General features: G+C 32.5%; 12 protein-coding genes and 2 long non-coding RNA genes across 21 annotated transcripts; 3 read left to right on the top strand and 11 right to left on the bottom strand.

The window, feature by feature from the left end:
- Positions 1–23,545: 23,545 nt before the first annotated feature.
- On the top strand, positions 23,546–38,953 carry LOC140057727 (uncharacterized). Its single transcript, XM_072103448.1, has 6 exons — positions 23,546–24,065; positions 25,238–25,296; positions 30,448–30,508; positions 31,103–31,273; positions 31,370–31,513; positions 34,479–38,953. Exons 1-6 carry the CDS (start codon positions 23,546–23,548, stop codon positions 36,770–36,772), a joined length of 3,249 nt encoding a protein of 1,082 aa, XP_071959549.1. The 3' UTR covers positions 36,773–38,953.
- Positions 38,954–59,463: 20,510 nt separating this feature from the next.
- Positions 59,464–67,443, top strand: LOC140056865 (bactericidal permeability-increasing protein-like). The gene is made up of 16 exons (XM_072102374.1): positions 59,464–59,828; positions 60,277–60,391; positions 60,853–60,981; positions 61,320–61,393; positions 62,639–62,732; positions 63,104–63,167; positions 63,374–63,437; positions 63,966–64,057; positions 64,278–64,454; positions 64,772–64,831; positions 65,026–65,193; positions 65,477–65,550; positions 65,864–65,918; positions 66,113–66,173; positions 66,416–66,492; positions 66,721–67,443. The coding sequence occupies exons 1-16, from the start codon at positions 59,711–59,713 to the stop codon at positions 66,769–66,771; spliced, it is 1,473 nt and encodes a 490-aa protein (XP_071958475.1). The 5' UTR covers positions 59,464–59,710; the 3' UTR covers positions 66,772–67,443.
- A 3,645-nt stretch (positions 67,444–71,088) lies between these two features.
- On the bottom strand, positions 71,089–72,809 carry LOC140056129 (uncharacterized). Its single transcript, XR_011846722.1, has 3 exons — positions 72,719–72,809; positions 72,372–72,441; positions 71,089–71,344 (listed from the first exon to the last, which is right to left on the bottom strand). It is a non-coding gene; the product is annotated as an uncharacterized lncRNA (long non-coding RNA).
- A 10,843-nt stretch (positions 72,810–83,652) lies between these two features.
- On the bottom strand, positions 83,653–101,694 carry LOC140056128 (neurotrypsin-like). Its single transcript, XM_072101390.1, has 7 exons — positions 101,371–101,694; positions 91,416–91,772; positions 90,561–90,890; positions 89,306–89,635; positions 88,465–88,785; positions 86,746–87,069; positions 83,653–86,352 (listed from the first exon to the last, which is right to left on the bottom strand). Exons 2-7 carry the CDS (start codon positions 91,663–91,665, stop codon positions 86,099–86,101), a joined length of 1,809 nt encoding a protein of 602 aa, XP_071957491.1. The 5' UTR covers positions 91,666–91,772; positions 101,371–101,694; the 3' UTR covers positions 83,653–86,098.
- On the bottom strand, positions 93,814–95,407 carry LOC140056919 (uncharacterized). The gene is made up of 3 exons (XR_011846841.1): positions 95,047–95,407; positions 94,730–94,799; positions 93,814–94,434 (listed from the first exon to the last, which is right to left on the bottom strand). It is a non-coding gene; the product is annotated as an uncharacterized lncRNA (long non-coding RNA).
- Positions 98,091–101,069, bottom strand: LOC140057011 (neurotrypsin-like). Its single transcript, XM_072102543.1, has 4 exons — positions 101,051–101,069; positions 100,067–100,396; positions 98,787–99,116; positions 98,091–98,383 (listed from the first exon to the last, which is right to left on the bottom strand). The coding sequence occupies exons 1-4, from the start codon at positions 101,067–101,069 to the stop codon at positions 98,091–98,093; spliced, it is 972 nt and encodes a 323-aa protein (XP_071958644.1).
- A 6,048-nt stretch (positions 101,695–107,742) lies between the features above and the next one.
- Positions 107,743–112,192, bottom strand: LOC140056510 (uncharacterized). Of its 2 annotated transcripts, none has more exons than XM_072101906.1 (6): positions 111,869–112,192; positions 111,308–111,384; positions 110,481–110,557; positions 109,899–110,079; positions 109,276–109,605; positions 107,743–108,967 (listed from the first exon to the last, which is right to left on the bottom strand). In XM_072101906.1, exons 2-6 carry the CDS (start codon positions 111,366–111,368, stop codon positions 108,588–108,590), a joined length of 1,029 nt encoding a protein of 342 aa, XP_071958007.1. In that variant the 5' UTR covers positions 111,369–111,384; positions 111,869–112,192; the 3' UTR covers positions 107,743–108,587. The 2 variants fall into 2 exon arrangements, with proteins under 2 accessions (XP_071958007.1, XP_071958006.1); XM_072101905.1 differs by having other exon boundaries at positions 111,716–112,192.
- Positions 112,193–113,930: 1,738 nt separating this feature from the next.
- LOC140057728 (scavenger receptor cysteine-rich type 1 protein M130-like) lies at positions 113,931–134,566 on the bottom strand. The gene is made up of 12 exons (XM_072103449.1): positions 134,543–134,566; positions 133,791–133,861; positions 131,305–131,619; positions 130,460–130,774; positions 125,708–126,055; positions 124,499–124,843; positions 122,149–122,227; positions 118,633–118,703; positions 117,986–118,303; positions 117,293–117,619; positions 116,249–116,599; positions 113,931–115,879 (listed from the first exon to the last, which is right to left on the bottom strand). The coding sequence occupies exons 2-12, from the start codon at positions 133,843–133,845 to the stop codon at positions 115,536–115,538; spliced, it is 2,868 nt and encodes a 955-aa protein (XP_071959550.1). The 5' UTR covers positions 133,846–133,861; positions 134,543–134,566; the 3' UTR covers positions 113,931–115,535.
- A 6,622-nt stretch (positions 134,567–141,188) lies between these two features.
- Positions 141,189–206,798, bottom strand: LOC140056572 (TOX high mobility group box family member 3-like). 7 transcript variants are annotated; one of them, XM_072101995.1, is made up of 9 exons: positions 206,714–206,798; positions 194,379–194,461; positions 147,765–147,860; positions 146,134–146,961; positions 145,594–145,821; positions 143,945–144,025; positions 143,440–143,694; positions 142,865–142,992; positions 141,189–141,682 (listed from the first exon to the last, which is right to left on the bottom strand). In XM_072101995.1, exons 3-9 carry the CDS (start codon positions 147,771–147,773, stop codon positions 141,616–141,618), a joined length of 1,596 nt encoding a protein of 531 aa, XP_071958096.1. In that variant the 5' UTR covers positions 147,774–147,860; positions 194,379–194,461; positions 206,714–206,798; the 3' UTR covers positions 141,189–141,615. The 7 variants fall into 7 exon arrangements, with proteins under 7 accessions (XP_071958096.1, XP_071958095.1, XP_071958091.1 ...); XM_072101994.1 differs by having other exon boundaries at positions 194,375–194,461; XM_072101990.1 differs by lacking the exons at positions 194,379–194,461; positions 206,714–206,798 and adding an exon at positions 183,715–184,241 and having other exon boundaries at positions 142,869–142,992.
- A 329-nt stretch (positions 206,799–207,127) lies between these two features.
- Positions 207,128–210,857, bottom strand: LOC140056464 (aldo-keto reductase family 1 member B7-like). Its single transcript, XM_072101833.1, has 7 exons — positions 210,722–210,857; positions 209,987–210,166; positions 209,606–209,725; positions 209,430–209,516; positions 208,590–208,813; positions 208,151–208,402; positions 207,128–207,520 (listed from the first exon to the last, which is right to left on the bottom strand). The coding sequence occupies exons 1-7, from the start codon at positions 210,812–210,814 to the stop codon at positions 207,475–207,477; spliced, it is 1,002 nt and encodes a 333-aa protein (XP_071957934.1). The 5' UTR covers positions 210,815–210,857; the 3' UTR covers positions 207,128–207,474.
- A 622-nt stretch (positions 210,858–211,479) lies between these two features.
- LOC140057843 (CD5 antigen-like) lies at positions 211,480–216,439 on the top strand. Its single transcript, XM_072103606.1, has 6 exons — positions 211,480–211,629; positions 212,154–212,227; positions 212,588–212,896; positions 213,030–213,350; positions 213,788–214,135; positions 214,836–216,439. Exons 2-6 carry the CDS (start codon positions 212,164–212,166, stop codon positions 215,120–215,122), a joined length of 1,329 nt encoding a protein of 442 aa, XP_071959707.1. The 5' UTR covers positions 211,480–211,629; positions 212,154–212,163; the 3' UTR covers positions 215,123–216,439.
- LOC140057844 (carbonic anhydrase 2-like) lies at positions 216,420–225,913 on the bottom strand. The gene is made up of 8 exons (XM_072103607.1): positions 225,767–225,913; positions 220,151–220,354; positions 219,852–219,970; positions 219,631–219,726; positions 218,799–218,861; positions 218,456–218,519; positions 218,184–218,293; positions 216,420–217,734 (listed from the first exon to the last, which is right to left on the bottom strand). The coding sequence occupies exons 1-8, from the start codon at positions 225,813–225,815 to the stop codon at positions 217,612–217,614; spliced, it is 828 nt and encodes a 275-aa protein (XP_071959708.1). The 5' UTR covers positions 225,816–225,913; the 3' UTR covers positions 216,420–217,611.
- A 4,013-nt stretch (positions 225,914–229,926) lies between these two features.
- LOC140056969 (uncharacterized) lies at positions 229,927–231,055 on the bottom strand. Its single transcript, XM_072102498.1, has one exon. The coding sequence runs from the start codon at positions 231,043–231,045 to the stop codon at positions 230,161–230,163; it is 885 nt and encodes a 294-aa protein (XP_071958599.1). The 5' UTR covers positions 231,046–231,055; the 3' UTR covers positions 229,927–230,160.
- Positions 231,056–231,794: 739 nt separating this feature from the next.
- Positions 231,795–233,495, bottom strand: LOC140057247 (uncharacterized). Its single transcript, XM_072102816.1, has one exon. It carries the CDS (start codon positions 233,470–233,472, stop codon positions 232,519–232,521), a length of 954 nt encoding a protein of 317 aa, XP_071958917.1. The 5' UTR covers positions 233,473–233,495; the 3' UTR covers positions 231,795–232,518.
- Positions 233,496–258,078: the final 24,583 nt, after the last annotated feature.

Consider the following 258,078-nt stretch of genomic DNA (forward strand, 5'->3'; position numbering starts at 1 on the left):
CGAAACTTTTTAACAGCAGAACAGAAAAGGAAATTTAAAGATCCAAACAGGAAACCGCCGACGTGGGACACGTATTTTAGACATACATACAACATTTCACAGATGTTTACTGATCTAATATTGAAACCAGAAATTTTGAAGAAGTATAAATACCTGGATTTAAAAATCGAAAGTCCTACATCATTAAAAGAACTATTATACTTTATCAGGTCCGTGGAATCATGTAAAGTATGCATGACAGGAGAAGGAGGGGTTGGTAAGACGACTTTACTTCAGTATATATCTTATAACTGGGCAATTGATTCAGATTCTACGTTTGCCGGTAAAATATTATTTCTTATAAATGTACGAGATATCGAGGCAGGTAAAACAATTACAGATATGATTGTAGCGCAGGTTAGTATGAGTATTTTTTTTAAACATACTAATCTCCCGACAAATGAACTACTAATAGAAAGGTTTATACAGAAGTATGACAGGGAGTTAATTGTGTTGTTAGATGGATTAGATGAGTTGGAATATGGTGTCGTAGGGCCAAAACTGATGTTAGAAGGTAATGAACTGAGGGAAAGCATAGTTATTATGACATCACGACCGGGTTTTACGAAAGACTTACTTATTCATTGCGATTTAGATGTAAAAGTAGAAGGGTTTTCTAAAAATAACATTGAGGAATATATTCAAAAATATTTTATACTTGTTGAAAACCCTGCGCTTGGTGATTCATTGATTGAAGAATTCAAACTTAATTCGGAATATACAAGTTCTTGGGGTGGCGATCACAAAAAAATATTTGAATTCCTGCAATCCCCTTTTTTATTACTTAAAATGTGCACCATATGGGACCATGAACAAATAATTCCTAAACATTTTGAACACTTTTTTATAGAAATTTTTCGATGCATTTTAAATCAGTACCTTAATAGGAACGGTACTTCTAAAGCAATTCCAAAATATCTTGACTTTCCCGACGAGTTTAACAATTCACTTCGAATATTAGGCAATATTAGTTACATAAAACTACAGACAAATTTACTTCATTTTTATAAAACGGATTTGATAAACCTAGCAGGAAATAACAGTTTAGTTGACTTATCTCTTAAATTAGGTTTTGTTTACAAAGACCCTCCATCTGAAAAAGATTCCTTTTTGGAGACTTATCGATGTCCACATAAGTTACTGGCAGAGGCCCTAGCAGGATTTTACTTGTCTTATAAAAGTCAATTTGAAATTTTAAATTTTGACGAAAGTGAAGAAATAAGAACTAACACGTATCTACATATGACTAGAGTGTTTACAGTTAGTTTTCTAGGTCCCAACGCGGACAAACTTATGAAATACTGGTTGTTGAATAATGCTTCTCATTATTACTCATTTGCAAAATATTTCCAATATGTAAATAAAGAACACGAAAAAAGGGTATTAGAATCACTTGATGAGCACATAAACCAATCGAAAGAACTAACGATACAAGTCGAACGCTTAACGCGTTCCTTTACAGCGTTTTATAATTACAATTTACACTTTATACAGCATTTGAAATTGTTACATGAAGAAGTAACAAAATCAGGTAGATATGTAATAGAAAATAAAATTATCGAATTGATAGAAAAATCGACAAAAGAATCATCTGAAGATATTTGCAGGCTTGTAGCACACGTATTAATAATAATACAACAAAATAAGAATATAGGGATCGATGAATACGTTGAATACAGTGACTTATATTTACTGTATTTATTTAATAAATGGGGTGATACAGCTATTGAGATTCTCTCAAACGAGTGGAGAAGATGTCATTTAAATGAAGAAATACAGGAAATTAGTTTTTCTTACCCCATGTCCACGTTATTTCTTATTACTTATTTGAATGGCACACACTTATGTCATTTTTTTCAATCTTTTTCCAACCTTCGATTTCTCTACATGGACGACGGTGGTTATATATATAATGGTAAGCTTATTAAAGAAATTATAACCGAATGTAACAATAGTACAGTGTTTTCAGAATTAACGGAGCTTGATCTCAGTCACAATGATTTAACAGATATAAATGGAACATTATTAAGTCACATAATTCATATTTCTAAAGATTTGAAAAGAATTAATTTAGAATCTTGTAATTTAAATGGTACCCATATAAATAGTATGTTGAAAAAACATGAAGTAAAGTATCTGAAGTTAAAAAATATTACCATTCAATTAGAAGACAATAACCTTTCAGATATTGATACAGATTCACTTGTAAAGCTGATAAACTTAGAAACATCCGGGTGGTTAAAATGGAAAAATTATAAACTATCAGCCAAGCACTTACAAGCTCTTCTGATTTCACATCAGAAGTACAGATTTATAAGAGTCATTCGTGTTGATTTGGATAATGTAGACCTATCGTCAATTAATGGAAGTATACTAGCTAACATTTTTATTATATTTCCAAATATAAATAATCTTTTTATGAATAGTTGTAATTTAGTAGGTAGCACTATGTCTGATATGCTAAATATACAAATATCTAGTAGTACGCATGTAAATAGTATGTTAAAGGAAACTGTTGCAAAGTATCTAGAATCTAAAAAAATGACCATTGAATTACATAGAAATGACCTTTCAGATATGGATGCAGATTCACTCGGACAGCTGATAGACGTTCACTTTTATAGTGGACTATATTTTTTTCGTTTAAAATGGAAAGGTGATTATAATCTATCAGCCAAGAACTTACAAGCTCTTCTAATTTCACCTCAGAAGTACAGATTTCTAAGAGTCGGTTGTGTTGATTTGAATAATGTAGACCTATCATCAATTAATGGAAGTACACTAGCTAACATTTTTATTGTATTTCCAAAAATAACACGTCTTTTTATGAATAATTGTAATTTAGTAGGTAGCATTATTTCTGATATGCTAAATACACAAATATCTAGTAGTACGCATGTAAAAAGTATGTTGAAGGAAACTGTTGCAAAGTATCTAGAATCTAAAGAAATTACAATTACATTAAGTGGAAATAACCTTTCAGATATTGATACAGATTTACTCGGGAAGGTGATAAACTTTGAAGCATCCGTGTCGTTAACATGGACAGATTATAATCTATCAGCCAAAAACTTAAAAGCCCTTCTAATTTCAGCTCAGAAGTACACAGTTTTAAGAGTCGTTACTGTTAATTTGAATTATGTAGACCTATCCTCAATTAATGGAAGTACACTAGCTAACATTTTTATTGTATTTCCAAATATAACAGATCTTTTTATGAGTAATTGTAATTTAGTAGGTAGCACTATTTCTGATATGCTAAATACACAAATATCTAGTAGTACGCATGTAAATAGTATGTTGAAGGAAACTGTTGCAAAGTATCTACAGTCTAACAAAAAAAAAATTACCATTGGATTAGGTGGAAATAACCTTTCAGATATTGGTGATAGACTTAAGATTTCATAGTAGGCATTTGTTGCTTTATTAAATTTGGAAAGGTGGTTATAATCTACAAGTTCTTCTAATTTCACCTCAAAAGTACAGATTTCTAAGAGTCGAGGGTGTTGATTTGAATAATCCAGACCTATCATCAATTAATGGAAGTATACTAGCTAACATTTGTTTTGTATTTCCAAAGTTAACCCATCTTTCTAAGATTGGATGCAATTTAGTAGGTACCATTATTACTGATATGCTAAATACATGTAGAGAAATGAATATTGAACTGAACGAGAATTCAATATCACTAATGAACAATAACATTTCTATTGATGGCGAATCGTTACTTAAATTATTGTGTTATAAGAAACGATGAATACAGATGCTCAGAAACATTAGAGTGGAGGAGATATAGTTTAACAGGTGGCAATCTTAAAGATATATTACAACGACCTAATAACAATGAATTAAAGTGGAAATATGTTGATTTAACGGATATAGATCTATCTTTAATTAGTGGTGTTACATTAGCGAAAATATTTAAATTATTTCCAAACTTAACTTATATAAGACTGAAAATATCAGACGATATTCAGCGAGAAATGTTGAAGGAATGCGTTAAACTCAGTGTTTCATTAGAAAATATCACAATTGATGTTTCATTTTCCTCTGGACAGTTCTGCCTTCAACGAGAGATAATTGAAAAAAAAGGACGTTTAATTTATACAAATTTGTTATAGGACATGACATGAGAATATAATTTACAGATACAAACTTACCTCAATGTCCCCAAACAATGTGCTTTAATATAAGTTTTGTTGCATAGGCTATGGAGAAATAAAATCGAATTTATGTTTGTATTCTGTGGAAATATAGGTTATTGGCATTAAACGTTATGATCGTACGTTAAACAGATTTTGTTTTTATGTAATGTCCATAGAATGTGGTACTTATCTTGACACTTGTCCTATGAAACAATTTGCCGTTTCCTTTCTTAAACGTTTCGTATAAATCTACAACTTCATGTTACAGACAGTTTCTGTTGGTTTGCATCATCCTCGAACGTTTTTGTTAATTAATTAATCAATTTATTGTATGGATATTTCATTTTCATTTATAATGTTAAATTTCAATCACTTTTTAAAAGTTAATAAATGGTTCAATTGTATACTTTATTCTATCACATGTTTATTTGCGTTAATGTAAAATTAATGTAACGTATATTGATTAATATGGTATAATATATAAATATATTCTGGTTTTTTTTTAATTATTTTAAATACTTTATTAGTTATTTAATGTTAGGTGTACAATATCATATTATCAATTTGCATTTAATAAAAGTTTAATTGTAAATATTGTAAATATTTCAATGCTAAACTTAATTATTAACAATAAATGGATGTACCGATAAATATACTGTATATAATAATATAGATTTAGCAAATGTGTATAATAAATAGAGAATTTGTAAACATTTGATATAGGCCTATTAAGAACAGATTCAGTGATTGTTCAAATGTTGGAAAGATAAACACTAGTAAAGTTAGCGAAGGAAATAAAGTATGGTTGAGAATTATATCTCGATATTTTGGTTGTGCTACAGACTGTCTGTTTATTCTGCATTGAATTTTTTTTTTTTCATTTTTCACATAGGCCTCCAAGAGGTAGATTTCATCTGCTTAAATTCATCTTTTATTATAGTTATTGGACATTTAAATCTTTGCAATGCAGGTTATAAAATTTGTAGTAAATAGCCTTGCCGAATTACTAATAAATGTACTAAATGAATGTTGCTTCTGTCAAAAGTATTTACGTGCGTTTTATTCCGTTCATTATACACAAAATAGTATAACAATTTATTATTTAAATCGTAATGCGTAATAATAATAATAACACTAATATTAATAATAATAATAATAATAATAAATAATATATTTATACAGGATAAAACAATCAGATAACAGTGTATCTGTTTTACATTGTGGTCCTGTCTTAATCAAAATATACATAAGAGAAACTAAATTAAATATAATACAGTGTTTATGAAAAGAAATGAGATTTGTATCTAGCCTTAAAGGACGTAATTGTTGGTGCCGATTTAATATTAATTGGTAGACTGTTCCATATTTTTGCGCCTGCAACTTTAAAGGACGAATTCATTTTACTAAGGGTGTATTTAGGTATTGTTACATTCAAATTTTCTACTCCACGTGTTAAGTGGGTGTGAATATCGCGAATCAATTCAATTTCATTTACTAATCTAATTGGTGCAAGGCCGTAAACACATTTATACATTAGACATGCTAGGGAGAAATCTCGTTTCTCTTCAAGAGTTTGCCACGATAGGTTCTGGATGATGTTGTCACCCCTTACATTAATATAATTCGAGCAGCTCTTTTTTGATGTCGCTTTAAAATATTTTTGTTTAACTCTGTCGTATTTCCCCAGACTGTTATAGCATAATCACTACAAGGCTGAATTGTACTTATATATAGAGTTTCTAGTAACGGTTTACTTAAACTACTAGCCATTTTAATTAGCATTGTTATTTTATATCCAATATTTTTACTAATACATTGAGTATTTTGTTTCCAAGTTAACATTTCATCGATTACGACTCCCAGATACCTTATACTATCAACTTGTTCTAATTTACTGGTTCCAATTTGTATATTTAAATCATTACTGTCAGCTGTATGATTGTTTCTTAGTTACATAATTCGTATACATCAAACACTAAGCCTGTTGAAAGATCATACTAAATGTTTCTTTCTGCCACTAAATTAAAAATTAGATCCCATTTCATCTTATATATTAACCATATTAACGTTATAGAAGTCCACGGTTGGAAGAGTCTATATGTAAATTGACGGACTGCAGCGTAAAATTAACAGCGCACAATTTAACGGCTGCGGTCAGCGTAATTTTTTTAATGTTTTATATACATGTTTCTGAACATGCTCAGAATGAATTTCTGACTGTTTGGATTGCTTGTGCGTCATAAGAAGGTACGTGGAAAACCCTGTCATATGGGTTATAATTATTGCATTTCGCCGGGATTCCCCATCATTTAAGTATTTCCGTAGTACCATAATTATATTTATCTTCATTTCCCTACGTCCGTAATATTGGGCAGAATTTCCGTAGACGGACGTTCCGAACTTTGAAATAACAGTGTTTAATTGCTTCTTTCTGCAAATTTCGATCATCTTTTCTTTTATTTATTTATTTATTTCGTTTTTTTTTAGTAGGGTAGCCCTCTCAGTAATAAAATAAAACTGCTCTTCCGAGGGGCCCTACGGCACATTTAAACAAAATTTGAAAACAACTTAAACTAAACTTAAACTAAAACTTAAACTAAAACTAAACTTCAATGCATGTTCTCATTATTATTATACTTTTATACCATATTTAAATATATTTCACTGGAACCATCCTAGACCACCGGCAACAATAAATGAATCTTAACAAGTGATTTAAAACGGTTATAATTGTTTTGTTTTCTTAATTCATAAGGTAGGCCATTCCAGAGTGAACTTCCATAATAAACAAAACTACGTTTGTATATTTCGAGGTTACATCTGGGCAAATACAACAGATTATTTTCATAGTTTCTGGTTTGAATATTGTGGTTTCTGGAGTGTGGTTTAAGCAACACTGTTGTACAGTATAGTGGATAAATGAAAATTAATTTTGTAAATTGTGGTTTAATTACTGACTAATTTAGCATTTATTTCAAAATAATACAATTCAACGTTTTATTCAATATATATATATAGCAGCAACTTCACATTTTTTGTCTAACTTTTTAAAATTATTAATTGATAACAGGTCTAGTAATTAATTTGTATTAATTGATTATAATTGCTGGAATAATATTGTCTATCCTTAGTTACCGGCGGAAAAAATATGCGGGATAAATACTGCTTTTTACTACTGTAGTTCGATAGATATAGAGTGTCATTTCCGGCGAACTATAGGTGCCATTTATCATGCATTTTACGTGCAAGAGTACTATTTCTGGCCACATAGAGGTGTCATTTACTTATACTTGGTTTCTATATGGCCCTGGACTCTTGGGCAACCCCCCTGCGACCGCCCCTGAAGATGGTAGAACTACATACACCACTTTATTTTGGAAGCTTATTTGGGTAAAGTAAACTATACAGTCAGTTACGTTTTACAATGTCTCTATTTTTGGGTTTGGATATAATAATATAGAGACTTTAAGAATTATCGTACGTGTCGACAATTTCATTGTACTATTATCAATAGAAAGACCTATTTTCAAAAACCTATTTATTAAATTGCATTGAAGCAGAAAGTATTATACTAATACTAGGTGTACTGAGGCCTGTCATGGATTAGTATGTACCGTATACTGTACAGGCAAATTATAGGCTTGTTCTATAAGTATAATTATACGAAAATCGAGTGATATAATAACAGTGTTGCTGTAACAATACGGCACAGGCAGGTCTGATTGATTTAAATTTTCTATTTATAAGCAAAGGTAAGTTTTTTTTAAATTAAATTAGATTTGTATACAAGGTTAGTATGAGATTAGATTAGGTTAAGATAAACCATTGAAGACCACTGAAGCAATCGTATAGGCATGTTTTAAGGTCTGTCATTAAGTTTTTTGCTTGCAATGAATCAATTTTCTGAGTATAAACTTGATAGTGTAGATTGTTAACGAAGACCACTCATAACAAAATCACGAAGTGCATTATGGGCGTTATGGTGGTGTGCATTGTGGAACTGCTCACAGTGGGCCAGAATCGGAATCATGATTATGTGCCTCTAATTGTATAGACCATTGAAATCGCATTAAGTTTGCAATGCATTGTGGGCGGTATGAGATGAGCATTGTGGGCGGTATGAGATGAGCATTGTGGAACTGCTCACGTGGGCCAGACTCGGAATCATTATTCTATGAATATATCATTGTATAAAACAGACTATTCACGTCAAGTTTGGGTGTAATGGGATTGCGGAACGGTGATGGGTAGATGCAACTAAATGTTAGTTTGGAGTTCGTTATTAGCGAAAATGCAATTTATTTAGATTATTTTATTCAGAAATCCAATCAGCTAGATATTAATATTAGAAGGATTAACATTATTTTGGAATCAGCGAAAATGCAATTCGTGCAATCCCGTTATCACGATTATAGCACAGTGTTTTGAGGTTGACCTTGTAACAAAAATACACTTTGGAATTTCTAAACTATTCTACATTCCTAAAAATAGATGTACACTATTTGATAATAATGCATAACAATGATAAACGCAATCAATATGGCTGTAACAATACATGATAACTGATTTACAAATAGTGGCTATTAGTGGAATGATGAATCCAAAATAAAAACATGCGAAATTATTACAGTTGGTATCTTACGGATAGGTCGTTCTAATACTGTACAACATGTCTTCCAATGGAATTTCAATCAATTATCTATATTTTATAAATATTACAAACTAATACTATTTTACAGAATTAACCATAAAAACCTCTATTAGAAACAAATCAGGACAATTACATAATACATTACACCATATAACTTTGTGTGGCACGGTTGAATCACGAAGGATTAAATTGCTCCATGGTTGAACATAGATGGTCATTTATACTGTCATTTGTAAGGTTAACGGGACTAGTAGCAATATGGGTTTCTTAAAGACCAACTCAGACAGCGTCGTACGACAAGGCTCGACGAGTCGTTTTGTCGGGAAAAGACCTAAGAATTACGCCCGACGCTATCGCAAGACGACTAGTCTCGTCGGACGGAGTTGGCCTTAATGTGTATTTGTTATAATGACCATTGATGAAACGTATTTTCTGTCTAGAGGGCACACTAAATAGAAAATGAAAGTTCTTACAATGTCAACCTCTACAACTTGAATGTTTTAAACGAAATATAAAGTAGTATAAACTTGTATTGGTCTGCTCGCCTAATTGTAACATTTAAAGTCATATCATAAAAGGGAGGTGCGCGTGTGAGTCACAATCTTGAGAGTGTACCGTACTGAATAAATATGTTTCAGCTGAAAAGTCATCATACATGGCACACTCAGACATTATGTTCAAATTGTAATTGATACATTATGTTTAAAATAATTATTATCGGATATTAGAAATACATATATATTACGGCATAAGTATAAAGATAACAAAGCGTAACTATGGAACTACTACTAACACTTTCTTTTACAGTAACATAATGGAGGATAGATTTACAGACTTTCTTCAAGAATTCAGTGATGCCTATCCTGGTGAAGATGTAAAGGAGTTAAGATTACTTCTACATGACCACCTACCGATTAGTGCACTGTATAAGAAACCCAACTTGGGAATGGATTTATTTACTGAACTCAAGAAGAAAGGTCTTATCGCATACCATGATGTTAACATTATGTCAGAAATTGCAGAATTGACAGAAAATACTGCTGCAAAAGCCAGTGTAATGAGATACAAACAAGACGTTGTAGAATATTATGATGGTTTCGGTCCATATCGGGCAAGTTTGAAGGAAAGGCGTAAACAACTTTATAAAGCTGTGTGTAGTATAACTGAAAATAAGGGGGGTGATTTTCACAAATTGATTGCGTTCTACGGACTGCGTTCATACGGATTTACGAATAAATGGGATTTAGTATTTTATCTGGAGAGAGAACTCAAATTAGATACACAGATGAAGTTGAAGAGATTTGCCAATCATTTGGATGAAGGTGCAAAAACGATATTACTTAGTACGTATTCAAACCATTGTATTGTTGGAGGTAAAGGAACAACTACTATACTGCAAGGTTGGTTTTATATAATATATTTACTAACAATTAACAAGGTCTACGTGTAGTAGTAAATGCATTTATTATTTTTTTTCATTATTTAGAAACATCAATGTCAAACCGAATCTACAATAAACCAATTTATACTTGTATGACATTAGTAAAGTCTTGTAAGATATTATTTGTAAAACTGTTATTATTATAATACTGTAAAGTAAACTCTTTGAATTGTATAGATGAGGGGGTCAATTTTATTTCTTTATAATACAATTAACTTTTTTTCATTATTGAACATTATTTAACGACGGTAACCCCAAACAGAGTTGACTGCATAAGGCCCAATAATACAAATAATATCAGTTTTTATTATGATGCAATTAAAAATTGTTATTGATATTAAAATTCCTTTTGTTTCTTTATAGCTCTGATTGTTGCTTTCATCGTTCTTTTATTAAGCATCGGACTCTCAATGAACTACTATGGTAGTCAAAAATTGACAGCATTGACAGACAGCAAGTATATTTTAATAGAATTTGTATAAAAATAATACCTATACGGCGTACTATATGTCATGAATATCTTGTCTATGGCTTTAAAAGAAAGGATTGGGCGTCATTCAAATCCAAAAAATATATATTCTATTTAACATGATTGCACAACAGATGGTCAAACAATTTTGAATTATTTTTAATTTCAGATGAAATTATTAGAAACTTTCTGATAGCAGAACAGAAATTCCAATTTAGAAAATCAAGCAAACTACCGCCGACGTGGCAACACAATTATAACATTTTACAGATGTTTACCGATCCAGTGTTATATATTAAGCATAAACACATGAAAGAGGGAACACAAATACCATTAAAAGAACTTTTAGGTGTTGTCAAATCCATGGATTCATGTAAAGTATGCATGACGGGAAATGGAGGAATTGGTAAGACCACTTTACTTCAGTATATATCTTACAACTGGGCAGCGAATTCAGATTCCACTTTTGCTGGTAAAATATTATTTCTTATAAATGTAAGAGATATCAGGGCAGGTCAAAAAATTACAGATGTGATTGTAGAGCAAGTTGAACTTGGTATTTTTAGTAAAAATACAAGACTCCCGAAAAGTAAAACAATTGTAGAAGCCTTTATAGAGAGACATGACAAAGAATTAGTTGTGCTGTTGGATGGATTAGATGAGTTAGAATATGGTGCTGTAGGCCCAAAAAGGATATTAGAAGGCAACGAAATGAGGGAAAGCACAGTTATTATGACATCACGACCCGGTTTTGCTGGAGACTTACTTAATCATTGCGATTTAGATGTTAACATAAAAGGGTTTTCTGAAAATAACATCAAGGCTTATATTCAAAAGTATTTTATTGAAAAACCTGCGCTTGGCGTTTCATTGAGTGCAGAATTCAAACTGAATTCGAAATATGCAAGTGATTGGGGTGGTGATAATAAAATGATATTTGAACTATTGCACTCCCCTTTTGTATTACTTAAAATGTGTACAATATGGGAACATCAAAACATAATTCCTAACAATTTTGAAGGCTTTTTTATAGAAATGTTTCGCTGCATTTTAAATCAGAACTTTAACATAATTAGTACTTCAAAAGCAATACCAGCGTTTAGCGACTTTCCGGGAGAATTTACCAAATCCATTTTAATATTAGGACATATTAGTTACAAAATATTACAACAAAATTTACTTCATTTTACTAAATGGGATTTAAGAAAACTAGTAAAAAATGTACATTTAGTTGACTTATCACTTAAATTAGGTTTTGTTTACAAAGACATTCATCCAAATCCAAACTCATTTTCAGAGACTTACCGATATCCACATAAGTTACTAGCAGAGGCCCTAGCGGGGTTTTATTTGTGTTACAAGAGTCAATTTGAGACATTAGATTTTCAAGAAAGTGAAAACATAAGAACTAACGCGTATCTACATATGACAAGAGTGTTTACAATTAGTTTTCTAGGTTCCAATGCTGACACAATTATGAAACACTGGTTAGTGAACAATGCTTCAAATTATTATTCCTTTGCGAGATATTTTCAATATGTAAACCAAGCACACGAAGAAAGAGTATTACAATCACTGGATAAACACCTATCCAAAGAAATGAAAATGCACGTTGACATCTTAAATCATTCTTTTAAAACGTTTCAGAGAAATAACAATTTACATTTAATACAGCTTTTGAAAATATTGTATGACGAACTTACAGGTAATATAGAGAAAGTGTTACAGAAAGTCAGCATATTTATAAATGAATCAGATGAGAAATCATCTTGCAAGGTTGTAGCGCACGTCTCAATAATATTGCAACTGTACAAGTCTGAAATTCCTAATATTAGGCCTAATAGACGTGGATACGATTACTATTTATTGTCACTAGTTAATAAATGGGGTGATACAGCTATTGACATTCTTTCAAACGAATGGTCTCGATATTATTTAAATGAACAAATAAAATCACTTGATTTTTGGTACAATGATTTAGAAAATGATTTAGAAAATGAGTTATATAATAATAATATAATAATTTGGCTTATCCGGCTTTTTCAAATTGTTCCTAACCTTGAATTTCTCTATATGTAGCGCAGTAGCATTAGTCATAGAGGTAAAGTTATCAACGAAATGATAACCGAATGTAAAAACAATACAATATTTAAGACACAACGATCTGACAGATATAAATGAAGAAACATTAGATAATTTATTTAATACTTCTAACAATTTAGAACTTGTTAGCTTATATAATTGTAAATTAAATACACAAACAAAACGTATGTTGACAAATGATGTACAATATTTAAAATCCAAAAATATTACCATTGAATTAGGTAATAAATACCTTTCATATATGGAGAAATATTCACTTGAGAAGTTTATAGACTTGATAAAAATGTATTATTTAACTTGGAATGATTATGGTCTATCAGCAAAACACTTACAGGCTCTTACAGATTTAAATATAATACTCTTATTTTGGATCATGTAGACCTCTCATCAATTAATGGAAGTATACTATCTAAACTTTTTGTTATATTTCCAACTTTGAAACATCTTTCTATGAACAATTGCAATTTAGTAGGTACCACTATTACTGATATGCTAAATACATGTAGAGAAATGAATATTGAACTGAAAGAACATTCAATATCACTTATGAAAAATAACCTTTCTAGTTTTAATGTTGAATCGTTATTTCAATTATTACATGTTGTGAGAAACATGAATTACCACTATAGACCTATAGAAAAGATAGAATGGAGGCAGTATGGTTTAACCGTTCAAAATCTTAAAGATATATTAAAACAACCTAACATGATCTTATCCAAGTGGCAATATGTCGACTTAACGGATAAAGACCTCTCATCAATTAATGGAAGTATACAAGCTAACATTTTCGTTATATTTCCTAATTTAGAATGTCTTAACATGGACAATTGCAATTTAGTAGGTACCACTATTACTGATATGCTAAATACATGTAGAGAAATGAATATTGAACTGAAAGAGAATTCAATATCACTAACGAATAATAACATTTCTAACATTGATGGCGAATCACTACTTAAATTATTGTATGTTATGAGAAACGATGAATACAGATGTTCAGAAACATTAAAGTGGGGGGATTATGGTTTAACAGTTAAAAATCTTAAATGTATATTACAACGACTATCATATCTAAGTGGGAAATGATCGATTTATCGTATATAGACCTCTCATCAATTAATGGAAGTATACTAGCTAACATTGTTGTAACATTTTCAAATTTAAAACACCTTTCTATGAAAAATTGCAATTTAATAGGTACCACCATTACTGATATGCTAAATACATGTAGAGAAATGAATATTGAACTGAAAGAGAATTCAATATCACTTATGAAAAACAATCTTTCTAGTATTAATGTTGAATCGTTACTTAAATTATTACATGTTGTGAGAAACATGAATTACCCTTCTAGACCTATAGAAAAACTAGAATGGAGGCAGTATGGTTTAACCGTTGAAAATCTTAAAGATATATTTAAAAAAAACTAACACGATCTTATCCACGTGGCAATATGTCGATTTAACGCATATAGACCTCTCATCAATTAATGGAAGTATACTAGCGAACATTTTTGTAATATTTCCAAATTTGAAACGTCTTTTTATGAGAAATTGCAATTTAGTAGGTACCACTATTTCTGATATGCTAAATAAATGTCGAGAAATGAACATTGAACTTAAAGAAAATTCAATATCATTAATGAATAATAACATTTCTAATATTGATGGCGAATCACTATTTAAATTATTGTATGTTATGAGAAACGATGAATAAAACAACAGAAACATTAAAGTGGAGGGATTATGGTTTAACAGTTAAAAATCTTAAATATATATTACATCGGCACAGAATATCTCTGCTCATGTACAGATAACTTTCTACTTAAGTACACAATGGGATAATCATTACCCTCACCATCTATTTGGCTCAGCACTGCACCTATGCCATAATTTGAGGCATCGGTTTGCAATATAAACATCTTATCAAAATTTGGGGCTTTTAATACATTATCATCAGTAAGTCGTTTTCACATTGTTCATTCCACTTAACGGTATTACTTTTACTCTTTAAAGTTAAATCAACCAATGGCTTAGCAATATCGGCATAGTTCTGTACAAATTTTCTGTAATAGCCAGTTAATCCGAGAAATGATCGGACTTGTTTCTTAGACAAAGGTCTGGGGAACTTTTCCACAGCCTCAACCTTATCAATCATGGGTCTAATTTCTCCATTACCAATCTTATGCCCCAGAAATTCTACCTGAGCATAGGCAATTTTACATTTCAAAGGCTTTGCTGTCAATCCAGCACTACTTAATCTTTCTAATACATCATTCAAATGAAAAATATGATCTTTCCAAGTTTGACTATAAATACATATGTCATCTATATATGCCTTAGCATATCCCTCAGTACCTTGTAATACCTTATCCATTAATCTTTGGAAAGTACTAGAGCTATTTTGCATACCAAATGGAAGTACATTGTAACAATACTGTCCAAATTGTGTAATAAACGCTGATTTGTCTTTGGTCTTAGGATCCAGAGGCACCTGGTAAAATCCTTTAGTTAGATCTAATGTAGTTATGTATTTTGCGGATGATACCTCATCCAACATTTCGTCTATGCGAGGCATAACATAAGGGTCAAATTGTGTAGTCTTATTTAGTGATCTAAAATCTGTCACCATTCTAATTTGATTCTGGCCTTTCTTCAGGGCAATAATAGGTGCAGCATAGGCACTAACTGTAGGTTCTATTATACCCATAGCCAACATACTATCTAATTCTTCTTTCAATTTACCCTTTAATGCTTGGGGCGTTCTATATGCCCTATGCCTTATAGGCATTTCACCATTAGTCTTAATTTCATGTGTCACTAAGTGAGTTCTACCTGGTACATCCGAGAATACATTCTGTTGGTACTTTAACAATTCTGTTAATTGTTTAGTTTGTGTATCATTTAAATTACTACTAATGTTAACATCTCTCCATGTTTGTGATTGATGATAAGACAATCCTATGTCTATTTCACTATCTAACTCATTGTCATGGACTGTTTCATTTAAGTCTACTTCTTCTATCGACTGAACATTTGTTACTACATAATAACCATCTTTACTTATTTCTACTTTATCATACCATCTCTTTAACATATTAACATGTAGAATTTGTTTTTCTTTTCTTCTACCTCCTATGTATATTTCATAATTTACATCATTGACCTTTTTAGTAACAGTGAAGGGGCCTTGCCATTTACTGTCTAACTTACTATTTCCTACTGGAAGGAATATCAACACTTTGTCCCCTTCTACAAATTCTCTATCAATAGCATTCTTGTTATAATTGTGGGACATAATTTCTTGTTGTTCAAGTTTGTTTACATTAGCATCTTTCATTAATTCCTCCATTTTTTCTCTTATTTCTAACATGTATTTGATAACATCAGTAGATGTTTCTTCATCTTCTACCCAATTACTTTTGAGTAAACTCAAGGGTCCCCTCACCTCTCTACCATAAAGCAATTTAAAAGGTGAATGGCCCGTCGCTTTACTAGGAACTTCTCTGTATGCAAACAGAAAGGGGGGTATGTATTTATCCCAATTTTTTCTTTGCTTAACTGTAAGTTAATGTACCGTGAAATCTTTCAACAAGCCCATTGCTTTGGGGGTGGTACACTGTAGTCTTTAATTGATTAATCCCCAACATACTACATATAGATTGCATAATTGAAGACATGAAATTAGTTCCTTGATCATGTACAATCTCTTCGGGTAATCCTACTCTAGTAAAGACTTCTATTAGAGCCCTGGCTACTGTTTCAGCTCTAACATTGGGTAACGGGGTAGCATCCGGATATCTCGTAGCATAGTCAATTATAGTAAGCATATATTTGTTATTACGGCTTGTTCTAGATAAGGGTCCAACAATGTCTATCGCTATACGTTTAAATGGTGTACTTATAATCGGTAATGGTATCAAAGTATGTTTCCTTTTACTTTTACCCTTATCTACCTTTTGGCATTCCTTACAGACTTTACAATAGACTACAACATCTTTAAATATACCTGGCCAATAGAATTGGTTCAGGATCCTACTTTTTGTTTTCTCAACACCCATGTGACCTGCAAATGGCACATTATGACCTAAGTGTAATACACCCTGTCTACACTGAGTGGGTAATACAATCTGTTCCACTTGGTTATTCTTATCTTTAATACTACTCCAATTTCTCATCAATATACCTTGTCTCATAAAGAAACATACCCTATGCTGACCTATTTCTTCTATAGGGACTACCCTGTCAAACACTCCTTTGAGTTTGCAATTTGATCAGTTCTTGTTTAGTTAGGTTCAGCTTGTGCTGTTGTTCATAAGTTTTATGTTTGACTGTTTTATCTTTAGCTTTATCCTCATTTTCGTCAAACAAATTATTCATTTCTGTTCCATTCATATCATCTAAACACTTAGTTTTATTTACTTTGTTGTCATTTACTACTGTTTTCAACAATTGTACATTAGTTTCTTTAGGCGGCTCTTCTATCGGCTTAAAGTTACTATCTTTCCCTAACAATATCATTTCGTCTTGTATTCTAACATCATTTTCTATTCTGGCTTGCTCCCTAGTTAGGACGAACATTTCTTTAGCCATTGTTTCCCCACAATTCTGGTCCAAATCATGACCCAATAACATATCCCTCTGTAATCCTTCGATTACGGCTACAATCACTTTTCCTGTGTCACTATCTTACTTTCTATAGCTACCTCAGCTAAGGGGACGGTAATATCGCCTCCTATACCTCTTAACGTAACCCATTTTCCTGGCAAGTAACATTTGTTAGGCACTAGACTTTCCTTAACAGCTGACTGGGTACATCCCGAGTCTCTAAGCATAGTTATATCCTGTCCTTCTAATTTTCCTGGTATTATACACTTCTCCATTTTATTTTCTACACTATCCATAACTACTTGGGGTCTATCTGATTTTATTCCTTCACATCTTAAGCCATTTTTCACATTCGGGCCCTTCTTAGTGTCACTAGTCTTTCCTTTTGCTACCATCTTAGGACAATCCCCTATTTTATGTCCCTTCTCCTTACAATTGAAGCATAGGCCATTAATCCATTCATTTGAAGGTTCTCTCTGTTGGAAATTTCTACCATAGTTATGGAATTTGCCTCCCCTTCCGCGATACCTATTGTATCCTTGCTGCCTAGCTCCAGGGTTGTTCTGAGTCGTACCATTCTTAGGGTTACTATTTTCTTGGCCCTTATGATACGTAGCCTTATTTTCAGAATTTACGGTATTCCAATAGCCACGGCCACCTCTATTAGCTATATAATCATCGGCTATCATAGCCATATCATAGCTCTTATTTACTTGTTTATCTCTAAGATAAAGCCTCAGATCTTCAGGCATTTTATCAAGTGCCTGTTCCATTATAATCATTTCAATAATGCCTGCAGCATCATCTTCTTTTACATTAGCACATTTCATCCAACATTTTAAATAATGGGAGAGCTCATTCAGCCATTCCCTGATGGACATATCTTTAACTCTGTTTGAATTTCTAAATTTAAATCTGTAGGTCTCTGCGGACACATCATACTTTTCTAAGATTGCCTTCTTTAAGGTATCATAATCTACACATTCTTTTACGGTTAAGGATGCATATGCTGTCCTAGCTTTACCAGACAGTTCAGGTGCTAACCTAGCGGACCACGTATTCTTATCCCAACCTGTGGCTTCTGCCAAGTGTTCAAATGTTCTAAAATATATATCAATATCATCTGATTCCTTCAAAGTAGGAACCTTTACCTTCATTTCATCTACTATATTCCTAGCATTACTGTAGCTAGACCTATTTTCTAATTCCATCATTTTCACTCTTTCTTGTGATTCAATTTTTCTTTGCTCTATATCTGCTTCTAATCTTAATTGGTCTTGTTGGTATTGTAATTCTAACTTTTTGTTTTCGGCCTCGGCCTCGAACTTCATTCGAAAATATTCGAGCATCATATCTTTAGGCATACCGCCGGGTATTTCGGGCAAATCAATATCCCTAGCCATGTTATCATACATTTCATTGACTTGGTCAACCATATCTTCCCTAGTATCTTTGTCTGACATAGTCTTATCTATATTTTTACCCGATCTTAAAGTTGTCATGCTAATAACAATTTTACTAATGAAATATGTAAACTTATGTATACAAAATATGTTATAAAAGTATGTGTATTACCTTGATTCCATTCAGATATGTAAAAATATTAAATCCACATAAATTTTTAAATGCAATACAATCTAAGACATTAATTTACTTCAAAGTCACAAACAACGTTCCAAGTTCGCTCCGTACAAAAATTTACTTTCGAAATAAATAATAGTTTACAAAGTCAGCTTTGCAAATCTTCTCCAAATTTACTGGGCTTCCTTCTGTTACTTCAGTCTTCTTCTTTCAGACCTCGGTGAATATATACAGTATCTCCGATGAATATCCAGCAGTCTTGAGCTCAACAGTACTTCTTCTTCGTTGTAATATCCAAACAACGCACGGTATAAAAACTGTCAGGAATCCAGATCTTCGTAACCATTTAACTTTTTGGTTACTGATTTAACAGGCCCGTAGAGTAGGCACTGTCACTTCTTCTTCTTCTTCTTCTTGATACTTAAATCATGTAAACAAAAATTTTCACCGCTGCCACCATGTAGTGAATTTATCTTTTAGTTGGTTCCGAGCTTTCTCAGGCGTATATATTTCCACGCGACGTACACAGCTGTCACTGAATGATAACTCATACAAAAAGTATATTTAACTCAACTAGAACTTTTATTCCTTGTAATTCAATTAATACATCTTTCTACCACTACCAGTCAAGCCTTATTATATTCTTTATCATCTTTTCGTTTATCTACTCTGATCTTATTCTCTCTTCTCCTTAATATCTATTACATTCCACTTTTATACTGGACATGCAAATTTTAGGCTTCAGAGGAGGATAACATTTTCCCTCCAAAAATTATACGATTTTGATTGGCTAATAATATAAGGCGGACCTGGTCTAAAGCATCCTTCTCTAAACACAGAGAATCACAACATCAATAATATGACAACAGTGTATACCACGATCGGAAAACACCCCTATTTGGGGCAAATCGTTGAACCTAAATTCGTTTTAATCGTCAATAACTAATTATTCTAACCTAATTTAATTAGTAAACAGGGTTACATCAGGTGGTTAAAATCAGTACCGAAAGTACGAACCAAGGCGCGATTTACCGAATTTTGCCCTTACGTAAATTTATATATAGATTAATAGCAGTCAATTAAACACTTAAGGTATACATTTAAAAGAATTACCAAATCAGTTTAGTCAAATTTAATGTAGTTATTTAATTTTATGTATATCATTTATTGGTAATTAAAGCAATCAATTTGCATTTGACAAAAGTTTAATTGTAGATTTGAATGATACATTTTATGTAATTAACTAAAAATATATTTGGAGAAGGCCTACTGGTATATATAAATATTGAGCTAGTAAATGTGTATTATAAATAGAGAATTTGTAAACATTTGATATAGGCCTATTGAGAACAGATTCAGTGATTGTTCAAATGTTGGTAAGAAGAATAAACACTAGTAGTAATTTGTAGTAAATAGCCTTGTCGAATTACTAATAAATGTATTAAATAAATGTTGTTTCTGTCAAAAGTATTTACGGTCTTTTGTGCGTTTTATTCCGTTCATTATACATAAAATAGTGTAAACAATTACATAGAATGTCACAGCTGCAATGCGGCAAATACACCAACGGTTGATCAGAAACAAACAGTAAGTGTTTTAGAGACTTAAAAACTCGGCCTATTTAAAAGATGGTCTTTAATAGACATATAAACAAGGCCAACAGCCATTAAGTCGCGTGCTACAATGCATAGTGATACCGGACCGACAGACAGACAGACCGACCGACAGACCGACCGACCGACAGACCGACCGACCGACAGACCGACCGACCGACCGACCAACCTACCAACTGACCGAAATTACTGAACATGTTTAAAAATGTTGAAATGTTTAAAAACATTTATATTTTTTTAATTTACACGTGCGTAGCCTGTCACTTTTGACGTGCTCGTATAACGTAATTTCGAGTTGAAAAGTAAGTCAAGAAAACAGAAATCGGGCAAAAAGAGTGCGTAATAACATTTAACGCGCAGTGCGCGCGCAAAAATATGCGCACTCATGGCAATTTTGTAAACGCTTAAAATTGCCTGAAACGTACTCTTATTTCATCGAAAATAAATTTTGAAAATTTTAAACGCGCGTACGCATGCGTTACATACGCTACGCACGTAATTGTATTGCCATATGATGATTTATGCCCTGAAATTTATGAGTACCAAATTTTATTTAATTGTGATTCATGGTTGTGAAGATATGATTACAAACGTGATTTCGTTAAATCGTGCGTAGACCGCGTAATTTTTTATTACGCACCGTGAAAACATAACCACATCGATTCCTGGCCATAAGGAATATACTGTGAAAAATTGACTTAACTAGGTTAAACTGATATCAAGATAAGGTCAGAAAGCGATAAAACGCATAGTGATACCGGACCGACAGACAGACCGACAGACCGACCGACAGACAGACCGACAGACATACCGACCGACCGACATAGTGAACTATAGAGTCGCGTCCACGCGACTAAAAATATAGCAGACATTTATGAGGTATTTGTTTCTACATAGTTTTCAACGTTATAGTAGCAAAGTAGTATAAAGACTACAGTAAATGAATGTATAAAAACGAATTTATAGAAACCACCATTTTATTTTGGAAGCCTTTATAGGTAAAGTCTATACAGTTAGTAACTTTTACAATGTCTAACTGCTTTAGGGTTTGGATATAATAATATAGAGAATTATCTTACGCCCCGACAGTTCCATTGTACTATTATCAATAGAAAGACCTATTTTCAAAAAACTTTTTATTAAATTGCAATCAAGCAGAAAGTAATATACAGTACTAATACTAGTGTACTGAGGCCTGCCATGGAATAGTGTGTACCGTCTACTGTACAGGAAAATTATAGAATAATTACAGGCTTGTTCCATAAGTACACACGAAAATCGAGTGATATAATAACTCCTGGATGTCACGTCCAGTGTTGCTGTAAAAATACGGCACAGGCAGGACTGATTGATTTAAATTTTCTATTAAAAAGCACAGGTAAGTTTTAAAAATTGAATAATATTTTTATACAAGGTTAGTATAAGACAATGCTTAAAATATTGTTAACTGAGGTTAAGTTAAACCACTGTAGACCACTAAATATGTATATCACAGTAAGCAATCGTATAGGCATGTTTTAAGGTCTGCCATTATTAAACAGTTGCCAGCGTTTTTTTGCTTGCAATGAATCAATTTTCTATGATTATAAAAATAACGTGGATTGTATAACGACAGTATATAGACCACTCCTAACACGAAATGCATTGTGGGCGTTATAGTGGTGTGCATTGTGGATCATGATTATACAGTACCATTGGAATCGCGTTAAGTTTGCGAAATGCATTGTGGGCGGTATGAGATGTGTATTATGGAACAGTGGGCCAAACTCAGAATCATTATTCTATGAATATATCATTGTATAAAACAGACTATTCACGTCAAGTTTGGGTGTAATGGGATTGCGGAACGGTGATGGGTAGATGCAACTAAATTTTAGTTTGGAGTTCGTTATTAGCGAAAATGCAATTCGTGCAATCCCATTATCAAGATTATGGAGCACAGTGTTTTGAGGTTGACCTTGTAACAAAAATACACTTTGGAATTTCTAAACTATTCTACATTCTTAAAAATAGATCTACACAATTTGATAATAATGCATAACAATGATAAACGCAATCAATATGGCTGTGATTTACAAATAGTGGCTATTAAGCGGAATGACACACCTCCAAAACATGCGAAATTATTACAGTTGGTATCATCTTACAGATAGGTCGTTCTAATACAACATGTCTTTCAATGTCATTTCAATCTATTATCTATATTTGATAAATATTAAAAACTAATACTATTTTACAGAAAACCATAAAAACTTCTATTAGAAACAAATCAGGAAAATCATACCATATAACTTTGTGTGGCACGGTTAAATCACGAAGGAATAAATTGCTCCATGGTTGAACATAGATGGTCATTTATACTGTCATTTGTAAGGTTAACGGGACTAGTCGCAATATGGGTTTCCTAAAGGCCAACTCAGACAGCGTCGTACGACAAGGCCCGACGAGTCGTCTTGTCGGGAAAAAATTTAACATTTAAAAGTTCTCGCGACGACCTAAGAATTACGCCCGACGCTATCGCAAGACAACTCGTATCGTCGGGATTCAACTCAGACGTTTCGTATTTGTTATAATGATCATTGATGAAACGTATTTTCTGTCTAGAGGGCACACTAAATAGAAAATGAAAGTTCTTACAATGTCAACTTGAATGTTTTAAACGAAATATAAAGTTCCTGTATACCACTGTATTGGTCTGCTCGCCTAATTGTAACATTTAAAGTCATATCATAAAAGGGAGGTGCGCGAGTGAGTCACAATCTTGAGAGTGTACCGTACTGAATAAATATGTTTCAGCTGAAAAGGCATCATACATGGCACTCTCAGACATTAAGTATAAAGATAATAAAACGTAACTATGAAGCTAATTACTAACACTTTCTTTTACAGTAACATAATGGAGGATAGATTTACAGACTTTCTTCAAGAATTCAGTGATGCCTATCCCGGGGAAGATGTACAGGAGTTAAGATTACTTCTACATCATCACCTACCGATTGGTATATTGGCACGTGACAACTTAGGAATGAATTTATTTACTGAACTCAAGCATAAAGGTCTTATCGCATACCATGATGTTAACATTATGTCAGAAATGGCAGACGTGACAGAAAACGCTGACGCAAAAGCCAGTGTAATGAGATACAAACAAGAAGTTGATGGTTTCGGTCCGTATCGGGAAAGTTTGAAGGAAAGGCGTAAACAGCTTTATAAAGCTATGTGTAGTATAACAGAAACTGCGAGAGGTGATTTTCAAAAATTGATTGCGTTCTACGACCTAAGTTCATACAGATTTACAAATAAATGGGATTTAGTATTTGATCTGGAGAAAGAACTCAAATTAAATACACTGGATGAGGATAGTTTTACGAAATTTGCCAATCAGTTGAATCCAAGTGCAAAAAGGATATTACTGGGTACGTTTTAAATAATTATCAACATTATTCCCACGGTTAACGTTGCACAAGTCTATTTTCCATTTACAAGTCCCTTTCCAATTATTTTTTAGTGGTCTTTAGTTGCTTTTGTCTCTAATTAGAATCCCTCTAACTAAAAACCGGCACTAGAATTGGTCTCTAAATTACCTATTCGAGGGAAATTAAATGTCAGAATGATTATCTTCGTCCCTGAAGAAGGCTAAAGGTAAATATAATCGAGTTGGTTTGTCTGCCCTTCTGTCCAGTTGTGTGTATTTGTCTATTCAATGGATGATACCCACCCTAAAAATGGATTAAGTTTATTTTTAAAGTAGTCTTTAATATTGGAGCGAACATTTGAAGGAAACTGTTAATTAGTTTAAAACCGTGGTCTTTTGTCTCTAATTAGATAGAGTCTTTAATTGAAGAGAGCAGCTAATGATAAAAATAAGAGATCATCCCATCCAGGCAGTGTTAAAGCTGTCTTTAATTGGAAGAAGTCATGTACTTTTACATGTTTGGTATTCCCCGTCGACATGTTTTTCATATTTTGGATAAATTGATAATAGAAAAACATCGGCGTTCATTTCGCTCTGAGCACATTTTGACAGAAACTATAGGATGTCGGGAGTTCTAAATTTTTACCCCATAACGAGAATACCTGAGAATACTTTTTCTAGGATGGGACTCGAACCCACGACCTTCAGGTCACTAGCCTGGCGTTCATACCGCTCAGACAACCGAGCTTGTGCTGATGCATAGGGTAAGATTCGAGCCCAAGTAAGTAGTGGGTACTAACACCAACAGGGCTATATTAACGAACTGTGGAGTAGCTTTGCGTCAGGGGGAGTTGAGTAATTGGTCAGACATTTTGCCCTACTCTGACGTAATTTAATTTAATACATTTGCGAATTTACATGACGTAGTTTGGTCGTCAGCGGTCGTCGTTAATCGAAAGCTCCCTAATACATTCATTCATTCAGGCTTATCGCCTGACTTTATTTACTTTAGGCCTCTGGCCCCTAGTAATTAACAAAATAATAATTACATTGAAAAATAAAGCAATTTATGGTCACAAGATAAATGAATTAATTAATTTCGTTCTCTAAGCAAAACATATATCTTAACTTATAAGCATGATACTGTATTTGTTTACTTTGCTATAAATACAGGTGGACAAGTTGATATAGATAAAAACGAAAATATTGGATTACCAAGAACAGTAATACAGGTAAGTAACCAGTTTATACAAATTTAAAGGCGGCATGAGGAATGGAGCTCCAGTTTACATATCGAATACTTTTAAAGAATAATACCGGAATATAAAAAGGGCCAAAGTCCATCATTTGACCAAATTGAGTTAAACATAGAAAAAAACTTAGGCATAGGGCTACCTTGTGTATGAATTATGGACCGAAGTCCACTCATTAAGTACTATTAACACGTGGTAGAAAACCGGTATGTATAAAAGAAAGGCCCAGCTCCAGGGACTTGGACCTTTCTTACACACAATATAGATAGCATCCTCTGTTGACGAATATGTATCTATATATAAATTTACGTAAGGGCAAAATTCGGTAAATCGCGCCTTACTTCTAGAATGTTTACTCGATGGTATATAAAGTTAGTTCGTACTTTCGGTACTGATTTTAACCACCTGATGTAACCCTGTTTACTAATTAAATTGAGTTAGACAATCAGTTTTTGACAATTAAAACGAATTTAGGTTTAACGATTTGCCCCAAATAGGGGTGTTTTCCGATCGCGGTATAAACTGTCTAATGGATGTCTATCTTGAAAAATACCGCACACAATAATACGAGGATGCTTCGCATTTTTCTATCTCCTCCTACGATAATTGTTTTTAATAGATGAAAACCGGTTGAACAGCTCGAGTACAGCATCATAATGTTGAAGACAGGCCGATTTTCTTTTAAAAAAATACTACTTTTGATAGATTTAATATACGTTTATACAAATGTATTGATTTCTGATGAATGGAACATTCCAATATAACTATTTGGTTTAAAACAAGTACCAGCTGTAGGTAAATTTATTGGCCCTTGGGGAATTAACCTGGAACCTATTGGACAGTACTGTAAATACGTATTAACCATTTTTGGACACATATTACTGTGAGTGTGAGTAGGCCCTACTGTTAGATATATAAACGCAAAATATACAAATAAACTTTTATTACTGACAGTTGCTTCTCAACGTTTGTATTAATTAATAATTACAAAAAATGTAAACGTCGTAGTAGTGTATCGTTACATGTATTATGCTATTTCAATCGACTAATGACAGTGACAGTTTTAACGAAGTATTAAATCGCCAATGTGTTACTGTTTCAAGTAGTATATTATTTATAGGCCTATAAAACATGAACACAATATTTCGTTACTGAGTAGATAAAGAATATATTTAAAAATTGTTCTTCTTTGTACCCATCCTCTTCTCCATCCCTCAATCCTAATGTTACATACAAAACACAAATTGGATTTGTTTAAATGCAAAAAATTGGACTCATTTTGTGACAAGTTTCTCTTTCGGAAGTAATTCCCATGGTGCTAATTTTAGTTGACTACATAAATCATTGTGTCTATTTATTCGTTTCTGTAAACGACAATAATTATAGTCCTGCGGTACATTTTTGACGCTGAAATCACTGTGTATTCTAAAACCATCTAGTGTTATAAATTATGCTTAATTCTGACTTCGGGACAAATCTCTCCGCCTTGGATACATACATCATCTATCTCAAATGTACCGCGAAACGTAGATTTGATAACATTAGCTCTCACTATTACGATATTGTTATCTTAGGAAGATGTTATAAATGGTTTTAAAACAAAATTTGTGCTTTCATTGGTAGATTTTTTTGGAAGTAATTTCAGGGTTCACGGTGAGTTCACGGGTTCACCTTGCCACTTTCAACTAAGTTGGCCGTTGTTGGTGATAGCCATTTTAGATTTTGTTTATTTTCGGACCGCGCGTGTGAAAGGGTCAGTAGATCAAAATTTTACTGCAACTTAATAAAGATAAAATTAAATATATTCATAAATCATCCAAGTATATTATGGGGAATAGTATATCAAATTACATCGGGAGAACTGATGATAAGAACTTTTGTTTTAAATCGAGTGAAACCCCGATAGCCGAGTTGTTGATGAGTAAGCTCAGGAATAACTTCTGCCCATGTTGCAAAACGTCTAAAACGTCTTCTTTCTTGGGCCGAAACGGCCCACTGTGTCGCGGAAGTTAGTTTCAAAATATGTTTAAACTAAATAATGTATTGATCCAATTAAGATTAAACGCCCAATACCTCCCCAATAAAACATCACTTAGAATAATAAACGTCCATCGACATTTATACACACAATATTGTATTATAATTTATAACACTATTATATTGTAGTAGAATTCATCGAACTGTTATCTACAATTTATCAAGCATTTGTTATTCTTTTTTACCACTTTTCATATCTATTAGAGGATTTTATTTTATTATAAATGTTACCATATTACTAAAATGCCTTTACATTTTGAAATTTTATTAGAGACTAAACAAAACAAAAAAGAAATTACGAACGATTTAAAAAAAATCTGGAAAACACATGAAACATTTCAATGGTCCGAAACAAAGGTGAATAAAGCCAAGGACAAATGGAATGATGAACACATTTTCAAATTTCTTGATGATATTAATGAAAATGTTGAAAAAAGGGATATTGATGAAGCCCTAATTAACTTTATAGAACTTTAAAATATGTTTACATAAATACAAAAAAACTAACACAAGTACACAAAAAATGCACAAAATTGCCCAAGAATACATGGTTTGATCATCAATGCATAAAAAAGAAAATTATTATTCGTAGCATTCTTAATAAATATAGAAAATACAAAACTAACTAACCTATTAAAGGAGTATCTGTTAAAGAAAAGGAGTTATAAAAAATTAATAAAATAAAAAAAAATAAACATAACAATTCATCACAACAAAAATTAATCAGGTTAATAAAGGAACATAACAGTACAAAATTTTGGAAAAACCTTAAAACCAAACGACAACAACACGTGACCAACATTACACTTAAAAAATGACATGATTACTTCAAAACAATGTTCCAAAATCAAACAAATAATATACAAGAAATCAATATAGAAGACGATAACGATAACAATTGCGAACATAACGATTGTTACAATGAAGAAATCAGCCGGAAAGAGGTAATTTATGCAATTAAAGCACAGAAAAGGGGTAAAGCTCCAGGTATTGATGGATTCCCGATTGAATTTTTTACTTGTATGCCAAATGCTGCTATTAGCGCAATTACGAAAATTTTTAATAGTATTTTTACCTCTGGAAATTTTCCCCAACAATGGGCAACAAGCATTATTATTCCTATATTTAAAAAGGGAAAAAGAGATCAACCAGCAAATTATAGAGGCGTATCCTTAATATCCACTTTAGGCAAGGTGTTTTTATACATTATAAGCAATAGATTAAGCAAATGGACAGAAGAAAATGAAACATTACATCAAGAGCAGGGAGGGTTTAGAAAAGATTGTCGTACTATTGATAACATATTTATTTTAGACACAATTGTTAACAAATATCTCTCAAAAAAACGAGGAACTGTGTACATGGCGTTTATAGATTTAAAACGCGCTTTCGATTCTGTTAGACACGATTTCCTTATAATTAAACTAAGAAAATCTGGTATAAAAGGTAAAATAATCAAAGTTATAAAAACAATGTATAGTAAATTAAAAGGGCATGTAAAGGTTGGCAACAAAATTGGAGAATCCTTTAAATGTGAAGTAGGAATACAACAAGGGTCACCTTTATCTTCATTATTATTAAATATTTTTATTAATGATATAACTGAGTTATTACATACTGCTGAAAATCGAAACAAAATAAAATTGATAACATAAATATTAATCACCTACTGTATGCAGATGATCTAGTTTTAATCAGTGATACAGTGTACTCATTACAAGATCTTTAAAATAAATTAGCATATTATTGTAATAGGTGGGGATTGGTAGTTAACATTGACAAAAGTAAAATAATAGGTAGGTGTAGTATTTTAAAAAAATGGAAAACTTAAGAACTACGAAAAGTGGAATTATCTTGGTAAAGAAATTGAAATAGTAAAATCTCTTAAATATCTTGGAGTCACTTTCGATGGTTCAGGAAATTGTGAAAAGGCCAGAGAACAAAATAATACACAGGCTAATAAAGCACTTTTCTCACTCAAAAATATAGTATATCAGAAATATGGACATCTACCAGTGAATATTTGGAACTACTTATTTAATGTTAAAATAAACCAATTATACTGTATGGTAGTGAAATATGGGGAAAACTAAACAACAACAAAATTGATGATATTCAAAATAATTTCTGTAGATATGTTTTAGGGGTCGGGAAATCAGCCACAAATGTTTCAATTAGAGGAGAATGTGGACGATTCTCTTTATCAATCGAAAGTGTACTCAATGTTATCCGTTATTGGGTAAGACTAGTAAATATGAACGAGGACAAATATGCGAAGAAATGTTATAAATCTCAACTTCATAAAGCGCAAAATAATAGTAATTGTTGGGTAAGCGATATAAAACATATGTTATGCTCTATTGGTCATGGAAACATATGGTTTTCACAAAATAATGTCCTTGATAAATTTTATATAATTAATAAAACAAAAGAAAGGCTAACCGATATGGAACGCCAATCCTTTCTTGAAAGCATAAATATTTCTTCAAAATTAAGATATTATAAAATGTTCAAAAACAATTTCGGAGTAGATGGATACTTACTACAGACCCTTGATACTAGATATAAGCGAGCTTTAAGTCAACTAAGACTGGGCACACTTCAACTAGAGGTAGAAAAGGGAAGATGGAAAAGAATAGAGCGCAGCAATAGGTTATGTAAAATATGTAATATAAATGAAGTTTTGTTACAGTTTGCCCTCGTTACAAGGAAATTTATATCTTCTTTATTTTTTGAAAATCCAAATACTTTTAAATTCTGCCGATTAATGTCATCACATGATCCAATAATTATTGATAATATATCTAAATATATGTATCATGCTTATAAGTTAAGATATATGTTTTGCTTAGAGAACGAAATTAATTAATTCATTTATCTTGTGACCATAAATTGCTTTATTTTTCAATGTAATTATTATTTTGTTAATTACTATGGGCCAGAGGCCTAAAGTAAATAAAGTCAGGCGATAAGCCTGAATGAATGAATCAATGAAAACTAAAAATAGCAGACAACCGTGACAATGTTAGACTTAATATTAATGTCAAATTATGTAAATTCAGCTTTCTGATAATTGTCTGTATTTGGTTATAGAAATTTGTTGCTGCAACTGTCATCGCTGTCATCGCTCTAATCGTAGCTTGGTTTGTCTTGGGTAAGTTAGGTGTATTTATCTTTTGTATGGTTAGTTTGAGGGTTGGTTGGTCGATGATACTAGTAAAACACATGTGATGCGATGCTATATATTCCGCAATATTTGTATGACACTCTGGAGAAATCTAGATACAGTCCCAAGAATCAGGTGCAAAATCCCTGTTTCATGTTTAGGTTAGTCATATGGCACATGATACAGACATCGCATGTGATACATATGTGACATTAAAGTACTGAAATTTGGTTGGGAGAAAAGTATAGGGGAAACGGTGAAACAAAACCTCCAGCAAAGCTACTGTCTGGAAGTAAATGGGTTTTTGATTAAATTTGATTGATTTATTTTTTTATAAGAAGCATCGTTTTTTTTGGCGTATTATACAGTATAAGTATTTATTTATTTAGTATTTTATTTATCATTTTAAACATATTGTCTGGAAGTCAACAGGTTTTTGGTTAAATTTAACTGTTTACTTTGTCTTTTTTATAAGCAAAATAATTAATTTGTATTATTAATTATTTCTGTTTTGCTTATATAATTATCAATATAAGTATTTTATTTATGTTATTAATATTTTGAATGTTAATTGAATTATAGCTCGACCAAATGCGCCTACAGTCACACTGTTGGAACAAAACCTCACTTCCATCACACTACGAATAGAAGACCCTGAATACACCGGTGGTCTTGATCTAATTGCCTACAAAATCAGCTTTAGATATAAAAATGATGGTCAGTATGTTGGTGAATCTGAAACGTTTGATTACAGTAAGTCTACATAAAAGTAAAATAAATAAAAAACTAATTCATTGACATTGATACAGAACATGTGCTTTATTTATCTTTTTTATATTATTCCACCAGAGGATAGAAATGAAAAAGATTTTCAAATTTACACAATCAAAGAACTGTCACCAGCGAAACTATACAAAATCAGAGTGGCTGGCAAGAATAAATATATGTTAGGAGACCAAAGCGAAGAATTAGACGCTAGAACACTAACAGAAGGTAAGTATCGTTATTTGATGAAACATACATAACTTAAGATTTCAGTACAACAATCCATTAGACTTAAGTACCATCAAAATGTCAACATACTGTGTTGCAAAAGTTAAACAACCTGGGATGGTAATGTGAAAAAGGAAAAAGACTTTTTGAATACCAAAACGTTATCTGTTAATTGTGAATATTACATAGTTTTAAATAAATGTGTATTGCCACCTGGCTGAAATGTGACGGAGTCTGTACTCTTTAAAAAAAACACACCTATTTTTAATCAATTATAGCTTCTCTGGATGGCTGGTTACCCCAAGTTTTTAAAATGTATTATGGAAGCTGATGAGTTGTAGATATCAATTCATGTAAAATGTGTACCTACCGGATGGTCTGATGTCACCATATGGCCACTTGAATTTAAAAAATAACTTCTTTTTTCGCTTTAGTACTAGTTAATCCCATTTAATAGAGCGCATTGCACTTATAATGCTTATCCGATTGTTCTTTCTCAATCAATTCTCTTTCACATTCGTTGTGAAAAAAAAAAATTGAATTTGTATTACGTCATCATATTAAAAAATTAGAATAACGTGACTTACTTAATTTCGTCTATACAGTATATTATAAGGCAAGTGCTGCCTGGGTGGACAGGAATAAAAGTATGTAAATGGTGACGATACCTGACACGTTTCTCGGACAGGCGACGTAATTTGGTAAAGTTATCCAAAGTACCCTCCATAATTACAGCAAAATCAGATCAAAACAGTCCCTAAAGGAAGATGTTCCAACAATTTCACATATCTTTTTGTTGGAATATACAAGCCTGTAGATATCCTCATCTAGTTGGTCAGCCTCATTCTTTGCCCTGTCAAATCCTCTCTTGACCATTTGTCTCAATATTTTATGGCAACACGATTCCATCTTCTTTATTTCATTCTCATTTGGAAACCATGATTGTGTACCATAATAAGAGCCTGGATCTTACGCAGGCCTCTAAAACTTTCTTTCTTGTCTTCATATAGACATCATGATCTTTTAAAACTTCTTTTAATTCATGGAACTTTCCTACAGCACTTGATGTTCTATGGTCAGTGAAGCAGCCATCCTCTCTATTTGTGATTGTATGCCCTAAATAAACAAAGTCTCTTACATTTTCAATATCCACTCCATTTATGTTTACTAAGGAACTTTTCTCTGCTAGATGTTGTTCACCAAACACCTGAGTCTTCGTTTTCTTCAGGGAAACATTCAACCCGTATCTTCTGCAAGTATCACAAATAATGGTCAAGATTTGCTGTGATTCTTTAACATTTTTTTAGAATAAAACAAGATCATCTGCATATAAGATCCACTTGATTATTTCCACTCCATTCTGCTTAGCTTCTTTTCTCTGTTTTTACATTAATTTGGAATATTATAACGAAATCCAATACCCCATCCATCAGGAAATTCCTTATCGATTTCGAATGCAGAAATTTTGAGGACAAAATCAAAATACAAATTAAAAAGGCAAGGGGATTCCTGACCACCTTGTCTGCATCTGACTCTCACTTCAAAGAAAGATTTCATCCCGTTGATGCATGCGGTTGTTCCATCATACATAGCTTTTAGAAGTGAAACAATATGTGTAGCTTTTGTCCTGAGAAGTAGAGCTTTAAAGAGTAGGTGTCTTGGTATGTGATCATATGCAGCAGTGAGATCAATATAGGTAGCAATAATTGTACCTTGATGTTTCTCGATAACAGCTCTGGTTATAAAAATAGCATCAGCAGTTGATCTATTACTGCGGAATCCAAACTGACTCTCACTTAAATGACTTTCATACGCCCCTTTCAATCTCCATGTGATAATCTTGGATAGAATTCTTCTGAGATTTGATCCTATCGATATCCCTCAATAATTCTTGGCTTCACTGACATTCCCCTTCTTAAAAATACGTGATCTTGCTCATCAGCCAAGAGTTAGTGACCTTCCGTGTTGTCCAGATTACAATTATAAGCATATGAAGGAATGCAAACAGGCGTTAACTTATATTGTACTTCAGTACTTCGGACTTGATGTTATCTGTTCCTCCACTTTTTTCAATTTTGAATGACTTTATAACCTCTTCTAGTTCTTTGCTAGTTAGTGGATCCTCATTAACTATACAGTCTTCATCATTGAACAACTGTGGGAAACTTCCTGGGTCTTCTAGCTCACTAGGGACACTGAAGGATTCAGGTGGGCCTGCAAAGTGTGACTCAAAATGTACTTTCAGCTTTTCCTTCTGAATTCTACTATCACTGGATTTCTTGAAGACTTTGTAATAATGTTAATGTAATATAATATTTTTAGATTCAATAACTGTCTATATTAATACCTATGTGACGTTTTTAATAAATGATAAATCTTAAAGAATCTTAAAAAATTATTTTTAAACATATAACTTGTATAATAAATACAAATGTGAATATTTTGTAGCATCTGGGATATAATTTTCATAGATATATTAAAAAGTATTGAACCCAGGATGGACTCCTGTCAACATTGTTATTTTTATTGACCAAAGAACATGCCTATTGAACATTTATTAAACATATATACAATAAAAAACAATACGTATAGTACGGTATGTGACAAAACAATCAATTGAAAAAATTTGTTTAATTTACTAATATTTTTTACGTATTTTCGTATTTTTCAATGTGTTGTTTTATAATAATACAAAAATCTTCACCAACCATATATTAATTACGAAATCATATTTATACGATTGTAACATCATAATTAGTGGTTTACATAGTAATATATTGCGATTGCAGCCTTTGGATAAATCAAAGAAATTTCAGATTGTATTTATTTATATGCAATAAGCATTTTTATAATAATATGTTGATATATAGCAAGGTTGTAGTTACAGTTATGTCAACTGCAACATGATAGTATGCCTAATAATAATGTGAAGAAATTATTGGATTACAATCATTTTTCTTTTCAGATGAACTTATCCGAAACTTTCTAATAGCAGAACAGAAAAAGAAATTTCAAGATCCAAACATAAAACCGCCGACATGGAACGCTCAATATAGCAATAAATACAATATTGCACTGATGTTTACTGATCTAATATTGAAACCAAAAATATTGAAGAAGTATAAATACCCGGATCTAGAAATCGAAAGTCCTACATCATTAAAAGAACTATTAGACATTATCAAGTCGGCGGAGTCATGTAAAGTATGCATGACAGGAGAAGGAGGAGTTGGTAAGACGACTTTACTTCAGTATATATCTTACAACTGGGCAACTGGTTCTGATTCTACATTTGACGGTAAAATATTATTTCTTATAAATGTAAGAGATATCAAGGCAGGTAAAACAATTAGAGATATGATTGTAGGGCAAGTTAATCTGGTAATTTTTAGTAAATATCTTCGTCTTCAGAAAGATAAAACAATTATAGAAACGTTTATAGATACACATGAAAAAGAATTAGTTGTGCTGTTGGATGGATTGGACGAGTTAGAATATGGTGTTGGAGGACCAAATATAATATTAAAGGGTGACGAACTGAGGGAAAGCACAGTAATTATGACATCACGACCGGGTTTTCCTAGAGACTTAGGCCTATTTAATCATTGTGATTTAGAAGTAATAGTAGAAGGGTTTTTAGAAAATAACATTATGAAATATATTGACAAATATTTTAGACTTGTTAAAAAACCTGCGCTTGGTGATTCATTGATTGAAGAATTCAAATCTTATTCGCAATATACAATTGGTCGGGGTGGTGATCACAAAGAGATATTTGAACTCGTTCAATCACCTTTTTTATTACTTAAAATGTGTACCATATGGGAATATGAAAAAAAAGTACCCAACAATTTTCAACACTTTTTAAAAGAAATTTTCCGTTCAGTTTTAAATCAGTACATTAACAGAAGTGGAAACTATACTGTGAAACCGATACAAACACTAGATCACATTCCATCTGACTATAAAAATTCCATTTTATTATTAGGAAATATCAGTTATATAAGTCTACAGAAAAACTTTCTTCATTTTACTAAATTGGAATTAGGAGAGCTAGTAAAAAATGATACTTTAGTTGACTTATCACTCAGATTAGGTTTTGTTTACAAAGATAATCCTGCTTTCCCGGATAGCTTTTATGAAACTTACCGATATTCACATAAGTTACTGGCAGAGGCACTAGCGGGGTTTTACTTGTCTCACAAAATTCACTTTGAGACTTTAGATTTCAAAGAAAGTGAAATCATAAGAACTAACATTTATTTACATAAGACTATAGAATGTACAATTAGTTTTCTAGGTTCTAATGCAGACAAACTCATGAAACACTGGCTGGTGATCAATGTTTCTAATCTTTATTTATTTTCACAATATTTTAAATTTGAAAAACAGGAAGACGAAGAAAAAGTATTGGGATCCCTAGATGAATACCTCAGCAAATCCGAATTAAAACATATAAAAATACAAATTGATAGTTTAAAACGTTCCTTCAAAACGTTTTATAATAGCAGTTCACACTTCATAAAACTTTTGAGAAAGTTGTATGAAGAACTTGAAGAATCTCCATTTAAAGTAATAGACAAAGTCAATATGTTCATAATTAATTCAACTGAAAAGTCACCTAAAGCTGTTTGCAGACGTGTAGCGCACGTCTCACTAATAATACAACTATACAAAAATAGAAATTTTTATCGGTGGCTGTCAGTGGGAGAATTTGGCGATTATCATTTACTGGAACTAGTTCATTTATGGGATAACGAAGCTATTGAGGTTCTCTCAAATGTATGGAACATGTTTAATTTAAGTGCACAGATACGCGCGCTTGATTTCAATCCCACTAGTTTGTCAAACGGCTTGCTTTTTAGAACAAGAGGTTCTACTCCTGAACAATTAACAAATAAAAGCTTGTGCAATTTTTTTCAAATATTTCCCAATCTTCAAAGACTAATGATAAGTTCCATTGTTATTAATGATATGATTAACGAATGCAAAAGCAGTAAAATATTTGTTTATTTCGAGAAATGTAATTTTTTTAGAAAAGTTGAATATGGAGCAATAATTGACATAATGAAAACTTCTACCCATTTACGAATTATTGATCCTAATAAATGCAAATACATATATTATAACATGGATCGCAGGGTGATGTATTTTTCACATCCTATATTTGAAAATTTGAAAGATTATGTAACTATACACAACGAAACATGGTATGCCGATATAGAAATAGCCGAGTACATCGATGCTGGAATCATCTGATACGCTGATGGCATATTGAACCTGAACGTGTATGTATGTATGTCTACAATGTAACCATAGAGTGTAAATGAAACGGAGACACATCGCAAATCATATACAGCAATAGTTTTCTGAAGGCGTGTGAAATCATCAATTACCATTTTATTCCTTTTTGTATTTTCACTCCCTTTATCGTATTATGTATATTGTTGTCTTTATATTGCTGTACTGTGTTTTGGCGTTTTTATGCATGTTTTTAACCTTTTAATTTCTAAAACATCACCATATTTAAAACAGGTTCTACATCTATATAGATATATGTTTTAATTAAAAAATAAATAAATTCCTTTAAGTAATATAAATCCTTACGGGAGCAGTAAAACCTTTGAAGCAAGTGTATATGATAGCAACATGCGACTGGCTTGGATAACTGTGCTTCAGACACTCTCGAGAACAAGAACATTACACATAACTTTACTGCTATTTGTACAGTATGGCTATATAAAAAAAAGTACAATAAACAGGTAATCTTAAAAAAAAAAAAAAAATCATATCACATCATTGGAGAATAATTTTAATCATACCGTACTGAATAGCAAAACATCTATGGATGTTGGTTGGTTGGTTGGTTGGTTGGTTGGTTGGTTGGTTGGTTGGTCAGGTGGCAGGTGATGTATACCTATCGACCCCATGTTCTTCTTTTGAACACTTTGTTTCTTTCATTCGCTGACATAGCAAAAGTGATTATAGTTTATTTTAACCAGCCTGTTAGTGGCGATGATTCGCTGTTGTTCTGGAATGAAATAAAAGATAAATAGTAAATAAGCATGTACATGCCAAGGAATCATTAATTATCTATTATTATGAACTAACTAAACATGCTTATTTACAAGGAGGCCTAGCAGATAATCTACTGGTTGTTGGCTATTATAATATAACAGATATCGCCTTTTATATCGGTTAAATAAAAGATTTGACATATCCTCGGGAATGATATTTTGCTCTTGTAAATATATATTATATACATTCCCTCGAGCAAATTATCATTCCCTCGAGAATGTCAAATCTTTATATTTCACCTCTCTCTAAGCAGGCAATATCTGTATAATAAGATAATATATAATAATTATATATAAGATATATGTCCACGGGATAGAAAAATCCACATAAAATAACGGTGATGATGCACAATTTAGAGGGATACATTCACTCTTGTGGAGGACATTTTGGTGTGAACCTAAGTGACATAAGCTTTGGTGTTTGACATGCTTGCTTATTGTCATTGGTTCCAGATCCTGCATATTACCAGCATTGATTACAGTGCCATGATTTAGAGATTTATTTTAAACAATTGTATTAATGTGCATTTTAAGTTACCATTGCCGCCAATTAAATCTTACGTTTTAGTATCATTTATTGTTTTTTTTAATTATTTTATTAACAATAGAGTATTAATAATTGATTTTGATTTTTATAGTTATCAAAATTACTGTATTATAAGTTTTAATGTTGTTGAATGATAGATACCTAAGTAAGCAGATACTCCATATACTGTATGTACCTATATTATGTTTTTATCCTGTATAATTAATAGTGGGGCTCCTTAGCTACAAAAAAAGGGCCGATACTTCAAATTTGGGTAGAAGCATGAAATTTGGTATGGCAACTCGTATCGAAAATTTTCAACTTTTAAGATTTGAGGCCACTTCAAATTTGACCTTTGACCTCAGATTGATTGATTGATTGATTTTTTTTTTTTTCACACAACATTCATAAAAATATATCAAATAAAGAAACTAAAGTACAATAACGTATGAAAAACAGGATAACCACAAGCAAGCAAAGCTTTTTATCTGTGGCACCCTAACTTAAAATATAAATTCACAAATATATTACAAAAATGTTTTCAATAAGTAAATAAATTATTAAGGAAAATACAACGTACTATAATATATATATATATATACATCACAGTCACAGAATATATACGCAAATGTAATTAATTAATTTGAAACGATAAAGATACAAGATGATGAATATGTTATATATGTCTAAGTTAGACATATTTTACAAATGTTGTTATCACAAGGATACATTGTTTCTTTATAACTATTAATGCATTTATTTAGTAATAGTTTTTTAAATATTGATATATTTTTACTCTCTCTTATATTTCTTATGAGTTGATTCCATAGCTTAGGTCCTCTAGTTGATTTTAATTTTGTACAATAATTGTCTTTATTTCGAGTGCTATATGTATGATAATTATCAAATAAACTAAATAAAGAATTGAAACATTTTGGAAGTTGTCCTTTTTGGTATTTAAACATAAAATTTAAAACACTGTTTTTATACAAATCAAGTACATTAAATGTGCCCATTTTCACAAAGAGCTGAGAAGAGGGATGATGATAGTCTACCTTACAAATGATCCTAAGAGCTTTTTTCTGAAGCAAAAGAAGGCGGTCCATATTTTCTTTGTTTCCCGCACCCCATACAATAATACCATATGTCAACACTGGTAATATAAGTGTCGTGTATATGGTAAGTAACACTTCAGTAGATATTACATTTTTTATTTGACACATGGCACCAATTATTGAGGATGCTTTAAAAGAAACTGCATTTGTATGGTGTCTAAAGTTCAGTTTTTCATCAATGATGACACCGAGAAATTTAGTATATGGTACTCTATCTATTGAAACTCTATTTATTGAAAGTACAAATTGGGATGTGTCAATGTTGGTATTCTTTCCACTAAATAACATATACGTAGTCTTGGTTGTATTAATAGTTAATCTATTAGTTTTACACCATTTCTCAATTTTATTTAGTTCATTTGTCATTATTGTAAAGGCAGTGACGATATCATTGTGTTGTAAAAACATATTCGTATCATCTGCAAACATTATTAAATCAACGACATTACTTACAAAAAATATGTCATTTATGAAAATCAAAAACAGCAGGGGTTCAAGGATTGACCATTGTGGAACGCCCTGTTTTACTATTTTGGTTATAGACTGACACTTCCCAATTTGTACGAATTGTTTTCTTTCTCTAAGGTAGCTTCGGTACCAATCAAGAACCACGCCTCTCATTCCATAATGGGGCAATTTTGTGAGCAATAATTCATGATCTATATCGAATCGAACGCCTTAGATAAATCCAAAAATACGCCAATCATAAAAATGCTTGTTGTACGGAAGCTTAAATTGACCTTCCGAGATTCCTAGTTACTGAGATAATTATCTTGGAAACACGGAATAAAGCAATCAATATGATGGAATTCCAAGATAAATTAACTCAGAAAGACGGAATTCTCAGATAGTTTATCTCGGAAAGACGGAATTCTTAGATAGTTTATCTCGGAAAGACGGAATTCTTAGATAGTTTATCTCGGAAAGGTGGAATTCTCAGATAGTTTATCTCGGAAAGACGGAATTCTCAGATAGTTTATCTCGGAAAGGTGGAATTCTTAGATAGTTTATCTCGGAAAGACGGAATTCTCAGATAGTTTATCTCGGAAAGACGGAATTCTCAGATAGTTTATCTCGGAAAGGTGGAATTCTAAGATAGTTTATCTCGGAAAGACGGAATTCTCAGATAGTTTATCTCGGAAAGGTGGAATTCTTAGATAGTTTATCTCGGAAAGACGGAATTCTCAGATAGTTTATCTCGGAAAGACGGAATTCTCAGATAGTTTATCTCGGAAAGACGGAATTCTAAGATAGTTTATCTCGGAAAGACGGAATTCTCAGATAGTTTATCTCGGAAAGACGGAATTCTCAGATAGTTTATCTGGAGAAGACGGAATTCCAAGATAACGTATCTCGGAAAGATGGAATTCCAAGATAACGTATCTCGGAAAGATGGAATTCCAAGATAACGTATCTCGGAAAGATGGAATTCTATGATAAATTTTCTCGAAAAGATGGAATTCCAAGATAACGAATCTTGGAAAGATGGAATTCCAAGGTAAAGTATCTCGGAAAGACGGAATTCTCAGATAGTTTATCTCGGCAAGACGGAATTCCACGATAGCATGTCTGAACTTGCGCGCTCTTCCTTCCGACGATCACACCATGATGCCATGTGACGTGCGGCGATCAGCAAGCGCGCGATTACTTTTCTGGCCATCCCCCTCATCATCAGCCCTGGCTCTAGCCTATATCGAGTACAACAAAAAAGAAAGATGGAGGAGGAAGAAGCTGCCAAGTTTAAAATTTTACTTGAAAGAAATGGCCTGTGTGAGGTTGGTTACTTGTTCCTTATTCGATATTCAATTTTTTGTGTGAAGTTGGTTACTTATTCGACATTCACATTCACATGTATGGGGCGCAAAATGTGTAATAATTTAATTAAATGATTTTATCCTTACGGCTTGGACTAACTAGGGCTATGATTTATAGGGCTAAAATTACGTTATAAACGGCATGGACCGGGATGCGATTTTTTTTTTCGTACATAAGTTGGGGACCCCCTCATGAAACGTCACAAAATAAACATGAATAATTCATCAGTTAATTTTCTTGTTCCGTGTGCACCCAAGCGTATAGCAACAAGAAGCGATTACACAAGTGCGGTACGATTCTAGGCCTATCTCCGCTGTTGTTGCGGCGTGCGATTTCATAGAATAGCGGCGTTTTGTGTGGATTGTCGAAATAATCAGCCTTTAGTTTATGGTGTTTTTAATATAATTTATTACTAAAGAATCGGGTGTTAAAATTATAGTTTCTATTAATACTATTAGGCCTAATTATTAGTCTCTAAACCCATGTCTATTCTAGGCCTAGTAGAGTAGCTGTGTGGGTGTGTGTGACGTGTGTGTGTTAGGTATGACACAATCCGAGTAATAAGTCAGCAAAATTAAACAATAAACATTACACAAAAATACATTTTTTATTCTCGTGGGTCTAATCTTCCCATCTCATGTGTTCATATACGCACATTTTTAAAGTTCCTTTGAGTACATGCATATTGTTTGATAATAAAATAGCAGAATTAAAAAAATACAATACACAAATTATACACATTCTTTATTCTTGTGGGTCTAAGCTTTCTTTGGGCTATGTCCAATGAATTACTACTTAGTTTAATGTCTTGCCTAGCTGTCGATTAGCCTCGGACTCGACACATTTTGTGTGAAGAAGAGTGCGCGAAGGCAATCACGTGAATTGACTTAGAATCCTAGGCCTACTGTAGAAAGTATCGTATCGCAGTTGTGTAATCACTTCTTGAACGTTGCTATACGCTTGGGTGCACACGGAACAACAAATTTAACTGATGAATTATTCATGTCTATTTTGTGACGTTTCATGAGGGGTCCCCAACTTATGTACGAAAAAAAAATCGCGACCGGGATGCGATATTTTTTTTACGCTCAACAAAACTGCCAGCTAGCCAGAATACTGTTTTCTGATTGGATGTTGATGTCACGTGAGATGTTCAAATCACTCACGCATGCAGTTCGCCTCAGTAGGTAATTCCTCCTCGCACTCTCCGACCGGTTGCGACTCGCACTGCTCTTTAGGCTAGCAATTTACGTGTTGTAGGAATCGTACATTTCAACTACTAGCTCCTTGCACAACAAACAGAGGCTTACAATTTCCCGCATTTTTATCGTGTCGCCATCGTTGAAATGTTTTTTCGTAACATTTATTGCTCTTTTCTATGTACAACGTTTGAGATAAAATAATTATAAATAAGAGCGAGTATCGTTGTGGATAATACCATGGAGGTATAAAATAAAATACCTCCATGATAATATAAAGAAATCATGCATTGGCGATAAAACGTTGGTCTGGATGGTGTAAATTTGTTTTTGTTTATGATCCAACATCATTTGTTGAAATTTTCAAAAAATGATAATAAATAATCACAAACACTATATCACAAATCACTAATTATGTAAAGAATTAAACTGGGCTAAAAAATTAACAAACCTTGACAAAGTATTAAACTCTTGGAAAGCAAGGAATCTTACAATTTTTGGAAAAGTCACAGTTTTAAAAAGTTTAGCTTTAGCCCCATTAATATACAACGCATCCATAATTGATGTGCCCTGAAAGTGTCGTTAAAAGGATAACACAATTGTCATATGAATTTCTTTGGGATGGAAAAAATGAAAGATAAAAAGAAAAACATTAATTGGTAATATAATTGAGGGTGGCATTAATATGCCAGATTTTTCTACTCAAGTCAAAACACTTAAAATCACATGGGTAAAGAGAATTCTTTGTAGAAAACATGTAAAATGGAAAGTACTTCCACTGTTATATAAACAAGATTGGAAGTGAATATATGGTGTTTAATATGTCAAACTTGAATATAAGAAAGGGCAGTTTTTTGTTAACTACGATGCCCTTATTTTATTTAAATGTAATAACAAGTTGTGCAGAATTTAATACAAATATAAACAGTAAGTCAAAATCTTATAATAATGTTATACAAGAAAACCTATGGGGTAATAAGGAAATTGTTTGTAAAAACACTACTTTGTTTTATAAAACGTGGAGTAATGTAGGTTTCAATCAGATCAATGATTTAGTAAGAATCAATAGACTAATGAACCCACATGAAATTTTATCAAAATTAAATGTCAAAAGAAACTGGCTTAGTGAATATGCTACACTTATGCAAGCTATTCCTAAAGGTTGGCTGGATTTAATAAAAAAAAAATTATTTATATTTTTATAGAAGGTATGTTTGTTGCTCCTATTACTATTCCCAAATGGGAAAAAGAAATTGATATTGAAATTACAAACTGGTTTGATATTTGGTCAAGAAAAGTAAAAAATGAGAAAAACAAAAAATATGCACAACTTAATTACAAATTACTTCATAGAATTTTACCAACAAATTTACAATTATATAAATGGAATATTAGGAACACAAACAAATGTGAGTTATGTGATGTAACTGAAGATGAAAAGAACATATTTTTCAAATGTAAAAGCAATGTCTTTAATTATTATGGAAAAAAATCAATAAAATATTTAAAAAGTTAGATAATAGTAAATGTTCTTTTGAAGAACTTGTTTTTGGGTCTGAATGCAACATAAAAAATAAGTTGTACTCAATTGCTCTATATTCTATATATAAAATAAAAATATTGTCAGAATTAAATAAGTCAGTCTGTAAAAACTCATGGATAATGTTTAAAAATATACTTACACAAGAGTATACCATGAATGTATTTTATTAATTTTTTATTTTGAAGGTTACTGTAAATAAAGTAATTTGTACAAAAATGTAAATAGAGCAAATAAAACAGAAAAAAGAGAAAAAAAGGAAAAAACAATAAAAAGAATTGTAAAAAAAATAGCATGGTAAATGCTATACTCTACATGCAACTGGTTATTGAGTTGCTTTTGATTTTCCATATTTATTGATATTGTGTTCAGTTTATATATAATGTAAACTGTAAATGATATCTTGCAGAGTTTTTTTAAGATGTAAGGGGAAACTTTATTTCTATGAATGAAAATAGTATATATTTAAAAAGGTGATATACAAACATAATAAAATTGTTTATTTATGTTTTGAAATGAAATAAAGGTGAGTGAACCTCACAAAAGAGAAAAAAAAACACTATTTCCCTGTGACTTATAAATATATATTTAGATGAGTTGTTGCTTGTAATTCTGCCAAAGGAATAGAGCCTTTTTTTTGTCAGTATATAAAAGGATGACGATGACAAAAGTGTATTTTGACCGATGTTGCCGTCATGAAGGCCCTAAAAAGATTACCGCGGCGTAAACGTAAATAAACATTGAGAGAGGCGAATTCCTCCATGGAAATTAAACTAATTAATTAGATTACTCCATGGCGAGAGAAAGTAAATACTTCCAAGAAACCCTTAACATGTTTCCGCTTTTTGGGTTTAGCCGCTCTTATTTATAATTATTTTATGTCAAACATTGTACATAGAAAAGAGCAATAAATGTAACGAAAACATTTCAACGATGGTGACACGATAAAAATGCGGGAAATTGTAAGCCTCTGTCTATTGTGCAAGGAGCTAGTAGTTGTTTCAAGCAGCGTGCTCTCAGGCAGCGAGCCATTGAAATGTACGATTCCTACAACACGTAAATTGCTAGCCTAAAGAGCAGTGCGAGTCGCAACCGGTCGGAGAGTGCGAGGGGGAATTACCTACTGAGGCGAACTGCATGCGTGAGTGATTTGAACATCTCACGTGACATCAACATCCAATCAGAAAACAGTATTCTGGCTAGCTGGCAGTTTCGTTGAGCGTAAAAAAATATCGCGACCGGGATGACGATACATGGGCTGGGGCGAGTAGGGTCCAGTCATTTCAGAAAAATACCACTTGCCCCGGTCGCGATTTTTTTTTTCGTACATAAGTTGGGGACCCCCTCATGAAACGTCACAAAATATACATGAATAATTCATCAGTTAAATTTTCTTGTTCCGTGTGCACCCAAGCGTATAGCAACAAGAAGTGATTACAGTTTACACGGTTTACACAAGTGCGGTACGATTCTAGGCCTATCTCCCCCGCTATGGTTGCCGCGTGCGATTTCATAATACTAATAGAATAGCGGCGTTTTGTGTGGATTGTCGAAATAATCAGCCTTTAGTTTGGTGTTTTTAATATAATTTATTACTAAAGAATTACGTGTTAAAATTATAGTTTCTATTGATACTATTAGCCTAATTACTAGTCTCTAAACCCATGTCTATTCTAGTAGTAGCTGTGTTGGTGTGTGTGACGTGTGTGTTAGTTAGGTATGACACAGTCCGAGTAATAGGCCTAAGTCAGCAAAATTAAACAATAAACACTACACAAAAATACATTTTTTATTCTCGTGGGTCTAATCCCATCTCATGTGTTCATATACGTGCATTTTTAAAGTTTCTTTGAGTACATGCATATTGTTTGATAATAAAATAGCAGGATTAAAAAATTACAGTACACACATTATACATGTTATGCGCGATTTGAACGATTTGCGCAATTTGAAATTGCGCAAAAAAAATCCTTGCGCAATTTGAATTGAAACATGTGTTTCAAATTGCGCAAGCAACGTATTAAATTGCGCAAGTAATCTGCAAATTGCGCAAGGTTTTTCGACAGATTGTGAAATCATGCACACCCATATTTTTATAGTAATTTCTAAGAATGATTCAAAATTAAAGATAAATATCGCATTTCCTTATTTTAGTAGTGCAAATATTGTTATAAGTTAGCATACCGTCGAAGAACCGACGAAGGAAAACGAAGCGGTGGTGTTCCACCAGGCGGGCGCGGCGCGGGCGGCCGGCTATACTACTCTAGCCTAGCTAGGGTCTGGACTACTGATACTGACAAGGTTACATTGCCTAGCTTAAACTAATATTAAAAACTTAATTTTTACATTTATTTTGATTTATTTCAAGTTACAGTGATAATATTATTTAATTGTAATAATAAATGTTATGTATTTATTATACACATGTTATCTTCGCATTTATTATGTTTTATTTTGAGTTATTTAGTTTCCAATAAAAATTTACAGTTCGTTTTCAAATTGCGCAAAGGTGTCATATTGCGCAAGAACTATCTTGCGCAATTTACAAATTGTGCAGCGCAATTTAAAATTGCGCAAAGATTTTCTTGCGCAATTTGAAATTGCGCAAGTTGATTGCGCAATTTGAAATTGCGCAAAAAAATCCTTGCGCAATTTGAAATTGCGCAAGAATTCTTTGCGCAATTTGAAATTGCGCAAGGATTTTTTTGCGCAATTTCAAATTGCGCAAATCGTTCAAATCGCGCATAACATACACATTCTTTATTCTTGTGGGTCTAAGCTTTCTTTGGGCTATGTCCAATTACTACTTAGTTTAATGTCTTGTCTAGCTGTCGATTAGCCTCCACACATTTGCATAGTAGTGGACGTGTGTGTGAAAAAGAGTGCGCGAAGGCGAGGCAATCACGTGAATTGACATAGAATCCTAGGCCTATTGTAGAAAGAATCGTATCGCCGTTGTGTAAATCACTTCTTGTTGCTATACGCTTGGGTGCACACGGAACAACAAATTTAACTTAACTGATGAATTATTCATGTTTATTTTGTGACGTTTCATGAGGGGTCCCCAACTTATGTACGAAAAAAAAAATCGCGCCCCGGTCCATGCCGTCTAGCTGTCATTTTACGCCATTTTAAAACGTTACTACAATTTAACGTTTTTATAAAAATGCAATATAACCGCATGATTTATAGGGCTATAATTACGTTATAAACGGCATGAACCAGGATGACGATACATCATGGGTTGGGGCGAGTAGGGTCCAGTCATTTCAGAAAAATACCACTTGCCCCTGTCCATGCCGTCTAGCTGCCATTTTAGGCCATTTTAAAACGTTACTACAATTTAACTTTTTTTTTTTTTATAAAAAATGCAATATAAACGTATGATTTATAGGGCTATAATTACGTTATAAACGGCATGGACCGGGATGGCGATACATGGGTTGGGGCGAGTAGGGTCCAGTCATTTCAGAAATATACCACTTGCCCCGGTCCATGCCGTCTAGCTGTCATTTATGCCATTTTAAAACGTTACTACAATTTAACTTCTTTTTTTTAAATAAAAAATGCAATATAAACGTATGATTTATAGGGCTATAATTACGTTATAAACGGCATAAACCGAGATGAGGATACATGGGTTGGGGCGAGTAGAGTCCAGTCATTTCAGAAATATACCACTTGCCCCAGTCCATGCCATCTAGCTGTCATTTTACGCCATTTTAAAACGTTACTACAATTTAACTTTTTTTTAAATAAAAAATGCAATATAAACGTATGATTTATAGGGCTATAATTACGTTAATGTGTATTAGTTATAATGACCATTGATGAAACGTATTTTCTGTCTAGTAGGGCATACTAAATAGAAAATGAAAGTTTTTACAATGTCAACCTCTATACAACTTGAATGTTTTAAACGAAATATAAAGTTCCTGTATACCACTGTATTGGTATGCTCGCCTAATTGTAACATTTAAAGTCATATCATAAAAGGGAGGTGCGCGTGTGAGTCACAAACTTGAGAGTGTACCGTACTGAATTAATATGTTGCAGCTGAAAAGTCATCATACATGAGTGGCACTCTCAGACATTATGTTCAAATTGTAATTGATACATTATGTTTGAAATAATTATTATCGGATATTAGAAATACATATATATTACGGCATAAGTATAAAGATAATAAAGCCTAACTATGGAACTACTACTAACACTTTCTTTTACAGTAACATAATGGAGGATAGATTTACAGACTTTCTTCAAGAATTCAGTGATGCCTATCCTGGGGAAGATGTAAAGGAGTTAAGATTACTTCTACATGATGACCTACCGATTAGTGCACTGTCTAAGAAACACAACTTGGGAATGGATTTATTTACTGAACTCAAGAAGAAAGGCATTATCGCATACCATGATGTTAACATTATGTCAGAAATTGCAGAATTGACAGAAAATACTGCTGCAAAAGCCAGTGTAATGACATACAAACAAGACGTTGTTGAATATTATGATGGTTTCGGTCCATATCGGGCAAGTTTGAAGGAAAGGCGTAAACAACTTTATAAAGCTATGTGTAGTATAACAGAAAATAAGGGTGGCGATTTTCACAAATTAATTACGTTCTACGGACTGCGTTCATACGGATTTACAAATAAATGGGATTTAGTATTTTATCTGGAGAGAGAACTCAGATTAGATACACAGATGAAGTTGAAGAGATTTACCAATCAGTTGAATGAAGGTGGAAAAACGATATTACTTAGTACGTATTCAAACCATTGTATTGTTGGAGGTAAAGGAACAACTACTATACTGCAAGGTTGGTTTTATATAATATATTTACTAACAATTAACAAGGTCTACGTGTAGTAGTAAATGCATTTCTTCTTTTTTTTCATTATTTAGAAACATCAATGTCAAACCGAATCTATAACAATAAACCAATTTATACTTGTAAGTATGACATTAGTAAAGTGTTGTAAGATATTATTTGTAAAATGTTTATTATTATGATACAACTCTTTGAATTGTATAGATGAGGTGGTCAATTTTATTTCTTTATAACACGAATAACTTTCTTTTTATTATTGAACATTATTTAACGGTAACCCCAAACAGAGTTGGCTGCATAAGGCCCAATAATAAAAATATCAGTTATTATTATGATGCAATTAAAAATTGTTATTAATATTTAAAAATTCCTTTTGTTTCTTTATAGCTCTGATTGTTGCTTTTATCGTTCTTTTATTAAGTATCGGAATCTCAATAAAATACTATGGTTTTGACCACAAATTGACAGAGAGCAAGTATATATCAATTGAATTTGTTATAGTATAGAAATAATACCTACGGCGTACTACATGTCATGAATATCTTGTGTATGGTTTTAAAAGAGAAGATTGGGCGTCATTGAAATCAAAAAATATATATTCTATTTAACATGATTGCACAACAGATGGCCAAACAATTTTGAATTATTATTAATTTCAGATGAAATTATTAGAAACTTTCTGATAGAAGAACAGAAATTCCAATTTAGAAAACCAAACAAACCACCGCCGACGTGGCAACACAATTATTACATTTCACAGATGTTTACCGATCCAGTGTTATATATTAAGCATAAACACATGAAAGAGGGAACACAAATACCATTAAAAGAACTTTTAGGTGTTGTCAAATCCATGGACTCATGTAAAGTATGCATGGCGGGAACTGGAGGAATTGGTAAGACCACTTTACTTCAGTATATATCTTACAACTGGGCAGCGAATTCAGATTCCACTTTTGCTGGTAAAATATTATTTCTTATAAATGTAAGAGATATCAAGGCAGGTCAAACAATTACAGATGTGATTGTAGAGCAAGTTAAACTTGGTATTTTTAGTAAAAATACAAGACGTCCGAAAAGTAAAACAATTATAGAAACGTTTATAGAGAGACATGACAAAGAATTAGTTGTGCTGTTGGATGGATTAGATGAGTTAGAATATGGTGTTGTGGGCCCAAAATGGGTATTAGAAGGCAACGAACTGAGGGAAAGCACAGTTATTATGACATCACGACCCAGTTTTGCTGTAGACTTACTTAATCATTGCGATTTAGATGTTAACATAAAAAGGTTTTCTGAAAATAATATCAAGGCTTATATTCAAAAATATTTTATACTTGTTGAAAACCCTGCGCTTGGCGATTCATTGAGTGAAGAATTCAAACTTGATTCGAAATATGCAACTGATTGGGGTGGTGATTATAAAATAATATTTGAACTGTTGCACTCCCCTTTTTTGTTACTTAATATGTGTACTATATGGCAACATGAAGAGAGAATCCCTAACAATTTTCACAACTTGTTTACTGAAATTTTTCGCTGCATTTTAAATCAGCACCTTAACAGAAATAGTACTTCAAAAGTAATACCAACGTTTAGCGACTTTCCGGAAGAATTTACCAATTTCATTTTAATATTAAGACATATTAGTTACAAAAAATTACAACAAAATTTACTTCATTTCACTAAATTGGATTTAAGAAAACTAGTAAAAAATGTAACTTTAGTTGACTTATCACTTAAATTAGGTTTTGTTTACAAAGACAATCCACCTGTTGTTCAAAACTCATTCTCGGAGACTTACCGATATCCACATAAGTTACTAGCAGAGGCCCTAGCGGGGTTTTATTTGTGTTACAAGAGTCAATTTGAGACATTAGATTTTCAGGAAAGTGAAAACATAAGAACTAACGCGTATCTACATATGACAAGAGTGTTTACAATTAGTTTTCTAGGTTCCAATGCTGACACAATTATGAAACACTGGTTAGTGAACAATGCTTCAAATTATTATTCCTTTTCGAGATATATGTAAACCAAGCACACGAAGAAAGAGTATTGAAATCACTGGATAAACACCTATCCAAAGAAATGAAAATGCACGTTGACATCTTAAATCATTCTTTTAAAACGTTTTATAGAAATAAACATTTACATTTAATACAGCTTTTGAAAATGTTGTATGACGAACTTACAGGTAATATAGAGAAAGTGTTACACAAAGTCAGCATATTTATAAATAAATCAAATAAGAAATCATCTTGCAAGGTTGTAGCGCACGTCTCAATAATATTGCAACTGTACAAGTCTGAAATTCCTAATATTAATAGACGTGGACGCGATTCCTATTTATTGGCACTTGCTAATAAATGGGGTGATACAGCTATTGACTTTCTTTCAAACGAATGGTCTCGATATTATTTAAATGAACAAATAAAATCACTTGATTTATCTAATGATTATTGGGACAATGATTTAGAAAATAACTCTGAATTTATGTATGAGTTTAATATAATTAGGCGTAATGGATATTTGTTGTGCCGGCTTTTTCAAATTGTTCCTAACCTTGAATTTCTCTATATGCAGCGCGGTAGCATTAGTCATAGAGGTAAAGTTATCAACGAAATGATAACCGAATGTAAAAACAATACAATATTTTCCAGATTAAAGGAAATCTATTTAAGACACAACGATCTGACAGATATAAATGAAGAAACATTAGGTAATTTATTTAATACTTCTAACAATTTAGAACTTGTTAGCTTATATAATTGTAAATTAAATACACAAACAAAACGTATGTTGACAAATGATGTACAATATTTAAAATCCAAAAATATTACAATTGGATTAGGTAATAAATACCTTTCATATATGGAGAAATATTCACTTGAGAAGTTTATAGACTTGATAAAAATTTATTATTTAACTTGGCATGATTATGGTCTATCAGCAAAACACTTACAGGCTCTTCTAATTTCACCTATGGAATACAGATTTAGATATAATACTCTTATTTTGGATCATGTAGACTTCTCATCAATTAATGGAAGTATACTATCTAAACTTTTTGTTATATTTCCAATTTTAGAACACCTTTCTATGCATAATTGCAATTTAGTAGGTACCACTATTACTGATATGCTAAATACATGTAGAGAAATGAATATTGAACTGAAAGAACATTCAATATCACTTATGAAAAATAACCTTTCTAGTATTAATGTTGAATCGTTATTGTTGTGAGAAACATGAATTACCACTATAGACCTATAGAAAAGATAGAATGGAGGCAGTATGGTTTAACCGTTGAAAATCTTAAAGATATATTAAAACAACCTAACATGATCTTATCCAAGTGGCAATATGTCGATTTAACGAATATAGATCTCTCATCAATTAATGGAAGTATACTAGCTAACATTTTCGTTATATTTCCTAATTTAGAACGTATTAACATGGACAATTGCAATTTAGTAGGTACCACTATTACTGATATGCTAAATACATGTCGAGAAAGGAATATTGAACTGGAGGAAAATTCTATATCACTAATGAATAATAACCTTTCTAATATTAATGGTGAATCACTACTTAAAATAGTGTATGTTATGAGAAACGATAAATACATTAGAGTGGAGGGATTATGGTTTAACCGGTGAAAATCTTGAAGATATATTACAACGACCTAATAACAATGAATTTAGGTGGGAATATGTTGATCTAACGAATATAGATCTATCTTCAATTAGTGGTTTTACATTAGCGAAAATATTTGATTTTTTTCCAAAATTGCGTTCTATAACAATGAACATATCAGAAGATATTCATAAAGATATATTCGAAGCAAAAGCTGAAGATTTAGAACACATTGAAATTGACTTACATCCCACCGAGGGAAAGGAAGATATTTGGTGCATTCAACGCGAGATTGAGTTTAGAGACTATAGAAAAAGGCAAAAATTAAGTAGTTTTGATTAAAATCATACAAATAATGATATAATGTGTATGTCTATGATGGAAACAAATTACCACACAGTCCGTAAATGCTACGTATTACCAAAAATATGGATTGTTTTTTTTATTTAATGATATAATCATAATTCATTTACGTTTTGTTGTATATGGAGACAAATCTAAAATAAATAAGTTAAATGATTATAAATAGAGTTATACTTTTTATAATATATGTGCAGACTTCTTTAAACAGTTGGTTATTTTATGTACTGTATTCATTAGTATTTGTAATAGGCAACTTTGTCAATCATACAATATTACAGAATGATGTATTATTATAAAAGCATTTTATTTACTACATCTTTCATTTGTTTAAACATCGTATTGTACATTGTAAGTATAAAAATATATAATAATAATAATATAATATGTATATATATAGGCCTGTTTAAAAAAACAAATAACCAATTAAGATAAGATACTGTATAAGTCTACCTGGAACTTCTGTTTTTATGAAATCATTATTTGAAATTGTGTCTCAGTTATGTGTCTTTTGTAAATAGTTTTGAATATTAGTAAATGATAACATTTTGTAAATAGTTTAAGTTAAAACGGCTTTACTAGCTACAATATGGTGTTGTATCCGCTTCAAAATACGTTAAACGTGTTACTATTACTTTCTTCCAAGATTACATACGTAATAGAGTAATCTATATATAAATTAGTATAATTATACGTGATTGCTTTATAAATATTTAAAAAATAATAAACCAAATGCATACCGATAGAAATGCTTTGACCATGATGCACTTGTGCATAGAAAAACCGACTGAACGGCGTATGATGTTATATTTAGGTGTTTGTAGTTATTAAAGTATGAATGAAGTTTAACTAATTAAAGTCAAGTTGTCGTTATTGTTTAATTAGGAGATGGAAAAAACAATTAAGAAAGTTTAACAACATGCTGAACTCGACTTTTAACAATCTTTTGATCTTATGATTGTCTTCTACGCATTCATACTTTTCTGTCACAGATAATTCAAGACTCAATGTGTTACATGTACATCTATTGAAAGGACAGGCACAACTGGATATGAGACTATTTCCTCCTTTGGTATGGAAAGTGTTCTTAATCTAGGCACTTAATAAATTGTTTCAAAAAATTCAAAATACCAACCCTTTACATGGCATACCTCAAAATCATAGTGCTGATGATAGCCAGGTATCTAGATTGGATATTTTTTGCACAGAAAAAGTGCAAGGCAGACACATATAGGAAGGTTGTAGTTAAAAATAATTAAAAATGGTATAAAATGTTTAACAATGAGAACATGCTTTGAAGTTTTAGTTTAAGTTTAGTTTAAGTTGTTTTAAAATTATGTTTAAATGTGACGTAGGGCCCCTCGGAAGAGCAGTTTTTATATTATTACTGAGAGGGCAACCCTACTGAAAGAAAACGAAACAACTAAAAAAAAATATGGGGCTAAAAACTAATGCTCCAACCCATTCTTCCAATGAATCTGGGGAAAATAGAAAATGGAGATGAAACCCATAAAATCTTGCCAAGAACGTAAATGTTGAATCGGTAACTTTAGTTGCACTGAATAACAAACTCAACTCATACAAGTATTTTTTTTTTTGTTAAAAGGCATTTTTTAAGATCGAATAATTCCTTAATCCATGGTCACTCTAATCTAAGCCTGGACCACCGGTACTGTTTTCTTTATACAAAATGTTATCAACTACATGCCAACATCATAATAAATGTTGTTTGGATTTTTAGTTGTTCATTTCATGCAATTTATTTAGCCGAATAAATAGTTCGCCTCATCAACCGGGCGCTACCGGTCGTGTCGTTTACGCGTTTTTTTCACAAAGAATAGTTTAATAGTATTTCTATATTTAACCTGTTTCTGGTAAAAAAATGAATATTATATCCTATCAATAACATGTGTTTTATATTAATTTATATCATAAAAACGTTAATAAATGTTATCGCAAATAATAGGACATTCTGAGTAACTAGCTCTTGGTTGTTTTTGTTGTTGCTGTTCGGCCTTTCTTTGTGAACTAATTTAGCATGGTGGTAAATAATTTTCTGTGAAGTGAATGTACACTAGTTTTATAAAATGTTTTCATTGCAAAATATATTATCATAATTCTATTTAATGTGACATGGATCTATTAAATCAAGTCTTCTTTAGTCTGTATACATCTGCCCTTATGAGGGCGGGCATCACTTTCTGTTACAAATTTCTAATGCAAAAATCGTGGATTACTCATTCTTGTGATATTATATCTTTGGTAGTACAGTACAGACGTGACAATCTTGGATACAGATAGTTTTCGAAACTAGCGCCAACATTACGCCCTCAAGTTATATTTATCACGTTTCTTTTTCCAGTTTTGTAGGTATAAATCGGATATTGAATGTTTTTAAATGGATTTATAAAGTATAGACACAGAATGTGAATAAAGAAATTAATTTACCACTTTTCTGTAATCTGTGGGTATCGTTGGATAGCTTTTTATATTTTGAATACAGTTTAACAATATCTGTCCAATTTCATTAGTACTTTGTCATAATTGTTCAATTATATTACATTTCATTGTACTGTGTATCGTATTTATGTAGTAAATTAGGTATAAAAAATGTTGTATCCTTCAGTAAACTTCCAAACTGGACAGACCGCACCCAACCTAATAATCATAGGGTGTTATTGGAAAATGTACAGTTGGCCTGTTTTATGAACATACCATAGTCTACTGCATTACACTTACAGGACACTCACAACATGCAACGTTATTATTTGCAATCAAAACTATATGTCAATGAAAAGATGACACATAAATGTTTGTCAAATCTCTATTGTATCGTTACAGCAAATGAAATTCTGAATTTGTTTCAACAACTTACGTATAGTAGTAATCTTTTCCTCTTTTTAAAATAAATTAAAATACCGTAAAACCTCAACAAAGAAGCCTTACCTCCTGGGATTAATTCAAATTAAGAAGCACATCTCGAAAAGAAGCCCTCCTCGAAATCAAGACCACTGGGCTTCTTTTCAAGACAACAGTTTGATTTAATGCCAGATATAATATAATGTATGATCGAGTTTACAGTTTAAACGCGAAACACCTGTGTCGAACCATGAAGAAATAACTAAAGCTCTGAAGTGAGCAGCAATTTAAAAAACATAATTTAATTGATTGATTCACGTTATGTGTATCAATAACTAATTTGGATTTTAAAATTGGTTATTACAATAGCCACAGTCAAGGCAGAAACCATGTTTGAAAATAGGCACCACTCATGGAGTACGTAGAGAAGCGGTAAGGGAAAATATATCAAGCAGTTAACCGCACAACGAAAACCGGGTAAATGCTGATATTTATCATTGTTATGCAATCGTACGAGTGTCACAGATCTATGGTAGAATTCTGTATGACTCTTATAGCACAATTTATTCGAGATATATTTCTGTGAGATTTTTCTCTACATAGGTGGTTAAATGCTCTATATATCACAAACTACAGTAAAGGAGAGGACTAAAACAAAACTATATAAACCACCATTTTTTGGAAGCCTATTTAGGTAAAGTAGGCATATAATATAGTTATGTAGGCCTAAATGTTTTTAAAAATTGTTTTATTAATAGATTAAGTCAAACTCTTTTACTTTAAGAAACCCTGAGTTAGATATTTTTAGTAATAATCTCCGTAAGTTTCGTAACATTGTTAGTAGTTCAGTTTAATATTTTTTATTATGTTTGTCTGTGTTCCCTCCTGTAAGTGGTGAATCATGAGTTCACTGTTGGTTGGGAAATGAAATAAATAAATGGGGTTTGAATATAATAAAATGGGGAGACTAACAATTATCGTACGAAGCACAACGTATGTAAGGCAACAACTCAGGAATGGTTTATATATTAAAAGTGTAGTGTAGAGTGACTGTATACAGAGAAATAGTAGGAGATCTGCTGAATTTCAGGTCAAGTGTTGCTGTAGAAATACAATACAACGAAATAGGATTAGTATAGGCTCACTGGTTAGATTCCAAATAAAGGCACAGGTAAGTTTTTAAACTTAACATTTTCATACGAAGTTGATATGAGTTTAATAGTTAAGCTGTTTAAATATGTATTGATAATTAAACCGTATACAAAGTTTAATCTTTAGATCTATAAAATAATGTTTATTACGTGCAATGAATCATTATCAAATGCTTATAAATAATATGTAGATACAAAAAATATACTGTGTACATAAACCACGTCATAATGCGAAATGCATTGTGGGTTCCATTGCGGATCGGTGGTTAAAGACTATCCTGAGGGCGTGTCCCTCCAAATATTACTATTGAGGGATTTTATCCAGGAATTAAATCCGATCTTTCAGGAAAATTTATTATTATACACGGTCTTGAATTATCAATGCACGTTGTGAGCCGACTGTTTGTGAACAAAAAAATAGCAGATGACAAAGCTAAAACACAAATTTAATATAGGCCTACTTATACAGTAACGAATACGAATAGTTTTATTGTACTGTAGCTTAGACCTAAGTTGATTTTGACCTTGTAACAATAATAATACACATTGGGATTTTCAGAAACTCTTCTAAAATTAAAAAAAAATAGATCATATACAATTTCATAATTATGCATAACAATGTTACAGAAATGTGACTCTGATAGGCCCACATGATCTTTTTTAACAGTGACTATTTAGGACGATGGCAAGAGGCAAGAAAAAGAAACGTAAAAGGTAAGAATAATAACTTAACATTCATTCAACCAGCAATAGAGCATTTTGTTACTACTACTGTATACCTCAGTATGCAAGCAATCGTGCGAAATTAATCTCATTTCTTTTATTCATAACTTTCTTCATCTGGTCTTATGATAAAAGTTTATTAGTGGACTGGAGAGAACATTTTATGAGTTGACACATTTACTGGCAGAGAAGGCAATTAATTTTTTTCCAAATAGAAAACATTTATTATTTTGTTTTATAACAATCTACTTTTGTAGATTAAATTAACATTCTTAAATAATTATTCGCTCAACGATTAAAAAAAAATACTGTCATTTTACTAGTCAAAGGATCTTAAGAACCATCAGTTCACATACTAAAAAAAAAAGGAAAATGACAGATCACTTTAATGTTGAGAATCGGCTTCTTATGTTACTGCTCTAATTGTAATACGCAAAGATATGTAAGCGCTAACTCAATTATCTTAGCCAAGGATTTTTCTTTAACGTATAATTTTTAATTTTTAAGTGAAATTTTTATTTTTGATTCCGATCTTCTTTCGAATTGTGAAAATGCTTTATTGTTTTATTATGTACAACAATTCTGGAAGATTTGATTGATGTTTCTGTTAGTTTCTTTGTTGTTTTAAAATGTTGTATTTGTTATCGGCGCCTTGAAGCTAAGGTGATTGTGAGACGCCTTTTAGGCCCTGTTTCTGCTGCCAACTAAATACCGTATATTATACGGTATTTTTTGAATACCGTATATATACGGTATATTTTTGGCAGCAGAAACTGCGCTCATAAAAAATATACCGTATTTTGTATACCGTATTTTCCCCACAAAATTTGTGGATAAAATACGGTATTTACAAATTTATACCGTATTTTGCGTACCCGTTTCTGCTGCCAATAAAAAATACCGTATTTTTTTTTTACATGACAAAAGGTCAACATTCGTATTTTTATTTTCTGTCGCTGTCAGCTGCTTTACACACGTGTATAGATATATTCGGCGAAAATGTGGAGTGAAGACGTCACAGTTTTACTAAATAAATGTGTGTGGGGAAGTTAAAATGTCTGGCCAACTAAAAGGTAATAAAAGGGACAACCACATTTATAAAGACATTTCTAAAAAAATAAAGCAGGAGTATGGAATAGACTGGTCTCCAAAGCAAGTAAACTCAAAGCTGAAGAGCCTGCGAAAGCAGTACAACATTGCAAAATACAATAACTCGGGGAGGGAACGAATTAATTGTCCCCATTACGATGTTTTCTGTGCTCTCACAACATCTCATCATCATTTTTAATAGTTTTACATTTTTAACAGTATTTTTAACTTTTTATCTTGTATTTTTAATCTGTTATAATACTGCACGTTTTTAAATTGTTGCAATATTGTTGTTTTAATCTACCAAGCAAAGTGAATTTCCATTTTTATGGACAAATAAAATTTCTTGAATCTTTAATCTTGAATCTCTATCACTAGGACTAGGCTGTTGAAAGTGAGACGTAAAACTTCCTTTATTGTGACTTTTAATTATCGATCAAATAAATGAATGGCAATTTGGGTAAAAAAAGATGAAATTTAACACGACCACCCAAGAAGTATTGGTTAGCAGAAACGGGGTAATAAAAAATACCGTAATTTAAGCAGTTGCAGCAGAAACAGGCCCCTAGTCTATTGGAGAAGCTAGACTAGCATACCTAGTATAAGCCTGGCCTAAAACCTACTACTGCACTAGCCTAGGCCTAGGCCTAGCCTACTGTAGTAGGCCCTAGTAAATAGGCCTAAGTAGCCTAACTTAACTAAACTAGGCCAAGGCTACCGTTATGTACTACAGTATTAATAACGTAATTTGACGATTTAGTCTGAATAATAATCAATACGTATTATTTATTAATTATTGATCTTTTTACTTACATGTAAAAAGCTATGGATTTCGGGAATATTTATCACTTTAATAAAGATCTTTCTGATATTAAACTTTTTTTTCACCTTCTTCAAAAATCGCGCTGAGCTTTACGCCCTCAATACGTCGTCTACCCGTGAAAATCACGTGGTTTCGGTCATCAATTTCATGATATGTATCGCGCATCGCCACGCCCACTTTTTCCTGATATAATATGAATACAAAATATGAGCAGTTTGTAAATAAAGTGTAGGGAAAGTCCCTAATTTTTACGTCGTAATGCAGTAAAACATCAACATCGGTTTTTATTCAGTCAAGCTCAATAAGGAAATGTGAACGGGTTCGTCTGAAAAAACACATACATACAGATCAGAAGGAAAGAGGGAGTAAGTAGATAGGCTAGCTATCTAAGCCACTGCACCATTTTAATTAGTCACTGTCACAACAAGCCTCAATCGCTGGGCGGAAATGGATCGTCGCCTACTACTACTGTTGTGGGTGGTTGGAGCGCTTGCTATGGTGGTAGTGGTAGACAGTACAAATCCAGGTTTACAAATGAAAGTAACTGAAAATGGACTAAAATATGGTAAGCTTTCATGAATTTACCTAAAAATTTAACCTAGACTATATCTATCTATAAGGCCTACTAACTAATCTACTATTTTATTTAGGCAGCTGGATTTCCGAAGCCTACTAATAAGTGTCTTTGAAAAGTGGAAGAATATTACATGTAATATACTGTATGAGGAAGTTTTAGAAAAATGAAAGATGATAATACCTGGTTACTTCCGCCTACTGCCAATACAATGATAAATGAGTTTCTATTGATCAAATTATTGCAAGCAATAAAAAATGGAAATTTCACTTTCGTTATCACAATATTTTCAAGAAATTATTGATATAACTTAATTATTATTTATTATTTTATTTCAACTTTATTTAGAGAGGGTAACCCTACCAGCAGACCAGCTGATATCCAGGGGCCATGTTAAAATTAATGTGCTGTATGGTAATATTAATTTTAATCTTTTCAGTTAGCGAGGTTGGAGTAGAATTGCTGAAAAAGGATCTTGCTGATGTAAAGATTCCAGATATTTCTGGTGATACGGATGTCGATGTCATAGGTCATGTCACCTACGAACTAAAAAAGTATGTAACATACTCCATGCATATACAAATAAAATTGTAACATTTGCACAGAAAAGTTATTGTTCTGGCTCTATGTAAGCAGAACAAGGCCATACATGGCTGCAGTCGCATGCGCAAATTTGAGTGTTAACCAACCAACCGACATAGTGAGCTATAGAGTTGCTTGCACGCGCGCGACTACAAAAGGAAACTTAACTGCCAAGATTTAGGTTAAAGAGCCCTAAAGTTTGAAAATTATAATGCAAAATATTTATTTACTAGGACATATTAGGTTAAGTTTGACACTTCATTTTACCATTTTTAAGGGCCATTTAATATCCTCGATCCACTATTGCAAATCTCATTCTTAATTTATGCTTTTACAATTTGATTGAACTCCATGTTGTGCTTTATGATATAGGTCAGTATGTTTAATTAGTAACAGTATTAACTTATTAATATATCATTTGTTTGTTTGATAGTTTGAAGATAACCAGTTTGGATCTGCCAGATGCTACCATTAGTACTGTATCAGATACTGGATTGAAGGCTAGTATTGCTAACGCTAAGATAGGCATACATGGCGACTGGAGTTACCATAACCATGGGTTGTAAGTAATATAACAATATTTGTTACTGTTTGGCATAGTTGTTGTAGTGTATCTAGCCTCCCTGTTTATTATACAATCAAGGGAAACCTAAATGCATAAACAAAAGTATCCCTGGAAGAGCATAATATTGCCTCTTGTTTGGAGGAAGGAATGTGTCCTCTTAATAGGGGTGTCCAAAAGGAGAGATTCTACTGTAATTTTTCAATGTGGCAACTGTACTGGTGGCTAGGGCACAGTTAGTGGCCCAAGCCTGAAATCAAACGCTCACCGCCATCCCAGACACACAAAACTATTTCTTATTCATGTACAGATGCCTATATTATCATTATATTTCCCAGCATTCATATCAGTGATCATGGATCCGTTGATGTGACAGCTTCATCCATAACACTCACTCTCGTTATTCAAGTCGGTAAGAATATTTTTTATCTTTGTAAAACAAAAATAATCTATGGAACGGTAATAAGGATGTTGATACATGTGTAGCTTTAATGTTGATGATTGGGATAACACTTTGTGGTGATAATGATAAAGTTAGAAATAAGGATGTACAAACATGATGGTGGTAACGCTCGTGATAATAATGTTATTGATGATGGTACCATACTCAACAATAATCTATGGAACGGTAAGACGGATGTTGATACAGATGTAGCTACAGTGTTGATTGGGATAACACTTTGTGGTGATAATGATAAAGTTAGAGATAAGGATGTACAAACATGATGGTGGTAACGCTCGTGATAATAATGTTATTGATGATAGTACCATACTCAACAATAATCTATGGAACGGTAAGACGGATGTTGATACAGATGTAGCTACAGTGTTGATGATTGGGATAACACTTTGTGGTGATAATGATAAAGTTAGAGATAAGGATGTACAAACATGATGGTGGTAACGCTCGTGATAATAATGTTATTGATGATGGTACCATACTCAACAATAATCTATGGAACGGTAAGACGGATGTTGATACAGATGTAGCTACAGTGTTGATGATTGGGATAACACTTTGTGGTGATAATGATAAAGTTAGAGATAAGGATGTACAAACATGATGGTGGTAACGCTCGTGATAATAATGTTATTGATGATGGTACCATACTAAACAATAATCTATGGAACGGTAAGACGGATGTTGATACAGATGTAGCTACAGTGTTGATGATTTGGATAACACTTTGTGGTGATAATGATAAAGTTAGAGATAAGGATGTACAAACATGATGGTGGTAACGCTTGTAATAATAATGTTATTGATGATGGTACCATACTCAACAATAATCTATGGAACGGTAAGACGGATGTTGATACAGATGTAGCTACAGTGTTGATGATTGGTATAATACTTTGTGGTGATAATGATAAAGTTAGAGATAAGGATGTACGAACAACAAACATGATGTTGGTAACACTCGTGATAATAATGTTAGTGATGATGGTACCATACTCAACATTAATCTATGGAACGGTAACAAGAATGGTGATAATGTTGGTGACTGGGATAATATTTTGTGGTGATAATGTTAGAAATAAGGATGTATGAACTTGATGGTGGTGGTAACGCTTGTGAGAATGATGCTAGTGATGATGGTACTCAACATTGACAATTTAACCAGTTTATTTTTATGTATATTTCATTACTTTTTAGGTGACAAGAGTGGCCAATTTACAATCTCAACCTCAGAGAGTGAATGCTCGTTCAATGTTGGGTCGTTAGATGTAGACTTTCATGGGGGCGCTAGGTGAGTAGCCACAATAAAATTGTCAGCGGGTGCATGGCTTCTGGGCAATATTGATGGTTCATAGTTACACAAACCAATAGTGGTGTTGGAGTGATAGCTTACCTGTGTGAACCGACCTAGGCCTTTTCCCCTTCAAGGGAGAACATAACTGAAAAATATAAATATAATCCTAAACTCCCCTCCAAGACAGTGGTATCGCCCATGCATATCTCACCATATAAGTAATACGTAACATTTGACAAATTTGTCATAGTACAAGTCTAAGCACTGATTCTGAATCTATTCATAATTTAAAACAATTTGGTGATGTTAACTAATTATGATTGTTTTTTGCAGCTAAACAATTGATTTGATGCTATTTATATTTACAGCTGGTTGTACAACCTTTTTAAAGGTACTATTGGGGATGAAATTCAGAAGGACCTTAACAAGGAGGTATGCTTAATTCTAAGGCCTGAAAATAATCACTCTATTACTGTAAATGTATCCATCCCATATCCATGACCTTTGTGTGTTTGATCAGCATTTAACCAATTGGAATAATTTACAGTTTTAAAAAATGAAAATTAATGAGCTGTACATAATTTACTTTATTTTATACTGTATTTACTTTACTATCTAAAAATCTGTATTTTTTTTAGATGTGTGGTGAAATCATTAAGGAAATCAATGGAGAGTTAGCCGAGGACGTTGCTGATATCAAATGTAAAATAAAACATTTTGAATTTCGGATATGTAATTTGAATATACTGTACTGTAATAGATATTAATAACTTTGATATTTAATATTGCCTACTATACTGACATATACAATAAACCTATTCTAATTATAAAACAAAATTATTGTGAGCATTATAGCAGCATATTCCTTTTGCATTTCTCCAAATTAAATTACAGTAATTACAGGCCCTCTTTAAAGCTCTGTCTACACTACCACACAAAAAAAATGTGATTTGGCCATATATGGTCACAATGACATTTGGGCATATCACTACCATATTTGGGTACATCACACTAGTTTGATAGTGTAGACAGAGCTTTACCAGTTTTAGAATTATGAATGTTATAATTTTAGGCTAGATGACATTCTAAACAAATGAATTGATTGATTGATTATTTTTTTGCAAACGACCCTCAATTCTAGTTTTCATGTATATTTGATTATTCCTGATTGCCTACCAGCAAATATCCACTATTGAGATTTCCAAAAATGTTAGTAATTTTTTTTTCCAGTGGTATCCAACATTGACGATTATGCTTATGTGGACTATTCTCTTGTGGCACCTCCCAAGTTTTCCAATCAAAGTCTTCGAAGTTTCCACAAGGTATGATTTTTTTTATAGTTTACTGTGTGGTAAAAAGCTATGGGTACAGTTAATACTATTTTTACATCATAGATACGTTAGCAAAAAACAAATTTGGTCTTTAAAATAGCATCGCTACTTTAAAAAACTGGGAAAAAAAACAGGAATTGAGACGTGCCAATTACTGAAGACCAAAACTGATATCGGTGAAAGACAACAACCTTTAAATATTTTGTTTCAGGGAGAAATTCTTTCAAGAAAGGACCATCAGGATGTTCCTGTACCAGCACCACCAATTCCAGCCGATACTGAAACATCCCGAATGGTGTACCTTTGGCTGACGGAGTATGCCTCGGCTTCTGCGGCGTATGTCTACTACAAAGCAGGAGTTCTGCAGTACAACGTCACTAACGACATGGTAAGGCACTAATGACTTGCTAATGCACAAATGACATACCATAGCATAGGCGGATTCAATGGTGGGGGGCATCTTCCCCAAATTTTTTTTATGTTAATGCAAAAGAAGGTCGTCAAATTAAAGGGTCTTTCGTTCACATTGATTGCCGTTGAGTATCGTAAAAACAAAACATTGATTCACTGGACCGGAAACGTGCCGGAATAGGTGTGTGAAAGACCCTTAAAGTTCAGCACATATTTTCAACATTTTTATGCCCTGGGCCCCCTAATAATAGGATTGAATATATAATTAATTTTTTGTATTACCATTGTTTGCAGGTACCGTCTCCATTTTCATTGAACACTTCAAAGTTTCCATTCAACAGCGTTATTCCACAGGTTAGTATTGAATAACTATTACTACTACACTACTATTTCTAAATCTTAAAGATAAGAAAGTTGTCTAACAGAGGCAGTAATACATTGTGTGTAAACCATTAGTGTTCTAGATACTCTTTAAATTCTAAAAACTTTGATATTTAGTGGTACATTCTGTAGTGTATAGTGAGTGAATAATTTTTGTTTTTTCTCAGATTGAAAAGTACTATCCTAATTTGGAGATGGTCATCGATGGCAAAGTGACCGGTCCACCTGTCCTCAATATGACCACTGGAGGCCTCAAAGGTAGTCTAGTTGGACTGCTCGACTTTTACGCCATTCAGAAAAACAAGACACAGACTTTCCTATTCTCACTAACTGTGGTGCGTGCATTTCAGTCATAATGTACTTTTGGTAATCTTCAGTAGTTAGTTAGTGGGTGTTTAACATCTGAATATGTAGTGTGAACCAGACCTATAGGTTATAGTATGAATATATATATTGTAGGCATACAGTACAAGAGAAATTAGCTATTGCTTGTAAACTAATAGTTTTTTCTATAGTGTACAGCTATCAGCCTCTGTTAGTGTGAATACAAGTACAACCACTATAGTTTGAACCAGACCTAATAGCTTGTAAACTAATAATGTTTAAATTGTTCCATAGAGTATGAGTCTATCAGCTTCTGTCAGTGTGAATACGAAGACAAATGCAATTACTGGAAACTTTACTCTTGATTCGTAAGTAACGACTCTTTATATTTTAAGCTTGGTTCCCACTAGAACGTAACGCAAGGACGTAAACGCAACGCAAGCATTTTAACCAATGACAAGCGAAGTTATAGACAGTTAGCAATCACAAGCGAATAAGCCATCGCTTGTGATTGGTCAATTTACTTGCGTTGCATTACGTCCTTGTGTTGCGTCGCTAGTGGGAACCACGCTTTACTGTGGATGTCAGATTTATTATGTATCTTGGCCTTCTGATATTTAAATTTTGCCATTTTTTAGTGGAAAAATACTTTTGAAAACAATATTTTCTTATATTGAATAGGTCTAGTTTCAAGTTGGCCAAATCTGCTCCAATTTTAGGCGACATAAGTGCAAATGTAAGTAACAAACATTGAATGAATATCAAATGATCAAATGTTATTTTTTTTTTCTTTACCAATATTCTCAATTCTCAAAGAAAAGAGAGACGGAAAAGGAACACAATGTTCTGTAATAAATTTCATGAGATGTAAAGCAAAATAGTAATTCTATCAACTTTTAATATTCTTTTATTATTTTTTATATATTTTAGATCAAGAATTTGGACAAACTGATGAATATGCTAATTGGCATACTGATGCCCCAGCTAAATGGTGAGTTTTAAAATTTTATGAAAGTAAATACTATAATACACTGTTTCGGAAATGTTGTGCCCTAAAGGCTTTTAAATTGTGTGATTAAAAGATTAGCAATTACATTTGTCATTGAGAATTGTATGTATTTTATGCATAAACCAATCAAATGGCAAGGATTACACTTACTTATGTGTTATAATTGGAATTTTATGGATATTAGATATATATTTTTCATTGGGAATGATGATGTTTTTTTTTAGCAAAAGGTGCAGAGGGCCTTCCAATACCAAGTGTTGATGGAATTGAGCTTGTGAAACCAAAAATCAGTTTTGGAAAGGTGAGTACAACATTGTTCAAGTTTAAGACCATAACTAAATACTGTAGTAAATGAAAAGTCGCTTAGCCTCAATTTCCCTCACGTCTAATAATGATACTGATGGGTTGATTATGATTGCATTATGATGATGACAGTAATGATAATACTAGTAATGATTGAAAATGTTGTCCTATTATTGATGGTACAGTATTATAATTACTAATTATTTTTATTTTTGGTTTTTTTTAGGGTTTTATTCTCATTGCTACTGACATCAACTACACAGTAGCCATTGAATAATTCTACTTTCTAAGCAGCAGAGGAAAATTTCCACAAATTTTAGTCTACAAAAAGCACAGAAATCATGGAAAATACAATTTTATATGTGAAAAGAAAATATTTAAATAGGACATATTCTTATAGTGAATGGTTTTTTAGAGGACATTTATACCAAAAGCACAAGTTCTTCCAAAATAGTTTTTTATTTAAGCACAAGTTCTTCCAAACATTTTTTTTATTTTAACAATTGTAGATAACTGATGGCTTTCAAATTACTGTATATATTTTTTGTAAAGTAAGAAATCATGGAAAATACAATTTTATATGAGAAATTAAAATATTTTAAAAGCACATTCTTATAGTGAATGGTTTTTTAGAGAATATTTATACCAAAAGCACAAGTTCTTCCAAAATATGTTTTATTTAAAAAATTGTAGATAATATTGATGGCTTTCAAATTATATATTTTTTGTGAAGTAAGAAATCATGGAAAATACAATTTTATATGAGAAATGAAAATATTTTAAAAGCACATATTCTTATAGTGAATGGTTTTTTAGAGGAAATTTATACCAAAAGCACAAGCTCTTCCAAAATATGTTTTATTTTAAAAATTATAGATAATATTGATGGCTTTCAAATTATGTATTTTTTATGAAGTAAATTTTCTAAAAAAAAGGTATATGTTGTGTACATGCTGGTTGTGTCTTGTTTAGTATGTTTAAATAGATGTTTTGTATTGGGTATGCGGTAATAACAAATTTAATGTGTTTTTTTAACTTCAGAGGTGCAAATAGTAAATTGACATGATGTTAAATTAATAGTGAATATTTTATGAAGCAATTATATATTGTTTAATCTAACATATGTCTAGTGAGGTTAGTAATTGTATATTATGCATTGTTGGAATAAATAAACACAAATATGTAACTTTAGCCTACTGTAACTTTAATTTTAGACAATTGTGAATTTGGGAAAACACATCAAGACGAAAGGTTCTGATTACTTAAAGTTTATCGAACTTTAAATTTGCCCAGATACTAAACTAAATACAGATCTCTTACTCCCCATTAAACTTGGTACCAAAGTCAAATAAGCACGGGTAGATTCAATTAGGCATAATATAATAATGAACCTAATCTAATGTATAGTTCGTGAGTTAATACAGACAAATCCTGATCTTAATTATGTAATTGAAGAACTCCAACTGGAGTACCACTTAATGTGATAATAGAGGTTGAGAGGAGGGAAAAGCTAGCCAAAATTAGAGATTAGCTTGATCGCAGTTGTGGAGTATGGAAAGGTATTCCAGTCTCTTTCTGATATTAGGAAAGAAAGAGCTCTGGAAACTTGTAACAATTGTAACTGAGAAGATCTCCATATTGGTTAATGAAAAACCGAACCTAAATTTGCTTAGAATCTAACTGGGACCGTTCTCCCTATAACTACTTCGGATTAATTGGATTTGCTATAAGCATTATCCTTTTAATCCTCACTGTCAATGCCTAAACCAATTTGATTGAGACCCCATGAATTTCTAACTGACAGTGCACTGATCCAGAGGAGGGAAGAGCTAGCCAAAATTAGAGATTAGCTTGGTCGCAGTTGTAGAGTATGGAAAGGTATTCCAGTCTGACTTTATTGGGCAAGAAAGAGCTCTGGAAACTTGTAAAAATTGTAACGATAACTTCTCTATATTGGAAATACCAATGATGAAATACCGAACTGAAATTTGCTTAGAATCTAACTGGAACCGTTCTCCCTATAGCTAATTCGGATTAATGGGATTTCCGAAAGGCATTATCCTTTTAATCCTCACTGCCAATGCCTAAACCAATTTGATTGAGACCCCATGAATTTCTAACTACCAGTGCACTGATCCAGATTCCTTTTGACAACACACATAATGTTTGTTTCGATTATTCCCCTTCAAACGTCGAACATTAATTTTGCCTCTAAATACTGAGCAGCAACTCTCGATCTCCAAACTAAGTACCGAATTAAATCAGCACTTAGGCATATAAATATAAACAAGTAAAATGAAACAAATATCATTCTGGTATTAAGCCTTAACTCCCTCCCCCTTCCCGTCCCCCTTTTAAATTCTTAACTAATATGTAGGCCTATGCACACATTATGTACTGTGTAATTCATGAATTTTGTCGAAAAATGTACAGTATGTCGTGTATCTTAATCGTCTTTGATATCGCACAGATCTCATTAAAAGTTCAAAATAACCAAAAGTAAAACAATTACAAATGTATAGTTTGGATACATACAAAATACGGCAGCGACTGTTATTGGACAGTTCGGGAAGCACAGTTAATCCAAAAGGGAAACTTGTTTACTTACCTTTATTCCATGGGTCTTCTTTATAAATCCAGTAAGTTGTTTATAAATCCAGTAAGTTGTTTATAAATCCAGTAAGTTGTTTATAAATCCAGTAAGTTGTTTATAAATCCAGTAAGTTGTTTATAAATCCAGTAGTAAGTAAAATATAAAGTGTACACAATCATCGAACAAGTTTTCGTCGGATAAAAATTACATGAAATCTCCATAATTCAAACATACAAACAAAATATACACAGTACCTGTAAGATACCACAGTACTACTAACAATTCAAACTGAACAGCTCAAACTGAACAATAGCACATACCAAAATAGCAAATGAAACAATAGGACAACGGCGTAGTTTTGCTGGAATGCAAATTAGGAAGAATTAATTGAATATTCATTAGAAAAAGAAATTTCATTCATTAGGCCTACTCGAGAAGTTTTTATTCGTTGTTGAACGTTGAGCAAACGGGTAGGCCTACAGAACGTCATTATTGCATTAACCCATGCTAAATATTGTAATAACTAAAGCAAAGACGATGTTTGTATTGTTTATATTAATTACTTTAATTTATTTGGATAATGAATTGCGATAAAGTTAAAGATGACCGTGATGATTTACATGAAATAGTACACCTAATTATGATAAAATGGATTATGAAATATGTAGTAAACAATTTTGTTTTGTTAATTTATTCTTAATTTCTTGATGGAGAGAATTTTTTTATTTGCTTCCTTCTGTTTATTTCCTTACTTGCTATATAAATACTGCTGTTATTCATTCTTAAATTAAATAAAATTCATTGAGTTTACCAGTTTCCTTATTTTCTCTTCAGTGGGTGAACCACCACATTTATTAATACAATATATAAATATTTCTACAAAATATAATAAATAAGTATATACATAATCACGTGTGTTTGAAACTATTGACAATAAGACTATTAAAACATATTGCAATTATTTAGTAAGCTGAAATGTCCATTATTCTGGAGGTTTACTATATATTTCCGTTGCCTTGGAATAAAGACCATTGTGATTGTACGTAAGATGGCGGCGGTGATTCAATGGAAGACTTTATTCTATCGTCTATCATAACAGAAGCGTATGATGGGGGAAGGTCTTGAGCAGGCCCAGGGGATGATGACGTCACTACTGATAATACGTTGAGTTGATATTGGTACTCAACACCTTCGTTAATAACTCCTGTAGGCTGAGTTGTACTTGCATTGTTTGTTACTGGTGACGTAGGCCTATTTCTCTTCTTGGCGCGGTGGCATATACAGACGTAAAAGCAAAAGTAAAAAGCGAAGATTGAAACAACAACAATAATAACAAGAACAGTATTAATTCCACTATCATCATCAACAGCAGAATTACCAGAAGTATCATCTTCCAAGAAATCTTCATCAGAAGAATCGTCATCATCATTCAATTCTAGGAATAAAGGTGATATATTGTGAATACAGTATGAAGTTCATATTAAATGGCTGTCAATCAATAAATGTTGGTATTAAAGGTTTTCAATCACTTCCAATACATCCGTCATGGAGAAATAATGGTTACACACATTACATATCCGGGTGAAATTTTCCGTTCGGTATTTATTATAAATCCCACAACAATGGGTGTTTGTTTTTTTTTGTAAGATGTACTGTTACAGATTTAACTAACTTTATTGCACAGGTAGCCTACATTTCTATATATTGCTTAATAATTTGGATTTTCTGATGCATAAGATTCAAGATTCAAGATTCAAGAAATTTTATTTGTCCATGAAAATGGAAATTCACTTTGCTTGGTAGATTAAAACAACAATATTGCAACAATTTAAAACGTGCAGTATTATAACAGACAATAGACAATATTTTGGGACAATTTCACCAGCGTTTCATAGGCGTCTTGTAAACTCATTCAACAAAGGCTTACCTTCATAACACTTTAGTTTTACAGGATGGAAACAGTACGGATCTGTATACAAATTCTGCTTACAATATTTCAGACTATCTTCAAATCCATTACATGTAAATTCAACCTTGTAGTTTACTGAACTGGCTGGCACGTTGTCGCTGTACAATTGATAGCCTCTTGAGTATCCAAGCTGCCTACAAGCTACTTGTGAGTTATCACCTGTCCAATCATTTATGCAAATTCGACTCCACTCCCCTTCATACTTTATTTCTAACCAACCAATATTCGATGAATTTTCCGAGGAATCTCCAATAAGACGTATTGTATAATTTTCAAATTGCTGTTCATCTAGACCAATTAAATTCAATAACCATACATTAAAAGAAAACAAATTGAAATAGTTTACAAACATAAGCTTCGACACATTTTTTTTAATTCCCTGGGGTTTTTTTTTTAACCATAGAGGAAAATATGTTCTCCTTAATGGAACAAGGCCAACAGCCATTAAGTCGCGTGCTACAATGCATAGTGATACCGGACCGACGGACAGACCGACAGACAGACCGACCGACCGACCAACCTACCAACTGACCGAAATTACTGAACATGTTTAAAAATGTTGAAATGTTTAAAAACATTTATATTTTTTAAATTTACGTGCGTGACGTGTTGTATAACGTAATTTCGAGTTGAAAAGTAAGTCAAGAAAACAGAAATCGGGCAAAAAGAGTGCGTAATAACATTTAACGCGCAGTGCGCTCGCAAAAATCTGCGCACTCATGGCAATTTTGTAAACGCTTAAAATTGCCTGAAACGTACTCTTATTTCATCGAAAATAAATGTTGAAAATTTTAAGCGCGCGTACGCATGCGTTACATGCGCTACGCACGTAATTGTATTGCCATATGATGATTTATGCCCTGAAATTTATGAGTACCAAATTTTATTTAATTGTGATTCATGGTTGTGAAGATATGATTATAAACGTGATTTCGTTAAATCGTGCGTACACCGCGTAATTTTTTATTGCGCACCGTGAAAACATAACCACATCGATTCCTGGCCATAAGGAATATACTGTGAAAAATTGACTTAGCCAGATTAAACTGATATCAAGATAAGGTCAGAAAGCGATAAAACGCATAGTGATACCGGACCGACAGACAGACCGACAGACAGACCGACCGACCGACATAGTGAACTATAGAGTCGCGTCCACGCGACTAAAAACGCAAGTAATTTGACAAACCACAAGCGAGTAGCTATAATAGCTATATGCCTACACGATTGTTAAATGTGTATGATTGAGTTTTGTTCCTCAAAATCATATCATCACTGAATTTATATCTATACATTATTTCCTGATCGACATTACCCGAGGTAACCAAAATGATACACGTCAAGGCGATTGTCCCTCTAATTAGAAGCATCTTTCACAAATAGGTCTGAAAAAGAAATCGAACAAATGTATTATAATGCAAGTAAACTAGTATGTTAATATCTACATTAGTGGAGGATCTATCTTTATCTATCAATATATCTCTTTACTAAAAAGTACTTCAGATCTATACTTTTAGGACATTCTTTCTAAAGTCCCAAATTCAGTGTAGCAAAACAGAACAACGTGCAGGAGGTTGATCAAGTGACGCTGTCAGATTCAACCTTTCCAGCGGAATGATTTGCCCCGTTTAATATTATTTGAAAACGATCAACTTAACTTACCGATGTTGTCTATGATGATCCTGTCCAAGTTGTGATACGGATACTTATTAGACTATAAGGCTTAGGCCTACATAGTTTCTAACGGTTCCTTATATCAGGAAAATATTGTTTTGTATGTTGTCGTCACTTTTACCTTGCATCCTGGTGATGACTTTACCATTGTGTTCCTTTGTTATATTATTCACAATCAAATCCTTGTTTAACGACTCATTGTGGTATTGTATGAATTCTTTATGAAAATATAAACACGTACATAACCGTTTATTGTATTATCTATTTCATAAACCTCTGACATTTAATATCCGAGTGTTACATTCAAACAGGATTTAAATACCAAAAAAAGACCGTCATATTTTCCATATTTCCTTTCCTATTTTAAATATTAATTTTTGGCAAATTGCCAGCATTCATTTACATTGGCTATATATAATGTTCACATGACAAACATATTATTATACACAATTTAGTCACTGTCATGAGAACAAATCTAGGCATCTGACGGGATTTGAACCAAAGACCCTGGGATTGGTAGCCGAGCATCTTAAACACCAAGCTACAACTCCACTGCAAATTTCTATTTAAAAATGTAAAACTTGTGTTTTTAAATGTAAAACCATATACAAAAGTGGTATAGTAATTGGCAACATATAGGTACAGCAATAATTTCGTTTAGGCTTTTTAATTCAGAAGATTTTGAAACACATGGACTCTCCTCTCTATTAATACCAGGGGTGGCAGAATGGGGACAGTGCGCATTGACCTTTACAAATAATCGTTCTGCCCAGCCAGGATAAAACAATTTTTTATTTAAAATAGTGATTTTTTATTTTGTTTAAATTTTCTTTTCTGTTGTAGCTTTACAAATAATCGTTCTGCCCAGTCGGGATAAAACAAGCTGTAATTTAAAATTGTGATTTTTTTATTTTGGTTAAATTTTCTTTTCTGTATTATGTATCTTGTATAAGAAAGGCAGGCTTAAATATAATGAAATATTTCTCTTGCAGACATAGTTTGCCGCGTTTACTTATATTGGAATAAGGCTTACATTTGGCTAATACTTTCTTTCTTTCTTTCTTTATTTACCCATAAATATAAATTATAAACATTGTAATAATATACAAATAATAATAATTATATCAAGGGAAGGGCTAAAAAATAGTTAAAACTAATCAAGTTCAGCCCCTAAACATTGAAGTATAAATAGTTATATAAATAAATTAGGGCAACTTGTCTAAAATAAAATTAATATACATAAACATTTTTTTTTTTTTTTAAATACACTTTCTCTCAAATATATACAATATAATTCTCTTATAAAATAAATAAATATCACTATACAAACAAATAGTATGTTTTCATTTCTTTTTTGAATTTGCTTTTTGTTAGAAACCTTAAATCATCTGAGATTTCATTCCAGAGCTTTGCACCAGAATACTTGATGGAATGTTGTCCTATGTTTGTTCTATATTTTGGTACATACAACTTTTCTCTAGTCTGAGACCTTGATGAATAACGAAAATTAATATACAAAAAATATTTAGGAGTTGTATCTGGAAATTTACCATGTAAACTATCATGAACAAATAAAGTAATTAAATACTGATGCTGCTGATAAATATTTAAAATTTTAAGTTCTTTGAATAATAATGATGTTGGTGCTACTCGCCATTTTGGTGCTACTCGCCATTTAATATTATATTTAATGTTGTCATCTTTAGTTTCCAAACATGTTAGCTGAGCACTGTACTATTTTTATACTTTTTATTACAGAATGAGCTTGTATGCCCATTGTATCTACACTTAAATGTATTTTCTGTCAGTCCAACATGTTTCAATTTTGTTAGTGCCATTTCTTGTGACAGCATGGTATACTACTGTTAAACATTTCCCTAAAGGGCAAATCAAATTCAAATATATAAACTGAAAGATGCACAAATTATGATAAACTAGATGGCACGCTCGCTTCGCTCGCGTTCCATCTAGGTCGTGCCCACAGATGGTTCTCGAATACACAGTATTTCCAGCGAGAAAAAAATGGAGATTTCAAATGTACGTACCGCAGGACTATAATACATTGTCGTTTACAGAAACGAATAAATATACACAATGATTTATGTAGTCAACCAAAATTAGCACCCTGGGAATTACTTCCGAGAGAGAGAAACAAAATGAGTCAAATTTTTTTATTTGGACTCATTTAAACAAACCCAATTTGTGTTTTGTATGTAATATTAAGGGTTGAGGGATGGGGGAAGAAGATAGGTACAAAGAGGAAACATTTTAAAATATATTCTTATCCACTCAGTAACGAAATATTGTTTTTAATGTTTTATAGGCCTATAAATAATATACCACTAAATACAGTAAAACATTTACGATTTAATACGGTACTTTGTTAAAACTCTCACTGTCATAGTTGATTGAAATAGTAAAGTACATGTAACGATACACCACTACGACGTTTATATATTTTTAAATTATTAATTAATACAAACGTTGAGAAGCAACTGTCAGTAATAACGTTTATTTATTTGTATATTATATGTTTATAATCTAACAGTAGGGCCTACCCACACTCACAGTAATAAAGTCAATAACTAATTATCTAACTTAATTTAATTAGTAAACAGGGTTACATCAGGTGGTTAAAATCAGTACCGAAGGTACGAACCAACTTTATATACCATCGAGTAAAAATTCTAGAAGTAAGGCGCGATCTGTTCAACCGGTTTTCAGCTATTAAAAACAATTATCGTAGGAGGAGATAGGAAAATGCGAAGCCTCCTCGCATTTTTGTGGCGGGTATTTTTCAAGATGGACATCCATTAGACAGTGTATACCACGATCGGAAAACACCCCGATTTGGGGCAAATCGTTGAACCTAAATTCGTTTTAATCGTCAATAACTAATTATCTAACTTAATTTAATTAGTAAACAGGGTTACATCAGGTGGTTAAAATCAGTACCGAAAGTACGAACCAACTTTATATACCATCGAGTAAAAATTCTATAAGTAAGGTGCGATTTACCGAATTTTGCCCTTACGTAAATTTATATATAGATAAGTTAACAAACGTTTCATAACTAAACAACTTTTTTCATTAAACATGCAATATATTTTGTAATAGATAACATAACAAAAAAATATGCAGAAAATAATGTAAATATATATATGAGATTCTGTAATTGTTGAATAAAGGTGGTAGTTAACCACAAAAGAAAAAAAAAAAAAAAAAGAAATGTAGCTTTCATTTTTTAACCCATAAAAGAAAAGTTAGTGATTTTGAAATTTCTGTTTCATTTTAGGTTACCATTCCGTTGTCTTTCACAGGCGATTGCACGAAAGGTGGTGGCGATGAGTCATATACAGATTTCAATTCTACGTAACAACATCGTATGAAGGAGAGGAGGAATGTCTTGAGAAGATTCCGGGTCTTGAGACGCGCAAGGGTTTTGAGACGCGCAAGGGTTTTGAGACGCGCCAGGAGAGGATGAAGTTGCTGAATTATCATTGGTTTGGTACTCAGCTCCTTCGGTAACAACTCCTCTGCGATAATTTTCTTTTGCTGACGTAGGCCTACATTTCGTCCTGCATAATAGACAGACGAAACAGCACAAGCAAAGGGGAGAGTAGGCCTATATCATAACCATACAAACAAAAACAACAAATTCATCAGAATCATCGTCGTCATCATCCCAATCCCAACTTGGTTTTATTAACTTGTTTATTGGCATACCATTTTGTAACTTTATCGATCTAGTTTTATCTGTCTAATCATCATTATTCTTAAAAGCCTAATAATAAACTTAAAATAGGTATACCATGTGTAACAATTGTTGAGTTGATATAGTAAGTTTATATAGGAAAAAATGGGCAGAATAGTAATCTATCCGTATGGTAGACCTACCCCGTCAACTATACTTTATGTGTATCCGATACAATACACTTATGCACATTATACCAATGTATGACATATTATTATCTGTAATTAGTTGTGCTACCCAATATTTATAATAGGTAGCACACACATACGTGCATGTCATCCTACCAAAATACTATCCTATTTTATAATGTGTAACATATTTATATCGGTAATTAGTTGTGCTACCCAATATTTATAATAGGTAGCACACACTTATGTGCATGTCATCCTACCAAAATACTATCCTTTTTGTTATTGTGTAAACTATTTATATCCGTGATGTGTTGTGCTACCAACATCTATAATGGGTAGCACACACTCATGTGAAATATTATCAATGTGTAACATATTTATATCGGTAGGCCCTACTTAGTTGTGCCCACTATTTTAGCGCCGTGCCTTTAGGAGGACGGAGGAGACTGTACCACTGTTATACTAATGACTACGGATGAAAACATGGGTATTTGGAAACTTGGTGACCCGCCTATATATACAAGATGATGTTGTTATCTAATTAGCAAAATGTACGATCAACCTGAATGCCTAAGTCATTATAAACACATTTGGGTAATTGGTTTATGCCCTAGGCTAAAAAGTTCAACAGTCACGCTAAGCCAGGCTCCGGCCGCGGTGGCATATTAGTGGAGTCGGTTAGGGATATTTTGGTTCAGTTTTTTCAAAAGCGCCGAATTTGGTATACAAGTTGCCCACCCTATACAAATTCAATTTTTGATGGGCGCCAACCCCTTGGATCACCTAATTTGCATAATTTAAAGCGGATATTTTCGCGAGTTGATTTTTAGCTTAAAATGTTCAGAACATAAACATTCCTTTTTACTCTAATAAAGTATTTTGGTAAAATTATCGGAAGTACCATTTTTAACTTTTGACCTGTTTTTCAGGCAAATTATCATATCTTATTATTTGGTTGGCGTGGAAACTTTATTTTGGTGTCAGATTGTTCAAAATATATACCGTATGTTACTATTCTGTTTAATAGAAGATTTTTCCAAATAGAAAATAGTAAATAGAAATGTTTATGTTCTGAATATTTTGACACCTAAATCAACTCTCTATGTAGTAATTCTAAGTAGTTAATGGATATCAAAAGATATTAAACTTAATGCAGTTGGCAATTGCACCTTAAAGGTTAAAGGCGTATTTCCGGATATTTTTGGATGAAATTTTTCATTAAACTGAATAGTAACAAATATATTCTGAACAAATTGACACCAAAATAAACTGTCTATGACAACTGTTTACTGAGATACCGTATGCTTTCAAATATGGGTCAAAGGTTAAAAATGGTACTTCCGGTCATTTTTTTCAAAAATACTTCATTATACTAAAAAGGAATGTTTATGTTCTGAACATTTTGACACATAAATTAACTCTTTATGACAAACAGTTTTTCAGAGATATAGAGTGTTTAAGCGAAAATATCCGCCAGTTTAAATTATGCAAATTAGGTGATCCAGGGGGTCATTTTGCTTGGCGCCCTTAAAAGATTGAATTCGTAGATGGTGGGCAAATTATACCATATACCAAAATTGGTGCTTTCGGAAGAAACTGAACCAAAGACCCTTATTTCAGCCCTAACAACCGCCTCCACCACCGCCTCCACCACAATCTCCCCCACCACCACCTCCATAACCACCTCCATAACCACCTCCACCAGGCGTGAACCTTCTTCCTGCTGGTGAAGTAATTCTCTTATCGCTTATACAGGCGAAAAAGATCAAGAGAAAAGCAAAGATAAAAATACCAATAAAAATACTAATAATAGTAACTTCAGTAATTCCACTACCATAACTAATACTAGTAGGCCTATCACTAGTAGTAGATATACTAGTATCCAAGTAATCTTCATCAGAAAAATCGTCATCATCATTCAATTCTAGGAATAAAGGGGATAAAATATATTGTGAATACAGTATGAATACATATTAAATGGCTGTCAATCAATGCATGTTGGTATTAAAGGATTTCAATAACTTCAATACATCCGTTACATCCTGGAGAAATAATGGTTACACACATTACATCCGGGTGAAATTTTCCATTTGGCTTTTTTTTAATTATTATATGACACAACAATGGGTGATTTTGTTTTGTTAAAAGATGTACTGTTACAGATTAACTAACTTTATTGCACATGGTAGTCTAAATGTCTATTATATATCTATGGACCTATAATATATCTTAGTGATTTGGATTTTCTGATGCCCACCGTAATTTACCATTTTCGGACAGCGTTTCCATAGGCGTCTTATAAACTCATGAATACAACAAGAACTTACCTTCATAACACCTTAATTTTACAGGACGGAAACAGAACGGATCGTTATACAACTTCTGCTTACAGTACTTCAGACTATCTTCAGATCCATTACATGTAAAGTCAAACCTGTAGTTTAAAGAACTGTCTGACCAGTATTTGTTTTGCAATTGATAGCCATTTGAGTATCCAAGCTGCCTACAAGCTACTTGTGAGTTGTCAGATGTCCAATCATTTTCGCAAATTTGACTCCATTCCTCTTCATACTTTATTTCTAACCAACCAATATTCGAGAAATATTTCGAGGAATCCCCAAAAAGACGTATTGTATAATTTTCAAACTGTTGTTCATCTAGACCAATAAAATGCAATAACCATACATTAAAAGAAAAACATTGAAATAACAGTTTACAAACATTATGCTTCAACACATTTCTTTAAAATTCCCTCTTTCACCTTTTTTTTACTCCATAATGTTGTTCCCACTAGGACGCAAAACCATGGAGGAAAATGTTTTTCCCTTCATGGAAAAAACGTAAAGTAATTTGACAAACCACACGCGATTAGCTAGAATAGAATGCCTACAAGAGTGGTACTAATACAACAGTACATTGATTTTTTTTGTGTTAAGAAAGAAACATTACAATTATAATAATAATTGTTATTAGTATAATTCAGTATCAATAAGATATTGTATCTACTATTTTTTTTTGTAAATGATGAAAATAAAAAAATAATATTTACTGCAAATGGATAGAAAATAATGAGTTTTCGTACATAGTTTATACAGTTCCATAAAATACTGTTAATTCTTCCCCACCCCACCCCTCCAACACCCCACCCCTCCAACAAACACCCAACACTTCTGAGTCATCACTACTTACGATAGATTGTTTTGTGTTATTATGTGTTGGATTGTATACATTCAAAGAAAGAAATAGAAATAATGCCTTTTGTTAAACCATGTGTTGTTATTAGTTGGGATGATTAATCTACAAGAAGGAATTATCTAAATGTTGACCCCTTAAAAAATAAATCATTATAGTAAAAGTTATGTTGCATAGTTTCCATGTATGCACTTACATATTATAGCTAAAAAAACAAATACTCTGTCCTTTCCCGTTTTGTTCATTTACTAAAATCTACATTTTTTAGATAATGCTTTTTCATAAATCAGGGCAGAAATCTACGGGAGAAATTGTAAAGGTCCTGTTTACTACTGGTGACGTATTTCTCTTCTTGTCGGGATGGCTTATACAGGCGTAAATGAGCGTTCCATAGGCGTCTTATAAACTAATGAATACAACAAGAACTTACATTCATAACACTTTAATTTTACAGGACGGAAACAGAACGAATCGATATACAACTTCTGCTTGCAGTACTTCAGACTATCTTCAGATCCATTGCATGTAAAGTCAACCTTGTAGTTTAAAGAACTGTCTGACTCGTAGTCGCCGTACAATTGATAGCCTCTTGAGTATCCAAGCTGCCTACAAGCTACTTGTGCATTTTCAACTGCCCAATCCCTTATGCAAATTTGACTCCACTCCCCTTCATACTTTATTTCTAAGCGACCAATATTTGAAGAATTTTCCGAGGAATCTCCAATAAGACGTATTGTATAATTTTTAAATTGCTGTTCATCTAGACAAATAAAATTCAATAACCATACATTAAAAGAAAAATAAATAGAAATAACAGTTTACAAACATACGCTTCAAAACTTTTCTTTAAAATTCCGTCTTTCACCTTTTTTTACTCAATACCCTCTATAAATGTTGTTCACACTAGGACGCAAAACCGTAGAGGAAAATGGTTTTCCCCTTCATAGAAAAAACGCAAGTAATTTGACAAACCACAAGCCACTAGCCAGAATATATTTTTTTGTGGTAAGAAAGAAATATTAAAATAATAATAATAATAATTGTTATTAGTATAATAAAGTATCAATAAGATATTGTATCTAATATTTTTTTGTAAATGTTGATAATAATAAAAAAAGATATTTACTGCAAATGGATAGAAAATGATGAGTTTTCGTACATAGTTAACACAGTTCTATTAAATACTGCTAAATCTTCCCCACCGCACCCTCCAACACCCCTCACCCAACACTTCTGAGTCAAATAATATTCCCAATTCCTATCACTACTTACAATACATTGTTTTGTGTTATTATAATGTGTTGGACTGTACATTCAAAGAAAGAAATAGAGATAATGCCTTTTGTTAAATCATTTGTTATTATTAGTTGGGATGATTAATCTACAAAAAGGAATTATCTAACTGTTGACCTCTTAAAAATAAATTATTAAAATAAAATTTAGGTTGCATAATTTCCAGGTATGTACGTATACATATTATAGCTAAAAACAAATACTCTGTCCTTAAGTTTTTTAGGATAAACTCAAACCCGTTTTGCTCATTTACTAAAATCTACATTTTTTTAGATAATGCATTTTCATAAATCTGGGCAGAAATCTACGGGAGTAATTGTAAAGGTCCTATTTGCTGCAGCTGGTAAGTATTTCTTTTCTGGCTTATAAGGCGTAAATGAGCGTTCCATAGGCGTCTTATAAACTAATGAATAGAACAAGAACTTACCTTCATAACACCTTAATTTTACAAGACGGAAACAGAACGGATCGATATACAACTTCTGCTTACAGTACTTCAGACTATCTTCAGATCCATTACATGTAAAGTCAACTATGTAGTGTAAAGAACTGTCTGACTCGTAGTCGCTGTACAATTGATAGCCATTTGAGTATCCAAGCTGCCTACAAGCTACTTGTGAGTTTTCACCTGTCCAATCAGTTATGCAAATTTGACTCCATTCCCCTTGTCCTTCATATGTTATTTCTAACCGACCGATATTCGATGAATTTCCCGGGGAATCTCCAATAAGACGTAATGAATAATTTAATAATTGCTCTTCATCTAGACCAATAAAATTCAATACATTAACAGTTTAGGCTACAAACATACGCTTCAACACATTTGTTTTTAATTCCCTCTTTCACCGTGCCCTCTAAGGTTAGCTCCACTAGGAAGCAAAACCATGGAGGAAAATGTTTTTCTCCTTCATTGAAAGTAACAACCCACAAGCGAGTATTCAGAATAGCTATATGCCTATTATTATAAGAGTATTAAATGTATATGATTGAGTTTTGTTCCTCGAAATTGATTGGGCAAAATCATATCATCACTGAATTTATTTCTATAGGCCGTACATTATTTACCTGAGGTAACCAAAATGATACACGACAAGGCGATTGTCCCTCTAAACAGAAGCATCTTTCACAAATATGTCTGAAACAAAATTAAATCGAACAAATGTAGTCTATTATAATTCAAGTATGTTAATATCTATCTATCCATGGAAGATCTATCTTTATCTATCAATCTATCTCTTTACTAAAAGGTACTTCTATACTGTTACTTTAGTACATTCTTTCCAAAGTCCCAAATTTGTGTAGCAAAACAGAACAGTTGATCAAATTGACACTGTCAGATTCAACCTTTCCTCGTTTAATATGAAAACGATCAACTTACTTACCGATGTTGTCTATAATGATCCTATCTAAGTTGTGATACGGGTTCTTATTAGACCAGATTTATAGTTGTATGTTGTGTAAATCATGCACGTCATCACTTTTACCTTGTACTTGCATCCTGTTGATTATTTTCCATTGTGTCCTTTTATTATATTATTTACCATCAAACCTGTCATGACGCATTTGGGAATTAAATAAATTCTTGATGGAAATATAAACCCGTACATAACCATTTATTGTATTCTCTATTTCATAAACCTCTGAAATTTAAAATCCGGTATTACATTTCAAAACAGAATTTAAGTATCAAACACTTGAAAAGTTAAGAATCACTCCGTCATACTTTCCACCAACATTTAATAATCTTCAAATTTCCTTTCCTAATCTAAATATTCATTTTTGGCAAATTGCCAAAAATAACCATGAGCGAATTCATTCACAGTGGCAATCATGTTCACAGGACAAACATATACACAAGATACTCTGCATAAACAAAATATTGACCAGGTCTTTAAGAGTAGAGTTTAGTCACAGTCATGAGAACAAATCCGGACATCTGAAGGGAATTGAACCAAAGATCCTGGAATTGGTAGCCGAGCATATTAACCACAAAGCTACAACTACACTCCAAATATGTTTTTTTAAACTTTATTTTTTCCAGATTTTAGGTAAGATGTTACGTAAATAAATTTGGATAACGCAAAGTCTGTCTATTTGAAAAGGTGCCAATTCCATTTCTGAAAATACCATCTTTTTTTTTCTCCATAAAATATAAAATATCAAAATAATACATTAAAATAAAAGAGCAATATTGTGATTAAGAAAAACATGCATCCAAAATTAACCCATAAAAGAAAAGTTCGTGCTTTTGAAATGTCTGTTTCATTTTAGGCTCCGTTGAACTGTCTTTCACAGGCGATTGCACGAAAGGTGGTGGCGATGATTCATATACAGATTTCAATTCTACGCCTTATCTCATAACAACATCGTATGAAGGAGGAGGAATGTCTTGAGAAGATTCCGGGTCTTGAGAAGAGCGAGGGTCTTGAGAGGCGCAAGGGTTTTGAGACGCGCCAGAAGAGGATGAAGTTGCTGAATTATCATTGGTTTGGTACTCAGCTCATTTGTTAACTACTCCTCTACGATAATTTTCTTCTGCTGACGTAGGCCTACATTTCGTCCTGCATAATAGACAGACGAAACAGCACAAGCAAAGGGGAGAGTATATCATAACCATACAAACAAAAACGAATCATCGTCATCATCCCAATCCCAACTTCCTTACTTGGTTTTATTAACTTGTTTATTGGCATAATATAACATTTTGTAATTTTATCGATCTAGTTTGATCTTTCTAATCATCTTAAAAGCCTAATAAAAAAAACTTCAAATAGGTATACCATGTGTAACAATTGTTGATATAGTAAGTTTATATAGGAAAAAATGGGCAGAATAGTAATCTATCCGTATGGTAGACCTACCCCGTAAACTATACTTTATGTGTATCCGATACAATACACTTATGCACATTATACCAATGTGTGACATATTTATATCTGTAATTAGTTGTGCTACCCAATATTTATAATATGTAGCACACACTACGTGCATGTCATCCTACCAAAATACTATCCTTTTAATTAATGTGTAACATATTTATATCGGTAATTAGTTGTGCTACCCAATATTTATAATAGGTAGCACACACTACGTGCATGTCATCCTACCAAAATACTATCCTTTTTATTAATGTGTAACATATTTATATCGGTAATTAGTTGTGCTACCCAATATTTATAATAGGTAGCACACACTACGTGCATGTCATCCTACCAAAATACTATCCTTTTTATTAATGTGTAACATATTTATATCGGTAATTAGTTGTGCTACCCAATATTTATAATAGGTAGCACACACTACGTGCATGTCATCCTACCAAAATACTATCCTTTTTATTAATGTGTAACATATTTATATCGGTAATTAGTTGTGCTATCCAATATTTATAATAGGTAGCACACACTACGTGCATGTCATCCTGCCAAAATACTATCCTTTTAATTAATGTGTAACATATTTATATCGGTAATTAGTTGTGCTACCCAATATTTATAATATGTAGCACACACTACGTGCATGTCATCCTACCAAAATACTATCCTATTTTATAATGTGTAACATATTTATATCGGTAATCATTTGTGCTACACACACTTATGTGCATGTCATACAAAAATACTATCCTTTTTGTTATTGTGTAAACTATTTATATCCGTGATGTGTTGTGCTACCAACATCTATAATGGGTAGCACACACTCATGTGAAATATTATCAATGTGTAACATATTTATATCGGTAGGCCCTACTTAGTTGTGCCCACTATTTTAGCGCCGTGCCTTTAGGAGGACGGAGGAGACTGTATCACGCGGAAGCTTATACTAATTACTACGGATGAAAACATGGGTATTTGGAAACTTGGTGACCCGCCTATTATACAAGATGATGTTGTCATCTAATTAGAAAAATTTACGATCAACCTGAATGCCTAAGTCATTATAAACACATTTGGGTAATTGGTTTATGCCCTAGGTTAAAAAGTTCAACAGTCACGCTAAGCCAGGCTCCGGTCGATAATGACGTATTTCTCTTCTTGCCGCGGTGGCATATTAGGGATATTTTGGTTCAGGTTTTTCAAAAGCGCCGAATTTGGTATACAAGTTGCCCACCCTATACAAATTCAATTTTTGATGGGCGCCAACCCCTTGGGTCACCTAATTTGCATAATTTAAAGGAGATATTTTCGCGAGTTGCTTTTTAGGTCAAAATGTTCAGAACATAAACATTCCTCTTTACTCTAATAAAGTATTTTGGTAAAATTACCGGAAGTACCCTTTTTAACCTTTGACATGTTTTTCAGGCAAATTACCATATCTCATTATTTGGTTGGCATGGAAACTTTATTTTGGTGCAGATTGTTCAAAATATATACCGTATGTTACTATTCTGCTTAATAGAATATTTTTCCAAATAGAAAATAGTAAATAGAAGTGTTTATGTTGAATATTTTGACACCTAAATCAACTCTCTATGTAGTAACTCTAAGTGGTTTTATAGATATCAAAAGATATCAAACTTAATGCAGTTGGCAATTGCACCTTAAAGGCCAAAGGCGTACTTCCGGACATTTTTTGAATAAAATGTTTCATTAAACTGAATTGTAACAAATATATTCTGAACAATTTGGCACCAAAATAAACTGTCTATTACAACTGTTTACTGAGATATGCTTTCAAATATTGGTCAAGGGTTAAAAATGGTACTTCCGGTCATTTTTTTCAAAAATACTTCATTATACTAAAAAGGAATGTTTATGTTCTGAACATTTTGACACATAAATTAACTCTTTATGACAAGCAGTTTTTCAGAGATATAGAGTGTTTAAGCGAAAATATCCGCCAGTTTAAATTATGCAAATTAGGTGATCCAGGGGGTCATTTTGCTTGGCGCCCTTAAAAAATTGAATTCGTAGATGGTGGGAAAATTATATATACCATTAACATATACCAAATGTTGTGCTTTCGGAAGAAACTGAACCAAAAACCCTTATTTCAGCCCTAACAACCGCCTCCATCACCGCCTCCACCACCGCCTCCATAACCACCTCCATAACCACCTCCACCAGGCGTGCTCATTCTTCCTGCTGGTGAAGTAATTCTCTTATTGCTTACACAGGCGAAAAAGATAGCGACAGCGAAGATACAAATACCAGTACAAATACTAATAATTATACTAACAATTCCACTATTATAACCGTCACAAGTATCCAAGCAATCTTCATCAGAAAAAACGTCATCATCATCATTCAATTCTAGGAATAAAGGGGATATTATATATTGTGAATACAGTTGATATTAAATGGCTGTCAATCAATGAATGTTGGTATTAAATGATTTCTATCACTTCAAATACATCCGTTATATCATGGAGATATAATTGTTACACTCATAACATACTCTGTTGAAATTTTCCGTTTGGCTTTTTTTTTTATTATTATAAATATGACACAACAATGGGTGTTTTTGTTTTGTTTAAAGATGTACTTTACAACTTTATTGCACAGGTAGCCTAAATGTCTATTATATATCTGTGGACCTATAATATATCTTAGTGATTTGGATTTTCTGATGCCCACCGTAATTTACCATTTTCGGACAGCGTTCCATAGGCGTCTTATAAACTCATGAATACAACAAGAACTTACCTTCATAACACCTTAATTTTACAGGACGGAAACAGAACGAATCGATATACAAATTCTGCTTACAGTACTTCAGACTATCTTCAAATCCATTACATGTAAAGTCAACCTTGTAGTTTAAAAAACTGTCTGACTTGTAGTCTTCGTACAATCGCTCGCCTCTTGAGTATCCAAGCTGCCTACAAGCTACTTGTGAGTTTTCACCTGTCCAATCATTTATGCAAATTTGACTCCACTCCCCTTCATACTTTATTTCTAACCAACCAATATTTGATAAAGGATCCGAGGAATATCCAATAAGACGTATTGAATAATTTTGCTCTTCATCTAGACCAATAATATTCAAAAACCATACATTAAAAGAAAAATCAATTGAAATAACATTTCTTTAAAATTCCCTCTTTCACATTTTTTTTACTCCGTGCCCTCCATAAATGCTGTTCCCACTAGGACGCCAAACCAAGTAGGAAACTGTTTTTCCCCTTCAAGTAAAACACGCAAGTAATTTGACAAACCACACGCGAGTGGTCAGAATAGCTATGCCTACAAGAGTATTTACTATTAAATGTACTAATAATACAGCATCAATGATGTTTTTGTGGTAAGAAAGAAATATTGAAATAATAATAATAATTGTTATTAGGCCTATACACATATTGCCTGCTTAGAGGTTAAATATAAGATTTGACATCCCGAGGGAATGATAATATTTCCTCGAACAAAATATCATTCCACGAGGGATGTAAAATCATATATTTTACCGATAAAAAAGGCGATCTGCTGGGTCGGGTAGCTAGACTAGGCCTCCTTGTTTGTACGGTATAACAATAAGCGTGCCTAGACACCTTACCTTGCGAAGAAAAATATACAGATAATTACTAGTTAATGATTCCTTGCAATAAAATATTCACTTAGGCTTAGGTCGTTTAAATTAACAGAAGAATTTTCATCAATAAGCCTACAATAATAATAATTAGGTAGGCCTAGGCCTAGGCCGAAAAAATAATAATTCGTCTTCTCTTCGAGCCGAATCACCGGATGTTCAGCGCGCCGTGAGTACCAGGTTACTACCGTGAGTATTGACCAATCACAAACAGTATTTCGTCGCGTCTATAGAGAGGGCCAATAACAATAAATAGTTTAGTTGATTATTTTCTTCAAGCAAGTTGCGTGGCGCAGCGGGTAAAACGTTGTCTTGTGATGATGTGGACCAATTTTCGGGAGTTCAAGTCTCAGTAGATGACTTTTGCTTATTTATCGCCAAACGCGAGTGTTGCAACACGAAAATTACACAGTCAATATCATCGTACTCGAGAGTTTACTGGATGTTTAATGACAGGGACGCGAAAATTACTCAGTCAATATCATCGTACTCGAGGAAATATACGATTAGTTGGGATGATTAATCTACAAGAAGGAATTACCTAAATTTTGACCTCTTAAAAAGTAAATCATTATAATACGATTTCCATTATACACTTATACATATTATAGCTAAAAAAAACAAAGTTTTTCAGGATAAACTCAAACACGTTTTGCTCATTTACTCAAATCTACATTTTTTTTAGATAATGCATTTTCATAAATCAGGGCAGAAACCTATTATTGTAAACGTTGTTTGCTGCTGGTGAAGTATTTCTCTTCATGTCGGGATGGCTAATACAGGCGTAAATGGGCGTTCCATAGGCGTCTTATAAACTAATGAATACAACAAGAACTTACCTTCATAACACCTTAATTTTACAGGATAGGAACAGTACCGATCTGTATACAAATTCTGCTTACAGTACTTCAGACTATCTTCAAATCCATTACATGTAAAGTCAACCCTGTAGTGTAAAGAACTGTCTGACTCGTACAATCGCTCGCCTCTTGAGTATCCAAGCTGCCTACAAGCTACGTGTGAGTTTTCACCTGTCCAATCATTTATGCAAATTTGACTCCACTCGCCTTCATACGTTATTTCTAACCGACCAATATTTGATGAATGTTCCGAGGAATCTCCAATAAGACGTATTGAATAATTTTGTAATTGCTGATCAGCTAGATCAATAACCATACATTAAAAGAAAAATAAATTGAAATAACAGTTTACAAACACACGCTTCAAAACATTTCTTTAAAATTACCTTTTTTACCTTTTTTACGCCGTGCCGTTCCCATTAGGACTTTAAAAATAAATCATTATAGTAAAAGTTATGTTGCATAATTTCTATGTATGCACTTATACATTATTATAGCTAAAAAACAAATACTATGTCCTTAAGTTTGTTAGGATAAACCCAAACACGTTTTGCTCATTTACTCAAATCGCAACGCGACTCTACAACTCACTATGTCGGTCGGTTGGTAAACACTAACTTGAGCACGCGACTGCAGCTATGTATATGACCTTGTTTGTGATAATGCCTTTTCATAAATCAGGGCAAAAATCTAAGTGAGTAATTGTAAAGGTCCTGTTTGCTGCTGGTGAAGTATTTCTCTTCTTGTCGGGGTGGCTTATAAGGTGTAAAAGAGCGTTCCATAGGCGTCTTATAAACTAATGAATACAACAAGAACTTACCTTCATAACACCTTAATTTTACAGGATCAAAACAGTGCCAATCGTTATACAACTTCTGCTTACAGTACTTCAGACTATCTTCAAATCCATTACATGTAAAGTCAAACCTGTAGTTTAAAGAACTGTCTGACCAGTAGTTGTTTTGCAATTGATAGCCATTTGAGTATCCAAGCTGCCTACAAGCTACTTGTGAGTTGTCACCTGTCCAATAAGTTTTGCAAATTTGACTCCATTCCCCTTCATACTTTATTTCTAACCAACCAATATTCGAGGAATATTTCGAGGAATCCCCAAAAAGACGTATTGTATAATTTTCAAACTGTTGTTCATCTAGACCAATTAAAATGCAATAACCATACATTAAAAGAAAAACATTGAAATAACAGTTTACAAACATTATGCTTCAACACATTTCTTTAAAATTCCCTCTTTCACCTTTTTTTTACTCCATAATGTTGTTCCCACTAGGACGCAAAACCATGGAGGAAAATGTTTTTCCCTTCATGGAAAAAACGTAAAGTAATTTGACAAATCACACGCGATTAGCTAGAATAGAATGCCTACAAGAGTGGTACTAATACAACATTACATTGATTTTTTTTTCTGTGTTAAGAAAGAAACATTACAATTATAATAATAATTGTTATTAGTATAATTCAGTATCAATAAGATATTGTATCTACTATTTTTTTTGTAAATGCTGAAAATAAAAAAATAATATTTACTGCAAATGGATAGAAAATAATGAGTTTTCGTACATAGTTTATACTGTTAATTCTTCCCCATCCCACCCCTCCAACACCCCTCACCTCACGATAGATTGTTTTGTGTTATTATGTGTTGGATTGTATACATTCAAAGAAAGAAATAGAAATAGAAATAATGCCTTTTGTTAAACCATGTGTTGTTATTAGTTGGGATGATTAATCTACAAGAAGGAATTATCTAAATGTTGACCCCTTAAAAAATAAATCATTATAGTAAAAGTTATGTTGCATAATTTCCATGTATGCACTTCTACATATTATAGCTAAAAAAACAAATACTCTGTACTTTCCCGTTTTGTTCATTTACTAAAATCTACATTTTTTAGATAATGCTTTTTCATAAATCAGGGCAGAAATCTACGGGAGTAATTGTAAAGGTCCTGTTTACAACTGGTGAAGTATTTCTCTTCTTGTCGGGGTGGCTTATACAGGCGTAAATGGGCGTTCCATAGGCGTCTTATAAACTAATGAATACAACAAGAACTTACCTTCATAACACTTTAATTTTACAGGACGGAAACAGAACGAATCGATATACAACTTCTGCTTGCAGTACTTCAGACTATCTTCAGATCCATTACATGTAAAGTCAACCTTGTAGTTTAAAGAACTGTCTGACTCGTAGTCGCCGTACAATTGATAGCCTCTTGAGTATCCAAGCTGCCTACAAGCTACTTGTGCATTTTCAACTGCCCAATCCCTTATGCAAATTTGACTCCACTCCCCTTCATACTTTATTTCTATCCGACCAATATTCGATGAATTGTCAGGGGAATCCCCAAAAAGACGTATTGAATAATTTCCGAATTTCTGTTCATCTAGACCAATAAATGCAATAACCATACATTAAAAGAAAAATAAATTTAAATAACAGTTTACAAATATACGCTTCAAAACATTTCTTTAAAATTCCCTCTTTCACCTTTTTTTTTTTACTCAATACCCTCTATAAATGTTGTTCCCACTAGGACGGAAAACCGTGGAGGAAAATGGTTTTCCCCTTCATGGAACCACAAGCCAGTAGCCAGAATAGCTATATGCCTACAAGAGGTACTAATACAACATCACATTGATTTTTGTATGGTAAGAAAGAAATATTAAAATAAAGCTCACTATGTCGGTCGGTTGGTAAACACTAAATTGAGCACGCGACTGCAGCCATGTATATGGCCTTGTTTGTGATAATGCCTTTTCATAAATCAGGGCAGAAATCTAAGTGAGTAATTGTAAAGGTCCTGTTTGCTGCTGGTGAAGTATTTCTCTTCATGTCGGGATGGCTAATACAGGCGTAAGTTAGCGTTCCATAGGCGTCTTATAAACTAATGAATACAACAAGAACTTACCTTCATAACACCTTAATTTTACAGGATAGGAACAGTACCGATCTGTATACAAATTCTGCTTACAGTACTTCAGACTATCTTCAAATCCATTACATGTAAAATCAACCCTGTAGTGTAAAGAACTGTCTGACTCGTAGTCGCTGTACAATTGATAGCCAATTGAATTGAATCCAAGCTGCCTACAAGCTACTTGTGAGTTTTCATCTGACCAGGAAGCAACTCCCTGATCTGACCAATCAAATAAGCACATTTGACTCCACTCCCCTTCATACTTTATTTCTAAGCGACCAATATTCGAGGAATATTCCGAGGAATCTCTAACAAGACGTATTGTATAATTTTCAACTTGCTGTTCATCTAGACAAATAAAATTAAATAACCATACATTAAAAGAAAAATAAATTGAAATAACAGTTTACAAACATTTGCTTCAACACATTTATTTAAAATTCCGTCTTTCACCTTTTTTTACTCCATACCCTCTATAAATGTTGTTCCCACTAGGACGCAAAACCGTGGAGGAAAATGGTTTTCCCCTTCATGGAAAAAACGCAAGTAATTTGACAAACCACAAGCCAGTAGCCAGAAAATATATGCCTACCAGAGTATTATATGTACTAATCTAACATAACATTGATATATTTTTTTGTGGTAAGAAAGAAATATTAAAATAATAATAATAATAATTGTTATTAGTATAATTCAGTATCAATAAGATATTGTATCTACTATTTCTGTGTACATGCTGATGGATAATAAAAAAATACTATTTACTGCAAATGGATAGCAAATGATGAGTTTTCGTACATAGTTAATACAGTTCTATTAAATACTGCTAAATCTTCCCCACCCCACCCTCCAACACCCCTCACCCAACACTTCTGGGTCAAATAATATTCCCAATTCCTATCACTACTTACGATAGATTGTTTTGTGTTATTATAATGTGTTGGATTGTATACATTCAAAGAAAGAAATAGAAATAATGCCTTTTGTTAAATTATGTGTTGTTATTAGTTGGGATGATTAATCTACAAGAAGGAATTATCTAAATGTTGACCCCTTAAGAAATAAATCATTATAATAAAATTTATGTTGCATAATTTCCATGTATGCACTTCTACATATTATAGCTAAAAAACACATAATCTCTCCTTCAGTTTTTTAGGATAAACTCAAACCCGTTTTGCTCAATTACTAAAATCTACATTTTTTTAGATAATGCCTTTTCATAAATCAGGGCAGAAATCTACGGGAGAAATTGTAAAGGTCCTGTTTACTACTGGTGACGTATTTCTCTTCTTGTCGGGGTGGCTTATACAGGCGTAAATGGGCGTTCCATAGGCGTCTTATAAACTAATGAATACAACAAGAACTTACATTCATAACACTTTAATTTTACAGGACGGAAACAGAACGAATCGATATACAACTTCTGCTTGCAGTACTTCAGACTATCTTCAGATCCATTGCATGTAAAGTCAACCTTGTAGTTTAAAAAACTGTCTGACTCGTAGTCGCCGTACAATTGATAGCCTCTTGAGTATCCAAGCTGCCTACAAGCTACTTGTGCGTTTTCAACTGCCCAATCCCTTATGCAAATTTGACTCCACTCCCCTTCATACTTTATTTCTAAGCGACCAATATTTGAAGAATTTTCCGAGGAATCTCCAATAAGACGTATTGTATAATTTTTAAATTGCTGTTCATCTAGACAAATAAAATTCAATAACCATACATTAAAAGAAAAATAAATAGAAATAACAGTTTACAAACATACGCTTCAAAACTTTTCTTTAAAATTCCGTCTTTCACCTTTTTTTACTCAATACCCTCTATAAATGTTGTTCACACTAGGACGCAAAACCGTAGAGGAAAATGGTTTTCCCCTTCATAGAAAAAACGCAAGTAATTTGACAAACCACAAGCTACTAGCCAGAATATATTTTTTTGTGGTAAGAAAGAAATATTAAAATAATAATAATAATAATTGTTATTAGTATAGTTCAGTATCAACAAGATATTGTATCTAATATTTCTGTGTAAATGCTGATGGATAATAAAAAAATACTATTTACTGCAAATGGATAGCAAATGATGAGTTTTCGTACATAGTTAATACAGTTCTATTAAATACTGCTAAATCTTCCTCACCCCACCCTCCAACACCCCTCACCCAACACTTCTGAGTCAAATAATATTCCCAATTCCTATCACTACTTACAATACATTGATTTGTGTTATTATAATGTGTTGGATTGTATACATTCAAAGAAAGAAATAGAAATAATGCCTTTTGTTAAATCATTTGTTATTATTAGTTGGGATAATTAATCTACAAAAAGGAATTATCTAAATGCTGACCTCTTAAAAAAAACATTATTAAAATAAAATTTAGGTTGCATAATTTCCAGGTATGTAGGCCTACGTATACATATTATAGCTAAAAAACAAATACTCTGTCCTTAAGTTTTTTAGGATAAACTCAAACCCGTTTTGCTCATTTACTAAAATCTACATTTTTTTAGATAATGCCTTTTCATAAATCAGGGCAGAAATCTACGGGAGTAATTGTAAAGGTCCTGTTTGCTGCTGGTAAGTATTTCTCTTCATGTCGGGGTGGCTTATACAGGCGTAAATGGGCGTTCCATAGGCGTCTTATAAACTAATGAATACAACAAGAACTTACCTTCATAACACTTTAATTTTACAGGACGGAAACAGAACGAATCGATATACAACTTCTGCTTGCAGTACTTCAGACTATCTTCAGATCCATTACATGTAAAGTCAAACCTGTAGTGTAAAGAACTGTCGTAGTTGCTGTACAATTGATAGCCATTTGAGTATCCAAGCTGCCTACAAGCTACTTGTGAGTTTTCACCTGTCCAATCAGTTATGCAAATTTGACTCCACTCCCCTTGTCCTTCATATGTTATTTCTAACCGACCGATATTCGATGAATTTCCCGAGGAATCTCCAATAAGACGTAATGAATAATTTAATAATTGCTCTTCATCTAGACCAATGAAATTCAATACATTAACAGTTTAGGCTACAAACATACGCTTCAACACATTTGTTTTTAATTCCCTCTTTCACCGTGCCCTCTAAGGTTAGCTCCACTAGGAAGCAAAAACATGGAGGAAAATGTTTTTCTCCTTCATTGAAAGTAACAACCCACAAGCGAGTATTCAGAATAGCTATATGCCTATTATTATAAGAGTATTAAATGTATATGATTGAGTTTTGTTCCTCGAAATTGATTGGGCAAAGTCATATCATCACTGAATTTATTTCTATACATTATTTACCTGAGGTAACCAAAATGATACACGTCAAGGCGATTGTCCCTCTAAACAGAAGCATCTTTCACAAATATGTCTGAAACAAAATTAAATCGAACAAATGTAGTCTATTATAATTCAAGTATGTTAATATCTATCTATCCATGGAAGATCTATCTTTATCTATCAATCTATCTCTTTACTAAAAGGTACTTCTATACTGTTACTTTAGTACATTCTTTCCAAAGTCCCAAATTTGTGTAGCAAAACAGAACAGTTGATCAAATTGACACTGTCAGATTCAACCTTTCCTCGTTTAATATGAAAACGATCAACTTACTTACCGATGTTGTCTATAATGATCCTATCTAAGTTGTGATACGGGTTCTTATTAGACCAGATTTATAGTTGTATGTTGTGTAAATCATGCACGTCATCACTTTTACCTTGTACTTGCATCCTGTTGATTATTTTCCATTGTGTCCTTTTATTATATTATTTACCATCAAACCTGTCATGACGCATTTGGGAATTAAATAAATTCTTGATGGAAATATAAACCCGTACATAACCATTTATTGTATTCTCTATTTCATAAACCTCTGAAATTTAAAATCCGGTATTACATTTCAAAACAGAATTTAAGTATCAAACACTTGAAAAGTTAAGAATCACTCCGTCATACTTTCCACCAACATTTAATAATCTTCAAATTTCCTTTCCTAATCTAAATATTCATTTTTGGCAAATTGCCAAAAATAACCATGAGCGAATTCATTCACAGTGGCAATCATGTTCACAGGACAAACATATACACAAGATACTCTGCATAAACAAAATATTGACCAGGTCTTTGGGAGTAGAGTTTAGTCACAGTCATGAGAACAAATCCGGACATCTGAAGGGAATTGAACCAAAGATCCTGGAATTGGTAGCCGAGCATATTAACCACAAAGCTACAACTACACTCCAAATATGTTTTTTTAAACTTTATTTTTTCCAGATTTTAGGTAAGATGTTACGTAAATAAATTTGGATAACGCAAAGTCTGTCTATTTGAAAAGGTGCCAATTCCATTTCTGAAAATACCATCTTTTTTTTTCTCCATAAAATATAAAATATCAAAATAATACATTAAAATAAAAGAGCAATATTGTGATTAAGAAAAACATGCATCCAAAATTAACCCATAAAAGAAAAGTTCGTGCTTTTGAAATGTCTGTTTCATTTTAGGCTCCGTTGAACTGTCTTTCACAGGCGATTGCACGAAAGGTGGTGGCGATGATTCATATACAGATTTCAATTCTACGCCTTATCTCATAACAACATCGTATGAAGGAGGAGGAATGTCTTGAGAAGATTCCGGGTCTTGAGAAGAGCGAGGGTCTTGAGAGGCGCAAGGGTTTTGAGACGCGCCAGAAGAGGATGAAGTTGCTGAATTATCATTGGTTTGGTACTCAGCTCATTTGTTAACTACTCCTCTACGATAATTTTCTTCTGCTGACGTAGGCCTACATTTCGTCCTGCATAATAGACAGACGAAACAGCACAAGCAAAGGGGAGAGTATATCATAACCATACAAACAAAAACGAATCATCGTCATCATCCCAATCCCAACTTCCTTACTTGGTTTTATTAACTTGTTTATTGGCATAATATAACATTTTGTAATTTTATCGATCTAGTTTGATCTTTCTAATCATCTTAAAAGCCTAATAAAAAAAACTTCAAATAGGTATACCATGTGTAACAATTGTTGATATAGTAAGTTTATATAGGAAAAAATGGGCAGAATAGTAATCTATCCGTATGGTAGACCTACCCCGTAAACTATACTTTATGTGTATCCGATACAATACACTTATGCACATTATACCAATGTGTGACATATTTATATCTGTAATTAGTTGTGCTACCCAATATTTATAATAGGTAGCACACACATACGTGCATGTCATCCTACCAAAATACTATCCTATTTTATAATGTGTAACATATTTATATCGGTAATTAGTTGTGCTACCCAATATTTATAATAGGTAGCACACACTTATGTGCATGTCATCCTACCAAAATACTATCCTTTTTGTTATTGTGTAAACTATTTATATCCGTGATGTGTTGTGCTACCAACATCTATAATGGGTAGCACACACTCATGTGAAATATTATCAATGTGTAACATATTTATATCGGTAGGCCCTACTTAGTTGTGCCCACTATTTTAGCGCCGTGCCTTTAGGAGGACGGAGGAGACTGTATCACGCGGAAGGTTATACTAATGACTACGGATGAAAACATGGGTATTTGGAAACTTGGTGACCCGCCTATATATACAAGATGATGTTGTTATCTAATTAGCAAAATGTACGATCAACCTGAATGCCTAAGTCATTATAAACACATTTGGGTAATTGGTTTATGCCCTAGGCTAAAAAGTTCAACAGTCACGCTAAGCCAGGCTCCGGCCGCGGTGGCATATTATTGGAGTCGGTTAGGGATATTTTGGTTCAGTTTTTCCAAAAGCGCCGAATTTGGTATACAAGTTGCCCACCCTATACAAATTCAATTTTTGATGGGCGCCAACCCCTTGGATCACCTAATTTGCATAATTTAAAGCGGATATTTTCGCGAGTTGATTTTTAGCTTAAAATGTTGAGAACATAAACATTCCTTTTTACTCTAATAAAGTATTTTGGTAAAATTATCGGAAGTACCATTTTTAACTTTTGACCTGTTTTTCAGGCAAATTATCATATCTTATTATTTGGTTGGCGTGGAAACTTTATTTTGGTGTCAGATTGTTCAAAATATATACCGTATGTTACTATTCTGTTTAATAGAAGATTTTTCCAAATAGAAAATAGTAAATAGAAATGTTTATGTTCTGAATATTTTGACACCTAAATCAACTTAATGCAGTTGGCAATTGCACCTTAAAGGTTAAAGGCGTATTTCCGGATATTTTTGGATGAAATTTTTCATTAAACTGAATAGTAACAAATATATTCTGAACAAATTGACACCAAAATAAACTGTCTATGACAACGGTTTACTGAGATACCGTATGCTTTCAAATATGGGTCAAAGGTTAAAAATGGTACTTCCGGTCATTTTTTTCAAAAATACTTCATTATACTAAAAAGGAATGTTTATGTTCTGAACATTTTGACACATAAATTAACTCTTTATGACAAGCAGTTTTTCAGAGATATAGAGTGTTTAAGCGAAAATATCCGCCAGTTTAAATTATGCAAATTAGGTGATCCGGGGGTCATTTTGCTTGGTGCCCTTAAAAAATTGAATTCGTAGATGGTGGGCAAATTATACCATATACCAAAATTGGTGCTTTCGGAAGAAACTGAACCAAACACCCTTATTTCAGCCCTAACAACCGCCTCCACCACCGCCTCCATCACCGCCTCCACCACAATCTCCCCCACCACCTCCATAACCACCTCCACCAGGCGTGAACCTTCTTCCTGCTGGTGAAGTAATTCTCTTATCGCTTATACAGGCGAAAAAGATCAAGAGAAAAGCAAAGATAAAAATAATAATAAAAATAATAATAACTTCAGTAATTCTACTACTATAACTAATACTAGTAGGCCTACCACTAGTAGTAGATATACTAGTATCCAAGTAATCTTCATCAGAAAAATCGTCATCATCATTCAATTCTAGGAATAAAGGGGATAAAATATATTGTGAATACAGTATGAATACATATTAAATGGCTGTCAATCAATGCATGTTGGTATTAAAGGATTTCAATAACTTCAATACATCCGTTACATCCTGGAGAAATAATGGTTACACACATTACATCCGGGTGAAATTTTCCATTTGGCTTTTTTTTAATTATTATATGACACAACAATGGGTGATTTTGTTTTGTTAAAAGATGTACTGTTACAGATTAACTAACTTTATTGCACATGGTAGCCTAAATGTCTATTATATATCTATGGACCTATAATATATCTTAGTGATTTGGATTTTCTGATGCCCACCGTAATTTACCATTTTCGGACAGCGTTTCCATAGGCGTCTTATAAACTCATGAATACAACAAGAACTTACCTTCATAACACCTTAATTTTACAGGACGGAAACAGAACGAATCGATATACAAATTCTGCTTACAGTACTTCAGACTATCTTCAAATCCATTACATGTAAAGTCAAACCTGTAGTTTAAAGAACTGTCTGACCAGTATTTGTTTTGCAATTGATAGCCATTTGAGTATCCAAGCTGCCTACAAGCTACTTGTGAGTTGTCACCTGTCCAATAATTTATGCAAATTTGACTCCATTCCTCTTCATACTTTATTTCTAAGCGACCAATATTCGAGGAATATTTCGAGGAATCCCCAAATAGACGTATTGTATAATTTTCAAATTGCTGTTCATCTAGACAAATAAAATTCAATAACCATACATTAAAAGAAAAATAAATTGAAATAAGAGTTTACAAACATAAGCTTCAACACATTTCTTTAAAATTCCCTCTTTCACCCTTGTTTACTCCATAATGTTGTTCCCACTAGGACGCAAAACCATGGAGAAAAATGTTTTTCCCTTCATGGAAAAAACGTAAAGTAATTAGACAAACCACACGCGATTAGCTAGAATAGAATGCCTACAAGAGTGGTACCAATACAACGTTACATTGATTTTTTTTTGTGTTAAGAAAGAAACATTAAAATTATAATAATAATTGTTATTAGTACAATTCAGTATCAATAAGATATTGTATCTACTATTTATTTTTGTAAATGCTGATAATAAAAAAATAATATTTACTGCAAATGGATAGCAAATAATGGGTTTTCATACATAGTTTACAGTTCCATAAAATACTGTTAATTCTTCCCCACCCCACCCCTCCAACAAACACCCAACACTTCTGAGTCATCACTACTTACGATAGATTGTTTTGTGTTATTATGTGTTGGATTGTATACATTCAAAGAAAGAAATAGAAATAATGCCTTTTGTTAAACCATGTGTTGTTATTAGTTGGGATGATTAATCTACAAGAAGGAATTATCTAAATGTTGACCCCTTAAAAAATAAATCATTATAGTAAAAGTTATGTTGCATAATTTCCATGTATGCACTTCTACATATTATAGCTAAAAAAACAAATACTCTGTACTTTCCCGTTTTGTTCATTTACTAAAATCTACATTTTTTAGATAATGCTTTTTCATAAATCAGGGCAGAAATCTACGGGAGTAATTGTAAAGGTCCTGTTTACTACTGGTGAAGTATGTCTCTTCTTGTCGGGGTGGCTTATACAGGCGTAAATGGGCGTTCCATAGGCGTCTTATAAACTAATGAATACAACAAGAACTTACATTCATAACACTTTAATTTTACAGGACGGAAACAGAACGAATCGATATACAACTTCTGCTTGCAGTACTTCAGACTATCTTCAGATCCATTGCATGTAAAGTCAACCTTGTAGTTTAAAAAACTGTCTGACTCGTAGTCGCCGTACAATTGATAGCCTCTTGAGTATCCAAGCTGCCTACAAGCTACTTGTGCATTTTCAACTGCCCAATCCCTTATGCAAATTTGACTCCACTCCCCTTCATACTTTATTTCTAAGCGACCAATATTTGAAGAATTTTCCGAGGAATCTCCAATAAGACGTATTGTATAATTTTTAAATTGCTGTTCATCTAGACAAATAAAATTCAATAACCATACATTAAAAGAAAAATAAATAGAAATAACAGTTTACAAACATACGCTTCAAAACTTTTCTTTAAAATTCCGTCTTTCACCTTTTTTTACTCAATACCCTCTATAAATGTTGTTCACACTAGGACGCAAAACCGTAGAGGAAAATGGTTTTCCCCTTCATAGAAAAAACGCAAGTAATTTGACAAACCACAAGCTACTAGCCAGAATATATTTTTTTGTGGTAAGAAAGAAATATTAAAATAATAATAATAATAATTGTTATTAGTATAATTCAGTATCAACAAGATATTGTATCTAATATTTCTGTGTAAATGCTGATGGATAATAAAAAAATACTATTTACTGCAAATGGATAGCAAATGATGAGTTTTCGTACATAGTTAATACAGTTCTATTAAATATTGCTAAATCTTCCCCACCCCACCCTCCAACACCCCTCACCCAACACTTCTGAGTCAAATAATATTCCCAATTCCTATCACTACTTACGATAGATTGTTTTGTGTTATTATAATGTGTTGGATTGTATACATTCAAAGAAAGAAATAGAAATAATGCCTTTTGTTAAATTATGTGTTGTTATTAGTTGGGATGATTAATCTACAAGAAGGAATTATCTAAATGTTGACCCCTTAAGAAATAAATCATTATAATAAAATTTATGTTGCATAATTTCCATGTATGCACTTCTACATATTATAGCTAAAAAACACATAATCTCTCCTTCAGTTTTTTAGGATAAACTCAAACCCGTTTTGCTCAATTACTAAAATCTACATTTTTTTAGATAATGCCTTTTCATAAATCAGGGCAGAAATCTACGGGAGAAATTGTAAAGGTCCTGTTTGCTGCTGGTAAAGTATTTCTCTTCTTGTCGGGGTGGCTTATACAGGCGTAAATGAGCGTTCCATAGGCGTCTTATAAACTAATGAATACAACAAGAACTTACCTTCATAACACCTTAATTTTACAGGGTGAAAACAGAGCGGATCGCTATACAAATTGTGCCTACAGTACTTCAGACTATCTTCAGATCCATTACATGTAAAGTCAACCCTGTAGTGTAAAGAACTGTCTGACTCGTAGTCGCTGTACACTTGATAGCCTCTTGAATATCCAAGCTGCCTACAAGCTACTTGTGAGTTTTCACCTGTCCAATCGTTTATGCAAATTTGACTCCATTCCTCTTCATACTTTATTTCTAAGCGACCAATATTTGAAGAATTTTCCGAGGAATCTCCAATAAGACGTATTGTATAATTTTTAAATTGCTGTTCATCTAGACAAATAAAATTCAATAACCATACATTAAAAGAAAAATAAATTGAAATAACAGTTTACAAACATTTGCTTCAACACATTTATTTAAAATTCCGTCTTTCACCTTTTTTTACTCCATACCCTCTATAAATGTTGTTCCCACTAGGACGCAAAACCGTGGAGGAAAATGGTTTTCTCCTTCATGGAAAAAACGCAAGTAATTTGACAAACCACAAGCCAGTAGCCAGAAAATATATGCCTACCAGAGTATTATATGTACTAATCTAACATAACATTGATATATTTTTTTGTGGTAAGAAAGAAATATTAAAATAATAATAATAATAATTGTTATTAGTATAATAAAGTATCAATAAGATATTGTATCTAATATTTTTGTGTAAATGCTGATAATAATAAAAAAATACTATTTACTGCAAATGGATAGAAAATGATGAGTTTTCGTACATAGTTAACACAGTTCTATTAAATACTGCTAAATCTTCCCCACCCCACCCTCCAACACCCCTCACCCAACACTTCTGAGTCAAATAATATTCCCAATTCCTATCACTACTTACGATAGATTGTTTTGTGTTATTATAATGTGTTGGATTGTATACATTCAAAGAAAGAAATAGAAATAATGCCTTTTGTTAAATTATGTGTTGTTATTAGTTGGGATGATTAATCTACAAGAAGGAATTATCCAAATGTTGACCCCTTAAGAAATAAATCATTATAATAAAATTTATGTTGCATAATTTCCATGTATGCACTTCTACATATTATAGCTAAAAAACACATAATCTCTCCTTCAGTTTTTTAGGATAAACTCAAACCCGTTTTGCTCAATTACTAAAATCTACATTTTTTTAGATAATGCCTTTTCATAAATCAGGGCAGAAATCTACGGGAGAAATTGTAAAGGTCCTGTTTGCTGCTGGTAAAGTATGTCTCTTCTTGTCGGGGTGGCTTATAAGGTGTAAAAGAGCGTTCCATAGGCGTCTTATAAACTAATGAATACAACAAGAACTTACCTTCATAACACCTTAATTTTACAGGGTGAAAACAGAGCGGATCGCTATACAAATTGTGCCTACAGTACTTCAGACTATCTTCAGATCCATTACATGTAAAGTCAACCCTGTAGTGTAAAGAACTGTCTGACTCGTAGTCGCTGTACAATAGATAGCCTCTTGAATATCCAAGCTGCCTACAAGCTACTTGTGAGTTTTCACCTGTCCAATCGTTTATGCAAATTTGACTCCACTCTCCTTCATACTTTATTTCTAAGCGACCAATATTTGAAGAATTTTCCGAGGAATCTCCAATAAGACGTATTGTATAATTTTCAACTTGCTGTTCATCTAGACAAATAAAATTAAATAACCATACATTAAAAGAAAAATAAATTGAAATAACAGTTTACAAACATTTGCTTCAACACATTTATTTAAAATTCCGTCTTTCACCTTTTTTTACTTTTTACTCCATACCCTTTATAAATGTTGTTCCCACTAGGATGCAAAACCGTGGAGGAAAATGGTTTTCCCCTTCATGGAAAAAACGCAAGTAATTTGACAAACCACAAGCCAGTAGCCAGAAAATATATGCCTACCAGAGTATTATATGTACTAATCTAACATAACATTGATATACTTGTTTGTGGTAAGAAAGAAATATTAAAATAATAATAATAATAATTGTTATTAGTATAATTCAGTATCAATAAGATATTGTATCTAATATTTCTGTGTACATGCTGATGGATAATAAAAAAAGATATTTACTGCAAATGGATAGCAAATGATGAGTTTTCGTACATAGTTAACACAGTTCTATTAAATACTGCTAAATCTTCCCCACCACACCCTCCAACACCCCTCACCCAACACTTCTGAGTCAAATAATATTCCCAATTCCTATCACTACTTACAATACATTGTTTTGTGTTATTATAATGTGTTGGATTGTATACATACAAAGAAAGAAATATAGATACATTTATTTCTATACATTAATTCTTGATCGACATTACCTGAGGTAACCAAAATGATACACGTCAAGGCGATTGTCCATCTAAACAGAAGCATCTTTCACAAATATGTCTGAAACAAAATTAAATCGAACAAATGTAGTCTATTATAATTCAAGTATGTTAATATCTATCTATCCATGGAAGATCTATCTTTATCTATCAATCTATCTCTTTACTAAAAGGTACTTCTATACTGTTAGTACATTCTTTCCAAAGTCCCAAATTTGTGTAGCAAAACAGAACAGTTGATCAAATTGACACTGTCAGATTCAACCTTTCCTCGTTTAATATGAAAACGATCAACTTACTTACCGATGTTGTCTATAATGATCCTATCTAAGTTGTGATACGGATTCTTATTAGACCAGATTTATAGTTGTATGTTGTGTAAATCATGCACGTCGTCACTTTTACCATGTACTTGCATCCTGCTGATTATTTTCCATTTTGTCCTTTTATTATATTATTTACCATCAAACCTGTCATGACGCATTTGTGTATTATATAAATTCGTGATGGAAATATAAACCCGTACATAACCATTTATTGTATTCTCTATTTCATAAACCTCTGAAATTTAAAATCCGGTATTACATTTCAAAACAGAATTTAAGTATCAAACACTTGAAAAGTTAAGAATCACTCCGTCATACTTTCCACCAACATTTAATAATCTTCAAATTTCCTTTCCTAATCTAAATATTCATTTTTGGCAAATTGCCAAAAATAACCATAAGCGAATTCATTCACAGTTGCAATCATGTTCACAGGACAAACATATACACAAGATACTCTGCATAAACAAAATATTGACCAGATCTTTGGGAGTAGAGTTTAGTCACAGTCATGAGAACAAATCCGGACATCTGAAGGGAATTGAACCAAAGACCCTGGAATTGGTAGCCGAGCATATTAACCACAAAGCTACAACTCCACTCCAAATATGTTTTTTTAAACTTAATTTTTTCCAGATTTTAGGTAAGATGTTACGTAAATAAACTTGGATAACGCAAAGTCTGTCTATTTGAAAAGGTGCCAATTCCATTTCTGAAAATACCATCTTTTTTTATCTCCAGAAAATACAAAATATCAAAATACAACATTAAAATAAAAGAGCAATATTGTGATTACGAAAAACATGCACCCAAAAGTGGTATTGGCTCAGATTACAACTTGTTAAACATTTTTTTAATTAAACAGCGTCACATAACAGTTTTATTTGTTTTCAAAACTACGGTCTATGCCTGTCAACATTCCATTCAATGTTCTAGATAATAGAAACAACTTCTCTCAGCATATCATTTTCTGATTCGGGATTATTTTTGCCTTGATATAAAGACGATTGTGAATAAAGGTGTGGCATTGATGCAATCACAGACTTTATTCTATCGTTTAATATAACAGACGCATCTGAGAGAGGAACAACTGTTTTAGTAGGGAAAACTGGAGCAAAAATATTTTCTACTAGTGAATCATTTCTCTTTTTCATGCTATGACTTAGGCAGCAGGCAATAATAGGCGAACATATAGCCAGTAGATAACAGCCTTCAAAGCAATCACTAACGCCTCAAAGAATGAAGCAATATCACCTTATTATCATATAGAAAACTATAGTAATGTTAAGATTAAAAATGATATTAAAAGTTAGCTCCGGGTATGATGTTTCTAATGTTTATATTTTATTTTCTGCTATGAAAAGGAAAAGTTCGTGCACGAAAGGTGGTGGCGGTAAGTCATATATAGTTTTCAATTTTACGCCTTCTCTCATAACAACATCGTATGAAGGAGGAGGAATGTCTTGAGAAGATTCCGGGTCTTGAGAAGAGCAAGGGTTTTGAGACGCGCAAGGGTTTTTAGACGCGCAAGGGTTTTTAGACGCGCAAGGGTTTTGAGACGCGCCAGGGTTTTGAGACGCGCAAGGGTTTTGAGACGCGCAAGGGTTTTGAGACGCGCCAGGGTTTTGAGACGCGCCAGAAGAGGATGAAGTTGCTGAATTATCATTGGTTTGGTACTCAGCTCATTCGTTAACAACTCCTCTACAATAATTTTCATCTGCTGAAGTAAGCCTACATTTCTTCCTGCACAATCCATATACGTAACTGCATAGTAGACAGACGAAACAGCACAAGTAAGGGGTAGAGAATATCATAACCATAAAAACACCTGCTACAACAAAAGATTCATCAGAATCATCGTCATCATCATTTAATTCTGTAATATGAATAAACAGGATAATAATTGTGAATAAATTACTTTGAATTCATTAATTAATATTCATGAATATTGGTATAAGGGGGTGTTTAGTGGTATCAGGCGGTGTCTAGTAGGACCTTTAAACCTTATGGATTGACATAACTTTTTAGAGACAGAATATCGCTGTAAGTCCCTTCTGGTTTCTATTTTATGTAAACTTCTATGGGCCGCGCGTCGGGTTCGTTCTCTGCTGTCCACTCATAAACGAATTTAATTCCATAAATGTCGTTTAAGTTAGTTAGTCAAAACTTCAACCTTAAAAATCATCAGTACCTCCAAAACACTTCAATTTTACAGGACTGGTTGTCATACAAATGCTGCTTGCAGTCCTTCAGACTATCTTCCAATCCATTACATGTAAAGTCGACCTTGTAGTTTAAGGAACCATCTAGCACGGCGTAACTGTTCAATTGAGAGCCATTTGAGTACCCAAGCTGCCTACAAGCTACTTGTGAGTTTTCACTTGTCCAATCATATATGCAAATTCGACTTCACTCGCCTTGGTACTTCATTTCTAACCGACCAATATTCGATGAATTTCCAGAGGAATCTCCAATAAGACGTAATGAATAATTTTCCAATTGCTGTTCATCTAGACCAATACAATTCGATAACCATACATTAAAAGAAAACAAAATATTAAAACGACAGTTTACAAACATAAGCTTTAACACATTTGTTTTTTAACTTCCTCCCTCTTTCACCTTTTTAGTCCGTGCCCTCTATAAAGGTTGGTTTCTTAGGGCGAAAAATGCAAATTGACATACCGGCACAAGCGGGTAACCATAGCTATACTGGAGAGTTAAAACGTATATGAGTTTTGTTTGCTATAAAATAGTAACCCTTGCAACAACATTGATAATAATCGCAGTTATTTGTGGTCTTTTGCAAAACCCGGAGCTGCCCTTTAATTATGAATATATTTTTATTTCTAGACATAATATGCATGGGCCTCGAAGGATGTTGGCTAAAAATTTTAAACTGAACTTGAATTGACATAGGGCCTACACATCCTATCCTTGTTGAACGATATGGTTCATTGATGTGGGCTGTCGTGAGTAAATTACTCATCGATACCTGGCACAACCTTTAAATGAATAGGACGGATAAAGGCATGCGAGAGATGGCAACAAACCGTCTAGGTAAAACACGTGTTCAACAAACCGTCCAGGAAGAAGAACCTTTTAAAAAGACGTGTTTGAGTATACAAACTAGTTACCAATTCGTCATGGTATTCTACCTACAGGCACACGTAACAGAAATAGCATTCAACTATAGATTAAAAAAATATCAAAACTTTGACAAGAACACATATTCCTACCTTATACCATAGGCCAAAGGCTGCATTCTCAAACATTGCATATTTCAGGTAAGACGTCCAGCTTCATTTCATTTTTAGTCGCGTGCAACGTGACTCTACAGCTCACTATGTCGGTCGGTTGGTCGGTATACACTAACTTGAGCACGCGACTGCAGCCATGTATATGGCCTTGTTAAACATCACGTATCTTATTCAACCACATAAAAGAAAAAATGAGTGGACAACCCCCCCCCCCCCCTCTCCCCCCCCCCCCCCAAATGGGGGGAAAAGATATATTTTTTTTAATTAAAAAAAACGGAAATGGGTTCTTAACCTCTCTCTCATACACAATGCAATCATGGTGTTATTAATATTTCTATATGATATTCCATCATCTAGTCGAATCTCTGTGCCATTATTTGTCTAATATATTATTACATAGGCAGGTTTCTGATACGACATTATGGTATCTATCAGACTATAACCTAACTCAACCTTCCATGATACAGCAATAACATGTGAAACCTACGGGATACTGTATTGCGGACATTTCCTATTGCACTGGACAATGTTCTCGTATGTGGGGATACAGTACTATAAATCGGGTGCAAAGTTGGTGATGATAATTTGTTTGTCATAATGATAATACTGACGATTGATATTATGAAATAATGTTTGGAATGATTGACTGATGAAGATAGTTTAGGTCTACCGTGATGAAGATAGTGAGTAATGTTAATATAATAATTATATTGTACATTGGTTTCTGAATCATGTGTCCGCATTGGTTAAAATATGTCACATGATGTTCCTCATCACGTGTTCTGTAAATAGTTATTATTTCACTCTTCTTGGACTATATCAATCCAAACATATTCTACTTATTAGTATTGTATATTAATTTTATTATTCAATAAATCGGAATAATCCAAAAAAGTCTTTACTTACAAATAGTGAATTCAATCTAAAAGAAAAACACATACAAAAAGAGGAATTAATTTGCAAAATATAGTTACAGCAATAATTTTGTTTAGGTATTTCAGATGATTTTGGAAGACATGGGCCTTCCTCTCCACTCTGAATTTAGAAGGGGTATACAATAAGGAAGCACATTACTAATGTAAATGGCAACACCATTACAAATATTCGTTCTGTCCAGCAGAAAAAAAGTAAATTTAAAATACCCAAGGGATTTAAGATTTTTGTCTGCTGTTAGTCATGAGAAATGTCATTTTTGCTTCTTAACCACCAAAGGAAAAGTTCGTGCTTATTGAAATTTATGTTTCATTTTAGGTTACCATATTTCTTGTTTTTATACAGGTGATTGCACGTAAGGTGGGGGCGGTGAGTCATACAAAGATTTGAATCTATCATCTTCCATAACAGAAGCGTATGACGGAGGAAGGTCGTGAGAAGGGCCAGGGTCTTGAGAATAGAACGATGTTGCTGAATCCTCATTGGGTTGTTCAGCACCTTCATTGACAACTCCTATAGGACGAGTTGTATTTACATTATTTGCTGAAGTACTTCTATTGCGGCACAGACAGGCGTAACAGCAACAGTAAAGGCCAAGGAGTATCAGAAAAATTATAACAATTATAAATCCATTAGAAAAAAGTCCAACACCATTGTCAGAGAAATCATCGTCGACAAAATCGTCATCAGAACCATTTTCATCAGAATCACGTAATTCTATAATGTTAATTGTGAATACAGTATAATTAATTTGAATTTTTACGGATTCAATTCTACAAAATATTGCTAGTCATTTATGTTTAAAATTTAAACTATAAACCTGAAAAATACTTCAATTTTACCGGATGGTGGCAGTGTCGGTTGTCAGTTAAATGCAACTTTATCACTAAGACCAAATATAGACATGATAATGTCATATCACCACCATATTTGACAACATCACATTTTTTGTGTCAAACTAGTGTAGACAGAGCTTTAAATATATTCATTTACGTCACGGAACTATCAACTCATAAGTGGCTTACCTTTATAACATTTTAATTTAACAATAAAACAGTACGGATCGTGATCAAAATGCTGCTTGCAGCCCTTCAAACTATCTTCAAGTCCATTACACGTAAAACTAACTTGGTTGGAATCGTCTGGCTTGGAGTAGCCGTACAATTGCTCGCCTCTTGAGTATCCAAGCTGCCAACAAGCTACTTGTGAATTTTCACCTGTCCAATCATTTATGCAAATTCGGCTCCACTCTCCTTGATACTTTACTTCTAACCAACCAACATTCGAGGAATAATCTCCAGTAAGACGTAATGAATAGTTTGGAAATTCTTGATCTACACTATCTTCATATTCATCTAGATAATAGAATCACGATACATTAGAAAAATGCAAATCTACATAACAAGTATTATTATTTTAGTTCCTGATAGCATACCTTTTTGAGATTGATTCTTCTCGATATTAACCTAAAAAATTACCCTTCTTTAGTTCGCGACAATAATTCAAAATTATGCCCGTAGGCCTACATTGTGATTTACTGTACTCTACCACTCTATAGCATTCTCCAGAAACGTTGACATTTTCACAACCATATTTTATTTCCTTTGGAATCACATGGTTTACCGCAAGCCTAACTTTATACACTAACCTGAACATATGAAACGAACTTTAAAGTCACTACACTTCCTGTTTGGCTGGTCCACATTTTTACATTTGAGGCCCGAAGAAGCGCTACAAGTAACATCCTCTCCAGTTGCAGTGTAAGGCAATCCACTAGCAGTCTGACATTCGATAGCTGTTGGATTTTCACACATTTCATCGGGATACTCCTAGAAAATGTAACAGAAAAGGTTCTTTCTCCCAACAAATGTAGTAGAGCCTACATTAATGAGATTTTGTCAAGTCGTCCAGTGACAAAAGAAGGAAGAAGATTTACAAAAAATATCAATTTAGGCCCTAGTTACATAAGGGGCCATCTTACTGCAGTAATTGCATTTTGTTTACTCTTTAACCGGTTTATGAAATTATTTAGCAGCTTTTTGGGTGTAACCATACACACTATTTCTTGCCGTTAATTGCAGTAAAAAATGTTACTGCATTAGAATAATTTTGACATGATCCCTCGAATCATTTGAACCCTGTAATCATGCTTCAAGTGTAAATTAAGCAAAGCAAACTATTGATTTCATTAAAAAAGAACTGTTATTTTAGATGGACAGAATGTACTTACGCCGTACAAATCACTAACAGTCTCAAAATCGCCAATGTAGGTTGGATCATCGTAGTTAAACCACCGCGTCCACTGGCCTGCAATGTAAATTCAATGTAAATACCAATAGGCCTAGTAGAATTATGTTGATAATCATATTGGGGTAGGGTTTTTTTGATCGTCTGGTTTGTCGTTTTGATCTTCTGGTTTGTTTTGATCGTCTGGTTTGTTTTGTTTTGATCGTCTGGTTGTTGTTTTGATCGTCTGGTTTGTCGTGTTGATCGTCTGGTTTGTTGTTTTGATCGTCTGGTTTGTTTTGATCGTCTGGTTGTTGTTTTGATCGTCTGGTTTGTCGTTTTGATCTTCTGGTTTGTCGTTTTGATCGTCTGGTTGTTGCTTTGATCGTCTGGTTTGTCGTTTTGATCTTCTGGTTTGTTGTTTTGATCGTCTGGTTTGTTTTGATCGTCTGGTTGTTGTTTTGATCGTCTGGGTTGTTCTTTTAATCGTCTGGTTTGTTCTTTTGATCGACTGGTTTGTTTTAATCGTCTGGTTTATTGTTTTGATCGTCTGTTGTTTTGATCGTCTGGTTTGTTGTTTTTATCGTCTGGTTTGTGGTTTTGATGGCTGGTTTGTAGTTTTGATCGCTGGGTTGTTTTGATTGTCTGATTTGTTGTTTTGATAGTCCGGTGTGTTTTGATCGTCTGGTTTGTTTTGATCGTCCGGTTTGCATGTTTGTCGTGTCATATCATGTACAAATATCTCATTTTGTCAAAAGACGTTTTTTAAATAGTATAATTATTAATTAATTATTAAGAACTTATTGACATATTATTTGCTGATCTCTCTACCTGAAGTAACTGAAATGACAAATGACAACAAGATAATAATTGTCAACCTCGATGGACACATCTTTCAGAAAAGAGCTCTGTAAAAAAATTGAACAAGTTAACACAATCAATTTCTTATTTCAGAACCTTATTTCAAATCGAATATCAAAATTAATGAAAAAATAACACGATTTAAAATACTTTCTGCTTAAATACATGATTGATTTAATGTTTTAATGTTTACGAACATTGTTAAAAAATAACATTTTAGAAGTAGTTCCATCCACACTGTAAAACATACATATTTTATAAGTACCAAATTAATAAAGTGCAAAACATAGGTACAATGTGGACTAATCAGGCTTGACGTTTTCAAATTCAACAAGGTCCATAGTTGGTGCTCCCTGATACATTACGGAATAAACTTACGCAAGTCTGTCTTACGTGGTCTTCTAATACAAAATGTTAACAGTTTCAATGACGTTTGCTGGTCTATTTATTGAGAATGAGTATATATTTCGAATAATATCATCAGGAACTAATGTCCTTATTTGTTATGTTGTACAATTTATTTCATTTTACCTTGTATCATTGCGATGGTGGTACGCTACCAATTGTGTTCCTTTTGTTATCTCTTTTCTTGTTACATTGAACTTGTTACGGGTCAGTAAAATAATCAAAAAGCATCAAATAAATTCAATCAATCAATCAATAAAATGCCATTTTCTATGGAAACTATAGTAAATCGTGAAGTATTCTAATAAAGGCTTACTTAAAAAATCCGGTAAGCTTGGTTTCCGCAAAGCAAGGACTTACGCGCACCAATTTGACCAATCACGATGCGCGAATCATTGGAACTCTCGCTTGTGATTGGTTAACACACTTGCGTTACGTCTACGTCGTTGCATCTAAAGCTTAGTTCCCACTAGAACGTAACGCAAGGACGTAAACGCAACGCAAGCATTTTAACCAATGACAAGCGAAGTTATAGACAGTTAGCAATCACAAGCGAATAAGCCATCGCTTGTGATTGGTCAATTTACTTGCGTTGCGTCGCCAGTGGGAACCACGCTTAAATGTATTACCGTACCCTTTAAACTGTTATCTACACATCGGTCCAAAATCAATACATTCTCGTAATGTTCAATGTTAAAATAAAAAAAAAATTAAATTAATTAAAATTATTCCAAAATGACAAGAACATAGATAGACAAATATTCAAATATTATTTAAATATAAATTAGAAAATGTTATTCTTTCCTGGTATAATTTAATACATAATTAAATTGATAGTCTTAGTAAAGTAAACTGTTATTCAACGGAGATAACAGATAAATTAAGAACGGCTACTAATAGCTACAACTTAGTTCACTACTATATAGATACATTGTTTATTTCTATGATTCTACCAAATAATATTTCAATTTATGATTATTACATTAATATTGTTAATATCATTATTACTAAAAACACCAGTCAGTCATGTTGTAATGCAATTAAAATGCTACGATTAAAAGTAGGCATATTGCTAAGACACACATTGCAAAAGATAATGTAACCCGTTGAACAGCAATGTGTTGAAACGAGACAAAGACAGGCATGAAGGCGCCTTACACTTTTATGTACCCACTAGCGCATAGTCTCTCTAAAGACGCAACACAAGCGAGTTGACCAATGACAAGCGACTGTTCGAATAATCCGTCGCTTGTGATTGGTCAACTCGCTTGCATTTTTAGAAACAAAAGCTTAAGCAAAAAGTAAACAATGCATACAATTAGATTATATGATCATCACTAGGCAGTTTAAAATTTCTCTCAATTAAAATTATTTAATATAACAATTAAATTTTAATATTAAAACTAAAAAATTAAACCAAATATATTTTTTACATGATTAATAAAGAGATATGTTATCAAATAAATGTTAAACTATATTCGATACATTTAATATTTACATCCACACAAACAATCTCAAAGAAACTAAAACATCTAAATAAAAACATACCCTTGATAACATTGTATTAAAATGAATATATAATGCACATATTACTATATAGTTTAATTTATCAATATATAAAAATTACATACAATTATCACTAATGTTAATTTTTTATGTACAAAAGTTATAGTTTATATATAAATGTTAATGCATATTCATGATTGTTATTGCATATATGCATGAATATTAATGCATATATAAGATTGGTAATGCATATGCAAGATTGGTAATTCATATGCATGATGTTAATGCATATTCATGATTTTTATTATTGCATATACAGTATGCATGAATATTAATGCATATATAAGACTGGTAATGCATATGCATGAATGTTAATGCATATTCATGATTGTTATTGCATATATGCATGAATATTAATGCATATATAACCGTGAATAAGTGCATTTTGTAGGATTGTAGATAATAAATAAATCATTTTGTTTGACAAATCCAAAGGAAATTACTCACATTCTTTAGCTTTCGCCATCTTGGCTGATGGCTTGATCACAAGTGATCCGGTCCACTACTACTTCCTGGAAATCTGTTGTTATTGTTTCTAGGTGACGTCATACTTTTTCGTAGCAGTGATGTGTATACGTGATCGAGATATACAGCCCCTTCGTCGATTGGGATGGGGCAAAAATTCTTGACAGAGACTCTAACCCATTCAAGCGTAGAATCAGAGAGGCAATCCAAATCAGAAAGAGGGGGACTAACGCAATCAACCGCGACGAAGGGGCTGTATATCTCGATCACGTATACACATCACTGCTACGAAAAAGTATGACGTCACCTAGAAACAATAACAACAGATTTCCAGGAAGTAGTAGTGGACCGGATCACTTGTGATCAAGCCATCAGCCAAGATGGCGAAAGCTAAAGAATATGAGTAATTTCCTTTGGATTTGTCAAACAAAATGATGTATTTAATGCATATATAAGATTGGTAATGCATATGCAAGATTGGTAATGCATATGCATGAATGTAAATTGGATCTAAATGTTTATTTATCGCTGTATGTGTTCTCCACATAAAATGTTTTTATACATTTTAAAAAAATATATAAATATTACAAATAACCACCAGTTATTTCTACAATATATATAAAATACATATTGTTTAATGTAAGGTATTTCAGCCTATTTACAAATAACCTAGTTATCACCCTCATATTCTACCGTTTATAAAACTTACTAATTAACCCTGAGAACAATGGGATTCTACAAGAATAATAATACGATACCTACAAAATAACTACTACTACTGATTTATACAGGTTTTACACATTTCTTTCTAAAATTGTTTATAATAACGTTAAATATATCTTAATATGACAAAACTAATTTGATACACGATTGCCGAATTTATTTGAATAATTGCTCCTCCCTCCTTGATTAAATGCTCCTCCCTCCTCAAATAAAAGTACAAATAGAACATCGTTTGGAATAAACCCCCACCCCACTCCTCAGGACATTTATTCGAATAAATATGGTATACATATATGTATTAAATATTAGTATTCATTTAGCAATTTGTGAATGTCCATAATTGTTGACTAAAATAAGTCTTTTTATCCAATTGATTAATTTGAGGATCTTTAATATGGTCTACATCATCATTATGAAATACTTTTTATTCAATTATTAGTAATATCAATTAATCTACTACAAACGCTAAATAAATAATATATAGGTTTCAATTTTATCCTAGAAATAGTTTCCTGCAAATAAAAGCACGGCTTTGTAAAAAAAAAATTAAAATAGACACTTTAAAATGGAAGGAAACGTGTTAAAACAACAGGCTGCAGATCTAAAGTTTAATAAATGTTTTTACAAAATTAGAAGGGAATAAATTTTACAAAGAAGAGTACAGATGCTGGACTACAAGAAGTTGGAAATACTAAAAGCACACACACACCCACACGATTAAACAATATAATTACATAAACAATTACAAAAAGATACGCGGGAAGTTAATTAATTGGAAGAGAAAACAAACAGGAGGGACCTATAAAGGTTTCTCAGTAAAATCTTTGTATTGGAATGTGAACATAAACTACTTTGGATAAACATGCGTACATTCATGTATTTGGAATTTCTTAAGCCTGGTTTCCATAAAATTGATACGCTGATAAACTTGTGAGGCAATCAACTTTCAACGAATCAGCTTGCCATCCTGTCATCACGGATTCCAATGCAATAGAGCAATATGTAAAGCGATTTGTTGAAAAGTTTAACTAGAAGTTTCTTAACCATAGGTAATATGGTTTGGATTTGTTGAGTAGTAAGAAGGTGGAGACTGTGAGTAATCTGGGGGAGGTGTCTCTAATGAAGATTTGTATTTATCCGGATCGTCCATAACGGCAGTGTACGACGGTGGAAGGTCTTGGGCAGGGGGCGCCGATGGTGATGTTGGCACGTTTGTGGTAGGTTGTAACTCAACGCCAGCATTTTCAGGTTGGGCTGTAGTATCATTATTTTCTGCCGGTGGTGGACTACTCTTCTTCTTGCGGCATAAACAAGCATAACACCAGTACAAGCCAACGATCGACCCAATCGTAATACCTGCAATAGCGCCACCAGATAATCCTCCTGTCATATAAAGATTTGAATTAATGCACTTGTATAATTTATATTAATACCTATATATTGGTAAATTGGTAATGTGATTTTCATTTCTCTTTAGAAATCGCTGAATGAAACTTATCCATGGAACGAAATACATTTTGATAACCACTGTTAGCTCAGTGAATAAAACGTGTGACCATTGATGGATGTACGGTCAATTTGATTCCGCAAATGTTTGATTGAAGCTTCTGTTTGGCTGTTTCACTTTACGGTTTGATTTAGCTCTTCCTTATTTGTATCTCCATTTAGATCTTTTAGAATCCCATATGATAACTCATTTTTCAGTAATTTACATTTTTGGATTAATATATAATTATTAATATTCTTTCTTACCTGAATGTTTACATTTTACAGCAAAATCTGAAAAATGGGAACATGATTCATACGTATTTTCATAAGATTCACAATCGCTTAGATTTTCATCGTAATCGTCACAATTAAAGGTGATTTTGTGAATTGGCGATTCATCAACTTCAAACGTGTTGTAATTGTAAACATTTGTCGTCTCACCACCGCCTTGGTATCCTAGTTGCTTGCAAAGAGTTTCGGTCTCAAGCTCACCCCAATCATAAGCACATACTGTTCCCCAAACACCGTACAAGAATACCTGTACTATTCCTTCATTGACGATATCATTTTCGTACTGCCCTACCAATTTTGCATCCAGGTGATTATAGTGTTGATCTAGTAAACAACAAAATAATATAGCTCATGTAAAAAATTAATATTTAAAAAAATAAAAGATACCCATTTGCGACCCAAGGACATTACTTTTTTAATGACGTGAATCAAGATGTACATCATAAACTGGGTCAATATTTTTACAGTAGAGAGACTAAATTGACCACTCTCAATCATTATGTTATCAATCAATCATTAAATTACTGCTCTACAGTACGTTTTTTTAAATGTATTTATCTGTATAATTAACATTTTGTCTAGATTAATTGCATGAATTTTGTATGGAATAATATTTATAGCATTAAGATTCACTCAACCATGACAGTTTACATACTTGTTGCGTATACTGAATACACATGCAATGATTAATATATTAAACTAATCTATGCCAGGCTAGCAAGATGTGAGGCCTAACTAGAAAAGTACAGTATATACAGGCTGTGTGATGTTTAAATAAAGTGTTATAAATAAAATATTAATGTTTTTATAATTTCTATCAATAAAAACAGTCGCTGCTGTAGGAGGAATGCATGTGTGCAGCTTGTCTCACACAGCAGAGTTCCTCACACAGCCATGGCTTTGTTTTGTTGTTAAATTGCACCTTCAATGTAAGCAAATTATGACATCATCGGTCATTTTAAGCGTACATAAAATCCATGGAACGTAAAACAGAGGTTTTCCAATGTATGATCTTACCTTCGTTTGTACATTGTAATTTAACAGTATCATAACAAAAATATTTCGTCTGCGGATTATTATGGCAGTACATCAAACCACTTTCATATCCATTACAGGTAAATTCAACCTCATAGGATGAGTAACCATCACTTATTTGGTAACCATTCACCAATTCATCACTTCTTTTGTAGCCAAGCTGCCTACACGCTACTTCAGAATTTTCGCTTGTCCACTCATCATTGCAAAGTATTGTCCACTCTCCTCTATATAATACCTCTAACCGACCAACGTTTGAGTAAATTCCATCAACTAGACGGATTGAATATTCTTCCAAACCAGGATCAACTATATTTATAACAAAAGAAATATTTCATATAACACCTAAAAATAGTTAATTGCATGAGAACAAACTGATTCATAGGAAGTTGAACAAATTTCAATTTCTACATAATATGTATGATTTAGTTGCAAAACGCAGAAGTTTGAGGCCCTTGGTTTAGGGACACTAAGTGGTCTTCTAATGCTAGAAGCATTGGGCGTTTTTTTGCCTTTTTCGACATATTTTAGTGTCCTTTTTTTCTCAGAGTCCTGCTTAGAAAGCCCTCATTACAGCTGGGGCCCCTGGGTGTATGATACATGCATGTTATCAAAGGATATCCTAGTACAAGGTAATGAGAGATGGCACTGAGATGGTGAAGAATACTTACGAACCTTCAGAGCACGCCAAAGACACATCTTCACTATGGCTGCAGTCATGTGATCTAATTGTGTTATATGTACACATATAAAGCCTAGCCTCATCACCATCGCATTGCACTTCATCTAAAATAATCGACTGATACTCAGATCCAACATAGCTGTCTGAAAGCAAATAATTCTCAGGTGGGCCGAAACCTAGTTCCCGACATACCACTTGGGCGTCTGGTGAGTTCCAGCTATCATCACAAACTGTTCCCCATTCTCCGTTATGGTATACTTCAAGGCGTCCTTCATTGTCTGAAGGTCCACCAGTTAGTCGAATTTCAAAAACTGTAATAAAAAAAAAAGATAATAAAATATGTTGCTGAACTACTTTCATCATCCTGATATTATTTAAAGAAAAGTGAATCGAGTACACATCAGCCTAATTTAAAACAACACTAACTCACATGATTGGCTTAAATATGGTAGTGATATGACATCATCATGTCCATATATGGGCACATCACATTTTGTTTGTCACATTAAGTTTGATAGTGTAGACAGAGCTTAATGCATGTTTTAAAGATAAGTGTGATTGTGTACAGAATGGTGACAACATTGTTTGTGTAGGAAGTTAAGGCCTTTACAAAAAAAAAATATTAATTATTAAACTTTACCTGAATAAACTGAAATGATAAGTGATAAAGTGAGTGCCACTCGCAATAGTAGCATCTTCTTTTGAGATAATCTGAAACAAAATTTTAAATTTAATATTTACACATTATTCACAATTACATTTACAATATTTAATAATAGTATACCTATAGGTAAATTTAGTAATTTTTTTAATTGATTAATTACACATTTATTCACAATTCACAATTTTTAATAAATTTAGTATACCAAAAGCGAATGAACACCATTTTATACAATATTAAAATAGGCCTAGAACTTTTTTTTTTAAATTTTGAAAATCATTAAGTGTATACAGTACTACTTAAATACTAGCTAGTGATGGCTTTCACTTTTGATAAAGATTAACATCATAAACAAGGCAACTGAAACCTGTCATACGTACTTGGCCTACATCTACAGCAAGTTTTTTTTTTATTGTATTGTACTACTGCATATAGGCTAGGCCTTGTTTAGTTTTTGTTACAATTTTTTTTAGCTTTAACAACTAAGTTGTAGAATAAGTTTATTTAGAATTTGATTGTAATTGTATTGTCTAATGACCTTTTCAGCCCAGGCCTACGTATATAAAAGCAAGCACATTAACGGGTAGGCCCGATATCGGCTTCTGCTGTCTCCTTGTGTCAGTCTCTCTGCTGCCCTTTCCGATACGACAGGCCTAGCTAGAGTACTTACTAGAGGGATTACTAGGCTAGTTATACTCTAGCCTAGGCCCTATGTACACGTAGTGGGCTAACCCGTCTACATACTAACTAATACTATTTTATTAATACTGTAAAAACATAATTATTTAGGCTAGAATGGCAAAAGTAGTGGTAATAAATAGGCTAGAAATACCAGAAAAAGCGGTTCCTTATTTATATGTCGTCTCGAGAGAGCAGCAGCAGCGGCACAGCGTTTCCAATAGCAATGGCGCCCTCTATTATGGCAAACTTTAGTCATAATATTAACACATGTGAGTTTACATCATCACTGTCTAATAATAACTATGACGAGACATTAATCAAATCAATATTTTATTAAAATCTGCATTTTCAGTTTCATTACTTTATTCATAACAGTTTGTTACAAATTCATCGATTCAACAAGGATTTGGTCCCGGATTTTATATATTTTCGTATTGTTTCAAATGTAAAATATGAATATAGACCTACATGGATTGAATATTATTTAATAGCCGACAGAAATGGTTGTATCAGGTATAGCCGGAAAAACGGATGTTACAATCCGTGCGGGATATTAAACTATGTCATAGATTATCTCATAACCTCCTTTTTTTGGAAGACATAACAAATGGCTCTTGTTTTTCCAAATGTTGTAAGCAAGTTTCCAAGTAAATAAATCTATATATAAATTACATACGGGAAAAATTCGGTAAATCGTGCGTTACTTCTAGAATTTTTACTCGATGGTATATATATAAAGTAAAGTTGGTTCATCGTTCCTTCTACGGTAAATGTTTTTAATAGCTGGAAATTATTATTAAAGCTCGGGTACAGCATCATAACGTTGAAGACAAATGATTTTCTTAAAAAACATATTTTGATAAGATTTAATTCACGTTTATACAAACGTATTGCTTAGCGATGAATGAAACATTCCAATCTCTCTCTCAGTAAATTTTGGTATAACACACAAGTAGGTAAATCTATGGGCCTTTGGGGGATAAACTTAAAACCTTTGACAATAAATACATAAACCATTTTGTATCACCATTTGAAGTGCAAATGTCTTACTGTGAGTGTGTGGGTACTGTTTAAACACATTATACAAATAAACGTTATTACTAACAGTTGCTTCTCAACGTTAATTGTAATTAATTAATAATTACAAAAAATATAAACGTAGTAGTGGTGTATCCTTACAAGTACTTTACTATTTCAATCAACTATGACAGTGACAGTATTAAATCGCAAATGTTTTACTGTGTTTAGTGGTACATTTTATCGTATTAAACATAAAAACAAATATTAGGTTGTTACGAATGAAGAATATATTTTAAAATGGTTCCTCTTTGCACCCATTCTTTTGACCATCTTTCAACCCTAATGTTACATACAAAACACAAATTGGGTTTGTTTAAATTTGACTCAAGTAATTCTCATTGTGCTAATTTTTAGTTGACTACATAATCCGTGTCTATTTATTCGTTCCTCCTGCAAACGACTTTATTATAGTCCTGCGCTACGTACATTTGCAATTCCCGAAATTACTGTGTATTTGGGAACCATCTGTGGGCACGCGTACCATCTAGTAAATAGTAATTCCTTATTGCGACTTATTGCGTCTCAATTAAATACTACCGGTACTGATATCCACATAAATGCTGCCATTCAATTGTGTAGAATCGATCCTCGTCATTTTATAGCTTTCAAAGAAAAACAATAAATTATATACACAGTACTGTATAATGGCGGTCTTTACAGTACTGTATTTCTAGTGGTAAACAATCTCTGTTCAAGCAGCCACTGGGTTGTCAAAGGCCTATGTGTTTTAAAAGTAGTCCGGTTGAAACCTAACTGTACTGGTGGCTACGGCCAGCTGTTTATTGAACAGCACATTCGTGTACTCGACATTTTATACCTTTTTTTTTCGTCTTTGTGTTGCCCTGGAAAACCACCCAGAAGGTTAAGTATCAGCGTCTAACTTCTAACTCATAGTATTGTAACAGTGTCGTTCGGTATTTACAAGGTCGAGTACGTCCTCCTTCGTTCACGTCCTGACCATACTAACTTGTATTGCTTTGAAAAGCCCGCCATACCTGACGTGGCATGCGTCATCACGCGATTGGTCGAACCACGGTTAATAATTTACATAATGGTTAAATCCGTCTTGTTATGGTTCCACTAATGCAATAGGCCTACTACGTATTAATACTATTAATTTATATTATTAAATTTATATATATATATCTCCCGCCTCTCGTTAAAATGCAAATTCTCCCGATATGTTGAATAAACCAAAATAATCTCCAGATATATAAATATATTTATCAATTTTAATATTTTAATATTGATACAGGAATAGACAACATACTACTATTGGTCTGTATAATGTTTATAACACATTCATGCATGGAATAATAAGTGGAATAATGAGTTGCCAGCGCATGTTTTGCCTTCAGCACGCATTATTGATGCCAACATTTATATTTATTTTTAAAAGTAGACATATTTCCTTTTCATTTAATTTATTCGACCAATAAACATATACAGAACAGAAACAAAGCAGAATGGTCAGGGGCAACTAAAGCAAAACAATTACTATAACTCAAAGAGTCAGTTTCCCCTTAAAAAACATCAAAATACAAAAAATATTGCACCAAGTAAAACATTTGTACAAGCTTAATAAATTTAAAAAGTCTCTTAATACTCAAAATTAGTATAAGGGATCGGTACATAAATATACAAAATTAATAGATTAATAATCAGAAACAGCATCTCTTTCAGTGAGGTAATGTCGGAAAATGTTAAAAAGACCTGAACTGCTGAATTTCTTACATCATCAGGAAAAACAGACCACATACGTGGAAATAGATTGACAGGAGAATTACTAAAGGCTGTGGTGCCAAGATATACTCTGCAAAAGATAATGTAACCTGTTGAAAAGCAATGGGTTAAAATGAACAAAACGAGTGAAAAAGCACTCCCCGATCTGCTTGGCATGAAGGCAGGCGCATTACACATTTCATTTACAAATCTACCCACTTAGCGAGTATTTTGACGAATCACCACAGGATGGATCAGAACTGTCGACAATGACAATGATTAATTTATCGACCCTTTCAGGGTATGAAAGAACATTCTTTCAACCTTATACACATAACTAAACACTTCCAGACATAAATATTTTGGTCTTATACAGCAACATCTAACTAAAACAAATAAAAAATTGTGTGCATAAATTTAGCTAAGTTTGAGAGTTTTTTTTTGGATCTGGTATTAAGTAATAGATAATAAGTCGCTTGTGATTTGTCAACCTACTTGCGTTAGGCCTACACAAGCGAGTTGACCAATGACAAGCGACTGTTCGAATAATCCGTCGCTTGTGATTGGTCAACTCCTTGCATTTTTAGAAACAAAAGCTAAAGCAAAAAGTAAACAATGCATACAATTAGATTATATGATCATCACTAGGCAGTTTAAAATTTCTCTCCATTAAAATTATATAAAATAAAAATTAAAGTTTAATATTAAAACTAAACCAAATATATTGTTTACATGATTAATAAAGAGATATGTTATCAAATAAATGTTAAACTATATTCGATACATTTAATATTGATATTCACACAAACAATCTCAAAGAAACTAACAAATCTAAATAAAAACATACTCTTGATAACATTGTATTAAAATGAATATATAATGCACATATTACTATATAGTATAATTTATCAATATATAAAAATTACATACAATTATCACTAATGTTAATGTACAAAAGTTATTGTTTGTGTATGAAATATTAATGCATATGCATAATTGTTATTGCATATTTATGAATGTTAATGAATATGCATGAATGTTAATGAATATGCATGAATGTTAATGCATAATTATGCATGAATGATAATGTATATATGCATAAATGTTAATGAGTATATAATAATAATTCATTCTTATATAGCGCATATAAGCAAGCTCTCAATGCACTGAACATTATTACCCCAGTCATTTTTTGGATCAAACACGTATGGAAACATACTCCCATGCAGCTAGTAATCAGCGCAAAGTTGAAAGTTAATGCATATATGCATGAATGTTAATGCATATTCATAAATAATAATGCATATATGCATGAATGTTAATTTGATCGGAATGTTTATTTGTTAAAAAAAATGTTTTTATACACATAGAACATCGTTTGGAATAAACTCTTTTCCCCTCCCCTCCCCCCCCCCCCCACCAAATAAATAAACGCCCCACAAATTGCACATATCCACAATATATTACTTATATTTAACATTTATATTTGTAGTAGAATTCATAATCTACAATTCAACAACAATTTGAAACAATTTTTACTGTATTTTATCACTTTTTGATAATTGATTGTGCTGAACTTTTTCAAATTTAGGGAGAATTTATTTGATTATACATGTTACCATATTACGCTAACAAAAATAAACGCCGCTCTCAAATAAACGCCCATCTAAAAACCCTCCTGAACAGTAATCACCTCAGGGTATTTATTCGAATAAATATGGCATACATATCTTGTATTCAATATTAGTATTCATTTAGCAATTTGTGAATGTCCATAATTGTTGACTAAAATAAGTCTTTTTATCAAATTGATTAATTTGAGGATCTTTATAATGGTCTACATCATCTTTATGAAATAATTTTAATTCAATTATTAGTAATATCAATTAATCTACTACAAACACTAAATAAATAATATATAGGTTTCAATTTAACATAGAAATAGACATCGTTTCCTGCAAATGAAATCACCACTTTGTAAAACATTTAAAATAGTATGTATTGGAATGTGAAAATAAAATACATGTATGGAATGTATTTGGAATTAATTAACTTTTTTTAACCTGGTTTCCATAAAATTGATACGCTGATAAACAAAGGGACCTATAAACATTTCTCAGTAAAATCTTTGTACTGGAATTTGAACATAAACTACTTTGGATAAACATACGTACATTCATGTATTTCGAATTTCTTAAGCCTGGTTTCCATAAAATTGATAAACATGTTGAGGCAATCAGAAAGGCATTAAACCAATTCAACTTTCGAAGAATCAGCTTGCCATCCTGCCATCACAGATTCCAATGCAATAGAGCAATACGTGAAGCAATTTGTTGAAAAGTTTAACTAGCAGTTTCTTAACCATAGGTAATATGGTTTGGATTTGGCGAGTAGTAAGAAGGTGGGGACTGTGAGTAATCTGGGGGAGGTGTCTCTAATGAAGATTTGTACTTATCTGGTTCGTCCATAACGGCAGTGTACGACGGTGGAAGGTCTTGGGAAGGGGCGGGGGGTGCCGATGGTGATGTTGGCACATTTGTGGTAGGTTGTAACTCAACGCCAGCATTTTCAGGTTGGGCTGTAGTATCATTATTTTCTGCCGGTGGTGGACTACTCTTCTTCTTGTGGCATAAACAAGCATAACACCAGTACAAGCCAACGAACGACCCAATCGTAATACCTGCAATAGCGCCACCAGATAATCCTCCTGTTATATAAAGATAGAGATACTAATCGATTCATTTGTTTATCATCATTAAAATGTATAATATATACGAATTAGGATTCGTTTTATTTGTTTTTTTGTTTTTTGTTCATTTACATTTTTGTTCATTTCATTTCAATTTTTTTTGTTTAGTTTTGTAATTACATTTTTTGTAATTACATTGTGGTCTAGTTTTGATTTTTAGCTTAAAGTGGTGATACTTAATAATTACACATGTCGCGGATTCGAACACGAACGTACTAAGCATTGATATCAATGACCATGGCGTTTTACTCAGAGACAAACTGTGACATAACATGGTCGCTGAGACGTCAAATTACTGCTATATTTTACCTTTTTATCCTTAAATTTCAGGAAAGTGACATAGCATATCGTTTATCAATAAACATCAGTGTGCCAAATGTGAGCACGTACCGTTCAGTGGTTTTGGAGGAGATACGTAAAATACGCAAAAAATTTAGTAGCATTAATATATAAATCCAAAGGCAAATAACTGAAAAAATGACAATGCTGTGGGTATCAGTGGCTGGATCTCAATGGATACAAAAAAAAAGCGAAAAGCTAAATCAAAACGATAAAGTAAAACAGCCAGAAAAGTTAGCAGAGCTTTCGGGCAACACTAGCCCTTCATCAGTGCAAGTGAATTTGGATAACGTCATAGTATAAGAGCTGGCAAGTGCTGCCTGGGTGGACAGGAATAAAAGAAATACAACAAAAGGAGACAGGGTGGAGTCTGAATAAGAGTAGAAAACAAAGAAGGTAGCTTGGTAGAGATATAAACAATTTTGGAATGAAACTAAAAAACAGCTTAAATGGTAGCATTAATATATAGACATTGTTTCGTACCTTTTTTACATTTTACAGCAACATCTGAAGAATGTGAACAGTAATACGCAGGCTCAGATTGACAATCACTTAGTAGATGATGGTCATAATCCTGATTACAATCAAAGGCTACTGAGTGAACTGGTCGGTCATCAACTACAAATGTATTGTAATTGTAAGCCTCTATCATCTCACCACCGCCTTGGTATCCTAGTTGCTCGCAAAGAGTTTCGGTCTCAGGCTCACCCCAATTAGTAGCACACATCTTCCCCCAAAGACCGTATAAAAATACTTCTACTATTCCCTCATTGGTGTTATCATCGTACTGTCCCACCAATCGTGCATCCCCATGATCATAGCTTTGATCCTCTGTAGAAAGAACAAATTTAAGAGCCATTGTCTGTAAAAATCAAAGATTTGGTGGCAGATGTAAAAAAATGGATTTCTCTCAAATTTTTACCATGAATAGACATTTCAATAAAAAGCATATCTACAACATTCATTTTAATTTTTAGCCTCCGTTTCCATGACAACGGTCAATTATCCAAATTTTGATGTTTTTGCCATTTTTCACAGATTTTCTATAGTGAAAAAGTACAAACTTGTATACTTATTTTAACCAAAAATACTTACAGTATACAGTTTTTGTTTATAGCAGTGTAAACAACATGTATTATGTTCCATTTAATGTAGAAAAAAAATAAATTACAAAATGGAGTTTGGTTGATACCATTATTTTAAAAAGGGGTGTTTTTTAAAAATATTTTTTTTATAAAAGTATACCTCATAAACGTACCTATAACTTCCAAAGTGGTGTTTTTAAATCAATGAGGTTTTTTAATTTGATAGTAAATAGGTGTCTAAACAATAATCACGAAAAAAACACTGGGGTAAATTTCGTACATAGGTTTTGTGTTGCCAAGAAAATACAAAAAATATAACAAAATATCAACAAACAAAACACATGAAACACAATTTAAATATGGCTAATCCAATAATAAAATGTATATGTGGCTTGTCATAATGCTACTAGAGTCATACGAATAGTTTAGATAAAATAGGAGAATGTGTTGCCAGGTTTATTTCAATTAATTGCCAGAAAAACAGTATTTTGCATTGAAATATTTAGTTGATGGCAAATAATGTTAAACTTGGAAATAATTGCGTCAATGGTTTTTATAAATTTTTAAATCTATTTTGTGTAAAGAGATACAGAAAGACCTCCAAAAAAATCTGACCTTGTAAATAGGTCATTTGAGGTCAAAAGGGGTCAGAATGCAAAACAGGACAGGTCCCCACTTTACTACAACTATTAATGTTTGATCAAAATTTACAGGATAGTTCATAACAATTCTCAACAATTTTCATATTTTACCTATAGTGTTACCTTAACAACCATTTCTATGTGTAACTAAGGAAAGTAATTTTTTTTTTAAACGTAAAAAATGGCGTTTTTATAAATACAAAGAATTGATTGCATTTGTAATTTTTCTCAATTTTACTTCTACTGCATTCCATTAATGACAAACTTGACCTTGTAAATTCATTCATTTTGAGGTCAACATTTTACCATAGTAACTGTTTCTATGTGAAAATTTCAAAAAAATAAGGGGTTTTTCAAAAATACAAAACATTTTTTCTACATAGTTTTACATTTCTACTTTTTGCCAAATTTACTTTAAATACTGAATCCCAATAATCTCAGAAAGAAAGTCTTGACGAATCTGAATAAAGGTAAAAAAATTACCTTTAGTGTTATCTTAAACCTGTTTACGTAACTAATGATATTTAAAAAAAAATTAAATATGGAGTTTTCATGAAAAAAAAAAATTACATATTGAGGTCAAATGACATCAACATTTTACCTATAGTGTATTGTAGCAACTGTTTCTATACGTAACTAAGTACAATATTTTTAATATGGGGTTTCATGACTACAAACAATTGATTACATAGCTTTACTACCTTTTCCCAAATTTACTTATCTACTGAATCCCAGAAAATGTCTGACCTTGTGAAAGGGTCATTTGTTGGGTCAAGTTATGTCAAAATGTATTATTTATGTTATCTTAGAACCTGTTTCTATGCATAACTAAGGATAATTGTTTTTTTTAAATACAGTTTAACCTCCCGTAAGTGGCCACCCTCGGGACCTGGAAAAGTGGCCGCTTATAATTGTAGGCCTATTATTATTTATAATCAGGTGGTTTAGTATTTTTTAGCATTTTCAGACAAATTTTAAAAACTTTTATCATATGAAAAAGGGTCGGTCAAAATCTGTGTAGTTTTCTCATCTCTTCACAGTAATGTTTTTAAAACCTCTTCAAAATAAAGCTAATATATAAAGAAATACAATAAACAAGCACCTCTAATTCATAGGTTCATGCAATAAGTATCAAATTTTTCGATTGGCCGCTTACAAAAAATCTCATTTTTTGTATAAAAAGGTGCCCCAGCTGCTTACGGTAAGCACCAAATGCACTAATTAGATAGGAAGAACAAACAGGCTTTTCAAAGTGCGTCCGTTATAAGGGAGGTGGCCGCTGTAAATAAAATATGGGGTTTTCATGAATAAAAATAATCACAGAAGAAAGTGCTTACGAATATGACCTTGTGAAACGGTAATTTGAAAATGCAAATAAGGCATGCCTGCTAATAATCTACAAATTTAAATTTGTATAAGATAAATATGCAAAATCTAAAGAATATCTCAATTTTAGTTACCATAGTAACTGTTGCTATGTATAACTAAGAGAAATTAAATAATTATCAGATAATTATTAATTAATAATTTATACTGAATCCAACCATCACAGTAAAAAAATATAGAATTTAAAACCAATATTTAATAATAAAGTGTGATATTTTACATGCTGACCTTAAATGAAATGAAATTTCAAATCAGGGCTTCAATATTTGTTATGTAGCATTAACATACCATGAGTATATCATTGACTTTTGATTGGTTCTATTTTGGGGAGGGGAAAGTGGTGGATCCAGGACTTTTAAATAGTTAGGGGGTTGAAGGCGAGGGTCTAAAAACTTAACTTTATGTCCTATCTTTTGCATTGCAATTTTTAACTTGGGGTGGGTGGGGGCTTGGAGAAAAGGAGAGGGGGTGGGATGGAGGAGTTTGAATCCGTCTATTCATTAAGGCGATAGCAGCGGCAGTGTGGGTGGTGCTTGAATGCATGCATTTGACACTCTATAGTGGATGATCGACCAAAGTGTTGCAGTTTATCTTTTTGTGGTTATAGTCGGGGTGGGGGAGGGGCGGAGGGAGGGTGGTAGTCGAAAGTGGTGGTGGATGGGCATGTGGGATCTGCTTAGGTTAGTAAATAAAAGAAGTAAACAAATGAAAGAGGAGCTTCAAAATAAGAGAGGAGTAATCTGTTGCAAAGATTAAAATTCACAACGATCTGATAATTTATTCAAATTTCCAGAGGATATAACCTATAAAATGACATTAAAACTGGGAATTACAGAATCTATAATTAAAAATTATTTTTTTTCTCACAACACAACTAGAACTATATAAAACATTAAGAATTTTTCTGACCAATGAGTTTCAAATCAAATAATCAAAGAAAATAAAATGTTTTTACTAATATACCATGTTTTTTTTTTATAAAAATGCCTATGTTTCTCGCAACACTGCTTGTAGATTTTAAATTTACCCCAGTATTTTATTTTAGAAATCAATTATTAAACATTAGAACTACCTATTTGTAATAAATCAGCTAAAAAAATACACCACTTTGGGCGTTATGGTGAAGTAAAGTTTAGTTGCATTGAACAATTTTAAAAAAGTGAAAAACACCCCTTTTTAAATAAATGGTATCTCCCAAAGTATGAAATAAAAAAAAAATAAAAAAGTTTGAAACAGGTAAACAATGCATTGTTATTATGCATACACTAATTATTTTTTATAATTAAATGAACAAAACAAAAATATCGTTCATCAAAGTAGTACCAATATCCATTTTAAAAAACCTTAATAAAGGACAAAATTTGTCAAAAACACAAATTTGGCCGTTGCCATGGAAATATACATGTGAAAAAAAAAATACTTCATATTTGATTTCTCTCAACACATATATAGCCATGTGCAAAATTTGAAAGAAATCCATTTTTTTGAGTCTGCCACTCTTTTTGATATTTCTTTGATTCTTACAGACAACGGCTCTTAACTACTTAAATTTTGGAATATGCTAGAATGCGACATCTGGTTTGCTATTTCTATATTAGATAGCACAGTCGAACCACTGCTTTGGGACACCCCTACTCAGGAAAAAAAACACTATTAAAATGACAAATGATTAGCAGGAGCAATACATACATTTAACTCTCAATGAAACAGCCTGTCATACATTAAAATGTTGTGTGGTTCACTATTTCTATTCTTCTTTGCATCGAGGACTTTTTGCCTACATAATACGATTCAAGCTAACAACATATTATGTTTTAACTCTACGGCCAACACTCTTTTCAGGGGACACCCCTATTATGAGGATGCTTTGTTGGGTTTTAAAGGAGCTGTTATAGTGTATACTGCTTCCAAGTTCAATGTGTGTCACTCATTCTCAAGGATGTGATTATGCTAAGTGGAAGCTTCCAATTTATTGTTTACATTTTCATTCAGCCTAATTTAAAACAACACTCACAACAATCTCTTGATTATGTAAGGGTTTCTTTATTTCTCCTAACCTTTCTTTTTTCTATTTTGATCAAATATCAAAGATTCAAGTTATTCTAGTAACGTTAGTAGCTTACCTTCATCTGTACATTGTAATTTAACAGGTTTATCACAGTAATAATAATATTGTTTAGTAGGAGTACAGTCCTTCAAGTGACGTTCATATCCTTTACATTCAAATTTGAACTTATAAGAGTAATAGCCGTTACTTATTTCGTTACTAAACGCCAATTCATCACTTCCATGGTAGCCAAGCTGTCTACAGGCTACTTCAGCGCTTTGTCTTGACCAATAACCATTGCAAATTCGGCTCCACTCTTCATTTTGGAATACCTCTATACGACCAACGTTTGGGTAAATTCCATCAACTAGACGAATTGAATAACTGCTCTCTGTTTTATTAAAATAAAATATGATTGGACAGTAACAGTAAATTGCAAGAACACATTGATACATACTGTACATATGTAGGACGCTGAACAAATTTAAAATAGGCAGTGCTTATGGCAGTGTTTATTTATTCAATTTTTCAATACAAAACAAATATAAAAGGCAAGGAAAGACCAAACAGGTGCTAAACACCTATGCTAGTTGGTCAAACCAGAACAGAGCATAGAAATAAACCAAAAAAAAAAAATGTTCTATAATTAAAGAAGAAAGTGACCAACTACCAAATGGTCTCTAATTCTAGGGGCATTTTCGACATATTTTAATGCCCTTTTTTCCCTTCAAGCTTGCTCAGGAGGTCCTCATTACCTCTGGACCCCTGGGTTAAGCCAGTGAGTGCTCACAGCTGTTACACCAATGCTTATGGGACCAACCTATTGATGTCTGTATAATACAGTATGTACATGTTATCAAAGGATATCCCAGTACAAGGGGATAAGAGATGGCACTGGGATGGTGAAGAATAAGTACGAACCTGCAGAACATTCCAAAGATACATCTTGCCGATGGCTGCAGTCATGTGGAGTTGTCCTAGATGTACACATATAAAGCCTTGTCTCATCACCATTGCATTTCACGTCATCTAACACAATCGGCTGATACCAAAATCCATCGTAGCCATATGAAAAAAAATAATCCACAGGTGGGCCGTAACCTAGTTCCCGACATACCACTTGGGCGTTCAATAAGTTCCAGCCATTATTACAAACTGTTCCCCATTCTCCATTATGGTATACTTCAAGGCGTCCTATATTGTCTGAAGGTCCACCAGTTAGTCGAATTTCAAAAACTGTAATAAAAAAAAAGGTTATAAAATATGTTGCTGAACTATATTCACCCATCCTGATAATATTTAAAGAAACGTGATTTGTGTACACGTCAGCCAAATTTAAAACAACACTAACTCACGTAGTAACCGGTACATAGTATTTTGTAAAGCTCTGTCTACACTATGGGTATTGACAAACTGCAAGCCATGGATTCATTGGAGTCAGTGGCGTCGGCCCACGTTAATTGCAATTCAAGCGAGTCAGTAAGTGTAACTGCACTATTGTACCAAAAGTGCGAGGCACCATAAAACATATTAAATAATTTAATATAAATTAGTACGTTCATATGAAACATTAGAGAGGAGTAATTATAAAATAAAATCATTATTGTATGTTATGTTGTTCTAAACATACCCTACTACAGTCAACTCTCCCAATACCGGACTCTCCCAAAACCGAATTCACGAAAAACCGGACTTTTTTGGAGGGCCCAATTTGTCCCTATTCTAAATGTACTGTAATTTATTATGAAAACCGGAATACCCAATTCCGGACAAATTATGAAGTACAAAACACGAAAATTAGCGTCTGAAAACCGGACTGACAGTTAAAAAACTCCACTCCGTTAACCCACGAGGCGGCAATTGCTTTGTTGCGTATCGAACTGCGGTGGGCTTTTTCACATCGAAGCGCTATGTCTTAATGTCTATTGTTTTTAGCAGGGAGTTGTTAACAACTCCCTGTTTTTTAGCATATGAATTGTTTTTTAATAAAGTTCAATTTACATTCCACTTTGTGTCTTTGTTTTGTTTAAATTATTGTTAAATTCACAATTGCAATAGGACTTTAAAAAGGAATGTTTCACTAAAAATGTGCATCATTATAAATTTAGAAATCATTATGGCAAAACATAAATGGAATGAACTTGACTTAACTAGTGTTAATAAACTTTGAAATGTTACCAATTAATTATTGTGTCATTATTGCTTGGCTCGTTTACCTAATCAATTTTCATCATTGCTATCAAATTACGTCAAAATAAAGTAGCTTAAAAAACATGTGGTCTAGGTGTGGGCGTTTTTATTTGATTATGACACCTCTGCACATGCGCATCAATCAAAGCCCTTCACCCATGCTGCTGCTAGCTAGCTCACGAAAAACAATAAACAGACCGAAATTATGTTCACCGTACGTACGTACGTAGGCCTTTTTGCCGTTAAAAACACATTGAGAAACAATAATTTACTATTGTAACATGTTTTATTGGTACAGTAAATAATGTAACTTTTAAAAGGGGTAAATTGAATTAGCTTAATATTAATAAAGTAGGCCTAGGCCTATCAGTATTTATTTAATTAAAACTAGATTGACACAATCATAGCCTAGCCCTAGGCCTTCCCTACGCTAGGAGACCGTACCGGGCAGCATTCGGACCGGTGATTCAAAGCATTTTCAGTGACAACGTGATGACTTTAAAAATATGTTTTCAGGAAACCGGACTTTCGAAAAACCGGAAAATATATGCCCGCCCAAGGGTGTCCGGTATTGGGAGAGTTGACTGTACTACTGAAATAAAGTCCAGCCTGCCTGCTGCATGCTCCCTTCTTGTTGGTCTCGCTTGTAGTTATTTTTTTCAAAATGTTCCCCGCCGGCCCACCACACAGCCCAGGCCTAGTCTAGCCCCTAATACAATATAGGGCTTCCTACTAGATGATATTTTGTTGAAAAAAATACATTTCACAAGACTTAGATTTAAAATATCTGTAATCTACTGTATTCGTCCATTGACAGCGTTGATAAAGAAGCTACTGCTAGGCCTAGACCGTACTAGGCATACAGCGAATAGCCGTCTCTACTCCGGCGGGCGGGCTACAGTATACTATAGGGCCTAGGCTAGCTAGCTAGGCTTCTTAGACGGTGACCAGGCACCACCTAAAACTAACTGTAAACATCGAAGTCGCATCTGGATATTCGAAATTGTTAACATAATTACATTAACGGTAGGTACACACAAATATTAACAAAGGCTTATTATTATTCGAAGGCTCGCACTTTTGTTGTCACAGAAAGCTTTATAGTGTAGACAGAGCTTTACCTACGACAAGTGTGATTGTGTACAGAATGGTGTGACAACATTGTTTGTGTAGAAAGAAGGCCTTTACAAACAAAAATATCAATTATTAATCTTTACCTGAATAAACTGAAATGATAAGTGATAAAGTGAGTGCCACTCGCAATAGTAGCATCTTCTTTTGAGATAATCTGAAAAAAATAAAAATAAATGTGTAAGTTTGGGAATTTTTTTAATTGAATATTTAAACATTTAATATTCACAATTACATTTACAATATTTAATAGCATACCAAAAGCGAATGAACACCATTTTATACTATACTGTCTGTTGCAAAAATCATGGAACTAGCTCTGGAAATATTGAAATAGCCTAGGCCTAGGCCTAGAACTTTTTAGGCTAGACTAGTTTAGTTTTGTTAAACTTTTTTTAGAGTGATCAAATAACTTATTTTTATTATACTTGCTTGTTGTAGCTAAACTTGAAGTTGTAAAATAAGTTTATTTAGAATTTGATTGTAATATTGTATAGGCCTAGGCCTAGTTAGTCTGATATTTTTGCAGTACATAACCTAATTATTTTCAGCACAGGCCTACATAAGAAGTAAGCACATTTAATTAACGGGTAGGCGCAGCACGATATCGCCTTTTGCTGTCTCCTCTCGTCAGTCGTTTTGCTGCCCTTTTCGATACCCTACTACTAGGCCTAGGCCTAACTAGGCACCAGACTCTAGGCCATATGTAACACGTAGTAGGCTAACCCGCCTACATACTAACTAACACTATTTTATTAATACTGTCCTAATAATGTACAAACATAATAATATTTAGACTAGCATGTCAAAAATAGTGGTAATAATAGGCTAGACATACCAGAAACGGCCGTCCCTTTCTTTTATGTCGAGCTGAGCAGCATAACATAGCGGTTCCATTTGTAATGGCGCCCTCTATTTTTACATCATCACTGTCTAATAATAACTACCTGTATTAATATTATATCTGCATTTTTAGTTTTCATTACTTTATTCATAACAGTTTGTCACAAATTCATCGATTCAACAAGGATTTGGTCTTGGGTTCGGTATATTTTCGTGGTGTTTTAAATGTTAAAAAAATGAATAGGAATATGAATTGATCCTCGTCATTAATTATTTATAGTTTTGAAACAATATTATTGTCAATTATAAATTATACACAGTATATGGCAGGTCTCACACAGTTAGGCACAAGAAATAACGTGGTGCGGTTTTCGCAAGAAAAGGAAACAATCCCTGTTCAAGCCACTGAATGAAACAAGGCCTCTATGAAAAACTGGTCAGGTTAAAACATACCCGAGCAACCGTATGCACATACGTATGCACAACCGTATGCACATCCTGTGCACATTCGTGTAGGCCTACTCATTTAATGCCTTATGTTCTTCCATTTTTCGTATTGTGTGGCCCTGAAAAACCACTCAGAAGGATACCGTACGTTTCGGCGTCTAACTTCCAACTCATAGTAACAACAGTTTGTCTATTATCGTTTGGTAGGCCTATTTACAAAGTCTGGTTGAGTACGCCCTCCTTCTTTCACGTCCTGGCCATACTAACATGTATTGCTTTGAAAAACCCGCCACACCTGACGTGGCATAATGCGCCGTCGCGCGATTGGTCGAACCACCAAGGTTCGCAATTTACATAATGGTTAGATCCGTCTTGTTATGTTTCCACTAATGCAATACGTTTCCCCGTACGTTTCGTATAATAAGTTTACCTCCGCCATGGAGATCGTGTAATCGATCGTGTCTGTTTTGTTTGTTAGCAGGATTACTCAAAAAGTTATTGTAAGATCTTTACCAAAATGAAAATACAGATAGATATTATGTGGTCAAGGACCATTCCATTAAATTTTGGAGGCAAATCTGGACTATGGAGGTATTTATACCTCCATGATCTAGATCACTTCTTAATATTATTTTTCAAACCTGCTAGATAGGACAGAATTTTCAAAAGCCGGCGAGCAGTTAAAGTAACAAGTAAAAACTGAATATGCATTTTCTCGAGAACTACTTGTCTAAAAAAGTTCATTTTTGTACAAGAGGCAAGAGGTATAATTGTTGCTTTGTAATTTAAAAAAAACATAATTTGATTCAATGTACAGGTTTTTTGATATGAGTAGTTTAAAAAAACCTATTTCTTTTCAAATTCACTGGTTTGTAATTTCCACTAATTTATTATACTCCGAATATTGATACGGGAATAGAAACCATACTGATATCGGTCAGTATAATGTTTATAATCCGTTCATGCATTGTTTAGTAAGTGAAATAATGAGTCGCCAACGCATTTTTGAGGCCAATATTTTTAGGTTTTTCATAGCGCCCTCTATGGTTTTTATAGTATTATATCACCCTCTATAGTTTCATAAAATCTCCCAAAATTTAATTTTCCAAGTTGGGAGGTCTGACATCCCTAGCTCAGCAGACTGTCCTGTTAAAAACCGTTGTTGGGCTCTTAGCGGCTTAGTTACTTAACCGAGAAAGTTGGTTCCTGGGCCACCAAAGTTAGCGGTAAAATGTGCAATGAAATCGACTTAACAGGGTAAATAACTAAACGTGATAATTGTCATTTTCATAATCATTATAATAATGAAATCATGTCATATACTAATAATTATATAGACAGAAATAATTCACATGAATATCTTTATTTTGACATTAAGGACACAATTATATCTGACAATGGATTTACAATCATTTATCCATCGTCCCAAAAATCATATAAAATACCATTATTTCGATAATCTGTACATTAGAGATGCTACAGCTTGCTCTCTATAATTAAAATAGTATAGCATATATCACAGTGTTGCTATAGTATCATACTATATAGTATCATACAATAGTATCATACAATAGTATCATACAATAAATCATACAATAGTATCATACAATAGTATCATACAATAGTATCATACAATAGTATCATACAATAGTATCATACAATAGTATCATACAATAGTATCATACAATATTATCATACAATATTATCATACAATAGTATCATACAATAGTATCATACAATAGTATCATACAATAGTATCATACAATAGTATCATACAATAGTATCATACAATAGTATCATACAATATCATTCTATAGTATCATACAATAGTATCATACTATAGTATCATACAATAGTATCATACAATAGTATCATACAATAGTATCATACAATAGTATCATACAATAGTATCATACAATAGATCATATTATATAACACCTATATAAATTCCTGTCATTTGATTGGACGAATGTGGGTCACATGGCGTGCAATAGTACGCACTATTCAACGATCGTTAAATAGTACTTTTTGAAACATTTTTGTGTACGAAAAAAAAACGTCTAGATGTTATATAAAACAAATAATGAATGTTTTGTATTCGTGTAATGGTACAAATAATGGCACTTGGTGAATGATGAAAGGTTATATCAACTCGGCTTTGCCTCGTTGATATAACCTTTCATCATTCACCTCGTGCCATTATTTGTACCATTGCACTCATAAACATTCATTATTTGTATACTATAGTATCATACAATAGTATCATACTATAGTATCATACAATAGTATCATACAATAGTATCATACAATAGTATCATACAATAGTATCATACAATAGTATCATACAATAGATCATACTATAGTATCATACAATAGTATCATACTATAGTATCATACAATAGTATCATACAATAGTATCATACAATAGTATCATACAATAGTATCATACAATAGTATCATACAATAGATCATACTATAGTATCATACAATAGTATCATACAATAGTATCATACTATAGTATCATACAATAGTATCATACAATAGTATCATACAATAGATCATACTATAGTATCATACAATAGTATCATACTATAGTATCATACAATAGTATCATACAATATTATCATACAATGTTATCATACAATAGTATCATACTATAGAATCTGGGATTAGAAAGGTTCTGTCACAATAAATTTAATTTTAATTTACCCAATGCTATCTAACGATAGTAGGTTGGTATACACCCTCTGCCCCATTCACTACTAGCTTTAGTAGTGTATGACATGTATTTTGTCTACAATATGGTATAGGAAAATATTGTAATACATAGTACAACTACTGCAGTGTGCTGCCATGTCCATTGCCACAGAAACATTAAAAACTACACACCTCTGAAACAATTTCTGCTATGCATGTTCATCAGAACTGACTAGACTATAGATGCAATAGTTTACTAATAATTTTAGGATTCATTATTCCTTCATTTTCCAAAGCTCCTTCAATTATCACCAAATATGCGACATATTTACATACTAAATAATTCCTATTTGAATTATAAGAAAATAAAATTAATTACACATCATATTTTGTCCTCCAGTAGAGGATATATTTTGTAATAAACCTTTTTGTTCGTGTGCCTTAACTATTAAATCGTGTGCTAAACATAATTGGTTTAAGGTCCTTTTCACACGAATGTGATTCACATAATTATTTTTGGCTTAGGATTTATACAATGTTTCTTAAGAACAAAATCATAACAATTAAATAGCACATTTTTCATTTTGGAAAATAACACTTATGCAAACTGAGTTGTCTGGTTACACGTAATATAAAGCTCTGTCTACACTATCAAACTACCAAATATGGTAGTGATATGCTTAGATATGGTAGTGATATGACATCATCATGTCCATATATGGGCACATCAAATGTTTTTTGATAGTGAAGACAGAGCTTAAGGTCTCTAACTAAAGACCATCAGTGTGGTTTAATTTGAAATAAATACAAAGGTCAATATTAGTTTATTCTACACCAGAACTGCTACAGATTACTAAGATTAACAGTTTTTGGTTGGGGACAAAAATTAGTATAATTCTATTTTCTTAAGCTAAATACTTCTTAAATTAAATGTTTTTGGGAGTCAGGAAATAGTACAGTAGTTTTCAAACATGACCATAAAAGGTCCAGTAAAGTCATTTAATCGAGAACACCAACAGTTAATATGCAATTCAAGGCTTTAAAATTTTATTTTAATGATCTACAGGGCATGTGTCCCACAATTTCCCCCACAATGCAAATTACCCCCACAATGCAAATTTCCCCCACAATGCAAATTTCCCCCACAATTCAATATTCCCATAATGCCATATTCCCAGAATACAAAGATGGATTTCAAATCTAAAGAACTGAAATATGTCAACCCATATATTTACGTGCGAAAATTAATTATACATATTTTAAAAATTCACATTTACATACATTGACTTATATTAGAGAATATTTGATAATCCTGTTGAGTAATTTAGTAGTTATTAATAGGTGAAATCAATAAACATTATTGTAATAATTAGGCTTTAAGTCATTCATTATTGATCGGATTTTAATCAATAAACACTAACGACGTCGTTCTTATTGAGTGATTGTCATTGCTAATGGAGCGTTCCAATGTTGGATTTACAGGCCGTCCTAATGGACCTGAAAGTGGTTCAAATGATTATCGCCCAAGCCATGGGATGTATATTGCTAAATCCCTACTAACAAAATTTTATTATTCAGTTATGTTAAGAAATAATCAATTAAATATGTCCTTATTCCTTAAAATCTTGAAATAATTACCAGTTTAGGGTTTTTAACGTACTGTTTAGGGTTTAAATCTATGTAAAGGGTGAGTCCCGTGTTCTCTGAACGTAGGGGAATGAGCTGTTAGGAGCTCATTGTACTACGCCTCGGCATTATGTGGTAGGGTGGCCAGTTCCTTTCCACACCGCCTTTTTTCTCCCTAGTATTTTCAACCAGGTACTTATTTTACAGCTGAGTGGACTGGGAGTTGTCGGGCATTGAACTCGGGTCTATCTATGTATATCTGTAATATTCTGTATAGTAGTAGATGTAAAATTTGTGGCATTACATTAAAGTAAAATTGCTCCTTTAGCACACCCCTAATCAGGGGACCCTTTATTATAGGGACATCCCATCAAGGGGGTACATTCCACAGAAACAAACGAGGGGCAGTGTATTTTTTATCACTACATCAAATTACACTCCAATATGGGAACACTTCGTCTCAAAAGTGTACACATCTAGCTCGTGTGCACTTTAAAGAACCTAGTACATCTTTCGAGACGAGTAGGGGGTTACCCCGGTGTGTTAGTACATCACAGCCACTGATCACCAACTGGGCCCTCTGGGAGACCAGTCTTTGACTGAAGAGGTTACCCAGTATAAATATATATTTCAATCAAAAAGGTGTTCAATTAACAGGGGTTCAATTGTAGTTAAGAAATAAGTAAACTAAAGCTCTGTCTACACTATCAAACAAGTTCGACAAAAAAAAGTATGTGCTCAAATATGGTGGTGATATGCTTAAATATGCTAGTGATATGACATCATCATGTCTATATATGGGCACATCACATTTTTTAGTCACAAAGTTTGATAGTGTGGACAGAGCTTTACCGCTAATTAAAGTACTATTATATTCAGTTGTTGATGCCCCTGGTACTTAATGTGAGATAGCCATGTATTCAACAAAAGCATATGGATGATTAAAGTATAAAGATATTTTATCTCTACAATCAAAGATAACCTATAACAGTATTTATATTTTTTCAGAGATACATTATAACTATCTGAAGAGTTAAAAATAGCAAATAAAATAATGATTTATAAAAAACTTAAAATATGAGGCCTAAAAATTATATAAATACTACGCAAAAAAGTAGCACAAATATTGTAGCAAATTCATTCAATGTGACCGGTAGCATGTAGAAAATTAAGCAATGTTGTGAGATCAAAATTGTTTATATCACACAAACAGAATGACCTGTAGCAAAGCAGATTGCAAACAATCGTGAACAACCTCATTCAATAAACTTATGGATCATCATGTCAAAATTATTCTAGATTACTGCAGTAACTACTTATTTTACTGCAATAATGCATGATTTTAATTTGTTTATGAGGCAGCCGCTGCAATAAACAGTGTGTATGATTGCCCCAAAAAAATTCTTGCAAAATAATTTAATAAACATGTTAAAGAGTAACAACATGTAATACTGCAGTAACTGCAGAAGAATCATTTTGACATGGTGTCTTAAGCCGATTTTCCACTAGGCGAATTTGTTTGCGTGAATCAAAAGCGTCATGCTCTGCGCATGCGTATTCTAGTTTCTGTCTGTCATACTCCCTTCTGCGACGAATTCTAGTTCCTTTAGTTTTCGCTTCAGCGAAATTTACTAGTTCGAATTGTTTCTACTTTTTGCGAAGCGAAATATTGCGCCACCAATCAGAGCTCATGAAATGAGCTATGACGCTTTCATGAGCACTCATGCGAATCGAAATGCTCAGCAACCACGCGAGGAACATGAACGTCGCAGCTATTCACTCATGTAGTGGAAAGAGAGTAGGCGATTTTTTTCTCTTCGAAACGTTGGATTCGCGCGAACAAATTTGCCTAGTGGAAGCGGTAAACTCAAGGAAGCGGTAAACTGAGACTCGTATCTATCTTCTAATATAAAAGATAAACTGGCCATTTGAAGACTCCCATTTAAATTTCTGAACTCTACAGTAATACAGCAAGATTCTTATAATGTGCGTCAATATATAACTTAAGCTGTCTACACTTTATGTGACAAAAAAAGGGATGTGCCCATATATGGATATGATGGTGTCATACCACTATATATAACCATATTTGTGCATATTGCTATCATATTTGGGCAAATCACTACCATATTTTGTCAATTTAGTTTGATAGTGTAGACAGAGCTTTATAGTCAAATTACAGTGACTGGAGAAAATATGAATTTTTGGTTGGGGGAGAAGATCTGCTGTTAAATCTATGTACAAAAGAACTTAGTACTACGATGGATGTTCTCTGCAGGATTGGTGAGTTGTGATTGGTCACTTCACCGTGTGTGCCATTGATGCATTTGTAGTGGATGCCGCCACCCATGCTGTAAAGACATCCCTGTAATGAGAAGACAACACGAAAACAATTAAAAACTATTCTTTTTATAAATTTGTTTAAAATATTAACAAAGTGGATCAGAAATCACAATTGAATACAATTGCCATTTTTGATTGGCAAACATTTGGACTTTTAAAAATTTAAATGGTAATGGTAAAATCCCTGATGCCAAAGTTCTCAATCAAATAAGACAATTATAATAGATTTTAAAAGAAAAAAATAAATAAATCTATACAAATTAATATTAAGATATGAATATTATCAGTTCTCTATATTTCTCTTTTGAAATTTTTTTATGACTACTGATAAATTTGAATGTAAATTAATCTTTAAATCAATTTTTCACACTGTATATGGGCACATTTATATATGCATTATGAAAAAAACACAATTTTTTTAAATTCAAATGACAGCATGCAACATAGTCACAGATTATGGTATCTAAAAAATTGTATATTAAGCTCTGTTTACACTATCAAACTTTATGTGACAAAAAAATGTGATTTGCCCATATGAATGTCATATCACTACCATATTTGGGCATATCATTACCACATTTGGGCACATCACACCTTTTTTGTCAAACTAGTTTGATATTGTAGACAGAGATTTATATATATTTATATACTGTATGTACCATTTTTTAAACACATAAATATTTATTCCATTTTCACAACAGAATTTGCACAATCAAGTAAAGTTGAAATCACAATTACAAAAACGCCACACAGCTTAAAAAAAGTGTATTGAAGATGAAAATGATGCCCAATAAATGATAAAATGGATCTTCATTCTGTGCCTGTAATGTTTATACAGAACTTGTATATGTTTTAATAATGTATACAGAAAAATGAAACAAAAGTAGGAAGAGCCCATAAAAGACAAATAAAAAAGGAAATTACTAAAGAGATCTTATGACAATATTTACAAATATACCAACTCACAACAGCTAGCAAAACAGAGTTACATAAATGACAGAATTTACTATAAATATACTATAAAAATGTAACATTTTTTTCTAAATCATATATTGAATAATTTACAAGAAAAACCATTTGTAACTATAAACAAAAATATGCAAAACAACACATTACCCATCATGCAAATGACGTGACAACATCAACTAATGTTGAACATGCAGCATCAACATATCTACACAGAGAACGCAAGTAAGAATCTTACCTACAATGACTAACAACGCACTCGTTACTGCAGTACTCGTTGTCCCACTCCGGTGAGATGATTGCTGGTTTATTGCATCCGCTACGTGTGCACATCGCAGCTGATAAACCGTTTGAGCCAACACCCTGCTAGAAAAAATTATATTGTTTTATTCGGTTCTTATTCATTATTATTAATTATTTATAAAGCGCCTTTCAAGAAGATCAAAGCGCTGTGTACAGAGAGATTAACAGAAACCCCAACAAAATTAAAAAGCTACTTAGGGAACAAAAACGTTTTGAGATGTTTTTTAAAATGACAATGAGAACATGGAGCCTGTCGAATATCTAAAGGGATGCTGTTCCAAAGTTTTGAGCTATGGACAGAGAACGTACGGTCGCCAAAAAAATTATTGTAGCAGGGACAGAAAAGCGTAAATTTTCGATGGATGATCAATAAATATTGAGAAAACATACCAGGAGCTTAAATAGCTTATTTCAATCGGTCCTAGCAAAAAATGTATGTAATATTAAGGTGTCCCTTTAACAGAGGTTCTATTGTTCAATAGGGGAGGAGTTAATAATAGATTACTGTACCATTTGTGACATCATCATTGGGTCACCAGGTAATTGTTGATAGCTCATTGGTGGCATTGGAGCACCAATCGGATTCTGTACCATATGAGGATGCATGCCCTGTTGTGACATCGACACAGCTCCCGACATATTGTGTGGTGGCTTTGGTGCGATGATCCTCGGCATTGAATGAGGAGGAAGGGCCGTCGTGGGTGACAATGATACTTTTTTTTGTTTCGTGGGTGATTTTTCTGCTTCGACTTGATCTACCGCAGCCTATAAGATTTAACATAGAATATTTTAGCTAAATTAAAATCTCATTACATTTTTTTTTATTCAAAACAAAGTGGAATGCAAATAATGTCTAGTTTTTAACTCACAAATTTTTTCTGTAATCATTTAAATTTTACATTGTTTCAAGTTAAATGAACAAAACGGGTTTTTCATAATATGTATCGACAAAGGGTAAAATATTTAAAACGTGGTCTGATGATTAGAAAACATAAATAATGAAAAGCATGGATACCTTTGAAACAAGACTAGCTCTATATGCTGCCAATTTCTTTAAATATTCTTTCTTAGCAACTTCTGTTCTCTGTTTGTAGGCCTGAAAAGTAAAACGAAAAAATAATATTAAAACAGAACAAAGAACAACAGTTTTTACATTTTCATTCTTTCATATTCTGAATTCAATATTTGAAATGAATTGCACAATACAGATGATTAGAAAATGTCATAATAAATCAAAGTTGTCGCGCATGAATGAACATTTCCCAGAATGCAATATCAAATGATTGATTATGTTGCAAACATTACTACGATTGATTGAAAGGTTATGAGTTGAACGTTCTTTTCCCGTCAGTAATGATCAAAACATATCTTGTTTCTGACGAACATGTATTTACAAAGCGGCAGTATTGGAGGCATTTAATGAAGTACTTACTTCATGTATGTTAACGTAGCCAACCTGTTCGCGATAGTATACAGATAACTTGATATGTTACGTAATTAATGTAATCCAACAGGGAAATGTCATATATGTCAACAGTGATGCTTGTACAAATGGAAAGTAAAAAGAATACTATACACAAGCCAAACTTTAATGAAGTTTTAAAAGTTTGTTATCAACAAAATCAAGAAAAACGGTTTTAGGTATTAGTAGCACGCACTCTTGCGGTTTAGGCTGCCTGGTGCGTAAAACTGTGAACAGACCTAATAAGGTGTTTGCTTATACCATTACCAGAATATTTGTTTAGGTCCAAACATTTCCAAATTCTTTTTTACCATTCAAAGAATAAAAAAACAGAATATTTGGAGATCAGACAAATTACTTTTTAAGCATTTTATCGTGTTTTAAGTTTTTTTGCAATAATTTGTGTGTATTCTATGTATTAATTTTTGTTTATATTTTAATGTTCATTGCCTAATGTGTTTATATATATATATATATATATATATACATATATCTGTTTTTATCGTACTAATAATTGCCAACCTTTAAGAAGAATTTATATTGTTATTTTATTATGATAATGGACAAAATAAAGCTTTTCAGTATTAAAGATGTATTGTCTCCCAAAACATGAAAAATGAAGATTAATTAAATCAGACTTTGAATATGTTATTTTGTAATTTTAATAAAGTTAATCACTTCCATAGGTAAAAAAAAACGAAAAAAAATATACCATTTTAGTTAAACAACTCCCGTAGTTTATTAGTGTTAAATTTATTGAAAACTATAAACTATATTAACTTTTGTTATACACAGTCATTTCTTTTCCTTTGTTTGCAGTTTTTGCTGGGCTTTCAACTCCTGATTGTATTGATTTTTGATTACCGAGTAATTTACAAATGAATGCATGAACAATAAACAAATCAAGTTAGCTGCAAATATATAGATTTCTTAATTGAATTTGTTTGAAATTGTTGAATTGCAGAACATAATGAATTCATTATAATTGCCTACAAAAGAAATTTCTCCAATTAAATAATAAAATTATGCATAATTAAAAATCTATTCCTATTCTAGTTTTTTGTAATAAAATTGATTACATTTTTCATTGATTGGCCACGGCAAATCAACAATTCTGCCAATTAAGTTTATAATTATAATTTTTTTCTTTTAAAACACGATTGTTGTAGTTTCGTTTAATGAAAAATAGATAAATAAATTACCTGTTTTTGCTCAACATCAAGACTATCCCACATGGACGCCACAATCTTTGACACTTCACCGAATGTCGCGTTCGGATTTTGACCCTTAATAGCTGCTTGAGTGTCGCGGAAAAACAACGCATAAGCAGAGACGGGTTTCTGTGGCTCGTTGGGGTCCTTTTTCTTTTTTCTTTTTGTAGGTCTTTTCTTTTCCTTTACTTCTTTCTCAGCAGCTTTCTTTGCAACATACTGTGAATTATTTAACATAAGATTAAATTTCAAAGAATCACAATCAATCAATCATAAATCATGTATTTCCAAAAAATGGTGGGGTCACTATGCAGCTATAAACTTTAAAGCACCACAATGAACGAGTATGATGATGTTTCAAAGTAAGTAAAATTAGGAATGGAAGTAGCTAAACTTAGGTCCAAGCATTAGCAGGCCCAATGCAACAACTATTAGAGGTTCCATTAAAAGTGCTAAACCAGGGACCTTTGACCCATGCTTGGCGTCTCTGAACATGGTGTTCTTTGACAAAGTATCTTATCTATTCAGTACCTGTGCTAAAGGTGTGTTATCATCACTGTCATCACTCGTTGACTCTTTCACTGGTGAGCTTTTAGTGCTACTACTAGGTGACGATCTATGTGTCAAGTGTTCCATCCCTGGCATCAATGGTCTACCCTGCATGCGGCCTAACTGCATTCCTAGCTGATCATTCAGTGCAGAGTGACTGATTGTTGAGAACTGGCTAAGAGGTTGTTCATGACTGTACACATTAGGGGCGTTATGGAATGTGGTTGAAGGAACTGTGCTGAAACTAGCCTGGGACATCGACGAACTCACAGGACCGTGCCTGAAGAATGGGTCGTTTTCTGTGATTGGTGGAATGAAGACATTCTGCGGGGGGAACTGTGGGTTGACAGCGGCGTGGGAGAAACCTGCACCAGTTGTGGAGGGAAGCGCTTCTGTCATGTGGGTCAGTGGTTGTGTATACTGCATCGTTGTACTGGTGTAATTTGAGGTGATTACTGGTTGTGACATTGCTGGGGACATCCCTGACCCTGGAGGTGACAACCTAGATCCTGCTGGCGACATCCCTGGAGCGGCTGGTGGTATGCCGGCTCCGGGTTGTGGCATCGTGTTTCCTGCCGGTGGCATACCTGTTCCACCTTGTGGCATACCTCCACTGCTTTGTGACAGAGGCATTCCTTGTGAATTGTCACGATTCTCTCCAGGAAAACTGGCCTCTGCTAATGAATCTCTGAAACTGGTGGACACTGGTGCAGAACCATCAAACGGCATGCTGGAGATGTTGCTAGTGGCTGGTGGTGAGATGTGTGGGATGTTAAAATCTTCATCTCCAAAATTAGGAGCGTGAAATGCCTAGGAAAAAAGTAGAAAAGACTGTCATCGTGGTTTGAGACAAGAAGAGTTTTTAATAGTATGTAACTGAGGCAGGGTCTATTACAGAAGAATTTGCAAGTAGTCCGCCTATCTCCAAAGTAAGAAGCCTTTTGCCATTTATCCCCCTGACTACCAAAATAAATATAATTTATATAGATATATAGATGCTGCCACCAACGATAAATTAAATCTCTGTAGTAATAATATTATGACAGGCACCAATGTAAACAAAACGTTCTGATTATGAAAAAAGCAAAGTGTGGATTGAGGATAATTGAGTGTTGGAAGAAATCTCAAACGAATATTTATTATTATAATAACGTGGAATCCATTTGTAATGTTCTTTTGTTTTTAATAGTAATTTACGACTGCTGTTTTCTAACAAACCACAGATAAAAATCAGCAAAATTTTAAAAACTGTTAGGCCCAATTCACACAGACGAGCGGTAACGGTAATAAAAATATATAATATATGTTATTCCTTCCTTATATATATTGGTCTTTAATGCAAAATTTATCAAAATATAACGTAGCCCGAAGGCTAAACCCCAATAAATATTTACGCGGAGCGGACAGGAGGTTTCCGAAAGATACAGATTCTATGTGGGGCAAACTACGCAGTTTTCCACCTACCACATAAACATTTATACACCGCGGAGTGCGGAGTGGACAGTCGATTTTCGCTCAGGATAGATACAGGTACATGGTTTTCCACCTACCGTTACTGCTTGTCTGTGTAAATTGGCCTTTAATAATTGTTTTACATATTATTCAGAACCTACCTCTTCCATTCTGCTGTGGTGTAAGTGATTGGCTGGTACAATTCGTCCGTTATTATTATAGTTAAATCCTGTTAGATAATTTCTCTGAACTTGTCCCTGCAAGAACAACAAAAATGAAAATATAATTCATCATATGTCATGTAAAATCCAATCTGTAGTACGCATCACATAAAAAATTACACAGGCATAAATAAACAAGAAATAATAAATAAATACATCACAATTAATATTGAAGAACTGGATAAAAAAATAAGTGTTACGGTAATATTCACTTGCAAAATTCATTTGCCCGTAAGGAATATTCTGTAGCTGTTAATTAGTAGGAAATTAAGTTTTGAATTCAGAGTTTCAAATTTAGATACAGATTTATTATAATTCACAATAATCAGTGAAGCGTGAAGTTTGATTTAATTAAGATTGAAAGGTCAGGGGTCAGTTGTAAAATGATGTTGATGAAAAAGGAAATACAGAGGAAGGTGATATGGTTTCGGGAAATTTAAGTATAGAGTAGGATATTTGATTAGGGAAAGATTCAGGGAATGATGTTGATGAATGGGATAATAATGAACATTATGTACAGAGGAAGATGGATGAGAAAATGTTAATAGAAATATAATAATGAATCATGATGACAATGAATCATGATGATGATAATGAATCATGATGATGATGATGACAATGATGATAATGAATCATGACAATGAATCATGATGACAATGAATAATGATAATGAATAATGATGATAATGAATAATGATGACAATGAATCATAACGAAAATGAATCATGATGATAATAATGAATCATGACAATGAATCATGATGATTGTCATCATGATTCATTGTCAATGAATCATGATGACAATGAATCATGATGATGATAATGAATCATGATGATGATAATGAATCATGATAAGGATAATGAATTATTATGGCAATGAATCATGATGATGATAATGAATCATGATGATGATAATGAATCATGATGATGATAATGAATCATGATGATGATAATGAATCGTGATAGTGATGAGAAGGCATTCTGTATGATTTAAAACCTAAAGATCTATAAATATTCGGCTTGTCAAAAAGTATTGTGCCAACTAGAACACTGGCCCAAAATGTTAAACTAGCCTCGCATTCTAACTGGTAATTTGTTGTGCTACCGGGCACAGTACTACGTTGATGCGCTCATTGAGGTTTTCACTAAACCAAGAGTTGGCCATTACACATGTCAGATATTAATTACTTCATTTTTTCCTGTTTACGTCTATTTAGAAAATAATAATATTATTAATTATTTTTTAAAAGTTTATCCTAAAGAGCTTACGCTATGATGTAATACAGTGCGATTCCATTTACCTAATACTCAATGTAAACAAAATGATTCCTTAATAGCTCCATAATTTTTCCTTATTAATATTCTATTTAAAATGAATCATCCAGCACCGTAGAAAACAAGCGTACTCATTTATTGCCATGACAACTCGGAATTAACCTCCAAAGAGCCTTGTAATTAATTCGGCCATCCATTCTATCTAATTAACTTAATGAAAGACCAAATGCTGGAGTGGATAATACAGTCATCTGTTGCCATGACGACTAAGTGCATTGTGGTTGACGGGAGCACATGTCATTAAGACTGACTCTGAAATTGCTTTGTTTGTTCACTGAAAAGGAAATTTGTTCGATTTAAAAATTTTCCTTATTGATTTTTCCAACCCACACATTAGGTTGGACAGGGTCCAAGAAAAGACGAGTCACCTTCGTATAAAATCGTCGTTACCGCAACAACAAAAAACGACCAAAACCATTAATAACACATTATCGATACTATTATCTTGAAATTGATACCGTTTAATGAAGTGATTACGGTATCCAGGACATCATTCACGTATCGTACGCATCAAATCTGGTTCGGTTTTCACGCATAGTAATTAATAGCGCAATCTAATTCCATACATTTGGACCATTAATTAAATATTATTAGTCACGCTGTACTTTCCTCTTGAATTTTACAAATTATTTTCAATAATAATGATAATTGTTGAAAATATAATATTATTATTATTATCATGATTGGCTTTTGAATAGTGTAATCAAATATCAATATGTTAATAATATACTGGTATACTATACAAATTCTTAATAATGACATCATAGTACTATAGATGTTTGTTAATTATTGAGATAATAATACCATAGAGATATTATAATATCTCTATGATAATAATAAGTTTTGTTAAAGATTGGGGTCTTACATATTAATATGAATTAATAAATAAATTTTAACTAACTTAAAGTTGATCTATGAAAAATACACTAAACATCGTTTCACGAAAATAATTATCTTTGAGTTGACCGCACCAGATCTATAAAGGTTATTGGAAATGACGTCAAACGTATTTATTTAAGGTATAAGACGTCACGTTTACGAAACCACAACATCACTTTAATATTTTATAAAAACATAGTAATAAATTCAAATTGATGGCGAATAAAGTACAATATTTTGTGAAGTGGAGTTTTTTTTTATATTTTTATTATAAGTTAATAGCTTATCTACTGATAATATAAGTGAGAATCAGGTTTATTGTGACGTAATGTTCATATTTTAAGAAACACAACATTATTTTATCAATGGTGATTATGATGCTGGGCTACCACTCCAAGGGTCCTAGGTTCAAGTGCCGTCACAAGTCAGGACAAAATTACAACTCCACTCCCAAAGACTTGTAATACTTTTTGCTTATGTAGAGCATCTTGTGCCTATGTTTGTCTTGTGAACCTATGAGAGTCCCTTATGATCAGCAATTGCTGGATGGATCACCCTCATTAAACATGGAAAAAAAAGAACAAACTGTAAAAAAACATGATCATCAATTGGCATGGGGACCCCTTTGGAAACAACCCTTTAGGCTTTAAATGTTTATCCCCTGCTTTCCATGTTTAATTTCTCAAGTTTAATGTTTGTTTAATTCTACATATTTATTCTAATTCATATTTTTATGCTGTTTTATAAATTGTATTGTTCTTGGAAATCAATAAATATTACTTTACTTATCAGAGTACACTTCAACATTAACTGCACTTTATTTTGCGATTTTCAAATAATAACATGCTTTAGTCTAGTAGAGAACACTGTACTTTGCGATGATGTCAAAAAAGTCATAGTATATAAACATTACACTAATGTTCCCCACAGAGAGGCAATTCAGCACTAATTTATACGTCATTCACTGATGTTCTCTTTGCCAGTTTTAATCATTTTGCATTCGATGGAAACAAGACGAAATGGGTTAAACTGGGGCAATAATTCATCAATATAGGTTATCCACGGAATCAAATTTCATGAATCAATATAAAATGTTGTCTTAAGCTCTGTCTACACTATAAAATTAGTTTGACAATAAAAAGTGTGATGTGTCCAAATATGGTAGTGATATATGCTCAAATATGGTAGTGATATGACATCATCATGTCCATATATGGGCACATCACATTTTTGTTGTCACATATTGTTTGATAGTGTAGACAGAGCTTTATAGAACCAAAGTAATTCTACATTGGACAATGAATTAATCACTACGTATTATATGATTTAATTATAATTTTATATACCTGTGACCTCCGATTGCCACATCTATTGTCAATGTAATGTAAATTGATTATTCTTCATACAACAATCCATTATAACCATCCCATTATATAGGTCATTATAATACCTTATATTTAGATTATAATTATAAAATTAATCAGAAATACTTTACACGGATTTATTTAGGAGTACTAACTCCAGGTTAGCCAAATCTATCGTACATTGTAACCGGTGGGCTAGTACATTGCATAAGTGCGTCTTTATGGACTAGCAAAGACAAGCTCAGGGAAAGTAATTAATTTAAATCAAGCCCAGTCTAGGCTTACAATCGATTCTATAATTTAATGATTAATTAAAAATAATTCTATAATCTATGATTTTATAATAGTATGTTTCAATAATTAATTCTTTGTCATATCCTTTTCTTGTGACATATTTTTCATTTCATTCATTAGTATAAAATGTGACTGTTATTGTTAATTACAGTACTTCCAAACCAATTTTCCTTCTTCCTTCAGACTATAGTTTATTAAATTATAATTGCTTATATTAACAACTTTGTTCAATCATTATTTGATGTATCTTGTGAAAATAAATTGAAACTGAAAATTAATATAATTTTTAATTATTTTCCTGCGCGTTGATGGCAAAGTGGTTACAAAGCGCAAGAACCAAACGTATTCACTTGTTATCTCCGCCAGAATGACGAGAGGTTATGAGGTCGATGGCTTGTGTTTGTTTGTTTTTATATTTGTTAGTTAGCAGGATTACTCAAAAAGTTATTGCCCGATTTTTATAACATTTTAAAGAATGGTTGTATAGCTGTATGGGAACATGTGACTCAATTTTCATATGCCTTGGCGGAGGTTTGCGCTCTGCGAGTGTTGTTTTTCTTCCGTTATGTATCATCTACTGTATTAATCACCAATTCATTATTGTTTTCATTATAAAAATGTGTAGGCCATAACATCATCCTTAATATGCTTCCGTGTCACAAGACATCGTGCAAAATAATTCGATTAATAAACGTTCTTTCCTTCTGTTCTACATTATATTAATCAACTAATTAATTATTTTCATTTGTAATTTGGCTATTTATGGCAATCACATATGAAACAAATAAATCAATTATATATTCAGTCTTGATTCATGACAGATTATTTGAAATTGATGTGAATCAAGATATAGATAAGTATGGGAAAAAATTATTAAATGATTACTAAATTCAATTAGTAAAGTCATTAATATACAAGTGAACTATTTGTGGAAACTATATATATATATATTATATAGTTTTTCATTATGATTTATAAACTCAATTGATAATGGCACTGTAGAATGGGATAATATATACTTTCTTAGTATTCTCCAGGGTGTTGGTTCAACTCCTTCTGATCAACACCAGAATTGTCCACAGTAACAAGTAATTTTTGCTAAACATCTTTGTGTAGCAATAAGGTAGATTTCTGTAAACTGGTTGAAAATGTTCCCTAAAATACCACTCTCCAACCTCCCCCCCCCCCCCCACCCACCTCTATACCTAGTATAATCTTTTGTTCAGTACAATGATTGTCCACATCGCCAAAACCGTACCCAATTCAAGCCTCTTGTAATACCTATGCATTCTTTTATGACAATATCAAAATGATTTTACAATAATTTTCATATTTTTTAAAGCTTTGTTTATCAGTATATTCATCATTGTGTGTGAGTGTGACAAGTATACTGGATTCTTCCATAAGGAAAGTCTGGTATCATTTCTCATACAAATTGAAAAAATGTATTTAAATAAAGTAAGTAAACATTCATTTTATTCTTTAATCCAGGGTTGAAATACCAGACAAATTAAATTATATTTCTTAATCAATCAGCCAATTCAAAATTACAACGGAATAACAACTTCCTAATAACGGATGCCGTAGTCTGCGAGTATGCAACATGAAAACGATTAATTTCACATAGAATTCGGTCATTTGCAAGCATTGTATGTAACGATAGGTCCTTTCGACTGAAAGAAAATGGAAAAAAACTCATATTGAAATCATAACTCAGAAACAAAATCGACTAAATGTTGGACAGCCAACATGAATCATCTTCGTATTGGTAATTAAACGAACTCGCTTAACATGACTTCGATGTCAGTTTTGCGGAGCGTAATATGTGATTTATGCGCGCCATTTGCCAAACTGAATTTCACTAACCAGGGAATAAGAGGCATCATTTGAAAATAGTTCAACGAATAAACTGCAACCGAATTGAATAAAATGTGAACGTAAATACCGAGTTGATACGTAATTCACAAGGGAAGCTAAGAAAGCGGCATGATCTAAATAAAATGATGCCTTTTTAATATTTTAATGAAATATATTAATATCATAATTATTAACATGGACAGAATAAATTCTAAACCGCCCGGTGATATACTGAAAATTAATTAATTCAATTTTAATTGATAAGACGAGGACATCTGTGAGAATGAAAAAAAGTTCAACTTAACCACGATTTGAACCTGGAACCTTCTGCTTTAAATACAGATGTCATAACCATCAGACTACTGGGGCTTTCATGGTATTTTTCAAATTCAATTGAATAACAAAGAAGTAATATGAAAATGTATTATTTATGTAAATTTCTGATATGAAAAACATTATCTATTTTATAATTTATTTTGTATTTTAAATGGAAAATTTCAAATATTTCACATATTTTGTGTCCATATTTAGCCTAAACTAGGGGGTGGAATTATACTCGAGCATGGGATCATATTTGAGCATAGAATTATATTCAAGCATGGGATTATATTTGAGCATAGAATTATATTCAAGCATGGGATTATATTTGAGCATGGAATCATGTTTGAGCATAGAATTATATTCAAGCATGGGATTATATTTGAGCATAGAATTATATTCAAGCATGGGATCATAATCAAGTATGGGATTATATTTGAGCATAGAATTATATTCAAGCATAGGATCAATCATAATCGAGTATTGGATCATATTTGAGCATGGGATCATACTTGAGCATGAGATTATATTTGAGCATGGGATCATAATCGAGTATGGGATTATATTTGAGCATAGGATCATACTTGAGCATGGGATTATATTTGAGCATGGGATCATAATCGAGTATGGGATTATATTTGAGCATAGGATTATATATGAGCATGGGATTATATTCGAGCATGGGATTATGCTTAGTTACATAATAGTTCTTGTGGAAAGAGTTGCATGCACTTTGGTGTGAAATGCGATGCATGTTAGTTCGCGTCATAGCGTTCTTGTACAAAAGATACTAATGAGCAGATGGGACGAACAAACAATTTCTGTTTTCGTCTATATTCCTCAAGGTCAAATGAGATTAGTACGCATTAACTTAATCCCGCTCCTGTTTATCTTTATCCAGGGGCGGATTAAAGACGTAGCATTCACTCCTTCCATTTTTGTTCTGAAGTACAGTATATAATCTTCGAAAAAAATATAAAATTCAACAAAAGAATTATTTTCATAAAAAATTATATTTTGAAATATTTTTTTAAGTCTACATCTTCATGGTACTTAATTACTAAGATAAATTTTTGGAGGTCTGTCCTTTATAGTAAACAGAAAAAGGAAAAACAATTAATAAATAAAGATAATTTCAATTAAACAAATCCACTAAAATAGTTTCTTCCAAAAATGTTTTAAAAAAAATAATAAAATTAGATTTACACAACATGGTTTTAGTTCTAACATATCTGAAATAGAACCAACTATGAATGTGTATTATGTTACATGCATAATATTATACTAAACCTCAGAAAATAAACAGATTATGAAAAAATATTGTAAAAACACCATGGCAAAAATCTAGAATGCATTTATATTACCGGTATATACCTTTTCATATTAAAAATATTTACAAGAAAATCATTGGAAAGGAAGATATTAAGAATTGTTAAAAATGAGTACCTAATTGAGTCAAACTCAAAATTAATAGGCTCTCAAAGGTATTGTAAAACTAAGGGTTAATTATTAGAACAGATTGTTCCAGCAAAGTCATAAATTATTCAATAAAATGAATTTTTTAATTTTTTTTAGTGTGGTATATAAACATTTTTAAGACCTAAAAAGTTAAAAATAAGTAAAAGTTTTAATGAAATTGACCTAAGGGCAAAAAAAATGGCTTAATAATTAACAACGAAACATACTACTGTAATAAATTGATCATCTGACACATTGATGGATTAATGTCAGATGTTCTTAAATATTCTATGATCATGTTGCTCTATGTCTTGTAAATTATAGCGCTTTTAATTTACTAATTTTCTTCATGTTCTTAACACATGCTGGCGATAAACTTGTAATTTTACACACCAGGAACACGTGTTGTTAAAAATGTGAAATGTAATTGAATTAATTTCACAATGTTAAAATTGAAATTTATGATAATTTTTTTTATGTAAGACTTAATCTTGTTAACTTATAATTAATTTTATTACTTTTTTAATCTAGTAATTTTAGAGACTTTAAATTGTTTTCATATAATTTTATTATGAATCATTATATTTAAATTACTTATAAGATGAGGTTATGATTATGAATATATTAATTTTATATATTATTATCTAAGTATAGACTCCTTTGAAAACATTTGAAAAAGAAAAAAAAATGTTTAATTCTATATTAGGTCCTAATTATTCATAACTCTTATTCGTATTAATAGTTCTCACACAATCCAGTTTTGTTATTAGTGCCTTGTCCTTCGGATGAAATGTACAGATGGTGGTGGTCTACACAACAGTATAAACAGGACTTGGCGATTGGCTCTGTGACTAAATGGAATTCTTACAGTCTAATAAAGACAATAAAGAACAATTAACTGATCAATCAAATCGAGTCATATATTTCTCCTACTGGTAGGTGGGGTCAGTTCCCATAACCCCTTTGGGGATATTTATTGACCAGACCGTAAAATTGAAAAATTGAGAACAAAACGATATGAGAAAATTCAAGGAATATAGTATACAACACAATATCAACCAATTTTTGTTCTTTAAATACTTATGCTAATTTAAGTCATTTAATTGTACTTCCAGGAGTAAATTATATCTAAATATATTCAAAGAATAGAGAAAGGTATGTAAATGTTGCTAATCAAAGCTGACGCTTTTGCAATGTGTAGGCCCTTCCACCTGGCTACTCGCTTTGAACTCTACTCCGGTCGGCCTACATATAAAACATCGTGGAACATCTTTTCTTCCTTTTAAAAGAGTTCTTTTAATCAAATGGCAATCAGCTGACACTACTGAAACAGCATTACCTCAATTTATTGCAATTTATAAGTAGTTTAGGTAGAACGGATATGTTACACAGTAAAACTAATAAATTTCTTGCAAAAAGATGGCTTCATATATCGGACGTAAACTTTTCAACAATAAAATGAATATAGTCTATACACACTGAATAAAAGAAGATTTCAGTTTTAAAATTTCTATACCAAATATTAAATAAATAGGCCTACACACAATTAATATCTTAAAAAATCATTTAAAAGAGATGACATATCAAACATAAACTTTCCAACAATAAAATGAATATAGTATGTACAGTACACCGAATAAAATAAATTTCAGTTTTAAAATTTCTATAAATAATAAATACACACAACAATTAATATCATCTTATAATATCATTAAAAAAAAATGTTAGGTCTAAAATTGTCCAGTTTATTTTACTCTCTTCTGTACTTTACTTAAAATATCAAAGAAAATTGGAAAATATTTAGTGTTTTGGTATATTTGTTGTATCAGTTCATGTTACAACAATATTTATGTCATAAAGTACTAGAATATACATATATTATAAACTCACTTGCACTGATGAAGGGCTAGTGTTACCTGAAAGCTCTGCTAACTTTTCTGGCTATTTTACTTTATCGTTTTGATAGCTTTTGGCTTTTTTTTTTGTATCTCCATTGAGATCCAGCCACTGATACCCACATTGTCATTTCTTCAGTAATTTGCCTTTGGATTTATATTATAAAGTGTAAAAATATATTATGTAATATTACATAATGTATACAGTATATAAATACACTGGAAGAGCCAGTGGAACCTTTATTTTTTAGTGGTTCGCCAAATAAACCATTTATATATATATTTTTGTTATATTTATAATAATGTACACTAATTTGTTATTGAGCTATGGAGAATTTTTTTTTTCCGAAATAAAAGATGAATGAATGAATGAATAAATTTAGATTTTGTTCTTTGTTGAAGTTGTTTTGTTTTTGTATGATATACATTTAAATTAAAAACAAAAATAGACTACTGTACTTATCATAGTATTAAAATATAAATGCACAATCAATCGTATAAACAAAGAAACCAGTAAAAACCGAAAATATGACGTAATGCATACAGCATTAAAACCTTAACCCAGATTTATTGCAGAGATTGCGACTGATTCAGAATTGCAATGGCCTGGCCTCGATTCGCAAATATAAAACCTGATGAAAATTGGCAGAGAATTTACAGATTTTAGACCCAATTCTTGTCATCTATACACGTCTACATTGAAATATTTCCATTTAATTGTTTTAATGGTGATGAGATTTTTGTAATAAAGTAAAAATTTAATTAAAATAGCAAGTTTTATTGAGAATTGATGAGAAATTGTATTAGAATTGACAAGTTAAATTTTGTCTGTGGTTGTTTTGTAGGCGTCATGAGTTATAGTTATTTAAGCTACAGTACTCGCATTCAGGTTTTGGTTTTAATGATTCAACTATAAAATATATATGAAACTAATAAACAAGCAAATAAATAAATGACTGACGACTCAATAAAAAAAAAATTAAATATATCTATTCTAAGCAAAATAGTATAGTAAATCAATGGAAATATGAAAATATAAGGCAAATTCTGTAATATAGTGTCACTTATGTATCACATGTGATGCCTGTATCATAGGACATACGCCAACCTAAGGTTTAATCAATACAGTTGTCACATGTGATAAATATATGACACTGTATTACAGATTTTGTCTATGATACAGGACAAATTATGCCATGAAGAAATAATACAGAGAATTTGGTGTAAAAATCAGGTTTTTCCTGTCACGATAATTTTCCATCGAATTTAATGGTAATATTACATGATAAAAATATCATTCGTTAACATCCTGCCCGCCACAGGAGTCCATTAAGCAGTTTGTTGCTAATAATTCTCAGATTACTACATAAACTCAACTTGATGTATTCATATTGAGAAGTGTATAGTTTTATTATGTTGAAGAGCCCAATATAAACACCTGCTCAAAAGGTCATTGACCTTGGAAAATTGAATTTTCTTTTTGAATACCAAGATCATCAAATATATTATGAAATCGCCGAGTGCATTGCACTTAAATATTGAGTATAATATCAATATTGTGAATGTCTTCACGATTGCAAAGCGTGAGCGCCGTTAGAACGGATTGCAAGCACATCCCAGAAGCCCCTTCCCCTGATACTAATTCGTCATGATGTCTTGAACCACAAAATATTATTATGTTTTATGACTAATAAATTGTAATTAAATACAGATTTTGTAGTCAATAATGAAGCTCTAGAGATAAATAAATAACATTTCTTTTAGCAGTAAAATACATTTACTGTATGTAGGCCTGTCTAAACCATCTACAGATTTTTAGTTGCAAACATAAAAAAAAAATATTTGTTTTAAGTATTTATGATAAATAAATTTGAAAAATAATCTGTACAATACACTATACATCTAAAATGTATTTATTAAATTAATTATATTTTTCTTAGCAAAAATAAACTTAAAAGTCAAAATATATCAAAAGTATTGTGTGTACTCCGAATTTCCAGGAAAAACTTGTTTTAGTCACTTTTACAATTTAAAATATCACACCATATTTGTACAAACTTGTAATTTTATGGATAAAAAAATGTGTTATTTAGCAATATTAATGTATTATATTAAGATATAAGAAGTATATTGCCATGAAAAGAAAACAAATATTTTTTAGTTAATATTGTTAAAATGAGTTGAAATCTTTTCAATTATACGTCAAAATAAATCACGCAATAAGAAATGACAGAAACCAAATTTCAATTTTAAATTAGAAATAAAAATGTCAGATATTTTTAACAAAATGTCATTTACAACCATAAATGCAGTTTGTTTTAATATCACTGTTGGCACGTTTTGCTATTGTAATTCATTGGCCATCATACGTACAATGATATTGGGCAAAATTCAACAGATGGCTCCAGACAAATATAATTGATCCAAATTGCATTGATAATAACTCTTTTGTTATTCATTTATTTATGTGAACATATAAATGAGCCAAAATATTGATTTGATTTTTACAACATTAGGGAGCAGATTGATGAGTAAGCTGCAGATAATTTTTTTGTTTTAATTATCATTCTGGAATTAATTAAAAATTAACTAATAAAAAACAAATTTAAATTGGTACCATTATTAATCGTCTATGAATTTTTAGAATATAACCACAAAGAAAAAATGTACTAAACATCTTTTATCTATTCACTAAACTTATTTTTTCCCCTTTAATATCATAATATAAATGTAAATTCTCTAAAAACTATATACTCACATCAAAACTAACTACACCCCATCCCCTCACCGCTAAAAAAAATTCTCACTTTCTTTAAAACGATATAGTACAATGCCGTAATTTTTTAGAGAAATATTTCCAAATATAACAGAAAAGGAAATATAGAGGAATTACTTTTATTTATCTTTTTTTTAAAATCTGTTTTTATGTAGAAACTACAGAAAGAAAGTAGACTAACAAAACTATTATTATTGTTATTGATATTTATATATGATAATATTAATCTTCATCTTTTATATTTGAATAAAAAACTACTTTATATTGTTAAAAGACATTTATTTAAATTAAAACATTATTTTTACACGTCGTCGTGATTCATTAATTGAATGACAACACGGATTAATATGTTTATCGATGCATAAAAATTAATGAGGTTTAGTTTCATTAAGTTCTGTCTAGAATGAATGTCCCTCTGTACACTGCAAATAGGTGTAGAAGATAGATAGATAATATGAATGCATGACGATAAATAACAAGATTACATCCAATAAAGTCATGTTCTTCATTATTACCATTTAGCAACAAGATTTCCGCTTACGAATTTATCTCAATACAACATCGCGACTTTTATTCTTACGATTCTTCATTTTAACGTTTTTGTTCTTTCAATTCACCTAGTTTCCCGATAATTAATTTTATATGATTTATAATACAGTAACCTTTCTGACATTTGTGAAATCATTCAAAATGTATTATAATTTTTTCTTTATCGTTTTTATTTCGCTTTTCGCTTTTGTTTTTGTATCTCCATTGAGATCCAGCCACTGCTATCCACAGCATTGTCATTTTTTCAGTATTTTGCCTTCGGATTTCTTTATGACATTATTTTTCTTTTTAAATGCCTAAATTTAAAGTTTGATTGTAACTTTGTCTCTCAATTTCATTTTCATGTCCCTGTGCGTAAACCTCGCATTAATAATCTTTTAAAAGTGCAGTTTTCTCGTGTTATTGTGTGTAAAAACTGCATTTTTTGTCGGGTTGCTCATTCATATAATAGTTTAGTTTAAATGTTTCCTTACATCAATATTTTTAGTTGTAAAACTTCTGCTTTTAATGTCATTTTTATTAATATATAAATCTGTTTGTTCCTTGTTCTTTTTTATGTAAATCTAATGTATCTTTTATGGCGATCCTGTTTTGGTGTTTTTCTTTACACTGTTGGATCTTGAATAAATAAATAAAATAAAATAAAAATAAATAAATATATTTTTTTAAGTAAACATTTATATTTTGCTGTAATATGTTTTCTATGTGTTACAATACTGTAATGTGAGTGTTAATAAAACTAAATAAATAATGTTTAAATTTTGTTTTGTTTTCTGCCATTTTCAGCATCAGAAGCCAACAGTATTTTTTCATCCTCTTCTTGTACAATACAATCTGTAATGTATGCACTTTTCAAATCATTCCCAAGACTCATACCATTTTTTTTTGCCTCAATATTAACAATTTGTTCAGATGTTATTTGAGTTTTTGCCAAGAGAGAAATAATAATTGATATACAATACAGGAAAATTTGTGAAATATGGAACCTAAATAGGTAAATACACTATACTGTACAATGAAATATAACATTTAATTTAATTTATTTAAAAGTAGGGTTAAATTACAATTAAATTAAACAAACGACAGGTTGTATAAGGTATGTAATTTAACACCTTGACCTTTTGTGCAGAAATCATTAAATTCACAATTGTTCTGAAGAAAAAAAAGATTTAAATTGTGTAAATGTAACTCCATATTTGAAATAGAACATTAATTTAGTTTATAAGGTTAAATTAAAATTAAGTTAACAGAAGGTTGTCGCCTGTGTACATTTTAAAAGTTTACAATATTAAAAATAGCTATAAAAACATCAGGAGGCAGAAAATAGAAATAAATTAAAATTATCTACAATGGAATATACTTGTTTGTTTGTTTTATCTTTATACTGGGTGACCTCTTCAGTCAAAGACTGATCTCCCAGAGGGCCCAGTTGGTGATCAGTGGCTGTGATGTACTAATATACCGGGGTATCGTCTCGAAAGATGTACTAGGTTCTTTAAAGTGCACACGAGCAAGTTGTGTACACTGGACCTACGGTTTATAGTCCTTATCCGAGAAGACTCGTTCTACCACCAGAACCATGGAGCGAGTGAGCCTCGAACCCCTGCCGATGTTATGGCTACGTGATTACGGTTCCACTGTCTTAACCGCTCGGCCACTCACTCACATACAACACCTTTAATTTTAGAAACTATATTTGAATGTATTTTGTACTTATTTTTTTTGTATTAATTAGTACAGTTTATTTTTTGATAATAAGTTATTTTACTTTATATATGGACCAGATTGATTGATTAATTTATTCGATATTCATACACAAAAGTTAAAATATACAATGTATAAAAAGAATACCAGGATAACCCATTAAGTCGACAAATAATAGAGAGAGTCTGAAATAAAATATTGAAAGAAAATAAATAAAATTTTTTATGAAGTTTGTTCAGCCAAATGTTTATTTATACTTGATATGTACTTATAAATTAAGTTTATTTTATATTTATTTAATTTTTAAAATTTAAAAAAATATTTATACAGGATAAAACCATATCAGGTATTAGAAATGAATAACAGGTAGAACAATCCTGTTTAATTATTTATTGGATGTTTTTATATCTTTGGATATAATTTGGATATAATAATTGAGATCTTATTTCATAACACAAATTATGTATCATATAAAAATAGTTACTTTGTCATGAGCATAAGTCCCGACAATAAAATCATAAGTATCGACTCTTCTTGAGTTGTTACCTATAAAAGTCATCTAAAGTATATTTGATTAATGGTGGAATAAACATTAGTAATACTTTTTAATTAAAAATAACAATCTTTCCCTCAAGAGATATGTTTTATTGTGTACAGTCAATTTGCAAGTTTTGTTTATAATATATTTTACATTATCACCATTGTTCTTTGTTATTTACAACACGTTTATCTTTGTTTCGTGTCAACCTCTTTTTGATTTGTTTGTTTAGAACATGTGTTAATAAGACACAAATGATGAGTTGTTTTTAAGTGTCTGACTATAAAAAAATAATTAAGATTAAGTATTTCACTCGATCGTTCTTCAAGTAAACACTCAAAACTTTAAAAAAACTTGACACAAAGAGAAACAAACGATGACAAAATAACATAGAAAAGAAAAGTTTCCCCATAATAGGAGATGGAGTAAACTGTAATTCTGAGCTACACCCACCTACCTACTATTCTTATATACCTGTTTGTCACTGTGTAATATAAAAACTAAATGTGAAAAGTGAGAGTAACTAACCGGGACGAGAGAAAGTGACAGAAGCATTTAAACAACTTTTTACCATTATATTTAGTATCTTTTATTGTACTAAACCTATATTTATTTTCCCCAGTGGCTTTTACTTATAAATTTGATTTCTTTTAACCAGAAGTGTAATGGGTACATAACTAGCTGAATAATAATGAAGTACAAAATAGCTGATAGCCATTCCTAGGGTACGTAGGTGAACCTAAATTGGAACGTGAAAGTACTCCTAAACGAAGCAGATTTGGATGGAATACCAAAGACAAAATAATTTGTGGACAGGGGTGTTCAATGAAAATTTCTACTTTTCGAGTTATACTGTATATCGCTCGTCAAGGAGAAAGGGCTATTGTTGGTTTATCCAGGTAAGCTAGGCACGAAATAGACTTTTTAAAGCACAAACAAGTACTGAAGATGAACATGAATCAGAAAGGAACTTTAAATGATACAAATTAATACTTACGTATCTTTGTTTTCAATTATTGTTTTCAAAGACAAAATAATTTGTTGACAGGGGAGTTCAATGAAAATTTCTACTTTTCGAGTTATATCTCACTCTTTGAGGAGAAAGGGCTATTGTTGGTTTATCCAGGTAAGCTACACTGTAGGCACGAAATAGACTTTTAAAAGCACAAACAAGTAGGCCTACTGATGAAGAAGGTGAATCAGAGGGAAAGTTTAAATGATATTATAAAATAATACTTTATGTATCTTCATTTTCAATTAATGTTTATCTAATAATAATAACCACTTATGTTAGAAATTTGCTGTTTAGATTTCTATGAATTTGAACTAAAAAAGAGAAGTATTTTAACATTTTCAGCAAGATTACAACATAATATCTATAGTAGTATCTTTGTTTTTCAATTATTATTTATCTTATAATATTTGATAATAAAAAATTACTGTATATTAACTTTCTTGCAATTAAATTAGTCTTGACTTAAAACTGAAGTTTGTTATCAATCTTACGGCAGCCAACATTAACTCTTTATAGAAATTACGCTATTAAAATGCTCATTTTTATTACAAATGTATTAACATACAAAATGTGACCTTATGAATATGTATGTCAAATGTAAAGCAACTGTAGTTTCAAATGAACTACTTTTTCAATATTAATTAAATTATAATAGTTCTTTAATCTTCAGTTTTACTATTAAAAATTTATTTTGTAGAAAAAAATTATTAAAAACATGCCCTTTGCTTTAAAAAAAAAAATCACTCAAACTTTCTTTAAAAGTTAATTATTTTCTTAAGTCAGATTATTAGTAATCCAAGCAAATATATTTGCTTAACTTTTCCTAAAATAGTAAATGTCTTTATGAAATTTAAATGCATTTTTCATCTAAGTTAATTCTTCACATTAAGAAACGATTTAATAGAAGAATAATTATGTTTCATATTAAAACTATAAACTAAAACTAGGTTAACACACTTTTACAAGTTGTTTAACATAATATTATATTTTATAGCATTAAATGATTTATAACTTGGGTCACAGAGTTCAAAGTTGACATAGAGTATTATAGGTGGTTGGCAATGACCTTTGCCCTTTGAAAGGTAACAAGAACAATAAACAAGGATTCTGTAAAATTTTTGCCATAACAAGTTTACCACCTTTACCAAATAAATGATGTAATGTAAGGAATTAAAAACCACAAGATGGGAGTTTTGAGGTGTAATACATAAAAATATTGTTAATCTTCCTTTTTTCCTTATTTGGGTAGGAGGGAAAAATTGACCCCACATATATTTTGTTTGTGTTTTCCGATCATATTTTTATGTACTGTACATCGCTCCGGTACTCATCGTATACAAAAATCAAAATCATATTGGTACAACATGCAGCTTCCTTGGGTTTGAATATATAATTCTAGCTATTACAGAGCAAGCTTGGTGGTTTAGAGGTATGAGAATCAGGTTTTACCTGGCTAATAGCAGCTATCTGGATGTCATGGGTTCGAGTCCTACTCCAATCCTTAAAGTGCAGTATCGAGCACACACAGTGCAATTACTGTACATAATAATATGGCAAACAAAAACAAAAATTATTATTATAAATGAATTGAATTATTATTAAATCAGGATATTAAATCACTACGAATAAAAAAAAATGATATTTAACAATAGAACAAGCAGAGTAATATTTTGTCATTATCTTTTGTTCATAATCTATCAATATTAAAATCTTTATTACTTTAAATGGAAAACAAAAAATCCATTAAAAAACTTAAGAATAGAAAAATGTATTAATATCTTAATGACTCCATGAATCAACATTGTTATTACCAATAGTAATTTTCAATAGTAGTAACTTTACCGCAAATGTAATTAATCATAATTAAATGTTGCGTATGACAATAAACCGCCGACGCGCTATTGTGTTTCAGTCAGTAATTAAGCTTACTAGTAAAAAACTAAAATATTTATTTATTTTGTTCAGATTATGAAACTAAAAATTTAATTTATTTTATGTATGGTGGTTTTTTTTTCTTTTAAAAAAGTGAAGAAAAAAAATTTATCCTTGGTTTGCTTTCCTTCAAGATTTTTTGTGTTTTAAAAAAGATTTCAAATTTTTAAAATATATTTTTAACATTTAAAAATATTTTTCTTTTAAAATATTTAAAAAGGTCTTTTGGATTTGTAATTTTATATACAGTAAGCTAATTAATTTCAAATGTTTCTATTCTGTTAATGTTATATTTTTCCACCTTCTGTTTCTCTCATATTTGTTATATGTTGCAAGACTCCTGGAGACTAAGGCTGTGCATTGTGAGGAGCCTCCAAGTGAAATATTGAATTTTTTTTTAAAAAGTGCTTCTACAATTTATAAATCACAATTTTAATGAATTAAACAACAGATTTTGTTTGTCATTTGTCACAGGTTTGGGAACAACAAACTATAAATCATAACAAAAAAAGATAAACATATATTTGAAGAATGATATAAAGCATGTTGTCTTAACCTAGTCTGTCATTGGACCAGGTTATTCAAAGGGCAACAAAAACAAACAATCCATCTCTTTTCAAAATGAGATATTACCATCAATATTGATATGACCACCATGCATTATGGCAAAAATATACAGATACATACGCAGCTAGATAGATGCAGTATTAATAGTCGAGTTAATTTCATCATTGCACTTCTCAACATTTTATCTTATTACAAATTGTACATATGGTACATTTACCATTTGATGCCTTAAAAACACAGTACATAATTTGTAAAATAAAAAATAATACTAGCATAGCAATTACCTAAAAAAAATTATTTTAATAAATTTTGAAATTATAATTAATTCAACCTTGTATAGAGTAACCAATTACTATTAAATAATTTTAAAATTTTAATTTATCATCATCATAGCACTTCTTAACACCTTATTATACACACATGATAAATACCATTCAATGCCCTAAATTTTAAATAATTTTAAAATAAAGCACCGTACATAATTTGTAAAATACAAAAAAAAAAATCATGTTTTACTAATAATAATAGCATAGCAATTACTAAAAAAAAAAATTATTTTAATAAATTGTGAAATTATAACTAATTCAACCTTGTATAGAGTAACCAATTACCTCCTATTTTTACATTGACTCTTAAACGACCCCAATTCCACACCCAAGCATCTGCTTTATTAAACAATCAACCAAAAAAAAAACTGAACCGAACTACTTAACATTGTCAAAAAAAACTTAAAAATTTAATCTGCATTAGTAATTAAAGAAAACCTTGTCATACTTTAAAGATGGCACGGATAACTATGGGAAGAATATAGCAATATATCTTGCATAACTGGTTAAAATCAATTTAAATAGTTCAACGAGTCGCCAGAAGCCAGCACTCAAGCGATGTTTTATACTTTAAAATATACTAATAAGAAAGAATTAGATATATCAGGTATAACGCTATTAAACAAGAATTATATACACAGAAATCTGCTAAGGGGACTATACAAATTGATAGGCAAACTAGATTATTTTACCTGTAAATAATAAGACCTATAAAATTATCTATTTTTTTTCTGTTGATTGTAAAAAAATATTCTAAAATTCTTGGAATCTTATAAATGTTTTACATGTTGCTTTATAAATGGAATTATATTGTACTTCTTTGTTTGTGTTTCTATTTTTTTGCCATGGATATATTATAATGATGGTATTCTAATAAAAAGAATATATATACATATATATATATTCACGCTGTTTCTATTGTTATATTTCTTTTATTCCTGTCCACCCAGGCAGCACTTGCCAACTCATATGCTATGACTTTATCCAAATTCCCTCACTTGCACTGATGAAGGGCTAGTGTTGCCCAAAAGCTCTGCTAACTTTTCTGTCTGTTTACTTTATCGTTTTGATTTAGCTTTTCGTTTTTTTTTTGTATCTCCATTGAGATCCAGCCACTGATACCAGTAATTTGCCTTTGGATTTATATATATATATTCTTAAATGTTAAATTTTTTAATAATGTTTTTTCTATTTCTCCCAAGAAAACAATTTATCAGTATGCTCCAATGACTTAACAAAATGAATCAAATTTAAATTCTTTTTTAAATTAGCAAAATTCACATTAATTATATCCGTAAAATGATAAGTTTAATTCTAAGTTTGTCTGTTAAGTGAATGTCTCCTCATCTATCAAGTATTGTCAGTAAGGTTTCATTAATTACGGCCTATAAACATCCATGTTCAATTTGAGTTAACGATTCTGTTTCCGTTCATGTCATTTCACGCAAATTTTATTTTAAACTACCAGTAATGAAAGCTGGCAGTCAATACTACTAGTGAAAGATCACATGCATAGTTTGATATTGTAATATTCTCACAGGCTCCTCCGAAACAAATTTTAAAAAACCAACAAATCATATCACACAAGATTTTGAGAAGAACTAAGCTATGATAAACAACAAAAACATCTCCATTCCAAAAAAGAATGTGGGATTTTAATTGTTTTAACCAACATTTATGTGCCAATTTCTTATGAAAAAAGATCCTACTGTATTAAAGTTGCAACCATTGTTTCTCAGTGTTACAACAGGAGAGGACCCTTCGTTTCCCAGATAGCAGCAGGAATGGATCATTGGTTTCCCAGGCTGCAGAAGAAGTAGATCATTGGTATCCCAGGCTGCAAAAGAAGTAGATCATTGGTTTCCCATGCTGCAAAAGGAGCAGTACTTAGTTTCCCAGGCTGCAGATGGAGCAGTACTTAGTTTTCAAGGCTGCAGATGGAGCAGTGCTTAGTTTCCCAGGCTGCAGAAGGAGCAGTACTTAGTTTCCCAGGCTGCAGATGGAGCAGTACTTAGTTTCCCAGGCTGCAGAAGGAGCAGTACTTAGTTTCCCAAGCTGCAGAAGGAGCAGTACTTAGTTTCCCAAGCTGCAGAAGGAGCAGTACTTAGTTTTCCAAGCTGCAGAAGGAGTAGATCCTTGGTTTCCCAGGCTGTAGAAGGAGGAGATCCTTAGTTTCCCAGGCTGCAGAAGGAGGAGATCCTTAGTTTCCCAGGGTGCAAAAGGAGTAGATCCTTAGTGTTCCAGGCTGCAGAAGGAGTATTTCATTGGTTTCCCAGTTTTGTTCCTGGGATCAAAATATCCCCAATCCTAAATTGAGTAATGTTAGTGTGCAATGATGAATTCAAGAAAGCAAACCAAAGATTGTAACGTGCCAATCTATAACTCATTACACATTGATGCTAATAATACTAATACCAACGCAAGTCCGTAGATTGGTTGCTAAGTGGAGCATTGATTGACAGTTGCTAAGGAATTGCATTTATTGCTCCAAAGCATCAGATAATCACACCACCTGTTTCTCTTTCTAGGCTTAAATTCATCATAAAATGTTATGCTCTTTATCTCGTAAGATGACGAGAGAGGAGACAATTTAGAAATCCCATGGGAGATTTTGACTAATGGACTAGTAATAAAATAATTTGTAAAATTTCTTTCTAAAAGTTGATGATGACAATAAAAAAAACCAGAAAAAGTAAGGTTAAATTATTATAATTAATAAAAACATTTTTTTATATGTAAAAAAAGGCAATTTTATACTGAACATCAAAATAAAATATGTTTAGTAATAAAAACTTTCTATAATAATTAATAGAAAAAATAAAAATCAATTTGTTGCTGTTTATAAAACATAAATTAGAATAAATTAATAACTTATTAGTAATTTTAAGTTATAATTTCTACAACAACGTGGCGACTGAAATTTGAAAAAACGCATGGGAAAAATTTTGAAAATCACAACTGAAAATATAATACTATAGATTGTGTTTGCATTGCATTTAGAGTGTTATTAAATACAGACACAAATAAGACGTTATGCAAACATAGCTGTGTTTACTTTAGTATCAAGTAATACATACACACTCCAATTAATAGTTTACCATATTCTATATCAATATTAAGCTTGTCTCGTGAATATTGCTTTTTCTATTTATACTTCTTCCCTAATTAAAGTCTTTCACCAATTAATTATCTTCTTTTGATTGAAATTTTAACTATGAAAATTGGTTTGTGATTGAACTACTAAAAGTATAAACATTTTAAAAATAATATTACTCTCTGAATTCATATTTCATAAAAATAAGCAATTTTTAAATAATGTGTCTTTGTCTACGGTATATGATTTATTTATTTAAACAACAAAATTTCAATAAATTGAATTTTTTTTTTACAAGAATCAATAAAATCCTGTTCTACCGCAGTACGAGTTGGGCTACGAGCTGGGCTACAAGTTGGGCTACAAGTTGAGCTACAAGCTAGGCCACAAGTTACAGTAGGCTACGAGCTAGGCCACAAGCTAGGCAACAAGCTAGGCCACAATCTGGGCTACAAGCTGGGCTAATAAGCTAGGCTATAAGCTAGGCCACAATCTGGGCTACGAGCTGGATTACAACACATTTTACACTTCAAGTTGCCTTTAAGAAGTACTCTTTTAACAATCATCACGCTATCTCACAAACTTGGCCTGGTTTTCTAGTCCAAGATTGTTGATAAAAGTGTTTTAAGTCGGTTTTTGACACCAGACTTATCGGAATTGATTTGAAATTCATCATGTTTTCACGCCAGCTTAGTGACAGGTGATCGTCAGGGAAGATTCAAGACAAGAATAATTTGTAATCCTTGACAGCTTGTGTGCGCGTTAACAGTAAAAGATCAATTCCATGAGACAAATCATTTGTATTGTGTCTGCTTGCGTTTCTTTTCATGATAGTTAGAAAATTGGAAATCGTTGGGCTGGCCCATATTGTCCACTTCATCTTGTCTATAGTTAGAAAATTAGAAACCTTTGGGCTGGCCCATATTGTCCATTTAACTTTTAGAAAAGTTAAAAGATTAGGAGAAAGTATATCAAAAATTTAGTTTGCTCGCTTCATCTCATCTTCTAACTAGAGAAAAATTAATAAATTATTGCGTACCGTAATGTACCGTTGTGGTATATTTTCAGGGAGAGTGACAAAACATTTTACTATAAGAGATAAAAGGTATACAGGTGGTAGTCTAGTGAAAGCTGGCATTTGTTTATTTGGACTCTTTCGCAAAAGTACCATCTCATATCTGTGTGTGAAAGGGACTTAAGAGAACATTGGTAATCTTCTATCTATACCACCTGACATCTCCTGCAACCAAACACTGCTGAAATACACTTCTTTGCACTTTCAATAATTACACTTGTAACACGAATCAAATTAATTTGCGCCATGTATCAATAATAGTACCAAGAGAATTTATATCATTATAAGTCTCGCTGGAGAAAATTATGAAAGGGCAGATGTTTCATTAAACCTAATACATCGTGATTCATTAAATATTGTAATTAATGTATTGAAGCAAACATCAATTGGATGACAAACAAATTTGGATAAATAGGTTAAAAGTTTATCATAGGATTAGAAAGTAATTTATAGTTTATTTGTTTTATCAAAAACTAATTAGTATTTTTCATCTAATCATGAATTTATTTTTAGTATGAATTCATTAATTCTATTAAAAAAGAAAAACTTTTTTGCGTAAATAAAATCATAAATATAACTATTTAATGTTTAAAAATCAAGAGGTGGGGGAGTGTTTATAGTTGAAAAAGCAATATTTTTTGGTTATTTAATTTAAAGGTCACATTTTCAGTTTTTCCATTATAAAATCAGCATCAGAATTTGTCATTTTTTCTCTCATTATTAATAACTTTTCCAAAATTAGTTGTTTCCGTAGATGTCCAACAAACTCAAATAAAACGCAATCAAATAGAAAATAACCGACTTTACTTAAAGTCAATAAAACTCATTATTTAAAGTATTTTTAACTTCCCAATTGCAAATAAATTAACTGCCGCTAAAGTTGATTTTACTCGTAAACAACATTTGGCGATCTACTCGACTAGAACAAAATGAATTCGCTAGACAGGTTAATCAATAAATTCACTTATTTTATGCACACAAATAGCGAAAACCTGATTTTTCTTACACAGAATCAAATTGAATTACGATAAAATATTCAAACTAGAAAATGACATATATGGAGTTGTCCAAACAGGGAAGCACAATTTGTCATGATTATTGATTTTTGACATGATCAAATCACAATGACTATCTCGTTAAATTCAACAACTAATGAATCAAATTAAAGTTTTAATGATCAAATGGACATTGACAGAATAATCTTACTCATATTTATTATCTTTGATGTCTTCATTTTAAAACATCTTATTTTCCTTTTAAATCGTCAATAAAAACCAAAACAAATTCATCCAATTTCACTCAAAATGTTCAATACGATCGGAAAGAAAGAACAGAATGAGAGAGAAGTTTATCAGTGCTTATTACATTACATGCGCATCTCACATCAAATGACCTGGTCTCGAGGTATGATACCAAACTAGTGATCTGGAGAGCAGGGGTTCAAATCTTACAAGGAACCATGCACATTTTTTTTTTAATACTAACCAAAATCCAATTCATTTCACATCATCTTCATGTAAACTTTACTACTACAACAATAAAGTGATTGATATCACATCTTTTAAAATGACCTTCTGACCCATGAATCTTCTTATCTCTTTATCTGAACACAGAGTACATTAGTACTACATCATCACCACACCACAGGCTAACTCCCTGTGGACCACAATTGAATAGTCGCTAATTTAATTTTCGTACAATGCTTCATCATGGTAGACTTGTTTTCAATCTAATAAGGTGACACAAAATTATACCGGTGGGCCATTCATTATATTTTCTAATTAGGAAATAATCTTATTTTTACAGTAACTTGATGAAAAAAATTATTTATACAAACAATTTTTTATGTAGTGATGTTGTACATAAACAAAAAACAAATTTATGATTTTTGTATTGTACATGGTATGAAAGCAGTATATTACACAGTATATTTATCTTTATAGTGTTCAGTAATATACAATACTGTTAGCTACAGAAGATCTACTGTATAGTATTATTGAATGACCATTCAATAGTGTATACTATTGCATGCCATGTGACCCATAATCATCCTCAAATAACAGGAATTCATTTATAGGTGTTTAATACAAAAATATTATTATATTATATATTATTGTGGAGGAGGAGAGGTGACCATATCCAACTTTTGATATCATAATAAGGATACCCCTGAGAAAAAGTGGTTTATAAATAACAGTGGTAAGTGTTTCGTCTGAAAGGAACCTAAACTTTGGTGTGTTTTTTTACATTACAAATAAATCTATTGTTTTTTATCTTTTTTGTCCTTTAAAACTATCCCTTTCATCAGTATGACAAACAAATTTTAACTGAATTTTTTGAGCCATCAGAAATTAAATTATACCTTGTTATGGTTAATCAGTAACCATAGCAACTATGTCAGAAACTACTTATTGGTTGTTTGTGGACATCTGATTGAAAACTTGCATAATAATGAGGGAGAGGAGAGTTATAAATAGATGTACAGAAAAATCAATCATTAATATGGAACGGCAAAGGGGCAAGTTTAAATTTGCTAGTCATTCCAAGTGTAGATCTACAACCACCACCAGCAGATTCAAGTTGCCCTTTGGTGTTCCATACACAATTAAAATTTACTGATATCGACCTACTGTACATTATATTAATAAATAAAACATTATTATAATATTTAATATATAATAAATCACGTTTAATGATTGATATTATAGTACATTCTGCATATTGTTTGCAAGTTAAATTATCAAAAGTGCAATGGTTAAAAAACCTTTATACAATTAATGGTCATGAAAATACACAAAATATTGTTTATAATGTTTTATGTCATTGCGTTAAGATCATTACAAAGTTGAATGAAATATTGAAATGTGGAAAAGTTCACGTCTAATAACACACTGAACTTTTTGATTATTGTCATTGTAAAAAGTACATATCACACTGTCTGTTGCACAGCTTGCGATTTAATAGTTTAATATTAAAATTAGATTTGGTATATAGTGTTCATGTAAATAACAATTGAACAGTGAATAATGACGTGATTTTATGTGTTGCCATATGACATCATCTGCATTTTAAATACAATGAAATGAATATTATAAAATTCTATTTTGACATGAACCAAAATTAGTAACTGACCTGACTGACAGTTTCAGTGCTCACTTCACAAGCATTTTCTTCCGAGTGACGACTATATTGTTAAGCAAATCGCTTACCGTTAAGTGGCATTCGCCTAACAATAGGGTCGTATAAGTGACTCAGGAAATGGGCGCCCTCGTCTCAGTTGTCTCTCCTCTTCGTCTGATCCATATTGCCTAACGGTGAGCGATTTGCTTAACAATATAGTCGTCACTTTGAAGAAAGTGCTCGTGAAATGAGCAGTGTCAGGTCAGTAACTAATTTTGGTTTGTCAAAATAGAATTTTATAACAATGTATCTTCAAACCAGATGAACATTTTAAATCATAATAAAATGATTGTATTTCAAAAATTCAATGACTGTATTCTAATTATTGTTCTTAAACTTTAGAAGATTACACTGGTTCACATAAACTGCTCGCATAAGGTCAAAATAAATTACCTAATAAGCTGTTTTTTTAAATAAAACAAAATAATCAACAAACAAAACTTGAAACATGTTTTTGTATGAAATTTTCAACCTATTGTATTGTACAATATCCTGTCTTATTTTATATTATTTTATTTATAAAGGGTTTAATGTTCTAAATATCCAATGTATCAATTACATCAACTAGGCCACATAAATTAGAAATGAAAAACTTCAAATTAAAAGCCCCAGTCGTAGTGTTTTACTTGATAGAAGAATACAACAAAAAGAATGTGATTCGACATTGATGATGTATTTGCGTACGTGTTATTGGAGTTTGGAATTGAAAGATGCATTCATCCTCATTACAGCAGTCTTAATTGGATTCTCAAACCAGTAACTCACTGTATAATCAACAAACTCCTGACAGCTCCACTGATTAGTACTCCCTAAGTTTCTAGCCAAAAATACATTAACACGTTTCCGGTTTAACTTGGATTGACAATGCAAAAATAAAGCCATTAGGGGGTATTATTAGTAATTAATTGCTATAAATATTATACTAAACATAATTAAGGTAAGACTGAGCTATTTCAATGTCATCTTTTAAGTACAGTAGTTCAAGTAGAAGGGAAAAATAAACATGTCTTCGTATTAATAGCATATGCCACCATAAATATGGAATAAAATCATCGATTTGGAATATTAGCCTAAAAATAAAACGTTGCTAAAACTAAAGGATAATTTAATTTACATAATTTTGTATGGTTGTGATTTCCAATTGGTAATAAATAATGGATACAAATTTTCTCAAATGTGTTGCAAGCCTACAGTATATACAGAACAGTAGTATTATTGCAAATTTTAATTTGGTAAAGAGAGGCCGTTGTTTTCTTGATAAAAACAATTACTGTATCATATTGATAATACCATACTTTATAGTTTATACACTCTATTCTTGAAACTAAAACATTACTGTAAAGTGTAACATTTAGTTTGCTATAAAAAGAAACTGAATGATATAAGCCATCAGAAAGCATACATCACAATTTTCATCCAGTTCCTAAATCACAAAATCGCGTTTGTTCGTCTGACAATGGTACGCAGATTTTAAAAACACTTAGCGAAGAAGACTTTTGCAAAAAGGTTATTAAGAGAGCCTAAGCCTTATTAGCCATTCAGAAATGATGAATTACCATGCGAATTTAAATTGACACACGTTGAAATCTGTTCACGTATTGCTCATTTCGAATCTAGATTCCTTCACAAATATTACAACGTAACGAATCAGGTGTTGTTTTAATAGCGATTCTTATCCCAAAGGCAAATTATTTTTTAGGATTAATGATGTTATTAGGTCATTGGGTTATGACATTTGGTTGTTTTATAATGCCGAGCTTATTGTTGTCGACCATTATAAGATACATACATCTTACATTCTTTAACAATAACATTTTTTATGTATGAAATATGAAGATTATTTTTTCATGCATTAATTAACTACAATTTTTATTTTATACGGTTGTCATAATGCTTAAGTAGGATTGATGTTTGGTGAAGAAACTTAAATGTATAAAAATTGAATAAAAAAATCCATAAATTTATTCATAAATATACATTTACAAATTTTATTTTATCAGTTTTTCAAAATGCTTGAGTAGGACTGATGTTGCTAAAGAAACTTTATTATATAAAAATTGAATAAAAAAATCGATAAATTCATTCATAAATATACAGTAATATATAAAAATTTTATTTTATGAGTTTTCATAATGCTTACTGTACCGTAAGTAAGAAAGAAATCGGGTGAAAAAACTAAAAATTTTATAATTTTGATAATAAATGTTTATTATTATTAATTATTTTAATTTTCATTACATTAATTAATACTTAGTATATAGTAAATTACATAATGTGAATTTTTATGAGGAATGGGGTTTTTATACATTTACATTTAGATTGAACCTAGAAAAAATGATTCTACAGTAACTATACAGTACTGCAGTAATGTATGATTTTAGTTTGTGGCAATCTTCAAGTACATGATAGTACAGTATACCACAACAAATTTGCTAAATAATAATTGCTTTAAACAAGTTGAAGAGAAATAAAAATAATTTTACTGCAGTAAAATAATGTTGACGTGGTCCCTAATAAAAATATGTAATTGTTCAAAAATTATAAAATAAATGCATAGTAAAGAACGATATTAAATTAAATTTAATATTGAATTGAAATTATCTACTGTTAATGTTTTTTGTGACAAAAACCAATTAACTTAGGGGAAATTCAATTTCAATGGAAATTGATAAAAAATGGAATTTGAAACCAAATTCATTATTGTCCTAACCTTGTCAGAATAATAAATTTAACAATGGATGACCCAACTTAAACATTTTATGTCAGAATTAAAGTTTATTTTATCATAAATCTGACAAGAGATAAACCAACCAAATATAAAACTCTTGTAAATTTATTATGATTCTTTATATTAGGAAAATTTACGCTTTGATTTAAGATGAAAAGATGACCGTTTTAAAGATTTTATGACATCAATATCAAGATAAAACATATACTAAACAATAAACAAAATGTTTGTATCGTTTTGTAATGGGTTCATTTGCTGTCCAAAACAATTTAATATCATTTTTTATTTAACTTGCCAATAGTATAATACTGAAAATCTCAAAAACAAATATGTTCTGTACCACCAGCGAAAAATATAAAACTTGTTTTTTTGTTTCTTTTTTGGAATGCTGTTCTCTTTGTTTAAGATCACAGAACAGAAAAATTATCCCATTATCGCATCCTATTGTCTGTCCCTAACGTCTCTTAGATATTCTAACCCCTATGTGACCGTTTTTACACTGGAGGGTCCAATTCATTAAAAGTCTAACAATAAATTATAAATCACAATTTTATGTCAATGTGTCACAGAAGGAATTGAAACATTTAGTGTGTGAAATTTAAATTGTAGCTAGGCGAATGGTTGCCGGGCAGATTTAAAAATTCACCCAATCAATCATAGGAAGAATAATTAGGCTATCAAAATCGATAGTTATTAAACCAAATTTTTTATTCATTTTTGTTATGAATAATTGATTGGTATTCACGATGCATTTAAATTATGATTCATAAAGATTTCAAAACAGATTGTAGTAGAATAATAGTGTTCTGTTAATTACAACAATTATGACATATTTTTTGAGTTAATAATTAGTTCATAAATGTGATTAAAATCATAAATTTGTAATTAAAATTTTTCAATTCCTGATACGGATGAAAAGTACACTATAGAATGAATATGTAGGTTTGTTTTTCTGTAATAAAGAAATATTACTATGATTTATATTTTAGGATAATGACCTCATTATTCGGGTTTTTTTTCATTTTATATACTACAATGACAAAGAAGAATGAAATTAATTAATACCACTATCAGTTCAAAGTTCTCTAATTTTCGTCTACAAATAATTTCTTTTTATAAATGATATTTTTGAACCAAACAAAGAAAAATCACAATTAACCTAATAAATGTTCTAAATTATTTAAATTTACTTGATGCTTTGTTACGAATGACCTACATACAGAGTAAAGAATTATAATTGTTGTAAAGTCTGCGCCATTTTCAACATATCCATGACTAATACATCTTTTTTTAACAACAAAAAATAATTATTGATAGAAACATGATTGACATATTGATTAATTATTGATAAATATTGATTAATCATTGATATTGGTCAATCAATTGCTGATGCACATACATATTAATCAGTAACACATTGATTATTGATGAATATTGATTATCGTTGATATTGGTCAATTAATTGTTTATTAATCAGTAACACATTGACTATTGATGAATATTGATTACCATTTATATTGGTCAATTGTTATTAATCAGTAACACATTGATTATTGATGAATATTGATTATCATTGATATTGGTCAATTAATTGTTGATGCACATACATATTAATCAGTAACACATTGATTATTGATTCATATTGATTATTGATACAATATTAATCAGTAATATTAATCAATGAATTATTATAAAACAAAAATTATGAGAGTGATTTACTTATTGATCTGAAAATGGGTTTTCTATTAAAAGAAAATGACAAAGGCCTTTAGGGAGTTAAACAAAGTACAAACATAAGTTGACTCATTAAACATTAATATCAACCTTTGTAATAATATAAAGTACAGTAATAATAGTAATACTACACCAATAGTGCAGTGGTAGCTAGTAATAAGTATTAAGACTAGATGGTTCTCGAATACACAGTAATTTCAGCGTAAAAATATGCTTTTTTTAATGTACGTACTGCAGGACGATAATAGTTATTATTGTTTACAGAAACAAATAAATAGACACGATGATTTATGTATTAAACTGAAATTAGCACACTGGGAATTACTTCCGAAAGAGAAACTTGTCAAACCCAATTTGTGTTTTGTGTGTAACATTAGTTTTGAGGGATGGGGAAGAGGATATGGGTACAAAGAAGAACAATGTTTTAATATATTATTTATCTACTCAGTAACGAAATATGTTTTTCACTTTGATAGGCCTATAAATAATATACCACTTGATACAGTAACACATTTGCGATTTAATACTTTGTTAAAACTGTCACTGTTATAGTCCATTGAAATAGCATGTACATGTAACGATACACGTACCACTACAACGTTTATATTCTTTGTAATTATTAATTAATACAAACGTTGAGAAGCAACTGTCAGTAGTACAGTTTATTTGTATATTGTATGTTTTATATAACAGTAGGGCCTACTCACAGGCCTATAATTTATAAATAATATACCACTTGATACAGTAACACATTTGCGACTTAATACTTTGTTAAAACTGTCACTGTCATAGTCCATTGAAATAGCATGTACATGTAACGATACACGTACCACTACAACGTTTATATTCTTTGTAATTATTAATTAATACAAACGTTGAGAAGCAACTGTCAGTACTACAGTTTATTTGTATATTGTACGTTCTATATAACAGTAGGGCCTACACTCACAGTAATACGTTTATTTGAACATGATTGTGTTATACATCTAACAGTACCCACACTCACAGTAAATTCAATGGCGACCACAAACGTATTTACAGTAATGTCCAAGTATTGCAATACTTATCTATATATAGGTTTTAGGTTAATTCCCCAAGGGCCAATAAATTTACCTACAGCTGGTGGTACTTGTGTTAAAGCAAAGAGTTATTATTGGAATGTTCCATTCATCGGAAATCAATACATTTGTATAAATGTATATTAAATCTATCAAAATAGTATGTTTTTAAGAAAATAGGTCTGTCTTCAACATTATGATGCTGTACTCGAGCTGTTCAACCGGTTTTCATCCATTAAAAACAATTATCGTAGGAGGAGATAGGAAAATGCGAAGCATCCTCGTATTATTGTATGCGGGTATTTTTCAAGATAGACATGCATTGGACAGTGTATACCACGATCGGAAAACACCCCTATTTGGGGCAAATCGTTGAACCTAAATTCGTTTTAATCGACAATAACTAATTATCGAACTCCATTTAATTAGTAAACAGGGTTACATCAGGTGGTTAAAATCAGTATCGAAAGTACAAACCAACTTTATATACCATCGTCGAGTAAACATTCTAGAAGTAAGGCCCGATTTACCGAATTTTGCCCTTACGTAAATTTATATATAGATGCTGTTTTACTTGGATTCTTAGATAATACCTTTTGTATAGAGTACTCTAATAGTGCAGTAGTGGTATAACTTAATAAATTCAAAATTTTTAGTACCTTTTTTAAACAGAATATTAATTTTTTTTTAAAAAACATCATTTAATGAAGAACAATAATTTAAACGGTTATGTCGAGCGGCGTTTTTTGTAAGAAATATTTCTTGTTTAGTACCTGAGTACTATATTGTTTGAAGGTTTGTATAGCGAAATCTGATGTTGGTATAAAGTTTGCAGTACACCACGTATATTAGTTCTGAAAAGAACTGTTCTTTTCAGAACTAATACATGTGGTGTACCGCAAACTTTATATTATATCAATACCTCAGTACTAAAAGTAAAAATAGCAGTTAACGTTTGGTTCTATTGGTTAGAATTGTGAAATTATTTTGGTCCCAAAATTAATTAAAGGAAGATCTCCTGAATTAGCCGTTTTATGAAAAGACTAACTGATTATAAAATATGTTGCTACTTGGTTCAGAAATATTATATCCAAACAATGAGGCATTATGTAATTCCTGTGAAAAACGCTGTTATGCTTGATGTATGTGTGTGTGAACACACTCCTATAAGCAAACAAGCACCTGCTTCTTATCGTTCTAAAATAGACAGCCAACAGATCAAAATGTCACATATATTTTTGTTAGCTTACTTAAAGAAATTACTAATAACATTTTGTATTCTTTTTAAAGTATATTCACCAACAGGGACGTATATCGTTGTGGGTTAACATATCAAAATGTCAAAACACACTGCAGTAGTAAGGCACTGAATAAACACAACCAAATTGGATGGCAGCGGGAGGCGGGATAAAGGATGCAATCATAATAAAGAAGAAAAGAAAGAAACACTTAACAAAATGAATACAAATGATGAAACATTATGTAAGAACAAAGAAACTATTGTACTTTACGCTTAAGTGAAAATTAATGGTATGATTTTTTTTTTTTTTTATTATCAAGGTTAAAAATAATTTTAAAACCATTTTAATAATACTGACTGTTTCATAATTGTGTAGCGAATTAAGTACTGTTGTATGCCCGATAAGTTACCTCTTCAAAAGGGAGTATGTTGCAATACCTCTAGGGTATAATTCACACCGAATGAATTACAAATTTTTTGTGTGTAAATTTTGGAACAAAGCTTTTAAAGTTTACATTTAAACTGTTACCATAACATTGTGGGAGTTGGCATGACATGTTGTTGGGTCATCATCACAATAAGGTCAAGTTAGTGTTGTTGTTAGGTCATCATTCACAATAAGGCCAAATGTGACCTTTAGATGACCTACAGTAATAACAAGGTGACAGCCAATGACCAAATGGAATACCCACTGTCATAAATCGTTATACTCTGCTACTACTAAATATTAAACAAAAGATACCAATTATATTGTAATCAGAAAGAAAGTGAGAATTTCTCATTTTTTAATTGAATATGTGGAGTTACTACAAGCAATTGTATAAAGAAACGGATGTTTAACAAATTTATAAATTAAATTAGTTTGGTATGCAATACAGTATTTCATAGTATATTACTATAATAATACTATATTATAAATATAATCAGGGTTGTAGATACAGTACGTGAACATTAATATCTTGGGGAATGGAAAAGAAGCTTCTATATATCATAATGATGAATTTTTACGTAAAAAAAGGCACTTGTAAACTTGTATTTTATATATTGCCTAATTTTCTTGTGTACCTTAGTTACACACATCATCATTTGTTTAGATTATGTAACATCCATCATACTTTTTTAAAGGTAACTGTTACCCTACCCCAATCCGCTTCTTTTATTCTGCAATACAAAGTAACTCTTTTGTTCTTGATCCTAAGATCTAGTTGTCAAAGTACTTTTAAGCCTTTGTTTCTGTGTACAGTAGAGATAGACAACTTAATTTAAAAATTAGAATAAAGAGCTTTAAAAGTACATAAAAGAGTTAATTAGTCTAAATAGTAATAGCCATGATATTAAGGGATAGTACGTTGTTCCGAATTCCTCCTGCCTGTCATTTTATTTAACTTTTTCATTTTATATTTTGCATTTTTGTTTTGACCGACTCTAAATTTTTGTTATTCACTTTATTTTGTCTTTGAATAAATTTAAATTTATTTAGAAACTGTATCAAACACATTTTTACTTTACTAATAGTAATACTACTAATAATACCAGTACTGTCATATTCTACAGAATAAGGCAGTCATTTCTAAAACAAAAAAATGCATCAATAATTGAAACACTATAAGAAAAAATAATAATAAATAATGATATAATATATTTATATTTTATAAAAAATTGAAATTATTTTTTAATTGCTTTGTACTGTATAATTGTTATATATATTGTGTATACTGAGTAATTATTGAGACATTTCTAAATCTGTTTGGACAAATACAAGTTATCTGTAATAATGAAACAATAAAAACAGTGAAAAATAAATAGCAGATGGATATGAGAAGAGTTAAATCTGCCTTAAATTCTCTTTCTTTTAAAGACAAAGGCCTTTCAATAATAAAAGCAGCCTCATTCAAAATCAAATCTTCCACTTAAATTGAACTCTACAGAATTAAGATACTATTCTAATCACTCAAAAGATTTTAGATAATTTATAATTATTAATAAATTTTTATAACCATTTTTTATAATGGTACTATTACTACTGTACTACTAGTGAAGTTTGAGCCAACAAATGTGAATATTATAGGTACAATACGTACTAGTATTAGTCTATATAAGTACTAGTCTATATACAGTAAGTGCTAGTCTATATAAGTACTAGTCTATATAAGTACTAGTCTATATAAGTACTAGTCTATATAAGTACTAGTCTATATAAGTGCTAGTCTATATTGTACTAGTCTATATAAGCAATAGATAGTCATAACTATACAGTAAGTACTAGTCTATATAAGTACTAGTCTATATAAGTACTAGTATGTATAAATAAGCAATAGTCATAACTATACAGTAAGTACTAGTCTATATAAGTACTATTCTATATAAGTACTAGTCTTTATAAGTCATTATATATAAGTACTACTCTAGATGTTTGTAGCTGTGATGGTAACCCTGAAATTATATTCACCCTGCAGAAATGAATGAAATTATATAAATTATATAATGTATACTGTATAAATAATTCATGTGATCAATTAAAAGATTAGTCATGTAATAGTCTAATGTAATTACTATTTAAATATTATTATTGTTTAAATTATTGTCTATAAATTTTATCAACCTCATTCATATTATTAATTAAATTTTATCAATTCTAAAAACCTAGATACCTTTTGGAAAAGATACTTATCTACTTGAAGGGGACCAAGCAATATGATAATGGAAATAAATTAGGTATTTATGGGATAAAAAACAACATTTCATAACAGCTATATAAATTCATACATAAAAATGAAATATAGATTTCTTATTTTCATCTAACAATTGAAATTTATTATTATACAACTAAAGAATCTTTTCATCTAATTTTTGTTTACCACCATCACAAAAGTACATAGCAGAAACCTGTTGATAAACAAAAATGTAACACGCTGGATAACAATAAGTCGCATCAATCTCATGCATTTGACACATGAGAAACAATTAAGCCCTTACCTTACGCAGATAGTTTTCAAACGCATTCGGTTCAAAGTCGGTCCCAGTTCCGATACATAAAGCCGTGTCCATGTCGAACGAAATCCAAGAAACGTAAAGGTTTTTTAATTATAGTCCACCGATTTAATCATTTGTATTAATTATCAGCAATGAAAACAAATCCGCAAGAAATGTGGAGTCGGTAGAAGCCGGAGGAAGATGATGAAGTTGGACGTTGGATGATTAAGATAGCAGGTTTGATGTGTAACGCCCCGTAATCCAATGAGATGCTCGTTATACAAGGTTCTGCTCAAAGTGAAAAAAAATCATAGAGGAATGAAGACAACAAACAGTAACCCTGCTCCGGCTAGAACCTCCTTCAGAAAACAAAGCCCTGGTGAAACGATACGCACCGCTAGTTTCCCTCAACGCTTTCAGCATGATCTATTATCACCAAAGGGGAGAGAAGCTCTTCATATGCAAATGAGGAGGTTGGGCCTGTGCTAGACACGTGCCTTGACAAAAGCCTGTGATAGTGATTGTTTACCCACGTGGGTACAATGTGAAATGCCATTTATCAACATAGTAAATGACCTTAGAATAGCTGATCCATTAATGAGATGATACTCCCTCTGCTGGGATTAAAAAAGCTATTGGGAATCCTGCTAATACAGTGAAAGTACATTAACTATTAAGTACAAACCTAAATACTGAGAAATATAAAATAATAAAAAAACAAAATCCAATGAATATAATGTTAATATTCCTAGAAATGAAGATAAAACCAATACAACTTTTTATATTAATTTTCTATTTTTTTAAATAAATACATTTTTAAATTTGTTGAAAGCTTTACAATTACAGTACATATAACATAGTTTATTATATTTTCAATTTTTAGATCTGATTTTATTTTCTGTTTTTTGTTTAATAATAAAATATTCCAAAGATTTTTTTTATTTTTAATTTGGAAAAAGTTGTTCCAATATTATTATTTATTTAAAAGATAACAATAAATATGATGTTTAATAATAAATAGTTAATTGATACAAATACTGTAAAAAGTGTAATATCATAATAAAAATAATTATTAAACATAATATCAAATATTAGTGTACTACTTAGTACTACCAATTCCAAATGAATACTTTTTTATAATTACCAGTTATAACCCAATTTTCTAATCATATTAAACTTATTTTAATATACCCTAAAGAAAGAGATTTAATTTCACAGTCAACTATTTAATCCACAAACGAATCACGTAAAATAACCATCATTATCCACGGCTTTATTACGATCAACTAAAAATCACTCGGGGAATTAAAGCGGTTATTTAAATACAACCCAGTAGGGATTGCGAAGACTAGTTGCAAATACCGGCAAAGAAATTTGAGATGACTAAATATTATCATGAATTATGAAGAGCTTATTGTTATGTGTTAATGTTGTTGACATGACGATATCTAATTTCAAGCTACAATTGACTGCTCAGCTATAAGCTTTGTCTTTCGATATAAATTATATTTGATTGTTAAAAAATTCTATTTTAAAAAAATGATAGTATACTACTTTTTTTATTATTTCCAAACTGGAAACTCCTAAAAAAGCTGCTATATAAATGTATAATTTTTTTTTTTTACTTCTGATATTTATGGTAAAACCAAAAGTGAACCATTTTGGGTGTGTTTAAAAAAGCTGCTAAACTGCTATATAAATGTATAATTTTTTTTTTTACTTCTGATATTTATGGTAAAACCGAAAGTGAACCATTTAGGGTGTGTTTAAAAAAAAGTTTATTTTGTTGTAGCTTTAAAAATTTCGCATTGCAGGTGGCATGAATTATGTAAATTATTCAGTATATCACAAGTCAGCAAAGGTCATCTCCCGGTTATCTTCCATAAAACAAGATAATTGTGTTGATTCGTTAATATTTGTGTGTATAATAATAATTTTGATGTTTAATTTTCAAATCAGGTCATTTTAGGACACCAAGGTCACCAAGGTCAACAGAGTGTCACAGTAGCTTTGTTTCTGGTGTACTTTGTTAAAGTTTAATGAAGTTTAATAATAGGTCAAACGTTATTTAAAGGTCAAGGGATATGTAATACTAGTTTTAGTTTAACTAATTTTTATCAGCTTAAGTAAAGCATAAAATAGCAAAATTAAATGTTTATAAAGCTATTATTAAATTGTTCTCTTCTTGAAAAAATAATTTTGTGCAATATTTCTTTTTAAATATGCTATATTATTTTTCTATGGAAGTTATTAATTTGAAGTCTTGATTGCAAAAAGTCTTATTTTCTATGTTTTTGGGATAAAATACATCTTTAATTATGGCTTTTTGCAAATCAACATTTTTTATTTTGAAATAGGGGAGGGGGACTAAAATGGAGTGATAAACTTATCCGTCTATCTTTTCCATTATTATTTAAAATTTAGTTGTATGCCTATGTGGACCAGTTTGCCTATGTTACCATGTTCCATTTTAATATAACTGATACAAGTTATGCTATCAAAATATAATATTTGGATGATTAATATTTTTATATCATATAAAACCTATTATTAAAATCATAAATCTGAAGATATAATTGTATCGGACTAATAAATAAAGGAATTTACAGATGATAATTTATCATTCTTATTAAAAAATATTGTGATGGGAATTAAATAATTTCGAATTGAAAAATCATTAAAAAGTAGGGCTGCGTCAAGTAATGATAATATAATAGCCATTGTTATTCTATAATAGATAGTATTATCATTGTGTATTGTTTTTTTTATTGACATTTACGCATTTACTATTGAGCTTCTCAATATCCAGTGTAGGGGACAGTGTACAGTGCAAATATTTAGCACAATTTGTGGAAGATTGTAGATTTATGTTGAGGTAGCACTATTGAGTCCATAAGAATATAGACCAAATCAAATTTACAATATAATATTGATTATAAAATTTAAGTTATAATTATAAAAAAACATTAAAATTTGTAAAATAATTAACAAAATTTGAAATAACATGAACAATTATTTATTGTGAATTTTCATAGACATTATTTTATTGAAATATAAGAGGGTCAAAATTTTTGACATAAAGTAACACTTTTTTTTTTAATATGCCATTTTAATGTAACATAATAGTTATCCACTTTGACGAAAAATTAGATCGAAAAAAAATGAATTATCTGAAAAAAATTGTACTTTAAAACAAAAAATGGTCAACTTGGCTGCCAGTCAATGGGTTTTGGTGGAATTTAACCATTTATTTTGTCATTTTATAAGTGAAAGCATTATTTTTTTTTTTTTTCTACGGAAGTGATTAACTTTATTAAAACTACAAAATAACATAATTATTCAAAGTCTGATTTAAACAATCTTCATTTTTCATGTTTTTGGCGACAATACATCTTTAAGAAAAATCGAAAAAGAAAATTAATTTTACCGGGAAAGTGATTGGGGGCTAATCAGAAGGATCGATTCATCATGAGCCACCTAGCTGCTGTAATTTTTCACAGATAGTCCACAACTAAAGTTGTCCTGTTTAGGTACAGATTTTTTAAGGAATTTTAATTAAGAACAAATATTATTATTATTTATAATTTTCAAACTGTCAAAACAATCAATGCAGTCACAAAATTATACAATTTAAAGAAATTTCAACCCAGATTTGCCCTTTAAATTGAATAATTCATTGTCAAACCCAACCTATCATATTGGCTGTGTTGTCATGACAACTAATTATTATTTTATACAATGAAAACAAATTCATTATTGACGAGTAAAGGTATGGCTTTCAAACTAATTAATCTTTCGGATTTAAATTGGATTCTTAATTGCTTACTAACAGATGACAATAATTAAAAATATTAATTTACTAATTTAAGTAGATGATACAAAATTAGAATTGGGTACTGGGGCCAAGGCTGAATATTGCTAGGAAAGAATACAATCAGGTAAACAATTTTTTTTAACTTGATGTTTTTTTTAATATTTCAGTGTAATACCTTTTAAAATAATTATCATTTTTTCAGTGTTTTTTTTTTATTATATAAAACGAATTAAAATGTTTCAACTTCATTCCAATTTTCTACAATATGATTTCATTTTTTAAGCGTTTATAAGATCATTTTTCTAAACAATGTTTTTATTTTTCTTTCTTTACTGTTAAAATTAAACTATATTTGATTTTAAAATAACTTTTTTACAAATATAAATCTTATTTTGCATGTTATGTTAGGTAGAAATACTAAACAATTTATTTCTTTATCATTTTATTCTGGATAAGTTTTGGAAAAATGAATGCAAAATTAAAATATTTGCAAACTCACACGTAAAAATATTGGCATGCAAGTGCAGGTTTTTGTTATTCTAAGATGTAATACATCAAAATAGAAATTACAATAATTTTGGACATAGTCAATAAACATCCTATTAATTCAATATTTTTTTTTAAGTAACTGAAAATCATTGACATATCTGTCATTTTTATTATGCTTTTACAAATCACAAAAAGTGGGATTCATCGTTGACAAAATCTGGTTAAATCCGATTCCATTAATTAACATGTCGTCACCCGTACAGTCCAGCATCCAAAGTAATTAGTCACTTTCTCCATCCCTGATATTTTAAAGGACGCAAATTTATATCCATGACTGCGTTTATTAATAAACTCCCATGAGGTTTCAAGTCCGTATATTGACTCATTGATGAGCAAGAATTTATCCTTAAAATGGACGCTGTTCATCTTACTTTGCCTGATTTATTAACACTTTGAGTTATATGTGTATAAATCATTTGTAACGCTGTAGTCTTATAGAAAACAATTTGGCTGCGGATGCGAAATACAAGTTTTATTATTGTAATCTAATACACTATTGTGTTTTACTATTATTAATAATAGCAATATAAAACTGGTAGTATTATTTTACATATTTTTAATAAAGAATTGATATATATTTCGTTTTTTGTGTTACGTTTTTCTACTTCTTTTGTATTATGAGTAAAATATAGAAAAATATAAGAAAATTAATGAAAAAAAAGAAATAATATGAAATATACAAATATTTAAAAATGTTAATCAATGATCAAATTTTGATGACATTAGAAATTAAGAAAAATGTGATAATACTGAAAATAATATGATGATTGTATGGTGATGACATGAAAGATAATATGAACGTGAATAAAAGTAATGTTTACGCCACAAAAGAAAAAAAAAATTGAATTGATCAGGGAATAATTTCGCCAGTGTAGCATAGCAAAAAGCTATACAAAACAACCTTATTGCTACACATTTATAAAATTGTGTAGCAAAAAAGACAATACAAAACTATGTTTCTCGACTAAAAAATCAGTTTGATAAGCAATAATTGCTAAACAAAATTTTAAAATGAAATTGTTCCCTGTTGATATATGATTCTATACATTAAAATTGTTATCAAAGAGGAGATGTTTTGTTGTAAGACTCTAATAAGATTTGAACCTACATGTATTACTCAGAAGGCTTAAGTTAACAAGTTTATAACCAGATAACATTTGATTAAATTTAGCTATTAAATCTTATGTTTTATTATCATTTAATAGTAAGTTTTTATTTTCTTATCTGTTAATTCAAGTATTTTTTGGACACATCTTCTGGTATTTTGATTGGGTCGCCACAACACTATCCAATTAACATAAAACATTAAAAGCCGTAAAAATAATTGAATAGGCTTTACTGCAAATAGTTGCTTCAATCATGACAAAGTGGCTGAGTCATTTTATACAAGAATGTAAACAGAGTTAAGTATAAAAATGATAATTTAAAAATGAGCAAATATTTCCAAAATGCATTTTTGTTTTTTGATTCATTTTTATCCACATCACACACTTATATTGGGTTGCAATTAGTTTATCATTTCCTATGTTTAAAGATTATTGTCCCCCTAAAAAATAATTTTGTAAAAATGTTTTTGTTGAATATGCTATTTTTATGTCAGATAATAGTTATTCACTTTTAAGTTTCACTAAAAATTGGACCGGCAAAAATATTATTTACCAGAAAAAAAATGAAATTTAGAGCAAAAAAGTATAATTGTCTGTCGCTGTCAGACAATAGGTTTTGTTGTCAAATTTAACTGTTTATTTTCTCTTTTTATAAGTGAAATCATAATTTTTGGGTTTTTTTTCTTCTATGGAATTAAATTTAACGTCATTAAAACTGTAAAATGGCCTATTAAAGTCATATTTTATTTCTTTATTTTTCATGATTTTGCGGGACAATATAAAATATTCTTTAACAAAATAAAGGTCAATTTTTATTTTTTTTTTTAATAACAAACAATTACAATTTACACCTTATTCCTATATTTATAATTATTAATAAATACAATTTTTTTTTAACTTCTACAAACAATCTTTTTTTAGATTTATATCCAACATTTTTCTTGACATTTGATACTCTTCATTTTAAAGGAAAGTAAAGAAATTAAATCCAATGTAAAGATTCTTAATTACAATACAGAAGCTTTTGTCCGATAGTCCACTGGGATATTAATCTTTATCAAATCACCTTCATTAATAATTTACAAGGTCGTTCTTCTTCTTGATAAGGTCATTTATCATAATAACAGAGGGGTGTGTTTAGAGATTAGAAGAGCTACTTGATTCAGTCTTTCTGAGAGCACCTGTCGATTTATAGATACAGCAAGCCAATAAAAATTTACTATTTTATGCTTACAAACAAAAAACTTATCAATTAACAGGATCTTGTTTATTGGAGATGTCTGTGCATCAAATCAAAATTAAAATATTTGAAAAATTAATCTTGTGGTTGACGTAATAAAATAATATTTTAATTTAACAAACAAATTGATTAGAAATTTCATGAATAAGTACTGGGGTATTTCCAATATGTTCTTTCAATCTTCAAAATATGTACTAGAGACTAAACAATTTATAGTAAAAACTTTAGCAATGTATTTTATTCCAGTAGTGTAGCCATTTAAAAATCACTGCTCTTCCGATGAACTATTTCTAAAGAGTCTAAAAAAATGCACTGAAATATTAAATAGGTTTTTTTTATGAAGGAGACATCAATGATAAATATTTCTACTTGTCCTTTTAACATGATAATAATTATGTTTTTGTCAACAACAAAAAACAAATAACCAGTACACAATGTTAAAGATGTATTTTTAAAAAAAATTGTTTTGTTGATGCTATTTAATGTCACATAATAATAGTTATCCACTTTGAACAAAAATTGGATCTAAAAAAAATGTATTTACCTGTAATGTAAACTGTAATTTAAAGCAAAAAATTGGCTGCCAGTCAATACATTTTTGGTTGAATTTAACCATTTATTAATACAGTCAACTCTCCCAATACCGGACTCTCCCAAAACCGGAATTCACGAAAAACCGGACTTTTTTGGAGGGCCCAATTTGTCCCTATTCTAAATGTACTGTAATTTATTATGAACACCGGAATACCCAATTCCGGAATCCGGACAAATTATGAAGTACAAAACACGAAAATTAGCGTCTGAAAACCGGACTGACGGTTAAAAAACTCCAAATATTTACGAAAACAACGTAACATCGTCGTCGCTGACTCGGATTCACTACATTCACAATGTACAAAAGCTTTTAACCATACCCTCACCATGCATGAAGTGCGCGACGTTTCGCGGTACGATCAAATAATGTTGCCATGGAGCACTACACTGTGATTGACAGGTCAGTTCATTGTTAACCCACGAGGCGGCAATTGCTTTGTTGCGTATCGAACTGCGGTGGGCTTTTTCACATCGAAGCGCTATGTCTCTATTGTTTTTAGCAGGGAGTTGTTAACAACTCCCTGTTTTTTAGCATATGAATTGTTTTTTAATAAAGTTAAATTTACATTCCTGTGTCTTTGTTTTGTTTAAATTATTGTTAAATTCACAATTGCAATAGGACTTTAAATGTTTCACTAAAAACGGGACTAAAAATGTGCATCATTATAAAATTTGGAAATCATTATGGCAAAACATAAACGGAATGAACTTGACTTAACTAGTGTTAATAAACTTTGAAATGTTACCAATTAATTATTGTGTCATTATTGCTTGGCTCGTTTACCTAATCAATTTTCATCATTGCTATCAAATTACGTCAACATAAAGGAGCTTAAAAAACATGTGGTCTAGGTGTGGGCGTTTTTATTTGATTATGACACCTCTGCACATGCGCATCAATCAAAGCCCTTCACCCATGCTGCTGCTGCTAGCTAGCTCACGAAAAACAATAAACAGACCGAAATTATGTTCACCGTACGTACGTACGTAGGCCTTTTTGCCGTTAAAAACACATTGAGAAACAATAATTTACTTTTGTAACATGTTTTATTGGTACAGTAAATAATGTAACTTTTAAAAAAGGTAAATTGAATTACTGTAGCTTAATATTAATAAAGTAGGCCTAGGCCTATCAGTATTTATTTAATTAAAACTAGATTGACACAATCATAGCCTAGCCTAGGCCTTCCCTACGCTAGGAGACCGTACCGGGCAGCATTCGGTGACAACGTGATGACTTTAAAAATATATTTTCAGGAAACCGGACTTTCGAAAAACCGGAAAATATATGCCCGCCCAAGGGTGTCCGGTATTGGGAGAGTTGACTGTATTATGTTATTTAATAAATGAAAACATTTTTTGGGGGGTGTTTTTCTACGGAAGTGATTGTTTACAAAATAACCTATTCAAAGTCTGCTTTAATTTATCTTCATTTTTCCAGTTTTTTTGGGACAATACATACAAATTTACATTTACATTACATACAATACATTACAAGTAATAATATACATTTCAACATAATACTTCTGTATGCAAATTTTCATGATAACTAAATCTAATTATTAAAGTCATCAACCCTGAATATTGAATTAAGTTTGTTTACTTAGTTTGGCATGTGATACATTGTTTTGTTTGTTAAATACACTTAGCAGCCAGGAGTAAGAATGATTACAATCTTTTCATAAACCTCTGCACTATATCCATCAATTGGCAGAAATCAAAATTTTCAATTTTAAAGCTCTGTCTACACTATCTAACTATATGTGACAAAAAATGTAATGTGCCCATATACAGTATGGACATGATAATATCACTACCATATTTGCGGACATCACACTTTTTTTGTCAAACTAGTTTGATAGTGTAGAGAGCTTAAGAACATGATGTCATAATCATATAACATGATTTCATAATCATATAACATTATGTAATAATCATATAACATGTCATATCAAGCACAGTACAAATACAGACAGTTTTTTGGGGAGGGGAGGGGGTGTTGGTTGCAAAGGGAGCATCCGATTTTTTAAAGGTAATTTAATATTTTTCAGGTACAAATCTACTACTACTATTGGTACACCTACAGTACAATTTGAGATTCTTTTTTTTGCTATGAAAATTTAGAAAGAAACCATAGCTCCTTTTTTCAAACCCAAACCAAACGCACAACCCTTATTCCACACTTCAACAAAACTCTAGATCAGAAGCATAGCTCATGCACAACATAACCCATATTCATATTTATTCACAAAAATAAAATAAAACTTGATAAACATTAAAGTACTCTTAGTATTGTCTGACATCCACCCCTGCAGACAAATATCTGTTGTTGGGTCAATTAGATTTGTCTTCTTTATTCTTTCAGGACAGGTGCTTAGGTAATTCCCAATTAAATCTATTATTTACTTTTAAAACTATTGTTCTCATATTTTTCTAACAGACAAATAACACAATAAAAGATTACAGTGTAATACTCATAATTAAGTAATTAAGTACGTACTTACATGATAATTAGTGATATCCCCTAGCACTATTTACATCTAAGCTGGGGGTGGGATTATATATGAGCCATGGGCTTACATTTGAGAAATGAAAATGATTTTGAGAAGCATGTTTATATACAGTACATGTTCTTCAATCAAGTTCGGACACCCTCAGCCCAAAATATCTTTTTGAAATGTTATTATTAAAGTGTAGCCCAATGTAGCAAAACATTACATATAAATATTGACTGGGCTGAGGGGAATGGTTAAAAATATAGCCCAAGGTGATCTGGAGACTATACTATATCCCGAGAAAAAGTCAAACGAACGCATAACATGGACATGGTTGGAGTAGGCCTAGCTACTTCTGGTGGCACAGTTTCGCTGCGAAGAAGCAAACAAAAAAGGCCTGCATTTGATAATTATTACACCAGTAATGAATATTCCTAAAGAATACTTTATTTGTTTTTTTCGTATCTTAACTGGCTGCTAAACGTACTATATCCTCCAAGTCAGCTCCATCTACATATGTTAACCATCATAGGCTAGGCTAGGGCTAGCTACGCAACCGTCACGTCGCGTGTGTGGATGAGATTGTATTGAAGAAAAGAAAAGATAGAGGAAACAGAGATGTGCAGTTTAGTCGGTCTATAGTTCGAGGGCATGGCAATAACTATAGATTAACCAATCAGATGCCGTGAATTGAAAGGTGCCGGTATATAATGTATAACAGTGAATGCAACGCGATCATAACACCTACAGCTACTGGTTTCCTCCAGAGGACAGTTAGCTTCTCAAACTTCCTTCGTATTAAGGCAACATGGTACTACAAGTACTGTTTCTTCAGCATGCAAAAAATAATCAAAATACTATATACCTACGCATTGATATCGTCCAGTGTGCAATGGTTAGAGGGCGCTTTATCAACCACTAGTTGAGGCTGCAAAGTACAATTATCTTGTATCTGGAAATAATAAATTAAGAGAGAAAAATCAATATTAGAATGAACCATAAATTGTTTTAAATCTATAGACATCTTTCCTAATAAAATGTATGACAAAATACATTACATTGTTTTAATGTAGTCGACCGACTATACAACATTTAAAAAAAGATTTCACATAGAATTCCAGATATCTGGATGTCTGGTGTAATTATCGTTTGTTTGATAATTTGTTGAAAAGCTGGTGCTATACTTTACATTCTGCTGTTGATAAAGGATATTCGATAATTCAAATGTTTACTAGTGAAATTAAAGAGATTCAAATACAAGTTTACTCTTAAGAAATAAGGGATAGCAGGTGTCCGTATATAAAGAGCAACATAAGAGTTTTGTTTCTTTCTGCGTTTTAACTGTGAACATGACAAACTATTTGTTTTAGTCGTTAAGTGGTTTTATAGTAGATGGATGGGACAAATTTGTCTACCATTAATCAGATCAACAAAAAGCTTTTAAACATGTTTAATTGAGGTTTGTAATTCATTTCCGATAACACAGAGATGATTTGTAACCTAATGAAAAAGTTCTGACAGGGGATTGAGTGAAGATTCACCTGACGATCTCAACACTGATAAACATAATTTATAATTGATTAAATATTAATATTTAACAATATGAATAATTTACTATTCTTAAACAGGAAATATTGATAACCTTTGGTTTATCAATTTTTAATTGTCCAAGACAGTTAGAAAGTGCAGGTACTTAAGTGAAATCTGAGGCTTTATCTTTAATAGAAAGACTTTGTCCTGTAAGACTAAAAATTACTTAAGTTGAATTTTAAAAACTGACTGAAGCAAAATTATTAACTTAAATCAAAGTTAAGTTTAAGTTTTTAAATTTAATAAAGCTAACTTTAAAAATTCTCCAAACTTAGAAATTACTTGAGAATATAATATTTTGGTAAATAATATGTAATAATATTTTTTCTTTTGTTTATTCAAAACAATTTAAAGATTTATCTTTTTAAAAAATTAGAGAGGCTCACTTTAATAATTACTTCCTTCCGAAGTATCACCTATGAGTTTCTCTATCAAATTAACAGAATAACTTATATTGAATATTACTTACAGTATTATTTTACAAATAGACTACAAACAATAGCTGAATTTCAAAGTGATATATTCAGTCACTATATTATCTATCCATTAAAGGGATTTAAGCGGGGTCAACAACGAGATACGAAAGATGATCCCGTCAGATCAAACGCTAAAAAAGTACAAGTATTGTCCTCCTTTGCCCTCCAGTACAAGGATTCGGATTTCAACTAAATTTAAATGAACTCAAATTTGTAAGTAGCTGTCGTAAGTTATTACATCATCATTTTTTTTATGAATTGAATTTTATTTTTGATGTAGAAACATTCATTTACATGTCAAAATTACTGCAGTAACTGAATATAATACTGCAATATTACTGTAGGCATTCACTACAATAAATATGTATGGTTATCAAAAAGATCTTGCTAAATGATTGCATATATTATACAGGTAAATTAAAGTAAACAATAATTGCAGTGGAATAATTTTAACACGATCCACAAATATTGTTGAAATTACATAACAATTTTCTATGAACATGTATTAAATTTTAAGTAACATTTTGAATTCTGGTATTGGATTGGCTAGGACCCTTACCATTTTTAGCAGATATGATAGTACTAAAGTAATTTGATAGCATTATGTTTAAATGAACAATAGACCAAGTCTATCCAACAGGCGCTTTCTCCGTGAGTTAAGTTCCGTATAGCGCCACCTTGATTGTACAGTGGAAAAAGCATTGGGTCTTTTTTTTATAATTTAAATAAATTAAATTAAATTAAATTAAGTAATTAAAACCATAAAGATAATATCTCTGTCAGCGTCACCCCCCTAAAACCTGTCAGAATTGTGTGTATTATTCTACGCATCCTACCCTACATTTCTATAATGCTAAGAAGAGTACTGATGGTTGAATATTGAATATTTCAAAGTTCAATGGACGCAGTTGTTCACATGCGTCATTAAAATAATATTAATCAGTGGGATTTGGATTGCATTATACTAAAAGCCTCATCTATGATATCTATAATCAACAACCCAGGTTTAAATATTACAGTAAATGGGTTTTCATTTTAAAAGGTTAGAAAAGTTCACATCACGTTTTGGTAGTTATGTGGTATTCACTTTTTTTTAAATAAACATAAGTAATGTAAAGATACCATTAAAGGCCAGGTGCGGGCAACAAATTTCTATTGATCATACAATCCATACCAATAATCATCGACTATAGTTTCCCCTATGTTTCATAATTTTTGGGATTTCATTTGTGCTACAGGAGCTTGTTGAAAATAAGCACTTTCTTATCAGTGGGGGGTAGTTCAAATTACACAGTAAAATCTCTATTTTTTTGTACACAAATTTTGTAAATAGAGAGACATTTGAAAAAGCTATGAAAACTAAACGGTGTGGTAAAAAATGTTATCGGATGACTAAATATAGGTAATATAACTTGAATTTTACATTTCTGGTATTTTTATTCAACTTCAACAAAATTATCCACCGTATATCCACCATCTTTTTTCACCTTCTAGGAAGTCACCAGATATGTTATTACATTAGGTTAACTACCTAACTACTGAAAAAAAGTCTTCCTGGTTTTTATGGCAGAATATTGCCAAATTTTGTATTTCACCATTAAGGGAAATTCATGTTTTTTGTCTTGATTTCTGTTACAAATATTTAATTTATGTACAATTAACCAGATATTATATTTAAAATTCATGCCTGTACCTGAGCTTTAAAGCCAATTATTTTTTAAATAAAATTCGGTCAACATAAAAAAACAACAAAAGAACCTAAAATAAAGAAATATTTGGGATAAAAAAAATCTCTTAAAAATATGAAGCATATTTGTTATGTTTTCTGAATATTTCTGCTTTTAAATCAACCTAACCTAATTTCTTCTTTGCAAACCGCATTATGTACATTGATTGAGTAGGAATTTGAATATTAAATTTGTTTTAATCAAATCTGTACTCAAATGAATGCCATTGTTTTTGGTCGAAACAATCAAAGCAGCGGTTACCACACAATGTTTTTTACCACCCTTTGTACTACCCAATACAATAGATTTTCATTTTAGGTATATAATAATCATGGTGAAATAATTTTTTTTAAACTTATTTCTGTATTTTATAATGCCTCACTCAAAAGACATGCTGAAAACTATATTGATAAAGCTTCGACTACACTATTGTGTGATGTGCCCAAATATGGTAGTAATATATGCCTAAATATGGTCGTGCTATGACATCATCATGTCCATACAGTATATGGGCAGATCACATTTTTTTCACATAAAGGTTTATAGTGTAGATGGAGCTTTAGAACAAATAAAGATGTTTCTCTTCTTTCTTTTTTTTAAAGACAATCTAAGACTGAGAAAAAAATTAGCATACTGTAGATTACTTAACAACATACTGTTCTGCCCACATTTATTATGTAAAAAGTATATGGATGTGGGGTTGGACAAAATGAGGTCAAAGTTGAAATAGGTCAATGATGTCATCATCTTTAAGAGGGACACAGAGTAAGTTAGTCATAAGGCAAATATGATATATAAACACGTTAATGGGTTTCTAGTGAAATTAATTGCTTGTGAAGAAGATGTTGGCAAACATTTGTGAAATTGAGATTCGTTGACCTTTAACAGATTTTAGCTTCTTTGTAAACATAAGCTGTGCGTGAAGACGTTCCTGATTATAGAACAGATGCATACGGTGTAGTTTTAAGCTCTGTCTACACTATCAAACTTTATGTGAAAAAAATGTGATGTGTCCATATGGACATGATGATGTCATATCACTACCATATTGGGGTATATTACTACCTGGTGATATCTTAACACCTTACGCTCTGTCTACACTATCAAACTAGTTTGACAAAAAAAGGTGTGATGTGACCAAATATGGTAGTGATATGCATAAATATGGTAGTGATACAGGTATGATATCATATGGCCACATCACACTTTTTTGCCACAGAAAGATACAGTAGTGTAGGCAGAGCTTTAGACTTTTTTTGTTTAGTTACCTTAAACAGTTGTTTATTATCATCACAATATTTTCTTGACTGATGTTTCTTATGTGTAAATATTGTTCTTTGTTTACATTTATTTATAAATATTGACATTGTCAAGGTGCATTATGGAATGTAGGGATGTGAAGATACTGTACACTTGTACCAAGGAAGTTCAACCACCCAATGAAATAAAAAGTAGTATTCTTCAACAGTATCCCTTGACTGAACAACAAAAATTAGCAAAACAAAAACAAAGGATTTAATGAAATTATCCCCTCATGGGATCTGTTCTTTTTATTGTTACACAAATTCATTACAAAGACAAAAGGACTAAATCAACTTTTGTCTAAACAAAGAGAATTGATACTCATGAAATCCAGTGTATTTATAGACCTTTAAAATTTTACTTTTATTGCTCTCTCTCTCTCTCTCGAATTTCGCAAAAAAACTTTGACATGTTTCATTGACACTCAATTTGGCCTTTTCCAGTGAAGCTGCTTGGAAGATTGACCTTTGACATTGTGAACATTTAATGTTATTATATGGTTCAATCACCTATGCTGAGAATTTGTGACTTAAACTGTTAATTTGAAATTTACACCTTTGAGTTTATTTTAGTAGATGACAGACTACTGATGTAGTGTACAGTATGTGATGATTTTAAAGGCATTTAAAAACATACTGTACATTGAATGCAGTTTGAGAAAGTGTCCCCTGGACAGGGGTATCCAAAATATACTATATTTGTAACAGTTTATTTTGTCTTTTTATAAGTGAATTCTTTTTTTTTTCATTTTTGGTGTTCTGCAAAAGTGAATAAGTGTATTAAAACTACAAAATAGCATGTTTAAAATGTGATCTTTATTCTTCATGTTTAGGAGACAAAGCTTGTTTTAAAAGTTCCATTTTAAAAAAAATTATTTTAAAGAAACAAAATCTACGTGCATGTAATCCTGCTGTAAATTATCACATAATTATAATAATATAACAATATTCAATAACATTAACAATAATAATAAGTAGTAGTTTTTTTAACAGACGAAAACCAGACAGGAAAAAAACTGTTTTAATTAAAAATCTTAAAATTGGATGACAGCCAAAAAAAAGTCTAAACTTTTTTTTTGTCGTGTTAACTACAAGAATGATTTTCTTTAAATTAATTTTTCTTTTAATTACAATTTTTTAATGAAGTTTTACATCTAAATTTAAATTTAAAAAGAACAACTTATCAAGGGAGAATTAGCATTAATGAAATTCTCACAATAACCAAACAAGACATGGCGACACAATGCAATATTGCTAACTATGCGCAACGCCGCGGTATTAATGTATACGGGCGTTTATATTTTGAAATTTTAAATTGTTGTACACACATACGTGTATAAATTCTAAGCTATACATTTGTGACACAGTTTGTAGCAACATAGACAGTTTAATCTTTCTAATAAATTTAAGTGTTGCCATGGGAAATTAACTTTAAGGAGTACATATGAATCCTAAAGAATTATATTTTATGAAGATAAAAAAAACATTATAAAATGTAGGACAGAGTCTGTTAATACAGAATGCAAATACAACTACTTTTCTTGAAAGCGATTCTATTTATTATTACTACTATAGATTTGAACATTTTACTGTGATTGTGGCGAACATTTATTTTACTTGATAAAACATTGTTTCTTTTTTTTATTTGCGTTTAATATTTTTTATTCTTTTATTTCATTTTGTTTGGCTAATGAAAAGATGAGTACAGTAAATGGATATTTTGAGTTTCACGTAGAGTAATTTTATTTTTTGTTTTATTGTCACTAGTAGTATTGGACATCCTCACTAAAACATTGTTTCTGTTTAAATTCATTTGTGTTCTTTTTATTCTTATATTATTCGATTTCATTTGGCTAATGAAAAGATGTGCACAGCATTTGTTTATACAATTTTAAATGTTATTGTTACCCCACTATTAGACCGAGAAGACTATATAAGGAAGTGCTTCCAGCATCTTTTATAGAAGACAATAACTACTATGTCCATTAAGTTATATGTCTTGATGTTTAATTTTAATTTCAAATGTAAATAGGTTGGGTAATCATCAGGAATAGTCCTGAACAGGGAGATGAGCGCCCCTGCCCCCCGATGAGTTTCGGGATCTCTTTGAACCGGAGGGAGAGTACCCGTCAAGGTCCCTACCAAGGGCTACAGGTCCCAGGTTTTTAGTTGTTTTTAAAATTAATTAGTGTTCCATGACCTTCTCATCAAAATTAACGTCTCTCATTGTTGTGCTATGTCAACATAATGTCAATGACGGCGAAATGTCCCCAATAATGGGGATAGCTATGCAAACAAGTAAGTAAGTAACTATACAAAATGGACATTCTGTGCATCACATAGAGTAATTCTATTTTTTACTTTTTTGGCAGTTAGTGGTATTGGACACCTTCACTAATAAAACATTGTTTTTTTTTCATTTGGATAATACTTTGTTCTTTTATTCCATTTCATTTGGCTAATGAAAAGAGTTGTGCACAACATTTTTGTATACCACTTTTAAATGTTATTGTTATCACACTTTATCAAAATGGACATTTTGTGTTTCACATACAGTAACTATATTTTTACTATATTAGCAGTGGCATTGGGTGTAATGTGCTGTGTCAGGAGTGGGCAGGAACACCCTCTCTTTTTCCCCATTTTCAATTGCAACAATATAAAAGTAATAACAGTTTTGCATAGTGAAAATGATCTTGTTAGGTGTACTACAAACTATCTGTACGATATTCAAATCTCTTTACTAAATTTAAATTGTAGCTCTCTTCTCGGAGTTAGGCTAATGTCGGTTTATCCAGGTAAGCTAGGCACGAAATAGACTAGTGTGATTTTCCATTTTGTATTGTTTGTTGTATATTGTATTTATTCTGAAAAAAAAATGATTAATCCATCAATATTCATTAATACTTTTTATTTTTCATACTATTATTAATTATTAAGAGCTGTTTAGAATTTTTAATTGATGTGATTTTATTTACTCAATCTGCACAAAGGTATAATAACCTTAAAATCACTATACTCTATATTTATAAAACTATCATAGTATTATCTACAGTAGCATTCAGTAGTGATTATTTCAGTTAATACAAAAGAACAGAACTTCACAGTGGAATCAGGTAAACAATTAAGAATTACAGTATAAATGAAGTGAACAAGTCAATCCTGAACAAAGGCAAGTTACAAACGACTAAACACAGCTGCCTGGAATGATTGGCAGAAACTTGTTGAAATTCATCCAATAACACCTGCTTATTTATTACTTATTACTCTACAATATGAGGATGAATTTAAATAATATTGTTTTCAATTATATTAGTTTATTTAAAGATATATTGTCCCCCTTTTGTAATTTTTTGTTGAATATGTCATTTTAAAGTCACATAATTAGTTTTTCACTAATATTTACCTGAAAAAATGTAATTTAAAGCAAAAAATACTTAAATTGTCTGTCAGACAATGAGTTTTTGGTTAAAATTAACCATTTATTTTGTCTTTTTATACGTGAAATAATAAAGTAAATAATATCTTCATTTTTTGGGGGGACAATACATCTTTAATTGACAAAATATTTTCACTTTTTTTAAAAATCTGCCTGCCCTTTTTACAACAAAATTATATCGAGTACATCAACAATGTACAGTATTATAGCAAATCTGATGACCATTTTAGAGTAACAATCTTGTAGTGCGCCCTCATGTTACTGATCAACACTGATGTTCTGTACATTTTCTGAAGTTACAATTATTCTATTTTAAGGTAAATCATTTCGTATTCAAGAACTATTTCTTGAATAAACAAATTGATTATTGGTGCAAAATATACTGCTGGATAAAAATATTTAATTCCAGAATTTGCGGTCCATAATTTTATATCGACGATAATTTCTTGAGTACATGGACTGTACCAAGTTTATTTCAAACACTAAAGAATAGTATTTTCTGTTATAAAATAAATCTACCTCAAATCCTATTATTCATAATTTTGTTGATGGTCATTGTTAAAGATGTATTGTCCCCCTGAAAAAATAATTCTTAAAAAATTTTTTGTTGAATATTGCATTTTAATGTAACATAATAGTTATCCACTTTGACCAAAAATTGGATCGAAAAAAAATGTATTTAACTGAAAAAATATAATTTAAAGCAAAAAATGGTCAAATTGGCTGCCAGCCAATGGATTTTTGGTGGAATTTTAACATTTTTTTTGGTCATTTTATAAGTGAAAACGTGATTTTTTTTTCGTTTTTTTTTTCTATTGAAGTGATGAACTTTATTAAAACTACAAAATAACATATTCAAAGTCTGATTTAATTAATCTTCATTTTTTATGTTTTTGGGGGACAATACATATTTAATTAAATATTATTACAATTCCAGCATAACAATATAATTTATCAACTACTGTAGCTAATTAATAATTATGAGGTCAAGGTTCAGTCAATGAGTGCACTTTATTTTCAGTTAATGAACTTTGAGCCTGGTTGTAGCACCTGTTTTAATAAATAAATATTATACAAAAAAACTCATACAAACAGTGGCATGAAATAACTTTAATAAATAAAATACATTGAGAAAAGTTGTTTTAATAAATAAACCTTACTTTTTACAAACCTATAAAATGAGACTAATTTTTTTCTATTTTTAATTTTTTTTAATTTAGTTATCAATTAATAATTAATATTTTAACAACTGAACTAATTATATTATAGATATAATGAAATAATACAACAGGTATACAGTAGGAAAATGAACATTCAAGGCAATAATTACTAAAATACTGGACAGAAATTACTGCAAAAATGCAAAACTATGAAAAGCAATCACAAACAAAAAATGTTGTTTGAATTTAATAAATGAAACCAAGATCATTGCTTAAAACAGCTATACAGTAGAACCTGTGTTTTACGTTCCCTTGATTTTACGTACGCTTAAAATAACCGATGACGTCATCATTTTCTTACATTGAGGGCGCAATTTAACAACAACAAAGCACACAAAGCCACAATCATGGCTGTGTGAGGAATTCTCTGCTGTGTGTGGGACAAGCTACGCACGTGCATTCCCCCTAAAGCAGACTGTTTTTAATATTGATAGAAAACAATTATATTTTACACTTTATTTAAACATCGCACAGCCTGTACTGTACTTTTCTAGTTAGGCCTCACATCTTGCTAGGCCTGCTAGCTTGGCCTGAATAGTGTCTAGGCAAGGCCTAGCTAGTGACCACCTCTGCATACTGTAGGCAAACACGGCTAGCTACGATCTCTACGTATTTGGGGTCAATTTAAGGTCAACCTTGATTTTACGAATCCTTTGTTTTACGTACGCCTTTCAGTCCGTACGTAAAATGAAGGTTCTACTGTATATAATTTAATGTTGTACTTCGACATAAATCAATGAAACAAACGTTGATCTGGTATTATGAGGACAGGACTGTCAATGCTGTAATCCTTAAAATTATGGAGGGCAGCAGAGTATCTTATCTCTACGCTCGCGCTAACCGCTCGCCAATTCGCCAATGGCGACTGGAGTCTCCATTTGGCGAAAATAATTATTGCCTCGTTCGCCAAATTGGCGAAAATACATTTCCAAGCCTAGGCCTAGGCCTAGCCTGGTCGGCGTGACTTCTATGGGAGCGAGAATTTGCCACACTTCAGTACTTTCTGACTCGGGTACACTTTTTACCACCACAGCATTTTATGTAACGACGTCACGATCGCCGTGTTCATTTTTTTAGTTCTGTCTGTTTAAACATGCGCAGAGCGTGCCTCGATGACGTTTTAATGACACACAGTTAATGTGATTGGTTCGTGGCCGGTCGTCGTCGACGTGATGATGAGCGAATAAAAGGGAAGTCCCTATTCTTCGACGTAGAAAATGGACTTCAAGAAGAAAATGTAAACAGAAACATGTGGACGAATACTTCCGTAAACGAGGCTGTTCTGTTATTTAAAAAGGGGAATTTTAAATTTAACAAAGTAATTACCTCAATAGTATAATGTTAACATGTTTAATTTTCTTTCCCTTTCGATTATTCTAACCGAAAGTTGCGCTTTAAATTGAATAGCTAAGAAACAACGTATACTACAACGGCAACCCTGGCCAAAGCGCGTTTCGGCCGCCTACATAGAATGGGTTACGGCCGCTGCATAGCAAATTCAAAGCTTCTTAAATTTCTGCGGTACATTTCTTCCTAACGTACTTGTTTTATATAATAATAGATTGATAAATATTCCACTTATTAAATAATTTAATAAATCGGTAAAGTTGACGTTTCGAAGCAAATATTCCATGATGAGAGGCGACATTTTTCGACATGCCTCGTGTGCGGCGAAGACTAGTTCAGAAAATGGAACAGTCCACTGCGGGGGTTATCCAATCATTAATTAACGCGCTAATACATGCATACCATGCACATTGCCTGGGCGACGGTAATTTAGTAATAAGCGGAGAACTGAATCCCCCGTAAGGAAAATGGTAATCACTGATATTTATGGTAGGGATTATTTTTTTCAGTGGTTGGTCTTGTTGGTTTCTTCGCACCAGGTCCACGCAAAGTCAAATAAAACGATGTGGTTTATCAAACAGAAATATAAATTAGCTTTAATTCAATACTAAATTAGCCAGATTTTGATAATGAGAAAGACTCAAAAATTGAATTTTTATCGTTAAAATTGACATATGAGGCGGATGTACATAATAATAATAACCGATTTACATATCAAAATAACATGCAACAAAAATTACTCCACCACCTATTATGGACCTCGTGCGATCGGGTGCGAAAATGGGTAGGTGTTTTCCAAAGTTATTTTTAGCGCGCAGATTTCGGCTCGCATGCTTTTGTACCTCATTTTTAAATCGCGTTTTCTATTAAAATATTTAATAAACATAGATTAAAAATATATAAAAATAATCCCTTAAACAAGATCTTTCCAGGCATATAATTTTTATTCTCATGGGTACATAAGAAATACTGTAGTATATTTTTAACTTCAAAGACACGTCACTTTTTGAAATTTCACGAACGTGTTAAAATCGCGGTAACGAAAATCAGCTTCATTGGGATACCTAATAATAATATAAATGTAAAAGAAGTAAAATAACAAACAAATACATGCATTATTTATTTAATAAACATTTTTGCGAATTTTTATGTTTTTTTAAATTTGGCTAAAGGATTTTCAATTTGGCTAATGTTTTTCAAAACCTTTCGCCATTTTGGCGAACGAAAATTTGACCTTAGCGCGAGCGTAGTATCTTATAATACATAATTAAGTACATCAGAATTAATTAACTAGGGGCCTATGGTCAATTCCACTTGGAACATTTTATTTGTAAGACATTAACTTTTAAATATATAGCATTTTTATATACTTAGGTATACTTAATACTGTGGTAGGGAAAGAGAAAAAATATTGATACTAATCTAAACCGTCTCTATGATGATGGATATCATTTAAATCATACTTTAAATAAGATTATAAGTAATATATTTTTTAATATTCATTAACAATAAAATATATATTGTAAATTATGGGCATACGGTTTATCGTAAATAGTGTGCGTGATGCACGATGGTAAGGATTTGGGAGCAAACATCTTGACTCGATTGTATGTACGTACATGATTTATTATTTGTACGTCGTGACGTTTGCTAACCCTTCTCATTATGCATTGTGTAGAGACATTCCTTGCGAAATCAAGCTATTTGCGATAAACCTGGTCCTTATTCTATATAATTAGGCCTATTTATATTATTAATATTATGTATGTCCACAACAAATATGACAACTCATTTCTGGCTACTCCACCCAGTAGTTAAGATATCTGGGATCTCCCTACTTTGTCTTAGGTTCTCCTATTTTGCAATAGTTTTGTTATAGTGAAAAGATGCTATATCAGGTAAAAGTACAAATTTAGGCTATCAATACCTTGTTCCTCAAAATCCAGGCAAGTTAAAAAGAAAATGACTGCAGACGATGACGATATGGGAAAGAACGAAGGCCTGAGTTTATTTGTATTTTTTGCGCAAACAATATTTTTACAAACTTTACAACATATAGACATTAGAAACAAACATTATACATCATTTCGGACATAGAACTTACCAATAAGCCAACGTAATGTATGTTTAATTGGTTTTTATTTGCAGAAAACATCAAAAACCGGCTGCGGAAAACACACTGTCCAGCATGACATTTGTGTACGATTGTTTGTGTTTATTTACTTTTTAAAAAAGAGGGCGCAATAGCATATTAAAGAAACATCAGAGGAGGGGGGATAGATACAGCAGTGTACTGCAGTACGTTGAACTTATTAAAGCTCCTTCCAATTTTAGGTCATTATTTTATTTACATCTCTCTTGTTATACATTTCGTCCAATCTTCATCAACATTGTTGTTATTATTATTGTTGTATGAGATAATCATAGAAATTAAATTACAAAGAGCAGGCAGCAGTTTTCTGTATTATTTATGTTAATAACACAATAAAAAAATCCACATTTTTGTATAAATAGTGTTTATTTATAAAATGTATAGCAAATAAGTCACATTATAAAAATAAATAATATTGACACTGTTCTATTTTCATGGTTTTTCAGCAAGGAAAATTGGCGATTTAAACGTTTTCATTGAGAATGTCCTGTGATGCTCATTAGAATTCTAGCATTTTATCAAGTCTTGTGCAATGACAAAGGTTCTTATTCAGATTGTCATTCCAAAATTAGATTAAAGTTGACTATATAAATATATATACAGTACTCAGATCATAACATTAAAATATCTTTTACAAAATCTGGGTGAAAGCACTCGATTTGAAAAATTAGCTTGGCAAGTTTTTGTCCTATTTTGCGTGTAATAGACATCTGTTATACTGCTTTGTCGTTGTATGGGAAGTGTATATGGTCTTTAAATCTATAAAGAAAAGAAAAAAAGTATTCTGTTAAAAGAAACAGTTTATGTTGGTGTATCACTATCATCCTCTTGATCGTCTTAGTTACCAACATCATCATCACCATATATCACAAGATGACATGATCATCATCACTATCATCACATGATCACCACTATCATCGCATGATCATCCCCAGTATCATCACATGATCATCACCACTACCATCACATGATCATCATCATCACTATCATTGCATGATCATCACCACAATCATCGCATGATCATCACCACAATCATCGCATGATCATCACCACTATCATCGCATGATCATCACCACTATCATCACATGATCATCACCAATATCATCACAGGATAATCACCACTATCGTCACATGATCATCACCAACACCACCACATGATCATCTCTACTATCATCACATGATCATCACTACCATCACATGATCAGACATCACCACTATCATAACATGATCATCGCCACCATCACATGATCATCATCACATGACCATCACATGATCATCATCACATGATCATCACCACCATCACATGATCATCATCACCATCACATAATCATCATTTGCATCACATGATCATCACCATCACCTATGTAAAAGTAAGATTTTATAGCATACTTGTGTTGGTCAAGGAGACGATAATTTATGTTTAGCGATGCTACTTCTTCCATTTCCTCTTTTGACAGATTAAAATCAAACACCTGAAAGTTCTCCAGTATATGTTTGTGGTTTGTGCTCTTTGGTATAACGACGACGACAAGTTGAAGTTCATAGCGCAACACGACTTGGAATGGGGTCTTCTTATGTTTCAAGGCGATTCTTGTGATTATCGGATTTTCATTTAATGCTACTGGTTTCGGTGTCTTGACGCTATAAAAAAAAGTTTAGAATGTTTAATGTAATTTAAATGATTATTCTTCATCTTATAAAAAGAACACTAAGAACACAATAGATTACCCCAATTTACATAACAGGACAAATGGACAAAATATCATTTAAATATCTCAGAAGTGTAAAAATGGTTTGGTTGACCAAATCTTACGACAATGATACTTACTGTGGCTGGCCTCCCCTAGCCAGAGGAGAGTATGCGGTGACCACAATGTTCCGCTGTTTACAAAACTGTAAATAATCTGATTGCGATAGGTATGGATGTAGCTCAATTTGAACGACGGCAAGTGGATGGCGGGCAATGGCTAAGATACGCTCAAGTTGCTCGATGTTGAAATTTGAGACACCGATTGACTTTACTAGGCCTGCGTCTACAAGTTTTTCCATTTCCTGAAAAACAATCGATGAAAGTCGGTGATGATCGTTTGATGATAGAGGTGATGATCGTTTGATGATAGAGGTGATGATCATGTGATGATAGTGGTGATGATAATGTGATGATAGTGGAGATGATCACGTGATGATGATCATGTGATGACAGTGGTGATGATCATGTGATAATAGTGGTGATGATAGTGGTGATGATCATAAGATGATCATGTGATGATAGTGGTGAGGATTATGTGATGATAGTGGTGAGGATTATGTGATGATGATCATGTGATGATAGTGGTGATGATCATGTGATGATGATCATGTGATAATAGTGGTGATGATCATGTGAATGATAGTGGTGATGATCATGTGATGATAGTGGTGATGATCATGTGATGATAGTGGTGATGATGGTGGTGATGATGGTGGTAATGATCATGTGATGATGATCATGTGATGATCATGGTGATATGTGGTGATAATCATGTGATGATAAGTGGTGATAATCATGTGATGATAAGTGGTGGTGATCATGTGATGATAAGTGGTGGTGATCATGTGATGATGATCATGTGATGATGATCATGTGATGAAGCTCATGAATATTTATCATGTTTATGCATATTCATACCTTCCATGTGTCCACGTAATCGGTTTCATCAAAATATGGGCTATAGTCTTCAGCATCTGGATAATGTTGCCTAGGATTGTTAGAAAACTGGGGGAAAAATAAAATATTTAAAGATGTATTCAATCGCGTACAATCAGGAACTTCTCTTGTTTTTGTCAAGGGTGCATAGTGATTACCTTTCTTAGCCCTGTTGTACAATGCATTAAGTACAGGTCAATGTAATCTAAATCTAGTTCCTTCAATGATCGGTCAAACGCATTTCTAACTTCATCCCGACTAAAGAAATTTCTCCACAACTAGAAAAATATAAAAAACCATATTTCCACAGTATTTTTCTTGTAAAATTTGAAGTATTGCAAAGTTAACATTGTAATGTACTGTTATAACCATAGATATTTATAATTTTAACAACTTCATTATCAATAATTCTTATAGCTTTCACACACTATCATGCTTTGTGATTGGATGCAACTGAATGAGGCAATTGCTATAATCGGCTGGTCGCAATTATTAATATGAATTATTAATTTTTATATTCTTCACTATGGTATCCTTACTTTGGTAACAATAAACAAATCTTGGCGAGTCACTGTACCATCTTTTATCTTATCTTTAACAGCACAGCCTACTTCAGCTTCACTGTTATACATCCAAGCAGTGTCGATGTGCCGGTATCCTAGGTCTATACCGGTCCTCACTGCTGCTGCTACCTCTCCATGGCCACCTTTAGACACATACTATATATTATAATAGACAAAATCAAACATTAAATGAGTAGGCTTTTAATGTTACTGAATCGAAGGGTTGAATGGGTCATACTAATCCACGACTGGTATAATAAATATTATAACATTGAAATGTATTGTGATATTTTATAGATTTGTAATGTATACAAAAGCTGAAGACCGCCCTGTGTGATAAGCAATGTGTCTTGCTGATGCATTATAAAATATATATATAACGAATGAGAAGTAAAATATTTGAACTTATTTTAACTTGTTTCTGGAAAGAAAAAAATATATATAAGTTAAATTTACTGCAAGAGCATGTTAGTAACATGGGATTGATATCATATAATTTCATAAAACCCTACCTGGCCGTACGGGGCGTAGATTAGTATGACTGGGACGAATCGTCCTGCTGCTCTGACTGAGCCACAACACACTGCTGTATCACCTACCGGTCTAGCTTTGGCAAGGCCTAGGCCTAAGCTCAGCTTCACATCACTTCTACAATGTCTAAAAAGCAGTGGATTTCATTTATGGAGTAATTTAATCAATGGTCAACTTTACCTGGTTTTCAACGAAAGTACCAATTCCTATAGTTGGTATTCTTATTCCAGTTGAAAGAGTAAGGAACTTATCAACTGAATGTTTCTCTTGCATTGTTTATTTTAGACTAGAGGTCGAGGAGAAAAATATAAAAAAATACCGTGCGTATACGTTTGCTTGTAACACTTCCTGAGTTAAACGTCAACAACAATGTAAAACGCGTCAACGCTCACTTAAAAATATTTTTTTGTATAGTCAGGTTCTCTGATACAGTACGGTATATTTTTATACATCTAGGCCTAGTATGTTATATCTGTTAGATGAAAATCTTTTTATTCTTTCATATTTCAATGAAAAGAAAACTTTTGTTTCCATTACAATCTTTTAGATCTGGCAGGAAACAAACAAATTTAACGCAGATATTTAAAAATTGAATATTAAGTTAAAATATAGGCCTAATAAATATAAACATCATTGTGAAAAAAGAAGAACGGTCATTACCAGGGAATACTGAATTACGTAATTTCACTCTTGATCCCAGGTCATAGGCCTACTAAGAATGTGGTCTATAAATGTGTCACGTGACTTAGATCACTGATTATGAGTCATTATAACGGGATTATTACTGGCTATGCTTATTTTAGCAATGATAATGATGATATTAATAAGCTCAATGCTTTTGTTTCCACTCGTCATAACGTGACGTCACATTACTACAAATCTATTTATAGAAACGTGCTATACGTTTTCGTCAATAGTTTCTTTGGATACTGTCACGGATATTGATCAATAACAATTGTTTTATACGGTGCTTCACACTTGACAATTATTTAAAAGCAGAGTAGTATTACAGGCCACAGTCAAAGGGAGAGGTTGTTGTTGTTTCATCATTTGCTGAATACATATTATTTCTTTAATATTATTTATTGGTAAGTCATGGGTTTCCAAAATTATATAACGGATTAATGGGTTAATAATTCTATAAACATGTTGTTTCTAGTGCGCGTATTCATTGATTACTCCATGCTATATTTGGAGAGGAAATAATAATTATGAACGTATACATTGAGTGAACGTACAACGGCGTCGTCTTCAATGACGACGCCAATATGCTATTACGACGGGTTTGCCGACGAGTAAATGTCTTCTAGTTTTTGTCAGGAAAGATCACCCATCCTTGATTGTATCGTCATGTAGGCCTAAGTAAGATTAGTACAGATAGGTACGCTACATAATTAGGATTTGTTGTAAAATGTCATCCAACGCTTAACATTTAATATGTAGAGGCTTATTGTTAGAAAATGTAATGTGTGTTCTGAAATGAGGCTTTAGTTTCCTCTTTAACTGTAGATTTATAGTGGCCTATAAGTTTTGACTTATACAGTATTAGTTAAAAGATATGTAAGAAGCCTACATGCATGTTTCATTATAACAGTACGTTTTATTTATATAGAGTTTTCAACATGAAGAAACTAAAGATGGAAATAACTTTGGTGTTCTCACTGTTTGTAGTGTCTGTCCAGGCAGGTAAGTTATCGTTTGCGTGTAGGCCTACCGTAAATATATTAGTCCTAGTCCTAGAGCTGTACTTGAATTAAACAAAACAACCTTGTTTTAAAAGGCAACATTCATTTTAGATTCACCATGAAAATATTAATTAGCCTACAGTACACATTTTTTAAACACGTTATGAATCCTCTTGTATCTTTATTTTGTAATGTCGTCTGTATTATTTTTGTTTTCGGTTGTTTTCGGTTGTTTTCGGTAATTAGACGGACCGGTACAGTAATTGTATTACATCTGGTAGAGCTACCACTGTAAAATAAAGTTGAATAAATAAATAGATAAATGTTTACAGTTTTATATTGTTTTTTCTTAATGTTTTAGAAACAGTTCGGTTGGTGGGCGGAGTCAACAAATATGAAGGTCGAGTGGAGGTGTTCCGTGATGGACGATGGGGAACAGTTTGCGACAACGGCTGGGATTTCACGGCTGCGAATGTGGTTTGTAGAGAAGTCGGGTTCGGCAACGCTGTGACAAATGTCTTTGGCCAGAACCCAGGAGATGCAAGTCAGCCGATACTGCTCCACAATGTACGATGTACTGGCCAGGAGCTAAGACTTTCTGATTGTCCATCTAAAACGGGCAGTGGAACCTGTGACCACAGCGAGGACATTTCGGTGCGTTGCTCCCCAGGTGGGTCATCAAAATGATTACTACATTTTGTCTAAACATAGACAAACTTCATATCAATTCATTGCGTTTTTTGTAAGCTTTGTTTTGTCTAAACAACATTATTACACATTTGTATACGATATTCATTTTTCAGTTAATGATTTCGACGTCCGGCTTGTTGACGGATTGCATCTAAATGTCGGTCGATTACAAGTTTATCGTAACGGCACGTGGGGTCAAGTTTGCGACAGACACTGGAACGATGATAGTGCAGACGTCGCATGCCGCCAACTTGGGTACGTGCGCTCCGATTCGTGGGTAGAAAGTTACAAACTCAAGGAAAATGCTAGCCCAATAGAGTTTGACTTATTTCAGTGTACAGGTTCCGAAGGTAGTCTGATGGATTGCGTGAGCCATGCGTGGAATGAAAATTCTGACTGCGGTAACACGGTGAAAATACAATGTTCATATGAAGGTAGGATTCAGTGCCAGTATACTTAGCCTATATAAAAGGACTTAAAAAGGCATTTCTCCAGTGGGGTTGTGGGTTGGTGAGCATGGAAAAATACCCAGAAAATATAGCGACTTCAAGTTGACATATTTTACCGGCCATTAGTCGCCTATTTTGCCACAGTCTTGATGGACGGTTATTGTGGAGACGTGCCTCTTGGACGATATTTTTTATTTATAGCTTTTAGATGATCTTGCCTAATTGATTTACTGTTTTACCCGGTACTGTTTTTATGATGAAATTTGGTGAAATAAATGATATATGTTAATACATTTTTATATATGATATTTGTTCTAATTTTTTCTAATTTTAGTTTTTATACAATCATAATATGTTTTCCACCTTTACATGTAAAACTCAACTTCTACGTTTATCTATAAATGTTACTTGCCTTATTATAGGTGATCTAGCCTATTCACAAGGCGACTCGCGCTTTGTGGGAGGAGATACCACAATGGCCGGAATCCTCGACGTGTACATCTACGGTGAGTGGCGGACTGTCTGCTCTAAAGTGTGGAACAAAGACGAGGGGAAGGCTGTCTGCAAAGGGCACGGTTACGAAGGAGCACAGGAACACAAAGGCAACCCAAACGACTACAATAAATCCCTCGTGATTAAAAGACCCGTCCATGCTTATGGCATTGACTGTTCTGGCAAAAAATCTTTAAATGACTGTCATTTTAAAACAGACAAGTTATACATTGGATGCACACATGATGACGATGTGGCGACAACATGTGGACCTACTGGTAAGTTGAGATACAGTACCGTACTCATTGGTGTAGCGTGATTTAACTGGAAATGAGCACTGCTACGTATTCCGCGCGCCCGCGTGCGCATTGTTCCAGCTTATCCATTTAAGTTTCACACCATTGCTTCGCACCATAGCTTCACACCATAGAGGCTTCTAAAAGCTCTGTCTACACTATCAACGCGCCAACCAGACTGACAAATGAAATTGAACTAATTGGGAATGTACACACCCATTCAACGCGTGGAGTAGACAACTTAAATATTGTTAATGTTATACCTCATTATACCCGTAGCAAAATGGATTCGTCTTTTTAAAGTTGCAGGCGGAAAAATGGAATGACTTGCCAGCAGATATAAAACATTCACACACGATTATGTTATATAGATACAGATCTCATTTCTTCTCATAACATTTAACTTCCTGTTTTTTTATTGCTATTTATTAACTGTATTTGTATTGGATTTAAATTTGTATCCGTTTTTGTCGACAGGACCACAACGCAAAACAGGTATATTTCTACTTGATTGTGTGTAATCCTGTATAACTATGTTGTTAAATAAATAAATATAGGCAATTCACATTTTTGTTTTTGTACATAAAGTTTGATAGTGTTGGCAGAGCTTTAGATCTTTTGTTCACAATAGGAGGATACAACGTAAAGATAAGCATTGACCAATTTCTTTTCTCTTTTGTAGGGTTGTCCGGTGGAGGAATTGCTGGTATTGTAATAGGAAGCTTATTTGTAAGTTTCTTTTTGTATAGTTGTTGCATAAGTCCACAATTACAAAAGAGAAAGAGGAATGCAGCTAGGCCTAGACCACCTCCAGCTCAACCAAATTCAACACCGAATCCTTCTGCGATTACCACAAGTGACGTAAATATTGATATCGAACCAGCGGCCGTTCCTTCAGCAGCAGAAATAGAACCGCCAAGTTATGACGTCGCTGTGAAAACCCCTAGTACATTTGTAGAGCCAACGTGACCAAAATAATTTTTGGGTGATGTGATGGGTGATGTTCAGTAAAATAATATAGTGAAGATAATGATTGGTTACCACAGAGAGTAAATGATTTGACCAATCACAAGCGATGGATTATTCGAACTGTCGCTTGTCATTGGTCAACATGCTTGCGTTGCGTTTAGGTCCTTGCGTTGCGTCCTAGTGGGAACCAAGCTTAAGGAAGAAATAGTGTTATCCATGGGAAAGAATGCTGCCGTAAATAACTTATTTATATACCTGGATGATCAATACTGTACTGTAAATGAGTTATTTTCAACGAACAATTATGCAAAGGACGAATATTGAAATCTTTTGTGAGACTGTGTTCCGTTTACACGATGTAATTCATTCATGTAAATAGCAACTGTACTGTACTACTGTATTTAAATTAGTTATTATCAACGACGAACGAAAAATATGCAAAGGACGAATCTGATAGAAATCTTCTGTGAAACTGTGTCCCGTTTACACGATGTAATTCATAACATACGTAGTTAATAATAAGCATCAAAGAACAAGAAAAGTAGGTCTACATTAGGCCTATTTTACTTACAATATTTTCTCTTCAAAAAATCCAAAACTTCAATGTTCACAACAAACCACGTTCTGCAAACAGAGAGCGGCTGATACGTGTTCTTTTAAATCAAGTTATATCCCTCATGATATGCAAAGCAGTACAGATATGAAGAAAATACCGCGTGTCACCACCACCGATGAGTCCGTAGCCGTAAGGGGTTCGAGGGCCTTGAAAGAACCTTCTTTTTCTTGTAGTAGGCCTACCCCTTCCAAACTTAGACCAGTAGTCGAAGTTATGATGAAAAAAAGGCTTACCTAGCCTAGTTCCTGGCGATTATTTCTCCACTTTTTTTAAAAAAAGAACCCCCGGTATAAAAAATCATGGCAACGGCTTGGTATTATTCCTATGAATGGCATGAACTCTGGGCCGCAATTGAGACAGCATGCCAGCCACTACAGTATACTAAGTACGCTATGATGCCAGCATATTGAGTTAGATATTAAAGGCTTTATTATGAAGTGTAAAGGGTGGTTCCCACTAGCACGCAACGCAGCGACGCATTGACGCAAAGTGATGTATTGCGTAATCACAAGTCACAAATCACAAGAACCGACGAAACCACAGTGCTGCAAACAGGTTTGATTTCACGCAGACGGGAAAAACAACATCATTGAAAGGGCATTTTCTTACGTCGCGTAGGTTGCGTTACATTGCGTCGTTAGTGGGAACGAAGCTTAAAGTAAGAGTCAACACGTCACGATGTCCCCTTGAAGTTGATTTATTGCAGTTGAACATAATAAGTACATTATATCTATTAGGCCTATATCTTTATATATAATATTCTATGTTTTTAATATATACATTGTAAACGCATCATAAAATCTAACAAATAGTTGCACCAGAATATGTTAATATTGTATACATCAGGCAAAATAAACATACATTTATCCCATGGCTATAGTATTTAATAGAATAGTACTTTAACTACCAGCACCTTGTGTATTGTATTATGATATAACTTGTAATATTACTACCGTATTAATTTCATAACCACGATTTATTTTGTAAAATCCATGCAAAAACAAAAGTATAACAAATAGAAATTAAACTAAGAATATATTATTCGTTACATTTCAATAATGTAAATATAAACGGTGACGGGGTGTTTTTAACTCTTTTTTTAATTGAAAAAAAGGGTTATGTCTCGGATTCACTTTTGACCCCTTTGCATAGAATGGTTACGAGAATAAAGGGAAATATAACAATATACAATAGCATGGTTTCATTATAAGTATTGACTTTTACGAGTTTGCGCACAATTGAAGCTGTGTCGTACAATTAAAACAACCCTTAAGATCGTTCACACTGTGGCCGGATTCCCGTCCGGTGGCCGGATTCCAGTCCGGAGGCCGGATTCCAGTCCAGCGGATTCCAGTCCGGTGGCCGGATAAAAATCATTTAAAATGGGTGTAAGTGTTAGGAATACAACCATTCACATCAACGCATTCCGGATTCCGTACGGACGTGCGAGTTTTCTCCAGCCCGGACGCATTATTTTTTTTCCTATGCAATTAAGGCAGAAATCATGAATAATTCATTACCTTAATAACGGTCTATTATAAAGAATTGCAAGATAGCTGATCTACTTTTTAAATAATTATGTTCTTGAAAGACCGCGAACCGTGGGCTCCAGTGTAATAAGTTCAAGCCTTTACCACTAGACCAAACATTTCGGTTGGCAAACGATGTTTACACAAATTATTTAGTCTCTCTGCATGCTTATATAGCGCCGCCCTTTATAATGTCCCATATTATGTCATAATTATTCTAATGAATTATTCATGATTTCTGCCTTAATTGCATAGGAAAAAAAATGCAGCCCGGACCGGATCCAGGCTCAGTGTGAACAATATTATAGTTGTATATGGAGTGCAGGAGCAAAGACATGCTCTATTTACTTGAAACTTGCTTTTACAGTACGTCTATGTTGCGCCATTGTTGGTCGGTAGTTGTCGGACATGCATTGCTGTTCTTCTTCGTCTTTCTCTGTACTCTTAAGAGATCGGAATACGTCCATCTTTAAAAAGAACCACAACTGTTAATTGGGAGTTTGCAAGGGCGGATCAAGAATTATAGATTAGGGGGGATAAATATTTCATAAATGACAAAAACGATTCGTTGGGTTGCAGAAAAATAAAACTAATCATTATTTTATTTTAAAAAGACATAGCTGTTAAATTTTAGAGGGTACTAAAGTCTGTTTAGCTCCCGCCTAAATTCGCACCTGGTTTGCAGAGCATGTAAACTTTAACGTTCCCATCATGCAACGAACAAGTTCCGCCAACTTTTTCGGCCTAGGTTTAAAGGACAACTTGACCGAGGACCATATTATTACATCGTATTAGGGATGTACACATGATTTCAGAACAATCGTGAGATTAAGGATATCGCCAGACGCGTTCGCCGTACAGCCGTCGCCGTAAATTGTTGTGACGCGAAATCTACTTAACGTTTCCAAATACACACCTGTTTTTGTGATATCTCAACTGGCTCCTTAAAGAGTATCCAGGTGACAGTCTCGTACAGTGGTGGAGTTGTCAGAGAGCCGTCGTATGTGTAGTAATCTTTGGTATTGGCTAAAAAAAATCCAATTGTATCTTAATACTGTCCACATCATAACCGACTAGTTCTGTGGTTTTATTTATTCGAAACCTGAGCTGTACATTGGATGTGTTAATATTTTATGTATGTTTTTCTTAACCGTAAAAAATCCTCTAAAAAATGTGCTGATGACTTACTTGGTAGAATTTCAGACGCTTTGAATCCCTCATCATCAGGAAACTTTATATCAGCGGATTGGCCCTAAGTACATTAGGAAATAAATTAATTAAGCGCTCAGGACCTGTGAAGTTACCAATATATTGAATTTACTGAAAGTCATTAGGCATGTACCTGTTATGGCCAAAACTTAAGGACGATTAAAAACTGTGTAGGCCTACGGTTGTCTTGCAAACAAACACAAAATCAACGCAATTAATTTTAAAAGAATACATAGAAGTGTTTCATATATAAACATCACAGTCACAGAACATTTATATAGGCCTACACATATATAATTATATACCAAGTTCTTTGGCGTACCTTATGGAGAACCTTGTTAAGATACGGAAGAATACGATCCCAATACTTATGATGTTCGCCCACCTGAAGCATGGAAGTAAAATAATAAAGAAGATAAATTATACTATTATATTATAAGTCACATCACAGTGGCACTCGATTAGTAAATTGAATAATTAGTAAAGTTAGGTTTGCGGTACGCCTACACGACCACGTGTTTCCAAACAGAGAATATAACGTATAACCACATGACAAAGATACACTCGTGGTATAAACAAATACAATAATAATGATAATAATAATTTATTTGAACATAAACTATTGTAACAGTGGCACACTTCGATATGAAAGTGCGTTCAAATTTACTAAAACCACATTACAATGATAACTATAAAATGTACAATAATAATAAAATAATAAAAACCAAACAGTACCCTTATATTTACAAAACCCACCTCTCCCGCACCCTACCCAATCTACCCTCTACAAATCCCCATTTCTCTTCAATCAACATAACATTAATAACATATGAATTTAAATTAAAACAAATAGTATAGGCCTATACAGTAATAATCGAAGTTTTACACAACACATACAGTTTTAATTTAAGATCTTTTTTCCAACAATTGTTCACAAGACTCTTACATAATTTATCCGTAAATTCACAACAAACATGGTCGTTTCCAAGGATAAACTGCAATTTTTCTGTAGTTTTTAGTCGCGCGCGTGCAACGCGACTCTACAGCTCGCTATGTCGGGCGGTTGGTCGGTCGGTCGGTAAACACTAACTTGAGCACGCGACTGCAGCCATCTATATGGCCTTGTTTTTATTAGCAATCAACACTTTACTTACCTTGATGAAGGTACCCAGGACGGCAATTCCGTTCTCTTTGTCGATGGCGTCACCACACGACTTGTATAAGTCAGTGTTCCAGTGAACGAAGTGAAGCTTTATTAATGGAGAACAATGAAACAATTACACATTTTTTTAAATATCATTTTTTTAAATTTTAATTTAAATGTTTTCTTCTCTCCATTTCTGGAGGCATCTTAGAACCAATTTGAAAAGGTTACCTCAGCGGAGTACTGTTTGCCATTAACTGTGTGTTCAGATCCTATATCATCCTTGCTTCCCCAATGGCAATGAAACTGGGCCAGTTCATATTTATGTTCGAGTGGTCCTCCAGTTATATCTAACAAATAATATGATAATACATTTGATGTTTTTAGCGATAAGAAAATTGTGTAATGGCGACGACTAAAGTTTGGTTCACGCAACGCAAGGACGTAACGCAACGTAGGTGATTTGACCAATCACAAGCGATGGATTGTAGTTGACAATCGACGAAAAATTATATTATTATTATTATTACCGTTTTCGTCAGTTTGTGCGACGGACACCGTGAAGGTATGCCCGTTGTTGACGACGTTCTTGATTGATTTTGGGTCATAGTCAAACTTGAGCTTGCCCAGTGATGGATTGTATTCTATTTCTGATGTCTTGATGTCAATTGGAGACTGTCTCTTGCCGTGAATTGCAATCGGGAATTCTTTGCCCCATTCTTGTGGATCTAAAACTGCAGTTACATGAAAAAAATAATATGAAAACCTGTCCTCCACAATACATCAACCGGCTGTATGTATAGTCGAGGGTGTAGGCTAAACCAAATTCATTTCACTCGACTCTTGGTCCACACTATTGACAACTCATTGAATTTACCAGTCTCCCCATACCTGTGACACAAACGCAATGTATTATTTTAACTAAAATTTGTATCGACCGGCTTGTCAGGAAAAAAGTCATGACAATTTACATTGCGCTTGAGTTTGGTTTGTCAATTATGTTTTTCGTAGCGAAGAAATCGAAATGTAATGGACGACGTATCCGTTTTCGTTATCGTATTCGTAGTTGCGAAAACGGATACGTCACACATTTGTGAAACTTTTGAGCTGATCCACATTTCATATTCGTAAAGCGTATTCGTGTTGACGAATATCACCAGTCATATTCGTACCTACAACACGAGTATAGTTTTTGATCTATTTTACACATTTTGCATTTGATTCATGATTATAATTTATAATTATAGATTTATTGAAAGTAATTGAAAAGAAATGGAGAATCTCTCATCTGGAAATAGATCGTCAAGCTTACATTGCACAGAAGAGGAATGTAAATTCCATGGTAAGAAAGGCAAAGGCCAACTACTACATTGGCTTGTGTGAAGAACATGCAGCAGATCAGAAAGGACTTTTTAAAATTGTTAACCAACTCCTTCATCATCGCCAGGTATCACCTCTCCCAGATAGTCTTTCTGACTTAGATCTTGCGAACAGGTTCTGTCAGTTTTTCACAGACAAGATCAAGATCATCAGAGACGACTTCAAGATTGATGACATGTCATTTAATGAGCCTGTGACAGCTGTTCATCATCAGCATCTCACAACATTTACACCAGCATCTCAAGATGAGATCCGCAACATTCTGATGAAATCACCAACAAAATCATGCAGGTTAGATCCAGTTCCTACTTCTATACTGAAGAAGTGTATAGACGCAGTCGTTCCAATAATAACGGAAATCATTAACCATTCTCTTAATACCGGCATAGTGCCAGATGAACTGAAAATTGCTCACGTTCGTCCTTTAATAAAAAAGCAAAACTTGGATCATAACACGCTGAAAAATTACCGCCCGGTGTCGAATCTTTCTTTTCTTGGAAAGACTCTGGAGCGTGTAGTGACATCATGCATTACTCCATATCTTCAAAAGCATAATTTAAATGAGAATTACCAGTCGGCATATCGTGCATGTCATAGCACGGAGAGTTCCCTTTTAAAGGTACAGAATGATTTGTTACAAGGAATGAATGATGGGAAAATAACGCTATTGGTGTTGTTGGATTTGTCAGCAGCGTTTGATACAGTTGATCACCAAAGACTGATAACCCGTCTGAGAAATCGCATTGGCATAAATGGTGTTGCTCTTAACTGGTTCCAGTCATATCTTACAGGAAGACGTCAGCTAGTCTGTATCAATGATGCATTCTCAGATGAAGCTTGCCTGGAATATGGTGTACCACAGGGGTCAGTAATTGGGCCTGGCCAGTTTTCCATTTATACGCTTCCCCTTGGTGACATTATTCGCAAACACAGTCTACATTTCCATTTCTATGCAGATGATACACAGATTTATGTGTCAGTAAATCCAGTGCAAAGGGATGTTGCTGCAGCAATCAGTAAGATGGAAGCCTGTATAGAAGATGTTCGCAATTGGATGACAACAAATTACCTAAAGTTGAATGATGGAAAGACAGAGTTTATTATCGTCGGGTCTAAATGTAACATCTCCAAAATCAACATCACACATATCAGAATCGGAAACTCTAACATCGCTCCCTCATCGGTGGTCCGGAATCTGGGAATCATGCTGGATAGTAATCTCACTATGGAAGCACAAATAACAACTGTATCCAAAGCAGCATGCATATCGATTAGGAACCTTGGTCGTATTCGCGGTAATCTTAACAAGAAAACAGCTGAATTGATTGTACTCATTTGTCACTTCTAAAATTGACATTGGTAATGCCTTGTTGTTTGGCATACCAAAATCTCAAATACAACGTTTGCAGCGCTTGCAAAATATGGCAGCTAGAATTGTAACTTATACAAAATCAAACGCTCACATAACTCCTGTCCTGATGGATTTGCATTGGTTGCCTGTTCAACAACGTATTAAGTACAAACTTGCGTTGTTTGTATTCAAGATCCTAAATGACAGTGCTCCTGCTTATTTATCTGACCTTGTGGATCGTTACGAATCATCCCGCAGAGGCCTACGATCATTGTCACAAAACCTTCTTCAAGAGCGTAGAGCGAAAAATCAGTGGGGTCAGAGATCTTTTTACGTTGCGGCCGCAAGTGTATGGAACAGCTTACCAGCAACAGTTAAATGCTCAACTAGTCTAAACAGTTTCAAGACCAACCTAAAGACGTCGCTATTCGCTGATGTTCTCGCACGTTGTTAATGCACAAAGCGCCATGAGCGCCACATGGGTGGAGGATACCGGCGCTATATAAGTTTTCATTTATTATTATTATTATTAATTTACTAAAAGTAATTTACTAAAATGTCGATGTATTATAAATATTTGACGAAGTTCTCGTAACCCTGAAACCTGTTAAACCTACTGATGGTTTCTTGTACCGACGTTCTCGTAGCCCTACTTCAAACTATAATGATTGGTGGAAGTTTGCACATTGTGAACCCAATTCTTTCTAGGTTACATAATTTCCACCTTTGTACTGTATACAAACCAACATTATTCTACCTTTAACATACAATCAACAACTTGACGAGACTACAGTAAACAGATTGTGATCACTTCCTTTCATCAACTACTAAATCGTGTTCAGTGATTTATGCTATTTCTATAGAAATGTCTTTATATTACCACATTAAGCGCTTGTTCAGTTGCAACGGGAATTAAATACCGCGTTCATGAAGGGTTTTAGGGGTAGGGGGGGGGTCGAGATTGGGCGGCGTTTATTCGGGGGAGGCGTTAATTTTTTTGGGTGTAGGCCTAATATGGTAACATAATAATCAAATAAATACCCCATAGATATGACAAAATACAACACAATTAATATCGAGAAGTGAGATCATGCATATCAATCAATGAATTCTACTACAATAGAATTGTGTATATATGCATGTGGCGGGGCATTTATTTGAGGAAATAAAGGTCCCGTGCGTTTATTCAAGCGGGTGGGGGAGGGGGAGTTATTCAAAATGATGTTCTATGGGGAGGGGGGAGTTTATTGGGGTGGAGTTTATCCAAAGCGGGGCGTTTATTCGAATAAATACGGAAGGCCTATAAATAATTAAATGTATAAATTGATAATTGAATATCATGCAATTATACCAATAACACTGTGTTGGTGCAATTTGTCTGTGTTATTTTACTGTTTTATCTATAAATGTAATATGATATGCCAGTTTTCAAACCAAATTTCTGTTAATTTTTAAATGCTACAAATAAAGATACTATGACTACCGTATATTATGACTAAAATAATACTAAATAGTATTAAACATAATCTTATTATAATCTAAAATTAGCCATAGCAATCTGTCCATTTACCTGGGCCTAAATAAATCAACGAGTTCGCGTCGACTCAAATCCTGCAGGTACCTGCAAATCACTTTAAATTGTAGAAGTAGAATGATTTTCTTGTGGGTTATCATTACATTTACAAATACATATGAATATGATTATTTGTGGCCTACTGACTCATCATTATAGGATAAGTCAAAATGAAGAGTCTTAAGTTATACATAATATCAATAAAGCTTACGTGCGCACAACATATATTCGTTCTGAAAAGAACTGTTGGGTTTTCGACGTTTCAAATCAAAGCATATTTATGGAACAGTCTTTTCAAAACTAATATACGTGGTGTACCGGAAACTGTATACTGTATCAACATTTGATTTATCAATAAATGTGCACTTTAAAGAACCTATAGTACATCTTTCGAAACGAGGGGGTTACCCCGGTGTAGGCCTACTAGTTCACACACAGCCGCTGTCACACACAGACACATCTCATAACTGATCAAGAGGGTCCCTTGATTGTCAGCATATGCTGTTTAGGGTCACCCTCTATCTATAAATAAGGTGAAATAAAAAATTTAAAAAATATTGAAGTTATAATGAATGATAACACATTAGTAGACAGAAGAAAAACATCTGTTGTAAAGTCTGTCCAGGGTCTGCAATATTCTGTGAATCATCGCTAAGTAGCCTACTTTTAATTCTGACATTTTCAACTCCGTCTGATCTGAGAGCTCGCATATAATATCATGTAAAATCGATACAGTACACAGAAGAATAGATTATAGCATATTTTATACAGTAATAATTTCATTAAGTATGCCTCAACAACAATAACAGTACCCGCTTTTTATATAGTTATGTTCAACAATTCGCACTTAAATCCTACACAATATTATAACCTTATGTATATCATCTCTGATAGGCCTAAAGTTACGTTTATACAGTTTGTATGATTTATTTCTTTTTTATTTTTAAATGCGCCTTGAGCACTCTGGAGTGGTATGTGCGCTATAAAAATCATATTATTATTATTATTATTATTATTATAGCGGTATGGTATTTATTTTTTACCTACTAATACTAGTATTGCTTCAATAAAAACTATATAAATCATTATTTAGCCTTTTCGTTTCGAATTTGTTATACACATTACGATTATGAATATATATATTACTTATGATAATTGTCGTGTACGATATCTGTACTGCTAAAAGTAGTCCTCAGTATGAACTCACGCATGATTGAATTCATATTGATATTGTAGGCTATCAATAGATTGTCAAGTGAGTGCAATAATAATACGCCGTTGCTAAAGATACGGTACCGTATCCATGCTTTTAAAAACTAAAGATACGGTAATTATAGAGGGCGCTTCCGTTTGCTAAAAGTACGGTAAAATTGTATTCCTAAAACTCGTACCTAAATATAAAACTCGTTCCTAAATATAAAACTCCTTCCTAAATATTAAACTCCTTCCTAAATATTAAAAACCTAACCCTCTAAATAATCTCTCTTAAATTAAAAACTAAAAAAATAAAATAAAAAAAAGACGTCAAGAAGAGCATCGAACCCCCAACCCCTTAAGCCAAAGCCTCATCACATGCCCACTAGGCTACACAGCTAGCTTGCAGAAAACCAATGCAATAACCTATTTGATTAACATCCACATTACATAGCGCCCTCTATAATTACCGTACTTTTAGTTTTAAAAAGTATGGATACGGTACCGTATCTTTAGACATAACGATAATAATAAAGACCGAACCGTGTTTACGAAGGAATGCGTTAATAACTTCGGATTCGGAATATACTGAATACATAATATGTATATATTGTATATTATCTAGAAGCAAAATTGTAGTATTCCTACCTTCTTCTTTGCCCTTTTTGCATTTGCGGTAGCCCCAATGATGAGCCATGATTCTTAATCGTTTGTAACGCCTCGGTGCTCGGTTCTCAGCAGCTGCTGTGCTTACGTTCAACGCCGTGGTAGAACTGAGCGAGTGAGTGCTAGAGCTGCCTTTATATACCAGTCGATTTTCATACGGATATAATGATTCTGTTCGCTTAATTTTGTGCCAGGAAATGTTTTAAAATTCCCAAGCGGGCCCGCAGTTTGAAGGAGGATACGCCAACCGATATAGTTCAACAATGGGTCAATACTACTCATAACTAATCGCGATTTTATTTCTGATATATAATACAAACTGACCTGGAATTGACGGGGGAGAGACTCCTATCGCATATATAACAGTATACACTTTTTACGTAGTCATTTTCAAGATAATTCATTATTCATAATTCAGAATATTAAGACATGCGTAGATTTGTAACTGAATAATTTACAAGTCTAAAAGACTACCTGCATACATAGGCCTACATTGCTGATTACATGTATGTTACATGCCTGTAAACAATGGCCAGTGGCGAAATGGCTAGAGCGCTCACTGGCTAAACTCAGGGGCCCAGGAGCTTATGGACAGTGCCTAGTGGAAACAGGCATTGGATATGTCGAAAAAGGCTAAAAACACCCGAAGCCTCCGGCATTAGAGGGCCATTTAGGTTCCTATGTCGCCACTGAGGATCCATAGTTCTTATAAATGCGACTCTTCTTCGATTTATCGCTCTAAAAAAAAACACACCTATGTATATGTTTTAAAGCTTTAAGAAAAGTTAGTGTTTAGTTAAAACGTCAAACGCTCAACATTATGATGCGTTTTATGTAAATTTGTGGCATTAAAGCATTGTTCTCACTATTGGAAGCAACGCAAGAACGTAAGCCGCAACGCAAGCAAGTTGACCAATCACAAGCGACAGTTCGCCTTTGATTGCTTAATTTGATTGCGTTGTGGCTACGTTGTCCTTGCGTTGTGTCCTAGTCGGAACCAAGCTTTAAGATGCCTACAACCTCACGTAATTGTGACTACCGGTTTCTGAAAACTACCCTAGATTTGGCAAGAGTTGGCATTTAATTTCATTACCGGTTTAATATTATAGATTTTATTTTTATCAATGTCTTCATTAAAGTAAGACACGCAAACGGCACACGCCAAGGTTGTTGCTGCTGAGTATGGTACTGAAAGCTCACCCATTTACGCAATTGCCTAGCAATACCAAAGATCTTGGTTCGGTCTGACAATCAAATATAAATTTAATTTATTATATTCATAATTCAAACGATTCGCAGTCCCCATGATAAATCTGTCATTTTTCATTGATGGCAAATTCCGTAAAAGAGAATCTCATAATCACATAATCTATATATAATAGTCTATAATACATGCCAAGCACATGTGATGCTATATCATGGAATGTGCCTGTGATACTGGACAAAAGATACAGTACCATGAATCGGCTAAATTTGTAATGAAAGTAAATATGAGGCTCATAATTAGTGTTTCACTCAATTCCATTTCTCAATTGGATTTAAATTATTAATCAACAGAAACAATATGAGATGTAGGCATATTGATGTTTAAATATACCGGTACCGGTACCGTATACTTTTGGATGGAATAATAATGAAAGAAAGAAATAAAAAACACACATTCTATTGTGTGCCCCTCGCTTTATGCACTGAGGTAATAAGTAAGTACCGTACTATAGTAAGTTCAGTAAACTTGTAATAGAGATATCTATAATTGTGTTTTTTATGACATTAATAAGTATTCATTTTCCACCAATCGTATTAATATTCTCATTTTTATAACACAAGAGCTCACTTCAATAGATGATGAAAGCCACTTAACCGGTCGTACTTTTGCACTTGGCTTGCAGAGGTCCCGAATTGTTGAAAAATAAACATAGCACTACTTTTTGCCCTTTCACCTTTTCACTTGTTTTCAGGAGCGCTTTGAGATTTTAGTAGGGTGGGGGTTGTGCTTTATAAATAACAAAAAAATGCAATTACCCTCGTCTGTACCCTCCGCAAAATCAGCACATTCTGATATAGAGAAAATATCAAATAGCAAGGAGAAGGGGAGGGCGGGGGATTATGTATGACACCGTTTATAATCCAGGTCTTCCCGTCGAAATTGAGTAGTCAGAGTAGGGCTAAAATAGTAGTACGTACCCTGGATAAGACCTTACTACTCGGCATAGTAAACAAAATAATTACGATTACGGTAGGCCTAATTCGAACAAATTAAAAACCACGGATGCTGTGGACGCAACAAACATATGCTGAGGAAATCATGTTAAATATGGTGGCCTCGGAGAAATCATGCGTTTTCCGCAGTAATGTAGGCCAGCAGGGCCGCAGCCTGCATGAGACAGACGAGGTGAGCTTAAATTTTCATTTTTCACCACCCACCCCAATTCTCCAGCACAGATCGTCATATTTTATATTAATAATTTATATTTAAAGCATCTTTGCCATGCCTCGTCTGTTGTTAACCTTTCACTACGGCGCCTTGGCCCGATCTAGTCTTAACATCTAGGTAGGCCTACTAATTGCTGTGTTGGGTCTACCGTACGTTTTGACTTTATTCGCTCTCACCACATCCGTGAAAACAAGAGACCCATATGCAGCCTCTTATTAAAATAATGTTTTCGTCGAATGACCTGAATATTTCTATAGTCAAGGACTTAATGTAGACAGCTAAAAAATAATGTTATTTGTATTCAAATTGAGACCATAAGGTCAGAGAATCACGTGCTAAAAAGGATAAACGTTTGTTAATGCTGTCTGGCGACTACGTGACATTCGGATTTGAACTTATTACCTATATGGTGATAGGGACTACATATATTTTTTGCGTAAGCAAAAACCCTTTCCCACTAGCGACGCAACGCAGCGCAGCGACGTATTGACGCAAAGGTAAGCGTGGTTTCCGCTAGAACTCAACGCAGCGACGTATCGACGCAAAATGCCGTATTGCGTAATCACAAGTGGGAACCGACGACGCAACAATGCTGCAAACATCGCAGGTTCGATTTCACGCAAGCGGGGGCAAACACAATGAGTGGAAGGGCATTTTCTTACGTTGCGTAGGTTGCGTCGCTAGTGGGAACCAAGCTTTAGCATGATTCCCACTAGCGACGCAACGCAGTAGTGACGTATTGACACAAAGTACTGTATTGCGTAATCTCAAGTGGGAACCGACGTAGCAACAATGCTGCAAACATCGCATTTTCTTACGTCGTGATTGCGTTACGTTGCGTCGCTATTGGGAACCAAACTTGAGCTTGGTTCCCTTAGCGACGTAAGGAAGCCGCAACGCTGAGCGAATAGACCCAATAAAGCGATGGATTATTCGAACTGTCGCTTATGATTGGTCAATTCGCCTGCGTTGCGGCTTACGTCCTTAAGTGTGATTCCCACTAGAACGCAACGCAACGACGTATTGACGCAAAGTGCTGCATTGCGTAATCACAGGTGGGAACCGACGACGCAAAAGTGCTGCAAACATAGCAGGTTTGATTTCACGCAGGCGGGGGCAAACACAATTATTGGAAGGTCATTTTCTTACGGTTGTGTCGCTAGTGGGAAACAAGCTTTACGTTGCTACTCCTTTGTACATTTCAGACATAATGAACACATAGGCACTGTTCAGGCTTAGTTACTTAAGCTTGGTTCCAACTAGTGACGCAAAATAACGCAACCTTCGCAACGTAAGAAGATGCCCTTCCAATAATTGTGTTTTACCCCGCCTGCGTGAAATCAAACCTACGATGTTTGCAGCACAAATTGCGTCGTCGGGTCTCACTTGTGATTACGCAATACAGCACTTTGCGTCGATACGTCACGTTCTAGTGAGAACCACGCTTAAGCAAGCCGGCTGGACCGGCTTATCTCAGCCACATACAACAGAGGGCGGTCACCAAACTAAATACAGTACAGTACACGAATCTGAATGAACGTTGAGTTGCGCCACCACAGATAGCTGACCTGTATATTATGTTGTAAAGTAAGACTGGAGATAATACACTATACATATCTATTCGCAGTGCAATGTTTTAATCTTTTTAGTACAAAGGCATGTTTGCTAAAATCGTTATGTAAACATAACACAACTAGACCTACATCACGACAAATTTAACCCAATATGTATATAACCATTCATTCATTTAGTACTGTACTATATTCAAATTATAAATGCAATGCCATTCTTGATATTAAATAATATATTTCTAAATGTACATACTCTAGGTTTAATATTTAATTTTTGGCAAAGAGTTTTTTAATCCTCATCCGTGACTCACTAAAATAAAATACTAACTTATTCTTAATTTGATGACCGGTTTGAAGTGAAGATATTATTATTAGTCTTTCTTCAAAATCATAAACTGCATGTCCAGCAACTTCTGATAATTATATTCATACCGCTGAACAAGTTCATCAAGATATTCTTCCTCTTGAACAGGGTTGAACTGTTTCTCTTTGTACTTTTTAATGACTTTAAATCCTGAAGCAGAAGCAATTTCTAAAAGGACTTCAGTATTTCCACCATGAAGGTTATCTCCGTAGATCAAGTAAGAACTCTTTGATGCATTACGCAGAAGACACTTCAGGTTGTGTTTGAAATGTCGCAGGCCCTTAGCAGCGCTCACAAACTTGTACATCAGTATGATATCGGCTTCGGATACGCGGGATTTGATCCCTTCCGTGGCAAGGCAGTTGATATCATGTCGACGGTACCTTATATGGATTCGATCGGAATCAATAGGTCTCAGTTGGTCTTTAACGGCACGCCAGGCTCCTTTCCATCGGCGGTATTTATCGATAACCGTAGCATCAAGAACTACGTTTCTGCTTCTTCGTTTTAGAAGACTCTGCAGATAGATATACAAGCCAAGTACATCCGTTCCTGGACCGCCTCCAATAGAGCAAACCTTCAGGTTCAAGTCTCCTTGTTCGCCTTCTTGATGCCAAACTGAAGGGTCTAAATTCAGCCTACGAATTCCATATCCAACAGAATAGCAAAGAGTACTGAAGTACTGAAACATGTACGCCGCCTGGTATCTCCGATCGTTGAAATCAACTGAACTGCTCTGACATAAAGCCCGATAATCGGTGTACGACGTCGACAATTCCATTATGACATCGTACATATCTGTATCGCTTATTTTACACTTGTTTTTCTTTTCATATTTTCGTATCAAAGCCAAAGGAGCTTCACGAGCAATGAGCAACACTGATTTCTCCATCTTGTGACTTACCGCTTAGGGCCTAAATGAATTTTCGCGCCTTTATAGAGTAGAGTCTAATATTGAAATTGAATTGCCCGCCTTTACAATCATACGTCACGAGTAATATTCTATTATTAGAAATATGGAATTTCCAAACTGATCGTTTCAGTTTCATGACGTCATAGTATTGATCGATAACAGCATAAGCGTTCCAATATCTATCCATTATCAATAACGTGAAAACGATTTTAATACGTGTCGGTATTCAAGTGATACACTAATATTATATCAATATAACTTAAAAGTTGTACTGAAATAATCAGTGAAGATTTTTTTAAAGAAAGCTAAACAATATACACAAAAGAAGTACAAAAATCGATGAAACACAGAATTACAATACAATGCTTTTTTAAATTATGTCAAAAGTCCTTATTTTGAAAACTACACAGGTCTTATTCATCTATCCAATTTCAGGTAAAAATCAAACTCTGTGGAAACATTTTACAGTTTCAAGTTTTCATTTATTAAAAACAGACAAAAAAAACTTATATATACCAAATTATAGAACAAATAACAACATTCTATCAGGTATTCATGAAATCCCAGATGATTTAAGGTTTTAACAAAAAGCAAATTTAAAAAAGAAATGAAAACAGATTATTTGTTTGTTTAAGAATTATATATTTGAGAGAAAGTTTGTTAACAAAAAAAAATGTTTTATGTATATTGATTTTTAGAAAAGTAGCCCTAATTTATTTATAGGCCTATAACTATTAATATGTCAATGTTTATGGGCTGAACTTGATTAGTTTCAACTATTATACATATTATGTTTTATTTATGTTACAATGTTTACTTTATATTTATGGGAAATGAGGAAAAAAACAACTTATGTATTAACAATTTGTCTAGTGTATCACTACATTGAATTCTATACAAGGACAGGATTATGGTTTTAGATATAGATACACTACTATACAATACTGAAATTCCTATCTACTCCATTGTATTGCTGGGACCTAATTACCAAATGCAAGGTGCAAGCAAAATGTATACTATATACTAACTTGCTTGTGTGGTAAGCACACAGTTACAATAAAAGTTATCTAAACATATATACAAAGTGACTAACCCAGTGAGGAATACAAGTATGTTACACAAATTTACTGTATATCAAAAAGTATAAAAGGCTAGGTAGTTGTTTACAATAATTAACCAACTGTATAAAATTCTGAAAAAAAACTGAATGTTGAATCCGTGGGGTCAAGGGTCACAAAATTAATGTGACTGGATTTATGTTCTATTGAACATAGTGTCTTTAGTTTCTGGTTTATTTGATAAGAAAACACGTTATGATTTAGCAGTATAACACTGAATTGTATCAAAAGTCACAAAAGTCACAAAAATGACTATAATGTTGTTTGTTTAATTAAAATCTATAATAGAAGCCTATCACATAGACAATGTCAATCCTGTTTTAATAGATTTCAATTACAGTTTTTTTATCCAAATCTGAAAACACATATTCAGTTGCTTTCCATTTAAATCATCACACTGTGGTCGATTGCGGAATGGAATAAATCCAGCACGTTCGGCAATTCCAGAAAAGATTTCAGTAGAACCATCTTTACTATCGTCTCCGTAGATCAAGAGCGAATTTTGAGATGCTTTACGAAGAATAGTCGTCAGATTCCTCTTGAAATTAGGCAAGGATTTAACAACGCTGACAAACTTAATCAGCAGTAAAATGTTTGCTTCAGTAACAGATTTTTTCACTATACGTGTCGCAGGGGTGTTTATATCATATCCAATGTACCCATTCATTTTGATCCAAACACCTTTTGCCGATTCAGCTGCTTTAACCAGACCTTCCTGGTCAGCATTAAGGTTCAGCTTTTTCTCAATGACATTCCAGGAGTTCTCCCATTCATAGTATTTATCAATAATCGTTGCAGTAAGAACCAATGTTCGGTCCTTTAAGATGCTTCTCACGTATGCATAAACTCCAACAACATCAGTTCCAGGTCCTCCTCCAATTGAACAAACATTTAGGTTTAACAGGTTTTTGCCATTTAGGCCAAAATCATCTGGTTTTAAATTGAACCTGCCAAGTTCATCGGTAATAAAATCACGGAGTTCTGGAAAGTACTGGCGCATATATGCCGCTTGGTACTTGCGTGTGTCAAAAGGAATTTCTACATAGTTCGGATTGTCGTATGCTTCTTTCAAAAAGGTTTCTACATCCGACATTTCGTCCTCCAAAAGCAAACTACAATAATCATTATCAGTAGGCCTAACTGTTCTGTGCATCTTACATGGTTCGGGATATGCTTTGACATTAATACACAAATTGGTACACAAAACACACGCGTCATTGGTCCTACGTCTGGTCCACGTTATTACAAATTCACAAACCAACATATAACAACAAAAAGTAGCTAACATATATTGCAAAAATCAATAAAATAGAATCCACCACACAGGATGCATCAATCGATTAGTTAGCTAGCATGTGTAGTTAAATTGAAATTATTTAAATCAACCTTAATTATGATTGGCCAAATCCACCAAAACTACAATTACATCATCTGCAAATTTTAGTAAGCTTATCTATGGTTAGCCGGATCCAATTACAAACGTCACCAAAAACACCAAGCAAATACATGAAAGAATACGTATCAAGACAACTACCCCCTGGACAATTACCACCCGGAAAACTACCGCCCGGACAATGACCCCCCCCCCCCCCCCCTAGGACAACTACCACCCGGACAATTACCCCCTAGGACAACAACCCTCTAGGACAACTACCCCCTTAGGACAACTACCCCCTAGGACAACTACCCTCCTAGGAAAATTACCCTCTAGTCCAAGTGCTATGCCCCTATGACAACAACACCCTCTGAACAACCACACCTATATCATGACACCTACACCTTAGGTTATAATTACGATCTTGTAAAACTTACTGAAATTCAAAACATAGGGAGAGAGATTGATTTTAAAAGAAAGCTTTTGCATTTTTTAATATGCATATCGTCAGCAGTTATTTTAAATTAAACGAGAATCGATCAAATCATTAAAAAGATGGGCTTATTTTATTCATGTGTGACATGAAGATGCCGTATATAAATATAGGAACACACAGTTTACCTAGCAGCACCAGTCAATCAAACACTCTTTCATTTAAGATCAATCTCTCTCCCTATGTTTTGAAGTTCAGTAAGTTTCACAAGATCGTAATTATAACCTAAGGTGTAGGTGTGGTTGTTCAGAGAGTGTTGTTGTTCTAGAGGGGTAGTTGTCCAAGGGGCATAGCAGTTAGACTAGAGGGTATAAGTTGTAAGATAGTGGGACTGGAGCAGCCCCTTAAATAAAATTGGCCCGATTTTGTTCTCTTTTTTTCTTTTTCAAAACAAATGTTTTACCGTATGCTGTTTAATGACATTATACGTTTACTACTACAAGTCCAGTAATAATGGAATATTGGTTTGGCTGTTACTACTTCATAGAAGAACTTTAATTGATTTGTTTTTTACATTTTCTCCCCACTCCTGAGGAAATAGGACAATAGGCCTAAACGTTTTTAGAACCTAAAGAATAATTATATCCATGATCTTTTTATGACTTAAACATTTCTATTTATTTCATTTTATTCCAATTCGTATTCTACAGCAAAGAACCTCCTAAATTCTAAAAACGTTTATTGTCCTATTTTCTCAGGAGTGGGGAGAAAATGAGTTCTACAGACTAGAAGCATATTGCTGTAATGCTGCGAAAAACGAACGAGCAGAACGTCTTTACATAGAAATCATAAAAGAAACGAACTAACAGAACGTGTTTATATAGAAATCATAAAAGAAACTAAACAATAATCTGAAGGACCATGAACTACTGTAATTTGATCAAATATAAGCGTAATGGTGGAGGAGTATATGTATATATCATATATGAAGGAAGGAATCTCACAGAGAAGATCTCAATCTAGACTTTTTAAAGTATTTAAAAATAAATGATAAATTTACTCATCGCAAGCATATACAGACCACTTGATTTTGTTGACAAGTAGAAAAATATGCTTGAAAGCTAATGAGAACAATTAAGAACTATTGTAACCGTGGGGTTTCCGTATGATGTCTCCTTATCGTTTATTTGTTTTTTCCTATATAGCCTAGTCTGGTGGATGTCACACAATCTGTGGATTGACCCAAAACAAATTGCAACAGTTTCAAAACTTATTTTTTCTGATTCTGTAGTTATTGGAGTGTTTTATTTTCAAAATCTACTAAAATCGGTTTAGTGGAACATATATTTTAGTGGTCATTAGAGGTAATTGGTAATAATCAATATTTAGCAATATAAACTAAGATTGATATATTATCTACTAGCATGGTTGGTACCACATGGTAGCTACTTCAATTATCTACCCAATGATATCAAATATATCACATTTACATGTGATTAAAGTAGGCCTATATTTTTTGCACTTTGTTGTGAAAAAAATATTATTTCCTTCTTAGTCAAGGACCTGAGTAAGATATGTATGCAATTAATTTAGGAGAGAATATCTCAATTGTTATAGGTTGATTTGACCCCAAAGAACAACATGGGATGTGTGGAAAATTTGCTATCTGGGAAGAAAATGGCTAAAATCGGGGTCAAATGTTAAAGATGTGTGGTTTTTATATCTTGACAACCACTTGTCATAGACATTTATTTTCATATTTGATCTAACACAACTTCTTTTAGACATAAAATGACCGAAAATTATTTTACTTACCTTTGACCCAAAAAATGTTGAGAATTTCTAGTGGGGGCCTCTGTATTTTTAAGATTTCTCGAAAATAGAGACCACAAAATTGAAAATATTTAATAAGAAAGCTATTTAAAAAAATGTGCATAATTTAACTTACACATATTTTTGGTTTGTATATTTATATAATATTAAATAATTAGTGTTTGGAAGAACTGTTGGGTATCAAATTAAAGCTCATGAAATATGCTTCTAAATATTGTGTTCTAATGAAGATCTGTGTTTTTGAGAAATCTTGAAAACAGAGAATCTTTTTAGGCCTAAATGTCCCAATATTATTGTGTGATTATCGATATTTCTCGAAAATAGAGATTGCCACTGAAGTTTTCAATACTGTGTTCTTTAGGAAGGTCTCTGTTTTTTAAAATAAATTTCAAAAACAGAGATCACAAGATATCTCGAAACACAGAACCCCACTAAAACTTCTCAATCTTATGTTCTAGGGTCCGTCCCAGAGATTTTTGTAAAATAAGAGATCACCAATAAACATTTCGATATTATGTTCTTTAGAAAACGTTTCTGATTTTAAAAAATCTTGAAAACCGAGACCACCTTATAGAATAAAACATTGAAATATGTAGTATGGGTATATTAGTAAGATTGTCTCTGTTTTCAAGAAATCTCGAAAACACAGACCCCCATTGAAACTTTTTAAATTCCCAATATTGGGTTAAGCTCTGTCTATACTATCAAACTTTATGTGACAAAAAAAATGTGAGGTGCCCAAATATGGTAGTGATATGCTTAATTAGGGTAGTGGTATGACATCATCATGTCCATATATGGGCACATCACATTTTTTTCTCACATAAAGCTTGATAGTGTAGACACAGATTCAGATTCAGATTCAGATTCCATTTATTAAGTCATCATACATAGTATAATGATAATTGTTTTCTTGGCAGAAAAACACAAGCAAAACAATACACACATAATATTTACATTCGTGATCAACTTGGAACTAACAACAACAACAACAGCAACTGATCAAGCAATATAAAATATAACAGACCTAATGACCTATCTTTGAAACTCATTGTGTAGTTTAATAGCGGGGGGTCGCTATTGTCAGGACTTCTTGAAAACGAACAACCCACTAAAAATATTGTCAATATTGTATTCATACTGGGTCTCTGTTGTGCGGTTTTCGAAAACAGACTACTAAAAGTTTACAATATTACGCTTTACGATTGTTGTTGTTTTGTCGTAAAACACAGTAGGGGTTTTGAGAGACCTTGGGAACAGGGGGACCAACCTAACACAATTATTGAAAACTTTTACTGTGAACAGAGATCTCTACTAAAAAATCTTCTGAATTTTGTATTCTGTACCGGGTCTCTGTTTTACTGTTTTTGAAAATAGGAAACACACACACACACACACACAAGAAGTTCACAATATTATGTTCAAGAGGGTGGTGTTTCTCAGTTTCTGTGAAAATATGAAAACAGAGATTCCTACTACAATTTTCAATATTGCGTTTTAGGTGGAGTCTTTTGTTTTCAATATTACTTAAAAACATAGACCCCACTAAACTGTCAATATTATGTCATTTATACAGTACAGTAAGGGGAGCAGGCTGGGTTACATATATGTAAACATGTTACGTTTGCTATCATTAGATAGATAATTGAAATATGATACTTCACTTGATAAAATATGTTATACCATTCATTAGTCGTATCTAAAAAACTGATTAATACCAAATTTGACCTCTAATGACCCCTAAATTATATGTTCCACTAACCAGATTTTGGTAGATTTTGAAAAGAAAGTTTCCTACTAGGTACTGAATCAGATAACAAAGGTTTGATAACTATTGCAATTTCTTTTCGGTTACCCCCTTTTTAGTCGCGTGGACGCGACTCTATAGTTCACTATGTCGGTCGGTCGGTCGGTCTGTCGGTCTGTCTGTCGGTCCGGTATCACTATGCATTTTAGCACGCGACTTATGGCTGTTGGCCTTGTTATTCATAGATGGCCTGGATTAACAGTTAACAGTACAATATATATTTGAATATAGGCTATACAACTAGCGTATAAATATGAGTCTTTATTTAATATATCACTATATCATCAAATGTATACAGACTGATTGTGGCTGCACAAAAAAAAAAAAAATCAATTCGACTAAACTTCAATCTATATTAAATTGTATTCTTTCTAGATCTCTAACTGTGTAATTCTTTTCTGTCCAAAAACTATCTTCCTCCTTGCCAGTAGGTTCACATTTAAGGAACGGTCCTAATTAATATGCATGTATGTTTATAATAATGTAAATAAAAACAATAGACACAAAACTTTTAGAAATTGTAAACTTTATTTATTCTTTATCGGAGAATTAAATAAAAATATGAAATGAATGACTTAAATAAAGGAAAAAATGGAAATAAATTGTCGGATAGATAATTAAGAAAATAACGTCACAAGTGAGATAAGAAAAAGAGTTCGCAAATATTGAATATTAATATAAGCATTAAAATGATTCTAAGAAACTAGGGAACGAATGAACAAAATCACCAGGTAAGAATAAAAACGGAAATACGACTAATCCAAATTTGATTGCAGTGCATTTATTGATATTTTTACTAAAATTTCATTAAATATTCATTTGAAAATCTAGATTCAAATTCAAGCTGGAATAATCCAGAATGTAGATATACATTTCTATTTACAAAAATTGAAATTAAATAAGTATAATATAAAGCAATTTATCCAACAATAGAAATGATCTCTTTGACTTTGATAGTTCAAAATCAAATGCATTATGTAACATATAAAATATGTCGTTAATGAAAGGAGAAATTCTAGAGGATGAAAAATTGCAAAAACTACGCCTATATAAAGGAAAAGACAAGTTTGTCATGTTTCTAGAGTTCTAGAAAGAATCATACAGAATCAATGAACTGATTATCTAAACAAATACAATTTAATCAAAATATCAATAAGCATTTCGAAAAGATCACTCAACAATCACTTGCTTTCATACGGTGATTGATGAATGGATTGAATCGTTAAATGTTTAGACATTTACAAATGCTTCATTATGATGAGATTAAATGGTTTAAAAATTACCTTAAGTGGATATTTAAAAAAAGAAGAAAGAAACATTGAAATCGGAATCTCACAAGGATATGGTCCTGGCCCAGTTCTCTTTTTTATTTTCATTACCGACATATCACAGTCTGTTACAAATGGCTCCTGCTATGTATATTTATATATATATGTTGGGAGTTGTTATGTATGTTTCAGAAGAAAAAACAATTGATAAAACTAGCTATAATCTACAGATATGTACAAATATGTTAACAAATAAATGAATACAGATAAAACTAAAAGCATGTTAGAAAGAATTAAGAAGTTTATTTTTGAAATTTACTATCTAAGCTTTCATACACTTTAATATAATAATAAAAACAAATGTGTGTAAATACTTTATTCATCATAACATAACATAAACAATAAAACTTCATTAATAAATGTGACAAAAAAGACCACAATACATCCATGTAGGCCTAATGGTATCTCAGTTTGGGGTAACGTTTGGGGTAACGGTAGAATTCAATGTTTGCTTCAGTGAATGATGTTTAAATCACTACATGTCACAGAGGGATGCTTATATCGTATTCAATGTACCCATTCTTGATCCAAACACATTTTGCCGATTCTGCTGTTTCTATATGAAACTCTAGGCGTTCTATCACTGTTTATGCTAACTTCAATAAAAAAAATCCATTTTGATGCATGCTTCATCATAAAAATAGTGCGTTGTTTTCACTCTCCGGAGCGGTACCGTGGTCATGTGATTTTCGACCAATCACGTTCACGTATTTAGGCTATGTTAATATACAGAATATGTTCATCTCCTAAATGATTGTGACGTGCCATTCCAATGCTTTCTTATTTAAATAGAACAAGAAAAAGATAATGAAAGTCATTACTTCTTTACCCAAACCATGAAGCACATACTTAGATTCTGTTGGTGGATTGTAATATACTTTTCATCCAAATCACGTAGTGCTCCATCCTTCGGAATTTGAAATTCGACCTCGTCGTTCGTAAACAAGCATGTAAATCCAGCATGTTCGGCAATTCTAGAAAAGATTTCAGGTGAACCATCTTCATTGTTGTCTCCGTAGATCAAGAACGAACCCGCAACAGCATTAGATAGGAGATCCGTCAGATTTTCCTCAAAACTAGCCAAGGATTTAACTACGCTTACAAACTTAATCAGCAGTATAACTTTTGCTGAATTCACTATATTCTTTACTATATTTCTCGCATTATATTTACCTATATCATATCCAAGGCAGTCGTAATTTATCTGATCATTCTCGAATAGATCTAAATCCTGCCGAAAGGAATCCCACACGTTCTTCCACTTATAGCATTTATCAACAACCGTTGCATTAAGAATCAATTGTTTATCAATCTTATGCTTGTCTTTCATCAAGCTTCGCATGTACCTATAAAATCCAAGTACATCGGTTCCTGGACCACCACCAATGGAACAAACATTTAGCTCTAACGATTCTGCTTGGTCATTTAAACCAAAATAACGATAAGGGTTTAAATCGAACATGTCAAGTCCATATTTAACCGAATAACAAAAAGCTGGAAAGTACATAAACATGTATGCGGCTTGGTGTATAGGATCATCGAATCGAATGTTTACATACCTTTCATTTCTCTCTGAATCAGACAAAAACTGTAATATACGACGCATTTCGTCGTTGATTATATCCTGATGAGCGGCAGCTGCAATAGGTAGGACTGGCATTTCCATATTGCACACACAACTTGTATTTAGAGAAATACAGATGTCGGCTTTTCTCTTACGTGAAAACATGTTGAAATAAAATATTCTGGATTTGAAGATTATACGTTTCTCAGAAAAATATATATTGTAATTCAATCTGGGATGACAAGCCAAAATAGTTAGAAGCCAGCAGCCGATAATTTGTGAAAAATTATGAATTAAAAATGTTCATTACATTAAAATCAATCAGTAGGCCTACATCGACTGATAGAAACTAGCAACAGCATTTCATTCAGCTTGTGAATACTGTATACTAGAAGCATTGATGCGCATCAAAATATAATCAATATAATAACCATTGATTTATTCTTTAGTGCCGAGTGTTTACTGGCTACCTGGGCGGAGAGTACCTTTTATTTACTAAGCGCCTTTTAAGCGCTATACAGAGTTAATTTAAACAAGTCTAACTTTCATACATTACTTTGGAAACAAGTGACGTTTTTTAAATAATTGAGAATTAAGACTAAAGCTGTAATTACTTCTATTTTTTACATCAATTGAGGACCATGGAGAGAGAAAATACACTCACCAAAAACCTGTTTAGTGACATAGTATTAACGGAAATTCTAGCAAAATCAACACACACACACACATTGAGAGCTGATATTAAATTAGCTAAGTCTTCAGTGACAGGGACTACAGGTTTTTTTTCCCCAAGTTCAACTCTCGTCAAAGGGAGACTTTATTCTGTAGGCCTATATAGGCAACGTGGCCTTAAAACATAAACATTTCTTAGTGACTGTGGCAAATAAAATGTTCGTTTCTTGACAGCACATACAACAACATTTGCTAATAACTTAATCGTATTTGGGTTTGTAGACCTAAATAATGAAACAAAGTAGAACATATTTGAAATATAATTTGGAATGCGACTATTTCTTTCTTGATTATATTCTTCTTTGTTATAATGTCTCCAAATACGTTCCGGGTCGGGCACATTCATCTATTTGCCTATTTGGGCTTCTAAATTCAGAATACCAAGTCTTGCTTTAGTTAACATAATGATGTGGAGTGGATTTTTCAATACAGAGAATAGTCTTACATTGTCGGTAAATGGAAAGGGATGCATAATTATTAATTGAATCTTGCCAGTTTTGTAGGTCAATATCCTTACATCTCTGGCTGAAAGTTGAAATAAAATACCGTACATAATATTTGTAGTGCCTTGGGCTAGCCATAGATCACCGAAACCATATGCATAAAGATCACATTTTATTTGTAATTGTTGTTTCTGAGAAGCAGTTAAGGCCAGTTTACACAGACGAGCGGTACATTTAAGGTTACTTACCCGGATAAGTTTGTTTTTTTTTATTGGAAAAGTTAACGCTAACTTTTGATAACATGGTAGGGATCTAACTTACCCGGGTAAGCAAGCCGGCTGGACCGGCTTATAATAGACACGGCCACACATAAAACAGAGGGCGCTCACCAAACTAAATACAGTACACGAATCTGAATGAACGTTGAGTTGCGCCACCACAGATAGCTGACCTGTATATTATGTTGTAAAGTAAGACTGGAGATAATACACTACATATCTATTTGCTGTGCAAGCAATGTTTTAATCTTTTTAGTACAAAGGCATATTTGATAAAATCCTTATGTAAACATAACACAACTAGACCTACATCACGACAAATTTAACCCAATATGTAACCATTCATTTATTAGTAATTTATTAGTACTATATTCAAATTATAATGCAATACCATTCTTGACCTTAAATAATATATTTCTAAATTTACATACTCTTGGTTTAATATTTATATATAATATATATAATAATTTTTGGCAAATACTTTTTTGTTATTCCTCATCCGTGACTCGTTAAAAATAAAATACTAACTTATAGTCTGAAGTGATGATATTTAGTCTACGTTATTATTAGTCTTTCTTGAAAATCATAAACTGCATGTCCAGCAACTTCTGATAATTATAAACACCATACCGCTGTACAAGTTCATCAAGATAGTCTTCGTCTGGAACAGGGTTGAACTGATTCTCTTTGTACTTTTTAATAACTTTAAATCCTGAAGCAGAAGCAATTTCTAAAAGGACTTCAGTATTTCCACCACTAAGGTTATCTCCGTAGATCAAGTAAGAACTCCTTGATGCATTACGCAGAAGACACTTCAGGTTGTGCTTGAAATGTCGCAGGCCCTTAGCAGCGCTCACAAACTTGTACATCAGTATGATATCCGCTTCGGATACGCGGGATTTGATCCCTTCCGTGGCAAGGCAGTTGATATCTTGTCGACGGTACCGTATATGGATTCGATCGGAATCAGTAGGTCTCAGTTGGTCTTTAACGGCACGCCAGGCTCCTTTCCATCTTCGGTATTTATCGATAACCGTAGCATCAAGAACTACGTTTCTGCTTCTTCGTTTTAGAAAACTCTGCAGATAGATATACAAGCCAAGTACATCTGTTCCTGGACCACCTCCAATAGAGCACACCTTCAGGTTCAAGTCTCCTTCTTCGCCTTCTTGATGCCAAACTGAAGGGTCTAAATTCAGCCTATGAATTCCATATCCAACAGAATAGCAAAGAGCACTGAAGTACTGAAACATGTACGCCGCCTGGTATCTCCGATCGTTGAAATCAACTGAACTGCTCCGAGATAAAGCCCGATTATCCGTGTACGACTTCGACAATTCAATTATGACATCGTGCATATCTTTATCGCTTATTTTACACTTGTTTTTCTTTTCATATTTTCGTATCAAAGCCAAATGAGCTTCACGAGCAATGAGCAACACTGATTTTTCCATCTTGTAGGCTTACCGCTTAGGGCCTAAATGAATTTTCCCGCCTTTATAATCTGATACGGACCGCTTAATAACTGAAATTGAATTACCCGCCTTTATAATCACACGTCACGAGTAATATTCTATTATTAGAAATATGGAATTTCCAAAATGATCGTTTTAGTTTCATGACGTCATAGTATTGATCGATAACAGCATAAGCGTTCTAATATCTATCCATTATCAATAACGTGAAAACGATTATAATACGTGTCGGTAATACATCAATATAATACATCAATATAACTAAAGTTATACTGAAATAATCAGTGACCATTTTTTTTAAAGTAAGCTAAATAACTTACATGACGTAGGTCTAATCGGTTTCAAACAGAAAACATGTTTTTCGCATTAAATCGCACAACTCCATCGTGAAATAATAGCTAGAACATTCATATATATATATAGGCCAATATTTGTAAAAGTTTTATATATTTTTTATTATATGTGAGCCGGCATTTCAACATTTATGACGGTGATGCTGCAGCCGCCTTTATTTTAATTCTTCTACATAATTTACCATACTATGTTTTGGTCCAAAGCATAAATTTCATATGTAGTTTTCGTTGGTAATTGAATTTGTAACGCTTTTCAAGATTAGGCCTACCTAGATATGATTTCAAACGACGAAGTCTAATGAAATTCTTCTTTATTTGCTGTTTGAGTTTGAACTCGGCTTCGTTGGCAATTTTCTTGATGATTCGATTACACGAGCCCCATGAATTGTCACCGTAAATCAAGTACGATTTGTGGGGCGCATTGTGGAGAAGTTCTGTCAAGTTTCTCTCGAAATTAGGCAGTCCATCAACAGCGCTTACAACCTTGAATAACATGATAACATTCGCTTTGGAGATGCATGATGTTACCTCGTCTGTCAGAGGGTCATTGATATCATGTTCAATGTACTTAATATAAATCTCCAGATCAGAATCAATACAATTCAATTTCTTCTGAAATTCTATCAATACCTGCTCCCAACCATCGAATTTGTCAATAATCGTAGCGTTAAGAATCAGTTTTCTGTCTGGAAATAAACCTCGTAAGTAAATATATAATCCAAGTACATCGGTTCCTGGGCCACCACCAATAGAGACGACATTTAGCCTTAATGCTTTCCTATTTCGTTGCCAAACCGAAGATTCTAAATCGAACAATGGAGTGTTGAAATCTTCTGACATAATACCCAGTCCAAAAGTAACTGAATAGCAAAATGCTGGGAAGTATAGAAACAGATAGGCTGCTTGGTATCTGCGATCGTTGAAATCAACCGACTCACCTTTTTTCAGACGATCACCCTTATACGATTCACACAAATCACGTATAAGTGTACCAACATCTTCGTAGCTTAATGTATAGTTCATGTCATATTCATATTCTTCGAGCAAAGACAAGTGAACACGACGAGAAAAAGTAAATAGTGTTCGGTCCCAGTCTTCCATTTTGCCACGTATGATGTGTATAATAAATACCACTTCGCGCCAATAGGTTCACGGATGAATAAACGTTATGTTTAAAATGACATCTATATATAAATTTACGTAAGGGCAAAATTCGGTAAATCGCGCGTTATTTCTAGAATGTTTACTCGATGGTATTTAAAGTTGGTTAGAATCTCGGTACTGATTTTAACCACCTGATGTAACCCGGTTTACTAATTAAATTTAGTTAGATAATTAGTTATTGACAATTAAAACGAATTTAAGTTCAACGATCTGCCCCAAATAGGGGTGTTTTCCGATCGTGGTATACACTGTCTAATGGATGTCTTCTTGACCCCTTCTTGAAAAACACCTGCACACAATAATACGAAGATGATTCGCATTTTCCTATCTCCTCCTACGATAATTGTTTTTAATAGCTGAAAACCGGTTGAACAGCTCGAGTACAGTATCATAATGTTGAAGACAGGCCGTAAAAAAATTATTTTGATAGATTTAATATACGTTTATACAAATGTATTGATCTGCGATAAATGGAACATTCCAATCTCTGTTCCACAAGTGTCTATTCCCTCAGGCGTCGTAAAGACAAGTACTGTACAGTCATAACAGAAATTCGATCCATTTTATACAATCTGTGCTGCAGAGGTTGGATATACTGTAGGTGTTTTTTTAACGGATAATGAGCTAGCCTTTCCAGTCGCCGTCTATTATGTACAATCATCTTTATTATTGCAGTTAAACCACCACCCACACCACCACCCTCCCCCTCACTGGCATGAGTAGCGTTGTAAAGCCAGTAGAGGATAGACCTACAGTACAAAGGATCACATGCCCTAAACGCAGAACAACTTTGGTGGTTAGGAACCTGCAACGTAAGTATGAATTGGCTCTAAGAAACAATTGAAAACCATTAGACCTACTAATTAAGTTGAGTTAGATAATTATTTATTGACGATTAAAGCGAATTTACGATTTCCCCGGAATAGAGGTGTTTACTTTATTACTGACAGTTCCTTCTGAACGTTTATATTAAATAATAATGTAATTACTGTACAAAAAATATAAACATCGTATTAGTGATGTATCGTTACATGTACTGTACTATTTCAATCGACTATACGGTGACAGTTTCAACAAAGTATTTTAATACTTTGTAAAAATGTTTTAAAAATAGCAATGTTTTACTGTGTTTAGTCATGGACGTATAAATACCTCCATGGTTTAGTGGTATATTATTTGTAAAAAAAATTGTTCGTCTTTGCACCCATCCTCTTCCCCATCCATCAACCCTCATGTTGCATACAAAACACAAATTCAGTTTGTTGTTTCAAAACAATTGGTCTTATTTTGTGACAAGTTTCTCTTCTGGAAGTAATTTCCAGGGTGCCAATTTTAGTTGAGTACATAAATCACCGTGTCTATTTATTCGTTCCTGTAAACGACATGTATTATTGTCCTGCATGTACATTTGAAGTCGCAAGTTTTTTAACACTGAAATTACTATGCATTCGAGAACCATCTGTGGGCACGACCTAGATGGTACGCGAGCGTAAATTAATGATTTTCAGACTTTTCGTCACGTCACTAATACATGTATAAATCTTTTTTTTGCCAAAGCATATAACACATGGTGAGCCTCTTTTGATAACCAACGTAGTAATAGTCTTCAAGCAGATTAAGGTAACGTCTGTCAGCTTTTGGTAGATTACAACCCTTTATAGTCATTGTTTTAGGATATGTAAGCATCCTAAATCCGGCATGTGATGCCATTTTTTCAACAGTAACTTGTAATTTTCTGCTTATCCCATCCCCGTATATCAAGTACGCATTTGGGCGCGCTTCTTCGAGGAGATAAGTCAACATGTTCCCGATATTTCGAAGGCCTTTAACTGCGCTTACAAACTTGTATAGCAGTATAACATCTGCATTATAGATATCATTACGGACATGATATTTTGCCTCTTTAGTGATATCGTGTCTGATATACCGCATCTGGATCCGAGAAGAATCCACATAATCTAGAACGGCACCCCAGGCTTCTTTCCAATCATATTTATCAATTACAGTAGCATCCAATTTCACATTTATGTTTTCGTTACGCAGGTACATATATAATCCAAGTAAATCAGTTCCTGGACCTCCTCCAATCGAACAAACCTTTAATGTTGTAGGCCGCCTATGTACACCATTTTGTCGAAAAATGTCCTTAAGATACCATTTGAAATTCAAGTTTTGAAGTACAATTTCAACTGAATGACAAATTGCTGGAAAGTACAGATACATATATGCTGCTTGATATAGTGAGTCGTTAAAATTAACTGAGTCACTGTTCTTCAGCCTGGTACCTTGGTATGATTCAGACAACGTTCGTATACATTTCTCTATTTCATCATCGCTTATTTCACAATTGTTTTCCTCTTCACACTTTTGGAGCAATGATAAATGAGCATAATAAGAAATTTCTGGTACCGACTTCATTTTACCGACTGCATTTTACCAACTTCATTTTACCGACTGCATTTTACCAACTTCATTTTACCGACTGCATTTCTCATAACAAAACGGGAACTGAGAGAGTGTGTGTGTGTGTGACAAATATAACTTTTTGGTTTTTACAAAAGGTCTTATTATAGGGCATAGGCCTAAGGCATGTTATGAACAATACTGTACTATTTTACTAACATAATAAGGCCATTATTGTTGTTTCTCTCTAAAGAATATCGTCACCATTAAATGCACATGTGACAAAACAGTGGAAAATAATATTATTGTGTTGTTGAGTCGATTCGCGTTATTCTTGGTCAATAGGCAAATTCCGTGATAAGCCTATCGTGCCAAAAATCAGTGTGGAGGGTGCTGTTATCAATGTCATTACAATTGCTTTTATATTCAACGATATCAAAATATTTCTAAATCAATATATGATATATATATGATATTGATTCAATTTTTCGTATCTTTTTCGGACCAACATCACAGGTTTTTCTTTTACCTGATTGTGAAATCCTGTATAAATATGTTGTTAAATAAATAAAATAGTCCTATAGTAGAATAGTACAGTTCTATATATGTATAATTCACTATTATAGATAATCAAAATAATAATAGCCTGGATTTTTAAAGGGCCTATGTTGTGAAAAACCTCTAAGCGATGTACAAAAAAGCTAAAACTAAACTCTCTCGTCGCTAACTATGGTTCGGTCTAAATTTATATATGAATCTTGTCCAAAATATATGAAAAAAGATGAGTATTTCCTGATGGTTTCATTAAACTACGGTAGCTTTTCTTTCTTCAAACACATAACACTCATATCTATAGCCAGTGTTGATGCCTTCTATTAAATATTCCATCTCTAAAATATCAAGATAGTCCCTTCTATCTGAAATCGGACATTTATTGTTAAAAATTGTAGATTTTTCATGCTTTAAATCCAGCAATTCTGGCAACAGTTCGAAATAAAAAAGTAAAGTAAAATTACCCTCACTGTTGTCGCCGTAGATCAATTGCAAGAGTATGAACCTGGACACGCCTCCGCTACCCCTCCTACACTTTTTTAACATTTCTTTCATGGTTTTGTCCAAAACATAAAGGACATTTTTATATTTCGCTGGGAATTGAAATCATAATCGCATTCAAGATCCTTGAGGTATGAATGCCTATCAAATGTAAGATCCTTTTTTTTCTCGTCCATTTTTAGTTGAAATTCGGCATCATTAGCAATTTTCTTGATGGTTTGATTACATGAGCCCCATGAATTGTCCCCGTAAATCAAGTACGAGTTGTGAGGAGCTTTCTTGAGAAGATCAGTAGAGTTTCCCTCGAAGTTAGGCAGTCCATCAACAGCGCTTACAACCTTGAATAACATGATAACATTCGCTTTGGAGATGCATGATGTTACCTCGTCTGTCAGAGGTTCATTGACATCATGTTCAATGTACTTAATATTAATCTTATCAGAACTTAGGTTTAACTTCTTCTGAAAGGCTATCCAAATTCGCTCCCAACCATCGAATTTGTCAATAATCGTAGCGTTAAGAATCAGTTTTCTGTCTGTAGATAAACCTCGTAAGTAAATATATAATCCAAGTACATCGGTTCCTGGACCACCACCAATGGAGACGACATTTAGACTTAAAACACGTTGATTTCTATTTCTTTGCCAAACCGAAGATTCAAAATCGAACAATGGAGTGTTCTGATCTTCTGACATAATACCCAGTCCAAATGTAACAGAATAGCAAAATGCTGGGAAGTATAGAAACAGATAGGCTGCTTGGTATCTGCGATCGTTGAAATTAACCGACTTACTCTTTTTCAAAAGATAACCTTTATACGATTCACACAATTCCTCTAAAAGTGTACGAACATCGTTCCAGCTTAATGTACAGTTCATTTCACGTTCATATTTAGCGAGCAAAGACAAGTGAACACAACGAGAAATTTTAAACAGTGGGTCTAACTTTTCCATTTTTCGGACAGACGTAGAGATGTTTATAAATACCAGTCAGAGCCGGCCCAGATGCGATCTGGGTACTGTGTCAAATCCACGGATGAATACACGTTATGTAAAAATTACATGGGGCGTAACTTCCATATTATATAACGATTAGAATATATTATTGTTAACCACTAAAGCGAAATACCGATGGTGTTTATGTTATGAATAACAGATTGAGACGAATTCAAATCTCATTTGGGTTGACTTAAATATGAACTCATTTTCACCATAGTTTATCAAAATGTTTCATGTTTGAAGAATGGGTACCGACAATACTAGAATTATGGATATGTTGGTGTGATAAATCAAATTTTAAAATAAAATATGATGCTGCTAAAAGTAACGGTACATAGATAACAACTGGTTGGGTTGAGAATAACCAAAGAGGGGGGAGATATGTCCTGAAGTGGAATGCTAAATCCCAAAGAAGAAGATTAATGATCACATTTCACATGTCATCATTATTAAGCACATTTCCTTTCTTTAAACAAATACAACTCCTATCAAGCCAATGCTGATGTATTCCATTATATTTCTTCTCAGATTAGGCCTATGCAGCTAGCCTCTTCTATCTGGAATAGGAAATGTATTTGTTGTAAAAGCTGTAGGCATAGATTCCTCAAATTGTAAGTTTCTGGCTTTAAAGCCGGCATGCCTGGCAATATCTACACCGTCAGGTTTTGGTCGAAGTTCGGCAATCCTTTGACTCCGCCTACAAATTTTAACACGAGTATAGGCTCTTTCACACCTGTTCCGAATGTCAATGCAATATTTCTATTGGCGCATAACCGCGAGGAGCGTCGTGAGAACGAAACATCCACATTCGATTTGATTTGGCGAACAGTAAACATAATACAATTAAATAACAATTTTCTGTAGATGGAAACATAAATATAAATACAAAATTGATTTTAAAAAAAAATGTAATTGATTTCAATAAAGATACAAAAGTCCAGTCTTCCTTAAACCCATTATTGTTTCTTCCAAAGCATAAAGCTCATCTTCAATTTCTTCTGGTGATTCATACCATATCTTTCATCAAAAAGACGTAGTCCGCCATCATCTGGAATTTCAAATTCCTCGTACAATGCTCTCTCTAAGCATATAAACCCTGCATCTTCCGCAATATGTCTAATTGAGTCAGTGAAACGACACTCACTGTTGCCACCGTAGATCATATGCGAATGTTGAGGCGCATTACGAAGGAGATCCGTCAGGTTTTTCTAGAAATGAGGTAAGGATTGAACTGCGCTTACAAAGTTGAACAGGAGTATAACATTCGCTTCAGAGACGCATCTTTTCACTATGTCTGTCGCAGGGGTGTTTATATCATATCCAATGTACCCTTCCATATGGATCCGACCAGCTTCGACGGAATCCAAGTTCTGCTTAACGAAATTCCAGGCTTCTACCCATTCATAATATTTATCAATAATCGTTGCGTTAAGACGGAAATCCCGGTGAACATTTTTGTCTTGCAGAAAACTGTGCATGTACCTGCAAAATCCAAGTACGTCAGTTCCGGGACCTCCTCCAATGGAACAAACATTCAGCTGTAGCGGTTCGTGCTGATCATTTTGGCTCCAAACAACAGATGGTAAATTAAACTTATCAAGTCCATACTTAACCGAATGACAACAAGCTGGAAAGTAGAGATACACATATGAGGCTTGGTATCTGCATTTGTTATAAGGAATTTCAACATAGTTTGGATTAGTGTACGCTTCAGACAAAGATGTTATTATACCATTTATTTCATCGTCATTCAAAAGCAAATCCCGGTGAACATCGTTAGCAATTTCCAGCACTGATCTCTCCATCGTGTTTGTATTTACGACGATAACGATTTTATCGGTTTTATAATACGTATAATACAGTATATGCGTATGAATACAACAACATTGTATTAATACAGTTGATGCATCATGTATTGATGTGTAGTCTATACAATTAAAATCAATATTTCAAAAACAATAAATACTGAAATGAACGCCCAGTGAACTTGAATAAAAGAATTCTTCAAATCGAACAACCAAAACAATTGCCGATTCATATAGGCCTATCTCAAACATTTCCATCTTTTAGAGCCAGGAATTCCCACTAAGAACAAGGCAATCTAACAACAGGACAGCTTGTCTTGCCAAGATAGGAACTTTTAACAGTCATTTGATCTTATGTCTGGCTGCGACAAATACCAACAATGCTATGTACATATTCTCAGCAGCGCGCAGTGTCTGTTAAGGGGCGTGGAACTGATCGTATCGCAGCCACAGATAAACTCTCTGAACTCCAAAGCTCAGCATCCTGTTGTTGGATTGCCTTGCTAAGAAGGATATAAGAAACCAAAAAATCGAACATTGTAATGCAATGTAGTATTGTTATTGTATTTAATGCACAACGACAAGTCAAATAAAAACATAATGCTGCTTTAGTTGTCAATTGCAGTATTTTATAACAATTCTACCAATATCGAGTACATATTCAAACGAACCGAACCGCAAACGTAAGAGTTCTTCAAAAGTAATTCTATTTTAACTAGAAGTAGTGCTACGAAATGTATTACAAATCTACTTTCTAATTTTAAACAATCCAATTCCATTAAAATATGTCAACAACAAAAAAACAATTCGCAGCAAAAATGCATAGGCCTACAATAAACAGATATCAAAATTAATATTATAATAATATAATATTTTCCATTTATATAGCGTCATTCCCAACGATCACTTCTGGTACACTACTGTTCAACTACCTACTTCTCTCCAGTGTCAGTTCTACCAATTCCATCTATCGTCTGTCCTCCACGACACTAGCCGTAATTTAAAATGAATTTATGTACACTGGACCTATACGATGAATGGTCCTTATCCGAAAAGACTATACTGCTTACACAAAATACTGCAATTGCCCCAAACAACCATAAATAAAAAGCAGAAATAGGCCTACAATATGAATTTACAAATGACAAAGCTAAAATTGAAAAACAAAATTACATAATAGCAGTAGTTGTAGTCAAAGATCGATCGAAGGGATGTTATCTTCGAAACATTAATATATTGTAAATTGTTAAAAAATAACACAACTGAAGAAAGGTAAACAAACAACACGAACTATGACAATTTAAAAATATTGAAAATATCATATCTGAAAAAATAAGAACAAATCATGCAGGTGCTTTTAAAAAAAGAACCGGATAGAAATCAAGTCTGTTCTATTGCCGAAAACTGCTACACACCCAGAATGTAGGCATTTAAAAAGCATAGCTTTAACAGAAATAAGCAACCTAGCAACTGGTTCTTCAGACTGGATAATCAGTTCTATAATTATGAATGTAACAAACGAATGAAACCAAATCCAAATGCTTGCTATTTTGCCCGAAATTCCGCAACCTCAAAGGTGTTCCACATATTACCTTAAATGGGGCACCTCTAATCGTTGATAATTCAATAACCTATCTTGGTCATGTGATCAGTAATAACCTGAGTGATGAAAGTGACATCAAACGTCAATATCGATCTATTTGCATTAGGGCCAACTCTCTAAATAGAAAGTTTGGAAAATGTTCTACTAAGACTAAATGTTATCTATTTAAGAGTTACTGTGTCAGCATGTACTGTTCAACCTTATGGTGTAGATATAGAGCACTCTGAGATCACTGAAAGTATGTTATAACAATGCCTTACGTTTGCTGCTGAAGCAACCTAGACATTGTAGTGCAAGCATGATGTTTGTCTTAAATGACGTCCCATCCTTTGATGAGTTCATTAGAAAATCTGTTTTTAGTTTTAAAAAAATCGTGTGAACGCAAGTAGTAATTCCTTGATCATGGCCATTAATCGCCACCTTCTTAATGTGTCAAGAATGCACATACAATGGAATGCTTTGTTGCATTGACTTAATATATTTACATATCTTTGTTTTTGTTTTATGAGCTGTTAGATTAAGATTTTTTTTTCTCTCTTTTGCTATGGATATAATATTATGTCACCATGATATTCCAATATCTCACCAATACTAAAATATAACTAGAATTTAATTCGTCACTTTGACGAATTATAGGTGATCATTTTTATCATTTTATTGACATTCATATTTTTTAAACATGCACGTATGTTAACATATAATCGGAAAATGTTGATGTATGCCATCCTATTATACGCTTATTGTGCAGAGTTGTGCCTATTATATGCCATATACAATATGTACAGTATATACTGTACTGTGTATATCTATATACAGTGTAGCATAGGTGAAATTACGGGACACACTATCATGTTCTAATTTTTTGGTATGATGGAATTATCAAAATAACTTATGGATAACAATATCGAAAGATAATGAATTGAGCAATAAAATATAACAATTGGAAGAAAATTTGGCACGTAGAAGGGCCGTGCGCGCTCTTTAAAAATTGTATAACTTTGACGAAAGAGATGAAAAAACTACTTTTTAACTTCAACTGGCCATATGATAACGTCACAACATCCGATAGGCTAAATTTTTATATGAATTCATATCTACATTTCACCAGCTATCATACTAAGTTATAAACATCGAGGTCAACTTTAATTCAGAAGAGCTGTAATGTATTCAAATATACGTTGTAGGTAAAATTACGTAACCACCGTTTTTTAAATTTTAAGACATGATGACGTCATCCAAAAGAAAATATTGGCAACTCAAAAGTAACATAATTGGTTGAGGTAGAATGTATTAAAAAATAAAAGAAAATCGATGACAGATAAGCGAGTTGCGCTCTGTTGAATATGGTGGTCTATGACAAAAGGGGAAAAACCCCTATTTTAAAAAATCATGTGGCCAAATGATGACGTAATACCATTTTGTACGTCTAATGTGTATATACATTTATATCTACAACTCATTGGCTTCCATATTAAGTTAAAAAAATTGGGGGTCATCTTCCATTCTGAAGAGTTATATTCATTTTAAAAGGGCCCTACTTTTAACCATTTTTAGCACTTTTGTACAATTAATGTGCGCACTTTGTCATGTTTAACGTGCTCGTATACCGTTATTTTAAGTCGGACTGGATTCAAAATCGGAGATTGTACTAAGAATTGTGTGTAGAATGTCATGTATACATCAAATTTTATTTTTTACGCTTTTTAAGGATTGCGTGCGCAAAAACGTATTTTTGCGCAGTAATTTTTTGAAACACGCAAATGGCCTAATTCATACTCTAAATTGATCAAAACTTAATTTTGAGCTTTTTAAAATCTTTACGCGCGATTTCACGTTCATGACCTTGAGACGCGCGAGTTTTTATTTGCTAATATTTTTTACCTTGACCTGAAAATTACGTGTAGAGAATTTCATAAATATGTGATAATCAATTATGAACATATGATGGATAATGAGATTTCACAAAATCGCGTATACGTGACGTCACGGTTGAGTGATCACGCTGAAAAGCTTATTATGGCTAAGTTAAAGTATTTGAAAGACATTGTGAATTTTTTGTGATCATTGTTATTCAACTTTTTGAGATAATTGCTAAACAAAAAGTGTACAGAAAGAATAATAACAATAATAAAGATTTTGTACAATAACAATAGGTGATCATTTTATTCTAAATGATCACCTAAATATACTTTCTTCGTTTGTCTCGAATATCAAAATGTAATACAATTCAACAAATGCGATAAGATTTAAACAACACCAAACTACAGAGGTAAATTCACTAAAACAATAATCTAACTACTACACAGTAAATCAATATCTTTAGATTTTTTGATAGCTCCCATTATGGTTCCATGTATGTTTAACTGTTATAGCGCCCTCTATAATAAACCTTCCGATATTTCATTTTAATTTTACGGAGAAAATATAATATCGGAAAAATTAACTTCCTTTTTTTCCAAAGCATAAAGCTCATCTTTAGATCCTTCTGGTGCCCCCACCAACCAGGTTTGTTATCAAAACCATTCAGTACTTTCTTATCATCATCTGGAAGAGAACATTCCTGGAACAAGGATGTCGACAAGAGCATAAAATGTGCATTTATGGCAATACGTGCAAAGATTTCAGTAAAACCATCGCCACTGTTGTCTCTGTAGATCAAGTACGTATTTGGACTTGCGTTAGACAGGAAATCTGTAAGATTTTGCTCAAAGTTCTGCAACCCTGTAACTGCACTTACAAACTTGAACACCAGTATAACATCCGCTTCAGCTACAGGTCCTGTCACTGTACGTGCTACTGGAGAGTTGCTAATATCATGCGCAATGAATTTGGTATTAGGAAAATCGATCGTTCCAGCTTTACTTAGATCCAAACTTCCCACAACTGGATCCCAGACTTCCTTCCATTCACTGTATTTATCAATAATTGTTGGAGTAAGAAACAATTCTCGGGGATCGTCTTTTGTTTGCATGTATGTTCACGTATGAATACAACATTGTATTATTATTCATACAATCGATGCATCATGCATTGATGTGTAGTCTATACAAATAAAATCAATATTTCAAAAACAATAAATACTGAAATAAACGCCCAGTGAACTTGAATAAAAGAATTCTTCAAATCGAACAACCAAAACAATTGCCAATTCACATAGAAGGCCTATCTAAAACATTTCCATCTTTTAGAGCCAGGAATTCACACTAAGAACAAGGCAATCTAACAACAGGACAGCTTGCCTTGACAAGATAGGAACTTTTAACAGTCATTTGATCTTATGTCTGGCTGCGACAAACACCACAGTATGTACATATTCTCAGCAGCGCGCGGTGTCTGTCAAGGGGCGTGGAACTGCTCGTTTCGCAGCCACAGATAAACCCTTTGATCTCCGAAGCTCAGCATCCTGATGTTAGATTGCTTTTGTATTAAAAAGGATAAAAAAGACACCAATAAAATTGTAATGCAATGCAGTATTGTTATTGTATTGAATACACAACGACAAGTAAATAAAAAACATAAATGCTGTTATGAATTACAGTACTATTTAATAACAATTTTACCGATATCAAGTACATATTCAAACGTAAGAGGTCTTCAAAGATAATTTTACTTTCACTAGAATGAGCACTTACGAAATGTATTAAAACCATCTAGCCTAAAATCTACTTTTTCTAAATTTAAAACAATTTAATTTAATTAAAATAAGTAAAAAAAAAAACAATTCGCAGCAAAAATGCTGAAATATATGGTTATCATCAATAAACAGATATCGAAATTAAAATTATATAATATAATATTTTCAATTTATATAGATCATTTTATACGATCACTTCTATTACACTACTATTCAACTATACATACTTCTCCCCTAAGTCAGTGCTGCCATTTCAATCTATCGTCTGTATCTATGATACTGGCCGTGCGAGCTACTACATTCTTTAAAGTGAATTTATGTACACTGGACATACGGTGTACGAATCCTTATCCGAAAAGACTATACTAACTTACAAAAAATATTTTACAGCAATTGCCCCAAACAACCATGAATAAAAAGCTTATTTACAAATGACAACAAGCTATAACTACAAACAAAATACACAATGGTGGTCAAAGAATCATCGATCGAAGAAGGACGTTATCTTCGAAGTTAAATATAGTATAAATTGTACTTGTAACACAATTGAAGAAAGGTAAGCAACTACACGAGCTATAACAATTACAAACTATTGAAGATAATATATAAATACTTGATAGAATTAAAGTCTACAGAATAAATATTGTGATGTAGCGTTATTTGTTATTAATACTGTATCAATAAATCTATAATTAAAGACGATGAAATCATCTAAACCGGTGGTTGTTGTTTTCTCAAAAGCATAAAGTACATTTCTTCGTTATTTTAGTGGTTCTCATGATACCTTCCATCAAGTTCATTGAGTGCTCCATCATCTGGAATTGTTATTACCTGGTGTTGGATTTCCGGTTTGACGTTTTTAAAACCAGCATTTTCTGCAATTCTTCTGAAAGTTGGAATCAAACGATCGTCACTGTTGTCGCCGAAGAACAAGTACGAACCTAGAGACGCATTACGGAGGAGATCCGTCAGGTTTTGCTCAAATATAGGCAATGCTGCAATTGCACTTACAAACTTGAACAGCAGTATGACATTCGCTTCAGAGACGGATCTTCTCACCAGAGGTCCCGCAGGTTTGCTTATATCATATCCAATATACCCGTTCAAATGGATCGAAGCAGCTTCATCTGGATTCTGGTTAGCAATGGCATTCCAGGCGTCCTCCCATTCATAATATTTATCAATAATGGTTGCATTAAGAACCAATTCTCTGGCGTCGTTACTTTTTTTAAAGCTTCGCATGTACCTATAAAATCCAAGTACATCAGTTCCCGGACGCGATTTTTTTTTTCGTACATAAGTTGGGGACCCCCTCATGAAACGTCACAAAATAAACATGAATAATTCATCAGTTAAATTTTCTTGTTCCGTGTGCACCCAAGCGTATAGCGAAGTGATTACAGTTTACACAAGTGCGGTACGATTCTAGGCCTATCTCCGCTGTGGTTGCCGCGTGCGATTATTTCATAATAGAATAGCGGCGTTTTGTGTGGATTGTCGAAATAATCAGCCTTTAATTTATGGTGTTTTTAATATAATTTATTACTAAAGAATTACGTGTTAAAATTATAGTTTCTAATGATACTATTAGGCCTAATTACTAGTCTCTAAAC

This window comes from Antedon mediterranea, chromosome 8, assembly GCF_964355755.1.
Source record: "Antedon mediterranea chromosome 8, ecAntMedi1.1, whole genome shotgun sequence".
NCBI classification, from domain to species: domain Eukaryota; kingdom Metazoa; phylum Echinodermata; class Crinoidea; order Comatulida; family Antedonidae; genus Antedon; species Antedon mediterranea.

Coding starts and splice junctions, on each gene's coding strand:
- LOC140056572 (XM_072101988.1), bottom strand. CDS start 183,786: ATGGACACGGCTTTATGTATCGGAACTGGGACCGACTTTGAACCGAAT. Junction 146,962..147,764: donor ACCACAGCAGAATGGAAGAG/GTAGGTTCTGAA, acceptor CTTTTTTCCTAG/GCATTTCACGCTCCTAATTT. Junction 142,993..143,439: donor CAATGATGATGTCACAAATG/GTACAGTAATCT, acceptor AATTTTTTCTAG/CAGGGTGTTGGCTCAAACGG.
- LOC140057011 (XM_072102543.1), bottom strand. Junction 99,117..100,066: donor AAAATTAAAGTGTTATGAAT/GTAAGTTCTTGT, acceptor TTATTTGTCTAG/ATGAACAGCAATTTGAAAAT. Junction 98,384..98,786: donor AAAATTAAGGTGTTATGAAG/GTAAGTTCTTGT, acceptor CTTTATTCCTAG/AATTGAATGATGATGACGAT.
- LOC140057727 (XM_072103448.1), top strand. CDS start 23,546: ATGGAGGATAGATTTACAGACTTTCTTCAAGAATTCAGTGATGCCTAT. Junction 31,274..31,369: donor ATCTGAAACGTTTGATTACA/GTAAGTCTACAT, acceptor TTATTCCACCAG/AGGATAGAAATGAAAAAGAT. Junction 31,514..34,478: donor CGCTAGAACACTAACAGAAG/GTAAGTATCGTT, acceptor TTTTCTTTTCAG/ATGAACTTATCCGAAACTTT.
- LOC140056128 (XM_072101390.1), bottom strand. CDS start 91,665: ATGTGCTTATTTGATTGGTCAGATCAGGGAGTTGCTTCCTGGTCAGAT. Junction 88,786..89,305: donor AAAATTAAGGTGTTATGAAG/GTAAGTTCTTGT, acceptor TTATTGATCTAG/CTGATCAGCAATTACAAAAT. Junction 87,070..88,464: donor AAAATTAAGGTGTTATGAAG/GTAAGTTCTTGT, acceptor TTATTGGTCTAG/ATGAAGAGCAAAATTATTCA.
- LOC140057844 (XM_072103607.1), bottom strand. CDS start 225,815: ATGGCTCATCATTGGGGCTACCGCAAATGCAAAAAGGGCAAAGAAGAA. Junction 219,971..220,150: donor CGCACAAACTGACGAAAACG/GTAATAATAATA, acceptor ATTATTTGTTAG/ATATAACTGGAGGACCACTC. Junction 217,735..218,183: donor TTGAGATATCACAAAAACAG/GTGTGTATTTGG, acceptor TTCTTTTTAAAG/ATGGACGTATTCCGATCTCT.
- LOC140056464 (XM_072101833.1), bottom strand. CDS start 210,814: ATGCAAGAGAAACATTCAGTTGATAAGTTCCTTACTCTTTCAACTGGA. Junction 210,167..210,721: donor GTACTTTCGTTGAAAACCAG/GTAAAGTTGACC, acceptor TATAATATATAG/TATGTGTCTAAAGGTGGCCA. Junction 207,521..208,150: donor CGTCTCCTTGACCAACACAA/GTATGCTATAAA, acceptor TTTTCTTTATAG/ATTTAAAGACCATATACACT.
- LOC140057728 (XM_072103449.1), bottom strand. CDS start 133,845: ATGCTACTATTGCGAGTGGCACTCACTTTATCACTTATCATTTCAGTT. Junction 118,704..122,148: donor GGTCTGTTTTTCCTGATGAT/GTAAGAAATTCA, acceptor ATTTTGTTTCAG/ATTATCTCAAAAGAAGATGC. Junction 115,880..116,248: donor TGTAAAATGTAAACATTCAG/GTAAGAAAGAAT, acceptor TTTATATGACAG/GAGGATTATCTGGTGGCGCT.
- LOC140057843 (XM_072103606.1), top strand. CDS start 212,164: ATGAAGAAACTAAAGATGGAAATAACTTTGGTGTTCTCACTGTTTGTA. Junction 212,228..212,587: donor TGTAGTGTCTGTCCAGGCAG/GTAAGTTATCGT, acceptor TTAATGTTTTAG/AAACAGTTCGGTTGGTGGGC. Junction 213,351..213,787: donor AATACAATGTTCATATGAAG/GTAGGATTCAGT, acceptor GCCTTATTATAG/GTGATCTAGCCTATTCACAA.
- LOC140056865 (XM_072102374.1), top strand. CDS start 59,711: ATGGATCGTCGCCTACTACTACTGTTGTGGGTGGTTGGAGCGCTTGCT. Junction 60,392..60,852: donor GTCACCTACGAACTAAAAAA/GTATGTAACATA, acceptor TTTGTTTGATAG/TTTGAAGATAACCAGTTTGG. Junction 65,194..65,476: donor TCCTATTCTCACTAACTGTG/GTGCGTGCATTT, acceptor ATTGTTCCATAG/AGTATGAGTCTATCAGCTTC.
- LOC140056510 (XM_072101906.1), bottom strand. CDS start 111,368: ATGTGTCCATCGAGGTTGACAATTATTATCTTGTTGTCATTTGTCATT. Junction 110,558..111,307: donor TGTCATTTCAGTTACTTCAG/GTAGAGAGATCA, acceptor TTTACATTGCAG/GCCAGTGGACGCGGTGGTTT. Junction 108,968..109,275: donor TAAATTAAAATGTTATAAAG/GTAAGCCACTTA, acceptor TTAACATTATAG/AATTACGTGATTCTGATGAA.
- LOC140056969 (XM_072102498.1), bottom strand. CDS start 231,045: ATGGAGAAATCAGTGTTGCTCATTGCTCGTGAAGCTCCTTTGGCTTTG.
- LOC140057247 (XM_072102816.1), bottom strand. CDS start 233,472: ATGTTAGCTACTTTTTGTTGTTATATGTTGGTTTGTGAATTTGTAATA.